Source organism: Thermobia domestica, chromosome 12 (assembly GCF_964235325.1).
Source record: "Thermobia domestica chromosome 12, izTheDome1.hap1.1, whole genome shotgun sequence".
Classification (NCBI taxonomy): domain Eukaryota; kingdom Metazoa; phylum Arthropoda; class Insecta; order Zygentoma; family Lepismatidae; genus Thermobia; species Thermobia domestica.
The window spans coordinates 170,504,910-170,769,338 of NC_137465.1; the positions used below are offsets into that span (position 1 = coordinate 170,504,910).

Consider the following 264,429-nt stretch of genomic DNA (forward strand, 5'->3'; position numbering starts at 1 on the left):
GGCGGCCAGCGGTATATACATATTATTCTACCCCATCATAAACAGCCACAGACACAGGTGGTGCATGATGAACCTCGGAACATTGAGCAGTGGTGCTGTTCAGTGATGAATTGAGTTACAGTCTGCACAACGACTATTACCGAGTGCACGTGTGAAGTGAGGGCTAGGATTCGTTATCATTGCTCAAACATCAGATAACTGGAACCAATACCAAGGCAGTAGCACGACTGTATGGGTTGGGACTATGATCGGTGGATGGTCGCTCCTATATATGCTGAAGCAAGGTACCCTGACTGCTCAGACGAATCCTGGAGTCCACTGCGAATTTTCTCATGACAAGAGGAGTATTCTGTCCCACATTCATGTTTCTACCTATAGTAGTACGGCCTGGGCAATAAGTAACTTCTTCTCTTTTATATATTAAAGTAGATTTATAAAATCGGAACGAGTTGGCATATATAAGTTTTTTAGAAATTATAAACAGACGAAAATACATAATAGTATGTACTTTAGTGCAGGTCATATCCATAAAACAAAATCTAGTCTAGCCAACTGCTTAATTTTAAAAGATACCAACTCTCAACCGTAGAAATATATTTTAAAACTTAGTTTTATAATAAAATTAAGCAGAGAAGCAGGGAAGATGTGGCTGTTTGATTTGTTCAATCCATTAATGGAAATATAAGAATGAGCTGGGAGTCTACGAGTTTTGTGGACTTGACTATGAATTCTATCCAGCAGTGTCAGACATTTAATTCTACTGTACAAATACAAAAGTTTGGTATAATCATTTACTATATTAACGTAAGATATCAGTTGTTTCCTTCTATGAATTATTTATTAATGACAAAAAGAAAATCGGATTGATCTTACCTATATGCTCTTGAATTATCGAACATGTACTTTTAGTCTATGTATTTCGAATGCATACCTATATTCACTCAGAACAAATGAATAATATATATATCTACGATTAAAACATATTACACTCACACATCATCTCATACACCTGCACCAGAAAGAAAAATATGAGAAAGTTTTGAAAATCTATTTTTCTTTTCATATTTTTAGGTGAACAGCTAACTGTTTGTACGTACACTACGTTCAAATTACTTGTTAAAGTATGGTAATATAACAACCATATTTCAATATAACTGACTGATATGATAAGATGCACACCAATAAATCAGAAAAACTACTCATCGAAGTAACCATATAACATTTCGATGCGTGAACGTCCTTCGGAAATCACACTGCCTACAGAATTTCGTATTCTACTTAGTTTCTTCCATTGTGGTTTAAATTTCTTTGTTTGGTAAAAGATGAATGTAAACTGTATCTGTGCAATGTTAAAAAAAAAATAATTTACATTTACAAAGAAATTTAAAGGCAGAAATTCTAGATAGATCAAAATGAATGAAACTAATACAGAATTCATAATTCTACAAGGAACAGATACTAAGGAGGATGACAATTGATCGTTGAAACGTATGAGTGGAATTGTTATACGGGTGCTTTGCTAAGTATTTATTCTGATTCATTTCATTATTATGATGTTCGGAAGCCAAAGTGTTTCTTGCTTGCTGTTGTCATCTGTAATAAAAGTTGTATTGATATGACGAAGGGTAACGAAATAGAACAGTGGAACTTAAACAAGACGCCAAATGTTCTGCACGTTTTTCTAACCATTTAAAAACTTCAGATCATTACATTCACATAAATGAAATCTTTCAGTTTTAAGTTCCACGGTTATGTCATGTAAGCTAAAGAAGACGGTGATAAGGAATGAATGAAATGGGAGAACCCCAGAAAACCCACTCATATGGTGTTTTCACACCACAAACCCCACTTGGCACGAGCTGGGATCGGACAAGGGGCCCCACACACCAGAGGTGAATGCTCTACCACTGAGTCACTGCGGCTCTCATTCACGTACTTAAAACTGGTCCAAGTCGAACTTAAGAAGCCAGTGCCTGAAGCTTGATTTATTAGGAGAAAAATCACTTAATATGCAACTTACTGTTAGCTGGGAGAAACTTGATTAGTTCTCTTAGTTTAACGTCCCATAATTATGCTACCTGGTTGTGAAAGACTATGATGATAATGAACGAATGGTGGAATGAAAAATGGGAGGAAATTGGAGAATCCTGGAAGATCAACGCATATTGTGTTTATCTACTACAAAGTCCATTCGGTGCGAGCTGGAGTTGAACCAATGACAAAGTCATGAGGTGTGCTTTCTACCACTGAGCTACCGCAGCCATTAGTGTAGATTAAATGGTGCAACGGTCATAATGTTCAGGCGATCCAACACGGTCTCCAGGGTTTTGCAAAAACTAGAAAAAAATCACGTCTTCCACTACAATGGACAAGACGACAGATTAGTTATTGAAGTTCCATCACATTTATCAATGAACGTCTTCCAATTTTGTATGTCTCTGTTTAATCTCATATTGTACGAGGGGCATACTGAAAGTCGTGAGCAACATGTTTTCACAACTGTAATCTTTAGTTGTAAGTGAAACCAAGTATATCATCTCAATCTACAGACCTACCTTCCTTTCTTTTCAGACGTTGCCGCTGTTTGTGGCTAACACGTGATCACAGGCAGGATTCCCAAAATGGCGGATAGCGATGTTTCGTTTCGACAGCGTGCTGTGATTGAATTACTTGTTAAAGGGGACCAATCTGCTTCTGAAATTCACCGTAGACTGCAGCGTGCCTATGGATGTGTGTGCATGGGTGCCAACAGTGTTAGAAGGGAGTGAAACATTTTAAGGGTGAAAAGACAAGTATCGAAGATTAGCCTGGCAGCGGGCGCCCTCGAACTGCCTCCACGGAACGCAACAATGTAAGGGTTGATGAGCTGATTAAGGGAGATAGGCGTATCAGTGTGAATGAAATCGCTGCAAAACTTTGTGTTGGACATAGTGCTGTACAAGAAATGATTCACAGTTTACGTTATCGGAAGGTTTGTGCTCCTTGGAACCCACGTTTAGTAACCGAGGACCACAAACGTCAGAGACTAACCATTGCCCAAAACCTTCTTCAGAGATTTCGACATGAAGGTATGACTTTTTGAACAATATTGTGACTGGATATGAAGGTTGGTTCCATCATTATGAACCTGAAACAAAACGACAGAGTAAGGAATGGCACCACTTGAATTCACCACCGAAAAAGAAAGCGAAGACAGAGCAATCGGTAGGGGAAGTTAAGGGGAGCGTCTTCTGGGATGCACAGGCTTGCATTCTGATTGACTCTTGAGCCTGGACAAATAAATTCTGCCCACTACATCCCGACACTTTTGAAGCTCCGTCGTGCCTTGCGTGATAAACGTCCTGATACAGTCGTTCTTTCAGAAAAATGTTCCGGGGGGCACACTGCTGGTACTATTCTATGTTTTCTTATTATTACAGACGTATTATTTTGGTCTCCTCCGCGGGGTGCAGTGCCCCCCAAAATGATGTCTGGAAGAAAAACTGCCTGGAAAGATCATCCTTCAACAGGAAAATGCGCGTTCGCATACTGCACGTGCCACTATGGAGCAGATCAGGAGATTTGGGTGGGAAACACTTCCACATCCTCCCTACAGCCCTGACATCGCACCCTCCGACTACCATCTTTTCGGTTTTGTGAAGGAACAGATGCGAGGTTATCGCTACGAGACACTAGAGGATATTCGACAAGCAGTGCGTCAGTATATACGAGCAGCTGGAACGGAATTCTATCGCAAGAGTATTTTCAAACTTGCAGAACGATGGGAGAAATGTGTGCAAAAAACGGAGACTATGTGGAAAAGTGAAACAAAGATCTGTAGATTAAAATGATATATTTGGTTTCACTTATAAATAAAGATTACGGTTGTGAAAAAATGATGCTCACGACTTTCAATATGCATCTCGTATTTTAAACTTCAATTTTCAAATCTTTTTGCCTCTGATAATGAACGCAAGAAGAACTCAAAACATATATATGTGAAATGAGTGGTTTATGATTGGAAAACAGCACAAAAAAAGAGTTCTCTCATTTTATTTCTATCTGTAATTGGTCTAAAATATAAGATATATTTATTAGTGATTCATCTTCATTTGGATATATCATGTGTAACTTATTGAGAGTTAACCAAAAAATGCAAGCAAGAACACAGAATTTTCAGTTTACTCTATGCAATTAAAGAAAGGCTTATTTGGAAGTTCGGGAAGCAGAAAAAAGTAAATAAATAAAAATAAATTCGGTTTAATGGAACAGTATTGCCTTTAATGTTACTAAAAAAATATACATTTATTCCTCAACTGATGTTTGTTTGACTGCTATTTTGCTGAGGACAAGAAAGAAGTATTGTTTAGCAATATTCCCGATTACGATCTCATCTAATGAAACTGCATTCACGTAGTACAAATATGGAAGAGCGAATCATAGGACAATAATTATATATTATTATTATACATACAACAAATACAGTTTAAATTCATTCTGCTTTCAAAACTCTTTTCTTCCGAAACCATTTGGCACTTACATTACTCAACAATAGATATATACTTGATTATATTATTACAACAAACAACTGACTTTAAATAATAATAATAATAATATAAAAATCAGAGAAAGTAAAGTACAATTTGTGACTAATGGAGCAGTAAGTGCTATTAAGAGAGAATACTATTAATCCTATTCTTTATGTTAACGAAAATAATAATAAACTACGACTCTTGGACCTCAGATGTGGAATTTGCAAATTGGAAGACATATAAACTATTAAGTATTAGAAATAATCATCACGGTTATTTATTCCTTTATTAAAAATTTAAATATATATTTCTTATGACGCAAAGCTGTAACCTCATTGGCAAGCTTTAAAGAATACAATTTTTATGCTTGTTAATTACATTAAAGCTAATTTCTAGATGACTAATTCGAATGTTCATAAAGAGTATATTAACGTACTTCATGGAATGACTTTATTAATTTGTGCTTCACTAATTATTCTCATAGGAAGCATATTTCGAAATAAGATTTGTCAGCATTTCCTGTCCGTAAATCTTTATCTACTTATCTTTATTCAGTGTGTAACATTGAAATATAATCAATATATGAACGCAATAAACGCAATAATAAACTACAGTGATATTTTGCGACCATTATAACAAATATTTTCAGCAATTATAATAGGGAAAAAAGTTGTAAAAATGCATTAATTGTCAATATCAAACGTTCTATTGTTTGTATTCCAAAATTACTGTTCTTTCGTGTGACCTTGTACTTAATTAGGGATATCAAATGTTCAACATTTCAAATTGCGTTGTCGATTACATTATGATAATCTTGGTAAAAGATTTATACTTCATATTCTCCTCCCAGACTATGCTGCAAGCAATATGTATGTCAAGTACTTTAAAAAGAATAATGGAAACTTTTAGTTTCATTTGTACTACTTTTTACATTACTCTTACTTACTATTTATACGTACATTTTTTCGGAAGCATATTTTGATTGCAAACTGTGAAGACATTTTTAATTTTTTGACAAATATAAACTGAAATTTCATTTTCAAACAATCATCAGTACCATTCAAGGAAGTCCAAGGCCAAAATTGGAAGTGCCAACGTGATTTTTTTTTTTTTACTTAAAAAATAACAGCTAATCACAACCAGAATTTAACAAATTAATAAGAATTTGGATTTCATCTTTTAGAAATACACTATCACTCTTATAACACACACTGCCCCTGGTCATATAAGCACCTTTCTCTACAACTTGGTTTTCGGTTATATTACATATTATAAGACTAATAAAAAGAGGTACAAATTACTTCATTGAGATATCTTAGGTATTATATCCTTATCTTAAAAACAAAGTGATGTTGATACAAGGAACATCCCAGTCAGCAAACAATACAAAATGAATCACCTCTTCTCCCTAGAATGTATATGAGTATGAGCGATAGTTCACAACTTAAAAAAAAACATTTTCGTATCTGAAATACAATAAACGATATTCGTTTTTTCATTTAATACACAGTACATATATACACCTATGACAATTCTATTTCATACTTCTTAACTTCGATTGGTGACGTCATATGAAAGAACTGAAACAAAATAGAATGCAGTTAGTGAACATAACCATAGACAAAAGTAAACAATTAAATAAATTGCTCTACAAGTTGACTCATCTATAGTATCACATTGTAATAAACTTCCACAAGTTTTTCCTCTTCGAAAATATAACTTGTAGTTGTATAATCAAGAGCTGGAGACTTCTTGAATAGTGAATGGTGTGACTTGGTACATGAAACAGCGGTTGCATACTCTCACTGGCTTCACATGACCATAACGGGGTAATGGAACAGAATTTGAACTGCAACGAGCACAAAAGACCTGGAAAAGAAAAGAAACAACAATATATTTTAAAAATCAGTTTCAAAAAGAAATTAGAATTAGATACGACACATACTTAATCCTAATTTTCCACAACTGTAATTAAATGTCTACGTTTTTCTATTCTCCTGGTTGGGAGGTGAGAAACATTTATCTTAACACTTTTATTCTGGAGGGTATATAAACATGTAATACCTGACGACCGTTGGTATTAATGCTTTCGAACGCTCTGGACCATTTCTTATGGAAGGTAATTAAAGAAATTTTACATATTATGAGGGAAAGGATGACTACATAAAAAAACTGACAACTTTATCCAGAATCAACAGAGTTGCAAACTCATATTTTTTCATGCATACTTGACAAAAGGAAACACGAAACAATTTTAAAACAAAATTTTGAAAAAAGAGAAGAGACATTATGATGCAGAACCAATATCATCTAAGCAACACGGAAAACTGAAAATTGCAAGGCGGTTTTCTCTTCTAACGAAGAAAAATGCCCAGGCTTCTTTGGAATAGACTAAATAATGCTGTGTTTTCACCTGTGATAACCATAAAACCTACATCATGAATGAAGATGTTTAAAAGCAAGTGTTTAAAAAGCCAGCCAGGTGTTTTATCGGAGTTAGCTGTTAAAAAAAAAAAAAAAAAAAAGGAAACAGTTTCCATATATATCAAGCCACATAGAAGGCCATTTCTTATATATTACAAGCCCAGGAAACATAATGTAAGTGATTTATTGAAACCAAAAGTATTTTCTGCATACAGATGGTGATCAGAGAAACGGAAACAACTGTAGTTGGCAACACGTCAGATGTATGGGTTGGCAGTGGTGTCGTGGTGCCCGCAGCGCCGGACCGCTGGTGGTGGTGTGTTAGGTCGGTCTCCATACTACGTCAGGCGCAGTGGAACAGCAGTGTCCAGTGGCTGCAGCAGACGGAGGTAGTGTGAAAAGGGAGACCTCTCAGATTTTCAAAGAGGGCAAATTGTTGGTGTGCGGTTATGTGGAGTGAGTGTGACGGCAGTGGCTACTGTGTTAGGTGTGCCGCGTGGGACAGTGTCGAAGGTGATGACGGCCTACAAAACACACGGGAAAACCACATCGGGGAAACGGAACAGTGGGCGGAAGAAAATCATGAGTGACAGGTCACGCCGGATATTAAAGCGCATTGTCACGCAGAACCGTCGTGCCACTGCGGAGCAAGTGACGGAGGAACTCAATCAGCACCTCCCCCACCCTGTTTCGACAATCACAGTCCGCCGCGAATTACATGACATGAATTTACGGGGTCGTGTTGCACGGACCAAACCGCTCATCAGGGACCATAACGCTTTCGCACGCCGCAAATGGTGCCGCGACCATGCAACTTGGACCGTTGAGGACTTGAAACGTGTGATATGGTCGGATGAGTCATCCTTCACCCTATTCCCAACCACGGGCCGTCTTTATGTGTGGAGAACGCCCAAAGAAGCTTATGATCTGCAGTGTCTCCGCCCAACTGTAAAACATGGCGGCGGCTCGGTGATGCTGTGGGCCGCCATATCATGGTTTTCATTGGGTCCTGTGGTCACACTTAGCGGACGAATCACTGCCAACGATTATGTCACAATTTTAGGAGACCACTTGCATCCTATGGTCCGGATGTTGTTCCCGGACAATGACGCCATCTTTCAGGATGATAATGCACCCATTCACACAGCTGGCGTTGTTGCTGCTTGGTTTGAGGAACATCGGGATGAAGTTCAACACCTCCCCTGGCCCGCCCAATCCCCAGATCTCAACATAATTGAACATCTGTGGTTCGTCTTGGAAACACGACTCCGGCGACGATTTCCACCTCCATCCTCTCTCACAGAACTGGCCGATGCCCTGCACGAGGAATGGTGTAAAATTCCACTTGCTACCATTCACGACCTCTATCCCTCCATCCCACGTCGCATCAAGGCTGTTCTGAAATTGAAAGGTGGCCCGACACCATATTAATCTGGTAAGTTGCAATTTCGTTCAGGTGTTTCCATTTTTCTGATCACCATCTGTATGTATATGTATGAATTCAGAACTAGAGTGAACTCAAATGGTCCCTTCTACATTTATTCATTTCTTTTCTTGATATGCAAATTAAATTTACTGTTTTATTCTTTTCTGACTCAGTGAAGTAAATAGGGTAAATTAGTTCTTCTACACTCAATAGTCTTTTGAAATTTTTCATTTATTTTAATGATGTGTATAACTCTGTACAGTGATTTTATTTGTACAGCCGTGTATTCTTTTGTCCCTCTGAAGTGACTCTTAAAATATTCACAAGTATGCCAGATCAGTAAAACGTATTTCTATCAAGTGTCCTTCAATGGATGAATCGGTAAACTCGTCGTCTTTGTAATCAAGGAGTCCCGAATTCGAGTCCAGTTGAAGATAATTTCTCTTGAGTGTAAACCGAGTAATGGTTGAGATCCCATTTAACCTATGGGTCATTCCTTTAAAAATATGTTGCCATATCCTGGCTTTTGTTCAGATTTTCAGGTTTGGTGTACAAAGTGCTGGTGTAATGAATGCATACGTATACCCAGAGTTTGGAATATTTCACGCTTCAAATCGCCACGGTAACTCGTAATATTAGTCTGACGTCTGGCTTTCTTTGACGTTATCATTCTCAATTTTTACCTGCCAGTAGTTTTGATTTGTGTGCGTTTGGATAGATTCAAATCAAATTACAACAAATGCATTATAAAGATCAAAAGTTTCCAATTTACATTGGGTCTTAACCTTTAAACGCCCATTGACGCAACTGCTGCGTCGGGGCTTTAAACCTCACTAGCTCAGCCCCTAATTAGGGTAGGAAGATGATTTTGGTACAATCCGCGGCAAAAAACCTGCAACATGAGGATGTAAGTTTATTGTGAAACTACGCCTAACAGCACAGGGAAGGAACATAACGTCTAAGTAGAACGAATCACGCCAGGATAAACCTCGGCCTCCTCCCGTGCACACTTATTTTGGAGCAAAAGGCTTCGTCATTTCACAATAAACTTATATGCTCATGTTGCAGGTTTTTTGCCGTGTATTCTACCAATGTATTCTTGAAGGATGCAGCTTTCCGCCGGTGTGCATTTTATGTATGTGTGTGTGTGTGGGGGGGGGGTACCACGTGTTTTTCAAGTTTTTTTTGGGGGGGCATTCCCCCTTGGGGGTACTCATAAAAACTGGTATGTGAAGCAATGAAGTAGGCCACTACATAGTAATATCCTGTATGTGTACATCTTGCTTATATGGGAGGAGTAGGAGAAGACAAAGTTGGCCAATTTTTGGAGTTTCAGTTTTTTGATGTAGATACATTTATTTTTAAGACAAGAACATCAATAGCTCAGCTCCTAATTAAGCTAGAAAGATGATTTGGTACCAATGTATTCCTGAGGGATGAAGCTTTCAGTCAGTATGCATTTTATGTATGTGGGAGGTATCAGGGTAAGGTCATTTTTTATTTGTCCATAAAATTTTTTCATCAGGTTTTGGGGAACCATTCCTCCCCCTTTTGTGGTACAGCCATAAAAATTGGTATGTCAAGCAAAGAAGTAGTCCCCTACATGATAACCTGTATGTGTACTTGTTGCTTATAGGGGGAGGAGAGAGGCAAATTTGGTTGCCAGGGCCCAGCAAAGTCTTTTTTCATATTTTTAGGATTTTTATTTCTTCTTCTACGAATATAGCGGGAATTGCACGAATGTAACCTTATCGGACTTTCCAACAGTGTATGAATCATGATAGGTCACCAGGACCGCCAAAGCAAAGGTCTGCAACAGCCCTCCGAAAATGATACACAGGGCGTTTTCATAGGAAATTCGTTACGAATTTTTATCTCACTTTGTATTGCAGCAATGGCTATCATTTTTCTATATTATTTCACAATTGTCTGGCCTACATATTAGCATCATTTTGTCAGCGTAGGGTGACTACAAGGGTTGCCAGGGTCCCGCAGTCAATTTTTTCATATTTTTTAAATAAGTTTTGTGTTTTCTCTTCTACGAATATGGCTGGAATTTCACAAATGCCCCCTCGTTGGGATCTGTGGTCTATAAGCTTTCCAACGGTGCATTAATCATGACTCAGTGATAATTACGGGGTCACCAGAGCCCCTAACATGGGAGTCTACGATTTTGTTAAAATCCCTGGCAGGCATCTAAAGATTAATATAAACACCCAATCATGAGAGAATTTCGATTCATCCGGAAAAGTGACCAACTGGTATTTCAGTGCTCAAACTACAAGATATGTGCATGAACATAAAGCAATGAAACACACTTTCGCGTGCGCTCTTTCTCTCTCTGCTGGTTTGTAAACTTTTACTTATATTGTCTTCAATTGCTGTAATCTTCGAGGAACAGCTTATAGACTGAGGTAAGTTTGTACCTTTTATACCAGTACTATCATTTAAGGCCTACATATCAAATTGGATTTGCATTATTGAGGCGCCTGTTTCCAGAACTGGCACCTTGGACTGGAAATATATATATCGACAGCTGCGTATGCATACAAACGTCCGCAAGAGGAAGAATGTTGGTATGAGTATATCAAAACAGAGTTAAAGTGTTAAAGGTATGTGTTAGATCATGAGAAACCAATCTCACTAAGGGGACCAAAGTAGAACTAGAAAGGAGTTTTTATTTTGTTGTCTCATACTTATCCATTGTATGCTATAGCACGGCCAACAAGAGATGGTCTCTGACGTTTCTTACCACATGCGGTGGGACATTGCAGCCCCTACTTTGATACCAGTGTTACCAACCACGATTACTCTGTCTTATACCGTTAATTAAATTGCCACCACAGTTGCACCGAAAAAAAAAAAAAAAAAAACTTGACACGCGAGTAGTGGCAATCTCACTGCGAGCTGTCAGAGACGTTCTCTTACTGGACGCACTATAAAGACGACGAATGATAAATGGTAATGGAAGGGTTGGTGGAGTGAGACAGTAGGAAAAAGGAAGAAATACGAAAACAGTCTACACATATGATGCTGATTAATCAATAGCATGGTTTCCAATTTCAAATAATCCACAACTTCAAAGTTTCAGCTTCTTAAAATCTTTAGTAAAATACTTCAGTTTATCTTTGATATAACTAAGGATTTTAGTTTTCTTTTACCTGTTCTTTTGCAGAGAATACATAAAACTATATCGACTAAAATTTATCAGTTTTACTGGTGTACTCTAATGTTTATCGCAAAGTTGTTTGAACCTATTTTATGAAGAAAATAAATAAAAAATTTTAAAAAAATAGCTGATTTTAATGGGATACGAAACACCTTCTTTGCATTGAGTTGTCCCATTTTCCATGTTTGCCTTCCAATGCTCAATTTGAATCATAAATTCTCGCTTTTGAGCTAAGATTTTTTTTCCGAATAACGAAAATGGGATAAACAATACAAATAAAACATGATTAAAAATAAAAGACAGAAGAAAAATGGAGAGAAACTGGAATCTTCTACCGAAATTGTCAACCATCATATCCTAATCTATTATCGATAACGGTGCATATAAACAGTGACCTCTACTTTTATTATTTTTTTTTTTTCGGATTATCTCCTGGATGTGATGTTTAATAACAGGAACCACCAATATCGAATCTACATTAAGTTTTCTTCATATACAATGTTTGACGAACTAGCATTTCTATGCTTTTTAATTTAATATCTTCATCTCATCTATTGTACAGTATATTTGGTCTCTCTTCTTAGATGCCTGAATAAATTTAACTAGATGTTACATTTTATGGAATCTCTATTGTACTCCTTCATTCTTGTGCCTATATTCCTACAGCAAAAATTGAAATCAGAAACTGAAAGGAAAACTTAATATGTTCCTTTACCATTAGTTTAAAAAGCCTTTAGGTGCGCAGATGCAGCACACATATATACAAGAAGTACTCCAGTTGTCGAGGCTTCCGACAAAACAAACAAAAGTTTCACGATTATTCACTTTAAAAAGCAAGGGAGCGAATCACTAAAACGGTAGTTGAATACTGATAAGATCTATTGGTAAAGTCATATAGCACAATAAACTGGAATTACTCCGGTGAGATTCACGTCAAGTTTAAATTTAATATATGCTCCACATGTGAATAACTGTTGAAATTTTAAGCTTCAACATTGACAGTCAAATTAATTTTCCAACCTCATACATGTAATTTTTCAGTTATGATTTAAGAGAAAAATTTGTGCATGCTGATTAATGATGACATATGAATTTCTAATGATATAGTGAAACCATTCTGTTAATTAATTCTGACTTTGTACTCAAGCGAAGTCTTTCAATATACTGACAATAGATGTAACTTGGGTGACATGTCAGTATAAATCTTTTAATTAGTACTTTGACATGTCAATGTAAGACTCTTTTCGATTTCCTACGCATGAGTATGGGAACTCATATAAAGCGATTGTTTGTTTGTTTATGTGTGTTTGTTTGTGTATGTGTCTGTTTGTTTGTGTGTGTGTCTGTTTGTTTGTTTGTCTGTGTGTCTGCTTGTTTGTTTGTATCTGTCTGCTTGTTTGTGTTTGTTTGTTTGTGTGTGTGTTTGTGTGTCTGTGTGTCTGTCTGTCAGTCAGTCTGTCTCTCTACAGATATCAAAACAGTAGGAGACGTCGGGAAATGTTCTTTTGAATGGACTGACCATCCTACGAGTAGATTCTATCTCTATATTAAAACTGGAAATGGAAGATATCACTTCCGGTCTTAACACTCGATCGTTACAGTTTGGAAATCTAACATAGTTACACAACGTGAAACAAAACTCAATAATTTCTTACTTTATTTAAATTGATAATTTAAATGCTGTTCTTATTAGATATAACTTGTTCACGCCGTTATTTTACAATTTATTAAACCGAATTAAGAGGCAACAAAAACTTACCTTCCCACAATTGCGGCAATGATGCCTTCTGCGTACTACAGTGAATGTTGCTTGGCAGGACATACATCGTGGGGCCATTTGATCAGGCACCCACGGAGGTGGTGGTTCTACTGCATTTACATCTAGATCAGAGGTTAGTGCTTCTTCTGCATTTTCTACACCATTCGGAGATATATCTGGAAAAATGAAACATTTAGTTTTAAGTAATCCCACTGGATACACACATTACACACGAACGAAATATACTTGATAATTTTTTACCATTTACAGTATAAAAGAATGAATAGATATAAAGCATACATCAAATGAATTTTACAGGACATTTTATTTCAAAGTTGCTATTATTTCTTTCATGATCAATATCACTGGTTATTTATAATTAACAGTAAAATCGTAAAAGGCACATCTATGCGTTTAATATAATCAAATTAATTGTTGTATCATGACCTTATTTGAATACAGTTTTGTTATTGGGCAATCAACCAGGTGAATTCTACGTCTTTCAACGTTTCGAGAACAACTACATATATTCATCACTTCTCCAGCAAACCTTCAATCCATATGACCATATTTATATCTCATAATATAACCAAATATTATTATACTTTTTAGTGCACTCTTGAATGAACTATGTTACAAACCTTTACAAATAGCTTATTTCATAATTTTTCGTTTAAATTGGTGGTCAAGAATGTTCTTTTGCCACTTAGATGAGAGACATTGAATTTAAATTATTAGTAGCATTTTGTGTTAGAAAAATGAAGTATTTCTGCAACAAACATTCATAGATCCATTTCAAGTTTACGATTACATTTTAGTTCTCATAAATCATATCAAAATGGTATGCCACATGACACTCTTCTAATTAAATTTTGGACCAGAATTCAATATGGCCGACTTCAAAATGGTCATCATGACGGTGCTACACAGCCGTACACGCGGATCACCTCCATTACCCCTATCTAAGATATGCTGTCATTCCCATTCACCATTCCAAACTTACAAGGTACCTTTCCCTCATATTGTGCACTGTAAATGGGCCAAAGTTCTAGAACATTGGTCCACATCCATTAAGCTGTACTGAAGAAAGTAATCAACCTGGCTACTAACCCGCCTTCAGTTGCTATCACTCGCTCGGCATTACAATGTGAATTGAGTATTGAACTTTGATAAAGAAAGGAACCAGGAACCAACCTGGCTACCAACCCACTTTTAACCATGTGCGCAGAAGGTGAAGCATTCTAGAATAGTCCCCGTGAAATGTATTCGAAACTTGATGTCCCTTGGGACACCGTTTAATATTATTCAATTGAGCTAATTTTTGTCTTGGATTACTTTGGGCTGATATGGAATCATTTTAAGGGATGAGGCTTGAAAAAACTTGGAAGTCGAAAAATAAGGATCACTCTTATTATATATAAATTAGCATAATATAAGAATAAAAGGGTACGAGCCACCGCAGTACGCCCCAATAGCTCTAGTTTCCATTTCTTAAATTAAACGTATACACAAACGCAGTTTCTGAAAAACAAGTGTTAAAGAAGAAATAACTCTTTAGGAGGGAGGATGTATGTATGGATCATACAATCTGTAATGTAAAATTATTAAAAATGATGGATAGAAACATTAATTCCGTTGACTGTGTCTGTAGGATTTTACTGTACGGTTTCGGCCGCTTAAGCTGTAATCTTGTTCATTGGGTTAAGTTACTCACCTGAGAATCGAATCTCTCTATAATCACGTTTTGCAAATTTAGTGCGTATGTTCAAATTCGGAACGGAACCTCTTGTTAAGCAGTTGTTGATATATATATATAAATATAAAATCATATATAACCATCATGGGTGACTGGAACGCAGTAGTCGGCGAAGGCAAAGAAGAGAATGTAACTGGGAATTTCGGCCTGGGAGAAAAGAATGCGAGAGGCGCACGCTTAGTTGAATTCTGCAAAAGCTGTAATCTGACTGTAAGATACGCTCTCTTCGAACAACCACTAAGAAGAAGGTACACCTGGACAAGACCAGTAGACAAAGATACCAAATAGACTATATACTGGTCCGACAAGCATTTAGAAATCAAGTGAAGAACAGTAAGAATTATCCAGGTGCAGAAGTTGACTCAGTCTATAATTTTGTTTTGATGAAGAGCGAACTCCGACTAAAGAAGAAAAGAGTGGTAGCACCAAACAAAAGATGTAACATAAGCTAAGGATACATAAAAACATGAAAGGGGAATCTGCAACTGCGACAAAGAGAGGTCTAAGGTAGCTTTAGCGGATGATGACATCAACTGGAAATGGGAAGCCATGAAAGCAGGGATTACAAGAGTAACAAATGAGTAATTAATTAATTAATTAATTAATTATTTAATTAATTATTTAATTAATTATTTAATTAATTAATTATTTAATTAATTATTTAATTAATTAATTAATTAATTAATTAATTAATTAATTAATTTAGTAGTAGTAGTAGTAGTAGTAGTAGTAGTAGTAGTAGTAGTAGTAGTAGTAGTAGTAGTAGTAGTAGTAGTAGTAGTAGTAGTAGTAGTAGTAGTAGTAGTAGTAGTAGTAGTAGTAGTAGTAGTAGTAGTAGTAGTAGTAGTAGTAGTAGTAGTAGTAGTAGTAGTAGTAGTAGTAGTAGTAGTAGTAGTAGTAGTAGTAGTAGTAGTAGTAGTAGTAGTAGTAGTAGTAGTAGTAGTAGTAGTAGTAGTAGTAGTAGTAGTAGTAGTAGTAGTAGTAGTAGTAGTAGTAGTAGTAGTAGTAGTAGTAGTAGTAGTAGTAGTAGTAGTAGTAGTAGTAGTAGTAGTAGTAGTAGTAGTAGTAGTAGTAGTAGTAGTAGTAGTAGTAAACGAGAAACCAATATAAACCCTGGATAACAGCAGAAATATTGGAAAATGATGGAGAAAAGAAGACAGTTCAAGATAACAAACATGAGGAATACAGAAGGTGCAGAAATCACATCAACAGAGAAGTAAAGAAGGTCAGAGAAAACTAGATAAACAACTTGTGCAAGGAAATTGAGGAAAATATCGTCAAAGGCAATACAGAAACAGCATTAGGTAGATAGGTTAGAAAATAGTTCGGTGAGAAAAAGAAACGCACAGACATAATCATAGACAAGGACAAAACAACGCTAATAGAAGAGGAGCAGATAACAAGAAGATGGAAGGAATACATTGAAGAACTCGACAAAGGAGACAGAGAGAACGAAGAAGAGATAGAGAAGGAAGATGATGTTCTTAAAAATTAATTAGAACCATCAATTTTACAGTGCGAATTTGACAATGCTTTGGAAAAAATGCAACATAGTAAAGCTTCAGAAATAGACTAAATACCAATGGAAGTTATTAAGAATCTCGGAATAGCAACAAAGAAGAAACCACTTAATCTTATTAACGAAATGTATATCTCGGAAAAAAATACCAAGAGACTTCGGGAAAGGCATATTGGTACTTGTTCCGAAGAGAAAAGGCGCACGGAAATGCAAAGAAAACAGATCGTTAAGTTTGCTTTCCCATGCATCAACAATACTGTGCAAAATTATCATACAACGAACAGAAAGGAAAATCGAAGAACGGCTATCGGAGAACCAGTTTGGATTCAGGACAAAAAGCTGAACAAGGGAGGAAATACCGAGTCTACGGTTGATCATGGAACAGCACATCAGAATAAACAAACCACTCGTGATAGCATTTGTAGATATAGAGAAAGCTTTTGACAACGTAGATAGGAATATCATGTTCAGAGCGTTGAAGAATCTGGAAGTGGATTACAGAAACAGAAGAATAATATACCAACTTTACAGGAACTAGACAATTGTCACAGGAAGAGATCAGAAGGAAGCAAGAATAAGTAAAGGAGTAAGGCAAGGTTGTGGACTTTCACCTCTCCTGTTCAACATCTATATAGAAGAGGCTATGAAAGAATTCTTTGATAAAAACGAGAAAGGCGTAAATGGCCAAGTTTTCAGCGCAATAAGCTTTGCTGATGACATGGCACTGATAGCGGAGAACGAAAACGACTTGCAGGAAGCACTTTCAAACTCTGAACGACCAACTGAAAAAAAAATGAAAATAAATAAGAAGAAAACGAAAGTGATAAAGTGCACAAAAAATGCACAAGAGAGCACAGGAAGGGGCAAACATATGGCTAGATGGAGAGAAAATCGAAGACGTTAAGACGTTTCCCTATTTAGGAAGTCTAATATCCTTGGACGGAAGAAGTGAAGAAGACCTAAGTTCCTGAAGCAGACTTTGGTAAGTGAACTTCGGGGTCATTTTTTGCGAGGTGGTGGTGCACATATAAAGAGTTAATTTTACAAACTGGGAGAGCACAATGGCAAAAAAGAGAAAAACCGTCTTAAAGTTTTCCACTCGCCGCACATATCGTAAGACGCGCAAAGTTATCAAATGGCGGCGTGGCAGAGTGACAAGAATCTGAGACTCAAATGCAAAGCATCCCGGGTTCAATTTCCTTTCAAGTCAAACTTTTATTTTTGTTTATTTTGCTTCAAGCAATAAAGTAGCCATTTGTAACTATAAGTAAAATATTAATTCACCATATGTGTATAATGTATTGAAACAATAGATATTTTCAATCACTTGTAAAATCTTTTAATGTTCAATGTTAACTAGCAAGAAAAATTAATCTATTCCGTAAATATACTGGTATCACGAGTTATATTATGGTTACGACAATCGTTGTGTAATAAATGTTCTTGACGCTTCGTGTCTACATCTGTTGACAGTGTGCGAATTGCAAAGAAGTTGAGGGAGAAATCCTTTTTGCTAATACTGGATGTTGCAATAAACAAAGGAGACTTCCCCCTCATTTTCCCTGTAATTCGCACACTGTCAACAGATGTAGGCACGAAGTTTCAAGAACATTTTTACACAACAACTGCGGTAACCATAATATTTACGGAAGAGCTTAAATTTTGTTCCTAGTTAACATGGAATACTGAAAGATTTTACAAGTGATTGAAAATTTCTATTGTTTTAATACATTATAAACATATGGTGAATTAATATTTTACTTATAGTTGCAAATGACTACTTTATTGGTTGAAGCAAAAAACAAAAATAAAAGTTGACTCGAATGGAAATCGAACCCAGGACCCTTTGTACTTGAGTCTCAGGCTCTTCTCACTCTGTCACGCCGTCACTTGATAAGTTTGTGTGTCTTACGATATATGCGGCAAGTAGAAAACTTTAAGACGGTTTTTCTCGGTTATTTTTGGCCATTGCGTTCTCCCAGTTTGTAAAATTAACTCTATATGTGCACCACCACCTCGCAAAAAATGATCCCCAAGTTCACTTACCAAAGTCTGCCTTCTTGTAAGTACAGTAAAAGGGAATTTTAGTACAGGTCTTTCCTTTATACTATATTGTACTCGATGCCTGCGTCTTGCAAATGGATCACTTGTAGCCAGACGAAGATAAATTGCACGAGACGTCATTTCACTGTTCAAATTATGCTGAAAATTGCTACTAAACAATATGCACCTAAAAAACTGAACGAAATGCAATACCTTACGCAACAATGAGAGGTAATGTTAGAAATCCTACCAGTTATTGTTTGAAATTCAAAAAAATAGAAGAATTTTATTCCTGGCTGTCCGTTATTGAGAATGTCCGCTATTCAGAAGTAACTTTTCCATTGCACCGAATTCTTATGAGGGGAATTAAAAAGTGGCCGTTATTGAGAGGTGTCCGTTAGAAGAAATTTCACTATATATATATATATATATATATATATATATATATATCTTACAGAAATTTCTTTGTGAAAGAGGTGACAATTACTATGAGAGATCTGCAGACATTAACAAAACAACAAAACATGAGTATCTCTCTCAGCCTTCTTTTCTTTATATAACTAATTCACTTCACATTAAATTTTTGCAAATTGGTGCCGCAACAAACTGTTAATTATGTGATCATTAGAAAAAAACTAACATTTAAGTTTTTCAACTATGAACCTAAGCACGTTGACTCTTCAATTTTGTTTCACGTTTACAAGCCATTTTTCACTCCCATTGACGCTTGAAAGTAAAAATTACATCGTATCAAGTGTGAATTGAACAACTGTTTACATTAAATTTTAGATTATACTTCAATGTACTAATCATTAATCAAATAAAAACATGTTATCATCTTAAATAAGAAAGCCTTAGTGTAGCATGAAATCAGAATTTAACAGACATTTTAATTTCTGTAAGTGTTTACAAAATTCTTAATTTCTGTTTTGGTTAAATAGCTTGTGGTCTCTCTTTTGATGCAGTAGATCTAGTTCGAATTCTGGTAGTAGTATATGTAGTTCGATTGAACGCTTGCAGTTTAGCGTTCCTTCTCAGCACCGAGGCTATATGAGATGTGATTGGTTACCCACATCAATATCAGGGTTTACATTCCGTTAATCGAACAGAAAAGTAGTGTACGCTTTAAGTTCGTGGGCATGATTTAATTTCAGGAAGTCGATATACGTCTACGAGGAACTCGATCAATGACTAACTGCTATTTGGCACTAGGGCCACTACGCACCATACCTCAAGTATAAACAAACAAATCTTATTTGCCTTCAATAATATCTAGAGTTTTATCGTAGCCCTTTAAATATATACTTTCATCTTCAATCCAGGTTTAAATAACAATCCTTTAATATCTGATTCTGGAAACTGACTTCTCCACTTCTTAAAATTCATTATTTGACTCTACAATATCTATATTTGCACAGACTACTCTGCTTCACAACTGATTCTCATCAGAGATCAACCGGTCGATTATGTGTCGAATTCATCCAAACATTTTTTTTCCAAACCATCACTCTAATGATTATTTTAACATATTCGAAATAAATATTCCTATTGAAGATTGAACCGAGTTGATTTTAGTTTAGCGTCCCTTTCAGCAGCGAGGCTATATGAGACGTAGACCTACTGATTAACGTGGAATCCGAACCACATGAGCTCCCGCCGGGAATCGAACCCGGGTCTCCCACGCCGAAGATTGAACCGAGGACCACGCGAAAGGAAAGACGTGTGTTAGTTCCTTGACTCCAAAAGGGCATAATGTATGTGGCTGGAATCTCATATTAAGCTGCAGGACATTAAATACTGAACAAACGTGTATAAAAATAAAAATAACATTAAAAATAAACTCTCACAACGTATCGTACAAAAGGCATCTGGCAGTCAACATCCTCGGTCATATTTCTATTTCAGTCACCAAAATAAACAAACAAAAATCTTACCTCCATCCACAATCCCACTGCCTTCTTGTTCAGTTATATGATCGATTGGAGGCTGCTCCTGTTCTTCGGGCTGTTCTTGAGTCTCAGTAGCATTCATCAGAAACACACATTTGAGAATATTTCTCAGGTCTCCTGCAAAATTCGTCTGTAGTTGATCGGCGACACCGGCAATGCAAACAAACAGTCGATGAACTAGATCTTCACTTGATCTGTCAGAAAGAATGAAGAAGGTATAGCGTCACAAAGTAAACGCGTACGTTTATCAAGATCAACTAATTTATGACGTAGTACACAGTTATCAAGTATTCGAGTAAACTGCGAGGCACTATCTGTATTGACTTAAGACTTTATCTTAATACCTTCTGACACACACCTATTATATATGAAGTGCAACGGAGAATTTCATATATTGAATGGAACACCAAGGAACAATAATACAGGATGTCTCTAAAACCTTCATCCGATTTCAAAGTGTAATAGACTGAAAACGGCTAATTTTATTTGAATGAAACGCTATAGTTCGAGAGAAGGATTAGTCAAATTCATACATATATCATCCGCTTTCAAAGTGCAACATTGCCTTTTTTTAAACAAAAGTTACAAAGGTGAAATAATCGTAGCTATCTCAAGGCTGCAGTTTACAAATGTCTAATGTACTCTCCTCCGGACGCAAGGCACACATTAAGTCGAGTAGTCGAACTCTAAGCATACTTTGAACACTGGTAGGAGTTGGCGAATTGACATCTCCTGCGTGTAAACGAAACTTGCCAACACTCCGAACTGTAGGTGTTTAATTCAAGTAGGATTTGCCATTTTCAAATCGGATGAGACTTTATAGACATTTTTGTTTTAAACTAGTTGATTTTTTTTTTTTTTTTTCAGAATACCGATGTACATAAAACGATGTTAGAATTATACACAAAAATGCAATTGTTTGGGATCTCACTAGTTCAGGGATTGAATTTTTCTCATTATTCGTTTCTGTACAGTATTTTGTTTATTGTATAGAAGCTGTACTTCGAGTAACATTGAACCATGAACGTACTCGAATCAATAGAGTACGTTACATGTTTGGGAATTCCTGTATTATGTGGTGTTTTGGATATTCCACCTAATACGCAAACGAAAAAAAAAAAAAAAAAAAAAAAAAAAAATAGACAGTGTAGTCCGTGACCCACCAGCAGAGGATAATTCGATAACAGACGGACCCTCATATACATAATACACATGTGTTATATACAGAGTGTTGGGAAATATATATATATATATATATATATATATATATATATATATATATATATATATATATATATAAAACTTCGAGAAATGAATTCTCACACGAAAACTTGGAAAACTTATAGATCAACATGGGTGCATAAATGCGTCACTTCGGAGTCACAGTCCGCTCCGAAATTAGCCAGAAAGATAAAAGTGAAGGGTCATAACTTGAGATTGAAATGGATAAACAGGCCCGACGAGAGGACAGGGGAGCTAGGGTCGTTACTAAAACAGCCTTACTTGACATTTTTTTTTCTTTTTTTAAAAAATAAATAATACAAGTTCAGAGTTCATTGCTTTGGAATGCTTTTAAAAACAAATTTATTGGATATTTCCTTCATACTATTTGATTGGAATATAGGTCTACCAAGTACCAATACGTTTGACACGTGTTGATTTTCACAAAACGATTAAGTTGTTAGTAGCTTCAGTCGCCGCGATTGGCGGTAGCACGATGCACACATGTTGGTTAAGAGCCCGAGAGCAACGCTAATGAGTGATAAAGGAATAAGGCGCTTGGGGCAGATTCTACACTACTGAACGCACTGATCACTTCACTTGTCCTGTTGCGTTGTCAAAATCTAACGAACCGTTTAGACAGGCGGCAGCACTTGTCAATCTGAAAAGTTGTTTACAATAACACTCATTTTGAGTAGCTGAGTCGACATTTGGAAAAAGAAGTGAGTTGTACTTACACAATTTTTGTGATCTTTAAAAGTGAACTATTTACAAGTTAGTGTTTTACATAAAACTTATAGGTGCACAATGGATTATGTTCCTAAGTCAGGAGAGATTAAACGAGAAAAGGCAGCCAAAAGGGACAGAATACTTTTGAATTTATATCTACTTCAACAATAATATATCATAATGCAACAATTGAAGAACCACAGCCAGATGAAATTATATTCAGTTAACCATCCAAATTAAATTAGGACCTAGTTGCTTTACGTTTGCAAGTTGTGAAGCCTTTATTGGCTTTACCACTGGAGATGTAGTTTCAAGTGAAGTAAGCTCAGGAATAACTTTAATGAAAGTCAGCCCTCTTGATCCACATCTTCAACATATGCACAAGTAAAACCAGAGTTGTTCGATTTTGATGTAGATCAATTCGAAAATCTAAATGTAAATTATGACGAAATAAATCGAGTAGTCCTTTGTAATGCTTTACCTTACCCAACAAACTTTACTCCAGATATAAATGGTCGTGCTTTCCCTTTCTCTATGCTGACATGTACTCTTAAAAATAATGAAGAGATTGATTACTAAGATTGGCTTATGTGGAACTAGCGTAAAAGTGCTGTTTTGTTTCCCTTGTAGATCGTTCAGTAAACTTCTATTATCTATCAGATCAATGTCTGCAACTTCTGAAGGTTGTTCTGCAGTTAGTTTATTTTATATATGTAAGATGTATTATCTGGAGTGGTATAGTTTAGAGGTCCCTCACAGTCAAACAAGTGTAGACATGTGTGAATATTTTATGCGTGAAGCAGAAAGGAGGAGGTAAATTTTGCGCAAGATTTTAGATGTGTTGCTTTTAGAAGAATGAAGTTTGCTGCTTAGAGGAGATAGCACACTATAGGAAATCCACGAAACTATAACTTCTGGGAATTTTGAAGTTGTTAAGTAATTACGATTCACTGCTAAAAGATCATTGTCTTAAGTCTAAGAAGAGCCTGAAGCAGGGACAGCTCACAGCCAAATTCAAGTACATTGTCTGTCTCCAAACAGCCAAAATAAATTTATTAAGTGTTGTTCTGACCATGTTACACAAGCTATTCTACAAGAATGAGAAAAATACTAAATATTACTGCAATAATTGTAGGTGCAATATTAGTCCTGTCACATGTAGAATACACAGGTTTTATTTAGGGATACCTCAGTTTATCTACGAGTACGTACAAAGGACCAAAACAGTATCCTTGAAATTCACGAACAATTTCTCGTATTTATTGATTGCAACCAAATTAGTATTCGACACGAAGAATTTTGTATACCGACGGAAAGAGAATATCCGGATGTTCTCGCATACTCGAGCGTTTTGCTTTCATACTCGCTTAACGTCTCTTTCCATATGTGTTTCCATTTCTGCCTATCTCGCAGCCATTTCTCAATAGTCCTGTGAGCTGCAGCTTTTTGTAACCAAATAAAACGGTATTGAACTTTTAAAATGGCAAATCTACAACTATAGTTTGAGCTAAATATCTAGATTACAAAATATTCCAAACACGGAACTACAACTCTTGAAATGACTAACAATCAAATTTATAGTTTTTAAGTGTTACTACACCACCTACCCATTATAAAACTTTGGAGTACAGGGTGAATCAAGCGATAAAGGTAAATAATGTGGTAAAAACTGCTTGAGCATATGGTCGAAAATGAGGTGAGGGATTAATGTTTGATCTCATCACGGAACGGCTAAATCGTTTGGAGTGAATTTCTGAATACAGGTACCTACCTCAAACTGAGTTTTTATTATGTCATGCGTATCTCATAATTAAAACACGTATCCCACGGTTCAAAATTTATCCGAAAAATAAAGATGATATGATCTCAAGTTAGAAGAATAAGTGGTCACATGTTCCAACATTTTCAAAAATTGTTTTTTAAAAGAGAAAACAGGCCAATTTCTACAATTTTTTCTCGCCACATTGAAATCAATGTTGCCTGTCTCATCATCATCATCATCTGTTTGAAATATATTTTTGAACATACTTGTAGTTAGCACTATTCTACGAGTTTTTTTTTTTTTTAAATCACGTTACTTGAATCAAAATGCGTATCCTAAGGGAGAGGAGGAGGGCTAAAACTGCCAAAAACAGTATATCTTACGAGCCCTTCAAGTTTGGGAGATGAAACTTGATATACGAGAAACTCATTAAAAACAACCAGACACGTGCTTCAGCTTTTTGGACATTCCGTTTTTAAGACGAGGAGGCAATTTCTAAATTTCTTCTCCAAATATAAACCTGATCTCGACGTTGTTTGTCTTATAATATTGGAAAAACAGCTGAACCGTCTTAAACCAATTTTGAAACACAATTATTACGTAGTTCGGTCTGAGTTTTTGTCATGCCACTTTAATCAAAATTCATATTTAAATGGAGCTAATTTATCTTAAATAATACCAGCTGGATCGTCTGAAACATATTTTTGAACATAGCACTTGAGTCGAATGAGTTTATTGTTTTCCCATTGATTCAAATACACATCGTTAAAGGGTGGATTGGGATTCAAATATACCTTTCCATAAATCTATATTTCCCGTGCCAAGAGCGGGCATTTCAACCAGTTTTAAATATTTGTATTTAACAATTAGCATTACGAATCACTACATACTCACCTGAATTTGGCACGGGCTTCGTTTCGATTTGCTATTTCTGCTGCTTGCATTGCAAGTGCTATTTCTTCGTCGTCTTGACACTCAGAATTGTACGAGGATGTATCACTACTACTGTAACTAAAATTTAAAGGGAAAATGTTTCACTACTTGTGCAAATAAAATATGTTTTAACTATTATAAACAAGAGTAACCGAATAATATGTCAACTCATATGTAAACAAACAACTCACCAAGTGCTTTTTTTCTAATTTTAAGTGACTGCCTGTATTTTCAGCGATTCACGAGCTTACCGTTATTAAATATACGGTCTTTTAAAGTGCATTATTTTATATTACATACATAAAAGTATACTGAGAGTGCCCTTTCCCTGATACTGCATCAGACAGCGGAGAGAAAAAGCAAGAAGACAGAAAAGCAGTAACAGACATATAAAATATGGCACCATTTATATAATTGTAGACCTCCCAAATAAATGTTATAGTAAAAAAAAATGTTATACTGAAAATTCTTCCGACTTACCTATTGTTACATACACTGCACTGTAAACAATTCTTAAGGGGGGAATGTTACGTTAAAATGAGCACGTACATGATTGAAACAAACCCTTAACACTTTCGTACTTACAGTTAATTTTCAATATTTGATTATAAAAGAGAACCTGTCTTAACTACGACTTAGTTCTTGATTTCTTGCATTGAAAGATGTACAAAAGTAAAGTTTATTTAATGGAATACCGCTTATTGGTTACTTTCAGATCGTTACCTTGATCGACCTATCGAGTACATGCGTGATATATGGTTACTATATCATTTGAATAATAAAAATACTGTAATAAGAAATATATGTATACATCATAAAATAGAATGAATTTAAAGTATAATTTGAAAAAATAGAGTTAAATATAAGCAAAAAGACGAAATTTTCATTCGTTATACTGAGAGTTCGAAATTCGTTAAAATGAAACATTAAATATGAAGAATAAAAGAGGCCTAAAAATAATTTCGCAATACTGAACATTTAGTTACAGTGTTATTTTACTATACAAATACCGAAGCGGGAACAGAAAATGAATTACTTACCAAAAAACAAAGAAAACAATTACTTACACACACAAACTACTATAAAGTGCTAACCCATCCCAGTATTCCGAAATTCTGCCCATCTTCTACGGACCCTTTCCCCTTCGTAACAGCCATCCTCTGTTACATATGCCTTTAATTCTAAATGAATTGGCTAATCTCCATTTCCCTCATACCCTCCAAGCACATCAATATTATACCTATCAGAGATTCTTGACTCCTACTATGATCCCTTTGCCGTAAATTCTTCTTGCGCTAATTCCAACAAGGCGACTTTTCAGATGCTCCCATGATTCACATTACATCTATTCAGTGGAGTTCTACAGGCATTCCTCAAATCCAACATTTGAACTCAATCCTTCTACTAGTTTCAAAATTAACACGGCACTTCTAGACATTTTCTACGTTCTATTTTCGTACTTCGCCCTCAGTTATCTTCCACCCTGTATACGGTCTGCCACTAAACACACTCTTTTTCTTTGTTTCTTTTGGTGCTGAATCCAGTGCTAGCAATCATTTTCAGCAATTGAATTCACCAAATCAGCATGGTCCCCTGTCAGATACATATTCAATCGGATTAAGAATCGGGAGGCATGGTGGCCATTCCACACATGTGATATCCTTGTGTTCCAGGTATTCCTCCACCATCTGCGACTTGGTATGTACAGTATTATCGTCCATTAGACGAAACCCATGGCCATATGCACTACGGAGGAAACAATCAAATTGTTTCAGGGTAACGTCCTGATTAATCGGATCCGTAACAGTACCCTGAGGAAACACATGGAATGGTTTCATACCCTTAACATGATGATACCCCAGATCATAACACAGACACTATCATAAGGATTTCATTATACAAATTGCCAGTCTAAATGCATTATCATAGATGCAGACGGATGACCTCAACCACAGTATGGAAAAACGCTGTGCAATCTGCATAGCCGTCCGCGGTAATCACATCGAATACTGAACGTAATACAATGTCCAACCGGACCGATGTAGAATGGACAGAATGAACCCAAACAAGGTGGATGCCTCACAGTCGTCATTTGGCTAGGAGGTTTTAAGTGCATCTACCGCATAGCCTGGACCAGTCACCATTAGATTATCATTTGCTTTGTTATCTGGAGATCTCATAGAATAGTGTTAAGTTAGTTTCAAAAGAGGCCTGGGAAAAAACAAGAGTAGCAATTTTTAGCCGGAAGCCACGGAAGATCTATAACGACGGGATTATGGTGTTGGCGGGAAAATATCAGGAATTTATGGAACAAAATGGTGCATATGTGATTTTCAAATCATCATGAACTATAACAGGGATGCAAATAACCACTCGCCCGGGGCGAGTGGTTCACTGGTGTGAACGAAGTTAATATCACTATTATTTATTTCAAACTATAAAAACTGGGTTGTGGGCTAGTAGCATTTTTCTTGGGCTAGTAAAACTTTGTTGCATATTTGCATCCCTGAATTATAACGAATCATTTGTTTTTTCTTCTTCTTCTTTTTCTTCTTCTTTCTTCAAATCATAATGAATATATTATCAATTTTGACCTCCAAAAGTTTGATATTTTTAGGCAACTTGGTATTTTATTTATTTACTTATTTTAAAGGTATAGTATTTGCAATCATATTTTCACTATTTTCTCATAAATAATTCATTTTTCATTCCCGCTATGGGATTCATTTGTCCCAACTCGTAATAAATAACTGCCGTTAAGTGCTTTTCGAATGTTTTCGTTCATATTATCTGTTTGCAACGATTCTTTTTTCCTGCTATTACACAAGTACTCTATTTTGTATGTGTAACGTATTGAATTGGTGTGTTTGCATAAAGGTGTAATGGTTTAAACTCTCCATAAATAGGAGTATACTTACCACTTTTGTTTATTTTCTTTTTCTTTTACTCTTCAAAATTAGTACAACAAATAAGTAGTTTATATATTTGGAACCACATATCTTAACTCCACGGAACTATTGCTTTATTCTTCAACTTTATATGAGTGAGTTTCCAGAAGGCAATACGCCACATATGGTTAGAATTAGTGTAACATTTATGTCAAGGAGGAACCCAAAGAGCATATTCTTGAATCAAGGAAGCATTGGTTCACCGAAAGATATGAAGGACAAGAGTATAAAACCAAGGTTATTGAACGTACCTCTCAGAACTCATTGTGCTGGTACTTCTGCAACTGGAACAAGTTGAAGAGCAGCTGCTTGACATTTCTTGCACTCCTTGGGGAAGCGGCACTTCAAGACTTTTGCTATAGTTAAAACAAAACCACTGTTAATAGTTCACAGGCACAGGGTGACGTTAGAAAGGACAAATAGTAGTAATGTTGTGATACTAAGTACTACAACGAAAAACAAACAATAATGAAACAGCGATTAAGCATCAAGTAAAGGCAATTAGTACTAGTTATTTTGCATTATTTATTCCACGTTTAGAGACTTCCACAAAGGCTACAAACAAACCTCAATGTCCTTTGACGAGTGCGTTCTGTTTTCTGTGTTCGACTTAGGGCTCTTATACCTTTTGTCCTCGTGTTTACTTCCTAGTGAACTGGTGATTATACTAGATGGCTCACAGATCGCTTGACACTAGCAGTTCACCTTAACTTCGTTGACTGCTGTAGCAGTTTTTAATAGTATCACTGAATATGTGAGATTATGTTAATGCAAGAAAGTTATGGTTGTTAAGATCATTTTCAAATCATTCTGAGTATTGCCATGTTGGATTTGTATACAAGCTGACGATGAATAAGAAGTTGTAAACTTATTTCGTGCATACATTTACATGCATTTTTGTCAAGAAAATAAAACATAATTTTGTTGCTGTATCACATACACTGAGATAGTTTTCCTAATCGTTCACATGAAAAATCTGAAAATCATTCCGAACATCTTACCTTGAAGGTCCAGAATGTCTTGCAGGAGACTGCTTTCTACCAGCAACGTACGATGACGAAACAGTGTTGGCTTTTCGAGGGCTTGGCTGCTGAGACCTTGGCTTTCGAGATCCAGGCCTTCCACTACCACCAAGTCCTGAACATTGTTGAGCTAATCCTTCCCAGTTGCTAGCATAATCAAACACTGCACTGACTAAAGTACTTTGCTGTTCACTACACACAGAACACTGTCCTTCACCAACCGTTACCCCAACCCACTCTTCTTCTTTGCTTTGACTAGGATCTTCTTTCGATTCTTCACTTTCGATACCGCTACTTTTCACAATTGTAACAGGAGAGTTTTCAAAATGGGACGAATCCAAATTAAATGTCTTTTGTTCTGTAACTATCACAGTATTATTACATGTATTATTACTACTACTACTATCATCATTACTGTCAGCTATAACAATTGTTTTAACAGTTTCACTTATTTCACTCTGGTTCACTTCCTCTGGAGTATCACTTACGAGACCACCACAAGAACACGATATTGTCTGTAATTGCTTTACCTGAGGTTCCGAAGTCACAGCAGTTTCTTCCTCTTTAGACGGCGCATCGGGTGACCGATCGGATAAGCTGCACGTATCACTGCCTGCTACACCGGAGTCTCTCGGGGACTGAGCACGATTCAAATTGGTTGAATCACTACCAGCTCCAAGTAAGTTACTAAGGCTTTCTTGGACTGCACACATAGCGTGCTGGGCTACAAGATCTTCCTGAGAATCAGAATCTGGAAGAGATTCGCCTGTTATTCCATTGCCAGGTCCACTTGTAGCTGGAAGCATTCCTTCATGACTAACTTGATTCACAAGTAGGAAGCCTGTTGTGGTTGATGAGGGTATTCGCACATTTTCAGACACATTATTATTGTTGTTGTTATTGTTATTAGTCCCACCATCTTCACTGCTACAGCTCAGAGTTCCGGCTTCTGATAAAGGACCACTATGGTCTGTTACTGTTTCTGATTCGGACACTTCTCCCACCCATTCTATTTCCCCACCCTCCCCTTCAGTCCACGCCTCCGTGGCAACTTCTGCTACTACTTCCTCTTCGTCCCCACGCTCGGCTGTGCCTTGCTGAGGACCCGATACAGAATAAAAGTCGTGAATGAATTGTTTGCAATTTGGATAATCATTATAGAACTGAGTCACAAATTCATCTAAATCGGGTACTTGATAAGAGTCTAAACCCGAGGGACCACGATAATCTCCTGGTTCTTCGGTTGAACATAAAAGTTTTTCCAAAGTGAATAACTCACTCTTATTTAAAGTCCATAGCAATTCACGTATTTTAAAAAGGAGTGTCTGCAAGTAGGAAAATAAACACAACAAAATTAGTAAGTTGATATCAAAGCCATTGAGAAAATAACATCCGAAATCTACAGAGGAACTAAATATCAAGATATTCTTTGATCATTACTAATTATGAATATACTTTACAACAGCTGCTTAATGATTGATATACAAGGATTGGAACTTTAATAGTGCATACATACGCAATGAAATGGAACCCGTGATTCTTGCTTATACTGTGTGTTAGATACCTAACCTACCTTACAGTAAGTGAATCTTCCAACACTACGCACGTGAGCCGTGAAGGGAAACACGACTAGTGGAGCTGAATATAGATAGAATGTGCCAATAGCCATGCAGTACAACAGTGGCATCAAGGACTTACAGCGTCTTAAAAGCCTTCAACGAGGGACGCCAAAGTGAGGCAAACACACCTCGGCCGGTCACGTCATTGTGGTTTCAGTAAAGAGGAAATGTAGGCTGCTGGTACATTGTTGGAGATGCATCGAAGCAAAACAGCCAAGAAACATGATTATTGCATACGCGACAGTGCTTCTTATTCTAAAGGAAAGCATGGGAATGAAAACATCATGACGGGTTGCGCACTAATTAACGGAAATGAAGAGAGGATTACGATATATCGCTACTCAGCCCACTTGGAGCGCAAAGAGGGTTCTGCGCCATATCATACATTGGGTGAGATTGGCCAGATCGTTCGAGCTAAAACCGACACGACAGACTTGGTGTCATTAAGAGTCCAATCACGAACTTCAAAAGTTTACCCATACCCCAACAACATGAAGGTGTGATGATTCTCGTGTATGATTGCGATGGTGTTTCCTAATGAATATCACAAACAACACGCTCTTAATGTGTAGTACTATTGTTCATTTTTGAAACATAACTTGCGACCAGCATTGCGAAAGAACCATGACACTTTCTGCAAAATACTACAATCGTTTTACAGGACAATGGTAGGGCGCATGTACCCCACCTGATGCTGATATGTTGGCTTGTAGGGTGTTTTATCATCCATTACATTTCCCATTACACTAATCTTGTGACTACGATTACTCTAACATAAAAGAACCACTTCATAACATTTATTTCCGGTCTGTTCCAGAGATTCTTTACGCAAAAGGCCGTCCCATTCGAACCGTCATCAGGACAGTTGTTGGGCTGTCACACAACGTAGTGACTACATCAGACAGAAAACTGCGTAATCACACAGAGTTTTGTATCAGTTGTAAATAAATAGTTAGCACCATTAAAATTCCAACCCACATATTTTTCTTTAAAGACAAATTACAATTAAAACTAATACTTTAGCTGTCGACTTTATGATAATTCTCATAAGCGTTTACCTAGAATAAAACAATATCCCCCAAACAACAAAACTAGAATTTCAACCTCTTATTTCCATATACACAGAATGGAAGCAAGAAAGAGAAAATATGAATTAAATAACGCAATAAAGTTAGTTTTCGTATTGCTTGTACGCACTTACATAATATTGTATAATAAACAACAGTTTATTCTACCATTTCAAACAATTTTATTGTAATTTTAAGTCAATATTTCACCATTACTAATTTCTTATACTGTCTTCTGGACCAACTTAATTAGAAGATACTGACAAAATTGTCGACTGGAATTATTCTCAATTCCTTCTTTCTTAGAATAATTTTAACTTTAATCTTAATTCCTGATAAAGCATTATAGAACATTTGATTGAATTCGAAAAAAAACTGGTATACATAATGCTGAAATTTTGTAGTTACAAACCACGAACATGACTTAGTAGTACTTCAACAGGAGTTAAGATTCAAGTCAAAATTAGTGAAAGTAAGAAGAAATTGGGAATGTAATCCCACGGAGTAACATGATCAGCATCTTCTAATTTAGTTGGTGCAGAGGAGGTCATCAGAAATTATTAATGCTGAAATATTGACTTCCAATTACAATAAAAATACATGAAAGATAAACTATTTTATTTCTTAAAATATACTACTATAGTTCTGCACATTATTTGCTCATCCGTTTTGAAAATCTTCTGTGTAGTATTGAACAAATGCCCTCCAGTATTCCGCACAATATAACTAATAAGACTGGATATTGCATACAGGAAATACCCTTGTCCTAATACATGAACAATATTCTTGCCAATTACCAGTATGTTCTTTCCTAATACCCATGCATAATTTCATATTTTAAAAATATAATGAATCAACTAGAATGATTACAAGAACCTATAAGAAACACTACAGTGATACAACTTCTTAACGTAAAAAGTCAAACTTAGTTCTCTTCCATTTGCCGTGTTCTCTGTTTTCCACTCTGTTTTCATTTCGCCTATATTATTACTTTGCTGAAGAAAAATGTACATCGATTTACTCTTTTGCTCACATGTACTAGCGTTAAGATTGCACCAATCGATACTAAACCTTCCATCGAGCCTCAGCCTCTAGAAATTCATTTTTCTCTCCATTTTATTTATTTATTATTATTTTTGAAGCACCAATCAACACTCCAAATTCAATGCCACTTCATACAAAATAGAATAACATGGACTGAACTGATAACTATCTCGGACTTGCATAGACCCAATCATTATCATAAATTCCGCCGACGATAGTTTTATACAGTGATTATCGATGTGCGCTGAAACCTGTATAATTGTGGACACTAGTTTGACCTTTCTAAACCTAAGCAACTGTGATTTCTTCAGTGTCACATACCTCCCAAAATCCATTTACTATTCTATTTTCTATATCGGAAAAATACAAGCCCCTCTGTTATACACATAGTCTATCACATCTGCTTCTGCAAAGTCCAATTTTTGATTTACCAATAACTGAACAAAATAAATAAATAAATAAACAAAAAGATAAAATAAAATAAATAAATATACCTTCACCTTCGACAAGTGACAGATGATCTCCACCATTACTTTTTTAACTGAGTTTACTTTTTTTTCTTTCTTTTCTATTTTTAACTTTCTTCATCTACACCTTTTCTGCAGGTAGTGCCCAACTTTTTTCTTTAACGTTCTCTTCCTCTCTCTCTTGATAATGTGAGATTTAAGCAACCTATGCTAAGGACTCTTATACTGAAATTAATCTCATTTTATAACTAATTACAAAGTTAACTTCCAAGTTTAATTATTTCATACCGATTATACACAGTGTTATGAGCTATTTCATATATCTCACATAGACTCATGCAGTGCTACCGAGTACAGTAACTAAATGTTTCTCAACATATATGTATTTTTTTTAGCTCTATAGTCTTTTCTGTACCGTGACGGAACATATCTCCAATTGTATAGACTGTGGTGAAACTTCGTCTCTAACTTTTGATTTAATCCACGAACCTGGTGTAAATGATAAACTTTCCGTATAGCACTGATCAAAAACTTCATACATGTTTTAGCCAAATTTCCTTCCTAAGTATCTTTTCAAGAACTTTGGAAAAAACTGCTTGTATGATTTTTAATCCAAACCATTTTTCCAACTTTCTAACTGTTGTCCCTGTAAAGATTGTATCGTTTAATGTAAAATACAACTTAGTATTCCCAGAATAGGTGGCAGGAATGTGCATATAGCTGCCACAGCATCGTATTAAGTCATGTGAATTTGGTGTACCACAAAAGGACTGACCTACAGACAATTGGCAAAACTGGAAAAGGTGCTGGTACAGTGGAAAAAGCGATTAGAAAATATTGTGAGGAGTATACCTTCAATTATAGATCCCGGCCTGGATGAAACCACGCCCAGCGAACCCAGAATTGGAAAAGAATATATTGAAGGCGTTTGCCTCCAAAAAGGAACCCTCTGTGCGAGATGTTGCCCGAAAGTTCACAACATCTATTGGAACGGTACAGCGTGTCATACAAAGACATAACCTAAAAGCTTACAAAAATCTTAAGCGCAGTGCAGGACAGGAATTAGCAGTAAAAACGCGCGTAAGTAAGTTGTACGACTCTATTTTCTCAAAAAGAAATGTGTGTGTGATTATGGAAGAAGAAACGTACGTCAAATTGGACTATAAATCATTGTCTGGTCCCCAATATTACACTGTTTGCACAGATTCGGTTGTCAACAAAGCTGACAAATCAATTGCGACTCCATAATCTGCCAAAAAGATTCTGGTCTGGCAAGCAATATGCGAATGTGGAATGAAATCACGTGCATTTTTTTTTACAAATAGTTCAATGACAGGCGATCTGTATGTCAACGAGTGCCTAAATAAGCGACTTCTTCCAATGCTACGTACACACAGTGGTAAAACATTATTTCGGTCTGACTTGGCGACGTGTCATTATGGAACATTAGCAATGCAATGGTATCGGAACCACGATGTCAATGTAGGCAGAGAGAAGAATCCACCAAAATTGATCAAAACTGCGTCCCATAGAACAATTCTGGGCTTCAATGAAAGCTAAACTGCGGAAAAGTGTTCGTCCTGCTGCTTCAGAGGTGAAGTTTCGTTCCGACTGGTACAGAGTTGCCAGGACCTTTACTGGAGCCGCCGTCCGGTCCCTCAGGGGAGATTTCAGAAAGATTTGCCAACTAGCTAGACATGTTTAAGTTGTGTGTTTGGCATACGTGTATCGTTTGTGTAGATCACAGAGTGTGTTTTGTTGTAGCTTTCATGTACCCTTCAGACAGTATATTACTTTCGCAGTATTAGGTGTATGTATTTGTAACAGCCTTTATGCTTTTGTAAGAATATTTGATCATTCTGTAATTTCAGCCATGATCTACGCTTAAAAGAAAACATCATACTAGCTGAGGATTTTGGATTGTGCAATGGTAAAGTCAACCTAATATTGGAATGAAAAAGTTTTCCGTTAATACTACCAATGGCAAAGTAACTGCTTTTTCATGAAAGTTGACTTCCACAAACATCTGTTCGTTTATCATTATAAATGATAAATCTGCCTTATGTAGATTTCCAAGACATGGTAACATCTTTGAAAAAAACAGGTTTCCAATGATTGGCACCCACCACTGACAGCGCCGCTCCAGAATCAAATAATAAAACTCTTTCCACATCATCACAGAAGATCTGTACTGTCACCGATCTGCGAAAAGCTCGTGTACACAACATTGCTTGCTACTTCACAGGTTTGTGTAACTGCGTCAGTGTGAAATTCAAGCATCCTCTATTTTAAGAACTTTTATACCAATATAGTAGATATCCACCTCCCCTTAAAGTTTTAGGAGTGGACTTTTCGAAAACGCTGAAATATGTGTTTCTCTTATTTTTAATTCAGTTTACGTAACGAATTTCACACCTACAATTTAAGCGAATCTTTATATTAAGCATTTTTTGAGTAAATAATGAGAAATCTTGATAGTATAGACATTTCCCCTTATCTGCTTTAGAAGTGGAATTTATGCAAATGCTGAAATACGTATTGAATTACTTTTATTTAAGAGTTTATATATCAATTTTCACATCTTCAACTTAAGCAAATCCTCACCATGGGCAAAAGGGAAACTTACATATTACAGTAATGACCGCATTTACTTCCTAAGAAAAAAAACTGAAAAATGTCTCTCTTTATTTGTATTTACGAGTTTATATACAAAATTTCACATCGCTAACATAAATGAATCCCCATATAGCACTTTGTGAATAAATAAAAAGAACTTTAAATATTATAAAAATATTGCCTCTTTTCCTTCTTAAGAGCGGAATTTTCAAAACTGCTGAAACACGTTTTCTCTTACCAAATTTCACACCTTCAACTTTAGAGAATCCCCACATTTGGCATCTTGTAAATAAACAGCGCGAAATACCAGTTATTGAAACTGTCTCCCTTTCTCCCCTTAGGGCGCGAAACTTTCGAAAACGCTGACATATGTACTCTCTTATTTTTATTTAAGAGTTTATGTACAGAATTTCACATCTCCAACTAAACCGAATCCCCACATTCGGCACTTTTTGAATAAACCAAGGAAATTTGAGTACTTTATAAAGGTTCCCCCTTTGGAGGGGAATTTTCGAAAACGCTGAAACACGTGAACAATTCTTATGTCGAGTTGCATCTCTCTAACACCAAGAATTCGTGAAATACTGTATTCTTGAGGGAAAGATTTCAACCCCAAGCTCTCTTACTCCTTAAAATGGGCATTTCCAAGACTACTACTTTATCCCTTGCTTTCATAACAAAAGGAGTATTCTATCCAAATTTCAAGTTAATACTTATAGTAGTATGGCCTGGGCGATGATGAGACATCCTTTTTTATATAACAGTATAGATAATACACATAATATGCCTAATAAAATCATTTTCGTAGTTAGCGTGTAAAAAGTCTCTCACAGGGCAACAATTAGGACATTCTTATATTTTTATTTCCGATCTTCATTACAATAGCCACAACTGAGAATTCATAGCTGTATTCTGTGGCAGACAGTGGTAAAAGCAAAAGAACATAGTTCGTTAATATACTTCCGTATCATCTATTTCCATTTTTGCGTTATAATAATAATAATAATAATAATAATAATAAAAACGCTACTATTACCACAATGTTTTTTCACTCTTTCAGATCAACTTCGAGAAGTATAGGTAACACAAATTATTTGTCAATGTCCATATACCAACTAAAGAACATATAAAGTGAGAAATCTGTCAACATAGGAATATATTACTCTTAGCAGAGGGGAAAAAGAATTAACTCACTCACCCGAAACGGTCTGAACATTTCTGACATATCGTTGGGTGTGCGATCGAGACAAAGAGGTCCTTCTGGGAAGATAAGAAGTCCACTAACGATCGCTAAGCGAGGTATTGTGAACATAAGAGCAGGATCGTAATCGTCCACCATTTCTTGACTAAGAAGTTTCATTTTAAGAGCTCTGAAATCAGAAGAAACAATTAACGTCAGCCTTATTGGAAGTAGATGAAGACTTCTACAAATAATCTAGATAATTCTTACAGTTTCAAGAAAATAAATTCCAAGACTATTTGCTAATGTTTTTTATGTTGATCATAGGCTTTCTCGACTATCTTCTGGAATTAACTGCTGTAACTAATTTTAAGATATGAACAATTTTGGGTTAGCTATTTTTTTCATTGGATTCTTAAATTTATTATCTGTAACGGGATTGCTGAAGGAGTTTCCAGTTCGCATCTTTGTGTGTCAGCCGTTTAACCAAGAAGAAGAACTAGCTGCAAGGATAAAAAATGGTGTTCCTGTATTAGTAATATACAGCATTCAGTATATAAAACACAAGAACAAGCTCCAGCTCATAGCCACAAAACTAATCAGCTCTAGAATCAACACAAGTCTGATATGAATAAATGAAATATGAGGACATTTTTATAAATACTCGAGAACATTTTAAAATGTTGTGAGCAATAATCACTTACCTTTCTAAAGTTTCGGAAAACAAAACAATAACATTTTGTTGAAGTTCATATTCTTTCACAGTCTTCACAGGCACCATGGCACTTACATAACTTAATTCAAACTCAGCAAATAGTCTGTCAAAAATTTTAAGGGCTTCTTGGAGGCGTTCACCAAATTCTGGAGGATTTCGGAAGCACTGTTCTCGAAGCATGTTGCGTACATTTTCTAGTGATTTCGTAAGCGCTTTCGCCAATGGTCGCATGTTGGCACTCTCGGTTTCTCTGTTCATTATGCTGGAACCTGCGGCTAAACACTATAGTGAAGGGGAAAATAAAAAATAAATAATAAATAAATATTATTCTTTAACACTACACAGAAAAATAGAACTACGCTAGCTATAACAGATCTACAAAAAAGTGAGCCATATGCCCACGAAGACTCCAGTCATGTAATTGTTTCAAGATGCCGTAACGCCATGTTATGTCATACGCCTTCTCTAAGTAAAAAAAAATATAGCGACAAGATGGTCTCCGCTGAGAAAGGTGTCTTGAATTTGACCCTCAAGATAAGCGAGATTATTGATAGTGGATCGGAAACAACGAAATCCACTTTCAAACTTGCTTAACAGTGAATTCGATTCCAAATACCAGACCAGGCGCTTGTTGACCATGCGCTCAAATCGCTTACAGACTCAGCTCGCAAGAGCAATGGCTCTGTAAGCTCGTGGGGCTAGTTGTGACTTTTCCAGGCTTTAAGATGGGAAGAACCAGAACCTCACGCCAAGCAGGTGGAAAAAACTCCTCTACCCAGATGCGATTATACAGTTGCAATAAAGCAAGCTGAGTTTCGCGGGAGAGATTGCGCAACATATCATACAAAATACGATCAAGCCCTGGGGCAGTATTGGAGGATTCACGAAGAGCAGAATCGAACTCAACAAGCGTAAAAGCGGCATTGTAATCCTCGCTGTTGGCGCTACGGAAGTTTAACGGGTTCCGCTCTAACCGGGTCCTAATACGAGCGAACGCTGGAGGGTAGTGTCCAGACTCTCAGATAGATGCAAAAGACTGGCCCAAAATGTCAGATATCTCTGAAGGGTTAGTCTCGAGTACACCATTGACAGATAAAGCAGGGACTTCAACAGAAGAATTAGTTCCAGTAAGAGAGCGGACCCGACACCACACAGTAGACATCGCTGTGCGACTATTGATGGACGAAACATAGTTCTTCCAGCTTTGGCACTTCGAGAGTTTGATAAGACGCCTAGCCCGAGCACGTAGAATGCGGAAGCGCTGGAGATTTTAGTCAGTGGGATAACGATTAAACGTGTCAAGAACGCACCGACGAGCCAGGATAGCCTCACGAATGTCCGCAGACCACCATGGAACACGTTGGCGGGAGACGTCGCCGCCACACGTTTTCACAACAGAAATCCACAAAAATCCATGAGAGGGGCATCGGGGAATTTAACAGGTGTCTGTCAAGGGTATTGCATGAATACCCGTTTTACGTGCCATCCGATCTATGTATGCCTGTGTGGACTTTGCTGTATGATTGGATGCCTTGTCCTGGTGGATGACAACATGAGATTTATCGCTGCCACAGAGAGAAGAATATCATGTCTGTAGAGTGGATCAATATATTCTTCTGGTAATAGGCACCATCGACTTAAGTCTTTTTGTTCATTCTGGGTAATGGAAGTTTGTCGTTATAGCAGTAACCACCTACAACCATGAAACCACGTGGAAAACTGAGCACATTCACGTATCTAGTCAGATCGACCTCTGGAATCATGTGGATAGTAAATGGCCCTTTCCTGACAGACATACCCATGCTTCATTTCATTTCATTTTTACATACTTCTTGCGGTTACCAGCCAAATGGCGTTTGTAGAGCTTTCAACCTTTTTGCTGTTGGTCTTTCTCTCCTCGACATGGGAAGCACGCACCTTATGAACTTGAGCCTTGTTGTTCTGCACAAGTTGTAAATCCTGCCGTATGATGCAATTTGCAATTGCGGGGGAACATTGCACTTCCTGTGCAATCGCTCTTTCTATTGCCGGGTTTTCACGTCGCACCGTCGTCGTTCCGAATAACAGCGTGTGGGGGGGGGGGGGGAAAGCTTAGGCTTCCGATATGTTCGAGGTCTACTTTAAACTGGTTCCAGCAACAGGTACGGTCCATACTCTTCGGCGATTCAACACTGCGTTGATGCCCTTCTTTGACACATGGAAGGTTTTCGTCTTGCACTGTACATAACTATAACCAATGTCGGAAAGGGAACAGATGTACTCCTTCCAGAAGACTGGGATTTTCGATGCAATATAACCACTCACGTACATAGAATTCGTCGTCTTTGCAAGCATACACAATATTTTTGCACTACCAGCCCTGGTTGCTCCCTGCTATGAACATGTGCTGCTTCCTGCTGTTCGAAATCGTTACCATTAACGTGAAACTACTTTCTGTAGCTACCTCCCAAAAAATCTCTGCCCCTCTGCATGCCTTCCCAAGAAATTAAAACTTGCGTCATCATTGCATAATATATGACAAGGGCAATAAAGGATGATCACTCATAAAATAAATGGGGAATGGGATTATCGCATTGTCAACGGCGGGGTGTGGATCACGAGTTTGGTCTGTTCTCCACGAGCAGCAACTCTACTCGTAGCACTTTCAGAGGGTGCACAATATAAAAGCTGGCGATTTTGGTTTACACAATGCATTATGTACATGGTTTCTACAATGTTGTGTGAAAGAGTAGTACCTTCTACTGTTATTAGACTTCACAGATGAATTATGTGAGGCTACTTTGAACATTTGAACTTGTTTTTCTTGTTTACCTTAAATTTCTTTTTCGCAAAACACCATGTAAGTTGTTATTCTCTAGTTTAACATTAAATCTTAACCAGATGTATATCCACTGTAAATTCAGCCAAGAATAATGTGCAATGAAAACATGCGTGTTAGCAATTAGGTTATTCAGAAAATTTCATCTTTATACAGTGCGTACAGCAAAAATTCTTGCAAAATATATATTAGGTATTTGTCGCATAGTATTTGAATTTGTTTTCGAGCATTAAAGCTACTACTTCTTACGAATCTAAAATACTACTTGCATTTCAGTCTCAAATAAAATTTTCATATAAGTTTATAAATACACAGTGGCAGAAATGAATTTAAGAACATCCCTACATACTATCCGATTCCAACGAAATTTGCCCTACAAAATATGTTTATAGACAATGCTGATTTTCGTTTGAGGTTCCCAGCACACTGGACACTGCAGACGTGGTAGTTTGAAGGTAGTCGAAAAACATGATCAATGTAGTTATAAATGTGTGTGGATCACAGTCTGTGTCTGCAATAAAAACGATAGCTAATGCCTATTGTATAATTAAGTGACTTCAAGCGTGGAGCTATAAGTGGTAGGCGGTCGTTCAACAGAATTACCGCTCACGTGGGTCTCAACATTTCAGTAGTCCATCAGCGGTATGCATGATGGAGATCAGAATTCTCACAGCACAAATTCCCCACCAGTAGTTCCGCAATTGCATTAGGAAGTGCCTGGACGAAAGGTCGTTCGGAACACCCTAACTGACTGGACAGCCATCGGTAGTATAAAGAGAACTACCGCAATCTCCTCGTCACTACACGAATACTGCGCAATTGATTCTTGGAAGCGTGTCTACATTACCATGTTCTCTTTGCACGATTATCTCTGATATCTCCTCATCACTAAGTACGTTTTCGGTAGCGTCGGGCCAACCATAGTGGCGAGGTGAATGGAGGGATGTGACATTTTCAGACAACGGTCATTTTTGTTTTGGACACAGTGACAGCAATATTACGTTCGTAGATATGTAGGTGAGCGGGAAAATCCAAAATATGTTTGCATCCGCAATACTGCTTACATGTGGCGTTCTCGTGTGCAATAAATAAGGACACATTGTTACAATTTCAGGGGAGTATTACTAGTCTGCTGTACATTTAGCAAATCGTCAATCCTGTCCTACGACCTTATTTAGACTCTTTGTGAGACCCAACCTTGCAGCAGAATAACGCGCGTCCCCACTAGAGCGAGCTAGCGTGCTCTAATCGGTAAACGCCTTCATCCTGACCTGCTAGTCCACGAACCCTATCGAGTGCACGTGGAACATGGCTGGATGGGCTCTGACAGCCAGCTGTACTTCGACAATGACGATGGTCAGTTACGCAAACGTCTACAGCAAACGTACGATACAACCCGAACATTCAGCATCAGTACGAACTGTACAAACAGCTGTTTGTATGGCAATTTGGAGTATTAAGGTGAGTGCTGTATGTATTTAGACATCCTGTATAACACGTTCGAGGTGCTTGGATAACAACCATGTACTACCACGTTTTTCTCATGTACTAATTTTAGGTTAGATCCATGAATTCCTAATGGGAGTTTTTAATTGTGCTTTCCACCAGTTTATAACACAACATTTAGAAAATGCAAAAAACAATTTACCTCAGCACCAAACCATAACTGTCCTGCAAGATTTTCTTGCATTACATCATCTGGAAACTTCACTCTAAAATCGCGATTGGCCCGCTCATCAGGAATGAGTTGATCCATGATACGATTACATATTGTTAATACCTGAAAGAAGGATAATTTTTATCACTGTTTATTGAAATGTATATAGTGCAGTTTATAGTATATAGACAAACAAAATTCTATAATCTATGCATACAAATATTTCAAACGATGTCAAGCATGTCAGCAATATTTTTTTACTGTTACACCAGAACATAACTATATTTACTGTTAGGAAAGATACACAAATATTAAGTTCTGTCGATCTTTTGTCAAATTTTCAACTATTCTCAAAAGCGTACCATGGTACAGATGGGGATGAAAGTTAAACAATGGTTGTATACAGTATTAACTGTATAAATAGTATTCCCACAAATTTTGACAACATTTCTTTAAGGAAAAAAGAATATATTTTCCACATGTTATCAGTGCACATATGCAGTGTAATATAATCAACATAAGTAACCACTGGATTAAGCAATCAAGTCAAGGTCTTCAGCCTGCTGGGAAAATGATCTATTTAAGTTACAAGCGACATTGGTCTACTAAAGGGATATACAGAAATATCATGAGTAACGTAAAAGGTATTTTGTTTATAAACTTACTACTTTTATTAATATTATTTATAGAGAGATAGATGAGGATTAAATGCAAGATAATGAAGAATAAGCAATGTTTGTAAGATAACATGTCGGCATTCAGGCAGAAGTCACTAACTCCAAAAACATACGAATAGAGTTAGGTACTTCTACAATTACGATAACGATACACAAGGTGAAATACACGATTTGCTAACATTGTCAGGCTAGAGGTAGCAGGTGAAACTGTGATGCTAAGCGTGGTTATCCTTAACATAACAATGTCATCTGCTACATCTAGCCTCGTCAGACAGAAGTCACTAACTAAAAACATACGGATGGAGCTAGACACATCTTCCAGTATGAGGACTATATACAATGTGAAATATACGACGTTCTGATAGGTATTATGAGGCTAGATGTGGCAGATGGCATTCTTATGCTAGGGGTAACCACGCTTAGCATCACAATTTGACTTGCTACATCTAGTCTGACAAGTTAGAACGTCGTGTATTTCACTTGTGTATCGTTATCGTACTGGAAGAAGTACCTAACTCCATTTGTATGTCTTTGGAGTTTGCGTGAACGCCAACGATATATTTTGTTGATAGGGATAAGTCTAGTCGAGGCTTAAGCCTGTCTCGACTTGTCTCAAGAAAATGTCTCGACTCGACTCGAATTCGAGACGAGACGTCTCGAAATTCGAGTCGAGACAAAGTATAAGAGTTAAAATATATGCACACATCAGCCAGAAGTGAAAGTTGAAGTTCAATATCTCATGAACAGTCCATATTCCTTTTATGTCGGGAACCAAAACCATAACTACTGTATGTAGTTTATTGTTTTATTATTTAGTGTTTACAAAAATCCTTTTAAAAGATACCTATCTATTGAAGTGAAAGGTACCTATCTGTACTAGTTTTTGGCATCCAAGCAGTCCATTTATTGTAATATACTATGTAAAATAGTCTCGTATCATAATATGTGATGCACAACAAATCCTATATTATATATTATCAGTAACTCGTGATATGCTGCAACACATTAAAACCTCACAATAGTTGGGGAAGCGAATAATCCAGAAGTTACATAGCTTTATTGCGTTCATAGGAACGAAAACACAATAATTATAACTATGCTAAAGTACTATAGACTGCCAATTGCTCATTCCGAGAATTTATGAAGTTCACTTTATCGCAATAGTTTTATACAAACTAGATAGTCAATTATTATTATTATTATTATTATTATTATTATTATTATTAATATATTTGAAGTACAATCAATTATCACGACATTAATTATTAGTTTTAATTAACTGGACATTAAATCTTGATCTCGAAAGATTAACTATTAGGTTTATGTGTTCTGTACCTTTCTAAAGTAATAAATGCTGGAATTGGATTCAAGGCTGTTTGAGTGAATACTTTTTCAAAATAATATTAAAAATTATAGAAAGATTTTCGAGACATTCGAGATTTTTACGAGCAGTCTCGACTCGAAATTTCGAGTCGAGAAATACGTTTGTCTCGACTCGTCTCGAATTTTATAGTGTGTCTCGACTCGAATTCGAGTGGAAATTCGAGACATTCTCGACTCGTGGGCATTTCTATTTGTTGAACAGCGATTTTAAAATGATACATCATGACAAGTCGCAGTTTATGTATGTCGCTTTTTGTTAGTTTTTAGTACTTCGAGAAAGCTAAAATTTTAGATTTGCTAAACTCTATCCTGAAGTAACACTAAGTCAAAGGCGAAAACTGTAAATAAACACTAACGACAATCATATATAAGCTACCCGTTAATAGTCAAACTTTAAAACCTTGAATTTAACACATCACATATCCTATCGTTGCAATTTCCCGTTTACGCTTGCAGCCGCAATCGGAGTCAGTAGTGAGGAGTTCCTTCAGCGTTCTGACGCAATACAATTGTATGCTGCTTTCCTTTTCACGCCACATTAAATTGGATTTTCTGGTTTGAGTAAATTACAATTACACTTTCGAAAGACAGAAAAAAATATATCCCTCCGCTATACAGGACGATTACCGTCTGAAAATGGGAGACAGCGATGACACAAAATGAACACAAACATATACAGAGAAACATTTCTACATTGGCCTCCTTAGTTAAATAATAATAATACAAATCTGATAAATTCAAAATTATCTTAAAAATCAAGATTTAAGTAATTCCTGTAGTGAGGGGTGACTTTGAACAAAAATTGAGGAAGTCTTAGGGTTCAGTATTTGACACAGATTAACCTGTTACAAGAAAATAAAAATTACTGGTGCATTTTGTGTTTAGTACAAAATGCACCAGTAATTTTTATTTTCCTATAACAGGTTAATCTGTGTCAAATACTGAACCTAAGATTTTCTTAATTTTTGTTTAAAGTTACCTCATCGGTCGAAGTCACCTCTCACTACGGTAGTCAATTTTCTAAACTGCACAACTGAAGTTTCCTTTAAAATTACATTAGCCAAACTCCTCAAAGTTTAACGCCCATTAAGCTAAATATATTGATGCCATATTGATGGCTTTGTTGCCATATTGATTAAATACGCTATATATAGCTTAAACGATAATATCAAGGATTATCATATAGTTCGTCATGTTAATATATTCAGTCCTTTTTCCTTTTGTTTCTTTCTTATCATAAGCTCGGTTTAAATTATAAGATTGTGTAACACTGTTTAATATTGCACATTTAAAATTCAATGGTACCAATGTACTACACACAAATGTACTATTCTTCGACCTATAGTTTAAAATTTCTAAACCTATATTTCCTAAACAGTGTTCACTACAGTAATTATTATCCAATAGAATTTGGAGTCCCCAATAGCTTAGCCAATAATCATAATTATGAAAATAGTTTTTTTCTCTCTCGCTTTTATTTTGTCTATTAGTGAATTAGAAATGCTATTATAAATAACTGAACTAAGTTTTAGCTAGATCTAACAAGCGTTTTATATAGATTACTTATATAAAATCAAAATGAATATTACCTTTTTTTTATTAATTACCACAGATTGAATATAAAATCTGTAACATTTCTCGTCCTTGTTACTATATCATTTATACAGCTATAAAATTTCAATTATGTCATATATTATCTTTGATTTTAACAAAAGAGACACTGACCAAAGCTTAAAACTTTACTTTATTTTAAATTATAATTTCTAACTGTTTCGGATATCTAGTATATCCTTCTTCAAACACTATCGAAATTAATGAAAATACAGACATATATGTAAATGTTGTTATAACAAAGTTTAAATTCTTTAACCGTCATATATATAGTCATTGTTATAAAATCATCATCATAGGTATTCTGCCTTTATTGGCAGGTCACTTGCCGCAGCTGAGAAGCTTCCATGCTCCACGGTCCTCCGCTAACCTTTTCGTCTTCGCGTATGATCTTTCTGTTTTAATATCATCCATGAATTGTAGTCTCCTTCGCCCCCTCCCTCTCTTTCCCGCCACCATACCCTCTAGGACGTCCCTCATGATACAATCTCTTCTTAGGCAATGTCCCAACCAGTTTCTCTTCCTCTTCCTAATAATATCTAAAAGTGTTCTTTTCTCACCCACCATTTCTAACACTCTCTCATTCGTTTTCCGCTCGACCCAACTAACTCTTTCCATTCTTCTCCACACCCACATTTCGAAGGCTTCCAGTCGATTTTCGTCACCCTTACGCAATGTCCACGTTTCCGCCCCATACAGCACAACACTCCACACGAAGCATTTTATGAGTCTTTTTCTCAACTCTTTGTTCAAGGTCCCACAAAACAGACTTTTCTTTCTTTTAAAGGCTTCTTTCGCCATTCCTATCCTTGCTTTTATTTCACGTTCGCATTTCATGTCATTACTAAGAACACTACCCAGGTATCGAAAACTATTCACTTGTTCTATTTTCTTCCCTCCTACTTTTATATTTGACACAGACTCCTTCGTTCCAATCACCATGGCTTTTGTCTTTCTAACATTTATTATCATCCCATATTCTTCAAAGCCCCTTCTCATTTTTTCTAACATTTTATTGATTTTCTTTTCAGATTCTGGAACAAGGGCCATATCGTCTGCAAATCTTATGCATCTAATCATTCTACCTCCTACCGAAATGCCATCATCATCATCATGTAGGCTCTTTTTCACTATCTCTTCTAGATAGACATTAAATAGTGTTGGCGAGAGGCAGCATCCTTGTCGAACTCCCCTTCCAATTGCACTCTCTTCCGTCAGTTCTTCCCCTATCCTAACACTTACTTGTTGGTTCATGTATAAGTTTCTTATGAGTCTTCTATCTTTCCATTCCAACCCTATCTTTGTTAGAACTCCCAACAACAATTCCCAATTCACGCGGTCAAAAGCCTTTTCTAGATCAATAAATACAACATACACCTCTTTCCCTTTTTCTATAAATCTTTCACCGATCACCCTTAATAATCCAATAGCATCTCTTGTGCCCTTGCCTCTTCTGAACCCGAACTGCTCCTCCTCATCATCTTTATTTGTTCTTCCATACAACCTTCTGTTCAGTATTCGGAGCAGAATTTTAGCTGCATGAGATATGAGACTAATAGTTCTATAATCCTCACATCTCTTTGGGTTCGATTTCTTAGCCATCGGTATCATGATCGTTTTCAGAAAGTCTCTTGGCCATTCTCCTGTTTCATATATTTCACTGCATATTCGCCACAATTCTTTCTTTCCCTTGTCTCCTATATTTTTAATGAATTCAATTGGTATGTTATCTATTCCTGTTGCCTTTCCATTCCTAATCTCGGATATAGCCTTTTCAAACTCATCCCGAAGAATACTAAATCCTTTATCATCCTCGCCTACTTCATTTTCCACTTCAACATTTAGGCTACACGGTCTATCCCTACTCTCATATAAGTCTTCAACGTATTCTTTCCACCTTCCTATGACCTCATTTCTCTCGCTGACTACCTTCCCATTCTTATTTTCTACTGCCATCATGATACTCCCTTGTTACCTCCGAAATTCCATAGATATCACCTCCTTGTACATTTCCTCATATTTCCCAACTCTTTCTAATTCTTCTATGTCCTCGCATTTTCTTTTGTAAAACTCTTCCCTCGCTTTGTCTGTTTCTCTTCGTAATTCATTATTTAACTTTCTGTACATCTTTCTGCCCTCTTCTGTATCAACCTGTTTCCACATCTTCCTCTCCCTCATTTTCTGCAACATCTGCTCTGTAACCCATGGTTTCTTAGCAGTTTTGTGTTCGCGGTAACCTACTGCTTCTTCTGCAGCCTGCTGTAAGCAACGTTTAATATGTTCCCGCCATGCGTTACTACCTGCGCCTATCCTTTCCTCGTTTGAGCATTTTTCTTCGAATATTTCAGCGAAAAGATTTCTTATTTCCTCGTTTTTCAACTTTTTAGTATTCAACACTTTGTTACCTACTTTTCTTCTGCCTACATTTTTCAGTTGAATATCTACTTCGGCCAGCACAAGATTATGATCAGAGAAAATATCAGCCCCGGGAAGGGTCTTCGCGTTCTTTAAGCTATTCCGATACCTGTCCTGAATTATAACATAGTCTATCTGATATCTTCCGCCGTCTATTGGTGATTTCCATGTATATCTTCTTCTCTTGTGCTGATTGAACCAAGTGTTCCCAATTACTAGTGAATTCTGTCTACAGAAATTCACCAGTCCCTCTCCCCTTTCATTTCTTTCGCCTAAACCATATTTGCCTACGATACTACCTTCCTGTTTTTCTCCCACAACTGCATTGAAATCTCCCATTAGAATTATGCATGCACCCTTCTTCTCCCTATCTATAATTTCTTCTATTTTCTCATAATTTTCCTCTACTTCTTCATTTGCATGCGAAGTCGTCGGTGCATATGTCTGTATCACCACTAGATCCTTCGTTTTCCCTTTAAGTCTTAACATCATAACTCTATCATCAATAAATTCTACTTTCACTACCTTCTCCTTTAAGCGCTTTCCAAGAATTATTCCTACGCCATTATGACCGCCCTTTTCATTACCTGAGTAAAACGTTCTATATCCTTCGCTGTTCAATACCCCATTACCTTCCCATCTAACTTCACAAACTCCTATCAAATCTAAATTATTTTGTTTCATTTCTTCTTTAAGATTTTCTAATTTTCCTCCCTGTAACATAGTACGTACGTTCCATGTCCCTATCCTAAATCTTTTGCTCTTCCTTGTCTTTCTTTCTCTGTTTGTCTTCCCCCCATTATTACTTTCTCGTCCAATAGTCCTTCCCAAGCCATCCCCCTCCCGGAGATCCGAATGGGGGGATATTTTACCTCCGGAACTACATTTTGACTTGCGAAAGACCATTGTTCATATGTTCTCTTTTCGCTGCTAGCAAACTAGGGAAAATAGAGTGGTGGTTTCCCGTTGCCTTCCACCCCACAGTATCCCAGCCGTTACAGTCACTCTGACCACGCCTGGGACTAATGTCCAAGTTGCCGTACCAATCACTATGATTTCCGCCAACTTGGCTACTGGAGAACTTCTGCCTTCTCCCAGACATAAAAAAGTTTAAATTCTTTTAACAGACATATATATAGTCATTGTTGTACTTTTTTAATTTTTATTTATTTATTTTTCTTATTTACTGAGGCCTTCAGCCAATCCTATAAATTTTCGTGTTAACTTTCCAATTAATCACGTTCCTTCATTTTTGGTTTTTATAAGGGCCGTTTTTTTTTTAAATATTCATTCTATAAACTCGCTACGGCAATGTTATCTACACGTGTTTAATATTATTCTGTGTTTTCATAAGTTCTTTTCCTTTATTTTGTATCCTGTCTTACAGAAACCGGATTTTTTTTGTACAATGCTCATTTAAATTTTATTTTATTTTGGTTTTATAGTTATTTAGCTGAAATTTTCACCAATTAACACTTATTGTATAAATACGGTTTTGCTATAATTTAGTGAAATTTCAAGCATTTAGTTTATTAATATTTTTAATGTTTTATAGAAGGAAAATAGCTTGGATTTAATCACCATTATAGATTTTTCTGTTTTCCTTTTCTATTGTAAAAAAAAATAATATCTACGTATACAAATAGTAAAATTAAGAAAAAAATCGTTCGCAATAAATAAAACAAACTTCTGTCTTAACTCTAATGCACTCTTTTAATTTACATATGGGCTAGTTTCTTCCTAAGATGTATCTATGCTTAAGTTTTCGGTTTGTTCCCTCTCTTACGACCCTCAACTATCCCTATCTTAAACTGAGTTAGTATTTTTGTTGCTGTTGGTTTCTTTGGTGTTATTCGTTTCAGTTAAAGAAGAATTTATTTCGTGATTTGTCTTTTTGCAAGTAAGACATTTAGTATTACCCTGTTGAAAGAACCTTTACTAACAGCGTGTTTCTTTTTCTTTTTTTTTAACAGACAGCAAATTTACCTAAATTAAGAAACGCGCATTTTAGAAATGATTAAAAAAAATGGATCAAAAGATTGCTGTCTTGGCCAAGAATTTTAGAAATGATCCAGCAAAAAAGTATCAAGATTGCGACCTTGGGCAATAATTAGTTTTTGAATCAGGGGCCACAACATTTTTAAATGGCTCCTAAATCGAGTTTTCGTATTTTCTACGTAATAAGGAAATCATACTGATTTAACTGATACTTTGGGTTTGGCTACACTATATGTAGTTCTCCAGATAAAAGGCGTACAAGAAAATTTTTGCCTGAAATATATTGGATCTTTAATCATATTTAACTTAGGGCCTAAGAGTACAACACTATTTATTTACTTTTTAAATATACAAAGCATGCGATAAAAATTGCCGAATTTTAAGCATTAGACTTATAGTCTGAAAAGTAAGAAAGAAAAAAGTCGAAGTAACTTGCTATAACCTCCGTTATTCACAAATTTTTGTAACAAATTCAGCAACCATAGACACAATAAGAGTATATTACCAATTTCATGTCTGGAAAGTGTCGGCATTATCAAGATAAGCAAGAAAAACATGGTTTATCAAGTAGTCTTCTCCGTGAGAGAAGGGTTAAGGTCGCGGCTTCATAACCGAAAGATTCTTGGTTCGACTGCGCAATCATCTAATGTTTCAAAACAAGTGTTCTCCACTTTAATTCGACCAATGCGGGTGTGATGCTCACAGGTTTTCCTGAGAACCTATTATTCTTATTATGATTCCGAAAATAATAATTTTCCTCAGAACATGGATGTTGCCCGAAAATTTGTTTCTGCAATTCGGACGTAAATGTATCTTTCTCTATCCCTATATTTTCATCTCTCCCTCCTCCTCCTCCCTCTCCGCAATGTCGTCCGTCACGAAATTACATGGTCTGGGATCAAACGTCCGACCCCCTGAAACCAGAAGTAAGCCTCTACCAATGGTCATCGTGACTCCCTACAGGTTTGATTCTCGCAGTGGGTTACTGACTAAAAAAAAAAAAAAAGCGTAACATTGTGGCAAAAGATGAGCAAGACTGGCATGTAAACAGGCATGACATCCCCAATGACCTGAACATCCATCACCAATGTTAATAATATAGGAAAATTAGGCCCAAATTGGTCAAAGTGCGGAAAAATAGTATAACAAGCTGAAAATTGGTGGATGTGTTCTTTGGATACCCCTGATTAACATACTCAAAATCCCAAAAAATCCCACCTGGGCAACATGCCGCAATCTTGGAAAATGGCCGCCATTGAAATTTTTTTTACTTAGGTTCCTTTTGAAGGCCATAACATCGGACACAAGAGAGATATTGATGTGCGGTTTGCGCGAGGTTATCGCAGACACTCCAGACTATTCACTGAAAACAACATTTAAACTTTTAATTGGAAATCTATGTAAACAAAGTATATAAAAATTACAATTGTGAAAATTTTTCGATACATATTTTCAATACAACCCGATTTTCGCTCTTTTCCGTCCGTTTTATCAAAAAAAGTAATGAAGCAAATGTTGTAGAGCACACAAAAATACACAAGAATATGTCCTAGTTTTGTCCAAAAACTCAAGTCTGAATGGTTTAATAGAGTGCGCAGTAAACGCAGTGTCACTTGCTTAGCCTTAGTTAGTTGCTGCACAAGAATGTAACAAAATAACTTCCAGATGGGCAATACTTCCAAATATTTTACTTCGAGCATTTTCTTTTGAAGGAACCTACGGATTTCGAGCATCCACGTCGCTTGCTTGCGGTTGATATCAGGTTCGGCATTTCGTTATCGGTCAGGTCTTCATGTTCTTCTTCATAGATCATTGAATCTGCAGTATCCTCTTGATTTGTACATCCTTCAATTGCACAGTTGCTACAAAATGGTGAGCATCGAAATCCATCTTTCCGACAACCACAATATTTTTCAAACACCCTACGTGGCAATTGCAGCTTACAAGGTTCATCAGCATATCTGGAGCTGGAGGTTGAGTGCTAGGGACAGGTATTAACTCACCATTACTGTTTTTCTTCCAGTCCCATTCGACTGGAGGAAGGGACACACCACGCCATTCCTGAATCTGATGATACACTGTTAAGAAATGTTGCTTCGCTGCTGCTGATGTTGGAGGAAGGGTTGCTAAATCGAATGTTGCACCTATTTTCTGTTTAGGAACAGTCCTGACGTAGCACTTATATCGAGTTTTGTTAAGCCTATCGGAAATTTTTCCACCGTACATAGCAACAAGAAATTCTTCACCAGCCGTCACGATCTCATCAACTGCTGCATTCTCCTTATTAAAAATGTCCACTTTCTTGCGAAGGTTTGGAGATGCTTCCAGTGCCTTAAAGGCGAGTATTTTTCCTCTTTTGAAAGGTGCCGATGTGGTGTCACAGCCAGATATTGCGTGAAGGAAAGCATATGATTATACATGTCACCCAGGGCCAGCTGCAATTTCGTAGATTCGAACAATTTTGGGGGGTGCGACTTCGAGCCCGGTATAAGCAACCGAATGTTATTATTTGTTGGTGCAAGTGCCGTAAGAAGTACGAGCAAGTCGGTGTCTGTGCCCACAAAGACAGGGTTTTCCTCACTTTTTCCGAGTTCGATAGCAGTAACTACTATGAGACAGTCAGCACCACCCGAAGCGTTGATCACAGTAATTCCATTTTCTTTTAATTGCGATCCTAGAAGCGTTATGAAGGTTGCCTTGTTCGCCTCATTTCCTAAAAATTGATGCTGTGAAGTACTTGCTTCAGTTTGCAGCTCTACCAGCACTTCTGAAGATGAAAGTTGTGATCTTCGTCGCATGCGCTCTGTGGCTTTTGTTGTACATTCCGTATAACCATCAAAAACTATCGTAACCTGTCCTTTATAATTTGCTTTGGTGAATGAAACATAGCTCTGACATACATCACTGAAAGTCCCTGGTCTTGGCCAGTGAACTCGATGCAGTAAATCTCCTCCGTCTAGAACAAAGCTTGAAGTTTCAGGAAAAGTTTCAGTTGGGGGGCATATTTTCTCCATAATACCTCTTAAAGTTGACTTTGTGCCTTTCCTAAGCATAGTTGCGTCGAAGAGTGCTGATGGCATCGATGCCAGTTCGTAGTTCATACAACCTTCCAGTTCCTCTTCACTTCGAACAACGCATGCCATTCGATGGATCAGCTGGTTAGGATTCACAGGAATTAATTCACCCCGAACAACCATGGCATTCGTCATTGCTGCAAGACTGACTACCTTGTCCTTCCGTTGAAGCTTGATGTCAGCAAAAGATTTCCCATCAAGCTTCTTTAAGGTCTTAATTCCCTGCTCGTAAGCTGAATCACTGTTCAATGTTTCGTCTGCTATAACACTACTGTGCAAAGAAACTAGAAGATCGGGAGGTTTCTCAAAAGGAGAATGCGTTCGTAACCACATTGCGAATATTTCTATGTGCCTTAAGTCCCTTTTTTGGCAGGCTTGTCCAAGTTATACATGCTGTTGTGATATTGCGATAGCTACACCTGCGAAATCTTCCAAAGCATCCAGTACCTTCATTGATGCCGGCATATAATGTATCCAGCGTGCGAGAACAGAGTCGGATATATCACGACCACGAGTTAAACCGTCAGGAGCCATCAAAACCTGCTCAATGATCAAGTCTGACCAAACTCCGCTCCAGAATTTCGATTTCCGTCGTACAGTGAAAAATCCCTTCTTAACGAATTCTTCATAGTCGGAAGATGACAAATATGATTTCAGCTTTGTCATCTGCTGCAAATACATGTGAGCAGATTTCGCATAATTAATATGGCCACCAGCATGCAAATAGGGAAGCATTTTTTTTGTACGCTGAATAAGTGCAGTGCCCAATTCCCTGTGCGTTCTGCTCTAACAAAATTACGCATGATTTCTACCTGCTCAAAGTACTGGACCCATAGTTTGCCTGTCCTGCTTTTCAGAGCTTCTACTTCTAAAGCTGTTTTAATCGATGAAATAAGCTTTCTCACTGCATCGGTGCGTAGAACATCATCTACTTTCTTCTTCCCCTGGAATAAAAGTTCATAATCTTCTTTAACTTCTTTCAGTCTTTCTTCACACAGCACTTCATCGTTAATGATTTTGGTCACAAGCAATAAGCAGAGAGCATTTTGAGTTAAGAAGTGAGCTTGTAGTGCTCTAGCGTAAGAATGTCCTGTCAACATATGTACTACAGAGTTTTTCGCAAATAGTTGTTGCCAAAGCTCTTGTAAGCCACTGCCTTCCATAATTTTTCCAACGGCACCCATGAACGGCATTAACAAATGGAATCCTCCAAGACGTACAATCACTTTTGAGAGCGGGCTGTCAACATTTGCTGCTAAAACGATGTCCATAGCTTTAACGTAAAGTGGCTGGTCAAATGTTACGATACATGATGACTGATTTTGTTTCTTGCACTGCTCCGATGCAAACTCCAAACAGGAGTGAGTATATAGTCGACATGTTACTGGGTTCGAGGTTCACTATTGGAAGTGGTAGTGCATCAGATATTTCCACACACTCCTCGGATTGCATTATTGTTTCCATGAATCCGCTCCATCCTACAAAATTTGACACTTTACAACTTGGTCCAGACATCCATAACAAGTCGATATTTCTAGCGAATTCAGCATTCTGTGGCTTAATGTTAAGTATGCTAACATCCTCCATAGAAAAATGCTTGAGTCCACTTTTGTAGTGCTTGTTATACGTCCTGATCTTTGTGTAACCAAACCCTCCCGATATTGTTGGAAGAAGGCACTGACGCTGGACAAAGAACCTCATTTTCAACTTTCACGAAAGAAGCTGGCGTTGCACAGACGATTCCACCCATTAAATGAAAATTACCATATCCGTCAACACTGCTAACGTTGTGATCTATGTTATCGAACACATACTGAACGAAAGCTCTGTCGTCTATTAATGTCGGGGCATGTTCCGTTACTGAAGATTCATACTTAATCGCTTCACTGTAAGATGAACACCATCCCATGGCATGGAAAAGGTCGATAATTGAGCGACACCGAAACCTTCTATGCAAATAGACTGATTCACCCAATTGAATTGGTGACACGAATGATCTTGGCCGTACTGCTGAATTAATTGCATGGGCTATGGTCAGTGTTGTTTGTGATTTGCAGTAATGTTTCTTCTTTGTTACTGTTTCCAAAAACAGTTTTAAATTTTCTGGAACCATGTCAGCACCCCCTTTTCGAATGTCTTCAGCTGATGGATATGTATCAGTCGTGTATACAACAGAACAAATATCTTCTTTGATAATCTCTGCTGCCATTTGCACTATTCTCTTCTTTTCATTCGAAAGATTGATTTCCACTCTTTTAAACCATTCGTCCGTAAGTACACGGCTCACTACACTTCTAAATGACACTACGATACCCGATTTGCCTTTGATGTGTGTGAAAATTACTCTTGGGCCAAAATGTTGCTGCAGTCTTTCTTTAAGGCGCCTTTCACTGTACAGTTCTACACCAGGAGACAACTCACTCATTACCCGATGAAGATCGGCTAAACGATATTGGCACTCATCATCATTTTCCATGAATTCACACAGTTTTGCAAACGCTGTATCCTTTTCCAACTCAGGCCCCCTGCTGTGATAACCCACAGATGGACGATTTTGATTTTTCGCTGCAAACATAGAAAAACAATTTCGGTGATACTTAGCTTCAACTGCAACAAGGTCAATCACAGAGCAGACCCGTAGAAGAACTTCGCTTCCCCATTCGTCATTTCTTCTTTTTGCCTGTGCAATGATAGTTTCTTTAAATGGCAATGTAGTAACACAACTAACTGCGGGAAAACGTTCGGGATGTTTTCTCGATTCGGCAAACTGGGTTGGTTTTCCACACAGCAAGCAGTGTGCCTTGAAATCAAACGCATCGACACTTTTACGTAGGTTTATGCTAAAATCTTGTCCCTTATCTGTAACTTTCTTAATTCGACTTGTGTAGTCTTTCCTACATTTATTATGCACTGTCACTTTTTCTTTGTTCACTAAACTCTTACGCAAGTCATCTCCTCGAATTAAGCTTATGGAGCGAATAGTTTCTAACCGTCTAGTCACGATTACAGCCTCATTTTCGGATATCGGGTCTTTGCATATCACACATACAACACTCTCCATCATATCCATTGTAAACCCTATTCAACACGAATATTAGCACAGTTTGGTACTCATTTTCAAGCCAAAACCACTGATCTCACCAAACACTGTTCACTAGTCAAGTTTTTTTTTAAACGCTGTCGAAACTGCATATAAAGACAGAGTTACAAACAAAAACTTCGAACCGTTGTAGATACAACAACGCTACCATGTGTTAACGCTGTTGCCAAATTTACGCGTTGCCAGGTATGCACTATTAAAGAACCTAACTTATCAAACTTTTTTTCCATATTTGGGAAAATAAATATACTCACATACTTGGTTTTCTCGTACGTAAGAAACTAACGAACTTATAATTTGTGAAGATATAGTTTTGTACTTTCAAGTGCAAATATTTTGATTGCTTTTCATATAAATGAAAAAGGCACATAACAACCGGAGAAAAACATACTGCACTACACATGGTGCCTCGTTTACTGCGCCTCTATTAAACCATTCAGACTTGAGTTTTTGGACAAAACTAGGACATATTCTTGTGTATTTTTGTGTGCTCTACAACATTTGCTTCATTACTTTTTTTTGATAAAACGGACGGAAAAGAGCGAAAATCGGGTTGTATTGAAAATATGTATCGAAAAATTTTCACAATTGTAATTTTTATATACTTTGTTTACATAGATTTCCAATTAAAGGTTTAAATGTTGTTTTCAGTGAATAGTCTGGAGTGTCTGCGATAACTTCGCGCAAACCGCACATCAATATCTCTCTTGTGTCCGATGTTATGGCCTTCAAAAGGAACCTAAGTAAAAAATTTTCAATGGCGGCCATTTTCCAAGATGGCGGCATGTTGCCCAGGTGGGATTTTTTGGGATTTTGAGTATGTTAATCAGGGGTATCCAAAGAACACATCCACCAATTTTCAGCTTGTTATACTATTTTTCCGGACTTCGAACTAATTTTCCTATACTATAAATCATTCAGACATAGCGGGCTGAAAAAGAATTCTTTATTTCTGGGTTGTATGCAACCCGCGTTACTTTGTTGAATTTCTGGTTGTAGTATATTTTAGGATATTTTTCTCGTGTTGGAGTTTCCAGATTTTTTAAAAACTCAATTAATAATTGTTTATTTTTTTTTAAAAAAAACTGTATAAACCGTCCCTGGAAATAGTTTATTCGATTATGAAAACCGTATCGAAATATGGCTAACAGTTCTCGAGACAATCTCGTACAGCCATACATACAAAACATTCACAATACAGCTCAAACTGAGAACCATCTCTTTTTTTTTTTTTTTTTTTTTTTTGAAGTCTATTAAAAATTAACCTGATTTGTAGTATATCATAGTATAATTTTGTTATTGAAATTCACGAAATGGATTCTGTTTTTTACTCACCGATTTAATTACAAAGTATAAAACATTTAAAAGCGAGTATAATACAGGTTCATTAACTTTAATCTTTATTTTCAAGGCAACCGTATTCTCTGTCCCTCTTTCCTATATTCGTATATTACATTTTCCCCTTTATATTCCGTGATTAATCACATCCGCGCCAGTTTCGCAATTTACATTAAAATAAACTGTTAGGTGTTAAAATTAACAGTAATCCTTACTACAGAAAAACAAGCATTTATACAAAGTCCGGTTTGCGTATGAAAACGACAAAACTCATTATCAATCTCTGTTTGTTTTCTAAATTGGGAATTAGAATGATCCATCGGAGGTAATTTTTCTGTAAACAAGAACAGATAATACATAGTGAACACTGGATTTGTTTTCAATTAACATATACACAATTTTATCTCCAGTGTCACAAAAATAAAATTCGTATGAGTATTAATTATTACACCTAAAACGATGGTTTAAGATTTTGAATGACAACTGCTGTATTTGCTATGAAACAACAAATAACTAGTATTTATGCAATCAATTTCAAACTGTTTGTTTCCGTTATTTGTCAATTGCAAACATTTTTAGCTACAAGAAATATTAAAAAAAAAAAAAAAACAGAGATCTATATATGACATTATGCTCATATAATTAATATACAGTGCATTTACAAAACTGTGAATCACCGTTTTAAGATGTAGTTTCATAAATAAAGTATAGCCTTTATTTATTTATTATTCCGTCACCTTTAACAGGTTTTCATTTGTCGCAGAACATGTAATTTACCTATTTTATTTTCCTGACTAACCTAACTCTCAATGCAAGTATTATCCGCTTTCATAAGGAAAACGGCAGCTTAGTAGTACAGTACTCAACTTTATTGTAAGGGGTTCCTAATTCGGACTCACGCCATGTGACCTTGTGAAGAAGAATATTGTGCCAGTGGGTTTTCTCAGAGTTCTTCCTTTCTTCCCACATTATCACAGTTCATTATTGTCTATGTTCATTGATCATCTGTCTCCTTCAGCTTAAAGGGCATAACCGTCGGACGTAAAATAGAAATTTTATTTCGTTTGATTATCCGCTTTCAAGCAGTTCTTACAATATAATCTCATCCCCTTTTAAGTTTACTTCTACCACCCCCCTCAAAATACAAGTTTACCCGACAGTGTCCTTAATTAAGACAGAGACTGATTACCTCCAATATTTCTATTTTCTGCACTATTATTCCTAACATCTACTTCTTTATTGTTCATAAGAATTTTCTCTACTTTCACTTTTAGTATGTTCAATTCGATGTCTTCTAGTACCTTTTCGTCACTTTTGGCTGCATCCACATCTCTCTCTGTCCCATATGGGACAACTCCACTAAACATTTTTTTCTTTCTTCATCTCTTCTCGAAGTAAACTTCTTTAGCCATTCCATTCCTATCCTTGCCTTTCGTCCGAAGGGAGCAGTTTTGACGGTTTTACAATCACATTGAAACATGTGGAAACGTAAACAATTTTACAGGTTTGTGTCAGGTGTAAACACAGAATATTACTGAGTTCAGAACGAATAAACTAAAGACACTAATTTGATAGTTTTACTGATAACAGTGCCTTAAGGGAAAGATTAGGGAAATATGGCTTCAAAACAAAGATCTCGCAGACAACATATATAGCAACATATTAATTTTATATTCTCTCCCTTCCCGCCCCAAAAAAATAGTATATTTTAACAGGAAAAAATAAAATTAAATGAAATCTTTTAGTTTAACGTACCACGTTTATGCCCTTTAGGCAAAGGGAGACTATGATTAAAGCAAGTGAATGATGGAGGAATTGCAGTAAGAAAGTGGGAGGAAACGGGAATACCCCGAAAAAACCCACGGGCATGATGTCATCACAAACTTACTTGGCCGGGGACCAAACCAAGGACCCACACTAGAGGTAAGCGCTCTACCACTGAGCCACCATGCCCCCCATATATTTTAACACGAGTTTAGTTGATTGAGTTTAACGCCTCTTTCAGCAGCGAGACTATATGAGACTGGACCTACTGATTAACGTGGAATCCGAACCACATGAGGTTCCGTCAGCAATCGAACCCGGTCTCCCACGCCGAAGGTGCGTACGCTAACCGCCTAGCCACGAAGGAGCTCATATTTTAACACAACTTTCACAATATTCTTATATACATTTATATATTATTAGAATATAGGCTACATATTTTTGTTAAACGTAAACCTCACATCTACCATTATTTACTGAGGATTTTTATTGACAACTATGTCCGTCACATACAATTCCTCCCAGTTCAGTTCATTTAAACTTATAAAGCTGGAGACCGGGCCAACTGTACCAGAGCAGGTTCGAAGAAAACAGGCGTGACATGAACCTTACTAGAGCTTTCGACATTCAGGAAGTCATAAACTTTTTTCTGATTTCCTTTTTAAAAAACATGTTCTACACACACACACACACACACACACACACACACACACACACACACACACACACACACACACACACACACACACACACACACACACACACACACACACACACACACACACACACACACACACACACACACACACACACACACACACACACACACACACACACACACACACACACACACACACACACACACACAAAAAAAAACATACCTGTACATTTTTGTCGACTTCAACTATTCTCTCTGCTATTTCTACTATAATTTGCCTAACTCTCTCTCCAACTGAAAATAGATGTCTGCTCAAGTGCACCTATCTCATTGATATTCCGAACGTATTAATGCCGACATATTGCAATCTGGTTCCCAATAATTAATTGTATTCCTTAGGTTCTGTACAATACTCATTCTCTCCTACGTCTTTCTCACAAATCTTCGGCTTGTTCAGAAATTGCTTGCAGGCTAGCGACATATCTTGGCGTCACTGGCGCAAATCCCGCGGGGATGAGGGGGACACGTCCCCTCCAATTTTGGAACAGAGGGGGACTGTCACCCAATAATCCGATTTGAAATGTGTTTTGGTGGAGAAATTTGATGATTTTTGTCAGATTGTCACAAAGAAATGTGAGATGAGATTGATGTCCCCCAGAATAAGCCTCAAATCTGCCCACTTCCCAACGTTCCCAACGTGTTTTGGGGGAGAAATTTGATGAATTTTGTCCGATTGTCACCAGAGATGGAGTGGGTCAGTGGGTCAACTGTGACCCACCACCCACCGTGACCCACTGCGACCCACCACTCAGTGACCCACTGACCCACCACCCATCATGACCCACCGTGACCCACTGCGACCCACCGAATCAGTATGATCTACCGATCCTCTCTGCTCACTGCATTGTAGACAGTATCTTCTGAGGACTGGTCAATTTGTCTCCGTTTTACTTTCAAGACCTTCATTTCCCTTTCTTTTCCACTTGTTTGTCTACTTACCTGGGGTGAGTATATCTAACCAAGTGAAAAAAGAACTTCAGGCACTTTTGGATATTGATATTTTTAATAGTAATAATAGCAATAGGACTTACACTACTACTTGGTTTTCGAGACCTGTGAGTTTTTAGAGCTAACTACTGGAAAAAATACATTTTCGAATCACTGTAATATATAAATTATTATATAAAAAATTGAATGTAACTATATGTGCCTGATCATCACGGTCAAATTGCAGTCAAATGAAATTTCTTTTGGTATATAGTTAGGCCTTAATCCAAACTGGGATGTTATATTGCTTTTATTATAATGCATAATATCCTAAAGAGGTAGTGAGGATCCGAATTTTTGCGAAAAAAAATGAGTATCTCGCAAGCCGTTAAACTTACGGAGCTGAAATTCAGTGTATTAACTCTTTATTGAAAATAAACAGTGTGTGTCCTAGCATTTTTTAAAATTCTCCTTTATGTGTGTGTGGGGGAGGGGGGCACTTTCTATATATGGAAAATTGGTAGTGAGTTGGTTTGTAAAAATGATCGAAAACGATCGATGTTATTTAAGAAAAAAAATAGAAACAAAAAATACAGTGCTTGGCTTCATATATCCATTGCTTTCTGCTATAATAATTGCTGAAGCTTATGTTTATTATTTGGAGCGCTTACAGCACAGGGCAATCAACCCATAAAGTTGTGAGAAAAATTTGTACTGCAAGCTTAATTACACGGAAATTTGAAGTTTGGATTGTACGTATAATTGTATGGAAAATTTTACACTTTTTCTCCCTTTACGTTGGTCTACTTACTTTGATTTGGAACTTTTAAATTTCATCCTTTTTTCCACTGAAAAGTATTGATAATTCAACAAAGAAATAATTATACTATGATAATTTAATTGAAATTCATCGTAATTTGGCACATGGCAAACAGCAGTGTGGTAATTGAAGTTGAAGAAGGAGGGAAATTCCCATTCAACTCTGAACACTTTCCAGGAACCTCGTTCCCTTTCGCTTTCTAGACGGGGGAGGGAACTTGGTAATGGTATCAAACCTTCATGTGTAATTCCAAAAATTAAATTTATAAACAAATAAGAAATCATCAGTTTATCAGGCTTTAATTGATAATTTATTCACAAGATTCCCTATCAAAGGCGTGGTAGATGAAATTTCTTTCCTACATGGGTCGACATTACCAACTGACATGGTCGATATGGAAAAGATGTTGTATGGTGATAGAGAGATGATACTTCTTGCTGAGTATTTCAAACCTAACCAAGAAAAATCGTTATCAGACTTAAGTCTAACAAGTAGATTGTCGATGAGAATTTGCAGAAATCGGGTAGAAATATTATCAATTTCCACGACAGAGTGCGAACGGGAATTTCTCCTTATGAATTTACAGATGACTAATATTAAAAATACACTAAGTGCTCAAACATTGTCTAACCTGTTGATCATCAATGTTAATGGCCCACCGCTAGACAAGCTCAAAGTAGACGAGCTAGTTATTTCTTGGCTGAAGGATGGACATCATTCCACTGCGGATGATTTACCGCCAAAAAGTTACCAACAGGAAATAAATCCGATTTCAGATTTGTTTTAAGGTGGAAAATTACGTGTTACGGAAAATGTATACTTGTATTACTAATGGCTTATTTGTGTTATTCAACTTTGTACCTAATTTTTAGTAAGTCTCTTCTTTGCTTTAGGTAAACTACTTTGAATAAATATTCACAATAATTCCAATTATGCATGTTTGTAACTTAAATTTAACATGGTGTTTTAGTGATTACAATTATGAGCATACTTTATGGAGATACTCTCACAGAGGGTAACCGAACACCTTTATATCCTATGAACAACTGATTTTTCAAGTCTTTTGTGAGAAAAATACTGTGAACTGAGAAACCATAACCTTTTCCATATTGTACAGGGGTATTTTCCTGCGAATAGAAGTTTCTTGTGGAATGCGTTCAGAAATTAACACTTGAAAGAATACTCTCTTAGTACAAGTATATTTTAGGCACACACTAATTTACCCCCACCTCGAACTGTTTCAATTGCCTCACTAACAAACACTTTACCATTTTATATCGTAAAGGTCAGATCCACTGTTATTGTAACAGAGTGGTGCTTGAGCGATTGACTAGAAATTCAAACTCCGATTAGTGACAATTTCACAGTCTTGTTTTATTACAAGTGTAAACTCTTTAGTCAGTTTAGAAGAGGCCGTGGATCGTGTTCAGAGTTGATGACGATGGATTATGGTGAATCAGAGTGGGTCAAAGTGGATGAGAGTGGTTCATGGTGGGTGGTGGGTCAGAGTGGGTCACCGTGGGTGGTGGGTCAGAGTGGGTAACGGTGGGTGGTGGGTCAGTGTGTCGTGGGTCAAGTTTTCATTGACCCACGCCAACTCTGTCACAAAGAAATGTGAGATGAGATTGATGTCCCCCAGAATAAGCCTCAAATCTGCCCGCTTCCCAACGTTAAAGACAACTCTGCTCCTCTTCAATATTGTTTTTCATCTTCAAAAATATTTTGGACATGGCAAAAAAAAAAAAAAAAAAAAAAAAATCTTACCCGTTCCCCCCAATGTTGAAGACAGATTTGCGCCGCTGCTTGGCGTCACACAGAAGGTAACGCAGCTCGCGACAACTATCAGCCTGACTGACAGACAGAGGCATTCTGAGTTTATGATAAGGATTAATCATACCTAAATATTTTCGCGTACATGTTTATGCAACTTGTAACTCATATGTTCAGAACTCTGAGTATCAGCGTTACTCACAGGCACATTTTTTTTTTTTTTTGTTTTACAAATAGGACAGCGATCGTAAAGTCCCACTCCATAATAATTCAGTTTATATGAAATAAAATTGTAATAAAATGTTGAAACATCTCCTAGAACACATCTCAACCCTTTCCTACGTTTGTCTTTCATATGGAGGGTCGAGTGGGTATCTACGAGGTGTGATCAAAAAAGTACAGTGAATCATTTTAATAAAAACAGTGTATTAAACTTACATGATCTTAATTTAATCTCCTTCAAAGCAATGCTGCACTGGCTACGTTGGCTACTTGGTGATCGCCAAGAGCCCGAGGGGTCCCGCAGGAATCACGAGGCGAAAGACCTGTAGGCCTTGGTTGAATTTTCGCGATCGAAAATGCTTTCTTGAGTCTTTCTACTAAAAAGTTCGCGGAAGTCGATCCTCGTCTTTCCGAAAGAAGTTTTCTCGGGCCCCCTTTACTCATATCGGTACGCCTCCGTGATTTAATAAAACTTCGTAATTAGCAAACGCCCTCTCTAGTCCGTAAACGTTAAGTTTATATTATATATATATATATATATATATATATATATATATATATATATATATATATATATATGGGTGGGGGCCTTTAAGGACCCGCGCCAAGGGCCCTCAACTTGGCGTCCGACACGGCTTCAAAGTACTGTTCTTGGCTAGCAATACACTTATCCCAACGTTGAATCTATGACTGGAATCATTTCTGGAAGGGCATTCAGATGTTCTGTCGTCGCCCTCTCGCAGTCACGAATGGTGTCAAAACATTTTCCTTATGATACTAAATCTGGTGAGTAAGACGGATGTGGACAGACGAACACTTTTTTTCGGCCCAAAACTCGCGGATCGAAAGCAAAGTATGTCACGGCGCGTTTCATGAAGGAAGCCATCTGTCTACCTAATCAGCAGTTAAAATGATTTTCACGGACCCCATACGAGATGTGTAGTTCTTTGGAAAGTTTTCGAATTGTTATTCGCCTGTTTGAGCAAATCATTTGTGCCACTTTTTGCACGTTTTCATCTGTTTTTGACGTCGAAGGATGTCTTGATCGTTGCTCGTTTTCAACCGACTCCTTGCCGCTTTTGAATCGCTCATACCACTTCTAAGCAGTCTTCAATGTCACCAGTCCATCGCCAAACACTAATGTTGACATTTCGTAAGCTTCTTTGGCACTTTTTTGCAGCTTAGAATGAAACTTAATGTTGGCGCGCGACTTCTGCCTCTGGAAGCCAACTACCATGTAACAACCCGTTCAAACTCGACACTACCTGTACCAAGGATTTAGGCTACCGCACCGAGTTTACTAGTTCAAATGGATAGAACATCTCGATAGATGACACTGTGCAACTACATTCACCGTATTTTTGATCACGCCTTGTAGCACTGACAGCCATAATATATGTATATTTTTTTCTCTCTCAAAGGTATTCAATTGTGTGTGTGTGTGTTTCTACTCATTACTTGACATGTTGATACAGAATAGATATTCCATTCTCCGTCTTCTACGTTCGGTTTTCTAATTTTCCTTTCAATAGTACGATAATTTATTCTGAATAACAAACTAAATGGGCACTTTATTTAGATAAGCACGATATCATTGGAATGAAGGAGATAAAAACAAGTGGAAAATTCAATTATAAAGACGAAAGCAGGCATTCTTTAAAAAATAATAATAATAATCTAAATGACATCAGCGTGAGGCGTTAACCTAAACATCTAATTTGTAAAAGAAAGGACTGTGACGTCACAGAAATATGGAGTAGTAAGGTAAGGTTTTACAAAAAGATTTTATGAAACAGGAATATGAAAATAGTTGGAGAAGAATTCTACGCATATTTTAGAAGAAACATGTAACAGTGACGTATTAAAAGTTGACTTCATAGAGAAACATAATATGACACAAAGTTGTTATAATGTAATCACCTTATCCTGGCACTGACGAAGATGATTGACCAATGCTGTACATCGTTCGGGATCCTTTCTGCCATCAAAGCTATCTAATTCTGCAGCTACGATATTCAGGGCTTCATCTGCGTAGAAAAACTGGGCCAAGAGTGACGTGTCATCTTTCTGTAAAATACAAAACATTCCAAAATAACAAGTTGCATGATAAATCGACCATACTGTAAGCTCATAATATGCTTTATTAAACTAATTTATTACTATTCTTTGTACAAGTTAGCACAGAAACAATTTGGGGGGAAATTTTTATTCTGTAAAAGATATGGAAAACTGTACTTAAATTGGCACCCTTCGGAAATTACTGCTAGAGTATGATAGGGTGAGATGCATTAATCATGATATTGTTTACAGATTTAGTATCGAGTGTAATCTTGATTATGTAGTTGACTTGGATATTTCTAGTGTCCTCCTAGAAAAATTTCCAGTACATTTCCCGAAAATGACACAAATAGACGGCTGTCACATACGACTATGATGTTATTTAACAACCTGTAAAATACGAGGAACAGTCAAAAAGTTACAGAAATTTTTTGTAACTATTACCATAATAGAAGTACACATTCACTTAATCGCATTCAAAAAATATCAAATCTTTCAGTTTTACGTCCCACGTATATGCCGGCTAGGTGAAAGGAGATGGTGGAATGAATCAAGTGGGAGGAAACGGAGGGACTCCGAGAAAACCCACGGACACGGTGTTTTAATCACTTTGAAAGTAGACACCTTCGGTACACACACACACACACACACACACACACACACACACACACACACACACTCACTCTTTCACTTGCTTTATCACTCTTGGCATCGCTGGAAAAAGTCCTCTTTTGAGATCTTCCAAAGTTCAGCCGCTGCGTTGGTTATGATCTTTTTTACGGTGGCGAAACGGGCACCTTTAAGATTCATTAGAGGTCAGCAATGATGGTCTGACAAGATGGAAGCAGCTCGTAATGCACTACTTGCCGACAATTCCACCATACAGACAGCATAGATGGTCTTGAGGTGTGAGAAACAGTGTCACGTGGCGACAACCAAGTTTGGTACGCTTGTGAGTGACAAAGAGGACCCATGTATCTTCACCAGTGAGCAAGGACAAACAGACAATCACTAGTTGTTCCTTGTTGGCTGCCGCCAATGTGTGGGGTACCCATTTGCTTCACTTGTATGTCTTTCCTATCCCATAAAAGGTACAGTCTGACTGTTCAGCGGAAACATGGAATCTTTTTGTAAATTAATCACATGTAAGACCATTGTCATCCTCGAGTTTGTACTAGATACATTACGGAAGCCAATCTAAATGAGGTAACTAATAAAATTGTTTCTTTGGCCGCAAATGAACTGTGTATGTTCAGTAAATCTTCTCAATGTCATTACAAATAAGTCAAGTATCAACATGAAGCTGACAAAAAAATAAAAAAAATAAACAAACATTCGAGATGGAAATACGTTATGGAAAATAAAGAAATTAAAGGGAGAACAAAGAAGATAACAAAGGTAGTGAACAAATATCCGAAATTTATCTTGATGCTAAAGAGCACATTTTCCAAATGATTAATCAAGCCAGACAGTTCAAAGTCCGAAAATAAATCTGAAGAAAAACGAACTTGTTTCGCATTAGAATTTGCAGGAAATTATGTTAACAAATATTCATAGGGAATTCAAACAACACATTACGAAGCATCTAAAAATAACTTTCACTGCACACTATAATACTATATTACGTATCAGAGAAGAACATAGTTTCTTCGAAGCCATTCTGCACAGTTTCTGATATATTGGATCATCAAATTCATGGCGTGTGGGGTCACTTGAAGCCTATTTTGATAATAGAAAGTAACCTCTCGGAAGCTACTGGAACTGATCTTACTAGCTCCAGTCCTTTACAATATCACAATAAAAATAATGCTGCTTCAATGTAAAAATATCATACCGAAAATATTTCACAAAATTAACAAATGACAGAACTATTCTGAGGTAGGACATGGAGAAAGAGCTGTTAATGGAGTTGGAATTACAGTAAAACGTACTGCAAACAGTTTTGTGTTGCAGAAAATTATATTTGTAATGTCAATGACTTTGTTCATCTATCTGAAGAGTCAAGTGCAGTTGAAATTCTACAAGTTCCAGATTCAAGTTTATGAAATAAAAAGTCTCCTGGATGAAGCTGTATACTCTTTATCCCGTCTATTGAAAATGTTCACCAATTGTTTTTGATTTTTGTGTCCACTACGTAAAATACAAAAGAAACCTTTGTTATCAAGAAAAGTGCTCAAAAACGTTTCTGAACTGGATGTGCATGTTGTACGTAAGTGTATGCTTTTACTAAAATAACAAATAGTTTTGAAAGTATATTAAACGTCAATACAGAGACTATATATTATTCACGTTACATATCTCTTAATGTACTGCTTTTGTTTCAGTCTGAAGAAATTTTCGAATAAAATCCTAAATCTTTATATTTATTATTCCGAAGTTCAAAATATCCTTTTGGTCATACCATGGTGATTTCGGTTACACTGTGTTCGTTCCGGTCACAAGTGGTAAAAATGTCAATCCGCAATTGAATTTTGAAACCTTCTGATGATATGCATACTATTACGATAATGAAAACCGGAAGATTTTAAAATCTATCCAAAACTACGTGTGCAAAAAATAGGAAAAATAAATTATGAAGTCCTAATACATTCTTTAAATAAAAATTAAAGTACGACCGAAATGACGTGACAGCGGACATTATTTCGGTCACAGCAGTTTAATTCATTCCCCATTCGTGTCAAGAGGAGGAAGGTGTTCAAATATTTTACATATATATACTTACCCTCGGGCAGTTTATTTAGTATTATGGTCAAAGAGAAAACTAACAATATCATCATATTGAAGGAAATACAAAAGAGATCATGTCTAATCTATCCCACTGGATTATAAAAAATAAACTCTCATGGTCCCTGAACCAATTTCGGAAACGCTGAAATAGAGTATGTGATTGTGCTGTGATATATGGAGGGGAATAATTAAGAATTGAGAATATGAAACTTCTACCTGGCAGGCATTCAATGCTTTTGACTGTTAAATTCATTCGCTCCAAAGACTGGTTAGCAGGCACCACAGACAACTTTCGCCAGCTGCAATATACTTAAAGCAGCTTTCAAACTGCTTTATACTTAACTGACAAATTGTAAACCCATCTGGAATCGAAGACAAAACTACGAGTACCAAAGGTGCATAAGCTATTTGGTTAAAGGTGAGCATAAAATAAATTACAGATACGTTATTTCACCTATTTATATTGATAATCTTGAGCACAAGGAAATAAAACAAATATTTTTGTCCTTCAAAAATTAAAACATTTATTCCTGGAATCTATATTAGGCATGTAGTCGAAAGATATATCTTTTGCTTTGACATTGTTTCTTGCGGGGAACTTCCACTAGGAATAAGAAAAATCACTGACGTAGTCACAAAGTTAACTGCGCAAGTACAGTGCTTCAAAAAAATGATAATAAAAAAATAAAAGTTCTTTTCCGATTATAGTTCGCATTTAACTGACAATAGCACCAATCCATTCCTCGAAAGATACATTATCTAATCATCTACGTTTGTACATTTTATTTATTTATTAGCTAAAAGTTTAACAAATAAATATAAATTGCGATTCCTGGGTTCGTAATTTGATTTTCTAACATTATCTCTTGGATACAGAGCGAAGTTCACAGCTATATTAATTCCTTACGGCACACTTACACAACAGAAAAATTTCCACAGAAATTTGATTTATTTAAGATTGTGAAAGAAGAAATGTTCGCATAAGAGAAGCTTATACGCGTATCGGTCTGTTGATATTAAAGAGGCATCAGTTACTCGAAACAAACCGAGAAGTAGAAGTAGCAGTAAATCAATCCTCGTATAAATCTTTTTTGTGTACACTACACGTCTGATTTGAAATGAAATTTGCAGTTGAACATCCGTCGTTTATACACCGAGACTAAAAAAGACAATAATGATAATGAATGAAATGGTGAATGAAGAAAGTGAGAAGAAACAGAACCCTCCCCCCTCACACACACGGTGTTTGTCCTCCATCAAGTTCACTTTATGCGATGTGGAATCGAACTAGGACCTACGCACTTGAAGTGAGCCCTTCTTCGTGATATTTCCTGGATAAGCAGATCCAGGATTAGCTAAACCTAATCAAATTCGTGTAAGAGCAGTCGTGTACATATTTGGAGTTATTTTGTGTTAAATAGGTAACATATGGATTCAAATATCAACCATGCAAGTGGCTGCTAACTGAACTGTCCTATTTGAAAACAAATTTAAATATTAAAGAATTTTTTTTTTTAAATCGATATTAATAAGTATAAGGTTTTTCTTTGTAGAATTTCAATATTTTACATATTGTTTGACTAGTATCAAGCTGAATTGCTTTGTATGACAATTTTTCTGGCGTTTCCACCTTCGTCTTCAAATCACAGTACTTCAAAAACCGTATACAGTAAAATAAATAAATAAATAAATAAATAATAAAACAAAACGAGAAATGAGCTATGTCTACTGACTTCTTCTACTATTATATTCTGGCAACCTATAAAGTAGGAAACCATTTGTTTTCCATCCCAATATAACGTAAACAAACAGCAACCACTCTACAAAACAAATGCAGTAATTCATCAGATACATAGCACACGAGCGTATTGATTTCTCAGTAAATTTTCTGGTTTTTGATTGATTCACTGGAGTTTAATGCTTCTTTGTCAGCACTAAAACTATACAGGACGAGAACTACCATTAGAATTAAGAACACTTGGGTTTATATCTAAGGGAATCAAACCCGAGACCATGCGCACTAAAAACATGTGTACTTGACGACGAAGTGGCACTTTTATGATTTTTGCTGCAAGGACTATATGTATTTGTTGTAAGAGACTTGGTTTCACATTTCACAATAGCGAAGTAACGGCAGGCGTTGAAGTGCTGTATATAAACGAACGATGGGATCAAAACTTGAAAATACAGTAAGTACTCTGGAAATGCTATTTATTGGCTTCAGACCAGTTTTCCTAGTGTTTTTTCTATCATTTTGTGCCACTATCATTTTGTGCCAAAGTGCTTTCTGTCAAGGATATAAATAAATGCATCATAACAATATTTTGAGTTTAAGGAAATTGGTTTGTGCCATACACACTTAATGACGAACAAAAAATTCTAGAGTGGACCACTACAGCGACATGAGAGAAGCAACTGATGGGGATCCAGGATTCATTTTAAGCATTGCAATAGGGATGGAGCATGGTGCTTTAAGTACGAACTACTCACAAAATGCCAGAGTTCAGAATAGTAGGGTCAAAGCTCTCCAAAACGAATGCAGAAGAGCCGAATCAAAGCTCTGCTTACTGTTTTCTTTGAATGCAACGAAATTATCCACAAGGAATTCACGCCCGAGGACTATGAACCCCGAGTATTACATGGGTATTTCGCAATGTCTATTGGATTCGTAGAATTCGGTCTGAATATCGGCACCAAACCCATGCACAAGAGTGGGATCGTACGCCAGTTTGTGGTAAACAAAAAATAAATAAATAGAGGCTCGTGGAGCTCGTTCACTTCATACTGTCTAAATTTGTTTCCATGCAACTTCTGTTAGGCCTATTTCCGAAACAAACTGGCGTTGAAACAAAGGGTTTTGACATCACTCCCAACATCGAAAAGGTTTCGACCGTGATTTTGGAGGCAATTTCGAAACTGGAGTACCACGACTGCTTCATCAAGTTCTAAAACAGCTTCAAGGCATGTATTGAAGACTCACGAGATATATTATTTTGAATGAACGGTATTGTTACCTATCAGTCCACAAGGTATCGCTTTTCATTTCTCATTGGTCACCTTTCCCACTACACAGACTGAAAGTCTGATTTCTTTATTTAGGAAGTTAGCTGATGAATTTGAATTGAATTGATTTTGCGTTTAACGTCCTTTGCAGCAGCGAGGCTATATGAGACGGGACCTACAGATTAACGTGGAATCCGAATCACATGAGCTTAAGCTACGCCTAGTAATAACAATGAAAAAATTTCGAATTTAGTCGGTATGTTGCATGCTTCTGGATACCGCTATGTTCCAAATCTCCAGCAGAAATGTCGAGTAACATATATATATATATATATATATATATATATATATATATATATATATATATATATATATATATATATATATATATATATATATATACAGATGGTGGTCAGAAAAATGGAAACACCTGAACGAAATTGCAACTTACCAGATTAATATGGTGTTGGGCCACCTTTCGCCTTCAGAACTGCCTTGATGCGACGTGGGATGGAGGGATAGAGGTCGTGAATGGTAGCAAGTGGAATTTTACACCATTCCTCGTGCAGGGCATCAGCCAGTTCTGTGAGAGAGGATGGAGGTGGAAATCGTCACCGGAGTCGTGTTTCCAAAACGGACCATAGAAGTTCAATTATGTTGAGATCTGGGGATTGGGCCAGGGGAGGTGTTGAACTTCATCCCGATGTTCCTCAAACCACGCTGCAACAACGCCAGCTGTGTGAATGGGTGCATTATCATCCTGGAAGATGGCGTCATTGTCCGGGAACAACATCCGGACTATAGAATGCAAGTGATCTCCTAAAATTGCGACATAATCGTTGGCAGTGATTCGTCCGCTAAGTGTGACCACAGGACCCAATGAAAACCATGATATGGCGGCCCACAGCATCACAGAGCCGCGGCCATGTTTCACAGTTGGGCGGAGACACTGCAGATCATAAGCTTCTTTGGGCGTTCTCCACACGTAAACACGGCCCGTGGTTGGGAATAGGGTGAAGGATGACTCATCCGACCATATCACACGTTTCCAGTCTTCAATGGTCCAAGTTGCATGGTCGCGGCACCATTTGCGGCGTGCGAAAGCGTTGTGGTCCCTGATAAGCGGTTTGGCCCGTGCAACACGACCCGTAAGTTCATGTCATGTAATTCGCGGCGGACTGTGATTGTCGAAACAGGGTGGGGGAGGTGCTGATTGAGTTCCTCCGTCACTTGCTCCGCAGTGGCACGACGGTTCTGCGTGACAATGCGCTTTAATACCCGGCGTGACCTGTCACTCATGATTTTCTTCCGCCCACTGTTCCGCTTCCCCGATGTGGTTTTCCCGTGTGTTGTGTAGGCCGTCATCACCTTCGACACTGTCCCACGCGACACACCTAATACAGTAGCCACTGCCGTCACACTCACTCCACATAACCGCGCACCAACAATTTGCCCTCTTTGAAAATCTGAGGTGTCTCCCATTTTACACTACCTCCGTCTGCTGCAGCCACTGGACACTGCTGTTCCACTGCGCCTGACGTAGTATGAAGACCGACCTAACACACTACCACCAGCGGTCCGGCGCTGCGGGCCCCACGACACCACTGCCAACCCATACATCTGACATGTTGCCAACTACAAGTGTTTCCATTTTTCTGATCATCTGTATATATATATATATATATATATATATATATATATATATACAGGGTGGTAGGTAACTCCACCGAAAAAAGTTTGGGAGGCGGTTCCTTATACGAGATGAAAGAAAAAAGTTCTAATAAACATGGGTCGAAAAACGTCTCCTTTCAGAGTTATGAACTACCGAAAATTCGAAATATCACGTTTCAAAACGCCTTGGCTTAGAAACTATAGGGCCTATTCCAAGTGGTGTAAGGAATTACACAGAAACTGGTATCCGCTCTATCTAAATATCCATGTTTTAGAATTCACCGGTACCAGCGAAACGAACGCACCACTAGTACTTAAATGAGTATCCCTATACTTCAACTTCCTTTTTACTGTTCTTTTCACCGATAACGAAGGATAGTAACACATGGATATTTAGATAGAGCACATACTAGCTCCTGTGTAATTCCTTAAACCGCTTGGGATAGGTCCTATAGTTTCTAAGTTAGGGAGTTTTGAAAAGTGATTTTTCGAATTTTTAATGGATCATAACTCTGAAAGGAGATGGTTTTCGGCCCATGTTTATTAGAACTTTTTCTTTCATTTCATATAAGGAATAGCCTCCCAAAGTTTTTCGGTGGAGTTACCTACCAGCCTGTATATATATATGTTTGTGTGTCTGTGTGTGAACATGTGTATTTAGTGATCTTGAATTTCTGAAAATCTGTACAGAATGACCAACATTCCAAGGATTTTGTTATAGAAAAATATCTGTTATATGATCAACGAAAGTTATGTCATAAGTTGTTTCTGTCTTTCTGATGGTTGACATTTGTGATAAGGGTTATGTTAATGAGAAGAAAAAGAAAGCATATTCTTAAATCGTTAGAAATAGCATTAAAGGAAACTAAGGATCAATTTTCAAGCAGTACACCAAAATCTCAAATTTATCCTGTTGTAGATGGATAACATTTTTCAATAGAGATATTTCTTAAACAGTTGTCCTCAAAGAGAGAAATATTTGTGGATGAAAATGTAATGTGATGGATAGTAATTTATATCAAGGAAACAAGCGAAGATCCCAGGACACTAATTTAAGGGCCCTTAAAGTTTTATCTATAAAATTATCTTAATCACATTCTACTTCTTTTTTTATATTCTTCTAAATAACCAATGGCCAAATGACGGCTTGTGAGCATCTTTCATCTGGTATGCGAATAAAAGTGTATTTTTTTTTAAGCTTTATGCTAAGAGCTGGATAATATACTTGGATCGAAATTTGACTTGTAACTGTGAAAATGACTTCTTTAACCTTTTGGTTACGAAGCACATTCTGTACGGCAAGGCCATTACACCGGACTGATTTTTAGAAAAAAAAAAAGATTATTTCAAATAGTTACTTTCAAATGTCATAGCTCCATCCCTATTGGCCTAGACACATGAAAGAAGATATAATATAGAACAAAAATTTTGAGGATGTATGGATTACAAATTCAACGAATCATCGGATCAGGGGAGAAATTATAAGTGATAATGGAAAATGGCCTCCGAACATGGTTCTCACTTTATTCTAGGCCGCAGTATGTAATTAACTGGAAACTACTATTCTAAATATTCAGCAAATCTGTTTATTAAAGTACAATACACATTTACTTTCATGTTAAAAGGGTATTCGTTAAGTAAGGAAAGAAAAATGCCAACTTGATGCTACTGACCCGGTCCGTATGATTCATGCAGAACCAAACACTTATTTGCATAAAGGCAATAATTGTGAACGCTCTGCAACACAGATGAAACGAAAGTAAAAGAACTTGAAAGGAAAATAAACATGTAAAAAATATATAAAAAAACAAGCTGTTTATACCGTGCACTGACCCTGTCTTTGTTTCCCGTTACATCGCCACTGGTTTCTTCACAGGAAATCCAACTTCCATTCAACAAAGGAACACACGATGGTCAGTACTACTACTAATAATAATTTAAGTTGTCTTCCACGCAGTTTCAAGTCTATATTAGGAATTGTTTTTGAGTACAGCCCGAAATAGAGAGGATTTTACACCTTTCTCGCTTTTTCTAAATATCCAACTATGAAAAAACAATATCAGAAAAAAAATTCTCTCCTAAAGTTTGATTGACTTCTTAAGACTGTTCGTTAAGCTCATCTCACTTTTTTGAATTTTTGTGAATAACAAAGACAATGAAGAATATAAAAAATTTAGACAGTAAGCCAGGTAGTATCTACAAGATGCTACTACATACAAGAAAAGCAGTTTTTAAATCTTTTCTTATAGACCAGTAATTTGGGTGCGCAGTTTATTACATCATTGATGGGTATCCAAATGTATATACTATACGAACGGTCTTGGAAAAAAAATACTAGACCTAGTTCATATAATAACCCATTGTATATATTATCTGGCTTACTTTCCACTTGTTTTAAATATTTTTCATTATTCAAGTTATTCACTAAAATTATATATATATATATATATATATATATATATATATAAAAATGCTCCAAGCATAGTAGTGCACGGCTAATCAATGCGTTCGCAACGTGTTTTTATGATTCATGCGTATGCTTGGAACACGCTGACCATGTATTTAAATGTGGATGGCTAATCACAATGCGCTGCAAACGCAAAAGCATTAAAAACGCGCAGAATGCGTGGACTCGTGCGTATTTGGTTGTCGCTCGTCTGTCCGACTCGCATTTCCTCGTCTGTCCGATTTGGGTGATTTTTGGATATGTTGTAGCTGAGGACCCCTCGGTCAATTGTTTATATGGGGTCAACTCCCTCTGAACAATCCGTGCCCTCAGAGGTCACCAAAGATCATACAACGTATGTTGGTAGAACTGATTAAAACTTGGTATTTAAAAAAAAAAGAGTAGTGTGTTATACTGGGCTACGGCAAATGAGAATAGTCCATGTAACGGTGTGACTTTTGGTGACCTCTGGAGGTCACAGGGTTGGTCATAGGGAGTTGCCCATATAAACAATTGACCAGGGGGTCCTCAGTTACAACATATCCAAAAATCACCCAAATCAGACAGACCAGGAAATGCAATCCTTTTTGTACGGTGTCCTTTACGATGGCGAAAACGATTAGTGATAATACAGGATGGCCCAAAAGTAGGTATACAGTCCCATACTGATCAACTCATTGCTTTTTTTAAAATCATTTTTTATTGTTATCTATCACGTAGACTTAGTTTCTTTATTATTTGTTCTTAATGTCTTTTACTTATATCTTAAGCTCAGAAGAGCCGAAGCAAATAAACCTATAAGCTCTAGAATGCAGGGGTGTATACCTACTTTTGGCCACCCTGTATAGAAAACAGTAGATTTTTGGATTTTTTTAATATAAAACTTTTTACAATTTCTCAAAATATTCCCCAAAAACAATACTTAATACTTACTTACTTTTGCATTCTTAAAAACTGCGAGTCAAATATTATTATTATTATTTCTATTATTATTACGGAATATCAGAAATTTTATTGTTATACGCTGCGATAGCTCTTTATTTGTTTGAAAGCGACGTCCTCGAAGCTTTTTCTTGAGATTTGGGAAGATATCACACGGGGCTAAATCTGGAGAATAAACCGGGTGCGGTAGAATACAAACTCCATTTTCCTGTGGAATCTCCTCTAGAAACTCCAAAGTTTTCGCTGCCATTGTCGTGATAAAGAAAGTGAGACAATGGAGACTTTCAATACGCAGATCTCCAAGCTTCAAAGACACTCGGAAGGCCAATAAGTAACGTACTACTCTACCGTTACCGTACGTCGATAATCTTAACTGTATAGTTGCTACAGGCTGGTCTCAGAGAAAGAAAAGATGGCATCGTACTTTTAGCTTTCGAAGGCAGAATTTCATTTTGAAAACCATGTCAAGGGGTCATAGTTGTAAATCGATGTTTCGTCAACTGTGACGACAGTATAAACATTTTTACTTTGGCCCTGCGAAAATCTTTTAAGGATATAGCGGCATCTCTGCACGCAGTCATCTTTTCGCTCATGCGCAAGCACATATGGGGTCTAGCGACTGCAACGGCTGAGATGATCTCTTGTTATGGACTGGGTTGCACTTGATCCAATCTTCAAAATTGAGTGAATTTTCTCGTATGTGATATGGCGATCCTCTATCATAAGATTTTTTACTGCTGTGACTTTTCATCCGTAACTGTGCTGCCAGGATGCCCAGAGCGAGGCTAATCTGTTAGGCTTTGTCGACCGCGTTTAAATTTCGCAAATCAACTAAAAATGGTTGCGCGTGAAGAGACAGTCCTCGAAAGTCGAAACACTTTTCTAAACAATTATGGCACTGCTCTTGCGTTAAATCGCACTTAAAATCATAAATGATTGTTGCACGAAAATTACATCGCTCGAGTTCCTTATTGCCGACTGACAGGGTCGAACTAACCCTCTTCGAACTCTTCAAACCCAGGGTCGAACTAACTTCTAGCCCTTTAATTTTTAAACAAGCAAACCTGTAGTCTTGTAGTTATACCTTTCACCACTAGAGGGTATACGCTTTAAAACCCGAAACATTTCACTACGGCAACATTATTTTCAACTTTAGTATCTAAAACTTTCGGCATGACCCTCATATATGATAACCGTACGTATTTAGAACGGTAACACCAAATTATTGACATTGACACTATTAACATTATTGACCAAATTATTGGGGGAAGGTAGCTGTTATTGCTTATTCTATAACTACGTGAGATAACCGATCTTCTCATGGGAAAAATAAGTTTTATGAAAAAGATCTGAACGGTAAATCTGAACTATCCTTTCCCCTCTTAGGGTAGTATTTCATCCAAAGTGAAATGATCAAAACCCTACTTTACGCAAGTACTAAGCACATTCAATAATACGATGCAAACGAATTAAGTTTTCTCACACTGTGCAACCTTATGAATATGTCAGGGCTCATAGTGGTCTTGTCTCTTCAAAATAGTTGAAAAGTGACCAAAAGCACATGAAAAAGTGACCAAAATCTCATCAAAAAGTAACTTTAAAACCTTGATGCCAAACTTGGTCATAAATTGAATTTTACTTTTTTTTTTTCTCTCCAAACCAAATGCTAACCTTGTTTCTTCTTCACACCACTTCAACAGGTAACAAAATTTCCTCACTTACAGCACCTTGTTTAAGTTCAGTGAAAGATATAACAACTTCTTACTTCATAAATCGCAACAACAAAACCTTGGTAACAGTTTGAAGTTTAAGGAGATCCTCTTTCTGAAGCAGTTCCGTGATATCTTTAAAAAGTTTTGCACTTGAGATGACAAAATTTAACTGCGCTTTCGTTGATGGGTCTTTCAAAATTTTATAGACTTATATTTTATGTTTGATTTGTTTAGAGGAAGAAACTTGAGGAAATACTCCTGCAGAGTACTGAGAGTTTAAGAACCCTTTCACATAATTTTTCAAGTGTAAGCCACTTTGAACTCACATGTTTCATAAATCTATGTTTAGGGAGTCCTAACTTACTGGCAATTAGGGAAATCTTCTCACCTGGATGGTCAACCCTTGAAAAAATACTACTCATCGATGGCAAACCCAGCTTGAGAACTTAAGCATCCACCAAGCACCCATTGTGCTTTAGAAATAAAGGCTAAAGTGAGAATAAATCTGACTTGGTTCACATGTGGCAACACAGCTGCATATGACAGCAAGTATTGAAGTTTTCAGAAGAAGAATAAGTAACAAGTTTCTGCCTTTTCCATTTATTTTTATAATATTTTTCTTAGAAAACTGCCAATGCAAAACATAAATCACACGAAAAAATTACTTTACCCCCCAAAAAGTAACTATAGTGACAAACTTAAAAAAAAAAAGTAACTTTTAGTGACCAACTTGAAAAAAAGTAACTTCTAGTTAAACAAAAAAGTGACTCGCTATGAGCCCTGATATGTACAAAATTAAAAAATTATAAAAATAGCCTCCTTTACTTCTTAGAAGCAGAATTTTCGTAAACACTAGGATAAGTGTCCCATTACTTTTATGAGTTTATACAACGAGGTGCATTTTGCTATGTTCCAAAATTAATCTTAAATGATTCAACTAGGTAGATTGAAAGCGAACACACCTTCATCTTTATGGAGATCCCTCGCGGCTAAGCGGTTAGCGTACGCACCTTTGACGTAGGAGATCCGGGTTCGATTATCGGCGGGAGTTTATGTGGTTCGGATTCCAGTCTCATATAGCCTCGCTGATGAACGGGGCGCTAAACTAAAAATCAAATCAAATACAATAAAACCAAACGTTCATCTTTATTCCGATTTTTCACTTGGCATGGCTACAAGGAAACACATTAAAACATCTGTATGATCGCTCAACATAGATCTGATCGAACCTTACCCCACAAATAATAGATACTATCGAATACAGAAGAGTATAGTACTGATTACAGCATTCTACAGAAAAATTTCCACTTTGAAAAGGGTTATCAAATTTCATCTTATTGCTATAAATATCATTACAATTCAACTGTGCCTTTGTTTACTTCCTTTTTTCTTTTTCTAAAGAAAAAAAGTATTTTTTCTTTTGTCATGCAGTTACTCACGTCTGTAGTCTCATGGAGAGAATTAGTCATGATAAAAAAAATATAAAAAAGTCCCAAAGGCGTTCTAAACTACCTAGTCATATTATGCTGCGTCACCAACAGGAAAAACAAGATAACAGAAGAAAACGAGCTCATTATAGGCTTGTGATTTGTGACATTCCCTTCTTCTTCTATGCAACAGTTTAAACAAAAGCGGAAAAAATCTCAGGGCCATTTTTAGCTCAAACTTTAAGGAAGGAGTGTTCAAAAGGCAATAAAAACTACAACTATTCAGTAAGAATTCCTTAACAAAACATTTATATAAATTATTTCCAAAACAACGCACTCATATCTTGTTTAAGAAACGCACGAAAACTCATTCATATTATGCATAATAGAAAATACTCATTAATCTTTCTTTTGAAGTTCAATATTCTAATTCGCATTTGTACACAGTACTGGGCTCTTATAATGAAGTTGGACTTCAGGCCAAGGTTTGAAATATTTGGAGATACACAGATACTTATCAATTTAATGTAAATACCTAAAGAACAGTACAACATACGACATTAATATCACTCTGGATCGCCTTTCGCCCTTCGAACACTTCTGATGCGATGTGGAAAGGATCAAATAGATCGTGAATGATAATAACAACATTCCGCGTGCATGGCATCACTCAGTTCGTGAGAGACGATGGACACGGAATTTTGGCCGGTTTCGTGTCTTCAAAACGGAACACAGGTGTTCAACTATGTTCAGGTCTGGAAATTTCGAAATAAGGTGAACAGTAATTCATCCCACTATATCACACGTTTTCCAGTCATCAGTGATTTATGCTGCATGTTTGTGGTACCATTGGTGTCGCCTTAAAGCGTTATGTTCCCTTATAAGCGGTTTCGCCCGTATAACCCGAACCCGAACCAACATCTCTATGTCATGTAACTCGCAGTGGACTGTGTTTGTTGGCACAGGCTGTGTGAGAGGTGCTGGTTGAGTTCCTGTCACCAAGGGCGAATCCATACGGATGGGGCACCGGATCAGAATTCCCCTACCCCCCCCAAAAAAAAAACTTCGTGACGACTAAGATTTGTACATTTTCTTAACAACTATACATGTTTAACAATCAAATTATTGATCTAGCCCTAAAGATTTGATCTGATACCTTATCGGTATTCTTTCTTTTGGAGTAATTAACAATTATTCCTTGTGGCCTTTGTAGCTTTAAGAGTTGGAACTGGACCATTACCATACAGCAACCTGATGGTTCAAAAAAATTTCGCTTGGGTTGCAAGAACCTATCCGATCAGCCAAGATTAGGAATCCAAAAACTATGGATTCCGGATTATACGCCAGGCCATAGAGGCAAATCCAACGACTAGCACCCTGAAGTTATCAGTAAACATTGGATTATTATGCAAATTTATGTTTTGCTTGCTTATATGCATCTCTCTTTAACTTGGTAGGAGTTTCTAACGACAGTAATAAAGCTCGAATTTGAAGTTTTATAGTGTATATAAATGCGCATTTCAAAGGTTAGAGCATACATTTGTGCTTAGGGGCATATTCAGCATATTCTATAAGTTTTTATTTCAGATGTATGCTTATAGCATGGAATAAATACAGTTTTACTTTATGCTTTCAATACATTTAATGTCTATGCAACAGAACGGGTTTTTACATTAAAGGTTGGAGGAATGCTTAGTTTATGGAGGGCCAATAATGCTAGCGACCGATCAGTAAAGCAAATACGCATACAACTGCCAAGGCATTAAGAGAAATCTGATGATGATAAACATCGTAATATCATCTCCACATCAATTCAGAAACAAGAGACATGAGGAATGCTATTCAGTGAATGCTTAGTTTTAGTTGAAGTTCAGTAGAAATTTAGGAGCTCTATGGAAAAAAATTGACGGATGTTATTGCCAGAAACTCCGATCACAAAACAGTTGAAGCCATGGGAAAATACCTTCAAGAATTAAATTTCAACTTGCCAAAAACATATAGATACTAAACTTGCTCCTCTGTATAAATATTGTCCAGTAACATCTACTGATGTTAACAAGTCATTTTGTGGTTACAAATGTCAGATACCAAAAAATGAAAAGAAGCATGGCTAATTATAGAGAGGGTTAAATTCTTAAAAACTAAAATTTTCTTTTTTTTTCTTTTTCTTTTTTGTACAGTGGAAACGTGTAGAAAAGTAAGACTCCTATTATTTCGTGTAAAGTTAATACTTTAAGGTTGGTGTAAAGGGACAAGTTTTGCCGGTAGATGTCACTATAGTCTTCGTATCTCTCTCTCATGTATTTTTTACCTTTCACGAAAATTCACGATTTCTCTTAAGAATTTCAACCTAGAGACTTCAAATTTTTCGAGAAGAAACTTCATAACCTATCGAAGACAACAATCCGTGCAGATTTTTTATTTAGAATTTTCTTCATTGTTGAAACAGTTATATTGTTAAAGATTTGGATATCCATTTCAACAATCAAGCCATTTAAACAATTAAGAAAATTTTAAATAAAAAATCGGCACGGATTGTTACCTTCAATAGATTATGAAGTTCCTTCTCCAAAAATTTGAAGTCTCTAGGTTGAAATTTGTAAGAGAAATCGTGAATTTTCGTGAAATGCAAAAGAATACATGAGAGAGATACGAAGAGTGTAGTGGCATCTATCGGCAAAACTTGTCCCTTTAAACCAACATTAAAATACAATTGTGAAGAAAAGCTAGAGATCATGTTAGGAGTATATAAATTGTAACTGTCACAAAAATAAATTCTGAAGAGAAGTCTCTGAAAAGTAAAGCACACCTTCGATGTTATATTTCACCAACAAAATTCTGTCACATCTTTGCTGCATGTTTGAAAATGCTCTTTTATTTTATTGTTAGTACATATTTTAACACATTTAACAGCACAGTTGCATGCATATTTCATATATTTTAAGTGCATAAAAATCCGATGTCTAGATTATCAGGTTAGCTCTACGACTTCGACAAAAGCATCCGGTGCTGCCGAATTGTGCTTCATATATTGCCCCAAACTCAAGCACGGAGATTGGATGTAGGCCTATGCAAGAAACCACTAGAAATCCATGTGAGCTGAGTTTTCCGAAGAGGAGAACATGAGACGAAAAAGTTGATATTTTTCAGTAATGTCTGTGTATTGGATTAAGTTTTAAATGCTAGTACAGACTGTTACTTTTACCATACATACCGTTGCTGATTCAAAGTAAATAGTCTTATTCAAGCACTTGCATTGCACGATACGAGTAACATTTGTTGGATGTAATGCATGATAAAACATATTAACTATGTAACCAGCTTATTGTAAAAGGTCTGTTTGCTAGGTAAACAGATGGTGCATTTGAACTTCTCAGAAAATTGGATGATTTAATTACTCATTTTTGATGCTCTTATACATTCAGACGAAATGAAGAGACTTTATTTCCACAGTGAATGCCGTTAATGATTTAAATAATTTTTAAAAGCTATATAGACAATAGTTCGTGAAATTTCTCTTTAGTCACGTTTCCATTCTTCTTTTGTGTATGCGAAGAATTGCTGTGCGGAGTTCATGCAACGTTTCACAGAATTCAATATTATTTCTCAGAACACTTCTGCAATTAGGTTAATAATAGCGTTAATTTGTGAGCATGGTTTTCATGGCGTCCTTTTGTATTTGTTTACTTTTTTTTTTTTTGTAAGTCTTGCTTTACCTTGTACCCCGCCCCCGCGAAATTCAAGTGATCGCCGGAAGAGTGTCTGGAAGCTGTTTACAGACGTTCCAATCTAGGTCATGTTAAAAACTGATCTGATTGTTGCGAAGGTCATATTGACTGTCAAAGTGAGATTTCTATCATTGAATGGTAAGTGAATTTCACTATCTAAAAACGAAGTAAAAATAATGTCTTGAGATGAAGTTCGCACAGTATAACTATACCAAACATTCAGTTAGTATTGGTTTATTCCATGCGAATATTCCGTGTTTCTAACAAAAATTAAATTTTGTAACATTCCTGACCTTACGGTGCGTATTTATACCAGCAATCTATGTATACAAATATTGCAGATCTTCTGACTAACACTTGTATTACGAAATTTGACAATCAACCATAACACCAAAAAATGGTAATTTAAACTCATCAAATGTGTCATCCAGTGAAATTCGAAATACAAATAAATAGCAGTAAAGTAAAGGAATTTGGAGATCATAGCGTTCTACAACTTAGAAAATACTACAGAACACTTATAACAGTTTTCTCGAAATTATTTTGATACAAGAAAACACCACTTATAAACATATGTTCATCAAGTGTTTCTTATCTGTAAACAATGATAACAAAAACTTAATTATTGAATTTCGAAGTACTACTTCTTAAATTTTTCCAACATTTAAATGTGCGTTTTCCTTTACAATTGTTTACAAATTAATTCAATTATGCAAATTTTACTTGGGAACGGCTTTCATTGTACGTATATTTATTTTTACGTGAGAAACATAGGGCCTACTAGTACAGAGGTACACGAAAAAGTGCAGTTTATGTATATAAACATTTCCAAGGAAACATGTTTCCACATGAAGATATATTCAACATAAATTTAGAAACAGTTCTTTCTCTTTCTCACTTCAAACAGATGCGTACAAACTACGCAGGATAGCAATGGAATCTGGAACTAAAGGGATTTTTCAAGAACAGAGGAGTGAACTTCAAGGAAGATATTTCATAATGAATTTTTAAGACAGAACCACATCACCTTCAGGCAGTACTTCAGTGTTCACGTGAACGTGACGTTAAACATACTTTGTGTGGCTAGATTTCATTAACTTAAGATGTTCAAAACTAAATGGATGCCTCAGGCCTATAGAAGAAACGAAGTGTATCTTAAAACGGTGAATATCGCCTCTTCGAACTGAAAATAACATCTTAAAGAAGAAATTCTAGATCAGCTCACGCTACTAGGTCAAAATCCAATGACGAACTGGAGTCGCTGAAGTCGTACTAAATTAATATAGTTCACTAGGTTAAAGCGATGAATATTCTTCTAGGAGTGCAAAGTACAAGAACTGCCTCCAAATTTTACGAAATCTTCCAAGCAAATGGTGAACCCCATTTCTGATTTCTCACTGTTTTCTGAAAACGGTTACATCGTTTCTTCGGTAATGATATTTCACACATTGTACACTTCTACATATTTTGGATGGCCTATGGAATTAAAATATATTCTTATTCAAAACTGTGGGAAAAGTTTGTACAGTGAAATCTCTGAATAACGGACACTAATGGGACATGAATTTTTGTCCGTTACTGAGAGATGTCTGTTAGAAACAGATTACAGAAATTTGCTTCTCGCAACGGTAATTGTATTCAATAATATATAGTAAATACATTATGTATGGGCGTAAATTCCTTAAAATTCAATATGAAAATACTCTATTTAGTATGTACAGTATTTTAATTAATGGGAGGGATTAAGGAGAAATTCACTTCTGTTAAATAATATTATTGCTAGGGATGTGTTAACATACTGCAAAAGATAATGCATGTATGATAATTTTCTTAAGTACATGTCATCACCCCGTAAACCTTGTCAAAAGATGCGTTAGGAATCAACTAACGGGCTAAACTCAACGAAAAAGGCATGCTTCTTCCTCTACAAGGATAATAAAACTCATTTGCAAATGTCCTATGAGAATCCTCAGAACGGTTGCAGAAGAAACATGTGTGTGTGTGTTTGTGTACTGGCGCGGTGTCTTCGTTGGCGGAATGGATGAAGATGAAAGTTATTGGGAGTGCATATGTTTATTCACCCAGGCCCAATTAGAAAGAATATCTTCTTAGAGAAAGTGAAAAAGGAAGCCGGGAAAACTCCAATCCAGACTTGTTCCAGTATCATAAGTAAAAGAAAAATGTTGCTTTTCCAAAAAAGTAAGAGATGAAACATTGCTCATTGAAAATGTTATTGTATAACCAACAATGTTTGTTTTGGTATCTATCAAATTGTCGGGAAAGATGCAAGACCCAGAGGAAAAAGGACTAAATTTGTTAGGGAAGGGAATATCTTTCACATTGATTCCTTGGCCATACGACTGACCCAGCATGAGTGTTATTGAAGGTTTCCTAGGATTTCCACCAGAAAGTAGTTTATTGCTGGCAGAAAAATTTCTGGACACTCATGTCCAAAATTATTGCTGCATGTCTATAAATATGTTGTTGTAGGAATATAATTTGATAAGGAATTCGCCTGGTATTTCTTATAATGTTAGTATGTGTATAATCGGCAAAGACATGTATGTGGAAAATTTCATGTCAAATGAGCAGTAAATAAGAACAAGAAAACGAAAATAAACTTTCTTGTCCATTTAGCAACATTTTGTTTTACCCATTATAATTTTCGTATTTATAATTCTTTTCTTATGAAATTTACCACAAATATACATTTCCCGACTGTACACATAGTATCAGTATTAAAAGTACCCTGCAAAATCATTATCTAATTATATTTTTACAAGAAGACAGTTATAGATATGCGACAATCATTTTGGACATGAGTGTACATATTGACCATTATTATCTATGACCTTTTGCCATTTTTCGAGTACCTTCATAATTATATCGGTGTAGAACTTCTGTGGTTTATCGTTGAAAAACTTTTTTCAAGTGATTTTCAGCGGCGCTTCGGTCGGCCAATTTTTTTACCATCAAAAGTTTTGCAGAGACCGAAAGAAATGGTAGTCAGACGGTGCAAGGTCTTGGCTATACGGTGGACGCATCAAAGATGTGTGTGGCCACGCATTGTCATGATGGAACAACTCTGTCAACCAATTCTCGGATGATCTTTGATGACTGAACAAACTAACGGAACTTGGTTGGGAAGTTTTAATGTCACGATGTCCATCACAAACTTGCTTGGCCGGGGACGGAACCAGGGCCCCCACGCACGAGAAGTAAGCGCTCTACCACTTGGCCACTGTGTCTTGTTATAAATAGAACAAATACGTTATACATATATCAAATGTCGTAAAGCGTTTAAATTGTGTACTGATCGGCAGAAAGAAAAAGAAGAAACGAAATAAATATTATTTGTCTCCGTCTTTTCCCACGTTCATTTAAGGTCGGTGTTCCCGTCTTTTCCTCCACTCTCTCCTATCCTGGCTGTCCTCTATTCTGTATTCCCTGTTCTCAAATCACCTCGTATTTTGTCCTTCCATCTTATTGTGGTTCTTCACCCCTTCCTTATACCTGTTACTTCCAGTTTTACAATTCTCTTTCCATCATAGTCATCGTTTCATCATCCCAGCCATGGCTTGGCCTCCATTCCTGAAACATTTTACTCATGAGTCCCATTTATCAGTCTCTCTTAATCATTCCTTATTCTATCCTTCCTTGTCACACCACATATCCATCTTAACATTCTCATCTCCGTCACTTGCATCTTTTCCTGGGTCCTTATCATTGTCCAGGTTTCACTACTGTACCATTACATGAAAAAGAGAGTCGCGTATTCTATAAATGACGTTTATCAAAAATACTTCCTTTTTCTTTATATATTAAAATATATGAAAGTTTCAATACGAGAAAACAGTAATGACACATTTATTTTCAATATTTCTGTTCAATAATAGCGTAAAATAATTGAATTAGAAACAAACGACTTAAATATGGACTTTCTCCCACTGTCAAAAGGGATTTTCGTACGGAAAAATGATCTTACTGAACACTAAACTTGAAACTTCAATCCGAACAGCAAGGTTGGCATGGTGCGAAACATTCAAATCTTTTCAATTCTTCTTCTGTTATAAATGTATGATAAACATTCGCTGCAATATTACATTTGTATCTAAACATTGCTTCACAGATTTGTGAAGGAATTCATGAAAATTTTATATCAAAAAACGTGAATAGCGAACTTCTGTAAATATCTTACAATATAAAGCAGAAAAAGCGAAATCTATAAAACCAAAGATCGAAGGTTCGAATCCATCCTAGGACAATTATCTTCCCTGAAAAATTTAGTTTTTCACACGTGCAATTCCAGTAATTGTAAACCCGAAGATCGAAGGTTCGAATCCACCCTAGGAAAATAACTATTCGTAAGTGCAATTATGAAATAAGAAAAAAATAGCGATTAACTGGAAGATACTGATTTTTTAAAAACATATTTCTTATTATTTGGAGTTAATCATATGATTTCAGGATCTCGAAAGATCATTGCCACAGAAACAAAAAATCCTGATTGAATGTTATTCTGCGCAACGACAACGTCTATAATTCTCTTGTAGTCTGTGCTATCATGATATCTATCTCCCTCTCTACCTATTTCTCCGTAAACCAGCGGTCTTTTTCTCCAAGATGTCGCAACATATTCCTTCCATACACGGGTAATGCGGAAATGTTAGTCATTTCAATCCAGAAACTGTATTATATTTAATTCCGCGTGAACTACTTTCGAATTAGTTAATTATAAATAAACACACCAAACAATATCACTGACACCTGTAGGAATGAGCACAAAACGAGAATTAAGGGTGTCTCGTCTCGTGTAGAATTTTCAGACAAAACTAAATAATGCAAGTTTAAAACTAGTGTGTTGGAAATTTGCCACATTCTGGTTACCATCCAGCAAAATTCATTTATGACGGAAGCAATGGACAATCGAACAAGATAGACAATGAACAGACAACTAACGAGCTAATATTTTTCTGCCTTTTTGAGCTTCCCAACCTTACAGTAACTTTTTTTTTTTTCATGTCTTGTGAATTTTCAATGTTTGGATGGTTGGTCACGGCCCCAATTTTCCGATTTCTTAAAATATTGCCAAAGTTAAAATTAGTCCTATATTTTTTTATGTAATTACTTGTATTTAGTACTTAGGAAATAGCACTTAGTGTAGTTTCTGCTGTCGGTATGTTCCTTTTTTTTTTGAAAGGAATTATAATTCTTTTGAAAGGCATTGTTCTTCATTTCAATTATAATTTAATTAGTTTAGATAACTAACTTAGCAACTACGAAGACAATCTCACTAACATTCGTAGTTTAGTAAGTAATATTTTCTATTCTCTAGAAAATTAAATACAGGAATTATAAAATTCTTTTATTTCTGAACAACTTTGACAAAAATTGGAATGGGTCTCAAAGACTTAAGGCTATAGGTGTCGACCTAGCTTAACATACATTCCGAACCAAATAACCTCGGACCGAGAATACCGGGAATCGAACGTGGGTCGTATGCTAACCACAGTCACAAGGCAATTAAGTGTGTAGTAGTAGCACAAAACTTAGCGATACCTACTTATGACATAACACGCGTATTCACCCACTGCAATTTCTTTGGTGGTGGTGAGAAGGATGATGTTTTCGTGCCATCAATGCTACAAAATACTTAAGTGAATTACAAAGTCGTATGGCTGTTGTCATCGGACCCATAGATGCTGACATGCTGCTCGTGTATGACAAAAATTTGCCTAGATAGTTTAGACACATTATGTAACACGCGCCTCCCACATTGAATGTTTGTAATTCATGTAGTGTGCATGAAATATGAAGTTTTTTACTCATCGTTGTCTCGTTTATTATTCTAAAATAAAACTTTCTTGAGGTGGATTAACTTGTTCCATTCATTTGTTACTCTGTACTTAGTGTTTACTTAGGATTTACCATTTACCGCCTCACAGTTATACAATTCGAATAAATTTATCGCCAATATTTCTGATAAAATGCGTTCTTTGTGTTCCTTTTGCCTCACTGGTCGTCCCCTATTTGTCCGGTGATCAACATTGAAACCGGAAATGATTTGTTTCTACCACTTCCGGTCTGAACGGAGGGTTAAGTGAAGAGATGAAACCTATCCTTGTGACGCCGAATCATTTCCAGAAACTCGCTATCATTTACAGTTTTTACTCTTGTACCTGTTGACGGGTGGATGGACAAAGCCGTTGTATAAGACTTCTTAAACTTGTACATGGCATAGTTTGGAAGTTTAAGAATTAGATCAAACTATCTAAGATACAAAATACATACGTACATTGAAAATACGTGTGGGACTGGGATAAGCAGAGTTCTGTAGAGATGCTTCAAAAGAACCTTCTTGTACACCAAGCAGACAAAAGTTGGATTTTAGGTAGGTGGGTTGCATCGAATTGCAATGGATGAGGGTTAACGAATGGTGGGCTTTTATTTCTATGATGATACGTCATCCGAGGTTTTTAAGCAGTTAGTTGATTAAACAGCATGTGCAAGTCGGAACGTTTATTTTCACCTTGAAGTTCAATCAACATTAGGGAACTTTAAAAAATGATATTGCAGTTCACCATATCGAACAACATAAAGTTTCTTTTTCAGACAGAAAAACTTCAAAAGATTAAACGTTTCCCTTTACCATACTCTTCCATGCCAATCAACTTTTCCGTATTTAGTTGTAGTTCTTTGATACATTCCAGGAATCTTTCATCCTTTCTTTCTCTAGAATGGGTTTCCCTCCCGGAGTCTGTGCTCTCGTTAGATTGGGAGAAAATCCTGATCTCGTGATTTATTGGAAATTCCGTTCCAAATCTACCAGGCAATTCAGTGTCTACACAAATCTTTCCAACCTACAATGTATTGCCCTCGTTTGACTCGTGTAATTAGTTACAGAAGCGAAATCTTGTGATCATGTTATACACAAATGTACAAAAAAATAAAAAGCTCTCACGTCTACATTGCATTTTTTATTGCTCCTAATTTCGAAAACCTTTTAACTGGCAACAAGGACTAATAAAGATTTATTAATTTGCTTAACTGACAGCAAAACACGATAAACATAAAATATAACTACTTAAGACTTTAATGAGTACTTAGGCAGAACTTTATCGATGTGTGTAATGAAAAGGTCATGAGTGCCAAACTGACCCTAGAATACACACTCCTCTGAGGAAAGAGTACTTTCGACTCCTTATTAGAGATAGTAGTGACAGATAAATCAATGTACTACAGCTCCTTAAATACCTTGAAAACAAATATATAACTAAATAGCAGTGTCGCGTGTACATCACGTGAAGGAATTTGATTTATCAGGCATTTTTCTCAACATTGAAACTGGAAGTCGCTTTCAGTAGATTTGGGTGTAGATGGAATATACTCCTCGGACATTTGATTGCAGAAAACCATTTCTTGCTGCTAACGTTTTCATTCTATACGTATCAACGTTAAAACCGGAAGTGGCTGATTAGGTTTGGATATAGGGTTAAGAGAAAAGATTTCTAATCTTAGAACGCTAAATCGATTCCCCAAAAAATAGTTATTCGTTTTTGTTCTATGCAAATTAATATTTAATCCAGAACTTGCAATGGATTCCTATCAACAGCGGGAATCCATGTGTTTGGAATTCACATTAATCAATAGGTCCACGTCTGACATAGCCTCGCTGCTGAAAGGGACGCTAAACTTAAGATCAACTCAACTCACCGGATTTCTATCAATTCTGGTTTTAGTAGAGTTAAGGATGAAGATGAAAAGTATTCTTAGGACAAATCCATCAAGTATATTTGTCTCCTGGACAGACGGATATACGTTTTGCTACCCAGACGGGTGGACACATAGACAAACAGGTCAAATATATAAAGGAATTTCTGTAAGCCAAACTCCTTAAAATGTAACCAAATTATGACAGAGCATTTCAGAATGAGATATTCCTTTTTTGAGTACAATTAGTGAAATGTACGAAACTACAGAGTTATACACATCTAGTTTCTAGCGACTACTTCTCATTTATCGCTTCATACCTCTTTTTATCTAAGTAGCTAATACGCTTCTTTCTAGTTTGAATCATTGGTGCAGGTATTAAGCCTTGAATAAAAACTCGATTAATGGTTCGAATTTCATTTTAAACACTACGTCCCAACAATGCACTTTAGATAATTAAGCGTTAATTTTGAAATTTAGTAGATTTACTAATGTTGTACAAGGTTACATATTTATATTCTTCTTACTAAATTTTATACAAGTTTACGTAACCAAATTTACGCACTATTTCTTCTGTATGCGAAAGACATTATTAGACTTCCAAACTATGCGATACATAAGTCTTGGATTTTCTTATAGAACGGCTTTGTCCGTCCGTCTGTCGACTGGTATCAGAGCAAAAACGGTACGAAATATCGAGATGCATTTTTCCAATCGATTCAGCATTTTAAAGATAAGTCCCACTTCCTCCACTAACACACTATTCAAACCGGAAGTAGTAGTTCAAAATAGTAATTTCTGGTTTCAATGTTTTTCGCCATAGAACAAAAACGGTAGAAGACAGCGAGAAGCGTTTTTTTTTAAATGATTCAGTGTCTCAAGACAACGTACCATGACTATTCCGAACAGTATTAAAACCAAAAAGGGGTTCGAATTTAACATTACATCGAATTTCATTATTGATAATCATTGAGCAAAAACAATAAGATATATCGAGATGCGGTTTTTTGCACTTGAATCAGCTCCCGAAGTATAGCTTCCGCCTTCTCCATTAACTATATATCCAACACGTAAGTAAAACCATTTAATCATTTCCTGTTCCCTGCAATCGATTCAGGATGTCAACAGCACATACCATCACAACCCGCAACACTTTGGTTTCAAGACTGATTACCGCAGACCAAAAAAGATAAGAAATATGGAAATGAAGTTTTTGCAATCGATTCAGCTTCCCAAGAATGAGTTCCATCTCCTCTTTTAACCTTCTATTGAATCCGGAGGTGATTAAAATTATTTTCGGTTTCAATATATTTTTTATCGCCATAGAACAAAAAGGGCAATTACTAACTGTTTTCTGTAATCAATTCAAGGTGTCAAGAGAACATGCCATCACAACCCGCAACTCGATCAAAATCGGAAGTAGCTGAAATTTACTGGTATTTCCGCTTTTCAATACTTATTTTCGTACAACAAAACCGATCAGAGATATAAGAGATGCAGTTTTCTACAATCGATTCAGCTTCCCGAGAGTAGGTTCCACCTCCTCCTTTAACCATTATAAATTGTATCACCTATTTTTAGGTGATAGGGTAAATCTTCATTATTCGATTAAAAAGTAGGCTACCATTAAACCTTGTTATTTCTTTTTGTTTGTTTGTTTTTTTAAGCTTGGAGGCATTGTAGAACACTTCTTTCTACTTCGAGACATAGGATGTGATGACGTCATAACTTTTAAACAATATTTTTGTTATGCCTATTTTTATTATTTTTGGCGAGCTTATTTTTGCACCTAGAAGACTGAAATTATGCACACACACATTCAGTGCACCCTTCAGCATTTTTAAAGATTTCTGCGTTAAAACAGGGGGTCCAGAGGGGTAAGAAGGTAAAAAAAATCTCGCCTTAGATACATGATGGAGACATGTATATGGTACCGTTTGAAAGGCTGTTCTATTCTGAAGAGAATGATGGACAAACCATGATCCTATGATAAACAGGAATGTCTTCGGAAATTTTTACCTGAAATCCTGTTTTATATGGGGATTTGGGGTATTGTGGGGATATTATTTTTGACGGGTTTACTTCTGCAACTAAAGCTTGAAATTTTATACACACCATAGATTTTTTAGTTGATTTTAAAATCTGTGCTTTAACACAAGGAGGTTCTGAGATCAAAATTTGAAAAAAAAAATCAGAAAACTCCCGATTTCCTTCAAAATTTCCCACCTCAGGGAAATAATAGGAAAATGTGAATAGTACTGTATGAAATGCGATGCTATTCTGAAGAGAATGAGATACAAACCATGATCCTAGGATGAAATAGGGATGATGCTGTAGCTGCTTGACTGAAAGTCTACAATTTACGTTTTAAAAAAAGCCATAATTAAAAAGGGTTAACCATATATTCAAACCGGAAATGGTTCAAATTAATGATTTAGAGTTTCAACCAGTTTGTCATAGAACAAAAATAATAAAGCAAGGCAAGTGACGGCTTTCTGATATGAATTCAGTGTCGGAGAAACAGTTTTTTATCTTTGATTTTATTGATCTATTGACTTATAGATGTAGTATTACTTCAAATTTGAGTATTGAATTCCCAAAGTTTGAAAGTCTACTGTAGTTTCATACTGTGAAACGAAACTCACTTGTTTTTGTAGCTTTTTTATACATGTACCCGCGAACTGCTAAACGAAGCCGAAAATTAACTTTCACTACATTCTGTAAATACATCTATGTTTTCTAAATTAGGACAGTTAAGAGATCTTTGCGATACCATTGAATCATGAGATCTATAGTACCACTAGTATTAAGTTATCAATTTTGACCTTTCTTTTGAATAATAGTGATAATAAATATCTGCATTTATAGTATCTGACAAGTTAGACAGACTTAGTTCTTATGTGTATCTGATCTTGATACAAAAAATAATTTAAACGACATTTTGAAATACAGTAGTGAGAGTTCCGGTACTTAACTGATTATTTTTGAAGAAATATTTTTAAACTAGATGTAAGTAGCTGTCGTTGCCGGGTCTTAATTCAGAATCCAAATAAATGTGAAGAAGAATATTTCAATAATCATTCCACTATCAAGGTGCTTATCCTCTGCTGTTATGTAAGCCCGCAATGCAAATGTAATGCTGGTTGCGTACAGAACAGCCGTTCTTAAACAGCCAAAAATGTGGATAAATTTCATTCCCTGGACTACCCAGGCCGAAAATCGAATAAAGCGCTTCGTAGGTAATTAGATCTAGTGAAGATCTATTTGTGAAATGAAATCTTTCAATTTAACGCCCCAAGATTATGCCCTTTAGGCTAGGTGCTTCAAGTGAATGATGGAAGATTTGGTGGAATGAGAAAAAGGGAGGACGCGGAGTACTCCGAGAAAACCTACGGAAGATCTATTCGTGTCAAATTTGGTGGCTCTATGGCACTCTCTTCTAAGCGAAAAGCTGACAACACACACATTATTTTATTATTATTATTAAAGACGAGGATAAAGGTTCGACCATCATCAATAGATAGAAGCACGTGCCTCCTGTGTTTCCAATGTATTTTGTAGTGACAGAGAATATTCTCAGGAACTGGATCAAATTCAAAGAAATTAAACTGAATAGATAACCAGAGGATAATGAACTTTTTTAGTAATTTTGTTTTATTCATTATTGAGAGCACTCAATTATACTGTTCAGAAAAATGATTCTAATCATGAAGCTCTCCACCAAGAAAAAAAAAATGCACATGCAGTGTACATCTTCCAAGAAATGAGATACCTTCGTTATCAAATGCGTTCGGTGCTCCACAGTAATGCGTGTTTTTCATCGTTCAATAAACAGTACTGTCTTGCGTTGTAGGCTCAATCGATTTTTATTTTTATTTTTGTGTTTTTAATTAATATACATTACACACACATCGTAAATAATTACTTAGTTTGTGTGATAGTCTAGTGCTTTATTCAATTTACAGTATTTCTTTGCCTGGGGTTACTGCAGTAGTTTCTGGTAGAAAATTCTGATTTCGGTAAGTTAAATTTATTTAAGTTCTTTTTAAAACATTATCTTGATCTTTCTTTTAAATAGATCTAACAGCGATAATATATAATTATTTTCAGTTTAACATTGCACATTATGACCTTTAAGCTAAAGGAAATTTGTTGAATTAAATTATTATGAAATAGAATTTATGTGCTCTTCCACTGAAAATTGAACCCGGAATCACGTGCACCAAAGGTACACTCATGTCCAAAATTCACGTCAAATGTCATGGCACATTTCATGTCAAAAGAGCAGTAAATAAGAACAATGAAACGAAAATAAGCATTTTGTTTTATTCATTCTAATTTTCGTATTTATAATTCTTTTCCTATGAAATTTACCACAAATATACATTTCCCGATTATACACATAAAATCAGTATTAAAAGTATCCTACAAAATCATTATCAAATTATATTCTTACAAGAACACCATTATAGATATGCGACAATCATTTTGGACATGAGTGTACATTAGGGATATGACTTTTTAACTTTTTACAAAATTTTAATTTTCCTGATGTTGTATTTAATGAACTTTTGCCTATACGTTACTTCTCTGGTGTTATTTTCGTTCGGGATTGGAAAAACGTCCCGCACCTAATCTACTGTCATATGCGAGGTAAGTGAAAAAAAAAACTATATATGATAAGAATTTTTGATTCGCACAACATGATAGTGGAAAGAAGTCTGGCATCTAGGAAAGGTTTAATAGACATTGGTATAATATAAATTGTGGTAATGTAATCTATTTATCATATATTTACAACCAAAATGTACAGACCTTTGTCTGCACATCAACCCATCAGGCACGCAGAAATTCAAAGATTCCTATGTAAATAACACATTGTGGTTTGTCGTAAGTTATAAGTAAGCAACATAGATACAAGTTATTTTCCAAATTTTAATTTATACTATGCACATTAAACACTTTTGCAAATCAGTTTTATTGGTGTTACGAGCCTAGTAGATTGATTTGCCGGTGATGAAACTTTAGTAATCTTTGCTTTTATACGTATTTGCAACATTGCTTCCCTCAATTGGCTTTCTAATTGCGATCTCTTCTATTTTTAGATTAAAAATGTCATACAAAACCACAAGATCAAAATCAGTAGTTGAATCAGCTGAAAAAAAGTGGACACAGAACTTAGCGACATGTAGAAAACGCCGTCCCAGCATACCAGAAATGAAAACGGACATGAGTGAAATGTGTAAAATGCCTACAAACAGAGACTAGTTGGTAGATATTTGGGGTTGTGCGATGAACTGAAAGGGCAGTCGGATAGAATAAAGATAAACACTTAATAACTGTGTAGACTTTGGGTGAAGCTGAATTTTCCTTTGCTTACTATGCAGCAAATTTCAGCAAAAGTTGCCAAGCTGATACAGTTGTTCGTAAAATATAGAAAAAGGGGGAATGAGATATTTGAAAAATCTCTCACTAGTGTCTTCGATATTACAAAAGAAAAGGAAACTGGCTATGCAGTGAAGACAAAGAATTGTATAGAAAACGACTTGAATCTGGTGGCCGAGTCGGATACACTACAGAGAAAGTAGCCTCTATATCAACGATCCATCCTTCAAAAAGGCGAAGTAGCTCAATTGGTCCATGTACAAGCCAAGTACAACATGTGAGTATCAGTGATACTGAAGAAGGTATGGTCAGCAGTGACACTGAATTTTCAGAAGAGCCTCCCCCTATGAAACGTAAGTATCAGGCAACAAAATCTACAGCCAAACTCGTGTGAAAACTGTCTCTGTCTACAAGAAAAGCAGCGAAAGTTCTTCAGAACTTGGCTGAGGAAGAAATAAATGTACCCACACCTTCACAATCGGGGATTTTGCGTCGAGTGATCAAGGAAGCTGAAACAATGAAGAACCGGCTTAAAGAAATTTTCGGTGAACATGAATTCTGATGCATTTTGATGGGACGAGAATAGGAAGAAAAGATTATCAAGTGCAGAATTGTGAAAGAAGTCTTCGCCTTGGAGTTTTGGTTTGTGAAAGCAGATCCGCCGAGAACATCTATATCTTACTGCAAGCCTTGTTGGGTGAGTATAACGCATGGAAGAGTATTAATATGATCATTTCTGACGTCACAGCATTGAATATAGGGCAAAAAAGTGTTGTTGTTGTTAGACTCCAAAGACATTTTAAACAAATGGGTTTCGATGAGCCTCAGTTTATAGGATTTCAGTACCATATTCTTGACCTGGTTCTGCGACACTGGATGGATTCAGTGTTCCCAACAAAGTCACGGTCATCCAGCTTCAACTATGAATTCATTGAAGATTTTTGGCTCGGTATGAGGACTTACAAGAAAACTATTCTGGCACAGGAAAGGTACCACCACGTGAAAATCCAGGATGGAGAAATCATTTCCGGTTTTTATTTGAACTTTGTGAAGGATATAATTTCTACCGGAAGGAGAACAATTGGCCTCAGTTGAACTGGCAGAAGGTACCTTCCCTCAAGAATGCTAGGTGGAATTCACGTGCAATCTATGCATGGTTGCCTTTCTTCTCCTCCAAAATGGAGAGATCAGCTACAACGTACTTGCGACTTCATCGCAACTAGGTGGACAAAGGTATGATTTTCAATTCTGCACTATACAGAGGACACATACAATGAATTGCATGCTGCTATCTCCGACCTAAACTATCCTAAAGCTTTAAAGTGTTTTTCCGCTCACTGGGTAAAAGAACGTTCTATGCTGGATGTGCCTCGCTTAAATATGGTGGCCGAGCGAGCTGTGAAAGTGATGCAATAGCATCACAACACTTGCAAAAGTGACAAATATCTCAACAGCAAGTTCATTAACAGTAATTCACAAATTTAAAACCAATTTACTAATGTACTATATAGAATATTCAGTGCCAAATGCAGACTGTGTAAGTAGAGGAATTTTCTTTTAATGCTAAAACAGCATCAATGTAGGTGCGGGAGCTTTTTTTACAATTAAACAAAATCAAATATATTTTTGAGGTTTGCAGCCAAATGTTCATTGTTTGCCACCCCAGGCTTTTCAATTTGAAAAAAGTCATATACCTAGTGTACATGCGCTAGGCACTAGACCGACGGGAAGGGCTCGATAATAGATGTTATTACAATTGTATTTATTGTATCTGAATTATATAAGTGATACAAAGATTCTCTGATAGTCTGAATATATTAAATTTGATTCAATAGTTTTGAATACTGTTGCTCCCTAGAAAAACACATTGGGAAGATAGGGGACACATGCTGCCATCTACTGATTATTAGCGCTCTTTTAAACTCTCCTTCAAGATATTATCTACTTAATTCAGACCGTTTTCCTCGCTTACAAAAGATGGCTTTTAATATTGTCAAAGCTCTAACAACAAATTCCCTGAATATTCTAATCTAATTATTCAAATGGTTGTTTGAATACTGAAAACAAATATTCGAATAAAGGCAGAAAAAATTTCGAACAACGATCGGTCAAATATTGATTCGAATAAATTTAACTCTGGTGTTACAGCCCACGAACGGCAATGGCCAGCCATACTGCTTTATAACTGAATTATGTATGGTTAGTACAGTGAATTATTCAATCGCAAACACTTCTTGCCTACTAGACCGGAGTTATTAATTCAGATATTTCTGAACTTATTCACGATGCTGGATCAACATGGAAAATTCGGTGCTCCACCAGAAATCGAACTGGTACCAAGCACGCCGAACACAATCAGTCCATAAAATTGTAAATACAGTACTTATCTTTTTCATTATTATTATTATTATTATTATTATTATTATTATTATTATTATTATTATTATTATTATTATTATTATTTACATAAATCCAATTAGGCACGGAAATTGTGAACAAAGAGAACCGCAAGTGAAATGGGGTCAAAGCACTTACTGCAGCAGATGTCTCCGGAAAACTTGTTTTGACGGAATCTGTTACTGCGTATACTCGCTTGACACTTTCTTTTTCTCGTTTTCAACCGGCTGCCAAGAGTAGTTGGAATACACGAATACACCTTCGGTGCGAAATCTGTATTCTCACTACCTTCCCACCCTGAATCATCAAACACCTACTGATCATCTAGTGCACTCTGTGGACGAATAGTTCATAATGTTCAAAAATTTTATGTGTCATTTCAAATAATAATAATAATAATAATAATAATAATAATAATAATAATAATAATAATAATAATAAACTATATAAATTCACTGTATACAGATTTGGAACTGATATACTGTGTCATCAAGACAATAACGATATAAGATCCTTGGGCCCCTCATTCCACGAATTATTATGTAAAGTTTTCAATTTCTAACCCTTAATATAAAAATGGAAACTTCTCAGTCTGTGAGTCATGTTAATTCCTAATAGTTGAGAGCAGCCGTCTTCCGCTACGTTCGCTGACTGCCTTGATATGAAATCCACAAGTGTTTGTTTCATGTCAAGCACAATATAATTTAGTAACTAAGTAGCATCACAATACAAAAACTACAGACAGTTGTTACCGTTTGCCTTTTGGACAATACGTTTTAACAAGCTTGACCACTCACCCAAATGAAGCCACCATACATAGATGAGTATTAATATTAGTGCAACCATCGGTGGGCAAACTCAAAAAAAGTTACATGTAAACAATTAGAACTTTCAATTAACAACGATTTTAGCGTACAGCGAGTCGAATGCTTGGGGGGCAACAACTTGTTTTCTTAATCTGCATAAGCCTCAAAGTCTGTTTTTTCAGGGCAGTTTCACTTTAACATCATTTCACTTCAAATCTTAATTTTAGCTTTAATTAAAATTGGTTATCGTCTGTGGAATATTGAAGATTGATTGGTTGGAATGGAGTTCAGCGCCCTATCACTACCGTGCACCTGCAGTTTTTAAATTAAAATACAGTACGTTCCATCTCTATTTTTCGTTTTATAATAAAACCTGAAAAGGTGTTTAAGGATCTGTCTACGTTATGCAATTCCTAAAACCAATGAAAAACAAACGTTGAAATTATCATGATAAAATTTTTACTTTCATGCACCCGGCAACACTGCTATTCATTTCTATGGGCTATTTAAAGCAAGAGCAGTTCAAGACCTGGAAACGAACATTCGTAGTGCCATTGAGAACATTAACACTTCTAATCTTCGTAAAGTTGCTGCCAACCTGATGAAACGTGTGAACCAGTGTTTGAATGATAACAGAGGACACTCCCAGCATCTGCTGTAGAGCTGGTAACTCATTTATGATAGCAGCAGTGTTGCCGGGTGCATGTAAGTAAACGTTTTATTATGATAATTTCAAAGTTTTTCTCTCATTGTTTTCAGGAATTGCATAATGTAGACAGATACTTAACACACCTTTTCATGCACTGAAACATCAGCAAAGTTGCCCAATTCAGAGTGTTAATTTATGAAAACTATGATTTCCCTAGTTCCCCCTTACAGAGGCCTCATCCGATTAGTTATCGGTGGAAATGAAAAATTCTTTTTTCTGCTCTATAGTTTCCAAGCCACTTCAACTAAACAAACTGAAAATTAACGATTGAACATCCATACGTATGAGTTATGAGTCAATTTATATATTTTGTAAAAGATTTACACCTTCGGTTACATCTGGCAACACTGTGTGGTTTCTAGTGTACTTCAATCGTTGTAATCCTAGTTTAAAATATATGCTGAACAAGGCTTCATTTTGGTATAACCATTATTCGTGTATCACTTTTTGGTTCAAAAGTTCTACTATCCCAAACTCCGGGTTGCATTGCATATTGGACACACTGTACAAGCACTTCTTAATTGCAATCTACTACATGAAAAGAAAGACTGTAGTTGAATAAGAAACTAACTTAAAAAAAAAAAAAAAAAATCAGCAGTAAAACTGCCAGAAGGGCATTACGGACTATGTCAACAATTCAAATCCTGCCTTGATTACATGGGTTTAGTCATTTACAATTGTCACCAGAAAGCATAGAAAAATACTTAGATCTCCCTTAAATAATGTCATCCGTATATCTTGACTTTCACGGAAGAAAGATGGTTTACTCGAGGAAAAAAGTAAAATTATACCACCTACTATTTTATACTTGACTATTAGTTCACCAGGCTTTGTGACGTACAGGTATGTAAGGCAAATAGGCATTGTCTTTCTTGAAAAGTCTATGTTCCTGCAGCTTTACGTAGGAAATTTTAATCGTCTGGTTTGAAATAAGGATTCCAATTATCCAAGGAAGATTTATATATTCGATTGGTTTAATTCCTCTAGGGATAAGAAAGCGCTTGTCAAGGTTTCAGTAACAGTATAAGCTTACTTTCTTACTGTAAAGACAGTACTTATTCCTTTATTTGGAATAAATAAAACACTGGCACCAAAATATAATTATACCGAGTCATCCCGCAAGTAATGTATTTTTGTACCGTGAGGAAAAGAACGATAACTCACTTGAAACACTACCGATAATCAGGAAAATAGTCTCCCGCTAAAAGAAGTCACCGATTTTGGTGGGAAAGAACTGGGTACTGTTCTTCGCACGTCATTCGCATCTTGCAGTGTTTTCCCGGGAAGGTGGTTTTGCAGGCAGCGATAAAGATAATAGCTTGTTGGTGCAACATCTGGTGAAAACACTGGGTCGGAGAATTTCTCCCGGACTATTCCTCGATCTTAGCACAGGCCCTCCTTGCTGTGCATGAGCATATCCTTGCATTGAACAAGAGTAAAAAGTTTCTCCACCAATGCAGTTCACAGGCGTTCGAGATGCTGATAGTACCATATACATTAATTGTCTGGTTACACAGCAAGAGTTCATGGATTATAAAATAGATATCTAACCAAATACTCAACATCACTTCGCAGGGGGTGGAAGTCCTTTTATTTTTTTAAGTTTAGTTTATGCGATCCCCTTTTTTCATTCTGTCCAGAAATGGATCACAACTGTAACTGGTGAGCAAAGAACCGCGAATGTCCCTTCGCTGATGCTTGTATTACGGCGTTAACGGATGGGGGGAGGGGTACCCATTGACTGAGTGTCGACACATACACTCATGTCCAAAATTATTGTTGCATATCTATAAATATGTTGCTGTAGGTATATAATTTGCTAACGAATTCGTCCGGTATTTCTTATAATGTTGGTATGTGTAAAATCGGCAAAGACAGGTATGTGACAAATTTCATATCAAAAGAGCAGTAAATAAGAACAACAAAAACGAAAATAAAACTTTCTTATCCATTTAGCAACATCTTGTTTTACTCATCCTAATTTCGTATTTATAATTCTTTTGCTGTGAAATTTACCACAAATATACAATTTCTCGATTATACACATAGTCCTGCAATATCCTTATCAAATTATATTCTTACAAGACAGTTATAGATATGCAACAATCATTTTGGACGTGAGTGTACATAAAGTTCTCTAAGACGACGATGAACGATTGAATGGATGATGGAGTCCGCTGTCCAGTTTTTAACACTTTGCATTGGATTTGCCTTCATCGCTGCTCACAGGCCACGAGGGACCTCCCACCCTATCCGACTAACGTAGGTGCAAACTTATTTCCAATTGGGCCAAGTCGTTTGATTGCTCACAATAAAACTTTTTCTAACAGCTTACCGAAGCAATTTGATACTTTTCATAGATTTTGCTTTAAAGATAGTAAATCTAACCCACAATCCTGTTATATGCTGGGCTATGTTTTTCCAACTAAAATAAACGATTGGTTTTATTGTTTACATACAAAAGAAGGAAAACAGATAGAGAAACTAAAAAATAAAGAAAACTCATTCCGTTTGACATCCCGTCTCCATTTTCCTTATTCTCAACCCTGAGATGTTAGTATTTGCTCTCCCTTGTGCTCGATTGGGACAGATGGCATGGTGCCAGCCAGAGCTTTGTGATGTGGCGCAACGTCATCCTTCGACGGTCAATATTCACTCACTCGCTTTTGCCGACAAGACGCTCTCTCCACCTTGAATATCTCAAAACGAAGATCTATCTCAGTAGGGTAACTCCTTTCCTTTTAACTTCACATATTGGATGACAAATCAAAGGCAATGTGCCAATTCTAGATCAAACTTCTGTCACCGAAGATAGATCAGTCTCTGGTTATGCTAAGAAAGTGTTTTTGTTGGGATATCAATCTCTATTCCAATACTACATGTAGTATATTATCATCATCATTGCAAATTGAACATCGTTTGAAAAATAAAATATCATTCAGTTAAAAATAATATATATTTATTTTCTGAAATTTGAAATTACTTGGACCTAAAGGGATTACTTGAATCCATGTGGAACTGTATGTGAAATAATTTGGAGGTATCTTTTATTGCTGTCTTACTGGTATTAAATTAAGCCGCAGCAATAATCCTGCCTACAGCAGTTCAACACACATTATAACACTTTTTTGTGTTTGGGTTGAAGTAAATTTATTTTAGAATACCCAATGGGAAACTAAAATATGATACTGCTATAATACTGGATTGTGATGTATGGCGTTCTCGAAATATGAACTGCTCCAATCGAATAGACAAAATGTTATTTTAGTTGATGACATTGTTAAAAGTATTTGACTGAAAGTGATTCCATTTTTTAAAAATATTTCTTAGTGTCCAGTGTATATAATTAATGTAGATAATGTTGGCTTTGAGTCTGAGTTTCAGTGTCCCTGTTCCCTCTTTACATCTTTGGTGTAAGTGGTCCCGGGTATAATTCCCAGTGGGGGGACGATCAAAAAAGTTTTTTTTTTTTTAGGCCAGCTATCCTGAGTGAGGTTTTCATGTTTTTTTTCATTCACACCAGGTACATACCGGGATGGTACCTTACAATGGACCCAGGCCGCTTCCTTCTTACCCATTCCTGTCTTCCTTCCCAGTTTCCCGGGTAGTGTGGTCGCCGAGGGACATTATTCTTCGTACGTTACGGGATAACATAGACTGCATAAATGCAAAGGCCCGAAAATCTAATTCCTAACCGTAATCCATTTTTCTTTTTAGAAGTAAAATTTTTGCTGACGTACTACCTTATTTTTATTTAGGAGTTTAACAAATTTGCATACATCTAATTTAGCATATTCTCACATTGGACACAATCTTAATAAAGAAAGGGATATTTGGACATTATAAAAATGACCAACCTTTTTCTTTTTGGGAACGGAATTAAAAAAAAAAAAAAACTTGAAACACGTATTCTCTTATTGTTACTTAAAAGTTTATATACCGATTTCCACATTTCTAACGTAAGCGTGATTTATTCACATTGACACTTTGTGAATAAATAAAGAGAAATTTTAATATTATAGAAGTGTCCCCTTTAGAAGCAGAATTTTCGAAAACGCTGAAACACACATTGCATTATTTTATTTATGAGTTTATATACTAAATTTCGGATTTCCAATTCAAACAAATCTTCACATTGGACACTTTCTTCTTTTTTTTTTAAAAAAAGGAGGGGAATTCTGATATGACAAATGACGACCCCTTTTAATAGTTGAATTTTCGAGAACGCTGAAACAGGTTTTCCATTATTCTCATTTAACAGTACATATACGGAATTTTACATCTTAACTCAAGTGAATCCCGACATGCAGTACTTTGTAATTAAAAGAAAAAGAAAATTTCAATATAGAAATTGCCCTCTGTTCCTTTAGAACCGAATTTTCGGTGAAATACATGATTCCTTATTTTTAATTTAAAGCCTATATGTACCGAATTTCAGACCTCTAACTTTCGTAACATAAACAATTCTTGGTGAAAATTTTGAACCTCCTTATGATACGTATTTCCAAAAATCCTTTATTTTCTGCTATCGTCACAAAAGAAGTATTCTGTCCAAATTTCACGTTTCCGCCTATAATAGTATGACTAGGGTGATGAGAAGTTAATCACTTCTACATTTTTATATAGTACATAAACCGCATGAAATTTGGATTTCAGTTAGAAATTCTAGAACTGAATGAAATCCCTGTTTTTTTTTTTTTTATTTAAATCACACTGTAGTACAGATTAAGAATACCTCCTACGAACTTCGTTTCGTTTATTTGTTTCAATTTAATTACAAAAGTAGAAACATTTTATATTTTAATAGAATTACGACAAATATATTTCTTTGAAGTTTGCAGGTTTTCAGGCAATAAACGGTTCAGTTGCTGAGTTGAAAATTCTACAACAAAATATAATATATTTAAGAAAAATTAAATCTACGGTAGTCATTGATAGAATTCTATATTCTTGTTTCGTGAAAGCTATCGGCTGCAGAGGAACTCAACAGTTACGCGGTCGGTTCGATATGTTCGGCTACTATTGTATTTAAATTAATGTAGGGGAAATATCTTTAAAAAAAAGTTCAGACTAATTTATTTTTTTCGAATTCAATTCTTTTTTGTTGCGGATACTATTGTGCCGAATGGAACGACGTCCTCTCGGGAAATCAGTCCGGCACCGTACGTTACAGAATGGGGGTGCCATTGGAGTTCATGACTGTTTGTGTTCAATACGTTCTGACCAACGGGTTTTTGACTAACGTTACATCGATAAGGTATCGGGCACAATTTATGATCGCTTTGCTGCTAATCATGCATGAAGCCAGTTTCCAATAGGAAAACGCGCTACAGCACCTGGTATGCAATGTTCTACACTTTCTGAATGGACACCATGCTCCATGATTACAAACCGCTTCGCACACTGAGACCTCAGTTGTTGCAGACGCATCTCTTGTACTCCAGTAGAACATCAAGTAGGCTATGCTTCGTCATGACGGACCTGTCACTCGAAGTTTTCTCCCGACCATTGTCTTTGTCGAAGTAGTTTTACCATATGTTTCGCAGGCAGTCATTTTGGGCATTGTCCAACACACTTGCCACTTTCGTTACACTCGCACTACATAACCGAGCGCCAATAACTTGTCCTCTTTGAAAATCATAGAGATTGCCCATTTTATACTAACACTGCTCAGCTCACTCCAAACTTCCGTTCTACTGCTCCTCATGTAGTGTGAAGTTTGCCCTAACACCACCAACAATACCCCGACACTGGTCGCCACATGGCCGTTGCCAACTCAGACATCTGATGTGTTTCTATCTCCAGATTTTTCCATTAAATTAATTATTATATGAATTATATATATAACAGTAACAATTGCCTATGAAGTGCTTTGGTCCTTCACGGACAACTGTTACTTTCATTTCTCAACCTTATATACTGCTGTTAAAAAAAAAAAAAAAAAAAAAAAGTGTTTCAATGACATTAACAGAAATGTAAGCTTTGATATCTTAATTCAGTACATGGATCATACATTTAATAAGCAATCAAGGTTTATTATTAATGTTTATCTCAGGTCGTCTTACATAAACGCTGATGTTTGAAAGTTTCTTTTCGTTTTCATCAACTAACCAATGAGAGTCCTCATTTTCATTTTCGTATGCTCATATGTGGTATTCTTCCTCGTAGAAGTTTACCTCCCTCAACAGTACTTGTCTATACACTTGATTGCTTTCCTACTAACCCAGTTTCTAGTATGAGGACTCGTTTATTTATGGTGATGGCCAGGGTGCGAATTACCGGGGGGGATGAGGGGGATTTTCCCCCTCAATCACATATTGTTCCCCCCCAAAGAAGTCAGCTGAAGTATCCCCACCGGGGATGCTCGCTTTCCCCCTCAAACTATGCTTAGTATAACTCCAAATTTCACTGATTTTTGTTATTTCTTGTAAATTTAATATTCTAGCTGTATTTCGAAATGATCGATGTAAACTGTTCAGTTTTGGTAATTTCTACTTACCACCTAATTACCCACTATTTTCAACGTTGTTTAGTAGAACTATATTATTATGACTACGGTTGTTACTTGCAACTGTACCTTCGTACCCTTCAGTTCGTCATCGTTTGTGAATTTGAATGTACTAATTGCGTATAACAAAGCCACATATAGATTCATAAATGTTCTTAGCGGTTGGCCAAGAAGAAATAAACAAATAACTTCTTCTACCATACTTGGCGAAGTTCGGATATGTCATATTCATCTTCTATATTTGTATCGATTATCATCTTATTTTAATTTTTGTTATAACATGTTATTTCATTTTCCAGTGTACTCTTTGTTAGCACATGGTCTTCATTCCCTAGTAGGTTGTGTGTATGCAATTCAAAAGTTGCATTTAATTTGTGATAATTAGCATAGTAATCACTGCTTTTACAGTTTACGGAAATGAACTTTTGAAACTGTACTCAAAATCTGAGATATAGGTATTCTCTCGTAAGTATATGTTAACGTACACGCTGGGGGATACGCTCCTAGTGAGCAGACATGTTAATGAAGGTGATTTTTAGGTGAATAAGCGAATAATTCAAGATTTGTTTCAGCATTTGTTAATACGACTGGTTCTCCGTGTCATTGTCCGTGTCTGTATAAGCATTTCAACTGGAGCGGGTTTTTTTTTTAAAGTTAACCTTTCATTTTTCCATCTTTTTGCTGTACAGTTTGCTGTCCACGCAATTAATGTTGTCTGAAAAACTTCAGTGTAATGTTTTACTTTATTTGAATAACGTAGCCCATAGTGAATCAACTCATCTTCAACCTAACAGTAAAGTAATTTTTAAGTGTTGACTTTCCGTGCCCATCACGGAATCAATATTTGGAGAAAAAAAAGTCGTGATGAGCACAGCTTTACCGGGAAGTAGAAGCACAAGCTCGAAATTTGAATTGAGAGATTTTAAATATTTGGGCTTCGATTTGACCTTGATGTGAGAAATCGGGACCAGCAACAATCCATTTCTTATTTGATAGGTTAATATCTAGATTTTCTTAAAAAAAAAAGAATGTCCGGTTTAACTGATAATTTTAGTGGTTTTCAGAAGACTGAAGTAGGTTTCTTTTCGCAACCTGTATGTATTAATGCAAAGTGGAAGCTTTCAATATGAGTGGAAAATTAACATATGCTTGTGATCATGGCTATCGCTCGAGCCAAATTATTAACTAAATAAACCTTAGAGAGCTACGGGGACAGGAGTGAGTACAACATTAAAACACGTTCAGAAAGGTTTAGTGGGGTGTGTGTATGTCAGACAATATATATGTGCATAGTTATTGTCGGTAGATTTATTAAATTAATAAATCTCTTATTTATTACAGATGTCACACACACACACACACACATACACACACACACACACACACACATATATATATATATATATATATATATATATATATATATATATATATATATATATATATATATATATATATATATATATATATATATATATATATATATATATATATGGGGGGTAAGGCATGTATTGTCTCATTTTGAAATTTGAACCTTCAGACTATGTCTTTTGGCCTAATTTTATCCCCCCCAATATAGATTATCTAATTCGCACACTGGTGATGGCTATCTCATCACGGAACTTTTGCGCCGATGTCTCACTATCGACGCATACGTAATCCAGCTGAAGAGTAGGCTTAAAAAAAAAAAAAAGCTACTTTGTCATCTAGAAGACTTTCATGTTCTAGATCATCCTAACCTACATTCTACCTTTATTTGCAATACAAACTAATAGATGAAGAATGGGTGTAAAGATTATACATAGGGATCTTGGACTAGGGATGCTTAATACTTAATACTATTGGGCCAAAGTTGGCTCTTAAAGCCATTTCACGTAACATCTTTCGGGTGCCGTAAACTACTCAGTCATTGCCATGTTTCTCTCTACGCTGTACAACTTCACGTTATCTGATAAAAGTCACAAACATATCGTTTGATGCACTAAGTCGGTAGTAGAACAATCACATCTAGTGCGAGGGATCCCAGGCCATGTGCGTTTATGGTGGAGAACTCAGTGCGGATTAACTTGAGATTCCTCCGTATCCTTCTACATTATCATTCCAGCACTTTCATAATTATACCCTTTCTATAACCATTAATTTCCTTTAGCCTAAAGTGCATAATCGTGGAACGTAAAACCGGATATTACATTTCATAACATTTGACTGTACCGTAAATTAAACTTACAATAAGGTTAACATCTGTATCATATTATTTCTTTGTTGGCTGGTAGTTAGTTTAATTTGCCGAGATCATACATCAAAGAATGATCGATAAAATAATCTCTCCCTCTTCTGCACGTAGAAAAAGTATACCTGAAAAATATTTTTTTATGGATTGGGTAATCATGTAACTATAATTTTTAAAATAATATTCCATATAATACTCTTAATATTTCCAAAATTAAGTGCATATATCTATTTGAGAACTTAAAAAAAAATGTTCCACGTACTTTATTTTGTGACAGATTACTTACTGTTTTCGTTAAAATTTTAATTAAGGCATTTTTTTTTAAAAAAAAGAAAATAACGTTCAACTGAAAACCAAACGTTACTACCGTTTATTAAGACAAATTTTGTCCGTATTACTGCTCTAACACTTTACGCTCTCTCTTGTGAATCCAATGTACTTTTCGTTGCGAATTGAAAAATGGGAAGAAAAGCAACAGCGCAAGAATGGAAGGCATGAAGAAATTAAAGTGATCCAAAGAAATGCATGAAACAAGCAAGAAAAAGAATTTTCTACCGAATTTTTTGCACTTGTTCTCCCGATACATTCTTCGTCGTTTCATATCGGACGATACTTAAAATGGTGCAAATGTATGTGTTTAAAAACAGCTACCATATATTGCAAAAATATTGGCGGCGTTGCGACTGCTTTAATTTGCCAAATCATTATCCTCAGGAAAGGGCTTGACGAAAGCTTATCCTTGACCAACGTGGTCGCTTAAACAGGTTCTTTAGAACCTGTTCACTGCATTGAGATGTTTGTTTAAAGCTTCTGCAAGACTTTAAACATGATTAAAGTCTCTACCTTCTTGCAAAAAAAAAAAAAAAAAAAAAAAAAAAAAAAAAAGGGGGGGGGGCTAAGGTAAACAGAAAACAAACATCAGTTTAGTACAGGTTAGCCATGAAAGAGTCCTAGGAGAGTACAAAAACAAAATCTGATGAGTAAAAATAACAAGACAAATAATCTATTAAAATAATTTTCATATATAATTTATTTTAACAGATTACATATATAGGTTGTTTCAAAACAACACCGACAACGTTTGGGGGGTGATTCCTGTCACCAAGACAAGACAAAAAGTATAGACTAACCTGGGTGCACTGATGCTTTCTTTCGGAGTTATAGTATGACGAAAACATGAGAAAACGTACTTTAAGGGTCCATAGCTCCAATAAATTTTAACTTTAAAATGTTTTGGCAAATTCGCTTTTCAGTGAGGCCAGTTTCCATTGGCATAGGAAAAAAAAATCAAGTCCATAGGTTCGATTCCTGGTGGGAAAGCAATGAAAGCACTAAAATAATGAACTTTCCAGATTCAGATTTACCTTAAGCTCTAGGTACACGTCTCAGTCTGAAACGGGACGCTGAACTTCAAACATACATACATTACCGAAAATTGTGGAATATGATACTAATTGGGTTCTGTAGTTCCCTGCTCTCTCTTTCAATACGATACTGATAAAAGGGTAGTTGTTACGCGTACTATTTGTTTCTTTTCCTCACAGATTTCTAATTTCCTTTGGATCCAGGCAGCAAATGCGATTATGAATGTGAAAAACAAAATGCCAGTCAAAAAATGCAGGTAAGATGAAATTTGAGCCCTTCGTCTTTTATTATTATACATATGATAATGAAGTTTACAATATCAATAAATTCTTTCACTCCTGACTGTCAAGGGTGAACAATTTATGAACTTCCTCTCTCCTTCCTGGTTACGTCAATACCTAAGTAAGCTATCAATTCATGGACTTCTGTTCTTGCATATTATATATATATATATAACGTGTTCTAAAAATGGCGTCCACGGACAGCAGAGCTATATTCCACAAGTCAAGATAAAGCGAAATACGAGCTCGTATATATATAATTGTATATCTTTTGGGTCCTCATCTCTAGACACGAATTGCACTACTTACACCACGTGGCATCGTCTCAATAAAGACCCATAGAGTAGAATAGAGTAGATCTACCAAATCAAATAGTTACATCAATTCTTTTCGGATGACAGTTAAAGTCGATAGACATAACGTTCGATAGCGTAACGTTCGATATAACTACTTGATGGATTGATAGAGTAATGCTGATGGTTCTAAGTTAATCTACGACGTTGCCACATAGTGAAATTTTTGATTGCCTATAGCGACTGAAGAAGCACCTGGAGAGTATGCCATAATATGGCATTTTCGCTTTATTTTGACCTATAGAATAGCGGTCTGTTGTCCGTGGGAGCCATTTTTAGAACATCCGATATATATATATATATATATATATATATATATATATATATATATATATATATATATATATATATATATATATATATATATATATAACATTCAAAAGACAACTCTTTGTACTTACACAAGTGGCTAGTGTCGCTCACGAGATGCGACAAGAAATAAATGTTTTCTTGTCTCATCTTGTAATTTTTTTTGTAAAAGTCTTGTCTCGTCTCGCAAATGTTCTCGTTTTCTTTTGTAAAATTATTTACAAAATTTATGCTCTGATTTCTTTCTTAGTTTCATCTAGAAGTTCTCAGAATTCTTCCCAAGTGACGAGAGGTCAACTGGACTATGTTGTCTAATGACTTGCGTATCTTTTAAATGTTGATAAATGTTCTTCAGTGCGTTCCTACAATAGCTTTTATCAATTTTCAGTTTATAGACTTCCAAACTATGTCATCTACAAGCATCGAGAGACTTATAGAACAACTATGTCCGTCCCTCTGTCTGCCAACAGATAAAGCAAAAAGGAATACGAAATATCGTTAAGTAGTTTTTTGTAATCGATTCAGCGTCCCAAGAATATTTCCCATCTCTTCTGTTAACCTTGTAATCATATCTAAAGTGGTAGAAATCAACCATTTCCAGTTTCAATGTTGATCACCATGGAACACAAATGGTAGCAAATAACGACAAACTGTTCTTACAAGGGACATCACCTAAGCGTCCGGCTCCGATTTCAATTTTTTTTTTCTGATAGAGGAAATGTATGCATTATTTGTGATGACAGAAATTTCTGCCACGGTGCATGTTTCCTTATTATTATTATTATTATTATTAGAGGAAATGTATGCATTATTTGTGATGACAGAAATTTCTGCCACGGTGCATGTTTCCTTATTATTATTATTATTATATATATATATATATATATATATATATATATATATATATATATATATATATATATACAGACTGTTCCATAATTCGTGTTATTTTCTACAGCACTGGGACAAGATGAAGTTTTCACACTATTAATGTAAAATTTGGCACTCTTATTGAGAAATATCTGAATTTTTCGAATATATAAAGGAAATAGGAGAAAATTGCTGTTTAGCCCCCCTTTTGGAGATGTAAACACAAAAGTTCATTTTCCTTATGGGAGATTCAATGTTAAATTTTGGAAGCAGTTTTCTCCAATAATTATTCGTAAAGATTTTGGGGTAAATGAATTGTGTTTCTTACAAAATGCAAAAACACTCATTCACAAAGCTAGTAAAGCCGTCTCAAACATTATTTTGGGAAAGCCCCCCTTTTGGGGGGCAACGGTCGTAAAAAGGTGGTGGATGATGTGTTATCAAAATCCCAAAATTTACTTTCGGAGTGGCAGTAGCTGTTCGATTAATCACGAATGTTACAGAATTAATGTTTTTATACTCCCTACATGTAAGAGCGACTGATAATGGGGCTACAACCCCCTTTCAAAAATAAGAAAATCACCATAAATATCCTTAGTAGGGACATACGAGAAGAAGATATTTTTTGTTAATTAATGTGAAATTTGGCGTCATTGTAGCACAAGAGTATGCGTTTTTGAAATCTGGAATGCTATTTTAGTAACGCACCGCGTTAGGGGGACACAGGGGGCGAAGCATTAGATGATTGATCTTTATAAAAATTCAAAATTTTGTTCCGGAAATGCCCGTGAGCGTTAGATTATTCACAAATGTCCCAGAATTAATATTCTAATGCTCCTTGTATGGCCAGTGACTTATGTAGGGCTATAGCCCCCTTTCAAAAATTAAAAAAAAAATCACCATAAATATCCTTAGTATTGACATACGGGAAGAATGATTTTTTCTCAATTAATGTGAAACTCGGCGTTGGGTTAGCAAAAAGTTATGTGTTTACCAAATCTGGAATATTATTTTGGTAATGTACCGCCTTAGGGGGGCACAGGGGGTGAAGCATAAGTTATTGGATCTTTATAAAAAATTCAAATTTTATTTTGGAAAATCCAGTGTGTGTCAGATTGATCCTAAATAATGCAAAATTAAAATCCGATGCTCCTTGCATGTGCCAGTGACTGATATTGAGCTACAGCCCCCTTTCAACAATTACATCAAACATTTATAATAAATATCCTTAGCAGGGACATACGGAAGAAGCTATATTTGGTCAATTAATGTGAAATTAGGCGTTGTGCTAGTAAAAATCTGGAATGTTATTTTGGCAATAGGAGGCACAGGGCACGGAGAGTAATTTGGTATCTTTGGGGGTCATAGGGGGAGGACTGATAGAAATTCCAAATTTTATTTTGAGAGTGCTCATGAGTGTTAAATTAGTTGCAAGATGCACAGAATTAATACTCCATACTGCTTTTATGTACCAATGACTAATATGTTACTACAGCTATCTTTGAAAAGCATCATAAATTCAATATGATTATTCTTACGGAGAGGCCTACTGGCAGAAGCATTTTTTTTTACAATGTGAAATTTAGAAAATAATATTTGTGACAATAAGATATTACCCATATGTGGATTTCTTTTAGGGGCGTGGACTCAGAATTTCTTGTGCCTAATGGGAGTGTCACATGGGTAGATTTGCATTTTTAGTTAGAAAATGCAATTACACTCTTTCGCTTGTACCTATGATGGTGCATGCGTCCGGAATTTTATTACGGCCATTCCTCGTTATTGGGCAACATAAAACAAAGAATTGTCCAGAGCGTAGTCATCCAGATATATTGGAGAAGGTGTTCACAGTGGCTCTAGTAAATCGCATTAATTCATTCATGTCTTGCTCGTTCACGAGGGCAGGCTGAATAAAAGTAAGTTCATTTTATCTGTCTTACACTTAGATTAATGAAATCTTTAAACAATTTAGTTAATGACAACTGAGCCAAAAAAAAGGTTGTTTTTTTTTAAAAAAAAATTTTTTTTTAGAAAGGGATAATATGCTTTCTTGGGTTTATGGTATAGCCTGACTCAACCTGATCCTTATTCCTCGCGAGACATTTGTTTTTACTACAACCATGTGTCCATAGTATACGATTTCCTGACGTGCTTACATGTGCAGTGTACGAGTAAGCTACTGCATGGAAAGTGGGATCATACGCTATTGTGGAAGAAGTAGGGAAAGGATACGCTTTTTCTATGAATAAAGAAAACAATATTTTAATTTTTAAAATATTACTTCTCATTAAGATCTTTTCATTCGTGGTACCTGCGACATTTTTCATTTTGTCATTTTGTGTTCTATTTCGAGCTGGTTTGCTTAAGTTTGCAGAAAATATGCTGGTAACTTTGTGTGTGATTTTATGCTATAAGAAGAGTCCAATTTGGTTTTTAAAAACGCAAAATTCTTTGATTATATTCCAGTGATGCCAAAACAACGAAGCTATATCCTCAATCTAGTACACTGACAGACAATATTCATTTATACTAGATTCGATTTTTTTTTTAAATCAAAATATTCTTCTACAATAACGACAAATTGCACATTAATTGTAAGCATATTTACCTCCTTCCCATACGTCCCTGCTAAGGATATTTACCGTAAATTATGTGATTTTTGGAAAGGTGGCTGTAGCCCAATATCATCACTAGCACATGCAAGGAGCATCGGAATATTAATTTTGTATTATTTGTGATTAATCTAACGCTCACTGGAATTTCCAACATAAAATTTGAATTTTTTATAAAGTTTCAATAACTTATGCTTCACCCCCTGTGCCCCCCTAAGGCGGTACATTACCAAAATAATATTCCAGATTTGGTAAACACATAACTTTTTGCTAACCCAACGCCTAGTTTCACATTAATTGAGAAAAAATCATTCTTCCCGTATGTCAATACTAAGGATATTTATGGTGATTTTTTTAATTTTTGAAAGGGGGCTATAGCCCCACATAAGTCACTGGCCACGCAAGGAGCATTGGAATATTAATTCTGTGACATTTGTGAATAATCTGTCGCTCACTGGCATTTCCGGAACAAAATTTTGAATTTTTATAAAAATCCACCATCAGATGCTTCGCCTCCTGTGCCCCCCTAAGGCGGTGGTTAAAAAAAACATATTCTAGATATGAAAAACACATACTTTTTTGCTACAGCGTCGCAAAATTTCAAATTAATTGAGAAAAAATCATTCTTCCCCTATGCCAATACCAAGGATATTTATGGTAATTTTTTTAATTTTTGAAAGGGGCTATAGCCCCACATAAGTCACTGGCCATGCAAGAAGTATTAGAATATTAATTCTGTTACATTTGTGAAAAATCTGACGCTGACTGGCTTTTCCGGAACAAAATTTTGAATTTTTATAAAGATCAATCATCTAATGCTTCGCCCCCTGTTGCCCCCCTAACGCGGTGCGTTACTAAAATAGCATTCCAGAATTCAAAAACGCATACTCTTGTGCTACAATGACGCCAAATTTCACATTAATTAACAAAAAATACCTTCTTCTCGTATGTCCCTACTAAGGATATTTATGGTGATTTTCTTATTTTTGAAAGGGGGCTGTAGCCCCATTATCAGTCGCTCTTACATGTAAGGAGCATAGGAACATTAATTCTGTAACATTCGTGATTAACCTAACGGCTACTGGCACTCCGAAAATAAATTTTGGGATTTTGATAACACATCACCCACCACCTTTTTACGACCGTTGCCCCCCAAAAGGTGGGCTTTCCCAAAATAATTATTGAGACGGCTTTACTAGCTTTGTGAATGAGTGTTTTTGCATTTTGTAAGAAACACAATTCATTTACCCCAAAATCTTCACGAATAATTATTGGAGAAAACTGCTTCCAAAATTTAACATTGAATCTCCCATAAGGAAAATGAACTTTTGTGTTTACACCTCCAAAAGGGGAGCTAAACAGCAATTTTCTCATATTTCCTTTAGATATTCGAAAAATTCAGATATTTCTCAATAAGAGTGCCAAATTTTACATTAATAGTGTGAAAACTTCATCTTGTCCCAGTGCTGTAGAAAATAACACGAATTATGGAACAGTCTGTATATATATATATATATATATATATATATATATATATATATATATATATATATATATATATATATAAAGAGATTGTGATGTGGTTTTAGATATTACTGCAGAAGTCCCTTACTACCCTTTGTAAACGGAGCATTAATGAAAAAAAAAAGCAAAGAACAAGCATGTAGATACGTATAAGGCCTAGGGGGAAGTTGTATGGTAGGTATGACCTTGACGGCAGTCATCTTGAACTCCGCCATTTTGAGGTAAGGTCAAGTTTTTTAAAATGGAAATAGGGTAATATGATACATAATTTCGGACTAGAATTTAATCAGGAAAACAATGGTGAAGTTAGTTGTAAGTTACGCACATTTGGGGAAAAATTACAGGCATAATAATTGTCAATACTTATTATGTGCGTAAGTCCCTTACCTCCGCTTCTAACCCGCGTATTACCTAGCTATATCATAAATACTGTCACAAATTTGAATGTGAATAACACAGAGAGTATTAACACCAAGGCAATTTATTTTGGTCATGTTTTACATTGATATATTGTACACCTGACGCACGAATCATTTTTCGAAATGCCCCCCACCCCCTTGGCCTTGATGCAGAACGAAGTCTGTCCGGCCACTGGTGAATGGCATTACGCACCACGTCCATGGGAAAATTGTACATTGCTCGGGTCAAGGTCCGGACTGCTAGAATGCCAATCAGCGGTAGAAATTAAGTCGGGGACGTTCCGTGCCAGCCAGTCGTGGGTTATTTTCGCTTTGTGGCCTGGAGCGGAATCCTGCTGGAAGGTCCACCTTTCTCCAGGGAACATGGTAGCAGACAGTGGTTTCACTATAGGTGTTCGTACTGTGTCCTGGTACATCTTAGCAGATGTTTTAACGCCTTGTTCGCAAAAATGCAGCTGGTTTGTGCCTAAGTAGCTCATTCCCTACCAAACCATCACTGAAGCAGGATGATGTGCCCTCTGAACACTTACTTGGAGCTGCCTCAGCAGTTGCGGTAGACGACGTGGCATACACACAGTTATTTTGGGCGTTGTAGACCTGCTCAACTGTGAACACCTTTTCGTCAGTGAACAGAATCTTTCTATGCAGATTGTTGGCGTAACGCCACAACAGTCTCTTTGATTTAAGGACTCTCTGCGACATTAATGTTTGGGTCAGAAAATGACCAGTCCGCCTCTTATACGCCCGTAGATGTAGGTCACTCCTGAGAACACGAGACATGGAATTTCTGCTGACGTTCATCTCAGCAGCCATCACACTTTGTGTTTAAACAGGATTCCTTAGAATTTTTGCTACGACTGCTTTCTAGACTGGCGGGGTTCGTACCGTTCGTGGTCTGTCACTTCTTGCGCGGTTAGCTGCCGTTCCAGTCTCGGTGTATCGCTGTATGGCACGATACACGAATCTCTTGCTGATTTTTCAGGAGGTTGAAAATCTCACTTGCTGTCTTCCTGACCTTGTGTAGTGCAATTACTGCTACACGATTTTCGTAATCGTCCCACTCCATCAGAACTCAGTACAATACCAACGTATGTCAGTCAAACAGTCAAACACACACTACATGCAGTGATGTCAACCTCCGTTATAAAATCCCATCTCGAGAGGCAGAAATTCCCATTTTGCTCTTGAATTTCCCACCCTATAGGTCTATTAATAATTTTTTTCAAACTTGCAAAACATTAATAATTATCGTATATCGGTCATTTTCTTCAATGTATGAGTGAATTATTCAAAAATTCCGATCGTCAGTTTATCGAACAGTTTATGAACAAGCATTTCCCTTAATTGAAAGAGACAGTTCAAAATGCTAATGAAAGAAGTACAGTTTGTAGTGAGTTTAATTGACCCTATTTTCATCATGCTTTTGTGCCAAAGCTTTTACTAAACGTAATCAAACTAGATAAATTTCACTGTTCAGTCACTTCGTATCGAACGATTTTAAAGTTGGACGTTTTTCGTTTTATTTTATTCTGTTAATTCTGTTCTTTTGTTTCGCTTCTTCTTTTTATTTAAATATCAGAGTACAACTAACGTTCCTTGACACTTCTTTTTTTGAAATTTACAAGTGACTGCATAAATTACTTTAACACTAAAGTGAATTTTATAGGAACAAAATTTCACAAGTAGCATTAATTTTAAGTTTATTAAAGATCAATTTGTCTACTCCTAGCTCGTAGGCAATTTTGTTAGCGTCAATAGAATAGATGCATGAGAAATACCATAAATCCTGCCAATTTTTACAAAAATTCCCTTTATCCCGTTTCGAAAATAATTGTCAAAAAATCCCACAATATGGGAATTTTCCCCCGGGTTGGCATCACTGACTACATGCATCTTCCCTTTATACACAGATGGCAGCACTGTGCCACTCCGGATGCCTACAGCGCCACTCCAAACTTTGTGACAGTATATATGATATAACTAGGTAATGATGATAATTGGATAAAAGCTTCGATAATACATATTAGGCTTAGAGGGAAGTGGTACGATAAGGGTAACCTTAACAGCAGCCATCTTGAAATCCGCCATTTTGAATGAAAGTGAAGTTTTGAAAAATTAAAACCATAGCATGACATCTCATTTTAATAGCAAATTTTCCGGAAAAAAAAAGTCAATGGTATGCTTATTGTTATTATGGCTGCTTAATCCAACACTATTCATGAACTGACACATCGCAACTCTTAAAAAATGTAATAAATTTAGGAAACATGAGCCATGGCAACAATTGCCAAGTGCCAGTTGGAATCTTAAAACATGCGATGAAAATTAGGAGTGTTGTCAATTTGAAAGACCTACTATACGGCTTCCCCCTAGGCCTTATATGTATCCATATGGCTGTTCTTCGCTTTTTTTTTTTTCTCATTAACACTTCGTTTACAAAGGGAGTAATCTCTAATAACCACATCACAATTCTTAAAATTTATTTAATATATATATAGAAAACATGCACCATGGCAAAAGTTTCTGTCATCACAAATAATGCATATATGTCTTCTATCTGAAAAAAAAAAAATGAAATCGGAGCCGGACACTTGGGTGATATCCCTCGTTAGCAATCAATTCAGGGTGTTAAAGAAGGATTCCATCTTCTGTATCACACGTATAGAGATAGAAATTTGCTACGTAACAGATTTCATCTCTCTATATATCTGGTTCAATATTGAATACGCATAGTTTGGAAGTCTACCGTAGTTTCATAACTGTGTAACAGAATTTGCCTGTTATACTATGATCATGTAACGCTAAAGTAAGTGAAATCTAAAGCTCTTTTCAGATGAGAAGCAATATGAGCAGTAACCAATGGTACGCGACATTTAGTGCAGAGGTGCCGGGATTCCAGATTGCCCTTTCCTTTCTCGTTCTTTCTCTACATTGTTCCCACGAAACCTATGAAATTTCTCGTCTCCAAAAGAGACGAGCAATGCTTATATTTTAAGTCTTGTGTTGAATTTTAAAATGTACTTTTCGTCTCGAATTTAAATATGTGTTTCTCGACTCGACTCGATTAGTTTTCGAGACAAGATATTTCTCGTCTTGTGGGCAATACTACAAGTAGCCAAATGAAAGACTTACAGAACAGGAAGTGTATCAGCCGTTAACTCTTCGTTTAAAATATTAACAACTTGAATAGAAGTAGTACACGTTGCACACGCCTTCAACATTTATGCACAGTCAGTGTCAAAAGTTCTTTCAGTTTTTGTAAAGTTTATTTTGGGAATAGTGGTGGTATGGCTGGAACGTACAGAAAATTACATTCTTTTCGATTTACTGTACTCAAATTGTCCTCCCATTGTGAAGTTAATTACGAAATTAATTTCATCAAACGGAAAGAATTTTTGTCGCTGACTGTACATAACTCCATCCTCATTGCAAAAGATCGACACGTTACAGTTTTCGTACCAGTGGATTCCATACGTACTATTTTTTACTTCTGCTGTTTATTTTTTCAATCTAGAGTAATCAGTTTGAGTTTTTCTTATATTTGCATTTTTATGGTGTATATCATGTTGCGTGAAATCTGAATATATTGCGTTGCACACCTGAATCCAGCAACCCAACAGTTTTCAGCTCGGGTATTTTCTTACCCCCAACCGATCTAGTGGCTAGCCCGCGTGACTTTGGTGCACGTGGTCTCCGGTTCGAGTCCGGGTCGGAGAGCACTGAAATTTCAAAGCATTACGTAGTTCAAATTTCAGCTTAAACTATACCTATGTCTCATAGCCTTGGTGCTGAACAGGAACGTTAAAGTTTAATAAGAGAACGAAAAGTGCTTTTAGAGGGTATCTTCCTACTTGCGACAATCTTATGTGCGACAGGAACTGTTAACTGTCCTATAAGCGACCGATTCGATCTGTTAACTGGCCTATGAGTTACCGATTCGTTCATACTAAGATAATGGAAGAAGATAAGGTTCACTCATCTTTAACTTGTTTCATGCTAGTGTGATTTAGAACCTAACAAAATGTACTATGAAAAATTCCGTAGAGTAGCTCCGCTTCTCTCTGTGATTCTAATGTAATTAAAAATTGCATGTGAAAATGATACGGAGCGTAAGTTTAGCTTGAATATGTTATAAAGAAAGAAATCGAAAAGAAGGTACTTCCCATTGGAGTATATCAAAGAAATCTAAAAATACGATGTATTCGAAGGAATTATTACACAAGTTCATCTAGCTATAAGGGTTTGAATCAGATTACTATATGACAAGCTTTTATGTGTGTCATGACAAGGGAAAAGGTGAATTAGGCAATTAGTTTACATTTTGGTAGCTTACAACAAGGGGAAAGAATTTAAAGTGTTTGTTTATCTTTTGGATTGTTTAGAGTGCACTCCATTGTAACTGGTGAGATTAGCCAATGAGATGTAAGGGATCTCAAAAGCTGTCTTATATTATTGAGAAATGTATTTTTCATTTTATTTATAGTCTTAGGAAGAATTAAAGTAAGTACAGAAAGAAAAGCTTTTGAAGAAAGGATATTAAAATTGGATTTTCAATAATTAATTACGTAGGAATATATTTTTCATGGAAATATTCCTGTTGTCTCATTAAATCATTTGATAAGTTTTATGTCAAATCTAAATCAAAATTAAGGTGTTTTATTTGCACTCACAGTAGAGGGAAAATATATCTGACGAACAGTATCACCGGCACGTACATTTTTCATAGCAAGGTTGTTCGGACGCTAATAACCCAGAAGCAAACATATTTTACAAGAAGGAATCATATCATCTTTCATAATCTCAATGTAAAGAATCGGTCGCTCATGGGACAGGTAACAGTTCCTGTCGCTAATAGAACTGTCGCTTCTAGGACTAATTCCTTTTAGAATACTTGTGACGTATATATTCCTTATCAGATTAATCCATATAAGCGTAGTAATACCATTCTTTCGGAAAACCTCTGTACATTTGGGTAACACCCGGCTAGCATGGTTGAGTGGTCCAGGGCTTTAGACTGACTGGTTGGTTTGTTTATTGACGTTTGTCGTCCCATTTTAGCACCTAGGCTATACGAGAGGTGAATCTATAGTTTATTGTGTAATTCGAACCATCATACTAAGTTCAAATTTCAATGCTCTTCCACGGGAAACCGAACCCGACATCATGTTCTACAAAGCCACGGGCGCTAGCCACTAATCAGGGAGGGAAACTTTAGGCTGCTAATTGCAAAACTCTGCTGTCGTGGCATTGAATACCGAGCACGCATGAGTGTTATACAATGCTCTTTCGCTATTATTATTCTTCATCGTCTTTGTTTAGGCTAAAGAGCAAAACCATAAGACTACAACTCAAATAAATATAAAAATATCTAAAAAACAATCCTAGTTAAGAAGTTTTCCTAATATTTTAATTATACAGGGTGTTTCAAAGCTATATCAACTACGTTTGGGAGGTGAATCCTGACACCAAGGCAAGACAAAATGTAAAAACTGACTTCGGTGTAGAAAGAATACCGTTTCATTCTATTACCAGTGGAAAATTTGTCAGAAAAATGGAAAGCAGCTTTAACTCGAGGACAGTCCATTCTTGTTAGACGTAAATTTCATTAAAGCACAATTGGATATGGTGTGTGGGAGACGCAAGGGTGACCCCTCACAGAAACTGAAGAATTCTTGGGATATTTTAATCAATCATAGAACGAGAAAAAAAAAAAGATCAAGTACAAGTTTTCAACGAACAAAGCTCATAGTGCATTTTTAAGTTAGAAAAATATTACTCGAATTTGAAAGAAGCTGAGGTACATATTCCGATTGATCTACAAGGTCTGTATGATAAGTAATGAGACTCGCCGCGCCGCGGCGCGCGTGTCGCTGGAGCGGGTTTGTCGGTGATGGAGGATGTAGGGGGGGGTCCGAGCAAAGCAACGCACCGCGCGTCAGTTGGCTCCGAGCCTTAGTGGAGCGCGGACAAGCCTTGGACAAAGCCCTTGTGAACATTCTTGTCACGGCGGAAAATCAACAAACATGGAGGGTTCCATCGAACAGCGTTATGCGATCAAATTTTGCGTTCGCCTGGGGAAAACGGCTACTCAGACGCTTTCTCTCATCACGGAGGCCTACAAAGAGGAAGCCCTATCCAAAGCCCAGGTGTTTCGTTGGCACAGTGCGTTCCGGAACGGCCGGGAAAGCGTTGAGGATCTGGAGAGGGCTGGACGCCCGACAACAGTGACTACGGACGAAACTGTGGCAAAAGTGAGGGATCTCCTGAACTCAGACCGTCGATTATCGTTGAGATTGATTGCTGATGAACTCGATATGAACCACACAACAGTGCACAAGATTGTGACGGAACAATTGGGAATGAGAAAAATCTGTGCGAAACTGGTGCCGCGAGTGTTGACTGACGAACAAAAGCAACGACGTGTTGATTGTTGTCAGGAACTGTTGAACCTCATGAACAGTGACCCTAACTTTGAAGATGACGTCATAACAGGTGACGAGTCGTGGGTGTTCCAGTACGACCCTGAAACGAAACGTCAAAGCGCGGAGTGGCACACTCCTGCGTCCCCGCGCCCCAAGAAGGCCAGAATGTCGAAGTCAAAGGTGAAAACAATGTTGATTGTTTTTTTTGACAATGTGGGGGTGGTCCACAAGGAGTTTGTACCCCAAGGACAAGCCGTCAACGCCGCCTTCTACAAACAAGTCCTTAAGAGACTGCACAGGAGCGTCAAGCGGAAAAGACCGGCGATCGCTAGCCGGTGGAAGTTGCATCACGACAATGCCCCTGCCCACACCGCCTTCTTAGTGACCTTTTTGACCCGGATTGGGGTGGAAGTCCTTCCACAACCACCCTACAGCCCAGATGTGAGCCCGGCCGACTTCTTCCTCTTCCCGAAGCTGAAGCCACGCTTGAAAGGAACCCGTTTTGCAGACGTCACAGCCATCCAAGCAGCCGTGACCACATTTCTAAAGGACATGCCGGCTGCTGACTTCCAGGGGGCGTTTGCAGCGTGGAAACATCAATTGCAGAAGTACATCGACGCAAGAGGAGAGTACTTCGAAAGCTTTTAAGTCCCTGTACAGATCAGATCAATAAAACAATGTTTCCAGACCTGGTCTCATTACTTATCATACAAACCCTGTATTTTCTCTCGGTACACAAGCTTTCGGGGAAAGAACTGCCTCTACAAACAATCTGTCCCGCGACTCCTGGAGGGAAGCGGTGCACCAGTTGCGCATAACATCTTTTTTTTTTTTTAAAAAAAAAAAAATACCGTTTCCGGAAGAAGAAAACTATGAATTCCACACTTAGAAAAACAATTAAAAAATGATTTATCAATCATAATCAGTGGCGAAGCGTACTATGAGGCTCTGAGGCCGGGCCTACCCTGTTTTCTACCACATATTCTCTTTGATTTCTTACAAAATAAAATCAATACTTCAACATTTTTGTTTTTTTGGTAACAAATTAATAGCTTGGAAACACTCGGAGGCTCTTGCGTCTGAGCCTCACTAGTTCGGTAGATAGGTTTATGGGCTATGCTGCTCACGGAGCGAAGCTATTATCGTTGGGGATTGTATGCATTGTTGAGAAGGCGCGAGGGCTCGCCTCTGGTAGTTTAGTTTTAGCGTTGAAGGCATCTTTCAATGCTAATATGTACGATTTCTTTAACACAGGGTACGAAGTTTGTGTGTAGTATTATGTATTTCTATTAATGATAACTTGTTTAATTTAGGTATATACTCTCAGGAGTTATTCAAAGTAGCTGTTTTTTTTCCTACATGGGGCCTGGTCCATAATAGCTTGTAGAATATAAGTCTGGTACATTAAACATATGTATAAATTTACCAAACACTACCATACAATAAAATAATGATATTTGTGTCTAATTTGAGTTGAGTTTTCCATTTCATAGAATCAGTGGGGTATTTACGATTTTGTTTCGAGGGGGCTTTGCTTGTTTCAGGAGAGGTTTTGCTAACTTTATTCCTGGAAATGTGAAAATTCTGCAATATATCTATAAAACAATAAGAAGTTGCGATAAAATTTTGGTGATTGCTTAAGCTCGGAAGCCACCCCCTTAAATATGTCACTGCACGGAATACAATATTAAATATCTTGGGTTGATTCAAATGAAGTTCCTTCTGAGCATTAACATTTCTAGTGAAGTCATTATCACGTGATGCATTAATTAAATGCAGTATTGTACTTACTTTAAAGTGGGAGGTGCAAGTAACAAACACTTATCCAAAAAAATTGACAGTTAACTGTGAGAATGTACTTTTTCTTTCTCTCCCATTTTCAAATATGCACGAAATGAAAACAGCAAGTGAGGAGGAATTCTCCTTATTTCCCCTGCAATTCCCAGACAGTAGAAAATATGAACTGCACTTCAAAATATTTGTAGTGCAGCTAAATGGGAATGTTCCACTAATACATATTGCGTGTTTTCCTCATTTGTTGAAGATAATTTTGGAACTGGGGTCCAAAATCAGGTAAAATCACCATGTTTACAGTAGAAATGAGTTGGTGTTACGTAAGTGTAATAGCTAAGTACTAAACTATCACAAGCTAACCTAACCTAGCCTAAACGATCAAAAAATAGAAAATATAGGAAGAAAATACTAATTTTAAGCAAACAATTCTGGCCCCTCAGTTCCAAAAAAAAAAAAGTCTAATAATAATAATAATAATAATAATAATAATAATAATAATAATAATAATAATAATAATAATAATAATAATACTTTCCGTCTACTTTTGCTTATATAAATATTCATTCATTATTGTTAATTAAATCCAAAAAAAAAAAAAAACTATGTATACATGCACATAAATTTGACTCTAAACCTCTAAACAGTGTTAGAAATAAAACTAAGAAAGTCCTTTAAAATAAATAGTTTTGGTAGTTTTTCTGTTTAACTCAATAAGGAAAATAGAATTCTGACTGTAATTTTAAACATTTTATGATACACTAAATGTTATTTATGTTACTAGTTTATCGGGAATACGCCCGATGCGGGATTACGCTTCGCCACTGTTTATAATATTAACTTGACCATATTTGTTTGACCGAAACATCCATCAGAGTCACAGTTTGCTTCCTACGACGTGGGGGCACGGTGGATCAGTGATAAAGATTTCACTTCTGATGCGAGGGCTCCCTCGTTCGATTCCAGACCGTGAAAATATGATGGAGAACATAGTTTCCGTTCGTTTTCTCGTTTCTTCACGCTCACTCTACGATGTAAGAAGTTTGAGAGTTCGTTTTGTTTCAGTTCTTCCTCCGAGAGTTTATTCTTTGCGGAGACAAAGTAGGTCAATTAAATATGTTTACTTCAGTTTCTTTCAAATTCTATGTTCTTCCAACTTGAACGATGTACTATCATTTTTGTTCACTGGAATACTGTACTTGATTGTTATTTATTTTCCTCACTCGATTAGATAAAATGTCTCAGGAATTTTCCAGTTTCTCTGGAGTTAATCCTTGCTCCGTTCCTGCATCACATCCAATTATTCACTAATTAAATCTACGATTAAAAATAGTGGACATTTCCTTTTCCCCGACTTCTATCCGACATTTTGTACTCGAGTTATGGTTGTTTTTGCATTTTTTTCGATAAATTTTCGGCTGATCATAGCGCAGAAAGGAATCATTTCTACACCAAGGTTGGTCTATACTTTTTGTCTTATCTTAGTGTCAGGATTCACTCCAAACAATGTCGGTGCTGTTTTGAAAACACCTTGTATAAATAATTTCAAAATAAAAAAAAAAATGCATATAAGATAAACGAATGGATTATTACCTTCATTTTCACATCACGCACGTACTTATTCATATATCACTTTCAAATGGAATGACATTCTTAGTTGTCACATGAGTGAAAGCAGAAAGGCATAACTCTTCACATTCTAACTATAATACACTGCCAAGATATAAACGCGAAAGTTCAATATGACAAGTAGGCTAACGCAGCACTATCGAGCCAGCAAGGAGCTTTAATTACTGGATCTTGTATACCTCGGCATTCATGTAGATTCTAGACATTTTCCTGACAAAAATTACACGGAAATATATAAAAGGCTTGGATTAATTGTAATGTCAAGCAAACGAAAATTCCGTGAGAATTCTCAGGAAAAATAGCGTGCATAAGAATTATCACACAATCTGCTTCACCCACAACAGAAACCATCTTAAAAAAAAAAAAAAAAAAAAAAAAGGAACGATAAATTTTTACTTCCGACCCACTGAGATCTCACGACTGCTATATTACGAGAAACTACATCGTTCACGACAAACGAAATCAGAAATCTTAACAGTGCATTTCACTGTACGTTACGTCCTGACGAAATTCCGTGTTCCTCAAGGCAGCTGCGCAATAATAATAATAATAATAATAATAATAATAATAATAATAATAATAATAATAATAATAATCCAGTGATCGACAATTGACACCTCAGAAGCGATCTATTGTATCAGACATGAATTTGGATGGATCTTGGAAAATATGAAATTTAATTAACATATTAGTTTAAAATAACGAGAAGCCACACATATTATTTTACATAATTGTTCTTATTAGCGGAAGATAACGTGTATTATGAAATGAGTAATCTTATTCACTATAGGAGGGATGTACACTAATCATTTACTTGATATTCTAATATACTAGCAGCTATTGAGGGAAGTCATATCGGTATTTTTATTTATTTATTTATTTTGCTACAAACTAAGAAAAGAAAGCTTCACATAGCTTCAAAAGCTATGTACAAGAATTAACATACGAGAAGTTACTGAAAAGTTTAGAGCCTAACATAGAAAATGAGAATCTAGAATAGAATAATTATATGTATTAGAATAGTACAATCTTTGATATTAATGTGTATCAAGCTCTTGGTTCTAAGTAATTTCTTTTGTCTTTTACAGGCTCTTGAAGTGAGTGAGATGGCAGAAGTTTGGAAAATGGTAAAAATAAGACTACAGGTCTGCAATTAAAAGGAATATCGGCGTCTGAAATCCACAAGTATATGGTTAATACTGTAGGTGAATCTGCTCCTTCATATGCCACCATCAAAAGATGGGTGCAGGAATTCAAGCGTGGTAGGCAGTGTTGAAGATGAGCCGAGATCTGTAAGACCATCAAGTACTACCACCACGGAAAATATTGGATTGGTACTTGATATAATCATGGAAGATCGACGATTGTCAACTCGACAGATAACAGACAGGCTGGGCATATCAAAGCAGCGAGCAGATCATATTCTGAAGAATGAACTTGGTTTGTCAAAAGTTTCTGCTTGATGGGTCCCACGTCTTCTGACTTCCGAACAAAACTAACTCGGTACCTTCTATCCGTGGACAATTTGAAACAGAACGTGATGTGGACGATTCTCTGTCGATTCATCACTACGGAAGAGTGTTGGTACACCATTGACAGTCAGAAACAAAACAACAATCCTAACAATGGAAATACCCCTCCTCCCCTTCCCCAAAGAAGGCAAAGGTGATCCCCTCCGCTGGGAAAAGTGATGGCCTCTGTTTTTTTGGGATTCCCAAGGTGTGATATTCATTGATTACCTGCAAAGGGGTCATACCATCACAAGACAATACTATAGTGACCTTTTGAAAAAACTTCGAATGCAAATTCAAGAAAAAAAGGCCACAAATGATGTCCAGAGGCGTTCTCTCATGACAATGCTCCCGGCCACACATCAGTAGTTATCATGGCTACTATTCACGAATGTACTTGTTTCTTATCTACCCTATTCTTCAGATCTGGCTCTCTCAGACTTTCACTTGTTCCCTAATCTAAAAAAAGTCTCTAGCAGGACGACGTTTTGCAAGCGATAATGACATCATGACAGCCGTGGAGGAGTTTCTGTAGTCACAACCTAAGGATTTTTTTTTTCCTACTGGGATAAGAGCACTGCAGCACCGTTGAAGCAAGTGGTTGCTGACCAAGGGGAGTATGTTGAAAAATAAAGGTATTACCAAATCTGTACTTCTTATAGTTTCCTCAAGGCTCAACACTTTTCAGTCACCCCTCATATTAGGTAAGCTTTCTTCCCTTACGTTGTAGCGACAAGATTTATTTTTTACTTATATGATTTTCCCAGAGAGTTTCATTTCTCATATGTTTTGAATAAAAACATCGATAACTGGACCATTGAACGAGTGCCGGTTGATGGTTTTGTAACGTATGTAAACAAGGTTACCAACCACATGAATCACAGTTCTTATATTCTTAATTGATACTACCTTACATACATTTTCAAGTTAAGACAAATATACTTTCAACAGTTATTTTTGGAATACACAAATTTTACCATCACCAGCAAGAAAGGATATGCACAGCTTGATTTTTTTTTCTGAATAACAACAGAACGAATTGACCTAAATACTGTTTACTTCACTCTTTTTCCGCGAGTCTAACGTCCCACGATTATGCTCTGAGGCTAAGGGAGATTGTGATGATGCTAATAAACGAAAGGAAGAGTGAAGGAAGTATGAGGAAACGGAAAACCCCGAATATGACTTCACAAAGCTCACTTGATGCAAGCCTGGATAGAACCAGAGACATTACGCATCAAAGGTAAGTATTCTTCTATTCAACCACCCCGGTTCCCAATATTGTTTCGTATCCTTTTGTATACTTCAGTCCACAGTTCGAGCTCAACTCAAAGGAAGTACGAGTAATCCTTTCTCCTCTTCTTGACAAAACTTTTAACACTAATTCTCTGGCTTGAAATATAAAGATCCAAATCGACCAAAATAATTTTTATATATTTAAATCCATCTATGGATAAAAACACGCTACTTTTGAAAGAAGTGTAGGTGGCGATTCGTTCTTATTTATTTTTAAAGAGACTATAATCTTAGATAAAGCTTTGGACATCTTCTGTTCTCTAAGTACATCCTTTCAAGCCAAGCGACAAATGCCATTACGAAAACGTTCAATACATTAACGTGTTACCATTATTCTATCAAGAAGTACTGACAATCATTTATCTATACATGATCAGCAAAGTAATGGAAACATTTGTAGTGTGATTTCAGGGGGTAGCCCGGGGAGAAATTTCCCCCTGGAGCCACGGAATTCCCCCGGGATGATATATCCTATCGTGCTCAATGCGGATTCCAAGTATTTTCGTAATATTATATTTCACCCCAATGTATTGCAATTCCCTTCCTCAGATAAAATCTTCTGAAATCATCACTGCTTGAAATATACAATACATTAAGATGTATAAGGCAGTAACACTGAGGATGTATATCTGTGCAGCAGTAGGCTACTGTTTGTCGTGATTGTTATGTGATAGCTGCAGTATGTCAGGCGAAGTAGAACGAAGGCTTGTGTTGACGCGGGTGTAAATCATGGTGATGCAAAATGTCTCAGATATATCTGAATTTTAAAGAGGCAAAAATATGGATGCACTGTTAGTTGGTGCAAGTGTTATCTTAGATATCTGATGTATTAGATGTACTGCGAGGAACAGAGTCCAAGGTCTATAAAATCTGCATCGTTGAAGAGTAATAATGCATAGAATGGACGCTGCAAAGACAAAGATCGCCAAGCATTGAAGAGAGAATTGTCACTAAGAATCAAAGACCGAATGCGGCAAAAGTGATTGCGGAACTCAATCAGCATCTGGGACAGCTTATTGCAACAATCGCAGAGCGACGCAAGTTTAGTAACCTGAATATCTTATGTTAAGTTGTAATTTCCAAAGAACTGATCACCGCCAATAAAGCTTTCACGCGAAGAAAATGGGACCGAGAACAGACAGAACACTGTTAATATTCAAGAGTGGCGAACAGTGTCAAAAGAAAACTCTCCACTGTTCACTCCCGAGAGCATTTCATGGAATTAATATTAGGATGTTATTCGGGTCTGTTCCCCAGATTAAGAATACAGATCATAATCAACAGGGCTACACACATAGCCAATCGTCTGACATAATAAACTCTGACACATGTTTCCGGGGCCGCGTTTAAGTAAAAACTCGGATTCATTCCCGGGTACAGAACCATACACTGTGATATTAACACATCTCGTTGTAACTTCATTACCTATACGAGTAGATATCATGGTAATAACGAACTGACTACGAGGGGTCTAACTTGTACCAAATTATGTTTACCCTAGATACAGGTGAACAAATTAGATGTAAAGAATATAATTCAACTGATTTACTATAAAGCCTACTTCATTACACTTGTGAAGGAGCAAAACTAGTTTTGTTTTTCTTTTCAACATTAATTAAAAAAAAAAAAAAACTACCAAATAAATTTCTACTCACTGGTAAAATGTTACACTTCGTGAACTCCATGAATCGACTCACCTACAAGAAATTAAAAATACAATTAATGATCAGATCTACTGCACTCGATAGTATGTGTATAATATACTACATATTTTTCAATAGTAACTTCTTAAATTATTTTTTTAAAATGAAATGCTAATCTATTAGCACTGCTAGTAGAAACGAGTAATTAATTTTCCCTTCACTTTAGAACTACTAATTCTCTACATAAAGCAAACCTTTCTTTATAGAACATAATAAATTGTCACTCATAACATTCTTGCATGTACACCAATCTTTCAAACACTTGAGCTGAAGGACTGCTCTTTACGTTTGAACTCTACTGTTTCATGTAGAAATTAATTCAAGACAATTAATGTTTATAATGGGTTTTATTTTCTGATTAAGTCAATGCGTGTCAGGGGATGTAAACTAACCCATGCGGTAAGGGAATCTGAAAAGGTAAGAACAATCGGAGAAAGCACATTCACGATACCTCTAAAGCGAGAATGACTGAAAGTGTTAGATCATTAGAGATGACAATAAAATAGAAAACCTAAGCGGTTAGCGTACGCGCCTTTGGTGTGGGAGGCTCGGGTTCGATTCCCGGCGGGAGCTCATGTGGTTCGGATTCCACGTTAATCAGTAGGTCCACGTCTCATATAGCCTCGCTGCTGAACGGGACGTTAAACTCAAAATCAACTCAACTCAACTCAACTCAAAATAGAAAACATTTTACTCAGACATATCAGAGCAGTACTTTCTAATAGCAAAGGTGTCACAGCCACCCATGCTTTTCAACACATCAAGATAACCCTTGCTTATGTTCTCGAAGTATTTGGGGTACTCTTAATAAACCTTTCCCTGGGAGATGGGGAATGGTTCCCTAGGTCGTAGCAGTCAATTTCTACTGGATCCCTACTGTAGAGGATCACTGACGTTACATACAACAATATTTATGATAAATGCTACAAGAGTCGTTCAAGGTTGACCGGGACTTTTATTTCTTCAGAGGAAACAGATAGCACAAGAAGCACCAAACTGTCAGTTTTTCAAAGTATTCTCCGTGCGCATCGATGCACCGTTGCCATCGTTGTGGCAGCTTCCTGATTCCTTTGGCGTAGAAAGAACTTGGTGGTTGTTGTTGTAGCCACTGGAGGATATCGTTTCGCAGTGCTTCATCTGTCGTGAATTTCTTCCCTCCCAGATGGTCTTTCAGAGGTGCAAACAAATGATAATCACTGGGAGCTAAATCTGGACTGTAGGGGGATGGAGCAGAACTTCCCAGTGCATTTCGGCCAGGGTTGTTGTCACATTGGCCGTGTGAGGGCGGGTAGTATCATGGAGAAAAATGACATTTCCAGACAACATCCCAAGTCTTTTCTTGCGAATGGACTTTCGTACAGCATCACTCAACAACGTGGAGTAATACACATTAATCATTTGCGCAACACGTGCGATATTCACTGGTGTGACTGCAGTCGGGCGAATGTATTCATGCGCTTCATTTGTCACCAGCTCTCTCCTTCGCGAAACTGTTCACACCATCCGTACACTCTTATCCGTAACATCGTTTGTTCACCATACTGTGCTTGTAATCTTCTGAAAATCTCAGCTGGTTTAACTTCCTCCTTCACAAGAAATTTGATTACACACCTCTGCTCTACAGCCACAGACACACTGCTTACCGCCATGTTCACTGCAACTGCTGCGTATACGTCATGTCAGGGGTACGAAAAGATGTTTCTGGGGGTACGTAATCCTAAAATAAGCATATTTCCAATATTTATTGAATGACTATAGTTGGAGAAATTATTTCTCTCCAATGGATGATTTTCCAGATGACGTCACGCGCGTCTAATATTTCCAGAGCTCCTGGAACTTATTTTAAATGGTGATCACTTTTATTGGCAAGAATTTTCTATGGACCACCTACTATAGTCCTTTCGAAAGCAAATTTACTATTTGTCCTATTTGGTTTGAGCATATACCAATATAATTTACACGTAAATATTAAACAGTATTAATTAAAATGTTCTTAATTATATATTGGTTTCAATACAAGTAAATACATATTTGTTACTTCTTCATAATTGAAGGCCAGCAAGAATATTTTAGTGTATAACATACATATATACAAACTGAGGTTTGCGCGGATGCGGAAATTCGCATCAACATAGCTTCTCGTAGATATATTTTAATTTCTTGGCGGATTCTCGAGAAAAGATGAGAATCTATGTGATAATTTCTCGAAGTATTGTTAACAGTAATTACGTACAGGCTTCTTGTATTAATAATGCGTATTTAGTGCCATTTCGGCTTTGGGTCAAAATTGTTTTTAACCGGATTTTCTTTTGTTTTTCCTATGATATTTTTATCCGAGTTTATGTTTAGGTGGCTCTTCCAGCGACCATTTATCATCATCTTATCTTTGCGTTCTGAACAAAGATGTTCACGCCTTATAAGTAGCAAAAATCTATGAGGTCTGAAATTATTTAACGGGTACGGTATAATCAATTTTGAATTTTCCAATCAGAAGTCTATATAAAATAACTGTTTTTTTTTTATCTTAATTTCGTAATGTGTGTCTGCATGGATCTTATTGCGTTTCGGTTAGCGTAGTTACTTACTGTACAATACGAAGTATTTAATGTTAACTTTCAAGAGTGATTTGATTAGAGTCCAGAGTTTCTATTAGCAGCGAAGGCTATGCGAGACGTGGACCTACAGTACAGCCGAATCACATGAGCTCCCGCCTAAAAACGAACCCGCGTCTCCCACGCTAAAGGCGCGTACGTTAACCGCTTAGCCATGAGGGAGCTCTTGAATTTAATTGACACCATATCATAGAATTTACAAACTACGAACTATGTATTTACAATTATTACGTTAGAAACTATTTTTGAAATTATAATTTATAGAACAAATAAGATTTGTATAGCTACTCGTACCTCATTATCTGTGGATGTGGGTAGTGACGTGGTTAAAATGTTGCGGATACAGACATTGTGCATACGATGTTTGGTATCCGTGAAGATGTCTATATACCGGTATAATATATTAGAATTTGTATAATATTTTCCTTATTAAACTGTATAATCAATACCTGTTTGAGACTCTCATGTGTGATACACAATTATTCCGATTTGTTATTATTATGAATTTCGACTAGTACTCAATCTAAGAGAACTACAAGGGCAGATATAAAGAATCACTTGTGGTCTACAGATCACAGTTTGGAAAATGTGCTGTAGGATATTATGCAAGAAGTATACTTTAATTTCCCTCTACCGCTTTCCCAAGAAATGCTGAACCAGAGTACAGAAACACATTCGAGAACAAAAAAAAAAAAAACAAAAAAAAATTTCCCTTAAATTATTATTTCTTTCTAAATACAACAGTGATTACTATTTTTAATACCTGATTTCAATAAGTGGCTTATCTAATACGCAAACGAGCAAAATCACAAGTTTACATACTAATGAATATATTACGAATACACCGAAAATATTTTTTCTTAGTTTTTGTAATTCCTACTCTGAAAATTATTAGAAATTGTTTACTATTACTTTTTGTTGTTGTACCTGTGCGTAGGATTTTTGTTTTGCGTGCATCCATCTGATCGCTTACGTAAGAGAAATGAAATGCCCCTGCTGATTCAGTCGATCCAAAAGGCTCTGATGCGAAAAATTCTCACAGGCGGAACCCACTTTCCACGTCATTTTCGATTCACATGAGCAAACACACTATACACAGCGCTCCCTTTCCTCCCATGGTGATGAGACCACGAGGAGGAAAAACTAAAATTAGGCTTAATGCCTAATTAAGAAGAAAGTTACCAAAAGACTGTTGGATTATAAGCTTTTTAAGAAAAAGAAAAATCTACATTTCAGTTCACACCTATTATTTAAGCCAGACACTTCTCTTGTCAAGCTAAAAGTTGAAAAGATGTCACACTCATTGTCAGTAAAATCGTAAAGATTAAACAAAAATTACATAATATTCAATCTTAATTAGAAACATGAAAACCGAATTATTTATTAATGTGGTACTCATCCCATAAATGGAAATCCCGCTGAGTGTCACCAGTGCTTTAGTACTAAAATTTCCATAAGGTATAAACTGTTCTGTGAACAGCTATGATTGGCATAAAAGACAAATATATGATAACACACGACCTTTTTTAATGAAGAATGTAAAACGCATGTATTAATAATTCCATTAAAATATAAATATTACGATACCGTCTTATAATTTTAGGGGATGTTATGCTATTTTCTTGATACTCCTTACATAAATCACTCCATTAACACATAATATTCTCAAAGATCTTATTACATTTCTTAAATTAATACTTACGTTTCATCAAATGTGGATAAAATTTCTTTATTCTGATGTACAAATCTAAAAGGATTAGGATTTACATTTCTGGGCTTTTGGTATCTAAGGCTATTTAGCCCGTCACGTTTGAGAGATGACGTCCCTCGGGGAAAGGGAAGGAAACGGCCTCGGATCTCTAAGTTAGGTACTACCCCGGTATTTGCCTGGAGGAAATGAGGAAAACCTCATTCAGGATGACTGGTCTGAAAAAGCGTCTTTCACTTTTTCGATCGAGTGCCGCCACCGGGAATCGAATCCGGGACCACTCGCACCGAAGGCGAGAGCGTTAGCGACTGTGCTACGCGGGACCACGTACAAATCTTAAAGTAAAAAAAAAAATCACTTTTTGAAAACATCTTTTTTATAAATAGTTAATATCATTTGTTAAAATACTTTGTTAACATAATGTGTAAAAATGTTAACTTTAAATGGGTGAAGATACGAAGGGAACAAACTCACTCCAAGAAGGAAAAGAAAACCACGTTCGATATACATGAAGAAATTAAGAAAATTATGGTGAGGAGTAGAGTGGAAATCGGAAAATCACAGCTAAACAAAGCTTTCATACTGACTCACATGCACTCATCAAAACAACCCGAACATGGACACAGACAGAGCTGAAGCTAATCTTTCCATTTTTCTTCCTCTTCCTTCTGCTCTCTCTTTTATCATCTTAAAAAAGGATTTTCCAACATGATCGAAATATTTGATCAGTGGCTGAGAATAGGATGAAGAAAAAAAGTGATATACTCACTTTATCACTGACGTCATGATGCACTTAAATATAAAGGAAACAAAAGTACAAAATAGGCTACTATATTCGTACGCCTTGAAGCAGAAGGTATACTCCAATTTCTAGGATTACGCAGAGGGCGTATGGCGTATTCCAACATATATCCTCGACTACCTACAGCCCTGGTGAAACGAAGCTCCAATATTATAAGACAATACAAATCATTTGCGTACCTCCTTTAATATTACTTCGATATTGCTTAACAGTTCACATTGAAATTCTAATATTGATTTTCCTAACTTCGAATTTACTAAATAAGTAATTTTTTTCTGATCCAAGAACACTGTTGTTAATAGTTAGGTTTATTTATTTTGATCGGGCGCCACCATCCCCATAGTCGTCCAGCGCTCTCTTAAAAGACAATTATATTTTTTAAAGACAATTTTCTTACTGTAAACACATTATACAGTATAAGTTACACTTCCTGTATTTGGAATACAACAAAACGCTAGTATCAACCAGTAATTATACGCTAACGGTATCTTTATAATATCTCTGCATTTTGAATATTGACCCTATTCATAACCAACTGAACATATACCGTATATCATAATTGGGCCTCTCTATTCGATTATCTATAACTAAGAAAACTAAGCCTCAATATTTCTAACGATAATCATGTTTCCATATAATTTTAATTCTGAATTTGTCTTAATTCTAAGAGGTGCTCTTATCTTCTCTGATCAGAAAAAAAATCCCTGAAATATAGCATTTCCCTTACACATATTTTGAAGCCTTTCCCGGGCGCATTTTTAATTTCCCTGACTTTCAAAGTCAGTGTGAACCCTGCCTAAGGACGTAAGGTAGTCACATCGGTGAACTAGAGCCTAGAACCTAGAGCTCCTTCATGGTTACGTGGTTAGTATATGCTCTTCCAACGCAGCCAAGTGGTAGCTCATGTGGTTCAGATTCCACGTTAATTCAGAACACGAAGAGTATGATAAAGGCGCGAAAACATCACGGAATTACTAGTTTAAAAAAAGAAACTTAGGCATTACTTCCATGCATGATGCTTCAGTTGCTTGCAAATGTTGGATACCCGTTTATACAATTTCTTGAACTTTGGTTGTGTGGGGCATGATTTGAATAAAAATTTGGCTCTTGAGTTTCGAAAAATTATAATCAAACAATTTTCTCTATTTTGAAGTTATCAAAAATGAAACTGGCTAACCAACTTTACACTGGTTTTGGGTAGGGGAAAATAAATAAATCTTTTGGTAACAATTTTTGAATGAACTGGCCGGTAACTTTCTTAAATTACGAACTGTTTAATTTACAGGAAGCCATATTGAAATTACCCTTTCCGTCCAGAGGCTATATCAGAACAAAATAAGTGTAATCGGCTTTTGAGCACGACCGAACAATTGAAGCCACTTGTGAAGCTTATGAGAGAACTTGCACTATAACGTTGATAAGGATATGCGTACATAAAATTAACAAAGTACAAGAAAAGGTAAATACACGTGTATACTTCCACGTAATCGATGGCATTACTATATTTGTGTGCATGATTTTGGATTTAATCCCACGGGAGTACAACATTTTTAGTGTTCGGCAAGTATTATGCGACATTAGGAACTTTCGTGATTAAGTTCTTCATCATCATTATCATCATTAGGTATTCTGCCATTATTGACAGGTCATTTGCCAAGTAAGAAGCTTCCATGCTCCACAGTCTTCCGTTAGCAAGTTAGTGAACTTCCAAATCAGTGATGAGACGATGTAATCATATATTACCAAATTCACAAAGTTTTTTGTGGGCTAGTCAACATGTAGTAAAAATAAATATTAAGCAAATACAAGCGGTATTTCTGTGGGGATCGGAACAGGAATTGGGTGGTTGAATGGGCACGCAAGATGCCTTTTCTCAATTACATATTTTGATTCTCCATTCGCTCACATAGAAGAGAAAATCAAATTTTAAAATATAAAATCAAATACATATCAACCATCAAGGCCAATCAAAATTAATGAAAAGTTTGTTCTTCACCCCTTAAAAGTTGGTCTGGCCCGCCTGCACAATGGAAACGAAATTAAATATGCTTATATAGCAAGATAAAAGAAATTGTAGAATAAAAAGCAAGGAAAGATAAAATGACAATGATACAGTATTCAATAGTAACAGTCAATTATAATGTCGTGTTGGTTTTACTGTTTGGTCATCATAAGTGAAACCCTGCAAGAAAATAAACATATGGTCTTTTGAATATTGTTTTTGACAGTTTCTCTCACCACAGTATGGACCGTAAATCTGAGTTCTGTATTTTTGCCAGCTCTTGTGTCTCGGTCATCACTGGCCACATATTGTTAGTTTTGCCATGAGTACGACGGAATGTTCTGCTAGTATGTCGTAAATTTTACGTCCTTTCCTTCCTACATACTTACAGTACACAGAAGGTTAAAGAAGTAAAACATTTATAACTAGTAAGTTGTAATTTGATTCCAATAAGTTGTTTTTTTATGATAAAAATTTCGAACTTTTTTTTTATTTTTAACTGACCAACTAATTCTGACAATTACTCTTGACCTCATACATATAAAATACTTCTCGAGTTGAGAAGCAGGAAGTAAATTATTACAATTGACTCCTTGTACTTTTCATGGCCGTAATGTCAACATTTGTCTGCTGCTAATAATTTTATTTGCTCATGATTATGTGTACTTTACAATAGTAAGAGATAGAAGAAGCCATTTATCAAATATTATACTAATGAAAGTGTTTAGCAATCCCACATTTCATGTTTGCTCATCATTACCAAGATATCCATGCTCAGCGGTACGTATGAGGTCACAGTAATTTATGAGGTTACAAAAGACAGAAACGGTTACTATCACTCACTTATTACCACACTACTGTAATTCCTGTTGTTCGCAGAAACTTACAATTTACAATATAGTTATCTCGTATTCTCAACAACCTTTTTTATTCTTAAAATTATAATTTTAATGACAGATTCTATTTATTTCTGCTACATATTTTTTGTGGTGAGTAATAGCCTTTTTGCTTTTTCTCATTGAATAATATCACCGCTCGCAATATTGTGATATAGATTATATTTAGTTTTCTGATATCTTTCTTTCTCTGTCTTAGGATACTTATTTAGCTATTTGTGCTTCGCATAGTAAATGGATCTGTTACAGCTATCGAACCTAATCCATGGAAAAAAAAAAAAAGGCAACAAACTATTACAGAAATGAATTTCAAGATATTAAGTCTTATTCTCAACAACTTTCTTCTTACTGCCCCTTCACTTTATGGATTTTTCTTGAAACTTCAGGAGTCACGGTATCTCAATGACATAGGAGCCAACGCTAACCCAGTGATCCTCTTTCGACCCTAGTTCAAGTGAGGTTTCATTCCAATTTCTCTCTATCAATTTTTCTATTATAATTCAATACAATTTATTATGTTTCCTTTAGTCTACAGTGCTAACCGCGAGACGCTCAAAAAGAAAGGAAAAACTTCAGTATCAACAGGATTCAGTAGATAAATTCAGTATCTAGACAACTTACTTATATTTTAACAAGCGCCCCCTCCGTTTTTCAGTTACTCATTGTACTGTGTGTGTGTGTTTTGTGGAACAACTAGGGTGTTTTTCTCGCTACTTAAATCTGAATTTCGGAACCTTGATAGTTTTAACATTTCTCTGCCTTCGCTTTCCAGTTCGTAAATATGAAATCTTTAAGTTTTACGTCCCACGGTTATGCCAAAGGAGACTGTGATGAGGAAGGAATGAAATGGTGGAATGAAGAGTGGGAGGAAACGGGAGAACCCCGAGAAAACCCACGCATACGGTGTTTGTTCACCACAAAGTTCACTTGGCGCGAGCTGGGATCGAACCAGGGACTCCATGGACCAGATGTAAACACTACCACTGAGCCAGTGCTATGTAACTTACACCAAAAAATAGCTACATCCCTTTTCTAAAAAAACAAGTCCTTAACCATATGAATCGGGTAAATGATTTTTGAACAATAAGTCACTAACTAAAAATGTTGGAAAACAGCAAAAATGACCTGGGTCCATAATGAAAGGAATAATCGCATTATTTTGCTCGTATAGGTACATAGAAACAAACGATTTGTAAGTAACGAGGGCTTCGGCTCAAGTTCTGTTGATTATTTCAATAATCTGCAACATAAATCAATAAATAATAGTTGCCAGAAATAAAACAAGACATTAAAAAAACAGTTTTCTATTGAAAAAACTGCACAAAAAAAAAGTTTTTTAACACTATTTAAAATTCCAATAATTGATTATTCTAATAATTTTTCAAATAATGAAAGCGAATGCTGGAACTCTGGACCAGATGCATTGGACAATTAAAATGAAACGCTGGAAAAAAAAAAAGTCCAACGATGATTGTTCAGCTCATACATTCCACGTTGTTGCTGCCAAATTACACACCCTAAGATTCAAATTGGTCAACCACTTACCCTTCCTATTCGCTTGACATGATTTCTTCCGACTATCATTTGTTCCCAAACTTGAAGGGAATCATTTTGAGGACATTTCTGACGTCCAACACGCTGCAGACACCTGGTTTCAGGCCCAGCAAAAGGAATTTTATTTGCAAACGTTAGAAAAGTTGTAATATCGCTGTACCCAATGAATCAATCTCAGGGTAAATGGGGTTATCTTATTTCATAACTGTTAACTTATTCCCCTAGCTCTACACTTTCTAGGCAAAGCCAGGACTTTTCAGTACACCCTTATGCAATCACTTACCTTATCGTGTTAGTCAAAACAGAAAATCAAATGTGTGTACTTTGATCAATATGAAAGAATTAAAAACATTCAGTATAGATGCCACCATTTACATACATCAGTATAAGAGCCATGGTTGCTTAGTAAGGTGCCTACCCGTTACCTGAGAGGCCCAAATTCGATTCCTGGTAAGTGTCGGGATTTTTTTTTTGTATCCTCTTTCCTCTGAGATTCACCCAGACTCTTTGAAATAGGACCTGTGACCGTCATGGCTTTTCTAAAAGGGAGGGGGACGCCCTTTACTTTCCATACGTCAGTAAAATTATTAACATAAAGCAAGCATTTATAAACTAGCATAAAGAAGTAATTTTCCCATTCGTTATAATCATTTTATTTCAATGAAATCATGATTCCGCTGCATCTTCCTTATCACCTTCCTCCTTAATTCAATACTAATGTTATTGATGCGCACTAAAAAATGCTTTACCCTTACATACATATCAAGCTTCAATAACATAGTATCAAAAAGGGTGTCCTTCTATGTTAGGCACAATTCTGTATTGTGACATATGTATGAATTATTGTTAAGACTGTCAAAGAGAAATTAATGAACAACTAAATTAATTCACAGTTGGCAGTCATTGAGAGTAGATAAAGCCTATCCATAGGGTTGGCATCACCGAACCAAAAGATGAACTTTTTAAATGACCTCCACTTTACAAAAGAGACTGTAAACATTATAATTAACCGAAGTAGTTAAACAGAGGTATGAAAAGGGCCTTGATTGGAAATTGCAACTCGAGTTCGGCGCCAGCCTCCTCACAGAGTAAAAATATATATATCCGTCAGTAAACAGTGTCATTATTTCTCCGCAGTGCGTCAAGCAAATCGCGTAACAAGTCTGACACAAAAATAAATGAATGCATCATCGTATCTAAATAAATCACAGTCTACATTATTTGCATCGAATAATTTGAACAATGCTTGCAAATTCACATCTGTACAACACTGAAATACACAGCCGAAAAAAGGAAGAAAACACTTGTTGAGCACAAATAATACAGCAGATTGGCGAACAATAGTAATTGAAAACAAACACCTTCGCGAGAAATATGAACCAATTCGAACTAATAATTTAGAAGAATTCTTTGATTTAATATAACTATACGCACAAGTTAATCACAGGATACTATTCGGCTTATTTGTATGGGTCTACCTAATACTATACAGTATATATAATACCAAAAGAAAAAAGTTTTTCCAACACGGGTGAGGTTAAGAGAAAATTTTGCAAGAATACTAGATTAGCCCCTAGGATTGTTTTAAAATAGATTCTTAGTGTGTTTACTAAATTCAGACTCCTTACAAATTGAGGCGTTGACAGCAATAGTGGTCTATGTTACATTTTTGAATTTGTTGAGATATTGGTACCCACAGGTCTGAAAAATGTAGTTATTTGCTGGAAAAGTGGGATCTGTGTATCTCAACTGACTGAGAAGCTTCACAAAGTCTTACTCCGGCCTTCATAACATGAGAGATGTAATGAGGTCAGTTTTCTCGAAATACTAGTTTTGTAACATAGACCATTCTTGCTTTCAACGTCTCAATTGTACAGTCCGCAGCAAAAAACCTGCAACATGAGCATGTAAGTTTATTGTGAAGCTACACCTAACAGCGCAGGGAATCAACATAACGTCTAAGTAGAACGAATCACGCCAGGAGAAACCTCGGAGTTCCCCCATGCATACTGGTTTTGGAGCGAAAAAACTTCGTCGTTTCACAATAAACTTTCATGCTCATGTTGCTGGTTTTTTGCTGCGGACTGTACAGCAGATCATGATTCGTATTTAAAACAAATTAAATGGAATCTCCAATGAAATTAGAACTAACAAAAACGATACGTTTGTTAGTTTGATTAAACCCACAGCGAAGGACCTTGATCCTTCTATCGGACGGCAATTAATATATGTATGCCACAGAAGAGTATGTAAACAGCAACAATTACACATCTTTTGTATACGTGGTGCTCCTTAGTGCTGTTAAAATTCCAATAATTCACTATTCGAACTATGAGTTCTTTGAAAATTTATCATTCGAATATTAAAATAAATCTCTTATTTATATCTTACTCCAGCTTCTGAATTCCCAGTTTCACGTATAGCTTTCTGACCTACATGGAAAAAAAAAAAAGTTTGCTCTGTATCTTTGTTTTACTAGCCTAAGAGCACAACCTAACTATTTAGAGTAAATGAGCTAGAAGAACCTGCCTTCGGACAGAACACTCAAGACAATTTGATTTAAAATAACCTACATACAACAATACCAATATTGTACCTTTTATGTCTGCAAGTTAAGGAAAATCCAAACTTTAAAGACATTTTCCAAATTAGTTAGTTGTTTTATTTTTAATATGAAAAAAGAAAGCCAATTAATGTGCCTATAATAATACCTGAAATTTTAGACTGGATTCAATTTAAAATGCCATTAAATTTATCAGATACAGGAACATGAACGCTACTATTTTCGTATATAAATTAAAACAACTATGTAATTTAGAAAATAGTGGATGGGACAGTGAAAAATTATTATTGCAATCATATTGTACGAATATCCAATGTACGTGTAAGGAAAATATGAAAAAAAAAAAAAAGTAATTTCTCAACAAACGAAACCTGCACCAGTAATTGAACCGACAAAATCTCAAGACGTCTTCACAACCTTGAAAAACCTTTACTTAGAAACTCACACGAAGTACATTTAAACAGACAAAGAACCCCGCTTTACTCATTTCGCCTTCAAAAACATTATGTAAAGTTAAAAACAGTTTAATTCATTTGAATAAAATCTATATAAGAAATGGCTTTTTCAATGTATTCATCGAGTATAGTTTCATCAATATCTTTTGTAGTAGAAGATCTTAATATATATAAACTAATTCTGAACACGTTAACCTTTAGTCAGTTGTTTGAAAGAAATAGCTATGTACTATGAAAACTAATTACTTTTGACAATACCGTAATATTTATATACAGTAGTTTTTTGTCAGTGAACTTCGCACTCCAATTTTGCGTTTGCCTTTAATCGAGGAAAAAGAATACATTGGAAATATTGTTCATGGAAACTTTCCAAACTCGACTTGTGTTACTGAATAAACTTACCCATTGAACAAACAAAACAAGAGTTGGATAATCAGGACTGTTGTGACCGCGCATACACATTAATGAACCCAAAGTAGAAGAACAACTTATCCTCTTCGAGCTTCAGAAACATGAAACAACAGGCTTTATATATATATATATATATATATATATATATATATATATATATATATATATATATATATATATATATATATATATAGACGTTAACAATATTCATACTAGCACTCAATTAATACATGACAATTGGCCAAATTTATTAGGGGGGATCAGGATCTTCGTTGTCACTATACTGTTTCGCCAACTTACAAATTTTCGACGATCAACATGAGTCGCCCAACTTATGTCAGAACTTCGAAGTTTTTCAGAGTGCTGGATTTTATAGAGAACAATTACTGAATGATGATAATTGGTGGTGACTGGTCTATCAGTTTCCATGATGAAAACCTCGAAATCACGCAATGTGGGGGCTGGCCAATATTTAGTCATTAAAACGCAATTACTATTGCATAAAGGTGTCTAATTTAAAAAGCAGTGAAATGTGCCATAATATGATTATATTAAAATCTTTTCCTTTTAAGTGTGAATATATTTACAAATAAACCACTACAAAATAACACCGGTAAGAGGACTCAAAAATTATTGCAAACAAAAAATTTTGTAATATATCGTTACAAAGGAGAACAGCGATATATTTTCGTCATTTAGTACAGTTTCGGAGATGTCAAATATAAGTAGGCTGGCAAGCATGAGTCCCACTGAGATTTGAGAAAGCGAGTTCCATTGATGTTGGGGAGTATAAGTTCGAGATTGCAAAGTTGGCATTGCTTACTTTACTGTATAGTTGTTGATCTTAGTAGTACAATACAATATCATCTAATGTCAGTGAGGTGTTAACCCACTATCGGGAAGACCTTTGAAGTGGTAAGGGATGAGAGGTTGCACATATTCGCATCAGTACATCCTTTTACGGATACATATATACTGAGGGAATGGCGGATAACGTTGCAGATATTCGTGAAAAAATTTTTGTGATTGTACTTCTAAAAGTTTAATTATTGACATTTTGTATTGAAGTGTTACCATCATTTAAAGAAAATAAAAACTTATGTTCCAATGGATCTTCCTTGGTAGATCCAGGTTGGTTTGAGATAGGTTATAAATATATTTGAAGGACTGTCTATCTCAATGTCACCTTTGCGTTTTGAACAAAGATGCTTGTCTCATAAGTAATAAGATAAGTAGCGATTTCATCAGAAATTGACATGCAAAATGCCAACTTCACAATTTTCTTGTCAGAAATCTGCATTTGAGAGGACCTTAAATAATTAAATTTTCCACTGATTTCGTAATTTGCGTCTGCATGAATTTTATTCCATTTTATTTAGCGTAATTGACTTACAACAGAAAGAGACTGTATTTAAGGTTTAGCTTGTAATGATATCTTAGGACCCATGAAAATTATAAAGGACATACTATAACTACAACTGCTATGTCATGAACTAAAATTACATAAACCAGTTGCACGAGTATATCTCTATCTGCAGATGCGTATAGAGATGATGTAGACACAAATAGAAATATAGCAGATACGGTACGGATTTGAATACAATATTTCATATCCGGGACCACCTCTAGTACTAATATATTTATGTATGATCTAGTATTGATTGGTGTATTCTACAGTTATCTGGGTATACTGATGTTTCGTTTGCAGAATAATAATTTTAAAATTTGATTATTGCACAATCACAAGCTGTAACCGTTGTAGGTTAAATAACACAAAATACGAGTAAAATTGTATAACTATGAAAAGTGAAATAATTTTGATCGTTTTTTCCATTGTTGAATCGACACTATGTGATTAATTCAATCTGAATCCTGATTGATCCTTACAGAGTTACGCCATGCTGTAGTAGCTTACAAATAATTTCAATTCTAATAAAAGGGAGAAATATACAGATATATCAAAAAGGTGAATTTTCGATTTTCTGAAAAATGTCCAGATGGTCCTCACTCAGATGTTTTGGCATCCAGCGCGCGCACACTTTCCTGAAGCCAAATTGGTCATGGACGATAATCTTCACTGAAAAACATGATATTTGCAATGCATCTGTAATGTCATGCAACCTTACTCTTCTGTCTTCACGAATCATAGCATCAACGTCAAACACATTCCTGTCGATGGTGGACGGTGCTGGTCTGCCACTTTCGTCATCACCTGTCAGTCCTCCTACCACCTACGAATGCGTTGCATCACATATACACTTGTTTCTGCGACATAATACTCTCCATAGACCTCCACCAATTCTCGATGAATGTCAGATGGTTTATGTCCCTTGGCCAATAAAAAAACGAATACCACGCACCTCCCCTTTGAGTAATATTTAAGTCGGTGTGCCATCTTTAAATTGCTCTAGGTATATACCAGATTGGCCGTAATTGCAGTTGTAGAAGGCCGTAATTGCAGTCAAATTTCCCTCAACTTGGTATCTGCACTATACACAAAGTTAATTAATTATACAAAAAAAAACTCTGGGTTTTAGAGACAAAATCACCTTTTTTTTTTTATACACTATTGTCCCTTCATTTTAAGAGACGTTGCTACAAATTCTGGACGTCCGGTTCTCAGGAATTTGTCCCTGTGTTCATACCTTCAGCAAATCCTTTGACAATTTAATTTTGTCATTATTTTCCCACAAATTGTACTCCACGGAAGACATCAACGACAAAGCCTGAAACTTTACAGCAAGACTACTTTACAAACAACTAACTGCTTACTAAATAACCTACTAGATAAACGCCCTACCAATTACTTCAACTGAAAGAGGATAATACACACACATTAATGGTTTATAGCAAAGTGCACAGTACACCACTACAGGCCAGTTCATTCATTTGTTCATGAATGATATCCTAAAAATGAACTGAATCCAGACGCAAACAATAAACAAGCAAACTTAGTAGCTTCCAATGCACGCAAATCTGTTTTCCACTTTTTTCTTTCTTTTTGAAAATACATTAGCAGGAGCAAATATTGTCACGTGGCCAGTGGTGCAACTGCGTCTGTAATACTCCCATTCATTTGCGACAGTATCCAAGGATAATGCAGTATCCATTTTTTTTTTTTTTTTTTTTTTTTTTTTTTTTTTTTTTTTTTAATGTATTGGGCAATAGAAAAGACTGCCAAGCATTGGAATTACATTGGACGTTTGCCATAAACACCGAAGCAGGAAACAAGTCGTCTCTGTCCACTAGCGGGTGACAAAGGCCACTTATTTTCTCAAAGATATATCTATTTTATGCACATTGGTAGGGTCTACTTGTTATAGCTGAGAGAAAAATTAGAATAAGTCCTGAAAATGTCTTGACTAAATACAAAAAAGAAAGTTAATTAGAACGAGTTATTTGTCCTATCTAAGCACGAAAAAAAAAAAAGAAGAAAGAAAATAACGACACACATTTCTTTCTTTTAGCAACAATATCAAAGCAGTATGAACAAACATATTATAGAAAACGTAAATTGTTAAGTAACCTCTAATCTGTCTTAAAATAAGTTACCTCATTTAAAGACAACGTCCTCACTCATCACAACAAGAACAGACATTAAGGCCATTAAATGTTCACTACATATAAATATTTGCAACAGCTCCCTGAAACTTTTATAATGAGAAAGATGTGCTTTGGCTTATAACTGCAAATAGGCGGCACATACGGAGTCTTACAACCACAACTGCACCCTTTAATAATAATGTGAGTAAAGTTGAAGGCAGAGGTATTACAATTAGATAACAAACAAAATTTAGAAGATTTGGAGACAATGTTTACAGTAACACTATTGGGCCAATCCATAGAAGTGGTCCAGAGGTGGTTGCTCGACCATCTCCGAAAATTATAAAAATGTGTTTGTGACGAACCTTGTGTATGAGAAGGTCAATAACAACATTAACGTTGCCGTATGTCCAAGTGTTCCTGAATGGTGGCCATCTTTGTTGTGGTGGAGTGCCAATTTTTGAATTTGCAAATGTTTACCTAAACTACAGTTGCTCAAGACGTACGTATCAGACGAGCACCAAACAAAAACGAATGTTTAGAAGAGAGACTGAGATACACAAAGAACATATACTCTTGCTTGTAAACAAGTATGCAGGGTTGCAAACCAATACATGAAATAACTAGAAAAAGTACAGAAAATTACACTTTTGAAGGGCTTGTAATTTGGAATGGCATGAAGTGGGGGGGGGGGTCATAAGTTTTGTGCTGAATACTATTGTATGTAAAGAGTCTGCAGAAATATCCACACCTATGATACTACTGGTATCGTAGATTTATGGGAGTCCGAAAGTTGAAGTTTGTGATTTTGATACCATGTTTGGGGCGTAATAGGGGAAACCATACAGTTATTGGCACTTTAAGGATTTGTTTTCATTCATATCTTTATAACAGACTTATTTTATAACATATACTGGCGATTTTTTAATATATACTTTCTGGGAATCTCTAATTGAATAACATGTGGAGAAATTACAATACAAATGTAAAGTTTGGCAATAAAAATATATTTTGTAATGTGACAATGATCTTACAGTTATTGGCACTCAAAAAACAGTTATTGGCACCCAATGAGGACAGTTATTGGCACCATTATAAAGCATACAGTAGAAGATACGATTGACAGAAATAAGGCTTGTAGGCCTGACTGGAAGTAATATCAGTTATTATATGTATTAATAGACAAGAAATAGACATTTTAGACCTTGAACATTATGAAGTAAATACAAATTGAAACCGGGGAATGCACAACATATTTTAAAATTAAAGAAATGGGAAATGCACAATCAAAATTGTATGTTTCAATGATTTATGTCAATCCGTTTCATTAATCTCGTCCTCATCTGAGACCACATTCACTGTCATCATGTAGAACGTAGCACCCGTGACACACAAATCCATCTTCTATTCTATGTCTTCTGGTATGTGTTCCTTATGGTACTATGGGATGCAACGACTGTGGCACAACTCGCATTCAAGATCCATCCTTCCCGAAAAGAATGGCTAAAAACAGTGTTTGCAGGATATTACGTTGCTTCTCGCAGCTGATGACGAATCGAAGTTCAGCATCCTTGTGTAAACCACATGCCCTAAATCCATTTTGTATAATAGATGGCGAAATGTAAGTGTCAAGTGCTTGTTTCAACAGAGGAGCAAATTTAGCTTCCGTCAGAGACTGCAATTGATTATAAAGTTGCCACTCTCGTACCACTTGCTTCCACCCATCCTTCAATGGTGTAAATACGGCAACGTCAGCAGGTTGCAATATTCTTGTATAATTGGGATACAGAGCAATGAGTTCAATTTGTAGCTTGCAGCAAAGTTCGCTAAGTTGGTAAGTAAGATGAGTTTTATGACCGTCCACAAAATATATAATCAGGTACTTGACATTTTTCGATTTTAATTCCGGATACAACATATTACCTATATATCCATAAAATACTTCGGCTTTCATCCACCCGTTCTCACTGCGACCGATACCCTATCCTGTAGGCACAGATAGAGCCACATCATTAGGCACACGAACATAAGGGAAAACTATCATTGGGGGTGTTACGTCACCTGCAGCACTGAAAGTAAACATAAAAAAACTGTTAAAGACTCCTTTGCATTTCCGCTAACACCTTTCCAGTTTTTGGCCAAAGCAAAAAGTTTGTTTCATCACCGTTGTAAACACGTGTTGCATCCTGCAGAACATCTGTAAGGTTATTGGCTTCAAAATACTTCTGTATATTACGAACAAGCACTCGCACCTGTAACAGATTTGCACGTTCTTTCCGCAACCTTACGATTTCTTTGAAAGAACGATTTATAACATCCATCTCCCGGCATGTTATTTGGAAACGGATTAGGACGAGGATGTTTCACGGGAAAGTCCTGAACCCTTTTAAGAATATCCTGTTTCTTTCTGGGAAAACTCTTTTCAGCACAATTTATTAACAATTTCACCAACAATGGTTCTTCCTATTCTAAAATGGGTCGTGGTCCGGAAGATGATTTCACATCTTGATTTCTCAGATGGAATTGTAATGTAGACCGAGGAACGCCATACTGCTTCGATCTGTCTTTATTCCTACACTTTTTGATATTGCTTCAAGGGAAGCACTTCTCTGTTATAGTGCATATCTTTTTCTTCCAATCTTTGGCATTGCGTGCCGATTTCTGCAACAATAAGAAAACGTTTTGTAATTAATTTTATATGAAATAATTTAAGTTTGACATTGATCTAGACCCTACCATTTTAAAAAAAAAAAGTAGAAAATAAATGCCCAGTTGCTAAAACCAACAATGTCCATAACGGTCCAGACGTTTGGGACTAACGTTTTGAATCTCACAGCAGACTTTTCTTTATCGGAGTTTCTTTACTCCGTTACTCACATTGACTTAGGCTAGCTCGCTATTGTTAATAACTATGTTTGTGTCTGACCACGCGCATTTCATGGCCGACTAGCTGAGTTTTGAAAAAACTTTCTTGCTGTAACTCAAAGTTCAAACTATTATAATAAATTTTGATGGTGGGATAACTCTGTAACTCAGCCGGGTGGGCCAAACTTTGCCAGTCTGCCCCTGAACTCGACTACATGAACAAATAATTTCAATAGGCATATTAGACATATTTCATTACCAGAACCTATTCTGCTGCAAATCCCTACAGTCATTGGCATGGTCATTTATACAGTTCTTGGCACTGTGCCAATAACTGTTACTTATTAGAGTAGGAAACTAAAATTTTGACCAAGAACAGATGTGGAGATGGAAAGCATTATCGGACAGTTTTCAAGCTATTTTATTCTTCAGCATCAGAGACAGTGATTGGCACTATAGTGCCAATAACTGACTGTACGAATGAAAATATAAACTGTTATTGGCACCCCATGCATTCACTCGCAGGACAAACAAATCGGTTGAAAATGTACCATTGGAATGATTAGTAGACCCAATTCCTCTCATGCAAAAAATATTAACAAACTAATTACATTTCTCTTAAGCTGATAGATATCCTTAACAAAAAGTATAAGAATTACCTGCAAAATTGAAAAATCCAAATAGCTTCCACTGTCGACTAGAGCTTGCCTCGAACTGAAAGGTTTCCGGCAAAACAAACAACGGGAACGCGGGCAGAGAGGATCAGAGCTGCCAGCTGCAGGAAATTTTTCCCAACACGTATTCATTTTTCCTTAATAAAGTGAAAAAACTAAGGAAAGTGCCAATAATTGTCAGAGTGCCAACGACTATATGGTTTCCTCTATGTCAGAAGGACAAAGTGCTAAAAATTGCTGCTTAGGCCACAAAGTAATTCTGTACGTGAATAGACTATTGCAAATACTACTACTACTACTACTACTAATAATAATAATAATAATAATAATAATAATAATAATCGACATATTATATGGAGAAAAAAGTAAGAACATGGTAAAAACGCGAAGAAAGCACGCCCATGACGATGGTCGTAGCCCGGAAAAAAAATGTTTTGATGATGTTTCATGCTAGATCATGGTTCAGCAATTAGGTCCGCTTTTGTTTGTGTTCAGTTGTTCAAAAGTTTGCGGGTGGCGTTTGTTCCATCTTTCTAGCTCCATGATTATTCCCACGTCTACAGGATGGACAATTTATCTTGACCATCCGCTATAACGGACCAACTAAAAGAGAGAAAATCGAAACTCTGCGCGAAGGAAGTATAAGGAGGGGGACATCCGTATATGTGTTAAACAGAAAGACCCAACAGTGTTGCCAACCCAATAGTTATATTTTTCCAATGGCAGTACGTCAGATTATTACATATTTGAAATCAACGTGTCAAACGTAAACTTAAAATATCACTTTTATTATTCAGTGTTGCAAACTAAGGATGTTATAGTATCACAAATATCCAAAGTTTGGAAGCCTCTAACGCAAATACAGCATAACGGAGATGCACAGGATAATGCACATTGAAAGTATTTTAGTGTTGGATAGCATGGTCGTGGTATGATTTGTTTCGAATGAATAGGTACGAAGTTACCAGGGCTTGAAAATATTTAAAAAAAAAAAAAACTTCATTTCGAAAAAAAAATGCTCAGATCTAGTTACTTTTATGACTTGTAATGGGTGTGTAAATTATTTTGCCGTTTACAGCACTTCGATATCTCAAACCATTCCGGAGATATGATAAACAATGAAGTTTGCAACACTGCTTAAATCCTGTAATTACGAAAACTTCTTGTAATTACAGCTACTAAAAGCTATTGATATAATGCTATAGAAGAAAAGGAAAACAACAATTATTTTAAATATTTTCTACAAACGCAATTTTCAGCAGGATAGGATAGATAGGTGCAATGCAATGCAACCTTGTGAACACATTAACTTCCGTAACTGCGATTGGATTTCAATGATACTTTGCTGATACATTAAATGCCTTAATATCGCGGTCCAGTTTCACGATGCATGTCGTAGGTGCAAGGGGGAGCTAACCCCTTTACCATATAAACGTCGCAATGATCATGGAGCTAAAAGGACGGAACAAAGGCCACTCGCAAGCTTTTGAACAATTGAACACAAACAAAAACGGACCTAATTTCCGAACCATGCGTAGTTTGAGATCTAGCTTGAAACATCAAAATATTTATTTTTTTCCGGGCTACGATCATCGTCACGCATGCGCTTTCGCTTTTTTTTTTTTTACCATGTTCTTACTTTTTTCTCCGTGTAATATCAGTCATGATTTATTATTATTATTATTATTTTGCAATAGTCTTTCACATACAGAATTACTTTGTGGTCTAAGCAGCAATTTCCTCTTATTACGCCCCAAACATGGTATCAAAATCACAAACTTCAACTTTCGGACTCCCATAAATCTATGGTACCAGTAGTGTCATAGGTCTGGATATTTCTACAGACTCTTTACATACAATAGTATTCAGCACAAAACTTATACCCCCCCCCCACTTCATGCCATTCCAAATTACAAGCCCTTCAAAAGTGTAATTTTCTGTACTTTTTCTAGTTATTTCATGTATTGGTTTGCAACCCTGCATACTTGTTTAATGAAAGGAACAGTTTATGAAAGAATTGGTGGAATGATAATGAGGGTGGAAAGGGAGAAACTCGATAAAACTCAATGACACGATGTTCTCCACTACAAATTCACTTGGCCTGGGACTGAACCACTGATTCCTAGTTGCAGAGGTGAGCGCTCTATCAATGAGCCACCACGCAAATTATCAAAAAGTTTCGTAGTTTATTTTGCATGGAGAGTGATTCCGTTCAAGTTGAGATTTACCTGAATGCAACTCCAGGATTTAAACTTTTGCATTCGTTGATGGATGGGATGGGGGCTTTACTAGTAAATAAATAAATGCAGTAGACCCGAAGTTTACGAATAATTTTTGTGGACATTTTTTCCCTGGGCTTACGAACAATTTTGCGGAATACGTACGAACATCACGCCTGCACTGACGAACTTCTCGCGCCTAGTAGCGCTTTTGTGTGTCTGACGTAAATATAATATCCTAGATCTGTGTTCAAAATTATTTATAGTTCTTTTTTTTTTTTTTTTTTTTTTTTTTGCATTTTTCTATGTTTTTAGTTTAAACTAGTTGAGCCTGCGCTCTCTACACAGCGCATTATTCACATATGAGCATGAATCTCCTTGTTATTCCTCACATCTGTACATGTCTCTTTACAAACACAAGTGAAAGACGTCTTGGAAAAAATTGGCAAGAGATACCATAAAGGGGAGATTTTTTCGATTACTTTTTCAATATCTCGCACCGTTTGCAAGATCTGAGCCTACTTCCGGTTGGAGTTTTTAATTTATGTATGATCAGTGTTTTCTTTCTTCTTGCATGCAGTATGGAATAAGCAAATACATTACACAATTAATTATAATGTCAGTGATATATAGTGTTCATTGGGCAAAACACCCCAAACAATCAAGATTCAACTTAGAGTAGAGGAATAGTTATCCTTCGTTTTTCATTATCATTTGCCCATGCAACAAACGCCTGTGAGGTATGCAACTCCCACATACAATTATGTGGTGTTGGAATGTATAATGCGTAGAATATGCTGCTTTAGTTTTTTCTTTTTTAAATTCAACACTTCCAGTGTACCCGCAAAAATGTAATAAAGATATAATGGCTATGTTTTTAAATATTCAATTAGAACTGGCCAATCTACATAAAATTTGCAATCGATCAGTGAAAACGTCATCACTCTTGAGCCTGTAGTTTTTGAAATCTTACTGTCGAAAGGATTGGCCACAAACATATAAACATCCACAAACGTATAGTTTTAAAAAACCTCCAAAGATGGTAGCACAATTCATTTTCATTGATTTTCGAAAAGGCTTATTAAAATACAAGGCTTTGAACAATAATTTAAAAAGGATAAACTTTATGAAAAACGAGTCTATTTAAATAACTTAAAGTACACATGCTTTAAAATATTTGTCTTTATTAAACGGGAAATCATAAATTACCGTAAATCAAAGGTTTGAAATCCAAGGTTATATGTTGGAGCTCCGACCCTTTTGTTGCTATTATAGCATTTTAATAGATAGATTGTTTTGTTTAATTTAGTGTTACATGTCAACGAACTTACAAATTTCGTTACTGAATTCTCTGTGTGTGTGCAATTTTGAGTCCTCAATTCGATAGAGCATCAAAAACTATTTGAGAAAGTGATGGAATTTTTCGCGTCATCCTTATCGTTCCCGAGATATTGGTTAAAAAAAATATGGCCGATTTCCGGAGATTTAAGGAGTCATATCTCGGGAACCGTAAGTTATAGCGAGACGATATTGGTGTTGATCAATATCTAAGATGATAGTAAATATTTTTGTACCAAATAGTAACCGGTGGCTACTGTTCCCCAGATATTGGCCAAAAAATTCGAATTTCGGGAGATTTAAGGAGACATATCTCGGGAACCGTAAATCATAGAGAGATGATATTTTGCGGATGTTTGCGAGAAACAGAAGGTGCGGATAAAAAGATTTACTTTTACATGTAGCAACACTCACAGTTATATTTTCCGCTCCATCTCTTCATTCTTTTTAAGTTCGTTTTGGCAATGCTCTTGGAGCATTCTCACCTGGTCTGTCTCTGAAAAAAATGTCATTTTCATCCTATATTCTTCAACACAGATTTTTTTTTTTAAACATACATACAGTACCATGTTTCTGTGGCCAGAACGGATTAACTGAATTTACATTAATTTCATCAGAAAAAATAATTTCAGTTTTCGAATAGCGTTATAGAATGGATTAAGTTCGTAGAGTGTGGGTTCACTGTATATGGAATAAAAACGTATTATGCGAAGTATATTGTTACGAAATATTTACTTGTCACTTTTTTCAATACTCAATAACGATAATAAACTTTTTTTTTAAAAAAAGAAAAAAACAAATACTTCCGTTTCCGCCTTTTATCAGCAATATGCATGGTAATTACAGGTGTAGGTAGTCAATGACAGAAGTTACGGTCAAGAGAACAATTTAAACTTCTCTTAATTATTGTAAATAACTATTTCCTCATATTTTACTGTCTCTCGAAACTTGTGACGTACCTTCAAAAGTTTAGTAATAGGCCTACACAAAGCAAACACAATGGCAATGACCATTGTTGCCAACAGGATCCATAGAGTTACTTACTGTGGACTGAGTTTACTACCATCGATTTTAATCTTTTAAACAATACATCTCATTGATTATTTAGTGATTAAATTTGGATTACCATTATCATCGCTATTGTGCTACCAAAATGTCTTGAGCCGTGGCAAAAATGCGAAATAAAGCTCACGCCCTCAAACACCCACGAGTGGAGCCAATAAGGTTTCAGCTGTTGCTAAGCGAGAGAAAGCGACTGGAATTCCTTCAGCCGATAGCAGCGCTTGCAACGGAAGACTAGGGATCAAGTCAATGTGGTATATCTTTAGCAGGTCACTTGCTGCAAACTGAAAACTTTGTCCTACTGTTCTCAGCTTTGAAGTTCCTCTATCTCTTATTTTCTATCATACTTGTTAACAGGTATCACTATCTGCTAGGTGGGTAATCCGGTTCGATCCCAGTGGGTGCAGAAAACTTTTCTCGTTATGCCCTTGTTCCAATGTGGCTTTAAGGTTGACCTAGTTTCTTTGAAATGAGTCATACAACCTAGGAAAGTAAAGGTGCCATCGCACGCTGGGTGGGAGGACATTTGGAGGTCGCCATACGCTGAATCATATGCAATTGCAGCGGGGTCCTCTTCACGGCAAGCTGGTTTCTAGCTGCTTGCGTTAATGTGGTGGGCCCAGGACTGTGCCGCATATTTCCGTATAATACGATTCACAATGGCACGACCTACACGAAAATTACGCACTTTACACGTTTCTATGAGTTATGACGCCGTGAACTTGGCGTCCGAACGGGTCGCAATGAACCCTTCCCAGCATCTGTTCAGTTTCGGTGGCATCAGACGCTTGACCACGGCGATCTAGTTAATGACCAACGACATATTGTTGCTTGCCTCGTGGCAATCTCACGGCGATGGGTTGTGCATGTGTGGTAAAGTTGCACACTGACTTCGGCTCCATAAAAATGAATCCATCTCTTTAATCAAGAACAGCCTTCCACCCGCTCAGGATGTGTATTCGAATCGAGATGAAAAGATAGAAACCAGGGTTGGCTGGTTTAAACCAGCTGTTTTTTTTTCTTCAAAAAACCAACTGGTTTAAACCAAAAAACGAAAAATGTTCGTAAAATCTTTATGAATACGCATTTGTGGGTTATCACGTGTTACTCCCACATATTATTCATATTATATTCAGACCTAAATTCCCCATTCATTACTCAAAGAGATTATACTACAAAAAGCAACTTTTCTTTTTTTTTTTTTTAAGTTTATGAATGTTTCTTTTGCGATTTTTTTATAGTTTATTATTATTGTTATGCAATTGCAATCAAAGAAAAATTCTAAATATTGTTTCGTTTTAATAATGTTTACTATTGATAAAATACATCGAAATATCGTGCATTTTTTGGGAGGGGGTCATACAAACCCCACGAAAGGCATTTACTGAAATCAGAATATGGTATCTATTTATGTATAAATGGGTCAGAGCCAAAGTGGACTCAAATAATTCTTATTTTTATTCACTTTCCTTACTGATATGCAAATTAAGTTGTTGTATTTCTTTAACTTGGACTAATAAAAGCCGTAGTGAACTAATTTGGACTTAATTATTCTGTACTCTGCAGTATTTTGAAATTGTCCATATGTAATTCTGTATAATGGTTTCACTTGTGCAACTGTTCATCTTTTTGTCCTTCTCAAATGACTCTTGACAATTAAGACAATTATATTAAAAAGTATGTAAAAATCAGTACAGCGTATCAGGAGTCCTTCGTGAGTAAGTCAGCATACGTATCGCATTTGTGGCCAATTAGTCCCGGTTTTGAGTACAAATAGAGGAAAATTTGTTTCGGATGTAAGTCGAGAAACGGGTTTGGACTCAGTTTTAAGCTTATGTGACCCCTTCCAGCATAGCCCGGTTGTTGCATAACACCACCATTATACAGAAAAGTTAAGGAGAAATCTTTGTGCCCATTTACTTCTCTCTCCTCTCTTTGTTTGCCATAAATACTTCTCTCTCCTCTCCCCTTTAGCATATGCATTTAATCAAAATATGTTAAAAGCCTAGTTTGATGTAGGTACTAATTATGTTTTAAAAAATCATTTCGAACGTTCAGTCTGTTACATATACGGAAACATTTCAGTTACGTAAAAAGATTATGATATGTATTACCACGATATGCATAATTTTGAACTAAGAATTCTGAGTATTGAATAGTAAATGGGCACAAAGATTTCTCCTTAACTTTTCTGTATAATACGAAATGATTAAATCAGTACATTGTCAAAATTTTCGGCCATTAACTGTAATCTAAAATAAAATAAAATAAATAATATAAAATAATATTATATTGTTTCAACTTGCATTAAGATCCTACCGTCACACGGATTAAGATGCGAGTTTCAAACTTACATTCGATTAGTGTCCCAGAAAGGTTAGAAATATCGCATTTTATTTCTGTTTTAAGCAAAACAAATCTGATTTAAATCTAAGCAAAATAAATCTGATTTAAATCACTCGAATTTAAATCAATCTACTCAGATCAAAAGCCATTTCTACAGTACATTTACTTCATCTATTCAAACCCTATTTTCTAGACACCGTGCCTTTATCCTTCCTAAACCCGAATTATCCCTCTTCATTTTTCTTATTTGTATATAATCTCGTGTTCATGTTGTTGTGGGCAACATCAAGTCCGTAGTTCACCCATTTCCTCCCACATTCTCATTACACTTAATTCTTTCATAGTTGTTTACTTTTATTAATTGTCCCTCTCCTTCAGCCTAAAAAGCATAACCGTGGGAAGTCAAATTAAAGAGCTTGTGTTTTCTTATTCATGTGCTGTACTCTTCAATGTAGATTTTTACCAGCATAGTCTAACCTAATACATAAAGCACTACTAATTTTTTTTTTAACAGATTCCTTATTCTTTTAAGAATGCTAAATTCTCATTTCACTTGTAATATGTTTGAGTTTTATCTATAACTTTCGTTCAGTTTTATACGACTTCAGTATTTACAGCGTTCACCTCTGGTGTGTGGAGTTTCTAGTTTGATCTCAGATCGCGCCAAGTGAACTTCGTGGTGAACAAACACCCTGTGTGTGGGTTTTCTCGTTTCCTTCCACTTTATTCATTCCACCATTGCATTCATTTCTCATCATCACAGTCTCCTTTAGCCTAACCAGTATAATCATGGGATGTAAAACTGAAAAATTTCATTTCATTTTTTCGAGTATTTACTTCATTATATCTAGTACAACACTCACTGAATGTTATTACATACAATCTTCTTTAAACAATGTCCACCAAATTCTCTGGGATCTGTATTTTTACCTACGGAGGGAAATAAACAAATACCGGCACAAGCTTTCTTTAGCTAATTCAAATCTTGAAGTCGAAGCACTGGAACTTCCTACATACGGTTATGAGAATAATTATGGTCTTTACAAAATGAGGTGGGTGAACAAGTTTTTTTTTTTTTTTTTAAAAAAACACTGTGCTGTTACTTTTCATAATCATACTTCCTATACACTAACTATAAAAAATATATTTTGCCCTGATCTATTCATACATCAGTCACAACTCTTTCTGATTATTCTGTCTATTTCACCTTCTAACATGTATTTTTAACATATTTTCACTTATCTTTTCTATCAAAATTATTAAACTTGAAAAAAATGAAGTCTCCTGTTTCATACAACATACACAGAACACTCCTTTTCTTTCCTTCTTCTGCCGAATTTTTAATTTAGTATTATCTACCTCGGCTGCTTTCCTATTCCCCTGTATATTTGAATTTACCTCTCAATATCCCACACAGTTTGTCATATTCACTTCCTTATTTTAATTGTTTAACATTTCTTCATGCTCAAGACCATTCAGCAAGCTCCACATCATAGAAAGACTCAATATATATTTCTTCCACTTACGTCAAACTGTATTTCTTTCACTATTGTATTTTACCTTTCTTTCTTTTGATACGGAACGAAAAGTATCCTTGCCATGCATCGGCATAATGTCAATATCAATATATTCAAATAATCCTACGAACAGAGATTCGTAGATGTTTTGCGATTGAGATATGTTTTTAAAATTATGATCAACTCTGCATCGTAAGCTGACACCATAAAGTTACTAATATTGCATATACTTACCATATAGCAATGAAATGAATTAATGAAGTATTGTCAAATAAAATATGTAAATATTTGTTACTATTTAACCAATTTCTCCAGTTATCTCTCTAGTTTTGTTTTCTGTCCTTTTAGGTCAATCTTTGACCTTTGTTTATCATTTATCTCTGCACGTGTTTTGGTCCTCTGTCACTTAATAGATACTTTATCACTTATTTTCAAGTGCAGTACTTCCTTCTTCGTATATAAATAAATTGAAATGTGTTTTTATAGTTGAAAAGAAGTAACCCAGTTTCATTGATGAGCCTTGTTTAAAAAAAATAATAAAACTTACAATGACTGTGACCAAATTATATATTCATGGAAAAGTCGCCCAGTAGACACATTGCGTTCTGTACATTATTTTAATGAATACGAACTTCTATAGGACTTTTGAGTCGAGTGAATAGTTTTTCTTTCAGCATGAAGACAAAACTCCCTCCAAAATATTTAACAAATCCTCGTATGTCATATGTAATATTTCAACATGAAATAAAACTATTTTCCATTTATTGAAAATACTTTAAAAAATAATTTTGCTTTGCTCATTTACTAATGTATTTTGCGTTACGTCTTATTACAATATCGAGGACATGAAGGATGGGACGACCACGCCGGAACTTGATTCCTGTGCAGATGTTGAGTGCACAAACTACCGAGTTGCCAACAGAGATTTTGCTAGATCCGCAGCCAAAATAAGCTTGTTATTCAGTATTAATGCCTGCCTGCTCTCCTGTACGAATTGTTGATGCACTTCCCATTAACCAATATTTGTTTAAAAAATTAATACATAAACATTAGGATTTTTTAAAAAAAAGGTACGATAAAAAAAGTATGACAAACTCATTATTTCTTCTCCAGGTTTCTGTTAGTTAACTTGAACTTTCTTTTTTCAATTAACTACAGGACAAAGAAGCTTGTTTTATTTTTAAAGGCCTTCTTTACTTTTCCATAATGAGCAAACAAAATACGGAAGCCCACAAGAAGAAATGTCTCCACAGCAAGGTTATTAAAAAAAAATTACACGGTGAAATCCCATGTGGTTCAGGTCTCTTGCTCAGGTATCTACATCTCACAGATTAGTGATGAAAAGCTGTGCTTATTATTTTTTTTAATCGTAATTTAATGGAAATTTTGGAAAAGGTGACAAAAGGGTTAACTCTGTTCTCAGTACCCTCTTCTTGGCTTTCTTTTCTTTTATCCTATTTATTGTATTCAGAGAAATGAATGCACCATAACTAAGGCATATAGTAATCTGTGGACTGTGATGCAGAAACAGAAGGATGGATCACAACACACTGTTTTATACAGCCTAGAATTGTATGCAGAGGAAAAATCATGATACAGCATTACCGCACAATTCAGAAAAATAAGCTAAATCTAGCTTGAAGAACGCCACACTGGAAACTCTTAGGGTAGGGACATGCCGAAGATACATCGCGATCGAGGTCGAGGTTTAAGTCGCGGTCGCACCCTCGATACTGGCACAAACCCATGGATTCAAATGAGTAAGTGCATGCCGAAGATGCACGCTATATCGCGACCTCGAGGTCGACCGCGAGGGTGAATTAGTGGTCACAATGATGAACAACTGAGTTTGTTTTTACATCGATGTTCATCGGAAACATCGCTGTGGCTCGTCTTCTCATTGGCTCTCCCTGAAGCGCTGTACAAGTCTTCATTTGTTTAGAATTTCGTCTGCAAAGGATTGTGTGTGTCTATGCCTGAGAGGTTTGATGCATTATTACATTTCATTTATGAAAAATATTTTAATAGAACTAGTGAGGAATGTCCCAGCAATATGGGATAAAAAAAATAAATAAAATAATCATCATCATATTAGTCACGTTTTAAACAGAGAATGAAAGAAAATAGCAACTCAAATGGGAAGTCAGGTACGCTATTCATATTTATGTGATAATTATACTGTAGCTTATTATTATATAAGGGGGGGAGTGCTTTCGGGCTGAATACCCAAAATTCCGGAATTCGTAAAGAAAAAAGAAAGTAGTGTTAATCATACCTATGCTTAGAAACTTCAAGACCCTCCCCCCTAACATTCCGAAATAATAATAATAAAAAAACATCTTCCAAATTCATTACTGGTATAAGATAATAGCTGTACAAGCACATATCTATAGGAAAAAACTAAGTCATGTGGTTTCTGCGTGTAAAAATAGGAAACACTGAACACGCATTTGGTCTTTCTGATTTATATTTATATGTGTTTGTGAGAGTGAAAGGAGGGTATGTGGTCGTGTATTGTGTGTGTGTGTTGTCTAGGTCCTCAAAGGAAATGAAAGAAAATAATAACTCAAGCTTCCTCTCATCAGATTACATGCAAAACAATTTACCCTTTCATTTGAAAACTTTTTTTTTAAAACAACAACAGTTTTGTTGATTTTCTGCAGATGGAAATACGAATATGACACTTATTTTGTAGTGGAGGTATTTTAATGCATGAAGAACAGTTTCTCTATGATTTGCTTAATTTTATTTAAAATGTAGTGGAAAGTTTCAATAGACGTACTCATATATTCATGAAACTGATCTGCATGCTGTTTCAGTTCCGGAAATAAATGATGATATTCGCCCAAGTCTTGTCTCCTCTTATTAATAGGATGTGCACTATAACGTCTGTTCTGAATATTTGAAAGTAACCACCATTTTGTAATTGTAGACATAGAATCAAAATCTTCACTGTCACTGGAGTACATGGTTTGGCAACACTTGAATTTACAAAATCAACTGAACAACAAAACACGCACGAAATAATTTCACACGCGTCACAGCAATGTTTCTTCTCAAACTGAGAACTTAACAGTGAGGCTGCGACCTCCTCGCTATGTGCGCCCTTCATCCATCGCGATCTAGACATCGAGATAGCGACCGCGACTTAAACCTCGACCTCGATAGCGAGGTATCTTCGACATGTCCCTACCCTTAATGTATGATATCCCCACAAATGTCTGGCTCTTCCTTCCCCACCACACTATCTTGCCTTTAACGAAGCAGGAATACAGGATCATGCAATTATCTAATCATACTAAAGAAAAATGTGGAAATTCTCAATCCAAGTATGGCGAAATTCGATTCCATTGCAAAATGGTAGAGATGCTCAAAATTTACTTCATATAGTAGATAATACGTCGCACGATTTTTCTGGAAATATGGAAGAACACTACGTAATTTTGAATTATCAATCGAAAATGCATTGAACAATCATTTCTTTTTTAATGAACACAAAATTACATGTAACTTATTTTTAGTTCACCACAGAATGTAAATTTTTAAAAGGGTGTTGGTTTAATTTAGTATTTCTCGTTAAATATTGCAAATACAAATATATATATATATATATATATATATATATATATATATATATATATATATATATATATATATATATATATATATAAAATTTTACATTTTGTCTGTGTGTGTGTGTATTACTAGTTGTTCCTCCCAAGCTTTCAGCTCGCATTCAAGTGATGCCAACGACATACCTTGGCATCAAGCAGGAGACAACACAACTATCGATAATTATTAGCCTGTCTGAACTATTAGGAGTGTGATGACGGGCTGAGACTTCTTGCTTTTATAATAAGGATGGAACTTAAAGACCTGAAATGCTAAATGATTTAAGTGCCATAACTAGAAAATATTGTTTTGTCACTGATATGTGGTCTACGAATTCAATGCCAATGCCCTGCTATGAGATCTAAATACCAATACGGCTCTAGGTATTTGTAGTAACTGCTAACAGAATGCACTGTTTGCATTCAACTTTTTCATATTGTGAAAGTAGCAATGTTTTTCTTAGTTCCATCGAACACCAGTTTTTGGTACTTAGATCATTTAGCATTTCAGGTCTTCGACTGTTTTTGTTTCTTTTCTTCTTTTTCTAATGAGCAGGACTATCAACAGGTTTTCTCAGCATTTATTATAATACCAATAAAACAAATGTGACGTTATAAACGTGTAATATTGCTCAACTAACAAGTAACACTTCGAAGTGTAACACTCCAATTTTGATAAAATTTGGCAGTTAGATACTACACATTAAAAAAAAATCGAATAAGTTTTTTTTTTATTTTTTGGGGGAAAAGCGGATTTAGGGGGCAAAAGCCCCCACCCAAAATTTGAAATTTCACGCCCTAAATGCAAGAAGTGGTCCGAAGTGAATGAAATTGTGTGTGGATACTGGATATATGAAATAATGCTTTTCGTGTTTCACAAGTGTCTCCATCCGATTCCTTCAAATTTGGTAGATTAACAGCAAGGACAAACAGTATAGCGTATTTTATAGTATTTCAGGAAGCGCCTTTAGCCCTTAGAATGTTTTTCCACATAAATAAAAACACGTGTCGATTTATTTCCTGTTTACTGTTGATATGCCAAATTTGAAGGAAATCGGGTAAGAACACTTGAGAAACACGAAAGGCCTTATTTTACATATCCAATATCTACACACGATTTCATGTGTTTTGGTCCTTCTTCCTGCGCTATTACGGTAATAATTACTTTTTTCGGAGGGGGCCTAGTTCCCAAGAGTTTTTCCGCACAAATTAAAACACGTTTCATTTATTGTTTTGCAAATTGACCCTATACGAAGTTCCGTTACAATTCTTCATATTCTTTAGAAACTTCTGACGTATACTTATTTTCACTTTTGATATTTCCTAATTAACGGTTTGGAAGGTCCGTGCCCTACCTAATTGCTGTTTTCCAGGAAAATACGGAACACGTATTACCTCATTCTACGCCTACAATATCTGTGCACAATTTCATTCACTTCGGTCCACTTTTTCCTGCCTTTCGGGCGCCAAATTTCAAAATTTTGGGTGGGGGCTTTTGCCCCCTAAAACCCAATTTCCCGCAGAAAATAAATTATCCTTATTCGTTTGTTTTTTGCGTATTGTCACTCCACAAAGTTTCGTTCTAATTCTTCATGTCCTTTAAGCACTTTTGACATGCTGTTATTTGCACTTTTGATATTTCGTGATCAAAGGTTTGAAGGGGCCCGTGCCCCACCCAAACATTTTTTTTTTTTTTTTTTAGAAAAATACGAAACCCATATTCCTCCATTTTAGTCTACAATATCTATGGACAATTTCGTTCACTTTGGTCCACTTGTTTTTTTCTTTCGAGCGTCAAATTCCGAAATTTTAGATGGGGGTTTTGTCCCCCTAAAACAGGTTTTCCGCAGAAAATAAAAAACCCGTATTCGTTTGTTTTTGTTTATTGTCCCTACACAAAGTTTCGTTGCAATTCTTCATGACCTTTACACACATCTGACATACTGTTATTAGCACTTTTGATATTACATGATCAGTTTTGGAGGGGTCTGTGGCTTTTTTTTTTTTTTTTTTTAAGGAAAATACGAAACCCGTATTACCTCATTTTATGTCTCCAATATCTGTGCACAATTTCATTCACTTCGATTCGCTGCTGGCCTTTCGGGCGTGAACCTTCAGAATTTTCGATGGGGGTTTTTGCAGTTTTTCCGCAGAAAAAAGAAAACCCATACTGGTTTATTTTTTTCGTATTGTCCCTACACAAAGTTTCGTTGCAATTCTTCAAGTCCTTTACACACATCTAACATACTGTTACTAGCACTTTTGATGTTTCGTGACCAAAGATTTGGAGCGGTCTGTGCCCCACCTAACTTTTTTTTTTTTTTTTTTTTTTTTTTAAGGAAAATATGAAACATGTATTCCCTCATTTTACGTCTACAATATCTGTGCAAAATTTCGTTCACTTTGGTCCACTTGTTTTTGTCTTTTCGGCGCGAACTTTCTAAATTTTTGGTGGGGGCTTTTGCCCCCTAAAACAGTTTTTCCGCAGAAAAGAAAAAACATGCACTCGTTTATTGCATGTGTAGTATCGACCTGCCAAATTTTATCAAAATGGGAGTATTACACTTGGGAAGTGTTACTTGTAAGTCTATCTGATGGATAACAATGAGAAATTATATAAAAAGCAATGAATTGATCAGTACCGGGCTGTATACCTACTTTTGGGCCACCTTGTAGTTTACGTACTGTAGGTTAAAAGGATATGTGCTTAAATCACTTAATGCAGAACACGTTATACGTTATTTAGAAACTCAGAATAGTAAAGTTTGGTAAGGACAGTTGCCACTAAATAGTGTTTGCTTTCTACTTATGTTTAATTGTTAAAGGAAAGGTTTAAATATATTACTATTTTTAGTTTCTGTATTGGAGTAGGTACATAGTGGAATTATTTCCACTTCCGTTAATATATAAAAGATTGATTGATTTGTTAGTGGTTTTTATTGTTCCCAATATAGCCATATAGTTAACGAAAATTGCATGACTTACAATTTACTTACTTGTACTTGCGTGACTAAATATATTGCTATGATTATTGCAGTGTCGATATTTATCGAAAAGTTCGCGCCAGCTAATGGAAGGCGTATGGGGTCTAACGGAATATTTTGTTTGGTTTCAATGGAATACAATGTATTAAGGTTCGTAAAGTGAACACTCATGCTGCGATAGATTATATCGATGGAGGTGTCACAAGGTTAAAACTCATTAGTTTTGCTAAGTGATTTACATGTACGTGCCTCTGTGTGTGTTAAATATGTACAGTGATAAAAAGAGAATCACTTTCTGATGTAGAATTCGAATGAGCAGTTAATAATTCTTTACCTTCTTGAATTTGTACCTACTATATCTAGTCTTTCACTCTTGAAATAATTCTGTTGGTTGGATTTTTTTTTAACACTTTAAAGTAAAATCCAGTGGATAAGGCGAGACAGTTGTTTAATTCTGGAGGGTTTTTTCGGAATATTGTTTGTACATTATTTGTATTATTAGAACTATTACACTCATTAGAGCCGTCATGTCGTGTCATTTCGTGATACTCGAAATAATCATTCTGTACTCTGTAATATTTATGAGTTCTTGGCATTTTTTAAAAAATTTACAAAACAACGAAGGCTGTTCTTTCCAATGACGGTTAAAGAAGGATTATGTATAGATCAGCATTTGCGGAAGAAATATTAGCCTTTACACTCATGTTTTTGAGGATGGAATAAGAGCTAGAATTCTCTACATCTACAATATTAGAAAACATTATTTCAAACTTTATTATTATTATTATTATTATTTGACAAACAGTTCAGCGCCAAGTTTCGAAATATCATACTCCATATTGAGGCATATATATATAAATAACACGCGCTAGTTAAAAGAGAAAACCAAAATTATGTTGGAACGTTTCTTGTTAAGTAATTGGACTGTTAAGCTTACAGAAAGTGCTGTTTAAGGAAAAACTAAATGGAAGGTGTTTCAGTTGGACTTATTCAATAATAATAATTCTTCACCTAATGATGGCAATAGTGGATGAAAGCTTGTGGTTTGCTAGTAATGGCCTGTAACGTAGGAATGCTTTCTAGAATATTCAAATCCAACTTAAAAATATCTGTAGGAAAGGAAGAGGTATATGGATTCTCAGCTTTCCCGATTATCAATTTTATTGTAGGCATGGGTAACCTCTAGTACATTCGAACTCAGGAAATGCGCACAATATTTCATTCCTTAAGTCTTTAAACATCATTCATTTGCATATTATCTCCCGTTTAGTTTGCATGGTACAGCATAATCAAAGATACAATTTCATTTCAGCTTCAGTGGAAAGTGTTTTTTGAGGATAATATTTCCCTTTCCGTAAATAAACGTAATTGTAGCATTACTATTCAGGTATATTTAGTAAACAAGATGTTTTGTAGTTGGGCTTCGAATTTCATTTTAAATCCGAATATTAGGTAAGTTCACAGTTTGCTTAAGTCGATAGCTTCCGTACTCTTTTAAGCATCTATTTCATACTTTTTCTTCAAAACCTTCGCCATTTGAGCGTATCTATGTGGGATTATATGTGGAAAATTTCTCGCAGTTTTCAGAGAAAGTAATTGCTCTATGATAAGATTCCCTTGTGAAAAACTCGTCGGAAGCAATTATACGCTTCAAAGGAGAGATTCGTTGAGGAAATAAATGTATATTTTATCTGTAGCATTGTCGTCAAAGTACCATGTTGCATTCGAGAAACTATTGAGATTTTCACTCGTAGTATGGAATACCCGGATTGATTCCCACTGGATTTTCCTAGTTTGGATCCCAGTGTTGTTGAGCTGGGTCCACATTTTTACAGTCATTTTGCTGACAGAGAACTAGTGCAATCACAAATATACGTGTATGCTCCACGTATACTGTCTAATCAAACGAGAAATTATTTACATAGAGTTGTGGACATTTAACTGAACTCCAATTTTGTTTTTGTTGTATGTTTGACTAGATCCTTATGCATAATTTTCTTATTCTAGAAAGTGAACTCATTACAATTGCAGAAGTAATAAGATTATTTTATTGTTATTATACTTTAACATGCATATTATGTTGGTTATAAAGCGGACTTTTCTGGAAAACAAAAGAGTCGTCCCATAGTTACCATCTGGCTAATTGCACGCAAGCCTCACATTCGGGTTTCTCATACAAATGCAGTTTAGCTCGAGTAAATTTATCTCAAGTTATATTACGTAATAATAGAAAATAGTGGTTATAATTTTGTTGGCCTTGGTGGTTTTCCACATCTTGTTATGTTGTTCAAATAAAAGGTAAATTAATATCATGCTGCTTTTTATTTAAATGAAAAAATACGCACTTGTTTGTGACGAAAAGCGAATTATAAATTTTTTAGATTACATGTAGCAGCTTGTTAATATCATTCGAATTTGCAAAGCTTTACTTGAAATTCCAACAGATCGGTAGTAAATCAATACAGGCAACTTACCCGTGGGATGTTTACTGTATATCAGTGATCGCTAAACCGACGATCGCGAGCTACTAGTAGCTCCCAGGACCTTTTCGGTCGATTGCGTTAACGCTCCGGTCCGCTAATCTTGATTTCTCCAATGAGCTGGCAATAAAAAAAATTAAGATTTTTTTTTTTAAGTTGGTAGTTCTTCTGGTTGGTAGCTCAGAGGATGATTTGAAAACGGTGCGGTAGCTCACTTGACAGAAGCTTCATAAGTTTGGTGACACTGCTGTGTATGTTAGTGAATTGTTCGGAATTCGAAATGCCCTAAAAACAACTATTTCTTGCTAATAAAATTATTTTCCCATGTTTATTTCGAAAAGTTTTTTCATGCTAGTGGCAGGTAGGTGTATCACAAATGCATGAAACTATTGAATTACTGATTTTTTTTTTTCGTACTCTGATACTGAATAATAATAATTTGGACAACACAGGAAATTTATAATTTTAAAATATTTATTTACACATGAATATGAATAAACAAATTTGTAGGACATATATTCAATTGCTCTGCAGCTTCCTTTCACAGAGACAAGGAGGATGTGAACAGAAATCTCTCACCCACACTGCAAGGGATATATCCCATCCACTCCTAAAAAAAAAAAAAAAAAAAAAAAAAAAAAAAAAAAAAAAACCAGAATGGTGCTGTTCAAAATTCGGAATTATCCCATATTTCAATAATCGAACACTATATTTTTCGAAATGAAATGAAAACGTCCCACAGTTATGTGCTTTAGCCTAAGGAGATGAATGATAAATGAAACTGAGTATTTATGAAAATGATGGAATATAAATGTAGAAGGAAACTAGAGAACTCGCGGGCCTGATTTTGTCTACACAAATTCACATGGCCTGAGATCTGGGACCCCTCGTACCAGAAGTGAGTAAATATATTTTTAAATATTGGAACCATATATTTTCCGATATTCGAACAATCGAATACTTGTTTAAACGTTTTGTGATACAGCGTAGAGGACTTGGTTCTTACTACAAACTACGTACGATTACCAGTCTTTTATGTTTTAATTTTGCAGTTTGTTGAATTCTCGATGGTCTGAAGGCTGCCACTTCGTCTGGGCTATTTAGCTAAAAAATTAATTAGTTTCTAGTACGCTTAGGCTAGTGATAAAATGGTAAAACTCGAAATGTAAAGACATTTTAATCATTTGAGTTTAATATCTGTTAATTTATGGTCTTAGCTTTTTAGTCATTATAACATCTTTATATTGAGTGTGACATCAAAATGCACTGTTGCCAGATATTTATCCTACTGCACAGGTTCAAGATGTGCGTAAACACACAAAATACATTAGAAATAATGTAAGTAAAAGGCTAATAGTCACCGCAAGAAACAATCATCACTAGGAAGTACTTCTGAAGAACATCGTCTTCATCTTCAGCCTAAGCACACTTCGAAAAGGATTTAAATCATAGGAAAGAAATTATGGATAGGTAAAAATGGTTAAAAAGAATTTTAAAAATATTCGAAGCAAAAATCTTCTTGTCACTAGAAACAGACATCGGTTAATAGTAATTGACTTGTCACTGTTCACTGTTGTTTACTGGTTTTCTTTTTTCATTACCTTCCAGACGGCGGAAATGAGTAGTAAAAACACTGCTCCAAATGGGATTTATGTCACCTTTATTTGAATCGAGTGTCGGTTTCTCTTTATGAATGTAATAAGCTTCTTTAATTTTCCGTTCAGTTGCTGTTTTTGCTTTTTCGATCAAACATGAATTAGCAATGTTGTGGTGATTGTCTTTGAGATGTGATGCCAATCCAGATAATTGTTGTAAGCTACGAGATTTGGATGTGCGAATATGCTCGGCGTTTCTGGTACGAATATTCCCTTTTTTTTTATCGTCCCTCTTGAGAAAAGGGGCGTATCTAATTTTCTTAACTTTTCCAGGAGACAAGTTTAAAAACTTCCCCATGGTTTATTCTATCGTCTTCTTTTAAAATTTAGTTCTATCTCGTAAGGTATATACCTGAACGAAGGAAATCAAACTAAATTTTGAAACAAGACGCTAGAATAAACTATGGGAAAAGATTTAAACTTGTTTCTTGCAAAATTTAAGAAAATGAGATACGCACTTTTGTCTTGAGAGGGACGATATATTTGGTAACATTGACATTTAACCCGATAGACGACGCTATTTTGTTGAGGATCAGTATATTTTGGTCTAGGAATTAATTCGTGCGGGTGGACAAGAGATGGCGCAACGAACGGAGCGTCCCACAGTTCCGTGTATCCACACATGTGTTGCAAACCCCTGTCATCGCGTATCGTTCGTAGTATAGGGCAGTGGATTAAAGCGTCAACAACACCAGTTTGTAGTTAAGTGAACATGGCGCAATTTGTGCCTGATAAAGTGTTTTTGCGGGGTGTCCTGCTGCATTACTTTAACATGCAGACAAGTGCGACTGAAAGTCATCGTATTTTGGTGGAAGTGTATGGTGACCATGCTCTAGCTGAGCGAACGTGTCAGAAGTGGTTTGCACGGTTTAGAAGTGGTGATTTCGGCTTGGCAGACCAAGAGCGAGCTGGACAGCCAAAAAAATTTCAAGACGAAGAATTGACAGCATTGCTCGAGCAGGATTCGAGTCAAACGCAGGAACAACTTGCAGCAGCATTAGGCGTTGATCAAACAACAGTCTCCAAACGCTTGAAAGCCATGGGAATGATTCAAAAGATGTCACATTGGGTTCCACATGAATTGAAAGACAGAGACGTTGAAAGACGAAAAACCATTTGCGAATTGCTGCTTCAACGACAGAGCAGAAAGGGGTTTCTTCATCGAATTATTACGGGTGATGAGAAGTGGATCCATTACGAGAACCCTAAACGAAAAAAGGCCTGGGTGAAACCAGGTGAACCAGGTCCATCACAACCAAAACGAGATATTCACTGTGCAAAGGTTATGCTGTGCATATGGTGGGATATGAAAGGTGTGGTGTACTATGAGCTGCTGCAACCGGGTGAAACTATGAATGGAGAACGTTATGAACGACAATTAATACGTTTGAAGCAAGCTCTGGCCAGAACACGACCAGAATGGGAGAACAGACATGATAAACTTATTGTTCAACATGATAACGCTCGCCCACATGTCGCAAAACCGGTCAAAATCTATTTAGAAAATGTCGGATGGGAAGTTTTACCCCACCCGCCGTATTCACCAGACGTTGCTCCTTCGGACTACTACTTGTTCGATTGCATGAACAACGATTTGATTGGACAGCGGTTTACTTCTTCAGAAGATATCGAAACATGGGTCTCTGACTGGATCGCTTCCAAGGATGAGGACTTCTTTCGCCACGGAATCCGTACATTGCCTGACAGATGGGCGAAAGTGGTGGCTAGCGATGGACAATATTTTTCTTAAGGTATTTATGTATTTTGTGTTTGTACTACAGCTTCATTGTGTGCGTACCAACCGCACGAATTAATTCCTAGACCAAATAAAATGATTTAAAATTTGTAATATATTTTTCTATAGATTTAGTAGGAACTTCGGAGACCTTGATGTAATATTTATGCAATGCCTTCTTAATTTTTGCCAAAATACGTGAGGCCCAATCCATTTGTTATTCTCGGCATTTGTTGTTGGCCGATGGTGGGTGCCGTCGATCTCCCGTTGTACCTGTTCGTAGCAATTCAGTAATAAAGACTTCTGAAAACCATTTTGTTGTTCAATTTTAATTAAATATTGAATTTCTTGGATGTCACCAGCAAGATCAGAAAGTAGAAGAGGTCTCCTAAAGAAGTTTCTCCAAATATTCAGTTTGTGAAGCCATGAATGGGATGACGTAAAATGAATATACGAGGGATGTTCAATAATTATTGTCCCCGGCATATTTAAAATACTTGAGCTGGGATGGCTGATGGGGGATATTGTGCCTAATGTCTCAGATGTCTATATGCTAAATTTCAGAACCATAGTTGCTATATTAATATTCTTTCTTGTCGTTTCAGGTGTGAGAGGGCACCTAGCTTAAAACAGTGGAGAAAACCGAACGAGCTGTCATCAAGTACCTTCAGAAAAGGGGGTTAAGCCCAAAGGAGAGTCATGAGGACATGATCAGTGTGTTGGGTGATGGGGCTCCATCCTACCAGATGGTAAAGAACTGGTGCCGCGACTTCCGTTGCGGCAGGGAAAGCTGTCAACAGGCCCCTGGTGCTAGTCCTCCAACAACAGCATGCACCTCAGAAAACATTGATGCTGTGCATGATACGATTATAGTAGACAGACGAATCACGGTGGAACAGTTAGCAGACATAATGCACATCTCTATAGGCTCAGTGGAAACCATTGTGCATGAACACTTGGGATTCAGAAAGGTGTCAGCGCGATGGGTACCCAAAATGTTACCTCGTGAAAATCAGAAAGACAAGAATTCGATGTTCAAGGGCTGGTTTGGAGGTTATGGGGGCAGACCAGAAACAGTTCTATGATAGATTTGTGACAGTGGATGAGACGTGGCTCCACCATCATGATCCCGAGTCCAAACGACAGAGCATGGAGTGGTGGCACAGCAGTTCGCCTTCCCCATGCAAGTTCAAGATGCAAGCATCAGCACGCAAGGTTATGGCCACAATTTTTTGGGATGCGAAGGGTGTGCTCCTTATTGACTACCTGGAGGTTGGACACACTATCACGGGGGGTTATTATGCAGCCCTAATCCCTACGTTACGCGAAGCAATCAATGAAAAGCGGCGGGGGATGTTGCAGCGAACAGTGCTATTCTACCAAGATAATGCTCCGGCCCACAAAAGCCACCTTACTGGTGCCGCAATCCATGCTACTGGTTTTGATGTGTTGGAACATCCTCCCTACTCACTCGACCTCGCCCCTAGTGACTTTCATTTATTCCCAAAGTTGAAGGAGCGACTCAAGGGAAGGAAGTTTCACTCAAATGCAGCTGTTATTGAAGTTGTGGAGGAATGGTTCACGGCTCTGCCAGAGACTTTCTTTGAAGCTGGCATAGTGGCTTTACAGCATAGGCGGAAGAAGTGCATTACTATGAAAGGAGACTTTTTGGAAAAATAATACTGCTTATAGGTCAGGGACAATAATTATTGAACCACCCTCGTATTTGGTACCAGTAGAAGATTTACGATAGTGAAGTAACAAACTTATTGGCTTGTCTTTTGATGGTAATATCGAGGAACTTAAGAGCTCCATTTTCTTCAAGTTCATCGTGAATTTGATTCTAGGATATCTGATTAAATTCATCAAATAATTTCTTTGAACTCTGATATTTCTTGTACAGGATTAAGGTATCGTCAGCATATCGAAAATATCTAATATGAGGAAATTTTAGGAAAATGTTAGTTTCGAACATGTTCAATATCAGGTTCGAAAGTCCTGGAGTAAGAGTATTGCCCATGGTCAACCCACTGTCCTGACGAAAGATAGTATCTTCAAATTAAAAAACATTATTTCTAGGCAAAAAGTTATTAGCTGAGAGACTAGTTGAATTTCGAATGGGTGTACTTTTAGTTTGGGTAAGGCAAGTTCCACATTGCTTTTAATCTGTATTTAAAAAAGACGTTCTTTGCTTATGTATTGTGATTCACAAAAAAATATTTTCAATTTGTGATTTAGATTCGTGCAAGATTACTGTAGGGTAAATGTTCAATGGCCAGACATGGAAGTTCACGGTTTTCGTAGGATCTCTTTGTGTTGTTTAGCTATGTTATTTTATATTCACGTATAAATGATACTTTGAACACCGAAACCTTCATATGTGGGCTTTTAAACATTTAGTAGAAAACCTACACAAGATTAAGGTATAGAAATATTGCACGAATCAGAATGGTAAATAGAAAATGCATTACAAATTATATACGATATAGCACCTCTCTATTAAGATATCGGCAGCTTTAATAGAACATGGAGAGGATAAAGTCATTTTTTTCCCCGGCTGAATTGGAAGTTACTAAGAACTGGTAGCGGTCCTTCTTGATCTCCATCTAAAGAAAGGGAAGATGGAATAAAGACTGAAAAGCATAAGATTCAAGATTTCGTTTCCGTACTAACTTTAGATTTACCGGAAATTTCTATCCACTCGTAACTAAATAGTTCGAACGATGTTGGCATCCGGTTTCTGAAAATTTTGCAGAATTTTTAACATTGAAAAAGAACACAATACAGATTATGAAATACGCCTAATCGTTTGCAACATTATTCGAATATTTTAAAGATCTTTACCAGGGAGAGAAGTCGAGATATCACTGTCAACCATTGTATACATTAACAGTGGTAGTAAATAGTTACGGACAAATTTTGTTTTTCTTCTGATCGAATTTCTTGTGAAGTAACATTGTGAATTTAGGTCATCTTTCAATTAAACTGATATATTTCAGTAAACACTGGGCCTAATATCAAAATGATTTGTACGAGGTAATACGTAACGAAGATCATTCGTTTTAATGAGTTTTGTCCATCGCAGTTAATATAATGAAATTGACTGACTAAAGATTTTAAGGCTGTAATAAAAGCTGACTGCGAAAAAAAGTATAAATGAAAGTTAATAAAAAGGAACTTAACTGTTCAGCTTCCCGTGAATGGGTATTGTTCTTCCCGTTAACATCTTAAACAAAACTTTTACTGTCAAACGTTTAGCAGAGTTGAATGACATACTGATGCTGAATTACCCGCCTTTCTCAGATTTCTCCAATATTCCTCAGTCTCCGCAAACAAACTGCAGAATAATACTTTTAATTAACAGTTTACATGCAGTGAAAAAAAAAACTTGTGAATACTGCCCGCAACTGGTAATTACCGAACGCATGCGTCATAAATGAAGTAAAATGTTGTATTTGAAGTATGAAGGATAAATGGTTAAAAATATCCTAAGTACAAAGACAAAAAACTATGTTTATATTCTCAGACATGCTAATTTGAAGACAATAACGAGAACTGTAAAACACATTTTCAAAAGGTAAGAGTGAGCATATACAAAAAACATTCTAATTCAGTGTTTCTAAAGTCACATCACAACGTATGGATGTTACATTCAAATAAAGAAAGTATAATATGATAAAGCATCATGTTTATATTGAAGACTCAATTATAATGTTTGACGAAACTCAAGCAGTGACTGACTTAAGCAAGATTCTATTCCAGAGATCTAGTACAATGTCAGCCTAATAAAGTATATGTTTTAAAAATTAGAAAACGAACTTGAGGTGATCCTACGCTAATGGCAGGTTTATATAAATATACATATAAATATATGTAAATATATAAATATACATTTTTGGAGAGGGATGACGTCCGTCGGCGAGCACACTATTCTGGGAAGAGCGGAACAACGAAAGGAATCGGTCTGGGACTTGCATGTTAGGTATCATTTCTGACATTTGCTGGTGTGAATGAGAGAATCTCAGAAAAAAAACTCAAACATAAATAAGAATATCTTCTTTCACGATGAAACTGTTGTACTGCGGTATTTCTTTAATGGATCATTACTCCTAGCCCACGCCTTTGCGTTTTTGTAGAACACTTTGTAATTAATTGTTAAAATTTCCCGCATATTAGATTATTTCATATCTTTTAAAGAAGTTGATTTTGGGCGATTCTTGCCCATCTCAGTGATATTGAACTAGCTGAACCTGCGCCCTCTAAACAGCGCATCATTCACATATGAACATGAATCTCCTTGCTATTCCGCACAACACTGGTACCTGTTCCTTTACAGACACAAGTGAAAGACTTGATAAAAATCGGCAAGGGATACATACTATAAAGGGGGGATTTTTTTTTAATAATTCGCAACGTTTGCAAGATTGAGTCTACTTCCGGTTGGAGTTCCTAATATAGGGTGGCCCAAAAGTAGCTCATTGCATTGCAGTACTACTGATCAGCTCATTGCATTTTATATATTTTTTAAATGTTTTTGCTTAGTTTCTTTATTATTTGTTCTTAAAGCCTTTCACTTATACCATAATCTCGGAACAGTCGAAGTAAATGAGCCACAAGCTAGAATGTTAAACTTGATCAATGCGGGGATGTATACCTACTTTTGGGCCACCCTGCACATGTTTGATCAGCGTTTTCTTTCTTCTTGCATGTAGTATGTAATAAGCAAATACATTACATACACAATTAATTATAATGTCAGTGTTACATGATGTCAATTGGGCAAAACACTCTAAACAATAAAGATTCGTCTGAGACTAGAGAAATGATTGTCCGTTTTTCATTATCATTTGCGCATCAACTAAACGCCTGAGAATTATGCAACCTCTTTATACACCTATGCTGTGTTGGAATGTATAACTCACGAAATATTCATTTTTTTTTTTAAATTTCAATACCTCCAGCGTATTCCTAAAAACGTAATAAAGAAATAACGGACATTTTTTTTTTTAAAAAAATGTTCAATTAGAACTGGATAATCTACACAAAATTTGGAATCGACCAGCGAAAACGACACGTTTCCAGCACGTGTGGTTTTCGAGATATTGTCGAAAGGATTGGAGACAAACATATAAGCTTTTCTTTGGAAACAAACATATAAACCTAGCATTTTAATACACAGACTAGCTGAACCTGAAACAGCGCATCATTCACATATAAGTATGAATCTCCTTGTAATTCCTCAGAACCATGGGCGGCGATTAGGGGGGCAAAGGGGGGCACAGTTGCCCCCCACTTTTCTGAAATGGCCTATTAATGTATATAGTTTCAACCAGGGAAATTTGTATATTAACATTGATATACAAATATTCAGATCATGTCTTGCCCCCCCACTTTTAACGTCCAATCGCCGCCACTGCTCAGAACATCTATATATGTCCCTTTACAGACAAAAGTGAAGGACGTCTTGGTAAAAATACGCAAGGGGTATCATAAAGGGAAGATTTGTTTCAATATCTCGCACCGTTTGCAAGATTTGAGCCTACTTCCGGTTAGAGTTTCTAATCCATGTGTGATCAATGTTTTCTTTCTTCTCGCATGCAGTATGTAATAAGCAAATGCATTACATACCGTACATAATTTAATTATAATATCAGTGATATATGATGTTCATTGGGTAAAACACTCCAAACAATAAAGATTCATCTTACACTGGAGAAATGGTTATCCTTCGTTTTCCATCATTATCTGGCTATGAAACAAACACCTGAGAGATATATAACCCCTACATACACATATGTAGTGTTGGGGTATAACTCGTAGGATATGATGCTTTACTTTCTAAAAAATTTCAACACTTCCAGTGTACTTCTAAAAAATGTAATAAACAAAAAACGTCAAAGTTTTAAAAATATTCAATTAGAACTGGACAATCTACGCAAAATTTGCAATCGATTAGTGAAAACTGCATCTTTCTAGAGCCTATGGTTCCCGAGAACTCTCTGTCGAAAAGACCTGCCACAACAAACATAAATTTTCCTTGACCTCAATCATCCCCATAGCATTTTAATATATACTAGCCGAATCTACGCTCTCTACACAGAGCATCGTTCGCATATGAGCATAAATCTCCTACTCATTCCTCACATCTGTATACGTTAGTTTACAGACACAAGTGAAAGAATCTTGATTTAAAAAAAAAAAAAAAAATGGCAAGGGGTATCATAAGGAGATTTTTTCGATTTTTTTCCTCAATATTTCGCAACGTTTGCAAGATTTGAGCCTACTCCCGGTTGGAGTTTCTAATTCATGTATGATCAGTGTTTTCTTTCTTCTTACATGCAGTATGTAATAAGGAAATACAATACATACACAATTAATTATAATGTCAGTTATATATGGTGTTCATTGGGCAACACTAAAAATAAAGATAATCTTAGACTGGAGAAATGGTTATCCTTCCTTTTTCATTATTATTTGGCCATGAAACAAACACCTGAGATATATATACAACCCCTATATACAACAATATGGTGTTGGAATGTATAATGCATAGGATGTTATATTTTAGTTAGTTTTTTTTTTTTAATTTCAACCCTTCCAGTGTACCCTTAAAAGTGTAATAAACAAATAATGGGCATGTTTTTTTTAAAATATTCAATTAGAACTGGACAATCTACACAAAATTTGCAATCGATCAGTGAAAACATCTTTCTAGAGCCTGTAATTTCCAAGACCTCATTGTCGAAAGGATTGGCCACAAACATAAACGCCTACAAACTTATACCGTAGTTTAAAAGAACTCCAAAGATGGCAAAGAACTCCAAAAATTCATTTGTATTGATTTTGGAGAAAGCTTATTAAAATACAAAGGCTTTGAACAATAAAAATTTTAAGAAATATACCTTGTGAAAAAAGATCTATTTAAATAATTTATTAAAAGTACACACAGTTTAAAATATTTGTCTTTTTTAAACATGAAATTACAAATAATCGTAAATCAAAGAATTGAAATCAACAGCTAGAGGCTGGAGCTGAGGCGTTTTAATTGCTATTGTAGCATTTTAATAGATAGATTGTTCATTAGATACACTTTTGATTCTACTACACAGTAACAACGTTTTTGACTTGAAAACTTACGCTTGGTCCTGAATGACATTGTATCTGAAACTAAAACTTCCACCAGTAAATGAAATATTGAAATTTGATAAATCTTTGTTAGTATTTTGACCAAATCAGAGATCTGCTTATCGGGATCGTAGTTTGGAAAGTATTGAAGAAACAAAGTGTTGAGTAACTATAAAGAGCTGTAAGTTGTAAATCAGTTAATAGTCAGCAATCTAAATTTGGGGGTAGACTGTCAATCATGATTGCGAATGGCATATCATCGATCCTTTGAAAATTATGTATACCTTAGAGTTTCTTTTCTTTTCGTGGTCTAACATGATCTAAAAGTTTCAAACAGCCATCGAACTGGGGAGAATTATTCGATGTCATGGAAGCTGATACAAGAAACAAAATACGGAGCAAAAGATTTAGTTTATTTTCAAGCTCATCTAGATACAGTAGTTTCACAATTCCGTAATTAATTAATTCAGTATTTGCTCATAGTAAACTTTTTCTGTTTTCCCAATATATTAATTTAATCATACCAAGTGAGTACGTCATTCCAAAATAAATGTATGTTGCTATTACGCCTTATTGTGGCATTATGCAAGTATTACCGCTATATGAACTCGTCCCTTCGACAGTCAAAGGCAGTTGTTAAATTAATAGACACAAAACTCTGAAATTTCGACCCATATAATGTCGATATGGAGGACATTGTTTGACATAATATACAATACAACAAACACAGTATTCGTGGGTTCCCTTGGGATTCTCCCATTTCCTCCCTTTCTTTATTCCACCATTTCACTCATTTCTCATCATCACCATCTCCTTTAGCTTAACCGACATAACCGTGGGACGAAAAACTCTAAGATGTCAGTTCATAATAAGCAGTACAATATAACGAAATTGAGTGTTGCCAACTTAAAAATCTAAGTTTTACGTCCCACAGTTATGTCGGTTAGGTTAAAGGAGACGGTGATGATGAGTAATGAATGAAATTGTGGAATGAAGTGAGAGGAAACGGGAGAACCTCGAGAAAACCCACGAGCACGGTGTTTGTCCACTACAAAGTTCAGACGGTGCGAGCTGGGATCGAACCAGGGACCCCAAGCACCGGAGGTAAACGCTCTACCACTGAGCTACCGTGCCCCCCTTTTGCAACTTAAGATAGTTATATTTTTCCAAATGGACCTACGTCAGATAGATCAAATCTACATGTCAAGTGAAAACTTCAATACCACACTTCTTATTCATTATTATAAACCAAAGACGCTAGATATCACAAACTTCGATAAACAACCAAACGCTGGAGACTTCTACTACAGTAATAGCGTAAGTGTAATTACAAGGTATCGGAATTACGTAATTTTTTTAGCATTGTTGCAAACTTAACCTGAGTTTACCATATGTCCAGAACGGTTTGCAATATCAAATTATTGTAAAGGATATTATGATTTTTCTCTGTTGAAAATTATCTATTGATTGGATGAGGTGCTTATCTAAGCATTTTTGAAAATTAAGTCTTTGTAAAAAGTCGAATTTTCAGTTCCTTGTAACTTTGTTGCTGTTTACTCGAAATCATAATGTTAGACACTAAAGTACTTTGGATGTGCACTGCTCCTTCCGCCCCCTTACGTTACTGCTGTACAGGCTTCCAATATATGGATGTTCAAAATACTATAGCATCCTTAGTTTACACGCTGAATAATAAATGTGCTATTGTACGTTTTCGTTTAGCACGTAGATTTGAAATATGTAATGACCTTATGTAGTGCCACCTGAAAAACTATAACTTGGTTGGGTTGGAAACAGTATTAATCTGGTTTCCGCTGACGTTATTTACACGATACCAATTTCAGCAGTTTTTTTTTTCTTTCTTTAGTTCAAAAGTTACGAGGGCGTATCAAGATTATCGAAAGTTATTGAATGATACAAATTGTGCATCTGTCTTGTTATTACCTCTGAACACTCGCGACTGCAAAAATATGACTTTTCAGAAAACTGCGAAGCATTTATTTTCTTAAAATACCCATTTTGAGTGTGATATGACGACGTACACTCTGTCAGAACCAACCTGTACATTCGGTCGATTATTGTACATAGATGTGAATGAATACTGAAAATGTAAATTATTACAACTTATTTTGCCATGCTGGAAATTTTAAATTATGTTTCATACGAATGCCCATTGTTTACAGTAGGTCTATTCCTAGTGTAATTGTGTTGAAAATTTGTGCAATGTATAAGAGTACTTACTATCAAGGTCCTGTGTCACTTAATATTGTAGAAACATCACCCACTAACGAATAAGTCTTGGCTAATTGTATTTCGAGTAGTTCAGTATAAAACGTTAATCTTAAGCAATATTTTGCCTCCCTGTGTTTACATAGCTTTTTGCAAGTTAAACATGCATGAAGTTCAGAGCTCTCACAGGTTGCTCTAGTATGTCGTGTTCAAACAAAGAATTGAATTACTAATACTTGCCTCTCGCGTGTTGTTTTATTAAGTAGATCGTGAAATAATAATCTGCCTTGTATGTTTGTGTGACATTCTGTAAGATCATCTTCGAATGAGGACGATCCACTTTTCTGTTAATAGAGCTAAGCGATACTTGTATTTATAATCGAAGCTTCAAAGAGGTAAGTTCAATGGTCTCTTGAAGAGTTTTGGTTGAACTTTGCACATGTAACAAGAATTTTATGGATTTAAAAAAAAAAAAAAAAAAATCAAAAGATTGCGATCTTGGCCAAGAATTTTAGAAATGATAAAAATAAAATGGATCAAAAGATTGCAATATTGGCCAAGATTTATAGGAATGATCCAAAGAAATGGATCAAAAGACTGCGATCTTGGTCAATACTTAGTTTTTTGGATCAGGGTTCACAAAATGTTGAACGGCCCCAAATCGAGTTTTCGTATTTTCGACGGAATAAACACATCATACTGACATGTGAGTTAAGTGAAAATTCGGGTTTGGCTACACTATATGTAGTTCTCCAGATGTAAGGCCTACAAGAAAATATTTGATTGAAATATCTTGGATATTTTGATCCAAAAATATTGCAAAAATTTAAAGAGGAAATAGTAATTGTTTTAAATAAATTTCTTACTTGTTAGTTTCATTATTTGTTCTTAAAGCCTTTCTACTTATATCTTAAGCTCAGAACAGCCGTGGTAAATAAACCCATAAGCTAGAATGTTATATTTGATCAATGCAGGGGTGTATACCTACTTTTCGGCCACCCGTACTGGTCAACTCATTGCTCTTTATATTATTTCTTATTGTTATCCATCAGGTATACATAGTTTGTTTGTCATCTGTTCTTAATGTCTTTTTACTTATATCTTAAGCTCGAAACAGCCGAAGCAAATAAACCTATAAGCTAAAATGTTATACTTGATCAATGCAGGGGTGTATACCTACTTTTGGGCCATCCTGTATAGTACTATAGTATTTAATATATTAAGTACTATAGCGTGTCAGAGCGAATTAGTATGTTTTGACATCTATTTCCAATACTGAACATTTTTCAAAGATCCAAGGGAGTATTTGCCCTCTCCCTTTCTCCCTGTCCGGGCGGTGGGAACAGATTTTATGATCATCTTTATATATAAACCATACAGTCACAAAGGAGCTGAAGATAAAGCTCACTACATTAAGAAAACTAGCCAATCTTAAATAGACTTCTGATATGTAAAAGAACTGTGTGACTAGTTGCAATTGGCATCAGTGATTCCCTCTCGTAAACAAAAAAGCACTGACGCAGTTACAATAGGACGAAGTACATTACTAATGTATGTATAAGGCTCAATGCCCTTCTACAATGACATTTGCAACGTTGATATAGTGTATACAAAGAAAAGAAGAAAAAAAACAGCAAAACTCGTGCATAAGCCGACAACAAGAGCAAATCTATAAATTATCTTGTAAGGGAAATGACAAATGGACATAATGATCTTATCGCAAAAGAATCAAAGATGAAGGCTATTAATCTCCCTTTCGCTGTAATAAGTACATTGTTTTCTTACAAGGAACCCTAGGTATCTATCAGAGCCCGATTTTCACGAAACTTTGTATATAGAGAGGGTACCTAGGGAAACTCGCACAGCCAAAATTGTAGCTGCAGAGTCCAAGATGTTGGGACACTAGGGTCCGAGAAAGATCAAAAGTGGAACGTCAGTACATTAAGGACATGGTGAGAAAATGCACGTTTTTCTTTAAAACAAATCATTGTAGCTACACGAAATGAGCATACGTGGATACGAGATGGTCAATATGATCTGTTAAAAGTTATAAAAAGAATATCCGCCATCTTGAAAGAGGCCATGTTGAAACTGGTGTGATTGGTGTAAATGAGAAGAGGGTCATCCAATGCATTAATGTTAACGTAAATAGTCACAAAAACCAGTTGGTGAAGTCTGTTGTGGGGTTACATTATTCCTGTGCTTTAGGTACAAGATAAGCAAAGTGTATCTCATGATACTCAAGCAGATGCAGGGTGTGGAGCGCTATAGGTGGACTGATATGATGTCCTGATTTCTGTTCGAATTAAGTCAAGTCTAAAAATAAAAAGTTACAAGTTAATGTCAACCATGACATTATTATGAAGATTGAACCAGTCGTGTCACCACATCCACACCAATTACTTGGTGACTGTGACATAAATGATGTAGTGCTAAAATTATATTTCTATCGGTTTTCTAGTTTCACTGATCCCACTCATAGCGCTCCATAATCTGCATCTGCTTGAGTGTCATAAGATACACTTTGCTCATTTTGTACCTAAAGCACAGGAATAATGTAATACCACAACAGACTTCACCCACAGACCAAAAGCACAAGAATATTGTAATCCAACAACGGATTTCACCAGCAGATTTTTGTGGTTATTTACGTTAAAATTAATGCATCGGATGACCCTCTTCTCATTTACACCAATCACACCAGTTTCAACATGGCCTCTTTCAAGATGGCGGATATTCTTTTTATAACTTTTAACAGATCATATCGACGATCTCGTATCCATGTATGCTCATTTCGTGTTGCTACAATAGTTAGTTTTAAAGAAAAACTGCATTTTCTCACCATGTTCTTAATGTACTGAGGTCCCACTTTTGATCTTTCTCGGGCCCTAGTGTCCCAACGTCTTGGACTCTGCAGCTACAATTTTGGCTGTGCGAGTTTCCCGAGGTACTCTCTCTATATACAAAATTTCGTGAAAATCGGGCTCTGATAGATACCTAGGGTTCCTTGTTAGCTAAAGTGGACATCAATTCTAACAATAAATACCACCAAAAGAAACACGTTGAGAAATGTGAGGAAGTGGGGGAGATTCACATTCGCTCTACTTAATGAAGAATAAAATCATTTAAATCAAATGTATATAGTCTTAAATATATCATTATTAAGATATTAACACCTTGCGTGATTAAGTTCATTCAACTGGAAATCAATACTAAGTGTCAGTTAATTGAATATCAACATGAAATTGTTCTCTCCTTCACCTCATGGGAAAGTAAATCGTCGACTTGCTTGACAATAACAAATCGAGGATGAGAACCGTTGCAATACAATTAGATATACGTAGATAATAAACTAAAGGGTCTACTTTACACGAATAAAATCTACCAAAAAAATAGTGTTGAAAGTTGCTATATCACTTGCTTTAAATGTCTTTGTAAATACACTTTAACTGAAATAGAATTCTCTACTCCCATGCATAAGCGCAGACGCAACAAACAAACAAACACAAACAAACAAAAAAGTCTCTAGGGCTACCCATGAGAAGAAACTAAACAGAATTTTCATGACGAAGACGCCACTTTCACATCCTTTCGAGGCGAGACAACTTTTTAACCTTAGTGTAGAGGCGCACCTACGGGCGTCCACAGGGTCCGCCCCCCCCCCAAAAAAAAACACTTTGTAACTTAACACACTTGTACACTTTGTCAATAAAACTGTACTTGTTTAACAGGGAAATAACTGATGTAGCTTGAAACTTTGATCTTACACTTCATCTCTACTCTTTCTCTTATAAAAGCGATCTAGTTCTATTTTTTCCCCTGAAAATATAGATGGGAGGTATTTTACAATTACTTATCTTCTCTTCGGGTGCAGAATAATACCCATTCAATACAAAGTACGGTAAATGTAGTGGCTTGCAGTATTGAACCCTCCTTCAAAGCATGGAACCCTCCCAACAAAAATTTCTGGGTGCACGCCTGTCTAAGGGGGCTTGGTTACTGTAAATCGAAATAAGGGGATTGTTGAGATGAAGGGTTGGTTGGATGAAAACCAAGTGGTCTTAATTAGCAGTGAATTCCGACATTTTGCGACCTTACACAATTCTTAACGTGAGCCTCCTCCCCCAGTCTCTTAGAATAATAAGTTGTTTGGGACACTATTTTCATAAATAAAATGCCCTGAGTAATCATTTTATAATGAGCACAGAGTGCGGAAACTACACTGAAACATTAGGGAGAGGGAGCTCAGTTCTCAACAATATTATTAGGAGGGTCTAAAAGAATTCGAGTTCTAGGTTCCGACGCCTATAGTCTCATACATATTTTATTTACTTCGATCCAATATTTGACGTTTTAGTTTTTAGTATTTTGTCATTGCATAGAGAAAATTTAACATCAATCAACGAGTAATTATGCAATTAATGTTCTCCAGCGGAATATCTTTACATGCTATGGAATATATTTAGCTAAACATTTCCGATTTATATTGGTTTCTTACTTATTAAGTTTCCTTGAGTCCTGAAATTACTGCGAAAACCAATTTTCCCTAGACCTTCATATGAGTAGGAATAAACCAAGATAATTTTATTTCACTGTTTAATGTCTAGTATTGCACGTAATAAAACTGTTACTTAAATATGACAATAGGGATTATAAATGAGATATATATTAGTAAAAAGTGGAAAAAAAAAAAACGAGAACTTCCATACTTGTCTTGCTGAAAGCTAGGGAAGGTACCGAGACCGAGACGAGACCGAGACGGGCTTTTACATACCGAGACAGACCTCTATAAATCGAGACGAGACCTTGGTCAGTCTCGAAAGTTTCGGTCTCGTCTCGAATATTGACATATATTTTGCCTTTGCTCAAAATTTGTTTCGTTGCTGTGTGAGATAATATGGGAACGGTTGACTGATGTACAGTGGCGTATTTAGGGGGTAGGTGTCGGGCTCAAGCCCCTCCCGAAATAAATTTCTGATCACTTTTTCGCATTGCACATACAACACAAATGTTTCTTAGCCGTTCCTCAAGCCTCTCCCGAAACAAAATCCACTGCTGTTGTATATAATCATCTCTCTATCTATCTATCTATCTATATATGTATATATATTAAAAATGCTGAAAATTTGTACCATGTTGTGTGAAATATTGAAGGGAAAACTCTTCTAAGATACTCTGCAATACTACTAGATAAACAAACAGTGTTGCCAATGCAAAATAAAGTTATATTTTCTCAAATTGCTCTATCTAAGATATTACCTATTTCTAATTTAGATATTAAATAAAACCACAATACCACATACATTATTCAGTGTAACAAAGGACAATACAGTATCACCAACATTTTGGAGATCTCTAATAACTCAAATGGCATAGACGGTGCAACGCGCATCATTTGTATCTTAGTGTCCCCATGGCATACGGTAATGTATTTCGAATGAATGAAGGATCAACGTTACAAGAAATGAAAAATTTAAATTTTTCTAAAGACTTCACTTCGAAAACGTGCTGATATATCACGTCTCATCATGTAGATGCTTCCAAAAGACTTAAGTGATCATAATGTCATTTACAACAATTGTTATATCAAACCGTTTCGATAGCAAATACATGGATAGTGTTTGTTATACTGCTTAAAATAACGTATTTGTGTTAAATTTTTATAATGATTGTTGCTTTAGTTTGCTTTTATAACATTACAACAATAGTTTTTGGTGATTTTAATTACAAGTCGCAGTTCCTTATTTTAAGTAGTGTTGCCAACTTAAATAAATTACTACATATTATTCTAAATATAGTGCAAATAACGTAGCTAAACTGCAAAATATTTTAAAATTAATCGTAATTTGTTTTATGGTGTAAGAATGTTTTCAAAAGACAATGTTTTTCGTAGTCTTTATAATGTTAATGTCAAAGTTTTGGTTCCAGCAATACATGTAAATGCAAATTGTAACTGAAATTAAATGTAACTGATAACTTTTCAGTAACCCTAGTTGTTCCCCTAAGCCTTAATCCTGATGTACACTAAACCATGGTTAATTAAAAGTTCTAATTACACCCTAGTTACGTTTCACTTGTTTTAGTTTGATTACCGACCATCTCAAACTCGATCCATACCATATAGCCATATACAATTATTCAAAGACTTACAGTTAGTAATACACATTGTGTTGATTTTTGGTTTGGTTTGTTTTAGTTTAATGTCCCACGATTGTGCTAGGGTGTCTAAAGGAGACGTGGAGCTAATGATTATAATGGAATTCGAACCACTTCGGTCGTTCAAATGTACCCTCACCGGAAATCGAATTCGGTACCACGCGAACCAAAGTCAAGCGTGCTAGCCACTAGACCAAATGGAGGTCTTCACATTGTGTTGATTTAAATCATTGAGTCAGTGTTGTTAGATTCGAAGATCAAAAACTAGCGTGTTTGTGCTCCAAAAGTGGCGGATTTGAAGTATTTGTATTCCAAATATATACAGTAAAAATGAATTATTTGACATGATTTTTAACATGGACTGGAAAATGTGCTGAGTATATTGCAAGAAATTATGATCGGTGAACAAAAACAATTCTAGACGGGATACCACGAGATAAAAAAAAAAAGCCTAGAAAACGTCCTTGTACAAGAAGGTTTGACGAAATCAAGAACTGGGGAGTAACCTGAAAAAGAATTGCTCTAGATAGATAGTTGTAGAGAAGACTTGGAAAAACCTTCATCCAGCAGTGGGTTGATAATGGTTGATTATGATTATGGTTATGATTTTATTATATCTGGACCTCAAGAGATAAACCAAACCAAGTGATAATTTCGTAATTTTACAGGAAAAGCGAAAAACCGGTTCTTTAAGTAAGACCTATAGTACTGTTTTTCAAACTATACTAAGTAGTTACAAAGTAATAGGATGCTTTTAGATTTACATTATTATACCACTAGAAAGAACATAGTCTAATTAAAAAGTATTGTTAAGTCAATTTCGACCAAAAGCATAGTCTACCTCTAAAGTTGGTACTATGTGATCAAAAGTATCCGGATACACTCCAAAACACACGCTTTTCATATTAGGTGTATTGTGCTGCCACCTACTTCCAGGTACTCATTATCAGCGACCTCAGTAGTCATTAGACATCGTGAGAAAGCAGAATGAGACGCTCCGCGGAACTCAAGGACTTCGAACATGGTCAGGTGATTGGGTGTCACTTGTGTCAGAAGTCTTTACGCGAGATTTCCATACTCCTAAACATCTCTAGGTCCACTGTGTCTGATGTGATAGTGAAGTGGAAACGTGAAGGGACAGGTATAGCACAAAAGCGTACAGGTCGACCTCGTCTGTTGACTGACAGAGACCGCCGACAGTTGAAGAGGGTCGTAAAGTGTAATAGGCAGACATCTATCCAAAACATCACACAGGAATTCCAAATTGCATCAGGATCCACTGCAAGTACTATGGCAGTTAGGCTTGAGGCGAGAAAACTTGGATTTCATGGTCGAACGGTTGCTCATAAGCCACACATCACGCAGGTAAATGCCAAACGACGCCTCGCTTGGTGTAAGGAGCGTAAACATTGGACGATTGAACAGTGGAAAAACGTTGTGTGGAGTGACGAATCACGGTACACAATGTGGCGATCCGATGGCAGGGTTTGGGTATGGCGAATGCCCGGTGAACGTCATCTGTCAGCATGTGTAGTGCCAACAGCAAAATTCGGAGGTGGTGGTATTATGGTGTGGTCGTGCTTTTCTTGGAGGGGGCTTGCACCCCTTGTTGTTTTGTGTGGCACTCTCACAGCGCTGGCCTACATTGATGTTTTAAGCACCTTCTTGCTTCCCACTGTTCAAGAGCAATTCGGGGATGGTGATTGCATCTTTCAACACGATCGAGCACCTGTTCATACTGCACGACCTGCGGCGGAGTAGTTACACGACCATAACATCCCTGCGATGGACTGGCATGCACAGAGTCCTGACTTGAATCCTATAGAACACCTTTGGGATGTTTTGGAACGCCGGCTTCGTGCCAGGCCTCACCGACCTATATCGATACCTCTCCTCAGTTCAGCACTCCGTGAAGAATGGGCTGCCATTCCCCAAGAAACCTTCCAGCACCTGATTGAAAGTATGCCTGCGAGAGTGGAAGCTGTCATCAAGGCTAAGGGTGGGCCAACACCATATTGAATTCCAGCTGTACCGATGGAGGGCGCCACGAGCCAGGTGTCCGGATACTTTTGATCACGTGGTATATATATAACTTTTACTAGGTAAAGTAGGGTAAAAACGGATCCAAAATTTAACGAAATTCGTACAGCGAAAAAGAAAATATTTTTGATTCTTCATATTGCAGCAAAACTACGAAAATTAATAGGAAAGTAAACTAGAAAGTTAAGATTCACTTGTTTTGCCGGGACAGAGAAAATAGATATAGCTCAAATTACCTATATACTTATATAATATGTATGTCCATGTTTCGCAAGTAATTTTCAATCAATATAAAATTTCAACATAATGATGAGAGCTCAGGAATAAGCTTAATCTATGTTACGGCACTGGATATATGCTTATGTAATACATTACGACCTTATGAACTTGTATAAGAAACAGAATTTACTTAAAGTGAGACGCGAACTATACGAAACATCGGACTTTGAATCTAACTTGTTTGATGATCCAATCCGATACCACAGATAGCAAAGATGAGTGCCGTAGCTCCCACCACAAGGTTAAAGAAGTTCCTGTTTTAAAGTGTCAATTAAACACTGAGATGTGAAACGGTAATAAAGCATTTGATCAATTTGAAACAAAATATTTTGTACTAATAATTTACTCTATTTGTTAAGATAATGAACATTATATTCTGTTTTTAAAATGACAGTCAAAGCAGAATGTATTGAATAATAACTGAGAAATTGTAAAATTTCAATTTCGGTATGATTAAATATATTCGTGCTGCTAGGTGTTGCATTATCCGTTAGGAGGTATTGAACAATTCTGATTCAAAGGAAGGAAATAAATTACTGTATAGTACTGGAGTTAATTTAATAGAATTTAATTGTATAGGCAGTAGTGAAGCTATTTGAGGCAAAGTCTATTGCTGAAAGTGAAATATCGATTACTATTAGGGTTTTATCCCAGGTATGTTATACCTACTGATGATTGAACCTGGAACACACACATGGAAAGTATTAGCGCTAGCAAATTAGCTACGAAGAGGTACATCATACCATAATTGTCAAGAACGAAGGCAAAAAATAAGAAGCGGAAACGACAAACTGTACGATAATAATACTTTCACAATTTTAATTTCACACTATTTATTTCGAGACGAGACCAAGACTTGGCCTTCGAAATCGAGACCAGCATCTGTTGACCGAGACGAGACCGAGACGGCGATTTTTAACTCGAGACGAGATCGAGACCGCTACTTATCAACCGAGACGAGACCGAGACTGTATAAAGTCTCGTCTCGTCTCGATACCATCCCTATGCTGAATGGATAACAAGAAATGCTAAAGTGCTTCTAAGGAGTCTATGTCGGCAACTGTTTTACATTATTACATATTACACATTATAAAGAAGTGAATCATTTATCTTGAAAACGCCCTAATGACTTTTTAAACTATTAATTTTTTTAAAAAAAAATACGAAATTCTGTACGATGCAAATATCGACAAGATATATATATATATATATATATATATATATATATATATATATATATATATATATATATATATATATATATATATATATATATATATATATATATATATATATATATTACGTACGAGGGATGATCGAACAAAAAAGTTACAAAGTATAGAATTTTCACGTTATTTGCTGTAACATAACGAAAATTTATTTGTAGATTAATAACATCTGTCTTGGTGCACGTTTGAAGACTTCGGTTTCTGATCACGTATACCCGAGAAGCGGACATTAAAACTGATGACTCGTCTGGAAAATTGATCGAGTAGAAGTGAGGTCAATGTTGCGGTTTCTTTGGACCAAAACACTACACCTACTGACATCCGTATGTGTATGGGGAGGTCTAAATTTCAAAAGAACATGAAGGGAAGTGGTGTCTGTTTCTGTACCTAATGCTGTTTCTCTATTGCCTTTGACGATATTTTCCTCAATTTCCTTGCACAAGTTCTTTATGCAGTTTTCTCTGGCCTTTTTACTTCTCTGTTGATATGATTTCTGCACCTTCTGTATTCCACTTCTTTGTTTATTATCTTTAACTGTCTTCTTTTCTCCATCATTTCCAATATTTCAGCTGTTATTCAGGGTTTATATTGAGTTCTCGTTTCTCTTCCCTTCCTACGGTGCTTTTAAAATCCCTGCTTTCATGGCTTCCCATTTCCAGTTGATGTCATCGCCTACTAAATCTACCTGAAACGTCTCTTTGTCGCTGTTGCGAATTCCTTTTTCGTGTTTTCATTTCTTCTTAGCTTGACTGTGTTCCATCTTTTGTTTGGTGCTATCACTCTTTTCTTCTTTAATCGGAGTTCGCTCCTCATCAAAACTAAACTATGATCTGAGTCAACGTCTGCTCCTGGGTAACTCTTACTGTTCTTCACTTGATTTCTAAATGCTTGTCGGACCAATATATAGCCTATTTAGTACCTTTCTTTGTCTACTGGTCTTGTCCATGTATATTTTCTTCTTAGTGGTTGTTCGAAGAGAGTATCTGTTATAGTCAGATTACGGCTTTTGCAGACCTTAACTAGTCGTGCACCTCTCGCCTGTCGTCGTGATAAGCGGTTGAACAAAAACTGCGATTACATCGAGAACTACTGTTGAGTGCCAGCTATTATCAGGTATGTCTCACACATAAGCCATAATAGGTACGTAACTTTTTTTCCGATCACCCCTTGCACATTACAATACTATCAGATTAACAGTATTGCCAACTTAACAAAGTTATTATTTTTCAAATGGCACGACGTCCGGTTATAAATAAATGTGATAATGCAAGTAAGACCCTCCATTGCACTTCTATACGAACGTCGACGAATGAACAAACCTTGAAAACATCGGAATTATCGTAGTTCTAGAAACGTATGAGCAACACTGATTCAATACAATGCTAAGCGTCAAGATTGCTAACATGTATATTAGGTACATTCTATTAAAATTTCCGTAAAACCCATTCAATATACACCGCTAACATTGAAATAAAATGAAATGAAATTTTGAGTTTTACGTCCCACGGTTATGCCGGTTAGGCTAAAGGAGACGGTGATAATGAGTAATGAATGAAATGGTAGAATGAAGAAAGTGGGAGGAAACGGGAGAACCCCGAGAAAACCCACGCACACGGTGTTTGACCGCTAACATTGGGAAAGCCAAAGTATATAGATTTCACATACTACTGCGGACATAATATATGTAAAGCATCTTATTGAACCTCAATTCAACTTAAAAACTACATGTCACAGGGCAAAATGTACAATGGCGGATCCAGGATATGATCAAGGGAGGGGCTAAACAATAATTTGCCGTTTTATCCAGTGTAAAGCAGGATTGAAGCCCATTTTATCCAGTGTAAACCTGAGCGTCAAGGGGGGCTATAGCCCCTTAGCCCCCTTGTATGTATATATATATATATATAGGTCGAGACATTTGTAAATAATGAAACGAGACAAATTCTTTCATAATGAGAAAAAAAGGATAGTAATAACGCCTGTCTATGTAAGTTTAGTATACAATTCAATTTACGCTTATCAACATTCCGCTAAAGAAAATACAGAATCATATTTTACTTATCACGGTATAAAACGTAAGACAGCGTGTCTAGCAACATATGATAAATACTTTTCAAGTAGAATCTTTGTTTTAATAGGATAAGAAAACGAACTTCTTATCCATGGGGACAAAAGAAAAAATTTGAGCACATGATATCTACATGATTTTTTTTTTTTTAGCCTCGACCTTATATCATGTGATATAAAACTGTACATTTCAAAACACAAACTAGCTATCAATGAAAAAATAACTGATACGAAGTGAACTTAATACCAGGAATCATGAACTGACATAAATTAATTAGAAACAATTTCCAATGGTTGTAAATGGAATTGTCTTCGGTAAATAACATATTAAACTAACAGCTTGTTGTGTTAGCAGTTAAGTCGATGAAAATACAACAACAAAAAGAATATATTCTTTGGCTTCTTCCCGAGTTAAAATAGTCATTTTTAGACTTTGAACTATGCCACGCAGAACTACGGAAAGTCTTACAGAATAGTTATGTCCGTACGTCGGTAGGTATCAGAGTACAAATGACCACATATATAGAAACCCCTTTTTTAAATATGGATTTAGTGTACAATCCGCGGCAAAAAACCTGCAACATGAGAATGTAAGTTTATTCTGATACTACGCCTAACAGCACAGGGAATCAACATAACGTCTAAGTGGCACGAATCACGCCAGGATAAACCTCGGCGTCCTACCGTGAACACTTATTTTGGAGCAAAAGACTTCGTCATTTCACAATAAACTTACATGATTATGTTGCAGGTTTTTTGCCGCAGATTGTACCATGAGTAAGGTTCCATCTTCTCCTTTAACCCCTATTGAAACCAGAAGTGGTAGAAATCTACGCATGCATTCCGGTTTCAACACTGATCGTTATAGAGGAAAAAAGTAACATATAGCGAGAAGGAATTTCTTAATATGGATTCACTATTACAGAACTAGGTTCTATCTAAGCTCTTATCTGTCTACTAAAACCAGAATGTTGTAGAAATCTACTAAAAGTTCAGTTTTAATTATCGATTCTATAGAACAAGAAGTGTACAAGATGGTGAGAAACTCTTTTATATATGGATTCACCATCTCAAAGACAGATTCTATCCCCGACCATACAATTCATACTTAAACTAATGTACAGAATCAGATCACTGCGAGTAAGCGCAATGCTATTCATACTAGCATAACTTTGTTACGCATTTGGAAAACTATTCCCGTATATGAACCAAGGTTCTAACAGATAACGGTACACCGCTTCTAAATCTGACATCTTTGTCTCCTAACAATTTGACCAACACTGACAACTATTAGTTATTGTATTAATCTGTAGACATGAGTATCATTTTTATTTACACACATTTATAATCCAGCACTTTACGCAACCATATAGGCAAAATTTAAAAGAAGTCGAACGTATATTGCACTGGTTCCCAACCTGGAAGCTCCTTCGTGAATTCTGCATACTTTATGCTCCTCCTCCTTGCTGTTCTTTGGTCTGACTTCATTTGATGATTTCACATACACTACTTAACTCTCGAAATTATTATTATTACCAATTTATACTTATTTCCACGAAACTTCTGCATACCATTGTAGTGCAGTATTATTTTGTACCAGCTTTGTCCTTAATGGAACCACGATTCTTTCTTATGGTTATTTTGTGTTTGTTTGGTATTTAACGACTCTTCGTTACAACATTCGTAATATTTATAATAATTACAAATGTAGTTTATTTCCGTCAGTAGCTTGGGCCCTCCTTACTTGCTTTTCGCGCCTTCCTAGGTTGGGACCCACTGATCTTTGCAATATTTTCTAAATTAGAGGCGACGAAAATGCTTAAGTGACTAGTGACTAATGAAAGAATTTATGTAACATTTTAAAATCTTATTTAATATAACTATTAGTCCACTCTTGAACCCTGTACTTCAAGGTACAACCTGGTCCAAAACAGCTGGCGGCTCACGTAGAAGAATGAAACAAGTGTGAATCTCCTTTGGTTGCTTAAGGTTTTCATTTCAAATCAAAATCATAAATTTTACTATAAAGGATTGTAAGAGTAAATTGGTAGCTACCATATTAGTTTTATGTATTTTAACACGAGTACAAATTAATGTCTCAAGTCTACTCTAAAAAGCGGATACAAAAGGTGGAAACCAGTGATGATGGCACGAGTCCCGGGTTACCAATTTGGTCTGGGTCTCGCTTCTCAGTCCCGATCTGATACGGCGAACGCAGATGACTCATAAGCAGCAGAAATACAAGCTCTACAGTATTACTGCAGAATTTTAGTGGATTAATGATGTCCACTAGTAGATCTCTCTAATATTTATGGGTTTGATTCCTGGTGTGAAACTTCTCAATCAAGTTACCATATACTGACTTTTCAAATATTTTCTTATTCGTCCTTCCATACTGAAAATTAATAAAGTGGTTTGGAACAGACTATACAAAAAGTTTTTAACGGAACATTACTAAAGACTAAGATACTGGAGTGGATGCGTTATACTGCAAAGGTCTTTTTGCACCCGTCAATGTTTAAAATTCAGTAATAAGTCTGCCATGAGTATAATAATAATAATAATAATAATAATATTGAAAACATGCAAACACAGTTATAAAACCACTAGGGTAAAATTATGGGATATTACTTTTATTTTGCCAGGGCTACATGGCAAGGGAAAAGAATGGCCATAGTATGAAAAATAAATCAAATATATACTTCTCGAGATTGTCAATTGAACTGGAAAGAAAACCGTGTTGACACTAGTCAGAGGACAAACATATAGGAGGAAGGAAGAAATGAGTTAAATAGAAACTAGATATTCACAATGCAGGTAGGACATGAGGTGACGAAGACACAAAAATTTTAGAGATTGTTCAGTGGTCATCTCCAAGCAGTGTTGGTAAGTCTGCTGGTAGGGTAAAGTCAACTCGAAGATGAGTAAAATGAGGACAATCCACAAGATGATGATAACCCTATATTGCGCCGTGTTAATCCAAATTAACAAACCATGTTGAGAGTAATACTTTGAATGTCTTACCATAGATGGTGCCACTCCTGTTTTAGGTAGTTTCCTTTATGCCGTACCATCTGTTATGAACACTCATAATTACGTCTGTTGCGGAAGTAGAGGTTTTCCAGCAGTTTCTGTTGCAAGCAGGGATACAACGTGCGTGGATGCATTGCTTTCTTTATTTTTGAAGCAAGAGCAGTATCGTGTATCGTGTTTCAGCATACCTTAAAGTACGTATTATTTACTAAAGCGTTATGAACATCTCCACAATACTATGTTTTAAGAAAGTTTGGAACATCTAGAAAGAAATTTTGTATTGTATATCAATAAAAAATTAAACTAGGCCTAATAAGGTTCACAATTGCGCAATGTTAATTCAAATGCACAATCCTCCTGACGTCATATTTTAAATGTGTGATTAAAGATTTGTTATTAGTTCGTTTTAAATACGCGAATGCGGTAAGAAAAACATCTAAATATTTTTTCTCGAAAACATAGATAAATTGTGCAATATAGGGTTAAATACTTTGTCTAACTCCACAGGTTAACAGCATGATGAGTTTTCGCTACAAACTAGAAATTCCTGTGTGAAATATGAGTGTCCAGTGCGAAATCGATTTGGAATTCATTCCTCCTGTCGAGAAGAGCTTGGTTCAGACATGAAGTGCAGGTCTGAGTATTTAAGTAATTTATTGTTGACAGTGTTTCCATTTGGGCTGACAGCGCTGATGCAACTGAGCAGTAAATGGCGAAAGCAGATCCGTGCTGGGTATGGGGAGATGAAGCTCTCTTCCTTCATGAACAGCAACTTTCGCTGCACAAGAGTTCAGCGTCGTCGCTTACAATCTACACGTTTTACAGGCTCGTTCGAGTAAATTTTGACGAACGTAAGAAAAGTATAAATTTTGTGGGAAAGGAGATAATAGTGTTTCTTAGAATATTCTCTATATGTATGACGATGTTACACAGTCTCCTGGTCACAATGGGTCTGTCCAGGGTACTGCTGGAAACAATGACGATATTGTTTATGGACGATATGAGCATCTCCCTATGTAGAAATTGCACTCCACTGGAAGGACACGTTTATCAGAAAATTGAGTTTGGAGAAGGGAGTATGTACACTAGTCATCACAATAACTTGCTCTCAAGCTCATAAATACTGTAATAGCATACGGAGAGTTTTGAATTACTAATTGGGAAATTTTGAAAGTTTAAGACCTGGATCATCATATGCTGTGAGGGGACAAAGAAACATAATATGTTGAGAGTGTTGTTAGACAAGTGAAGCACAATTCTCATTACGGTTCTCTTATTGGTTTCACACTTTACAAGGCATCCTGTATAAGTTGCCTCGTCTGCTGTTGTCTTGTTTACATCAGCGACAAAAAAATAAAAATACGTAAATAAATAAAATCAGTGAACCCACACTAAGACAGCTAAACGAAAACTTTTAAAACACAGCACTTATATGTGCCCGGTACGCGTCTATACCACTTTCTGTGATAATATAAAGGACCATAATTTTAACAGGTTTTCACCATTAACAACTCAAACTCATCCTTCAGAAATAATGAACGAAAGAATAAAATTGTCAAGCCCTGATTATTCCTGTTCCGCTAGCTTGAACCAATGCGCAACTCTAACGTCATTTTTATTTATTTCTCTTTTTAATTATTGTTATTATTAATTATAAGTATAAAAAAGAAAGTATAGGTGTTAATCACATATATTTCTTGCGTAATTTATATGGATGAGTCAACTAGTCTGGACTGGAATACTGAAAAGTTTAAAAATTTTACGTTTACAAAATTTTTATTATTAGGCTAAAACATCATTGCACTGAAGAAAACTAAGCAGATATAGAGCACTTGACAACATTAATAATAAAATACCTTCAAATAACTGCTGAATCTACACAGCTCTATTGTCAAAATATTCACAATTGCTGATGATAATCTTTACAATTACCAGGTAATGCCATTTCAGTTAATATAACTGTATCACAACGCACCTGGTGACGAATTTCAAACATTGTTCAATATTACAGAATCAATTGTGAGGACTATTTACACAACGTACTGCATACTACACATTGCAAAACAAGCATTTTTCAATGTCGAACGAAAGAACTTCCAAAAAATCAAATATACGAAATATGTTTATTTATTGTTAGCTATTCATAATCTCGGCAACTCTTCTTTTTGTTTCAACACTTGATGAATATCACTCAATTTTCTTTAAACATTTTTAATATTTTTAATAATGAAAGTACATAAAAAAGTATTAACCACTTCAAGTTTTCAGTAGGAAGGTAACCTTCTAAAGTATTACTTCAGTCATGGATCTGTCTTTCGATTATTTAAGTTCCGTCTAGCTACGCCTGAAAAATTGTCTGCCTTCAGAAATAACATTCAATGGGTGAAGTATTAATACAAACGATTTGGTATGTGAAAGCGTGCGACAAATGCGTGTGGATGTATTCAAATATCAGTCTGAAAGAAAACGTTGATCACCAGATTGAATTTTATTACAGAAACTTACACAGAAGAAGAATAAAGCATCAAAGAGATATGGTGAACACAGACCCGTATTTATATATTGTGCGCCCCTGTGCTCTAAATAATTGGCCGCACCCCCGAAAACGACCAATATTAGAGTTGAATTCATAGTTTTTGGGGTCGCTGAGATGAATAGTGAAGTTTTAATTCAATTCAACTTCAAGGTCAAGGTCATTCTCCAGGGCGAGATTTTAAAAATAATCGAAAACGACAGATATTAGTGTTGAATTCATAGTTTTCGAGGTCGCTGAGTTTAACGGTATCAGTTTTCATGATGTTCAAGTTCATCCTCACTGGTTGGGGTCGTGGTGGGAGAGGACTTTTTAAAAATAATCAGATAATCTATTTAATTAGTAACCACTGTAATTAGAGCGAATTAAACACATTAACATATTTTCTTGCTCTTACGCGGGATTTTGCGGGTTGCTAGTTTTAAATATTGAAATCTTAAAAAAGTAATTTCGAAATTTTGCCGCCCTGTGCTCGAGCATAGAATAGCACTTACCTAAATACGGACCTGGGTGAACACACTGATAGAGCCGTACATCCTGGCATCGATAGGTCTTCCTTTAGTCTAATTTCATTTTATCAACAAGAGTACTCCCTCCTGCAGGGACATAACTTTGGAAATGGCGTGAACTACCACAAAGTATAAGCCTTCTGCTTACGTACCCACTCAGATACGGACTCGAGCAGTTTTGTTTTCGTCCCAAACACTTTAGTAACCTCTTCATAACGTACAAGAATTTTCAGTTTCCACGTCCTTAGCACAGAAAATATATTTCTACAATTAGGAACAAATCTGCGATACAATACAGTACGCAGTACAATATATTTTGAACAAACTACATCCTCAAGATGTAGGCTGCAGACTTTTCCCCACGGAATTCATAAACAGAAATAACTGGTGAGTTCTATCGACATTTCTTGCGTTATTTTTCCTTTTAGGACAGCCAGTATGCAAATAAAAAGATTTTTACAGGGGATTACTTTTACTAAGGAAGAAAATGAGCAAATATGCAGTATAGCTATTTTCTAGTCTCACCATTATAAACACATCTCCCACCGATACTTTTGTTTCTTATTACCCTATATAACTAACATATTTACTGTATATTGCATAACCTACGTAACGTAAAAGTCGCTCCAATGTGAGTGGTTTGTGGTGAACGACATTGTGTCCGTGTATTTCTTGAGGTACTTTTGTTTTCTCCCACATTCTCATTCCATCAATTCTTCCATCATTCACTGCCTTAATTATCAATCTCCCTTAGCATAAAGGGCATAATTGTTTCGAATGTGAGTAGACCTCGCACTATACAAGCTTACGTATGCTAGCATTTGTTTTCCCCTTATTTCAATAAAGTACAATTTTGTTTACAACTATCTTTCCTGTATAAATGACGCTAAGAATTTTTTTCTCTCTTCTATTTCATCGCAAAACCGCTGCTGTCTCTGACTACGAAAGTATCTCCCGTCCTCCTGATTCAACATTCACTTCAGCAGTGTGTTGTGCTCCACTCTGGTTTCCACACCTTCATATCACCTTGACCTGATCGGTAATTGAAGAGCATGACATGACTGTGGTAGAACCACAGCCAGGACTTTATGTAGGACACAGAACAATCTATTAGCAAGACAGTGAGAGTCCTTTCCATGTATGGTTCAGTGTTCAACTTTATTTTTCTTTCTTTCTTTCAAATAGCTATTCTGCAAATAGACAATTAAATAGATGTGCACCATGCTCGAAAACACGTATTTTGTAAAGTTTAACTACATGTAAGAAACAAAAGCATATTGTAACTTACACGAACTCACGTCCATAATTAACAGGGTACATACAGAAGTATAGAAACAATCTTGCAATTTCAATAGTAAAAATTTGTTTTTGAATTTCATATTAGAATATAAGATATCTTCAAATATTTAAATCCCTTCAAAGCATCTACATATTTATTATAAATAAATATGACTGATATATCTATAATTTGGCATGGCACGTAAAAATATATATTGAACTGTTTGTTCATTTAAAATTTATCATTAAGGGTATATAAGAAATAGATCTACAATATTAAGTGGGATCCAAGCACCACATTTGTGTGCTCAACAGATCAAACTCTAGTTTGCTGAACCAAAGGGAAAATACTAATCACCTAGACACAGAGGAACTCAGTAGACCTTATTTGTATCTGTTTTAACACACAGAGCAATAATGTTAACGTACTTTGTGTAGGATACTGACAATGAAACCAGTTTTTTCTCTCACTCTCCTCCCTCTAGAAGTATGTTATACAGAGGTAATTATTACAAAATTGTACCACAGCTACTCATCAAAACACTACTTAGAAAAATACCACTATTCTCACAGGATTTCTCATAATTTCGAGACCTCAAGACCAGTTTTTAAATCAATTATTAGCATCGAAGATCTATAAGAAACTTTTCAATAAGTTTTCCTTTCGATGTTTTAAAATTTATATCACATATATAAATTTGTTTTTTCTTTCCTTTCTATTTTATTAAAATTGCACAATTATGTTCCATAACAGAAAGAAGAAGGCAATAAACGCAAATGAATATCGATATGATTAGCTGAAACAGAAAACGTAAGAAAAAACACTAAGTCTAAATCAAATTCACGTACTCTTGAGTTCTAGCCTGCGTCCACTGCACAAAGCCAGTGCTGTTCCCGGAAAGACATTTTATCAAAGCAAGGCACGTTAACAAACAAACAAACAAACAAAAATCAATGCAAAGGAAACCATGAAACACAACTGATGTCAGCTTAAAAAACGGAAAACCGATCACTACGATAAACTATATAGAACCCGAATTCTTGAATTATGCTTTTAATATCAGATCTACTGTCTATTGTATAAAATGTCACATTGTTGACTCACTATCGGTTTTCATTCCTCGACTTTACAGTCGTAGAAAATTCAATAGCATAAGGCAAATATGACCATTAATTCAAAAATGGCATCTGTGTGTAAATCCTTCAGTACGATATCTCCTTCACAAACCTTACTCTATAAAGTTCATTAAACCGTACGTACTTCCACAGAACAATACCTTTAATGCCTCATAAAATTATCTCCACATTCGAGAAAACATAACCTGCTTAGTGTATTTCTTCCTCGCTCACTGTCTTTGTTGCGTTCCAATTTGCTCCGTTTCACAAATCCACTCATTTCAACATCGATGAACTCAAATTACTCTCTGGTACTTCAGCCCACGAAAAGTTCACAATAGAGAGATCTTTCATTCGGTGATGTGTTGTCAGTACAACAGCCTCCATCGCCATTATTTCTTTCTTCATCGGGTTTTGCCACAATCGATCCTGTACGACTAAAGTTCACTTTACTCAAAGCAGGCACAATATAAATCCTTTTCTGTGTATATATTAAACAAAATATTATCGCCATATGTCTATACTAAACGTAGTCACATACGCAACTCAAGTATATAAGCTCATGATTACCTCAGTACTGTCGTGTCATTTAATTTAAGCGATATCGCATTACATAAACGAAAAATTGCAATATATATATATTACACTACCAACAAGTACATACATATACATTGTTGCCTTTAATTCATGATAAAAATTTTCTCTTTTAGTCTCTTATACGGTTAAACTAAGGTTCAGTGATAAATTTCTTTTTATGTGCCTTTCATACATGGAGCAAAATTAGAAACGAAGTGGCAGTTCAAAACTACGTAGAACTTTGTGTTGAGAAGGGAATCTAAATCACGAGCTTCTTGAAGTCACAGAGATAGGGTCGTACTGGTAGTTGAAGTAGAGGGTCTCTGAAGAAAGGGATAACGATAGAATCCTGCCGCTTTATAACATCCAGAGGTGTCTGTCAAACGAAATAGAAGAAGCATAACGGATGTCTTAGCGAAATACGATGTATATAATGAGTACAGTCTATACGATATAAATATTGCATACACGAATCAGTCGTTTTTTCTAAGCTAAGCTGTTAGCATACGTGCCTTTGGCGTGAGAGACCTGGGTTCGATTCCCAGAGGAAGTTTATGTGGTTCGGATTCCACGTTAATCAATAGGTCCACGTTTCGAGGCTAAACGGACGTTAAACTCAACGAATCAGTTGATCACACATCAACTTGGAAAAGTAGGATGAACCTATATACTCTCCCCTCATTTGCGCACTTCGCTGGGTGTAGCTATTGTTAAATGAGGTGCTGAACAAAAAACAGGCACATTAAAGAAACTAAGGAAAAGTGATTACTGCAAAGAAATAAAAATCTTTACAAAGTAACTTGTTTCACTATATTTGGTTTGTAGCTTGACATCTTTTCGGCAACGGCTCGTTATTCCATAATGAGAAAAAGTTACACAATTAGAGTGACAAACTAGATGCTACTTGACCAAGGTCGACAAACTGACCATTGCGTTCAAGTAATATTGGCGATTACACAACGTGTACGTGGATTAGGTGGTCTGCCTTGATATCATGCTGAACCATCACGACCACATTCTTACGCTCTCAAGGTACCTAATACACATATATACTATACACATCTGTATCTTCCCACTTTTCTTGATAAATCTTAAAAACAGAGAAAGAGAAACTTGTGATATCATATCGCGTGACAAGGAGACTCAATTGGCTGATGCGCCTCGCCGTTTCTCCGTCTCCAAAACGAGAGGATCATTTCCTTTGGCAATGACTCCATTTCGAGTTTCCCGTTATTTGCAGCCACCCTACCATCTGTCACACTTTGATGCACTTGACACGCTCTGCTTTCAGCGAAACAAACCTAACGGAAGATAGAGATGGCGAGAGAGAATAATAGGAGGTTGTTGCATCAAGGAACTCTTCAGCGACCGCCAACAATTCTTGAAACGAGGATTCCACCATTCTTATGACTTACACATAAGGAAAACCAGAGGATCTTGTCCGCCTACAACCATGACATAGCGAGTATTAGTGTTTTCATAAACTTTAACCTCCATTTTATTCCACCTTCACATCATTTTAATTTCCTTAAATACAAGAAGTAGAGTACGGCTAGGACCATGCTGGAGAGAAACATATTTTCACTATTGAAACTTTCACCTGTAGCCTGCGTGGCCAGTTTTCCCGAAAAAAAGGGGGGAGTCGGCTTGGGCTTATATTTAAAGGTACAATCCAGGCATTTCCCTAGTAGAACTGAGGAAACAGCTGGGAAAACCTGTTAGGATGGTCGGTCACCGGATTCTAACTCGGGCCTTCTGATTGCGAAGCAAGAGCACTAACTACTAGCCCAAATCAGTTCAGTATGCTGCTACATTACTTGTTTATAAAATCGTTGAACAACTTTAGACTGTGTCAATTATAATTATTAGATGATAAATTTTCCACCCCTTCTATACCAATAATCATCACTAGTTTCTAAGTTCAGCTTTCGGAGGAAAACTGGGATCACAAACAAAAACCAAAAACTATCTTCCCAAGCGATCTTCTTCATCCACAGAGAAGGATCCTTCCTCTGCTTCTGTAACTCTCTTCGGAAAAGACGTTAGATTAGTTGCGGTTACTACGCATACTCAAGTTCAGTACCGTGGCCGCATGAGACGCGAATTAACAGTCCAAACCACGTGTGTCGCTCATATTTCCTTACCGAAAGTAAAATGCGAACGATTTAGCCATCAAGGACTTAAGAAAAAAAGAAAAGAAAGAACCAATCCAATCAAATGATGACCCATGATTAGTGATGTGAGGTGGAAAATTTTCCATTTCGGAAAATTTTCCGCTATATTTTTCCGGAAAATTTTCCGTTCTAAAAAAATATCAGTAATCAAGTAACAATTCCTCAGCAATCATAAAATTTTTTGAATTCATGTACAGAAATGTAAAAAAAAAAAAAAAAAAAAAAAAATGAAAGATCGTTTAAAGAATCTGAAAATTTTCATCGCTCAGACAATTTTCAGTACTATGTAGGAACAAGTGAAACAAATTTTCATGAATCGAAGAATTGTCTGTCCTGTACAGTGATGAAAATTTTCCGGAAAATTTTGAAACGGAAAATTTTCTGATTCATAAAAGCATACTCCACTTATTCCTACATCGTTGTTTAGCCGTGCTGTGAGGTGGAAAATTTTCTTCTATATTTTTCCGGAAAATTTTCCGTACTTAACAAATATCAGTGATCAAGTAACAGTTCCTCAGTATTCATAAAATTGATTGAAATCATACATAAAAATGTTAAAATGTGAAAGATCGTTTAAAGAATCTGAAAATTTACATGGCTCACACAATATTCAGTACTATGTAGGAACAAGTAAAACAATGTTTCATAAATCGAAATATTTTGTGTCTTTTATGGAAAAATTGAAGAACATTTTATGAGTCGGAAAATTTTCATCATTTTGAAGCAATAAGTAAAACAACTTTTTGTGAATCGGAAAGTTTTATTGCTCTGTAGAAACAAGTGAAAGGAATTTTCATAGATCGAAAAATTTTCATCACGATGTAGAAACAAGCGGATGTAGTGGAAAATTTTCCACCTAACATAACTATACTTAATATCCAAAACTGTCCGGATTATGAAAAGTGTTTTCACTTACTTCTACATCGTGATGAAAATTTTCCGATTCATGAAAATTCCTGACATTTGTTTCCACAGAGCAATAAAACTTCCCAATTCACAAAAAGTTGTTTTACTTTTTGCTTCAAAATGATGAAAATTTTCCGACTCATAAAATGTTCTTCAATTTTTCCATAAAAGACACAAAATATTTCGATTTATGAAACATTGTTTTACTTGTTCCTACATAGTACTGAATATTGTGTGAGCCATGTAAATTTTCAGATTCTTTAAACGATCTTTCACATTTTAACATTTTTATGCATGATTTCAATCAATTTTATGAATACTGAGGAACTGTTACTTGATCATTGATATTTGTTAACGGAAAATTTTCCGGAAAAATATAGAAGAAAATTTTCCACCTCACATCACGGCTAAACAACGATGTAGGAATAAGTGGAGTATGCTTTTATGAATCGGAAAATTTTCAGTTTCAAAATTTTCCGGAAAATTTTCATCGCTGTATAGAACAGACAATTCTTCGATTCATGAAAAATTGTTTCACTTGTTCCTACATAGTACTGAAAATTGTGAGAGCCATGAAAATTTTCCGATTCTTTAAACAATCTTTCAATTTTTAACATTAATATACATGAATTTAACCAATTTATGAATATTGAGGAATGTTACTTGATCACTGATTTTTGTTAAGAACGGAAAATTTTCCGGAAAAGTACAGAAGAAAATTTTCCACCTCACATCACGGCTATACAACGATGTAGGGATAATTGGAGTATGTTTTTATGAATCGGAAAATTTTCCGGAAAATTTTCATCACTGCCCATTATATTTCTTTCCCACCCCGAGAAGGTATCGTTAAGCTAGGGGGTACTATGACTGCGACAATTCCAGTGGTTCGCGTAAATACCCATTCACTACAACCAGCCTTTCCTCTTTGCAATCTCAATCATGGAATCTGCTTACGAGCCAACTATAAATCCAGTATCCGCCGAGAAAACTTTTAAGGTTCAACTTGATTCGGGAAGGCAACGATAAATGGGAGTAACTACTGACACTATACGTGATCCCCTTCATATTATATATATTATACACAACAGTAAGATATTACCTCAAAGGACAAAGGATGCGGGTAAATTGTCAGTAGTATAGGGTACAACTGACTCCTAAGTGCAACACAACGCTTGTATCCATAGTCCGGGAGTGAAGAGAAAAAGTTCTAGAAAACATTATACGTCGGTCATGAAAACAGAACTGATTCATAAACTAAATTCCAGATTATCACACTATTTAGTCAATAAGCCCGATTTTTCTACATTTTTAGGTTACAGAAGACGACGATGAACGCAAATCAATGACGTAGTAAGTGGAATGAAAACAGAGACTAGAAACTATGACGACACTAGCTTGAATTTCTTGAGGGGCAGAGAAATTTTGAAGTAGCAGTTATTTTTGTATACACAAAAGGATAGTTTTATACTACTTGATCTTATTACAATATCATCTAGGGAAACAGTTACTGGCTTTTCCCACTCCTTTGGCGTCGTCCCTGACTAAATATCTCTGTAAATAAGACAATCTAGAAATGAACAAAAATTCAGCACATGGCAAGTGCGGGCTCCTCATTTGAGTTCCTACTAATCTTCGGATATCTTGAGCTAGACTATTATCGAGTATTAGAATATATGTAATACATATACAATTCCATGGATAACATCCTCCTGAATCATAATGGTCACCTTAATTAACACTGTCAATTGACTCCAGGATGAATGTCCTACTAACTCTTACCCCAATTATTTATCTTGGGCAATTCTTTTCCACACGTTACTCCGCAGTGATTTTTAAATTCGTTACGCCACCACGGACAAGGATGTTTCCTAGGTCCTTGCACGTCTTTTTGTATTCAGTCGAGTACAGTTTTTCCCAATCGATTAAATTTATCATTTCATCTTGCAATATGCTCGCTCCACTGCAGTTCAATGTCTATTTTTGTAATTATATATATAGTGGATAAAGTGGATAGTTTCAAATATCTAGGATCAATATTAACAGAGGAAAATCATATTCACGAAGAAATTAAATGTCGACTAAAAGCAGGGAATTCGTGTTACTATTCGGTTCAAAATCTCTTGTTGTCGCGAATTCTGTCGAGGAATTTGAAGCTTAAAATATACAAAACAATAATTATGCCTTTTGTTCTGTATGGCTGCGAAACATGGTCACTTACTCTGAGGGAAGAACATAGACTGAAAGTATTTGAGAACAAGATCCTGAGACGAATATTCGGACCCAAGAGGAACGGGAGTGGGGAATAGAGGAAACTTCATAACGAGGAACTACATAATTTATATGGTTTACCCAACTTTGTTAGGGTCGTCAAGTCTAGGAGGCTTAGGTGGGCGGGTCATGTAGCTAGAATGGAAGAAAGTAGAAACGCTTTCAAAGTTTTGATTGGAAGACCAATCGGAAAACGACCATTAGGAAGACCTAGGCGCAGATGGGAGGACAATATTAAGATGGATCTCGCAGAGATTGGAATAGAAAGTAGAAAATGGATGCAGTTAGCTAAGGATAGAAGTCAGTGGAGAGCTTTTGTGAACGCGGCATTGAACCTCCGGGTTCTATAGGAAATAGAGTTATATATATAATCACTCTCCTGTAATTTCTAGCATACATCTGTCTTGATTCATTGTGCAGTCTGTAGATGGTGAATGTCTGATTCTGTCAGTGTCCACTTCTCCGATCAAAGTCAAAATAAGCAAAATTGCATTCACTGAAAATGTTATGCTCTACACGCATGGTATTTTACTTTTCAGTATGAAGTTTTTCCTCCCGAATGATCTCAAGCCAATCTAGTTTTTCACGTCACCATCCATAAATAACTTCTTTTCCAGCCAGACGTAGGTATTCACTTTTTTCTAATTCCGTATTTTCAACCTCTATCTTTGACTTTTTTTTTTTTTTTTTTTTTTTTTGAAAAGTTTGTTGAGCTTCACCTTTGCCCTTTCCATATTCATTTTCAAAACGACTTCCTTCCTCTTCAAGCTCTTGTACCATATCTTGCAATTCTGTGTTGCTGACTACGCAAATAGAAAACGTCATCAACGAAACGAAGATGGGTCAATGTTCCCCTGTTGCATGTAGGCTATAATTTTTCTCCTATTTGAGAACGAAACTATCATCTATCCATTGGATATTATATATATATATACCCACATTATAGTTTTTATTCATTTATATCATAATCATCATCAATATTATTATTTAACAATGATTAATCCACTACTTAAGGTCCCTCCAAATTTTCTCCACAACCGTTTATTTTGGATAGTTCTTTTTCCTGTTAATTTGCAGTGTTCCTTGATTTCATCAAACAACATTGTATGTGGACGTTCCCTAGTTCTGTATCTGTCTCTTGGTATCCTTTTAAAAATTCCTTTTATCCATCGATTATCATTTCTTTTCGCTATATACCAAGTCCACTTCCACATAATTAAATAAACAAGATATATTTTAATGAGTGGAACTACTTGAAAATAAAATAGGATACGGTAAGAATGTGTTAATAAATGTAGATAAATAAGAGCTTCATTCTTTTAAAGAACTTAAGTTATTGATGATAAAAAGCAACAACATTCTACAAAAGATTGCATTCTCAGAAGAATTAATCAAATATTAATTACTGATTTTGATATCTAATAAACAGAAAAAAATTCTTCAGCAAATCTAGAACTCTAAAATTCTACCATTTCATTTCTGTTTTCCTGTTGTATCTTTTCTCCTTCCTTTAAACTAAGGACACAATGTTCATCAGTAACAGATGACACAGAACTCTTTGAACTGTCAATTCAAGCAAATACGAATAATTCTTTGTTTCTGAAATTTGCCCAAAATAGATCATACTGATTCAAGAACTTTCGAATATCTTTGCTTTGTACATCGCTACGTACAACAGTAATGTGGCACACTATATCTTACGAAACTACAGAACAGCACAATACTGCTTCAGTCATCGTATTCGTAGAGTTTTCTTACTAAAAAAAGTCGGTCACTCTCTTTTAGACCTTCTATCAGTAACACTGCCCTGTCGCGACAAAACGCTGTAACTTTGGCGTAGCAGTTTTGAGAAAAAAAAGAGCTGTAAAGTCGCTACAGACCGGCTAATTTCCTACTTACATCGAAATTCTCTTTGGTATATTTTCAAAAGTATTTGACAGCTCAATGCTGGGCCTGGTGAACATAAATATCGGTGGCGGGAAATTCAAAAATGCTTATAGCGACAAAACAATGTAACTCAAGTTACATCGTTTAGTCGCGACACGGCAGAACAGGAGTTCTCATCATGAATTTTATAAAATGATTAATATTATGAATAGATTTCTGCGCTTCCGTCGTCTATGGTCATGTTATAGCCAATCACGTATAAGAAATAAATGTCCATCGGCAATCACACTGCCCAGGAATTGGGAAGGAAGGAAACGGCATGGGATCATTATGTTAGGTACCATCAAGGCATTTGTCTCGTGGAATGAGGAAAACTCAGAAAACCTAACCGAGGAAGGCTGCTCTGAAAAGCTATTGTTTGCCCGAGTGTCCTCATTGGGAATCGAACTCGGGACAGCTCGCACCAAAAAGCGAAAGGGTTCGCGGCTATACTACGTGGGGCAACAATTCTGTGGCATGAGTTAGGTAATATACATTTCTATAACAAATCTTGTATACAATTATTAGTATTACATTGGAAGAGCTGTGGCTGGTCCAGAAATTATCGATGGAAAAATGTACTGAACACCAATAAAAGAAAAATATAATTAAACCTTTGCTTTACGTCCAATGCATATGCCCTGCAAGCTAAAGGGAAAAAAAATGAAATCTTGGGGTTTATGTCCCACGATTATGCCGGCTAGGCTAAAGGAGACTGTGATGATGAGAAATGAATGAAAGGGTGGAATGAAGAAAGTGGGAGGAAACGGGAAAACCCCGAGGAAACCCACACACAAGGTGTTTGTCCACCACAAAGTTCACTTAGCGGGAGCAGCGTTTGAACCCGGGACCCCATACACCAGAGGTGAACGCTCTACGACTGAAGCACCGCGGCCCCGACTAAAGGAAACGAGTGAATAATGACAGTGAAAGAACTAATGGAATGAATATGTGGATGGAAACGGGAGAACCTCAAATAAATCTACAGAGAATGTTATCTACTACAAACCCGGATGGCCTAGGATCCAAACATGGACCCCTCGTATCATTAGGCGCTCTACCACTGAGCAAGTGTCACCATCAATGAGAGAGAATCCATAGTCATTTAATGTATAGAACCTTGATAATGGAGAAGGTAACTATTTTTCTCAAGTGGTACAATCAAAGTATTTAGGAAGCGACACGAGACAGTTAAAATGAAATGAAATATTTGAGTTTTACGTCTAACGGTTATGCCGGTTAGGCTAAAGGAGACGGTGATTATGAGTAATGAATGAAATTGTGGAATGAAGAAAGTGGGAGGACCACCACAAAGTTTACTTGGTGGGGGCTGGGATTGAACCCGGGACCCCAAGCACCAGAGGTGAACGCTCTACCACTGAGCTACCACGGCCCATACGAGACAGTTCTAAGATAGTTCTAATGCACAGAAGGTTAGCTCTAATGTAAAGGTTTGTTGTCCTTTAAATCTATTGAAAATATATTTGTATCCACAACACAATTTACATTATCGACTTTCACTTTACTACTTACTGAAAATAAAAAGGAAATTATTTTTTAAAATATAAAAAAGTTCGAAATTGATACCATAACAAACGATTTACATGGTACACACATAATGGCAAATTCCAGTAAAATTAATGTCATACGTACATTGACAAAAATGTATTGGTAAGAACACGCAACTTTGACAGTTTCCTTGAGAAAGAAAAATATCCATTTTTATTGGCTACGTAAGTAGTGACTGATTACCTCACTCCCATAAACTTCATTCACAACTAAAAAATTAATTTTGACAAGTCATTACAAGAAAAAAAACTGAACTGCATCAGGCAGTGGACTAGAGACTACGCGTGCTGTTTTTAACGACTGGTAGTTAGGGCTGATGCGTGACTGGGTTATCAGGAGCATCAAATCTCTGGTAAAGTGCCGAAAACCGAATCAAGCTCTATTAAATGCACCGTTATGTCAGTTTTTTTTTGTATAACAATATACCGTAGATACAAGACTGTGAATACTGCCTTATTTCGAACTTAATCTCCAGACTCCAGTTGTTTTTTTTTTTTTTTTTTTTTAACTGGAATGTGTAGTGTCAACAGATAAGAAGTTTTCATTAGCACACGTTTCTCTGAAACAATTTACTTTTCTAACTTAATACGCAGTTCTCAAGCAAATATTTTGCTTACAACCTACTACCTTGTGTATTTGTTTGTTAATGTTACTATGATGCTTTTAAAGTGATATTTAAACATTATTTTAGGGCATTTCACCTAACATTTTCCGTTTACAGTCCGCTGGCAAAGTAAAAACTTCTAATAAACCTAAATAATTAATACTACGAATGCAGAAACGCAGTTTCTTTCTAAAGGGAGGGTACGTATATACCTCGCCCCTGGGATACTGTAACTTCTTTATCCTACTATTCTACTGACTTATTATTTCGATGCATTACTAATTCCTAATTGAAAAGAATATATATATATGACATGAAAGCTCCTACAATAGCTTCAACACTGATATAATTAATGCATAATTTAAAATTCCTCGTCTAAGGGACTGTTTTTCCTACTAATTCGCTACAAAAGAAAACTACTACAATTGTTTTTCTCTTAATAACAAATGCGTGTGTTCAGATATTGGTGCTAAAATTTAGTGTAATTACTCATTCAAACATTCTTTTCCAATCCAACACTAAAGCTGTCATTCCTGATCTACAATTCTTTAACTACAGCTTTCATTGCTGATATAGTGGCTAACGCGAGAGCCTTTGATGAACACAGTCCCGTGTTATTGAAATCGGACCGCATTGTGGTAGTTTGGATTCCAAATTAAACTAACTCCACGTCCCGACAGCTTTTGTGCTGAAATGGGTGCTATACTCACATTCAACCAACAAAGAGCTATGTCTACAAAATGCGACATACAACAGGTGATTAATAACGAATACTATCGGTGTTGTTACAGTTTCTTCAGATTACTATAAATCTTTCGCGTCCTCTCCTGAATTAATACGGTAGCGTTCTTTCAGCCACAAATAAAACAGCAGACAATTTCTCAGACCCAAACTCTATTTGTTAAAAAATACGATACACTCAAGCAACACGCCGATTTTCGACTAGTCTCAATTTAACAGTTAAAGAAGTATTGTTACTATTAGTCTTTAACTAATAATAGAGACTTCTCAGATTTAAAGAAAGAGAAACTGTACCGTAAAGTTTCACACACTAAAAATATTGCGAATATTTGTTTCTAGTTTACTGATCCCTTTCAGTACATAAAACGCGTAGTCAATTTAAAGTTGAATTCGAATTACAGTAGAATTACTAACTAAACTAAGTTTTCTTATTAGCGTGTGTGTGGAAGGAGTGTTAGTACCGCACGTGGACACTTTTAATGCAGAATTACTTTAGAGTCAAACTGTGGCAAGAATCAAAAGTTACCATTCTTACAAAGGATGTCACCTGTAGGCCTTGATTTTCAAGGAAAATTGTTGGTTTTGTTTGTATATTACTCATATCAGCTACTGAATCAAGGTGTCACTCAAAGCGCGATAATGCAACTAACTTCTTCAGGGCACTGATCTGTTGGATTTTAGGTAAGATACAAGAATAATAATTTTTGTAAGTTTCATATACATCTATCTATTAAAATGCTACAATAGCAATTAAAAGAGCCTGAGCTCCAACTTATAACTTTAGCTTTCAAATCTTTCATTTACGGTTATGTGTGATTTCACGTTTAACAGAGACAAACACTTTAAGTATTTGTACTTTAAATAGTCTAAATTAGTTAACTATATCTTTTTCACAAAGTTTATGATATAAAATTATTGTTCAAAGCCTTTGTATTTTTATAAGCCTTCTCCAAAATCAATGCAAATTAACTGTGCTGCCATCTTTGGAGTTCTTTTAAACTATATGTTTCTGGAAATTTATGTTTGTGGCCAATCCTTTCGACAATGAGATCTCGGAAACTACAGGCTTTAGAAAGATGACGTTTTCACTGATCGATTGCAAATTTTGCGTAGATTGTCCAGTTCTAATTGAATATTTAAAAAGCATGGCCATTATTTCTTTATTACTTTTTTAAGGGTACACTGGAAGCGTTGGAATTAAAAAAAAAAAAAAACAACTGAAGCATCATATCCTATGCGTCATACATTCCAACACCACATTGTTGTATATTGGGGTTGTATATGTCTCAGGCGTTTGTTTCATGGCCACATAATAATGGAAAAGGAAGGATAACTATTTCTCGAGTCTAAGATAAATCTTTATTTTTTGTGTTTTACCCAATGAACACTATATATAACTGACATTATAATTAATTGTATATGTAATGTATATGCTTATTACATACTGCATGCAAGAAGAAAGCCAACACTGGTTATACATGAATTAGAAACTCCAACCGGAAGTAGGCTCAAATCTTGTAAACGGTGCGAGATATTGAGAAAAAATAATCGAGAAATCTCCCTTTTATGATAGCCGTTGCCGATTTTTTTTTTTTTTTTTTTAATCTTGTATCAGTAAAGGGACATGTACATATGTTGTGAGGAATGAGGAGATTTATGCTCATATGCGAATGATGCGCTGTGTAGAGAGCGCAGGTTCAGCTAGTATCACAAGTTTTGTAGTGTCAAGCTACGTGCATTAACACTAGGATATTTTGCTAGATAAGACATAGCCCTGTTCTTAGAATTGAAAGAACTTTACCTGTGGTCTTATGGTACGAGTATGTATAGAACATAGGTCTATTTAAAATATGCTATTCGTATTTCAGCGTTGAAAACAACAGCTTCGCAATAAAATAAAACCTATTAAATTTGGCACCTGCTAAAATTGATTTGGCTGCATCTCTATGGAAGCCATTCAAATTTGGTGATTATTAATTACTGCAAATCAATTATATAAATTGGACATCTTTTAGAACCAAGCGAGTCAACTTAAACGTGTTCACTGTGTTTTGTTCAGGTGAGTTCAGGTAAAACAGACGAACGCTTGTGAGATGGTGAAAGTGACCAGGCTGATAAATCTTCGACGCCCGTTATTCCTGACACTCAGATTGACACGTGCAATGCAGACTCATCTCTTAATATCCGTATTTTCAACCGTAAATCCGGCTGACTACTGGTACGCCCAGACCGCCCCGCTATAATACTTCCTGCCTGAGACCAAAACAGTGTTTTTCTTTCTTTCTTTTTTTTTTTTTTTTTTAACATTACTTACAACAGTTAAGATATCAACAATTCATCCAGCATATCGCAATGGACAGCTCTCTACCTGCCTGTGATCTACTGTATAAACTTGTTATTTTGTAATACAATACTCACTAATTCGGGTTTGAATTCTTATTGTAAAACCAGCCCATTTGATACCACAACGATCATACGTACAGGCCAAACTCAATCCTGAGACATGCCGAATATGACACTATTTCAACTTTCATACCGTTGCACTATTCGATTAACATCCCGCACTCTTCAAAACAAACTGAAGTCGAAACCTGCAGAACACGCACACAATTCAGCTGTATAGAAATGTATCGAAACAAAACGATTCAGTCACGTTATATAATTGTTTAATCACGTATATATACGATGCTTTTGATACTATACATTTGATTGTAAAGCACTTCTGCCCCATTCAATACCATGGCACAGTCGACCTGCCTCAAACGCTAAGCTAATGAACAAAATATTTCTAACTCGTGGAGTTACATAATTTTACAAATTATCTTCTTGTTTAGCCTACGGGTACAACTTAGGATCTATAATAATAATAATAAGAGCCACTCCACACAAGTTTTACAATATGAAATATGTAAAAGACAAAGTAATGCTACAAGTAAAAGTCCTATAATACTGAACGTAAGAAAAAAAAAATCCAGTCCTTATCCCGTTATTCGACAAGCTAACCATCTGTTATCCACTGATGTGGGTATTTTCAGTGTTGCAATGAAGTCAGCAAGAAGCATATGAATCCACGATTTTTTATGATTTCCTTCTCAGTTTGAGCGACGAAGACTGCACTGAGCGGTTAAGATTAGCTTCAATGTATGACAACTTACTAAGTGGTGCAAAGAATTTCAATGGGACCGTACGTCTCTAGAAGATGAATCCGCGAAGGAAGACGGCGGTATACAATATAATGTGTCTCCCGAGTAGGACGTAGTTTCCAAAGAATCCATGTGTATCCTACTGGATTCTTGTCAGTGAATGCAGTTTTGCAGGAACTAAAAGTTACGGAGGTTTTGAACTGGTTATCTCATCAATTGTCAAAGAAAAGATTTAAAAAAAAAAAAAAAAAGTCAGTAACAATTGCTTATGGAACAGTCTCCAAAATAAAGAAAATAGGTGAACATACAGATTGTTTCAAAGAATGTTATTACCTAGATATTTTACGACTTCCCAACTCGTCCAGAAAGTAGTGTATATAAGTCGAAAGGTTCGATTTCTGGGAGCTCATGTGGTTTGTATCTCACATTAAGCTCTAGACCCATGTCCCATATGCTTCGGTATAAAAAGGGACGCATTTCAAACCAATGAACCATTCCACCAGTAACACCTATTACAGGATTTGCAATCAAAAGTACCCATTAGAAAAATACTGGAATAGTAACTATAAATGAAAATCGGACAACAAATCAGTCAACACATAAGATGAAATAAATAGTAGAAACAGTATCATTCTACTATCAAGTGTCGATTCTACACAAAGTGAAAAAAAAAAAAACATTGAAAAAACAGATTGATCGCACATGTCGGATGATTAACATGCTTATTTAAGTCGTGCGACACTCCGATCGATCGCCGTAGTAAAATCTACGGAGAATGGACAAATAATAATCCTGACAGTAGCAATATCAATAAATATTAGAAGAATCGAAAAAAACAATGGATCATAAAAACAGAAGAAAAAGTAAAGCAAATCTACAACACGAAAGGCCAACTACGTCATGAATTAGTCACATTGGCGTTGCACAATCTATTCTTGTGCTTTTCGCTAACTTTTTTTTTAAAAAAAGAAAAGAGAAAAAGAAAGAAAGAAAAAAGACCACAATTTTAATAATATATTTCTAGGTTAATCTTGTTCTGAAAGCCTCAACCAGTCTCCTTAGAAGAATAACATATTACAGAAAAGCACAATTAACTCTCCATATCATACACACTTTACGTTATTTAGGCAACCAACAACTAAGGAACGAACCGAGTAATTTTTATTTCCTGTATGTAGAGAAATGTGTTGATCAACCTCAATAGTGTTCAGGTCTTAAGTGATACCATTACTGCAAACGTCTAAAAGAACTTTTAATTAATATTAAGCAGTAAAGATTTGGATTCGAAACATTATTATTATTATTATTATTATTATTATTATTATTATTATTATTATTAGAGTGTATACTGACGTCTTCGACTTCCAGAGATGGCATTTACGAACTGTAGAGGCACGACGAGTCGAGGAATATGTTAACATCCGACGAGCGAGGATTATAGTTTATTACTTCCTGATTTTTCTGCACCCTTGTTACATTTACACAGAGTACAACAACCTTATACGATTGTACCGAACCTTGTTCCACCACAATCATATTTCTACTAGCTGCCTTTTCGTCAGAGCCACAATACAGTTAAAAGAAAACTTGGTTAGATCGTAGTTTAGCGACCTCTTCGTCTTGCGGTTATATGACCTATAGCCCTACAGCTTAATGTGGGATCTAAACCACATGAACTCCCAGTTGAAATTAAACCCTGGATCTCCCGCGCCAAAGATGTGTAAGCCAACCATAAGCCACGAGCACTGAAACGTGAACCATTTGCTGACATCATTCTTACTACTAATCTAATGGCTAGTGCACGGTGCAAAGGGTTTCGGGTTCGGGTCCCCAATTCCATTGAATGCACTATCGTAGTTCGGATTCCACCTTATAACTTAGATCCACCCCTCACATACCTTCTAACTAGCGTCTAGGTAATGTCTGTGTCATTGAATTTGCTACACATGATACTGTTAAACATAAGAAAAAGGTTAACAACATAAACATTATATTCAATACAGCTTCCCTCCTCTAAATGTGATGTTAACTTTGATACCAAATGTCTTAGTAAAAATACATTCAGTTATTCTGAATTTTAATCAGCTGGTAAATAAGTTTCTTTTTAAAATGAAATGAAATCTTTGAGTTTTACGTTCCACGATTATGCCGGCTAGCTACAGGAGACGGTGATGATGACAAATGAATGAAATGGTGGAATGAAGTGAGAGGAAACAGGAGAACCCCGAGGAAGCCCACGCACACGGTGTTTGTCCACCACAAAGTTCACTTCGCGAGAGCCGGGATCCAACCCAGAAGCCCATGCACCAGAGGTGAACGCTCTATTACTAAGCCACCGCGGCTCTAAAAATAAGTTTTGAGAACCATTTCCACCATCATGCAGTGATCCTCTTTTCGTATCCTTTGTTACTTCTTAGTATGTTGCTGAGCAGACAACTTTCTTTCGAAATCTGCTACCAACAGAAACAAGAAAGCATTACTCTATGAAGAATCTACGATACTTCATATGCACATACGGTGGACTTTACTTATTTCTTCACTAAAAGCATACCGAGTAGTGTTAATTATGTGAGCTCCGAATCGAGATGTCCAAGCTTCGCATCCCACCACCGATCAGCGTAACAAAATTTTCCTATTTTTCTTCAGTTTCATACTTTTAGGTATATAAACTCTGTTCTATTTTCTTCGAAAGCAACTTTTCATTGGTCCAGTGAAAATTGAACCCTCTGTGGAGATTCTGCCTCCTTGACACTATACGAAGTCAGAATTCTATGTCATGGAGACATTAATTGACGTGTACATGCGGCTACTTACGTAAAGAATCCACATAATTCCTGCATACTTAGTATTCCTAATTCTAATTCTCAAGCAATTTTTCTACTTCAGGTCGTAGGTATCAGTTTGCCATCTCTTTTTGAACCATAGGGACAAGTAGCTGACCGCCCTACTCCTGCCTAACCGGCCCCAGTTAGCTCGTTAGGGTAAATAGACGAGAACCTGCCTTCTGGCAGAACACATATATAAATACAATATATAGATTTTAAAGCTCGATCAGGAAGATTATGCAAACATGTTTTAAAAAATAAACTTTGTAGCACACTCTTCTTTATTATTACACCACTAGGCGATATAAAAAGGTAAAGCGAACACGTTATACAGCCTTGAGAAGATGTTCCGAGTACAAGATAGGAAATGCGCCCGCAAGGCTTTACAAGGTTATTCCGTTCAATGCTGTTAGTTTAAACAAGAAGGAAAACCCACGTTACGAACGATAACAGAGTCAACCTTCGCCAACCACCTACAAATTATCATCATTTTCCGTGCGCCTTATGACGTTATTTCGTACTCAGTTGAAAACCACTATCTTTGCTCTGTATGATAATGTAATCACTACCAGGTTACTTGTGCACGGCACGTTTTGTATGCGGACTTTCAAATATCTAATTGTAGTGGACGTAACACTATAAAATGCAGTAAATCTAACAGTGTTAAGACGACAACTCGAAAAACTTACGTTCAAATTTAAAACGTGACTACTCTTATGTAACAAGATTACTACTAACACTTTAATATGATACTCCTCAAGTAATATTTGCATAAGCATTTATATTTTGCTGAATTAAATAACGATTCAACGTAAGTTTCTTCTAGTATATACAGGGTGTTAGTGAACTATACCGACAAACTGTACGACGTGATTCCTCACATCAAAATAAGAGAAAAAGTTCATATGGATCTATGGAGATAAATGGATAGTTTCAAAGCTAGGGTTGTTAAAAATCATGGAAAAGCAAAATTTCAATACGCGCTATATCGAATTCGACTCATACATGAACTTTTTCTCTTATCTTGATGTAAGGAATTACTTCTTAAGTTTACCGGTACAGTTCATTAATACATGCATATAAATCAGCGGCTCAGGGGAACACAATGACATGTCACCTACTTTTAACTTTCGAGTAAACTGGAGAGGACTGTTCCACATTTCTATGCACTTCAATGCAATAACATACAAAACGAGCTTCCCCTGCCATCTGCAAGTATCTACATACTGTCGTATGGTTCGATCACAACCCATTTCACTGGAAGTGGCGCTGACAAGTATGTTCGCCGAGCCGCAATAAATATATATATACAGGGGCGGATCCAGGATATGATCAAGGGAGGGGCTAAACCATATTTTGTCGTTTTATCCAGTGTAAAGCAGGATTGAAGTCCATTTTATCCAGTGTATACCTGAGCGTCAAGGGGGGGCTATAGCCCCTATAGCCCCCTGGATCCGCCAATATATATATATATATATATATATATATATATATATATATATATATATATATATATATATATATATATATATATATATGCATGTACAAATTCCATGGCGATTCAGTTTTAGCTTTGAAGCGTCCTAACATACCGCTCTGAAGATGCATTCACACACACAAATTAAAAATTAAAATTCATTCCGGTATTAACAATCTATAGCTTCTGCTGAAACGATGTGAATTTATATGGTTGAACTCTCGACAAAATTCTGTGTATATCATTACATATAGTTATACTATAAAGTTGATTAAAGTTCTATCTCTTTTTCACCCATCACCTTCGAACCTTGATATGTCACCTACGGCTACCTGGAACATAAAAAATAGTCCCTATCAGCATCGACGAATTTCTGCCAATGTTCTAGAAGGCCATGGATTCCATCGCGGTAGAACTTGGTGGGCCGTAAAACGAAGAACATATCAAGTGCATTTTGCACCTCTACTATGGATTTGAACTGGCGTCCTCTACAGTGATTGTCCAAGGAATGGAACAGGTGATAATCGGACGGAACAATGTCTGCGGATTATGGCGGATGCAGTAGTGTATCCCATCCAAGACGCAGAATGGTGTCCCGGACCATCCTAGCCGCGTGAGGCTTAGCGTCGTCCTATAACATGAGGACCCCTTTGCGATTCAGAAGTGCTGGCTCCAGAGTTTTGAGTTTTTCTTGAACACGGTTCAACTGCTGACAGTACACACTTGTATTGATGCTCTGATCAGCTGGTAGCAGTTTCAGATGCATGATGCCCGAGAAGTCGAACAAACACACCTGAGGACTTTCTGGTGCAGTGCCGGTTTCGGAATCGATTCATGGGATGCTAACCAATGATGACGGCAACGTGGAGCTTCGTACAGGACCCACTTTTCATCACATGTCACCCTGTCCAGAAATGGCGTCTTCCTCAGACGAGACAGTAAAGAAACGCAGGTGTCTGTTCGCGTTGCCTTCTGGCCCGGAGTCAAATCAGTGGGACCCATTGACCCAACTTGTACTTTGTAGTGCTCCCCAAGTTCATGGAGGTGCTGACGAATGTTTCTCCACACACACTGAATTCTAGTCCCAGTTCCTCACATGTTTGGCCAATGTTCGCTTCAATTGCTATCTGAAGATATTCATTTTGCACAGTGCTGGTTTTTTGACACGTGGTGTGTCTCCGAGTGTTTCGTTACCGTTCTTAAACTTGTTAAACCACTGCTGCACTGTTCGCATAGTCACGACACCCTCACCAAAGGCCTGGCATATCTTTCGCCCCGTTCCAGCGGCGTTTGACCCCAGTTCGAGTTCTTACAGCATACACGCTCTTATGACGCTCTGTGCAGGTCTCATGCCCACTCTGTCCTTGAGCAAGTTCATGGTGTAACTGAACTGCCACAACCAGGTAGTATGTTGGATATACCCACACCACCAACTGATCTTCGCCTTATCTCCATTCGCATTCACCCGGTGTGAGGGCCAATTGAACACAGACCTTCACGAAAAGCGACTGAACTTTCTTGATTACCATTATACATACAGTTTACATATAAAACTGAAATGTGGATGTTACACAGTAAAACGGTAATCACGAGTAGTTAGATGACTATTCCCGGTTGCTCCTACATATCAAGGAAAAACTGGAGATCTATTTGAATTAGTTGTCATCTTTGTTCCATAAAGCCAGAAACAACGACGAGGTGGTATAGTAGCGCTACCATAACGGGCATCTGGCCGGTCACAACCCATTGCATGTTGTAGTGTCAGGGAATTGAGCTTACTATAGAATGTGAATTCCATGTAGCTCTAAATATGAGCACGAGTTTATATCACTTTTCATCTTAAAAATTACGAGTTATATGCGTCGCTCGGCTTCTTTATCTTTCCTTGATCCAAGATTGAAGTTCAAGATTCAACAATTCGGATTTATACATAAGCGAAAATAGAACCATCCCATGAATCTAACAGGAATTCGATGCACTTCCGTGAACAGCCTGATTACTGTAAACCGAAAACTAAGACGTAAACCGCCATCAGAATAGGAGGTATCGGAGAAAATAATATACACTTAAATAAAGGATACGAGATTACCATACTAACTATATTTTTCCAAGAAAATAACAGCAGAAAGAGGAGTTCCCGAGACAGAAGTAAAAGAAAAATATTGCCGTGCAATGAATTACCCCTTTCGTAGAATATAAAATAAAAATCCTAGCATTTTCTGTAAGTACTGAAGTTTTTTTTTTCTTTCTTTTTTTTTTTTTTTTTTTTCCAACTGCTGATTTCGTACTGTATGCCTTTCCAGCTTTATTGTAAGAAATACTCATACACCTTACATGTTCTTGCATTTGTACAAATATCTGTATTGTACACAGGAATTTTACTGCATGGTTCACGCAGCACACTTCAGTTTCTCAGTGAAGTAAGTCAAACTGTTGAGAGAAATCCAGAAAATATAACGAAACTACGATTTTATGATGATGAATAACAATGTCAAAATCTTTATTATTTAAATTTTGAACATTATATTCATAATCTGGTTCTTATTAGTTCTGATCCACTTATTTTAAAAATATATAGTACAAATCATATAAAATTTACCTTCGTCATTGTTCCAAATATGAGTGAAATATTTGCCACAAAGGCTGTACAAATTTTTCACACTGCATTTCAAGATTGTTTGAAAAAGTCAACTCATGACATGTGCCTGGACAATGAACCAACTCCACAAAACTGCCTATTTGACCTTCGGGAAACTACACACGATGAAATTGAAAAATACTGAACAAATTAGGATTTTAAAAAAAAAATCGAAATAACTAATGAACGTATGTAGATACAACCTTTTTTAATCTTAGTTTTATTGGGATACTCGAATTCAAAATAATAAATTACACACAGACATTTGATCTCATCAGTATTTACATCACATTTCGTTGCAACTGTTATTATTGACACCAAGCCAAGCTTCCATCTATTCTTTATCCTTTGCCTCTCCCAATCAGTCTTCATAATCGCAAAGACGATATATGTGTTAAAGCGTTACCACTATATACATATAGATAAAACATATACATAAAAATAAATTACGTCAGCCACTGATAATAATTACGGTCTCTGCTGAAATCCATAAACTTAATATGACCCAGGTCATAAGTCAAGGATTGATTACAACAAATTATATATTAATAGAGAATTTTCTTTCAGGTAGCTTTACCAATAATGCTAGGAAAGAAGTCCTTCGCGATAAATATTACAACTTATACTTGAAGCAAGCACAACAATTGTGTTCTTCTCATGCACTACAATTACACTCAAACAGACCGAAAGGCGTTTAAGTTATTAACAAAAGAGTATTAAATTTTGTTGCAAACTACAATTGAATCAGTCATTGCGAAAAGCCTATATGTCCATCCCTACCACATTTTCATTTTAGTGCAAATTTGAGACGTGCGCGAAGAAACGCGCATCCTCTGTGAAAAGCCCATTTGTATGGTCACATTATGTTACATATCTTAAACTATAGCCTCAATATCATCGATGCCATTGTACACGAGGAGTTTGCAATCCAAAGCTTTTCTTTCCCCTCAACAATTTACTTTGATGGATACATGGCCTTTTCGAAACATTGATTCAATTTGAGTGTTTCAAAACAACGCCGACAACGTTTGGGGAGTGATTCCTGACACCAAGATAAGACCTAACAAAAAAAAAAAAAAAAAAAAAAAAAAAAAAAAAAAAAGTATAGACCAATCTGGGTGCACAAATGATTCGTTTCGGAGTTATGGCCTGCCGAAAACATGAAAAAATTAAAGGTACATAGCTCCGAAACATACTATGTTCGGATTAAGACTTCACTTAGGAACTAATACGTATGTTATCCAAAAATATATGTTTCAGAATCCTAGGATACTCACGCGAAAATTTTTATAGAAGGAGTTTGGCTACGGACATATAATTTGAAGTACTCACCAACTACCTCTATAAAACATGTTGCGGAAGTACCACAGGGCTCTGAAACTTTGATATGTGGATAGGGCATATACCAGTTCCTAAGTGAAGTCTTGACCCGACTACGGTACGTCACATAGTATGGAGCTATAGACCTTCACAGTTCATTTTTTCGTATTTTCGGCAGCCTTATATCTTCGAATAGAAACATTTGTGTATCCATGTTGCTCTATACTTTTTGTCTTATCTTGATGTCGGGAATCACCTCCCAAACGTTGTTGATGTAGGTTTGAAACACCCTGTATATGCAAATTCAAGTAAAGAAAACTCCATGTTATGCAAGAATGCACTATACAAAAACCACGTCATTGCACCAATTATTTCAATAATCAATATTCTATTCTTCTTTGTACGTAAGCCTATCATATTTTCATTGCGATATATTTGTAAATGATGCTGCTGTTGAATCTCAAGTACAAGATATGAGATGTACATAATATCAACACCTTTAAAGTTACACCTAGGAACCATCATACTAAAAACGGTACACGTGATTATTCATTACTAGACTTCGAATTTTTGCATATTTGCATGGTTTTTTTTTTTCCTTACATGATATTGATATGCTCTTTAAACAGAAATTCGTTTCAGCTGTTTCGGGGTAAAATAGCAGAGTTTTATAGTGCATATATTTGCATATTTCGGAGGTTAGTGCGTGTTTATGTCGTTATTGCATATAAATTCATATTTAAAGGAACGAACAAATTGATAACTTTTAACGTCCAACAACTTCCCTTATAATTAGAATTTCAAGTTTCTAATATAAATGGTTCATTATTGTCGGTTTAGAATATCTCCCAAGGTCATGTGAAAGGAGAATAACAAAAGGGTGAGTGATTCATCCTCCCGGCAATGATACACGAATGTCTGCTTTTTAGAAGAAGATATAAATAACGATGTCAAATCACCTACAACAAAATTTAAACGTCACTCATCTCAGCAGTTAAAGTTGCTACTGTTGTGTGTGTGTGGTTTTGAAATTGTGCGGTCATCTGGCAGTATAAGAATACCAAAAGAAAAATCTGGGTCCATTTAGTTGTAATGCGACATCTTCAAATTCGAATTCTAAATAGCTCAGAATTGTGTCGAATTTTTGAACATTTTTGTACCATGAAGAATAAATTCTGTACTATTCAAATAAACCAGGGACGGTCATTTAAAAATCTGACTACCTGGATCGCCTGTAGTGAGACATTCTCAAATTCGAATTTCAACTATCTTGGTGGTACAAAAATCTACAAAAATAGGAAAAATTCTAAGCTAGATAGAATTCGAATTTAAAGACATCACACTCCTGGTGATCGAAGTGGCCAAAATTTTGAAATGGCCCTCGTCTGTTAATTTGAATGGTACATTTTTTTTTTGATGGTACAAAAATGTACGAAAATTGGACAAATTCTGAGCTAATTAAAATTCGAATTTGAAGATGTGCACTACAGGTAATCGAAGTGGCCAACTTTTGAAACGACCCTCCCCCGTTTATTTTAATGATACACATGCTGATGTTTTGCTGGTGGTACATGAGTGCACAAAAATTGAACAAAATTTTAAGCTGTTAAAATTCGAATTTAAAGATGTCGCACTACAGGTGATCGATGTGCGAAATTTTGAAATGGCCTTCCGTCGTTCATTTGAATGGCATAAAGTTTTTCTTGGTTGGACAAAATTCTGAGCTAGCTAAAATTCGAATTTGAAGATGTCGCACTACAGGTGATCGAAGTGACCAAATCTTGAGATTTCCCCCCTTTGTTAACTTGAATGGTACAAAATAAGTTCTTGGGTGGACAAAATTCTGAGCTAGTTAAAATTCAAATTTGAAGATGACGCTCTACAGGTCATCGAAGTGGTCGAAATTTTGAAATGGCCCTCCTTTGTTAATTTGAATGGTACAAATTATCTCTTGGGTGGACAAGAATGAACAAAATTCTGAGCTGGTTAAAACTAAAATTTGAAAATGTCGCACTACAGGTGATCGAAGTGGTTGAAATTTTGAAACGGACCTCGTTTGTTAACTTTTCGTTTCTTTTTTTTTTTTTTTTTTTCGACAGCAAAAGCTCAGCAGCGCTCAATTGTTTGGCCTTCTTATATTTTCAAAGCACTTCCAAGCCTAACATGAAGTTTACACAACTGTGAAACAACTCAGATGTGGCTTTTTGCATACTCGACAGAGTTGATCCCAAAGAAACCGCTGAAGAATGTATTTCGGGAAGAAATGAACAACCTTTTGGGAATGAGCTCTAAATTAATTAAAATACTTGCTTTACAAAATCAAACTCTTCACAGCAGTTACTCTCTGAGATAAGGGGATAAGTATCCAAGTTTTCCTTTAAGGCCGTGTCTAACGTTTTCAGCTGAGATCATCAATCCCTATATAATAACATGGTGAACTTCTTTCCAAAATATTATGAAAACTATTTGTCTTATGAAATTCAAAATTTCTCCACATGTTAGCCTACCCCAATACAACATGTTCACTTTTTTATTTTTAATCTAGCTCTTATAGTTCATTAATATTACTTTTTACAAATAAATATGACAACGTTTGGAAAACATATAAGCAGGATTTCTTTTCCTGTTCGTGAAGGTGCAGATACCTGATCAATTCACACCATTGTTCCTCAGTGATCTTCAAAAAGTTGGTAGGGGAAGGAAACAAGTTACGAAATGAGATAAGATCGCTTATCTAAAAATGCGGAGAGGGCATATCTTCGAAGTTATGTTCGTTGACAACCTGATCAGATGGTCGAAAGAACATAAGATTGCGAGAGGCAAGACTGGCTGCTGTCAGAAATGAGACAATCTTATCTACCTATGTATCTTTTTAGTTGTATTTTGTAACAAGCCTTCTTGTTAAACAGCGTGCGCTTTCCCTATTTTCCTATTTTTGATCCTAAATCTTGACTCTTGCGTGGAGAAGAAAGGAGACATGTCAGGAATCGCAAAACTAGAAGCATTATCATCAATATTTTGTTTTCCAAAGTAAGGAATATAACTTTAAAAAATAAAACTTTAAAAGAAATATCTGGGAAGATGAAAGAACAAATCATGGCATTTCATGCGTGTGCATAACAGTAATAGGCATATAGAAAATAAATAAGTAAATAAATATTACAATATTTCTGAGGGTCTAGATCATTTGGATCCGATAGTGGTATTCCAAAGATAAGCAAGTGAAATATTTTTCACTTGATTTTGACTGAAAACTAGATTTACAGAATTATATATATATATATATATATATATATATATATAATATGTGTGTGTGTTGTGTTATGTAGTATATTTGGACTCAGTTTCCTGATCGAAGTTACGTTACAAAATTACGTCACTTTGAACAAAGATATGTTTATCGTTGTTTCCCCTATGTAGTCCATAACACTTCATAATTTTTGGGAAAAATATCTGGCAACATGTATTATTTCTACTCTCCTGATTCATTTAAAGAACGAAGTACCGGTTGGTCGCAAACTAGAATTATTTTCAGATTAGGAATATCAAATTATCAATCAAATTTGGCAGATACATGAACCTTGTCGCAAATTGGAATGATCACAAATCGCACTGAATCAATAAAAGTATATCCACAGAAAGCTATATTAGTCCATATATCCACATTCGTGCATAGGCCTACTTCTATTTTATAGTTGACCATCCATTAGAAGAGAGTTAATACTTGATCTGATGATGATTTGCGGGTGAAACATCTCAATCAAAATCCCGCGGCCTACAATTTCGCCTGGATAACGTGTAACTTATGTAACTGAGATACAGCACTGAAAAGTTTGCTCCATTAGTAATATTATGAAGGATAATTTACATTTATGCTCTAATAATGATAACAAATATGTTTTGGTTAGTGGCGCATTTTGGAGGCTATAGGGATCAAGAGCTTCCCGAAATAATTTCATTATTATTTTTTGCACATTATACGTACAACACAAATGCTTCTTACTCGTTCTCAAGCCTCCCCCTCCGAAACAAGATCCTAAATACGCCACTGGTTATGATAACATTTGAATCCATATTATAAGTACATCTCTACAAGCGCTTTGGCAGTTTATACTGGTTAATATTTCACTATGGCATAAGGAAAACAAAAACTGGATATTGGTCGATATTTGTGATGTATTTAAATTTTAGCAATTCGAAATGTATGAATTTTTTATTTCTACTCACATAATGATTGGATAAACTTCTAATTTACGCGTATACCCACCGTTGCTAACGCACCTGCTCCCTACAGACGCACCCCCGCGCAAGTCCACCAGCTCATCCCATTCTGAAAGTTCGTTGGCCACGAGACCAGAAATTCATCGATTATAATCTCGAGAACCACACGAGAAGTTATCTTCTTAAATTTGAGACGGCGCAAGAAATACAACAATTATCGTCTCGTTTTCGAGACGAGAAATTTCTCGAGTCCCGTGGGCAGCACTGATTCACCCAAGTTTTGATCTCAAACACTGTTTTAGTGTTACATAATTCATATGTAAAAACCTACAAATTGGTAAAATGATGATACGAAAGCAATGAAAAGCATTTATCTATGTTTAAAATATGCAAGTCGTTACACAATTTAGACCAATAATAAGTATGGTTTAAATGTTATTATACCACATTATTCGTGGACCAATTGTGACGATGAACGGTTGTGATACTTCCAGATGAAATTAAGAAAAATTAGGGCATAATTTCTAAAAAACAGAAATTACCAAAACAGAACAAATAAAATGTCGAGACAAGAGCGAAAAAAGTCTTCGAGGATCGGGACGTGACGAGACCTATTAAATTTAGGAGACGAGACGAAAAAAAAACCTTACTTTTCATCTCGTCTCATGGGGAACACTACTTGAACGAAATAGATAGATTCTTGCTTGTAGTGATTACCTGGCAGATATTAGTGCAACATTTTTTTTGACATGAATAATAATCGATTTTGTGGCATATCAATCTGCAAGTGTTTCATCAATCTGGTGCTATTATTGGGGCATTAGCCAAGAACAGAACACTGCAGATTGGATTAGGTTATTACTTAGAAATGAAGTGAAATCTTTGTGTTTTACGTCCCACGATTATGCCGAATAGACTAAAGGAGACGGTGATGATGAGAATGAATGAAATGGTGGAATGAAGAAGGTGGAAGAAAATGAGAAAACTAACGAACATGATATTTATCCACCACAAAGCCCACTTGGTGCGATCTGGGATCGAACCGGGAGCACATACACCAGAGGTGAGCACAATACCACTGAGCCACCGCGGTCCCTGTTATTCTTTAGGGCATAATAACTTATGTAAAAGAATCTTTGAAATTCCCATATTTTTAATCTGCAAGAAAATAGATTTGATAAATACTATTTCTTCTACTTGGGTTTATTAAACTTCCAAACTATTCTATGCAAAGGTTTCGAAAGTCTAATAGAACGGCTATGTCTGTCTGCCTGTTAACAGGTATCACACCCAAAGCGGCAAGAGATATCGAGAAGGGTTTTCTGTAATCGATTTAGCGTCCTAAGAATAGGTTCCACCTCCTATTTTGAAATGCGAACGGAACGAATTTTGAAATGTACAAAGTAAATAGTTTTTATAATATTTTGGAAAGAAATATGCCATGTTATTATATAGGGAAATCCCAACGCATTTCGAGGGTAGGACACAGCCTTAAAGAGTCTTATTTAATATAAGCTTGTGTTGCTTTGATACGCACCTCGGTTTCTCGAAACGTAAATTTCGTACTAAGTCTTCTGTTATGTTTTCGAAAACTTTACCTTCTTCCCATTCATGCTCCATGTCTCGTTCAAATCACTTTATTCTATTTTAAAGTATCAATATTATACACTGTAAATTATTACTGTTTAAAACGGACAATGTTACACTAGAAGAAAATATTCTAGGATTTACACATTTATTTTCTTTTAAACAGGAACACAAAGTTTTTGAATACAGGCTCTTAATACAGTAAAAACTACCTTCAACAGGTTCCTTATTAAACGGAAATATTTCACGGTCCCATGAATTTAAAGGTAAAACAACATGGTTAAATTCTCTTGATTAGGCGGAACCTGTTGCGAAGAACGGATGTTAAAATATTTTTTAATAGAAAATTTTAAAGTTCCGGAATGTAGCATTTAGAAAATTTTTCGACATTTAGTAAGAGGTTAGGTATGTGAACGGGTTGTCTGTAAAGGTCTTCGCTTACTTGTTACCATACACATTTAACCTTTAGTCCACCGCCATATAAGGCCCTAGATACGGTGCGACTTTTTGAACGAAGTGCAATTTACACAGTAATTTCCAAATACCAATAGCTCGTTCTTTAGCTGGTTTAGAGACATGGAATAAGGAGCATAATATACACAATAGTTCAAAAGGAAGCCAACAGTAGAGGGAGGAGCACTGAAAAGGGCATAGCATCTACTTTTTGTCTTGGCCTTTGAAACCGTAGGTAGCCTTTTTTTTTCCACTGAAAAGTTTTACGTGTATTAAGAGTCTTCATCCCGGCGAAATTAAAATACCGCTAATTTTACAGTAATTATGTGATATCTTCAAATAAATAAAAGATAATTGAAATATGGAACAAGAGCGCCCTAGACAATATTATTTCGCATGAGGTACCGTTATCACAAGTCACCTAATGGCTTTCCGTTTTCAGCTGTTTAGAAACGCGAAAATAAATGCCGATTTTCAAAATGGCTCGAAATCGAAAGCAGATAACTGAGTCGTGATAACGGTTTCTCATGTAAAATAATATTGTCTAGGGCGCTCTTGTTCTTGTTCGTTATCTTTTATCTATTTGAAGATATCACATAATTACTGTAAAATTAGCGGTATTTTAATTTCGCCGGGATGAAGACTCTTAATTCGTAGCACGAATAAATACTGTAATTGAATACGGTAGGGATATGTACAACGATTTATTTTATCTCGCTATGTCCATAATATGTATGTATGATACTTAAATTTTTAAAACGCACATCTATCTTTGTTAACTTTTAAAACCTTTAACGGAAATTTTCGCGAGTCCTGTTCAATTTCGCTAGGTAGGTTTTATTATATGCTTATGCCAGAAATGTTTATTTACTTCTCTGAGTATATTTATTCTATATTCACAGAAGCTTGGCGCGTTCTTTTTATTTGTATATATATATATATATATATATATATATATATATATATATATATATATATATATATATATATATATATATATTTCATATTGTATATATATTACACATATTGACTGTGAGCTCTTTGAATCCGAAGAAACCAAATGTATTCATGAAACCAAGGACGATTGCGGAGCTGAAAACATTAAAAGCGACTTTCCGTATATCAATACTCATTTCAGTTCAATTTCAAAGATCATAACGAGATTAGAAGAGCGATGATTAGGATTTTGTAATGCATTAGAGTAGTTTGATTCAGTAACGAAACAGACCCCACCAAGACCAATCGGACAAGCATCTTCGAAACGCACAGTCAATAGACGCGACAAGTCCTGGCATAAAAGTCTTGTCTGATGTAAATAAAGTGTTCCTGGGAACAACGACGCATGAATTTAAGATTTGTCGACAAGTAACATTGCTTGTTTAAAATATTGTTTCTTAACGACCCGTAACGACTCGTGATACGAAAGGAACATTTTCTATGTACAGTACTGTTTTGACTCATAAATGCAGGTTTTTGCCAAAAAAAAAACTCCGAAAACTACATAGTTGTTTATCTTAAAACCATTTTTCTCTACAGATAATAAAATTCCTCATTTAACTTTAGCTTTTGAATGATGCATACTTACAATTTTCAGTGCATATTTACATATTTTCAGTGCATATTTTAGTCATTTTTAGTGCATATCGACCCGAAGTATATTCATTACCTAATTCCTATTAGAGGAAATCCTCAACGCTACCTATCTTCTGAAATGTAAAACCAAATTAATCTGTGCACCTCGTCATGCTGTTCCTTAAAATACACACACGATAATGCACAACACTAGAAGTCTTTTGTCCTAAATATTCAAAACTGAAGACCTTTGTGTTATTGAAGAATGGGATCCTAAGAGTACGTATCATACCTCATTTGGCACATACCTTATGGACTTAATCCAATTTCTACGATTAGATTAATATTTTTTTTTTAAAAAAAAGAAGAAAAAGTTACTTGCAACATCCATGTAAAGATTAATTTCACAGATAAAGTTTTAATCAGCCAGGATGAAGACCCTCTTAGTATGCCTTAAAACTGATTGTCAAATTAATCTTTATAGATGCTCCAGGTGAGAGCTTTTTATCTCTCTGGATATTTTAACAATTTTCGTTAGTATTTATTACGATATAATCAAGTAACTGTATTTCTTGAAAACTTCCTATGAGGAACTTAATCCTTTCACAAAACTTTCAATGACACCCTAGACTTAACGTTATTTTGTATAGATAGTATAGAAGATAGTACGGAGAAAATTGTATAACGATTCTCCATCATTTTATTAGGCCTACGCCCAAACTACATTAAATTTATATGATGGATAAAAAACGAACACTCGGAATTTCACAGCAGACATCACACACGATACTCAAAAAATACAGTTATTTTTTTTTTTTTTTTGCGGGATTGGACTAATTTTCAATGTCTCTTCGCAGCATCAAGGCCACACGAGACGGGCCCTACTGATTAAAGCGGAATCCGAACTTCAGATCGATCCGAAGCAAATACCTAAATCGGAAATCGAATCCAGGACAAGTCAGCACAAAAATAAGAATGAGAACCATACTCTTCTCCTTACTTCAACTCAGTTGGGTTACGCTCAGTTGGCTTACGAACTGACCAAAAATTCTTCCATCTCTGCCCTGTTTAACAATGGAAATCAATATTCCCGAAGATTGAAGTTGACGCAATATTAATCAAATTATTAAAAATTAGTAGAAAAACTAATTTAGTTGATTGCGTCTGTAAGATTTTTGCTGAATTGTTTTGGCCACTGAAGTTGTAGATTTGTTTACTAGGAGAGTTACTCATATCAAGATCAAATCACTTTGTAAATAAACTTTGCACGTTACAGTGCAAGGGTTCATAGTTAGAGCTGTTTATGTAAAAACATCCTTTTATGACAGCAAAATCTCACAGACGGAATCAACGGAATTAGTTTCAGCTCATCATTTTAAATAACTTCCAAACTTAGTCTAAAACTACACATTTCGTCAGTAAGATTCTAAGGTACCGGTAATTGGAAAGCCAAGGATAGTATAGCTATTAGTATGTGATTTGGAAAGTAAGATAAGAATAATTTAGGATTTAGATTTCTGGACTTTCGGCATCTATGGCCTTGTTAGCCCGTCACGTTTGAAGAATGACGTCCCTCGGCAAGCACACTATCCGGGGAAAGGAAAGGAAGCGGCTTGGGGCCTGTAAGTTAGGCACCACCCCGTATTTGCCTGATGTGAATGAGGAAAACCTCAATCAGGATGGCAAGCCTGCAAAAGCTTCTTACACTTTTCTGACCGAGTGCCTTGGACCGTTTGCATCGAATGCGAAAGTGTTAGCGACTACACTACGCGGGGCCACTAACACGTAAGATGGGAATGAAATCTTTGAGTTTTATGTTCCACGGTTATACCGGGCAGGCTAAAGGAGATGGCAATAATAAGAGAAATGAATGAAATGGTGGAATGAAGAAAGTGGGAGGAAACGGGAGAACCCCGAGGAAACCCACGCACAAGGTGTTTGTCCAGCACAAAGTTCACTTGGCGCGAGCTGGGATCGAACCAGGGACCCCAAGCACCAGAGGTGAACGCTCTTCCAATGAGCCACCGTGGCCCGTAAGGTCCATATCATCTGCAGTTGTAATACAATATATTTCTGGTTGACTCGGTAGATACGGTATTACCTTATATACAAATCTTGACGAGTAAATCTGTAGCTACACAAAAACTCTTTGAACTATTTATTTAAAAAACATTCCATATTACCATAACTTCACGCTGGAATTTTGAAAATTAAACTTAAATACGACGCTACACACGTAAGGTATATGGAGCTGTCGTAAAGTTGCATGTTTTATCGTATATATTTACTAATAAAAATTTGTCAGATACCTTTAGTTCTAGTGCAGGTTTGTATATATTGGACCCTATTTTAGGAACACGTAAAGAAGAACTAGTACTTTTATATCTCCACTATTTTGGGATTAGGATTAGGAATTAGATTTTTGGGCTTTCCGCATCTATACCCATATTAGCCCATCACGTATGAGGGATGACGTCTCTCGGCGATCACACTATTCGAGGAAAGGGAAAGAAGCGAATTGAGACTATATATAGATACCATTCTAGCAATTGCCTGGTATGAATGAGGAAAATCTCACTCAGAATGATTGGCCTAAAAAAGCCTTTACATATCCTCTCGACCGAGTGTCGTTACCAGGAATCGAACCAGAGACCGCTCGCACCAAAGACGAGAGCATTAAGGTTCCCACTATTTGGACCTGAGAAACGTATCAGAGCGTTACTGAAATCACTCAGTACGAAACAAGTTGTATTGGAGAATAGTTTTTCGTTTTAATTGATACAGAATGCCCCATCTACAAACTCCTGATATACTCCAAGTATTGATTATCGAATTCCACACGGATACTTTTATCATTATTATTTTATTTTAATAATATCTACTAGAGTCAATATATTTATAAAATGTGATTTCGAATTTTAATATTCGTACTTACTTTGTTATCACCAGCATAATCTTGATATACGTCAAATTCTTGGGCATTCATTCTAGCAACGTTATCATAGTTTAAAGACTAACGCACCGTTGAAAAGATGACTTCTAATTTATCTGGCACTTAGCAATAAACTGTTCTTAAACTGAATGACGTCAAATTACGTCCAATAACCTTTCTAACTGAAAGTCTCTTGAATAATACACTTGATGGTCGGTTTTGAAACTTACTCTGTTTTGTTATTACCATACCGGTAACTCAACAGTGACACACGAACATTATAAACCTGCGAATAAGCGTGACGTTTTAAAATGTTTTGGCGAACTTTTAAAATAATAATAATCATGAAAAATAGGTTATATTCCGAAGATTTTATGCGCAAGTTCACCTATTTTTAGATTCGAGATGCAAAACAAAATATTAGTATTTATATTTTTTGCATATAATTTTAAAAGTTCAACAAAATTTCGAAAGGTAGCATACGTATAAATACTCCTTCGCTCACACTACCGTACTTTAATAATTTGGCAAATCACTTATGTTAGCACAGTGCATTTTCACACATGAATCGGCTGAGGCTCGATGTCGAAGTACAAAATTTAATTGACAAGGTTTCTCCAAGTGATCTTTTTTTTTTTTTTTTTTTTAATATAAGAAATACTTTCTGTACTTACTTCGTAACAATCACAACGCAGGATCAATACCAAGAAATAACCATAAAGCCTAAACAAAAAACTTATCAGGATTTTAGATTTAAATCGTATGCTGATATAACTGGATATCAACATACTATCCACAACCTATGACTACACGAACTATATGAATATTAAATTCAGAATAAATTATTATCCTCTTGTGAAGAATTTGGATCTTCTGCCATTATAGAAGCCAAAGTGCTTTATACCAGACGAATATTACGGTAAGTGTAGTCTCAATTATTCCCAATAGACAGCAAACTCTTCCCTACTGCCTTTCTAACGCATTTTGCAGAGTGACAATATTCACAATAATTAATCAAATTCAAGACATGAACACTCAACGGGTATTACTTAGGCTCCCCAAAGTCATTTGGCAGTGACTCTGGCATACTTGGTAGTGACAAGGGTTAGTTATTTGTAACTATGATGTAGTCATGGCTATAAATACAGTGTGGACGTATGGCATAAAAATCACAATGCATCAAACACGAAACCGACTTGTGCTAGGTAGCCACTAAAAAGCACTAATGCAACTTAACCGAGTCACGACTGGAGCGCAGTAGGGGGGTACGAGCAGTACGAAAGCGTGCATCCGTAGGAAGCAGGCGCGTCAGCGACGGTGAGAATACGCATACACGACTGTTTCAAATGGCTCACTATAAGTCATAGTAACGTCTCCAGCGCTGTCAATGGATTTCGGGAAGATACTGAATGCCATCCTAATTAACGCTGTCTAATTAAAAAAAAAAATGAATCAATGATGAGTTTTATTATTGGAAGCATTTTTCGGAAGAGTAAAATTAAGCGCCATCTGCAATAAATAAAAAATAAAAAGTGCACGAATTATCCTCTGATCATTTAACGTGTCTTTGGACAAACTTTGAATTTTCACTCCTTGAATTTGACCGAATTCTTTTGAATCCTGTCACTGTACAAAATAGACTGGAAAGGTAGAAGAGACGTATTGCTAGTTATTGGCAATAACTGAGCCCTTACATTCACCGATAAGTGCGTAGAGCAACTACTAATGTTCTTTAATTATTCGACTATTCGTTATCCGAATAACTTTTATACTGGTATTCAAATATCCTAATATTCACTTTTAATATTTGAACAATTGTTCCAATAATTATTCGTTATTCGAATGATTGTTCGAATACCGAATAGGCCTATTCGAATTGTAACAACACTAGTAACTACCTGTCTAATGAAGCCATTATCAAACGGTCCTCGTATTTGGTATTTCCTAATTCTGTGTATACCAATACTCTCGTTGTTAACTTCCAATTTGCCATTCTCAAGTTTTTAAACCAGATGGGTAAGGAACTGGCTACCCCACTTCTGCTCTACTAACGTAGTAGACCCACCTAACTACGTGAGGTAAGCGGATTAGAATTTCCCATTAGGTAAAACTCTGACAAAGTTACTACGGCAATTAACCTTCCGAGGTCACACCTACTTTTTTGTGACACGGAAGTCACACTGGACCCCAAAAACTTTTTTGTCTTATCTAATGTTTTAAATATCTTTTTCGCTTCTTTTGTTTGTTTGTTTTTACTATTCTGTGATAGATGTAGCGTACCAGCCATAACAATAGGTAATGTTGCCAATTGAAGTTACATGGATGAGAAAATTTTCAAAAAAAACAGGAAAAAATCCAGAACTAAAAATAATATCTCTGGGGTCTGTCAGACCCTAGTGTGACTACGGAGGGTTAAATAACACCACAGAGTAAGGAATAAAACGTTCGCACCTCAATACGCACGAAAGCACTGAAAATCTAGACACCGTGTTATGTTGCATTAAGTTGTGTTAATATTCAGTTCTAATAGAAGTACGGGAAATATTTCCGGAGATGTGTGCCAGGATGGTTGACATAAATTGAAAATTTAATTCCTCACCTTTTAGTACCGTTACATCGTCAGTTACGTTATATTATGCCCTGTGTGTCATCTGCATAGACTGGCCTTTAGGAGGGCTTATGGTTATAAATATAGCGTACTAACGTTATGCTTTAAAAACTACAGTCCCAAAAAAAACATCAACCAATATGTGGTAGCTTGCCACTGAAGCACGAATTGCATCAAACCGAGACAGCGCAGGAGCGGACCGTAGCAAGCAGGCGCGTCAGCAAGGGTGAGTACGAGCATAAACACGGATGTTGGAAAATACTGAATTTAAACGCACCACTGTGAACATCAAGAGAAGAATGCAATATTTGAAACTATTTCACTACTCTTAATTCTCATCTACAATTTTTAAATTTTTAGTACTTTTGGCTCACATATGCGGAATAAAACTCGAGGTATTACGTGTTTACGTGCAATCCTACCACAACTAAACAGGATTATTACGAAGTGATGACAACAGGACCCTGAGTGTGTTACGCAGAACGAATTGCTTTGCCAGTAACAAATACAAGTGCACAGAAATAACCACTATACGAGCAAATAGAACAGTTAAAATTTTTAACAACATTGATAGTGGTATCATTTATTTTGAACATTACTGGTTTCTTCTAGGTTTTTAAATTTAAATAATAAAATAAAATAAAATGCACACATCAAAATCAACTGAGAAGAAAAAAAAACCAACTTCAGTTAGATTATAATATTCTGTAGGTTCCTTTTTAGAAATGCTGCAACAAGTATTCTTTCGTGAAAGTTGGAAAAACAAGGACTAGGAAGACTCGATCAGATGAGTGCTGACCTCTCCCTCCTCGTAATTCTAGTGGTTCCATCTAATTTTGTTTCACTTGCACACAGACAAATTAACTGCTATTTTCAACAGAACATACAAAATCTTGTTGTGCTCTCCAAATATGAGTCATGATCAAGAGTCGTAACCTTGTTTGTCTTCTCAACGCTGGGAAAAAAACCAAGGTCTAAGACCCAGACTACGTGCTAATTCCGTTGTCATCTTACCTTTGGTTTGTACAGCCATTTTCTTATAGATTCCATTTTCCTTAGAAACGAACACTCAGAGATTAACTTTCAGATGCTACAAAATCCCGATACGATTCGAGGTCACTAGAGAAAAGCCCATCCTTCAGTTTCACCGCAACTCACTCCACCATGAATGTAAATGACTACCTGACATACGACACAGTACAAAAACCTGAGTATTTCTCTGTACGAAAGCAGTAGTTCGATTTCCCAGGTGGCGCAGTATGACAGAACAAGAGAATATCGAAATGCGTGTTGCAGCCTTCAAAAGAAGCAGGGATTCCTGAAATTCTGCTGCATATTGTTGGTCAGGAATAAAAAAATATTATATACAAATATTACGCACTCGAAAAGCTTTTCAAATACTATATAATAATTGCGCAAATAAAAGACTCAAAATGTAGAGAATTATGAGTTATTTTATGTTTAAAAGAAAACAGAAATTGTGTTAATCTGAAAAACTTAAATGCTACTACTGTGTTGACCCGCCGAAGGAAGTTATTGAGTGGAAATTGGTACTATAATAACTACTGTTATTATTATTATATTATTATTATTATTATTATTATTATTATTATTATTATTATTATTATTATTATTATTATTATTATTATTATTATTATTTTAATTCTTAGAATTCGATATTTGTTTCAGAATAATTATTCCACTAATTATTAATTCAAATTTTGATTTCAGATTTTCTCAATCCATCTTAATGTTGGAGAACCTATCTAAAATCTGAGTTACTAAAATTCGAGGAGCTGCAGTGGCTTAGTTATAGAGTACTCAATTCTGCTGTGGAGATTCTGGGCCGATCACAGCTCCCGTCAAGTGGGTTTTCTGGTGGACAAAGATCATGTATATGGATTTTCTCAGAATTTTCCAATTTCCTCCTGATTTCATTATTCCAGCATTATCACCTTATCATTGTCGTCTCCCTTAGCCTAGAGACGTAGATAAAACTAAAAAAAGAGGGAAAAAAGAGGAGTTCATGCGAAAAGATATATAAGAAAATTTTAAGAATATGTACAAAATTAAATATCTACGACTGTTCATTCATTTATTACTTAAAGCGAAACCTTCCTTGCAGCTACAAACTCCCTTCATCACCTTCCGCTTCTGAGGACTTGTACACATATAAATAGGTAGCGGTAAGTACGTACTACAATTATCTCTTGTCATGAGCGTATGAACACAGCTAACTTGAAGTCGGGAGTAAAAAGAATTAAAAAAAAAAGTAGCTTGGAGTGAGATGTATACTCAGTACCTGTCATCAGATTTTAGGGTATATAATGTACACTGTACCCCCTTTTTCCATCTATTTTACCACTTTTTATTGGAGTATCATGGAATTCCTCAGAATATAACGAAGAACGCTCAGGGGTGGATCTAGAAGGTAAAAACTGGGAGGGTAGGACCCAGACTATATGATAGGTATATCATGAGTTTACTATAAACTTTCGAAAATATATAAATAACAGCTTATTATTTTTGTCACTCAAAAAACTTGGGGCCTAGGACCTCCTGGCCCCGGGCTAAATCCTCCACTAAGAACGCTTTAAGCATGACACGTGTACGTGAATTATTTGAATTGTTAAACCTTTTTTTATGCTAATGAATACTCTTAAGATTCAAAAATAACTATATGACTTAAGATGCCCATGGATTCAACTCCGCAGAAACAGAAGCTGTCAGAGATCTCTCATAGCCGTGTGAAGCAAGCAGACCTCTCCATTCGATTCGTCCTCTGAGATTTTCCTTGGTTTAATAAACTTCTGTTTCATTCTCCTGCCTCTAGCCATTTATTGGTATTGATTAATAAGCTGGTCCTAGACTAAGAAATTGAAGTTAATTCTTTCTTTTGGGAGGGGAAGACAAGGTAGATGGATCAGGGTTGGTTTCAAAAACTGGTTTTTAGGAAAATTTGTTAAAGAAAAAGTAAAATGTAAAGAATATTAAAATTTTCTCAAAATATAAAAATAAATTATTTTCCCAATAAGTTGGGTTTTACGGCGTTGGGATCAAAAAAATTTTTTAAAAATGCACAGAAGAGACGAAAATAATACAAGTACTAAAGACAAGGCTTGAAAACAGATTATACACACACACAGATTATTGTTTTGAAATATATCTGTTTATTTCTGTACGGAACACCAATAATTAAGTATTTTTAATTGAGGTCTCAAAAGAGACCACAAGGTATTTCCTATGCTATATTTTTCGATGTAAATATGAACCGACTTAAAGAAAACCCACTAAAAGGAAGAAAATATTAAAACACTAAAAAGCAGAAAAATAATCCATTACTTTCATACATATAAAAATAACTTCAAGTCTTACTAAGTCGGCCAAATATGAAATTAACTTATGAGTCATTAATTTGTTTGACCTGACACGAGCCAAATCTACCGTTTTCTAAAGTTGGGCCTACTATCCGTAGTGCTAAGGTAAACGGTAGCCAAAATGAGTATGTAAAGTGAAAGTGGCTGATACCCAGTGAAAACAGGTAAGATGGTAATTCTACCACAGTAGTGTTTAACCTTGTTATTGTTTTACATGAACGAATGTAAATTATCCAATATATGGAGTGTTATCATGAGAACTGTGGTGAGGCAAAATGCTGTTTCCTGCGACAAACATTTTGTGTATCCTGTTAATTGCTGTCATTTTCCAAACATTCGTCCTTAACTTAAGACTAACATTGCCTTCATTTCTCACCAATATACAATAACATGGTAACGGAACGAATGTATGAACATATATGTCTACTTAAAAAATATTTACTACTCAGTGTGTAGCTCTAGTTAAATTGATTCCTTTTTTGTTCTGAAGGAATTCTCTAATTTGTTTTGAGGTTATCCTTGCGCTATCCCTGCACCGCACCGAATTATTGTGCATTAATGAAATCTATCTACAATTTAAAAAAAAAAAAATGAATCCAACATTTCATCCACGACTTATAGCTACTTTCGAGTTTTTGACACATTTTCAGCTCGTCACAGCACCGAAAGAAAACATTTCTATCCCGGGGTTGACCTATACGTTTTGTCTTATATTGGTGCCAGGAATCACCTCCCAAACACTGTCAGTATTCCTTAGAAACACCCTATATATATTTGGAACAAATCTTTCTTACTTTTTTATACTGTTAGGTTCCAAATTTGGAGGAATCATTATCCATCTACATTTAGAAACTCGAATTTTGGTCTACAGAGATCCTTCCAGTTGGTTTTAGAAGTACAAAATACCATAATCAAATTGGACTCGTTATTTATTTAATTAGGCCTATTTATTTATTTATTGTTTCAGTGTTTTATGTGCAAGAAAAATTGAGTTAAAGACCTGGTGCAAAGACCAAACAGAAAGCATTCTTTCGAGTAAATCACACAAAAGAGAGGAGAAATGCCCAACTCTGTTTCGTCAGCATTTGTGTTTCCTGTGTGAAATTTTGCCTTCAGAGGAACCACAAGGATTGTGGAGACAGTTCACGAGGGTTTTGCTTGCCCTCATCGTGAAGAGAGACAAAGAAGTATGTGGCACTTATTTCACGGAAAGAATAAAATAAAATATTTATCTGCTCCTTGAAGTTTTAGTGTTTGAAAACCCAATGTTCCGGTACACCTGTTTTTTAATTCCCATAAGAAAATACAGGAAATTGTGTGTAATACCAAAACTGTGTGATATTTATTCCGTCTTGCATATTGTGCAGAATACTAATGGAATTAGGGCATTCATATTAAAATATTCTTAAATTGGACTCTGAATTTAATCATTAGTATTTACAGTGAAACCTGTCTATGTTGGCCACCATCGGTTCCATTGAAAAGTGGCTAACTTAGACAGGTGGCCAACTTACAGAAAATAAGTATGATTCGTGTATTTTTGAACAGGATTTCTAGTATTACTTGAGTGTAAAATTTTAATAAGCAATGGTACATCAGATACTATATAGAGAGAGTAATCATAACAATATACAGTACTAGAGAAAATTACAGTATGTTTAATGAGTTATAAGTATTTCCTTCGGAACAAAAGATGTTTTTACAAAATCTTACGGGAATTCATATATCAAAACCAAGGCTACCTTTCGACAAGCCATCAGGTGCCAATAGTTGTCAATTGAGATGGTTAGCTTTAACCTTGAGAATTATCCGGAATTACTAAAACTCCACATTGATTAAAGAAACCGGTAAGTTCTTATAGCTAATGGTGTTATCAAAACAGACAGGGCAAACAAATACGTACAACCGTTTCCTGAATTATTGCACGAGCTTTTTCTTATTCACATCTTCCTTCACCACCCCTTTATGACGGTGTTCTGGACATTGACCTCCAAAAACAAATCTTGGGAGTTCGTGCTTCTTTGTTTCCAGTCACAAATACAGAATATCTGCCTCTAATATGAGTTAAGAAAAATAACAAAACAGGTATTTTGCGAGGCCAAGATACGTAGGTAAATTTATCATTATCATCATACGATAAACATTTCGTCAATGTGGCCAACTTCCAAGATAGACAGGTGGCCAACTTGCAGAGTAACAAGTAATGAATGTCTTATGGAAAAATGCAGGTTCAAGACAAACCAGGCCAAGATTGACAGGTGGCCAACTTACAGAGGTGGCCAAGTTGACAGGTTTTACTGTACTTTCGAAACACCGAGTTGCTGTGAGCGTTCGAGACAAGGAAGTATGCATATTATTTTGTAGCCATTCTTCTACCTTTGTAATCTTATGAAATAAAACCACAGATGAGATTACATGTGTATTTACACTGTCTGATAAAGCCAAGTGGATAATTGGAGAAACTGTTACACGTTAATATAATTTTTACAATGAACGTATTGTTTTGCTCAGCGAGTTGTTTAAATCGGATTTAGAAAAATTGCTATACAGGGTGGCCCGAAAGTACGTATACAGTCCCGTACTGATCAATTCATTGCTTTTCATATCATTCCTTACTGTTATCCATCAGGTAGACTTAGTTTCTTTATTTGTTCTTAATGTCTTTTTACTTATATCTTAAGCTCGGAACAGCCGAAGCAAATAAACCTATAAGTTAGAATGTTATACTTGATCAATACAGGAGTGTATACCTACTTTAGGGTATAATTATGGTTAGAACGGCATCTTACTGATGGATCATGCCTCATATTTTGAGTCAGGTTTTTGAAACTTTTATTTATATTCAAGGTATTACACATGTGTCTACTTACTTCACCTTATAGAATAATCTTTGTCCAAACCTTACATAGAGACAAAATTATCTAACTAAGATAATGTTGAAAAGCTATGTAAGAAACGATCAAACTAAATCATTCCAGTTGCAACATAAAGTTCAATATACATTAAACTCAAGTGTTGTTTCAAAAACTGAATTTACTCCAGCTGAGATTTATATGGGACGTAAATTTTATTCACCGTTAAATTATAAATAAGTGATTAAATAAGGATTATTGGGAGAGGAGAGAAACGAAGAGAAACTGGCTAAAATAGTAAATGAAAATATTTTAAAATCTTAGATAAGAAAAGACGTACAATGGTAAGCGTATTACTCTTATTTCTCAAATAAATAGTAAAGTAATGGTCAGAAATGTTCAGTAAGTGACTACTTAAGCAGTTTAATCCGAAACTATTATTTTCTTATTCAGGTTCATATCAAATTGTAATTTTCCCACTCAAAACACAGTACAGCTATAGTGAATTGAAAATCCAAACACCAAAATCAAACGATAAGTAATGTTCCGTAAAAAATATTAGGATCATAGAGAATTACAAAGTCAATAAGAAGAGTAGAGACAGCACCTAAAATTTTTAATTTAGTGTAGGTTCGTTGCAGTCTTGGGAAGTAACGTAACGCAAGTAACGCGTTACTTTTTAAGTAACGTTTCCTAGTAACGCGTTACATTTTTCCAAAGTAACTGTAATGGTAACGCGTTACAAATTTTTAAGTAACGTACCTAGTTTGCGTTACTTTTTTCGCGTTACATTTCGGATGAGTAACTACAACATATGTTTAAATTTTCGGAAACAAATGCTTCTTTCCTGTAAGTATCTCTCATCTAGCAACTTAATCTAAATATTTACATGAAAGCTTTAGAAAACACATTTCTTCTTCTCCAGTCTGCTGACAAATAGAATAAGAAACAGTTAATTACAAAACTTTTCCGATTTTAGTTATTTAACCCTTTGGGGGCCGATGAAACAGATCTGTACCATAGCGTCGACCTTTGGAATTTGCCTTATAAGTCTCTAGTTAAGCTTTCCACACCGGGATTTTTGCACTTATTCCAGCGTGGAAGCATCAAAAAACGTGTTTCATGGGCATTTTTGGGTTACGCGTGCGATGCTTACATGTGGTGACGTCACGAACATTGAAGTAGAAAAAAATGGGTAAATTTTAGAGCTTTTTGGGGAATTTTTGACAGTGCCTATTTATTCTAGGATCACGGTTCGTACATTGTGTTCGAAATGAAGCACTGTTTCCAATTGTACTATTACAATTTCCCTATCGTGTAATAGAAGCGAGAAAATCGCGTCTAAATTGAAAAAAAAATGAGATTTTTTTCAGGAAAAATTTCCCTTTTCCGGATTTCTCCCCTTAGGGACACGATAGGGACATGTGAGTGGTACCATTTGAACTCTACCCTAATTTGACACGAAATCGTTTTCGAATTATGATCCTCGGATAAATAGTGACGTGTCAGGGATTTTTTGTTTTTCCGTTAAAGTAGTACGGGTTATGCTTTCCACGTGGAGGGATTTTCTTTACCGCCCTTAGTTTTAAAGATATGAGATTGATATTTTCCACAGATATTACATACACCATGTAGTATGTTTTAGGCGATTTTGAGATACAAGCGTTAACAGAGGGGGGAAAGGGACCCAAACTTGAAAAAGATATTTTTCATGACAAAATTTTCTTTGGAGATAATTTTCCATCCACAGGCACATGGTACCCACATGTGACTGGTACCATTCGAGAGGTTGATTCATTCCAAAGACAACAAGGTACGATTCATATTCCTACAAAGAGTAGTCTTTATGCTGAAGCTCATTGAAAATAAACAATTGATTGACAATGTATTATTGGGGGAAATTGGTAAATCGGCTAGAGCATCTACACTAATTTTGGGGGGACCATTCTTCATACCTCATTCTATTTACTATAAAGCAAAGTTTGTTTTGGTACCACTTGTATGTTTTTGTCGTGTACCACTTGCATGTTCGAGGGGAGATATTGGTGCCATTTTTTTTTTGCAATTTCCGTTTTTCCCACTTTGGGCGGGAATTTCCCGACTTAAGTAAAAAAAATAAGAAAATTTGACTAATTCAGTTGGAAACGGAGCTTCATTACAAAAAAAACGAGTTATGAACCATGATCCTACGATAAATAGTCTCGTTGGAATAGCTGCTTGACTGAAACTGTAAAATTTACCTAAAAAGGCAAGGTCCCATAAGGGTTAACTGCATGAATGGCCTCCCCGGTCACCCGGCCTCACTGTGAGTTTTTATTGTAGAGGTGTTTTATACCAAATACAAACTAATATAGTTTATCAACCTACAACTTTAATACATTTGCTACAATGTTACATATCTACATAACTCATATACACTTTCACATTTAAAAAAAGTTCAGCTGCTGTGTTCATAGTGATATCACTGTGAGCATTGTCCTTCACATTCGCAAAGCAAAGTACAGACGAGGCCGTTCTTAATACAAGTACATTTCCCAGTACAGCGCAGTTTGCAACGGCATGTCACTAGTTGTTGACTGTTATCAGACCTACTACGTTGACTGTTATCAGACATTTAACGTAGTCCACATATGTTGGTAACCGAGTCCGTCATCTGTTTCCTTCCAACCCCAATTCAGAGGTTCAACATCATGTACATCCTTTTCGAGGCACTGTCGCCAGATCTTGCACTGAAGAGTTGCTCTTCTTGTATGGAATTTCAATGCGTCTTCGGTTGGAGGCGGTATTCTGTCTATTGTGCGATTGTTCTTGCTGAATAGAATACGTCTAGTTTCATTGACTTCCTCGCAAGTACTTGATCTGTCGTACATGAGCGTCACAAATCGCTGGATTAGCATGCGGGATTGGTAGCTTACAACATCGTGAGAATGAACGACTGATAGTTCCCTGAAAGCTGTATCCACTTCTTTAAGCGCCATCCACGTATTCCATGCACTTGTCTTGCCAAGGAAGGCTGACCTGTGTCACAGCCCGTAAAACTGTGAAAAACAGCAGCAAATCTATCGTTCCAGAAGGTAAGTTCGTACACGTGGTGTGTATAGGAATGAAACGTCGCATTTTTGCAGAACCAAAATCAATTCATAGTTCCTCCAGAGTGGGTGACAGATGCAGAAACGCAAAGAGAGCGTTAACAACAACATCGGGGTCAACTGTACGACTGTAATATTTTTGTGTCCCTTCTCGGCGGCATGACGGACGTGGAGAAGGATTCTTCCATCAGCTTCTATGTGGGATGAGGGAGAAATACCAGTAATATCTAAGTCTGAGGAAGAGGATAAGACTTGATTTCCTCTTGTGCAGAATATTTCTCTTTCTGAAATATCAGCTGCAGTTATTGTTTCGGAGAGTTAATGAAATAGCCTTTCCTTGTTATCATCGTTTGCAAGAAACTTCTGGAATTTTTTTTGGAAGCGGTGTTGGCTTGACAACAAAGCGGTCGCCCTGCCCACGCTTCTGACGCGTCTGTGTTTTCAAGCTCTTTTCAATGTAGGGGTCAAAGACCACGTCTAAGCGTTTAGTGTCTCGAAGTGTGAAAGAAACCTAGTTATTCACAACTGCGGCATATTCTGCAAATGTTTTCGCTGCTCCTGGTTGCAGTTGGTGTACCAGCATCGCTCCATCGACGACAAGACAAGAGGAATGGGGGATGATAGTACTTGTACACCCTTCAAATTTTTCAAAACATTTCAAAATATCTGATTTAGAGGTAGGAAGTCTGAGATCTCCAAATTCAGATATTAATGGAGGATAAGTTGTGTTTTCATGAGAAAAAAAATTCTCTGATATCGCCCTCCCTTTCCTGACATGCTATGAACATCTTGCAGAACAGGTTAGAATCTTTGTGTGCACTAGGAAATTTCATCTTATCTTTGCAACGAACTTTCAACGAGCTACAGTTGAAAAGCTGCATATTAACTTTCTTTATAGCATCGTGTATGGACTGCTTGCATGTCATTAGACGGTTATAAACGAAGTCTTCATACATTTTGGTTCCGGTGGTAGCTGCGATGCGGACAGACTGGCACGAATCTTCTGGTACTATACGTCTGGTGAACCCAACTGTAGACAGATGCTCTTCTTCGAAAGGATTACCAATATCACGAAGTACATCAATTAGGTTCTTTACATGTGTCCTGTACTTGCTTTGGAATGCATCCGTGTCCTCGTGGTGTGATCTAGATACGTGCAACTCAGCACAGTAGCTGTCTTCATACTCAGCCAGTAAACGAGCGATTTCGGGACAACTGACTATTTTCTTGAAAAGAGTAAATGGGTTATCGGATGCTCCCCATAGAGAACCACTTTCTTTTATCAGTTTGTAGTTCTGTTCGTGAAACTGGTTGTCTGACATACGTGAAAAGCGCAGGTAAGATTTCCTACTGGTGAAATGACCCTTAGAGAATTCCTTAAATACGTCAGGATGACGAACTGGAAGTTGCTTCAGAGTATGAAGAAAGACTGGTAACCATCGTCCGTAGTGTACGTGGTTCAAAGCTAAGTACCAAGGACACATGGACTAAAGTACTTCTACATAAAGCATGAAACTACCATCACGCACACTTTTCACAAACAGTAACAACAGTGATTCTAGCTCCATAACTGTAACCCAGTATTGGAATTGAGCCGAATGTTGCCTCTGCTGGGATATCCACATTGCTATATTACTAGTTTCGGAAGCTTCATGATTGGAAGACTCTTAGGTCTCTTACAGTAGGGCGTGTAGTGCAGCAATTGTGACTTCATGGGCGTACCTGGCACGTTTCACGTGAGATGCTCTAAGCAGCGCATCAGCTCGACCGGGCGTTGTTACTTTAGTTGAACAAGTACATGCAGCACTGTGACAACGCTAGATGGGAAGAAGAGGGCAAGTGCCCCTCTGGTGGCTTCGTGAGCCAGGCTCGTAGGCAACCCAAAAATGTAGGGGGCGGTAGAAGTTAAGGGGGCTCGATCCAACCATATTAACTGTAATATCTGCTCTTGCAAGCCTACCGTGAAAACTTTAGAGGGGGCAGTAGAAATTTAGGGGGTGGCCCTCCATGACCCCCGTGGATACGAAGCTTGTCGTGAGCCTCCTTCCCAGAGATGTTGACTTGATATATAGGTCAAGTAACACAATAGCCTTATTTTTGGTGTACAAAAAATAACTGCTTCCCAGAATACCTGTGCCCTTTCACTAGCCCCCCTCAAGAAATTAAAGCTATTGCCGTTATTGTCTAGCAGTTCTTAGTCTTATATAGTTATTTTGCCTGTGAATTTGAGCCCAAAGACGGTGTAAATCTGACAAAATTTGAGGAACTTGTGAAAAGCAGACCATTTTTCAAGATGGCGTCCAGTCACACGAAACATATTGAGAAGCTGTCTCCCGGCTTTTTTCTCATTTACATGTCGCGTTAAACACACTGACTAAATTTCGTGCTGGTAACCGGAAATGCACGATCCATACAAATCATTGCACTTATGGGCCGCACTAATGGAGCATGAACTACGTATATCAGTGACCGACACACAAAGAAACAGATAAGATCATAGTGTCACTTGCTGTTTATGGAAGATGAGGACAGCCTCAGAAAAATACGTGTACTAATTGCAAGCACCTGGAAGATTTTGTCGTTGATTTTGACGGTTCCAAATCAATACATTCAGTGAGTGAACTACGAGTGCAATGGTAGCGGTACTCTATTTTACTTTGATTGGTGTTTTTATAAAGATGGAGAACGAAAATATTTTATCGTTCGAACATTTGAAAGAATACTTTTTCTTAAAAGCTGAAGATGATGGTGAACATAATTTAAAAGTAAAGTGGTGCCCCGGCGGGAAATATTTATCAACAACTAGGGTGCCAAAATTATCGATATACAGTAAGGGGTTAATATGAATAAACTGTGTTCTGATGAGCAAGCTTACTTTATTGATGTAATGTTGATGGTATGTAATATTAGAATTCTTTTAGATCAGTTTGCGTATTTTAAAGAAACGTTGATTATAGAATTTAGAACAACTAGCTTTAAAAAGCATGTATTGATTTTAGAGTTACTGGCAAGTTTTAATTCACCCCCGGTTTATGTGTTCCCATTTTGTTAGGTGTAGTGTAATGTTTCTCTATATTCTGTATTTTTAATTTTACATAACAACATTGTTATTATTATATAATTAGTTTAGCAGAAGAATAATAAGCAACCATTTTTTCTAACATAGGGATGGACACGAGTCAAGCTAAAACTCGAGTCAAATTAAAGTCGAGTTTCGAGTCGAGTCAAAGGTAATATTCCCGAGTTGAGTTCCAAACCGATTCACTGTTTTTGGCGTCGAGTTTCGAGTTGAGTGAGTTTGATAAATGTCTCGTTTGTTTTAACTCGTTTTGAAATCATGGCCTGATTACACTAGAAAGCGAAAGCCATGAGAAATGTTGTTGTTCACGAGAGGGGATACTACTCGCATCTCGTCTCGTCTCGATAGCGAAACCACAAGAGATTTTTTAGAACAAGCTCAGCTCGGCTCGAGACGGCTCACTTGGGGTGAACTATCGGGTCGAGCTGGTTTGGTTGGGATGAGCCATCTGCTCGGTTCGGCTCAGCTGAGCCGAGGGCTTTAGCCGACTCGGTTGGATGAACTGTTGGCTCGGCTCACTTCTAGGTTCGGGTCGATAGTGCATGAGCTGTGAGACGAGCTGTTCGAGTCGTTGACAATTCTAAACCAGGGCCGAGCAGTTTTGAAGATATTTGGCCAGTGCCCTATAACTTTTAACAATGTTTGGCTCGAGCCCGAATACTCGACCTAGACCCTCAACCCAAATTCAAAAGTTTATGAACAATGTCCTTGACTCCTAGACTCCAGACTACCGAGGTTGGCAATCAACTAGTTTTTTAGTATTCAAATACAAATCGCCTATCTTTCGTGTTTGTACAGTGTTTTTATAATTAATAATAATAAGAATAATAATAAGAAGAAGAAGAAGAAAAAGAAGAAGAAGAAATATATAATAATAGCGGTAATAATAGTAGCACAGAAAATTGAAGTGATAAGATTTTTTTCACATATTCTAAGTTTCGGGCCTATTACTAACGCGTTACTTTCGAAGTAAAATAACAGTTACTTTTTAGGGCAAGTAACGCGTTACATTTTAAGAGAAAGTAAAGTAACTTGTAACACGTTACATTTTTATAAGTAACTTACCCAACACTGGTTCGTTGTATATATTAGATATTTATTAGCTATTTAAAAAGAGAATAAAAGAAACAATTTATCTAAAAACGACATGACAATACGTTTCGATATTTAGATATTATACTTTTAATATAAACAATTATATTTATATAATATACTATAAACGTATACTCATGTTTAGCCATGCAAGATATTGTTCTGTTCCTGTACTCTACAACTTTGTCGAGATTTCGGCATTTCAACTACCTGAAATTATCAGGGGATGATATAAGGATAACAGTACCAGCAATTGAAAATTCACCTCAGATTTCTATAGAAGATAATAGGGTGGAGCGAAAAAATCAAAAGTTGTCCAATCAAATAGCAACAGGTGTCAAAAATTGTGTATTGACTAGTATAACATTCGTGGATTTTTTCATAATTTTTGTACTTCATATTCATTCCCCGCAAGGTCCTTAAAATTTTGCAATTTTTATGAAAATTTGATTTTTAAAAAAAATATTGAAATTTTTTTTAAAGCTGACCAATGAAATCGAACTAGGTGCCAAAAGTTGCATAATAACTAGATTGACTACACCGTTCATGAAATTAAAAATAATTTGCATCTTCATTCCCCGTAAGGGACTGAAATTTTGCAGTGTTTATGGTAAATTTTGAAATTCTACTTAAAATATTAAAAAAGTTTTAAAAATCGCTAAATCACTTCAGTTGCTTAAGGAAGAGTTGTGATCACTATCATAATACCTATGGTTTGGAAATAAGTTTTGCGCTTTATCTTATTACCTGCAGAGGTCTTTAAATTTTGGAATTTGTACAGTAAATCTCAAAATTCCTTGAAGACACTGACAAATTTTCAAAAATTGTCAAATAATAGCCTACTAGATTTTAAGCCTTGTACGTGACTAGTATAATTTCTATGACTTTTAAAAATATTTTTCCTTCATCTTCGTTACCTCCAAGTTTCACAGTAATACCGAAAAATAATATTAGTGTATGTTTAATAATATTAAGATACATTATGTAAATTTAACAATTCTGCATTGAAATTATTTTTGATACGCAACTCTGCTGGTTCTCAGAATCACTCAGAACTCACCACGAGGAGTTCCGCCCATCCTCCCATCCCATCCACCCTATCTTTGGAAATTCTCTCTTTAACTCATAGGTTTGCATTCAGATTTTGTTTTAAATGTGGCATAATTGACATATCCAAAAGTCTTGCTCTGTTAAATCCATCTCAAGCTAAGACATCACATACTTCAGACGAAGCTTCGTTAACAGTTTTAACGCACCTCTCGACTGCTTGGGTATGACATGGTAAGTGAAAAACAGGCGGAAGGACAGATGAACCTCCTGTTACACATTTCTGTAGATCCTCCTCCGATAAATGTCTCATCAGGGCTGGCTCAGTTACTTCGTGTTCCTGCCAGTTGATTAGGTCAATGTAATAGTGAGCACTAAAATGTATTTCTGGAATACTGAATTTGTACAGGAGGTGTTTGGTTTGAGCTCTTCACCTTGCGTCAAGGATTCTACGCATAACTAGTTCTCGAATATGTTTTCGATCATCGGCGAGCATCTATATACCAGTAAATTCCCGGGATGCTCGAAAAAATCATTGGTTGAATTGTCCTATCCACAATGAGCTTCAGTTCATTGCTTAAATACCGTGAAAAGGCTATAATAAGATATAAGTTCACAGGAGCATCTTGATAGTAGGTTTACATTTAACGTAAAACCACATCGTAGCATACACTTTTATGTTGAATGTAACGAGCTCCTTCAAGTTCAAAGATAGGTCAGTAGTGCTTATGTACACTCTAAGCAGTATGTTAGTAGTAGTGATCCATCTTGCATGGGATAATTTCTCAGGACTTCTTGATGCAAGATTTTGTGAACACTAACCAGCAGATATTGCTTTATAAATATCCCACATATATCTTTGGTCTGTGCTACGGTTTCTTACGCCTTTTTCTTCGGTCCAGATTCGCTTGAAAATTAACATTTGGTAAATCCTCACAATTGGTTAAACTTTTTCCTATAGTTCTCGAGATTTTTTGAAGACCCACTGTTGCGCCATCTAAATGCTGTAGAATATGCCTTAGAACATGTCATAAAAATTGCCAAATTTCAGGCCCCTGTGGGGAATAAAGATGCAAATTATTTTTAAAATCATGAACGATGTAGTCAACCCAGTTATTATACAATTTTTGTAACCTAGTCCGATTTCATTGGACAGCTTTTAAAAATTTTCAATATTTTTAAAAAATTCAACTTTTCATAAAAATTGCAAAATTTTAAGGCCCTTGCGGGGAATGAAAGAATAGGAAGAAGATTATTATTATTAGGTATTCTGCCTTTCGGCAGGTCCTGGGACTAATGAGGATTTTTTTTTTTCAATTTTAGATTTGGGCCTAGAAATGTTTCCTCCACTTTTGTCGATCTTCTGCTTCCTCTTTTAACTCCCAATATTTTCTCCTATCTTTCAAATCATCGATCAGCTGTGTTCTTCTTCTTCCTATTCCTCGCTTCCCTTCCATCTTTCCTTCTATGGCGGTGTGAAGAAGACAATTTCTCCTCAAGATGTGTCCAATCCAATTGGCCTTTCTACGAAGAATGGTGGCTAGAAGTGTCCTTTTCTCTCCTATCCGTTTTAAAACATCTTCGTTTGTTGCTCTCTCTGTCCATTTTATCTTCTCCATGTTCCTCCAACACCACATTTCGAAGCTCACCAAATATTTCTACTCTAACTTCTGTAATGTCTTGTCTCTGAACTATACAGTCCAATAGTCCATATATAGCACTTGACCAACTTCTTAAGTCCAATATTCAGCCTGCTAGTTAAGAGTGATCTTTTCTTGTAGAATGCTTCTTTAGCTATGGCACTTGAAGGGTTTGGTGCAAGAAGGAGGCAGCTCCATTTTTCCAATATGTAGCAAATTTAAAAAAAAAAAGTTTTAAAAATTCAGTTTTCACCGAAACCAAACAATATTCAGGCTTGTGTTAGGTTATGGGGTATCAAATACAACTGACCAGAAGACACGCCAAATGGCGTTTTGAATTTTGGAGCTGCCTCCCTTGTGATAGGATGTGCAACTCAATAGTGGCACAAAGTGGAGCTGCCTCCTTCTTGCACCAAGCCCTTCAATTCTTGACCTGATCTCTTTAGTGCAGTAAGCATCTCTCGTCAAAATACTTCCCAACTACTTGAAATTACCGACCTCTTCAAGTTCTCTTTGTTCTACTCTGATTCGTAAGGGCCTGTTTCCACGGGATATTCGCATGACTTTCGACTTCTCGATGTTATTTTCCATTCCATACAGTTTTCCAGTGTCAACTATTTTGTCAATCATCTCCTGTAGTCCTCCTTCCGTTTTAGCTATTATAACCGTATCATCTGCATACCTAATCTTCTGATCTTAATGATCTGTCCTCCAATCTTGAGTCTCCAGTTCCCATTAATGCTTCCTTCAATCAACATTCACTGTAAATGTTGAATAATTGGAGCGACAAACTACATTCTTGTCTGACTCACCGTCCAATCTCCACACTATTGGTTTCTCCTTCATTCAAGCGCATCTTCACTCGTTGTCCTATGTACAGGTTTTGAATGAGTCGTCGATATCTCCAGTTGACTCCAATTTCTTTAGGTATTTTCAGAAGTTTCGTCCAATTGACTCAGTCGAAAGCTTTTCGCCAGTCGATGAAGCACAAACACAACTCTTTCTTTTTCTGATATAATTCTCATCAATCCAATAGCACCTCCTTTCCGGAATCCAAATTGATCTTCTTCTAACCTCTGGTATGTCGACGTCTCCAGTAGCCTTTCTCCTTCGCATGTCTTTGATTGCTTGTACTACTTCACTTTTCAATATACTGGGTCCTTTTTCATCATCATCCACCTCTTCCTCAGCTTTGATCGCAATATCTTTGGGGCAGTTCTTCTGATCATACAGATCTTTTATGTATTCCTCCCAAATTCTAAGGATTCCTATATGGTCAGTGGTTACATTACCTTGTAGGTCTACGATGCCGAACGTTCGTATACTTTTGTTAGCTCTCCCTCCTAATTAGAGATGCAAAAAAGCCGGGGTTTTTTGAATTGATGGTATTTTCACATAAAAAGCCGGCTTTTTTGGGAAAAAACGAGAATTTTGGAAATTTTGGCTTTTTTCGTTTTCATGATTTTTCTATCTAAATAGCTTTCTTATAGTATATTCTATAGTTAGATAAGAATTTCATGACCTAAATGCGATATTTCGCTCTGAAATTCACCATCAAGATGGATGGAGCATATGTTTTACGAATTAAAGCTAACATGAAGAATTTAGTATTGAGAGCAATTTTAGAGGCTATTTAACTTTATTTTAAGTTTTGAGTTATCGACATTTTTTTTCTTCTCTAGATCATTTCAACTTGTCATCCGTGTTTCATTTCTAAGAGCTTAGTACTCTAGCTTCTAGCGCAAAAGTTAAACTTACGTTTTTCTATATATTCGTCAAAGCGTACGTTTTCAATATATCCGTCAAACCGTACTTCCACATTTCTGTTATACTGTAGCTATACAACAATTTAGCAATAATTTTCCGGATACAACCTTGAATACCAATTTATACAAATAATCAGTAGCGGATTTAGAAAAGTACTTTAGGAGGGGTTTCTCCGATTGTTTCGTTTTCTAAAAAGTCCTAATTTTATTTGGGAGGTGCTTGAAGTTTATGAGTACAAGCATAACTAATATTTCGTTTCATTTATATGTTTAGCAATAATCTTCCGGATCATTTTATACTGAGAATCAGTGGCGGATTTAGAAAAGTATTTTGGGAGAGTTTTTTTCTTACTAATGTTTAGTTTTTCTAAACATTCGTAGTTTTTATTTGACGACAGCTTAAAGTTTATGAGTAAAGGCATAACTAATAGATATTTTGTTTGTTGCAGACATTCCGTAACTTTGGGGAACAGGCTTCAGTCCAAAAGACCGCCCCCCTAACCCTCGCAAAACCGTCACTGCTGGTAATTAGTAATAATAACGATTTAAAAACATAAGAAAGGAAGTCGGCCAACTCACAGTACACGCACTATTTCTACATTCACAGATGGAATGAAGAAAAGCTTTGTCAGAATGATCGAATGCTGCGTTGAATGCCGGACTTCCCGATAGAAGCGCAAAAGCTAATCACTCAGTCATGTTTGTTGTGCAGTTGTATTTAGCTTAACTTAAATATATTCCGTAGTCCTTTTTTTGGGGGGGGGGGAGGGGGAGTTCCGTAATGATATGTTGAATCCCTCTTGTTAAAAATTAAGAAAACTTGAGGATTGGGTAAACCGTGATGATTGTTATATAAAACTTAACTGTAGAATTTCAAGAATATACAGAACCAAACGCTCTAGATGTGCAGCCTAATATTTCTCTTATGTTTTATTTTAATTTTATTTTGTTTCAAAAAGAGGGTATGGAATATTTTGGAGTAAAAAATACTACATACAATTTTGTAAGTTATTTGTGTATTTTTTAAAAAGAAGTGTTTACTTTTAGGGTTGGCTGGTTTACACCAACTTTTTTTTAATAACTGGTTTAAACCAAAAAAATAAAAAGAACGAAAAATGCGAATCGTGTGAACTTCATGGCGACGTTTCCACATATCAAACCACCTGCATTAGTTTTATTTCCCTTTCACCTTTTAATCAAGGTGTCCCATGTTCAATTCTCGGTCGAACCACAACCCTTCTTTCATGTGTAAACCAAGTAGCTGTTCGGATGTCACTTTAAGCGAAAGTCTTCTCCTTGATAACCTCGGTATTACGTAAGGATGCTAAGCCTAAACATACGAAACGAAACCAAATTGTATATTTCTGCATGCCTAAATGCCTGTTGTTTTATAAAGAAGCGAAGATTGCTTAAATATATTGATAGAAATTGGCAAAATTTATCGATTGCCTACGTAGCTTCCAACATTAGCTTGGATTGGACTTTCAATGATATCTACGTACCGGTACTAAATTTGTAATTTAATACCTCAGTTTTAGCGTACTGATTATGATATGTTGACCTTCAAATTTTACATGCAAAGCAATAACAGGATTTTCCCGTTATTGTTTTACATTTCAAGTAATGACGGGATTTTCCGGATGGCTAGGGCGGGAGCTTCTCAATTTAAGACATTTACTGACCGGACTTCTTTAAGCTTATGGGACCTCTTCCAGCATAACCCCGCTGTTGCACAACAACACCAAGGCGAAACAAACTTATTTCTGTGAATATGTAATATAAACACATAAAGCAAAATATCTAAATCAAAAAAGCCTGGTTTAAACATCCCCCAAAAAACGGATTTTTGGCATTTTCAAAAACAACCATGGTTCTTGCCAACTCTGCTTACTTTTGTATATAGGAAGTTAAAAACTTCTTATTATATACATTGGTTAATCCTTTGGAATTCATAATGTTGAAGTAAAATTGTTTGAAATATCTTTTCGAAATTCATGGTTTATTTTCGAGGTTTTATATTATTATCAGCATCAACCACTAATTAAATGACTTTTTGTGTTATACAGAAGCGAAACAAAGTCTGCTTTATCAATTTAAAGCAGAATTTTGATCATTTCTTGTTAGCCGGATTTTACGTATAAGCTAAACAAGCTGTAGCTTAGGTCCCCACTCGCTTGAGGACCACAAACTTTAAAGAATAACTGATTGTAATATAATATCGAAATAACACGAAAAAGGAAATAAGATAAAACGCATAATGGTGTTTTGTATTGTTATGTACTAGGCTTTTATGGAGCAAGTAATAGGGCTCTGTTTCTCAGCCCCAGTTGCAATGAGGCCCCTGTTATCCAGTTCCGCTTATAATGGAGCCCCCGTTTCCCAGATATATATATATATATATATATATATATCTTTATTTATTTATTTATTTATTTATTTATTTATATGCGTTTTTATTGTTATATGTATTGTTACATGTATTTTTTATGAATGCCCCCCCCCAAAAAAGTTAAAGGGAAATCGGCGCCCTTGCCCAGCCCTGCTTTTAATGGCCCTTGTTTCCCATGTAGATATCCATTAGGTCCATAAAGTAGCACATAGCATTTATTCAAACCTGAAAAACGACGACATTTTGTCTCTGAAAAAGAAAGCTTTACGTATAAAGGGCCCCTCTCAATAAGACTTATAAAGGGCCCATTAAACCTAAATCCGGCTCTGCTTATCAGATAATTAAATTGGAAAAGGTTGCAAGATGAGGTACGGTTCGTACGGTCCATCTTCCTGCGGTTCGCATAAAATTATTCTTAGTAGAGAACATGCATTTATTTCGAAAAATATAAAAATAATGATGGAATATTGCATTGTCTTCCGACTGGGTAAAATTTCATTATTATAATATTTTTGTCCCCCCCCCCAGAAAAAACTGACAGAATTGAGACGATTTTCAATTCAGATCTTCAACTGTGCAACACTCAATCGCGGCTACATAAATGACTGTTCAACACAAGGATTATTCGAAAGAGGAAAAACATTCAGAAACGCCCATTTGGGAAATTTCTAGTATAATAAATTAATTTATTATGTACTATAAGAAGCCAATACTAACATCTCACACTCCTGCTGAGTCTATGCGCTAATGTGGGCCTGATTGAGACTGTCTCATCCCAAGAAGGTAATGTCTCGTCTCTTAAGTCATCATGAAAATTATGTCGTGTCTCATCTCATACCGGAACTAATGGCGTTTGAACCCCATGTTCATCTATATGTCTACGTTTCAAATAACCTCGGTAATGAAAACGTAGATATGTTTATTTCAAAATAAATCGAAAACGAAATTATAATTGGGGAGAAAAGAAATCTTTTATTGGATGCAAAGAGGTAACATGCACAGTAAACGTTCTCACAAATGGAGGTGTGACTAAATCAAGAAGGACTTTGTAGTAATATGGAAAAGAATTGTCCAAAAACTGAGTAAAGTTAAAGAGGCCTTCGTCTAGCAGTCAATTTACGATGGTTTATATAAAATACTGGCTGAAAGTACCCGTTCTTCACACGGGGAGAATAGTGTATGGAACAATATTTGAATATCCTTCCCCTTTGATTATGCATTTCAGTGAAAGTGTAATGGTAATAATCCATAAGGTACTCTACTTGTGTAAGTTTTGAAACATCTTACCTCCATAGAGTACAAACTTGAATCGCCCACCTTGATGTAGACACTATGTTCCAAAAGTTATTTCAGGAGTGTCAGCCATTTTGCCGATGCCGAAAACTCTGGATTCGGCATTTTTATATCTTACTTTTCAACCTTTCTCACCTATCGTGCTGAAGCTGAAAGTGGAAAAATTAATATGAAATGAAATCTTTAAGTTTGACGTCTCATGTTTATGCCGGCTAGACTAAAGGAGATTGTGATGAGAAATGAATGAAATGGAGGAATGAAGAAAGTAAGAGGAAACTGGAAAACCCCGAGAAAACCCACGCTCGTGGTGTTTGTCCACCACAAAACTCACTTGGCGCGAGCTGGAATTGAAGCAAGGACCCCATCCACCAGAAGTAAATGCTCTAAAACTGAGTCACCTCGGCCTATGGCTGAAAGTAGACTTAACAGCCTCAGCAGTGTCGGTATTCATCTTAGCGATTCCGAAAACTATGAATTCGACACTAATATGTGTCGTTTTCGATTATTTTTACATGTCATCCTCTTGCGATATCACCACGTGGTGCTAAGGGCGTCTTACTCACACTAAGGGCTGAATTTTGACTTAACGCCGTTAGGTGTAACAGTTTTCATAGTGACCTGTGTGAAATTTTGCCTTCCGAAGAACCACAAGGATTGAGGAGACAGTTCACGAGGGTTTTGCTTGCCCTCATCGTAAAGAGAGACAAAGAAGTATGTGGCACTTATTTCACGGAAAGAATAAAATAAAATATTTATCTGCTCCTTGAAGTTTTAGTGTTTGAAAACCCAATGTTCCGGTACACCTGTTTTTTTAATTCCCATAAGAAAATACAGGAAATTGTGTGTAATACCAAAACTGTGTGATATTTATTCCGTCTTGCATATTGTGCAGAATACTAATGGAATTAGGACATTCATATTAAAATATTCTTAAATTGGACTCTGAATTTAATCATTAGTATTTACAGTGAAACCTGTCTATGTTGGCCACCATCGGTTCCATTGAAAAGTGGCCAACTTACAGAAAATAAGTATGATTCGTGTATTTTTGAACAGGATTTCTAGTATTACTTGAATGTAAAATTTTAAAAGCAATGGTACATTAGATACTATATATAGAGTAATCATAACAATATACAGTACTAGAGAAAATTACAGTATGTTTAATGAGTTATAAGTATTTCCTTCGGAACAAAAGATGTTTTTACAAAATCTTACGGGAATTCATATATCAAAACCACCGCTACCTTTCGACAAGCCATCAGGTGCCAATAGTTGTCAATTGAGATGGTTAGCTTTAACCTTGAGAATTATCCGGAATTACTAAAACTCCACACGGATTAAAGAAACCGGTAAGTTCTTATAGCTAATGGTGTTACCAAAACAGACAGGGCAAACAAATACGTACAATCGTTTCCTGAATTCTTGTACGAGCTTTTTCTTATTCACATCTTCCTTCACCACCCCTTTATGACGGTGTTCTGGACATTGACCTCCAAAAACAAATCTTGGGAGTTCGTGCTTCTTTGTCTCCAGTCACAAATACAGAATATCTGCCTCTAATATGAGTTAAGAAAAATAACAACACGGTATTTTGCGTGGCCAAGATACGTAAGTAAATTTATCATTATCATCATACGATAAACATTTCGTCAATTTGGCCAACTTCCAAGATAGACAGGTGGCCAACTTGCAGAGTAATAAGTAATGAATGTCTTATAGAAAAATGCATGTTCAAGACAAACCAGGCCAAGATTGGCAGATGGCCAACTTACAGAGGTGGCCAAATTGACAGGTTTTACTGTACTTTGGAAACACCGAGTTGCTGTGAGCGTTCGAGACAAGGAAGTATGCATATTATTTTGTAGTCATTCTTCTACCTTTGTAATCTTATGAAATAAAATCACAGATGAGATTACTTGTGTATTTACACTGTCTGATGAAGTCAAGTGGATACTTGGAGAAACTGTTACACGTTAATATAATTTTTACAATGAACGTATTGTTTCGCTCAGCGAGTAGTTTAAATCGGATTTAGAAAAATTGTTATACAAGGTGGCCCGAAAGTACTATACAGTCCCGTACTGATCAACTCATTTCTTTTCATATCATTCCTTACTGTTATCCATCAGGTAGACTTAGTTTCTTTATTATTTGTTCTTAATGTATTTTTACTTAAGCTCGGAACAGCCGAAGCAAATAAACCTATAAGCTAGAATTTTATACTTGATCAATGCAGGAGTGTATACCTACTTTGGGGTATAATTATGGTTAGAACGGCATCTTACTGATGGATCATGCCTCATATTTTGAGTCAGGTTTTTGAAACTTTTATTTTTATTCAAGGTATTACACATGTGTCTACTTACTTCACCTTATAGAATAAGCTTTGTCCAAACCTTATATAGAGACAAAATTATCAAGTTAAGATAATGTTGAAAAGCTGTGTAAGAAACGATCAAACTAAATCATTCCAGTTGCAACATAAAGTTCAATATACATTAAACTCAAGTGTTGTTTCAAAAACTGAATTTACTCCAGCTGAGATGTATATGGGACGTAAATACCGTTAAATTATAAATGGGTGATTAATTAAGGGTTATTGGGGGAGGAGAGAAACGAAGAGAGACTGGCTAAAATAGTAAATGAAAATATTTTAAAATCTTAGATAAGAAAAGACGTACAACGGTAAGCGTATTGCTCCTATTTCTCAAATAAATAGTAAAGTAATGGTCAGAAATGTTCAGTAAGTGACTACTTAAGCAGTTTAATCCGAAACTATTATTTTCTTATTCAGGTTCATATCAAATTGTAATTTTCCCACTCAAAACACAGTACAACTATAGTGAATTGAAAATCCAAACACCAAAATCAAACGATAAGTAATGTTCCGTAAAAAATATTAGGATCATAGAGAATTACGAAGTCAATAAGAAGAGTCCATCTTCCTGCGGTCCGCATAAAATTATTCTTAGTAGAGAGCATGCAATTATTTCGAAAAATATAAATATAATGATGGAATATTGCATTGTCTTCCGACTGGGTAAAATTTCATTATTATAATATTTTTTTACCCCTCTCTCCTCCCCCCAAAAAAGAAAAACTTTGACAGAATTCAGACGATTTTCAATTCAGATCTTCAACTGTGCAACACTCAGTCGCGGCTACATAAACCGCTGTTCAATACTCATTTATAGGGTGGGATTATTCGTAAAAGGAAAAACATAATCTGTAATTCAGAAATGCCCATTTGGGAAACTTCTAGTATATTAAATTAATTTATTCTGTACTATACGAAGCCAATACTAACATCCCACACTCCTGCTGAGTCTATGCGCTAATGTGGGCCTGATTGAGACTGTCTCATCCCAAGAAGGTAATGTCTCGTCTCTTATGTCGTCATGAAAATTATGTCGTGTCTCATCTCATACCGGAACTAATGGCGTTCGAACCCCATGTTCATCTATATGTCTACATTTCAAATAACCTCGGTAATGAAAACGTAGATATGTTTATTTCCAAATAAATCGAAAACGAAATTATAATTGGGGAGAAAAGAATTCTTTCATTGGATGCAAAGAGGTAACATGCACAGTAAACGTTGTCACAAATGGAGGTGTGACTAAATCAAGAAGGACTTTGTAGTAATATGGAAAACAATTGTCCAAAAACTGAGTAAAGTTAAAGAGGCCTTCGTCTAGCAGTCAATTTACGATGGTTTATATAAAATACTGGCTGAAAGTACCCGTTCTTCGCACGGGGAAAATAGTGTATGGAAAATATTTGAATATCCTTCTCCTTTGAGTATGCATTTCAGTGAAAGTGTAATGGTAATAATCCATAAGGTACTCTACTTTTGGAGTAAGCTTTGAAACATCTTCCCTCCACAGAGTACAAACTTGAATCGCCCACCTTGATGTAGACACTATGTTCCAAAAGTTATTTCAGGAGTGTCAGCCATTTTCCCGATGCCGAAAACTGTGGATTCGGAATCTTTATATCTTACTTTTCAACCTTTCTCACCTACCGTGCTGGAGCTGAAAGTGGAAAAATTAATATGAAATGAAATCTTTAAGTTTGACGTCTCATGTTTATGCCGGCTAGACTAAAGGAGATTGTGATGAGAAATGAATGAAATGGAGGAATGAAGAAAGTAAGGGGAAACTGGAAAACCCCGAGAAAACCCACGCTCGTGGTGTTTGTCCACCACAAAGCTCACTTGGCGCGAGCTGGAATTGAAGCAAGGACCCCATCCACCAGAAGTAAATGCTCTAAAACTGAGCCACCTCGGCCTATGGCTGAAAGTAGACTTAACAGCCTCAGCAGTATCGGTATTCATCTTAGCGATTCCGAAAACTATGGATGCGACACTAATATGTGTCGTTTTCGATTATTTTTACATATCATCCTCTTGCGATATCACCACGTGGTGCCAAGGGCGTCTTACTCACATCAAGGGCTGAATTTTGACTTAACGCCTTTGGGTGTAACAGTATTCATAGTGATCTGGAAAACTATTTATTCGACATAAATATCTTTCGTTTACTGTTATTTTTACGTCATCAATATCTACCCCACTCCTAGTAGAGCTAGGAATATGTTACCGCATAACAATTTTTCTCAGATTGCAAATCGTATGTGTATCAAGTTTCGTTGAAATAACTCCATGCATTTATATCTATATATCTATATCTATATCTATATATCTATATCTATCTATCTATCTATATCTATATCTATATATATATATATATATATATATATATCTATATCTATCTATCTATCTATATCTATATCTATATCTATATATATATATATATATATATATATATATATATATATATATATATATATATATATATATATATATATATATCTTTGGTTTGCATACAAATGTATACACACTCGACCTGTTAAGATA

At 36.1% G+C, this 264,429-nt stretch overlaps 1 protein-coding gene across 2 annotated transcripts; it reads right to left on the reverse strand.

Moving 5' to 3' along the window:
* Positions 1–4,238: 4,238 nt before the first annotated feature.
* On the reverse strand, positions 4,239–239,117 carry LOC145666828 (lateral signaling target protein 2 homolog). Of its 2 annotated transcripts, XM_081734396.1 has the most exons (11): positions 238,899–239,116; positions 66,092–66,238; positions 42,346–42,477; positions 37,869–38,161; positions 37,183–37,354; positions 29,151–30,496; positions 28,401–28,505; positions 25,163–25,279; positions 20,542–20,750; positions 13,290–13,465; positions 4,239–6,380 (listed from the first exon to the last, which is right to left on the reverse strand). In XM_081734396.1, the coding sequence occupies exons 1-11, from the start codon at positions 238,932–238,934 to the stop codon at positions 6,246–6,248; spliced, it is 2,868 nt and encodes a 955-aa protein (XP_081590522.1). In that variant the 5' UTR covers positions 238,935–239,116; the 3' UTR covers positions 4,239–6,245. The 2 variants fall into 2 exon arrangements, with proteins under 2 accessions (XP_081590522.1, XP_081590523.1); XM_081734397.1 differs by lacking the exon at positions 25,163–25,279 and having other exon boundaries at positions 238,899–239,117.
* Positions 239,118–264,429: the final 25,312 nt, after the last annotated feature.

Coding starts and splice junctions, on each gene's coding strand:
- LOC145666828 (XM_081734396.1), bottom strand. CDS start 238,934: ATGGAATCTATAAGAAAATGGCTGTACAAACCAAAG. Junction 20,751..25,162: donor GAAGCCCGTGCCAAATTCAG/GTGAGTATGTAG, acceptor TCTTTCTGACAG/ATCAAGTGAAGATCTAGTTC. Junction 6,381..13,289: donor ATTGCCGCAATTGTGGGAAG/GTAAGTTTTTGT, acceptor TTTCTTTTCCAG/GTCTTTTGTGCTCGTTGCAG.